Here is a 271,801-nt window from a genome sequence, read left to right as displayed (position 1 = left end):
AAATGACCTGCGTATGCTGACTATTATAAAATAGCCTAGCGCCTTGTCTATGTGAAACTGTTATGTATGAAATATTTTTGTGTTAGCACTAAATACCCATCTATACAAACTGCACCATGAAAGCTACTTGAGGCCTATCAAAGTGCGAATGTCAAGGAAGTAATGAAAACAATTAAATTGCTGTTCTCTGATTTTTCTCTGAAAAGCAGCAAAGAGCACTAGTGTAGGCGTAGTGGGGGATATCATAAGTCGGCAAATTCCCTTATCTGTTTACGCACTCAAACTGATATCGAGCCGCGAGTATGAGTGAGTGCGAGTGAGTAATATTATAGTCAGTTTAAGTCCGATTAAGTCCGGCTGAGGAAACAATTAAGTGAGTTTGTGTTCCAGTGAGTTTTGTTGAGGGAAGTTTTGGCGAGGTTGAGTCTGAGTAAGTCTAAAAGAGAAAATAAGTTTCTTGTGTATAATTTAGTTCAATATCGTGTGCTAACTTTTGGAAGACATAAAAAAAAACATCCGAATGCCTGTTCCCTCAATGCAAAAGCGATCTGGCAGTTTTTATCATACGACAACCACGGGGCGTTATTTTGTTAAGACTCAACTACAGATGGGCTGTCCATGTCAGTGCACGCCTATTCGAGAGGGACGGATAGCAAAGACGACCTATTATGTCCGTTGGCCAGCTCTCGAGCTCTGTTCAGTCAGCACACGTTGAATTGGACCATCCTCTGTGTGGGCGCTTCCAGAATACCATTCCATGGCACACGACAAAGTTGTCAAGGCGACAGCAGAAGACATTAGGAATGGTAAAGCCGAGAAAATAGGCGAAAATCAAAGTAGCCTGTGCCAACACTGACGTCAGTTATGAAATGAAATGGCGCCGTACTTCTGTTTCTGAACAGAAACGAGGCAGACGACAACATGGCATCAAATAGGTTTTCAGCATGAGTCGTAGACCCGCAACTAATTACTATACGAAAAGGTGTAAAGGGCTATTTCCCTGAAGAGGCCCTGAAATTATACAGATATTTGATGACAGACCAGCACACACAGCAAAAACATTCTATATAGATCAAGTGTCGTAAACAACTGCACCGAAATATTGCTAGTTTTTCTTTTTCGTTGATACTGAGGTTTAAATGTTAAAATCCTCCCGATCACGTATAATAAAGAAATCAATGTGTCATTACGTAAATTGTTTTGAAGTCTCGGTTACTACTCATTAGTCCATACTTCAGACCGGAAACTAGAACATCGCAGAGAAGCTGTCAATTGTTGCTATTACTGCGTGTAAAGGCTTATTCCTTTTAGAGATGCTTCCTTAATAACAAAACACGAGCTTGTTTTCTTTCGAGAACGCCAGCCAGGGCGGGTCGGGTTGCGACATCTCATGGCCGCGAAGGCTACGTAGGCAAGTATTGAAGCCATGGCTGATACACTGACGTCAAAGAGTTTTAGGTTGAAGAATGCAGCGGCGCTGTTTGGAGTTCTTCTCAAAAAGACAACAGCTGTGCGCCGTCTTTGCGGATTTGCTGACCGCACGTCTGTCATTTAGACACCTATCTTTTTTGAAAGTGAGTACTACATTCACGCTGCCAGCTCCTTTTAATCACGACAGCGTTAAAGAGCTCGTTTCGCTGAAATTCTGGCGCTGGTGCCCGTGTCATTGGTTCTGAGCAATAAATCAGCGTTGGTCGTGAATAAAAATTTGAGATAGATGCAAATCAATAAATAATAGAGAAACATCGAATCTTGGCGTTCAGTGTTGCGAACAGGCGTTTTATCCTAGAGCCATGCATGTGATTGCCTGGAACTGCTTGCGAAAAAAAAACTATATGAATGTCACGCAGTGCGATGACTCTCCTCAACGCATGTATTGTTGCTTGGCAATAGCGTGGAATCGCCTTAGGCGTCAATACAAGGAAATTGTATTACGATTGAGAGGCTTATTGGTCCACCTATTAGAGTGTATTTGGACATATTCAATTGTCATCACCAGCAAAAATACGAAAAAAAGAGCAGATGCATACGTTCGCACGTAGACGGACGTGTAGTACGTACTTCGCTTATTTGAAAAAAAAAGTTACATCAAGATGGGTACTTCCCAATCGCGCTTGCGATAAACAGTCTAGAATAGCATGAAATGCTGGTGTTACACGCACAGACGTACCCTGTCTTTTAGCACGGCTGAGGTGTCCACCGAAACGTGAAGCGAGCCTACTGATTTAGATTGCGATGAAGGTCAGTCCCGATATTACGCTATCGCGTTTTATACTGTTGAGGTGAAGCTCAAGCGTACTCCAACTTTTTCGCTGTTAACATTTACGATATCATTCTATTGAAACACGGAGCCGGACGAGTGACGACTCCGACGCGGCACACTGTGGCGTTCACGAGGGCACGAAACAACACCGGCATGCTAAATGGCTCACGCGCGCCCCCGACTGATCAGGCTCGCCACCTGACCGCTGTATACTTTGCCCAACGGTGTTCTGGTAGTGTTTCAACGATGTTAGATCCGCAGACAAACTGTCTCCAGGAGGTCACTGTTAAGTATAACCACTCTATGGTATATATAAAAATAGTATTGTTATTTTCAAGCTCAACTGTCTTCTCTCTTATCACCTCACTTACTCTTCAACATCCCCAACTTTTGGCCACTGCATTTAAAAGTCGGCAGGTGTAAGGAAAGGACACAAAAGCACTGTGTGTTAGGTACGATTTTTGGAAAAAGGACTTAAAGATGCCGAGGAACGTCAAACCAAAACTGAACAAGACGAGCGGAGGGCAGGTGGCACGAAGGCGACAACAAAAAATGAAAAAGAAGAGGAGAAGAAGAAGGAACGTGCGGAAAAGACAGCTCGAGGGTTGAGGCCACGAAGGCAGAGGAAGCGGTGCGCCACCCGAGAGGACGAGTTCCTGGCAGCGTTCCTGAGCCGGACGTGGGACCCGTACGTGTCGGCCAGGTCGAGCTCCAGTGTGTCTGTTCGAGGTCGAGTCCGTCAGCCTGTACAAGGTCCAAGGACGGGGCCTGCTGAACGGCTCCTGCCTGGGTGCACTGGCCGGGAGCAGGTTCGTGGGCGAGGCCTACCGGGTGTGGTCCTCGTGAGCCGTGGCCTGATCCTGGGCCTCAGGAGTTGCGACCCTGACTGCTGGGTTAGCCGCGACGTCCGACTCAACGGCGCTGCACACGGTAGCGCATCCGTGTGCCGTCAGCCGTTCCAGCCGGGCCACCTTTGCCCTCGCGCACGTCGACGACCGCATCATGTCGGGACGACGGGGACCCAAACTGTGAGACAGCGGTTTCTTCTTACGAACCGAGAACTATACGCGCTGGACACTGCGTTAGCGTAGCCGCGAACTCTGCGCAGATTAATGGCGGTCTGACTCTCGTGTATGTTGCGTGATGCTTGGCGTATAGGGTTGGATATATATAGTTTTATTTTCTCCTGCCACTTCCTTCTCTAGTGTACAATATAAAGCTTCTTTTGTTCGCTTAAATTGCTCATGTTAATCCTTTCTCGTCCGCTATAAACAAACATAGTGACGAACGTCCTTAACCATCTCAATATCTGGCGTCCGCGCGACAGGACTAAGCTCTCGCGTTACATCTGAGAGCCTCACGTTGTTTGTGTGTGGCAGACGAGAATGGACGACAAGAGAAAGCTAGTTGAGCTAGGGAAGGAGATGGGGCTGAGTGGAGAAGCTTTGGTGGCATGGGTGAGCACTGAGGAAAAAGAAATGAGGGACCAGAGAGCGAAAGATCGAGAGGAGGCACGTCTAGCAGCACAGGTGGAGCATGAGCGTGAAATAGCTCGCATGGAGGCTGAAAGGCTCCTGCTCGAGGAGCGACGTCGCGTCGCAGAAGCGCAGCGTCCGAGCACGAGTTCCGAGGATGATAGTATGGGTGGTGGTCAGAGTTTCCGCAGCCCACACAAAATGATTCCGCCCTACAATGAGAGTAGGGACGAACTGGATGCGTACATCCAGAGATTTGAGATGGTTGCCACGAGCCAAGGCTGGCCAACTGACAAGTGGGCCCTGTTACTGAGTATTGTGTCTAACGGGAGAAGCCTTGACCGTGGTAGGACGGATGTCTGCAGAAGACTCTACGGACTACGCAAAGCTCAAGCAGACGCTCCTACAGCGGTTCCGTTATACAGAGGAGGGATACCGCACGAAGTTTAGGGATGCCCGGCCCGAGAATACTGAGACAGGTTGACAGTTCGCGGGACGTCTCTGTTGATACTTCGACCATTGGCAGGAGCTGGCGAAGACTCCCGAAACATATGATGCACTGCGAGACAAGATGGTGTCCGAGCAATTCCTTAGGCGGTGCGACGAGAAGTTGGCTATCTTCCTGAAGGAGCGAGGATGTCATAACCTGGACACGTTGGCAACGATGGCTGATCACTATTTGGAAGCCCTGGGAATTGTGAATCTCGCTAGAGGAAAAGATGAAAAAGGGAAACCGATGGCTACAGCTTAAGTTGACACTGTCAGCTAAAGCAAAGGAAAACCGCTTTGTTTTTTGTGCAACAAGCCGGGTCATCGAGCTTCCGAATGCTGGACAAAGTCTCGAGCGCCCAAGTCGACGTCGTGCTGTATCTGTAAGAAGTCAGGGCACAGATCCGATAGCTGTCCCTCAAATTCGGGAAAGCGTAGAGAGGCATCATGTTCCGTCTTGGTATACCAGAAAGCGCAGCATGAGAAATCAATGGAAGATCCACCTGACAATCAGGATGAGAAACATTGTCATGACATGTGTGATAGGACCCAAAGCAACGCAACTTGCTACAACGGGTCAAAACAGATGCCAACTGTAAAGGGCTATCTCGAAGGGAAGCTGGTTACCGTATTGCGGGATACCGGTTGCAATACAGTAGTGGTGAAACGATCACTAGTTCCTGACTGCAACTTGACTGGCAACACCCGTACCATTCGCTTATTGGACCGATCTGCAAAAGACTTACCAGAAGCAGAGGTGTACATATATTCTCCGTTTTTCAAGGGTCAGGTGCTTGCTGTTTGTATGGAGAATCCATTGTATGATGTCGTGCTTGGCAACATTGCGGGTGTACTGTCAGCTCTCCAACCAGTCCCGAAGCAGCCAGCAGGACGACCAAAACTAGCACAGATTCACCGTGATCCAGTATGCACTGAAGAAGAACCTGAAGATGCAACCTCATCAGATAGAAGACGACAAGGTGACATGTCGGCGGCTGCAGGAAAAGAAAGGAAAAAGCCCAGTGAACTGATTGTTCCTCGGATCCAACCCCTGGATATCAGCCGGGAAGCGCTAAAGGATTTACAGCACGCAGATCCTACGCTGGAAACCTGCTTCGCCGCATTTGGGAAGATCCTATCTAAGAAGCCAACAGTCACTGAGTTTGTGCTGGTACGCGACATTCTTTTCCGGCGCCACTGCACGGCAGGAAGGCGAGACTTGGAGCAACTTGTAGTACCCCAGGATCTTTGGAACACCGTAATGAAGATGGCTCATGAAGGCTTTCTGTCTGGTCACCAAGAGCAAAGAAGGACAACAGACCGTGTCCTTACAGAGTTTTATTGGCCGGGTGTACAGGCTGATGTGATACGGTTCGTGAAGTCGTGCGACATATGTCAGAGGACCGTGCCTTAACACCTCGTCGGACGAGTTCCATTGGGAAATATGCCTATTATAGACACACCTTTTCAGCGGGTCGCCATCGATATTATTCGCCCTCTGTCACCAACGTCATCCACGGGCAACAAGTATGTCTTAACGATGGTAGACTTCGCTACGCGTTACCCGCATGCGGTGGCACTACCGAGCATCGAGACAGAGCGCATAGCGGAAGCACTAGTAGAGATGTTCTCCCGCGTTGGAGTGCCCCGTGAGATAGTGAGCGACCGTGGAAAGTCGTTCACCTCGAGTCTCATGCAGGAACTCGGTCGGCTACTTTCATTTCGTCAGCTACCCACAACGGCCTATCACCCCATGGCCAACGGACTTGTGGAGAGATTTAATGGCACTCTCAAACAAATGGTTCGCCGCATGTGTCAAGAACGGCCGCAACATTGGGACAGATACTTGGCTCCCCTGCTCTTTGCATACCGTGAAGTTCCCCAAACGAGCCTTCGATTCGCGCCGTTCGATCTCCTCTACGGCAGATTTGTACGCGGGCCAATGTCGATCCTTAAGGAGCTGTGAACAGGGGCCAACTTCGATCCTGAAACGAAAACAACATACGAGTATGTTATAGATCTCTAGGAGCGACTGCAAGACACCTGCAAGGTAGCGCACGATGAACTCCTGAAGGCGAAAATGACACAGAAGAAATTTTACGATAGGAAAGCAAGAGTTCGTCACCTATCACCCGGCGACCAAGTATTGCTGTTGCTACCATCACATAAGAATAAATTTATCTTGACATGGAAGGGACCCTTCACAGTGCTTGAAAAACGCAGTGACTATGACTACGAGATAGATCTCAGAACTCGGAGAAGTCTTTTTCACATTAACCTTCTCAAGAAATACCACGAAAGGGAGCCCGAAAATGAAGCACAACAAGCTGCCGTTTCTGTGCAGTCAGACACTGTTGACGAGCGAGAAATTTTCTTTGTTGCCCTGCACCAAAGGGAAACATATAAAAATGTGTTAGTAACGCCTAACTTGAACAGCCCGCGAACAGACCAAATTAATGACCTCCTGAGAGAGTTCCATGATGTATTTTATGACGTTCCAGGGAAGACGGACCTCGTCGAGTGCAAGTTACGCCTTACCGCTGAAACACTGGTAAAGGTACGCCCGTACCCTATACCATTCGCCGTCCAAGAAACTGTAGAAAAAGAAGTACAGGACATGCTATCACAAGGTATCATTGAGCCCTCGGAGTCCCCGTATCAAGCTCCAATCGTCGTGGTCAAGAAGAAAGACGGGAACATCCGACTTTGCATTGATTTCAGACAGCTGAATCAAGTCGTCGTTACAGACAACGAACCGATACCACGAGTGAACATGATGTTTGCCAAACTAGGTCAGAGCCGCTACTTTTCGAAGTTCGACTTCACAAAAGGGTACTGGCAGGGGCCGATGCACGAAGGATCGAAAGCCCTCACCGCATTTCAGTCCTTTTCTGGCCTTTACCAATTCAGATTCATGCCTTTCGGCATCAAAACAGCACCTGCTGTGTTCACCCGACTAATGAGACGAGTGGTAGATGGAATACCGAACATCTATCACTATTTTGACGATGTGCTCATAGCCACACAAACTTGGGACGAGCACATCACAACTCTCACCAAGTTTCTGCAATGTGTCAGAGCAGCTCATCCGACAATGAAGCCATCGAAAAGTGAGGTGGCCTTTGCCGAAGTGAAATTCTTGGGACACATCGTCGGGAACAATCTTCTCCGACCGCAGATTGAGACATTGGAGAAGATTCAGGCCGCAAAGTGACCGAAGACGAAGAAAGAAGTTCGCTCCTTTCTAGGTCTAACTGGTTATTATCGAGATTTAGTCCCCAACTACTCCGCTGTAGTATCTCCTCGAACGGAACTCACTAGGAAGCGAGGTCCTAATAAGGTCATCTGGGAAGAATGCCATGAACAAGCGTTTGTAACACTACAGCGTTTACTATCGTCTGGTCCGGTACTGCGATCACCGCACTTACAAGAGCCATTCATATTGCGCACGGATGCATCTTCATCCAGCATTGGAGCCGTTTTAATGCAGCGTCACGACAGCATGTTGCATCTACTAGCCTACGCAAGCCGTAAACTGCTCGAACGGGAGTCACGGTACTCAACAATCGAAAGAGAGGCGCTGGCTTTTGTGTGGGCTATCCAAAAGTTTCATGTGTACCTCTTCGAAAACCGATTCGTGCTGCAAACTGACCACCAGCCTCTCGCTTACATAAACTCCGCAAAACAAATCAACAGCCGAGTACTCCGCTGGAGTATATTGCTTACTGAGTATGACTTCGTGGTTGAGTACATTAAGGGCTCCGACAACATAGGTGCCGACTACCTCAGCCGCATTTGACTTCTCCGCTGGTTAGCGTTTAGTGGTGGCAAATTCTTTTTTTTCCATGTTGACACCCTTACCTTAACGCAATGGACTTCTGTAAATATTGTTATTGTTTTCGCTATTTCTTTTGCTTTTGTTTACTCCACCCCGCGCGCTTGTAAAAAGTTGTTTTCCCCCCTAAACAACTTTCTTGAGCAGGGGGATATTGTAAGGAAAGGACACAAAAGCACTGTGTGTTAGGTACGATTTGTGGAAAAAAGGACTTAAAGACGCCGAAGAACGTCAAACCAAAACTGAAGAAGACGAGCGGAGGGCAGGTGGCACGAAGGCGACAACAAGGAATGAAAAAGAAGAGGAGAAGAAGAAGGAACGTGCGGAAAAGAGAGCTCGAGGGTTGAGGCCACGAAGGCAGAGGAAGCGGTGCACCGCCCGAGAGGACGAGTTCCTGGCAGCGTTCCTGAGCCGGACGTGGGACCCGTACGTGTGGGCCAGGTCGAGCTCCGGTGTGTCTGTTCGAGGTCGAGTCCGTCGGCCTGTACAAGGTCCAAGGACGGGGCCTGCTGAACGGCTCCTGTCTGGGTGCAGTGGCCAGGAGCAGGTTTGTGGGCGAGGCCTACCGGGTGTGGTCCTCGTGAGCCGTGGCCTGATCCTGGACCTCAGGAGTTGCGACCCTGACTGCTGGGTTCGCCGCGACGTCCGACTCAACGGCGCTGCACACGGTAGCGCATCCGTGTGCCGTCAGCCGTTCCAGCCGTGCCACCTTTGCCCTCGCGCACGTCGACGACCGCATCATGTCAGGACGACGGGGACCCAAGCTGTGCGACAGCGGTTTCTTCTTATGAACCGAGAACTATACGCGCTGGACCCTGAGTTAGCGTAACCGCAAACTCTGCGCAGAATAATGGCGGTCTGACTCTCGTGCATGTTGCGTGATGCTTGGCGTATAGGGTTGCATATATATATTTTTATTTTCTCCTGCCACTTCGTTCTCTAGTGTACAAGATAAAGCTTCTTTTGTTAGCTTAAATTGCTCATGTTAATCCTTTCTCGTCCGCTATAAACAAACATAGTGACGAACGTCCTTAACAATCACAGCAGGCAACGCTCTCCACTTGCTTAGGGTGGTCATCAGTTATTTATGTCAATTGAGATACAATTATTATTTAATACCTACTCAATAAAAGAACCCACATAGTAACCAACTTTAATAAAAACCAGCAGACAGTGAAGCCAAGGAAGAGGTAGGGCCTGTTGATTTCACTATTCAAAGTGTATTGTAGTAATCGTGATGTAGATGTTGAGAAAGTAAATAAATCTAGAGGTTGCAGGTTCGGTGCCTCAGAGCGAAAAGTTGTCTTCTCGCCAATTGACTTTCCTCGCATTCATGTCGCAAGTCATACAATACAGTCAAAATAGTACATTTACCATTCTCTATGTATTCCTTGGCTTCATTATCTGCAGCTTTTGTTCAAGAATGTGTTAAGAAAACGAACTCTAAAAATCACTTGATTTATCGCCACCAAGTATTCGTGAGCCACCGTCTCTGCAGAGAGTATACAACGCTGTCGACCTCACCACCAGACTTGTGGAGAAAATTGAGATGTGAACACTGCCTTTATATGTGAAGCACTGAAGAACAACTCTATTGGAGCATTCCATTAGGCGCGACGAACACCTCAAGTAAATAAGCCACACTACAACACACAACAGGAGTTCAAACGACCAAAAATATGAAGGAACAGCTTAACTCCGGCATTGATTTATTGTTTAAACTCTAAATCAACCGCTTCCCGAGTTTTTCGCGACTGATCCTGCTCAGAAAATTGATTTCACTAACAACCGCATTGCCAAATCCTTGTGACCTGAACAATGTAACGCTGATTCATGGGCTACTTCGCAACGGCTCTCTGAGCTTGCGACTGACATGTTGACCGAAGGCAAACCAATTATCGTGGCTGGATGAATGGACGCAAACTTTATTTGAAGTCTTGAGGTGCACGACTCAACGCGCAGTGGGCCGCTTTCACGACTCCGGCCAAGCCCGACCACCGCATCGTGGGCCCCCTGGACAGCCCGCAGTTTGTCCCCGACATCGGGGCTCTGTTTCAACTCTTACTAGACACGATTCACGTGTTGATCGGCAAGCTCAAATCACCATATGCGCTCAGTTTCCACACCAGGTACTGGATGCTTCGAGTCCGATACCCGCCTGCTACTGCCATTTAGAAATGAGGCCAAACGCGTGTAAATTTTTACATACGCGTGAGCTCCTGCATGTAAATCTGTGAAGCTCTGAAGATACGAACCAATCTTTTTTTTTTGGTTGGTATGGAACGCGGCAGTATTGTATTGTTTAAGATCACGTGGATTGGTTGTATGCTGACCAGTCATGTATTTCTATTTTCCTGACCTTTAATGCCTTATTACTTAGGATAGCAAACAAGAAGAGCGTCTGCTTGACCTTCCTGCCTTCGTTATTTCCTCACCCTCATGCATTTTCTCTAAGAAAGGTGGTTCTTTGATGTCGATACTATATGAAGCAAACGCGCTGTTTTTTCTGCGCGTATAAATGTCGCAATCGACGCGCGCGCCAGCCGAAGACTCAGCGGGAGCCTCGCGTGGTTTTATCGTCAGGTGGGTCAGTACGTGCAGTGGGAACGTTATAGCATCTGTGCGCATTACCTGCGCTCCACTTCGAAGAGTTTTGTGTTCATACACCACAATTTCCTTCCTCTTGTTTCTAAAAAGTTATATATATATATATATATATATATATATATATATATATATATATATATATATATTGCCCCTGATAACTAGCGGGTTCAAAAACAACATCGTATTCTATTGTACAAAGCTAAACACGTATTGATTAGCGGCAGCTGTTTACTTCATCTGATTTCTCTATGTGACTCCCCATAGTATCCATATGTTGGTTGTTCTACGTTCACACGCACATTTCCACATATGATTGAACCTCTTTGAAAACAAGTCAATTGGCTGGAACAAGTACTTGGTAGACACTGCAAAATTCAACAAGTGCTTCCAAAAGATTTATCTTAGGCCGAATAGATAGGAGGTTAGTTAAAGGTTGGCATCCGAAAATTGGCATTCATCAAAATTGAGGCACGTAAGAAAATCTCAGGAACATTGAAGACACGCTGTTCAAATAAAGGGAAAAAACGGGAAATTAAAGTATAAGCAGCAATAATAATACTTGAGATATCACTTGGTGCAGAAATAATTCCATCTTGTAATATATGTCACCTTGTGAAAACCTAGTGATTTATCGATAAATATGTTTGCTTTTAAGATAAGCGTGGGTCTTTTACAGATACTTTGACGAAAAAGGGACTCATATAAAGCGTGCACACGATAGTCCGCTGTTTTGTCAGCCTTCAGGGAAACATGCCCAACAATAAACAGGGACCTGTCTCAGTTTCATTATTAGAGAACGTGATGTACTAATATGTATTCACCGGAGTGCTATGCTAATACACCTGAGAGCATACCGTCCACGTTTTGCAAAGGAAACCTTCATTCTAGTTTCTCAAGGAAAAAAAAGAAGAAAAAGAAGATAGGGGCGCAGATTAATCTTTCTGAAAAAGCGCGAATTTGTATTCACCTTCATATTGCGCTTCCCATGATCCCAATGTTTTGGTCCAGACTCTTTCTTCTCGAGGGAAATTTTTTGTCAGCTGGTTTGCCACACTTGACCTGTACGCTTAAACAAGACCATACTTTCCCAGTAGTAGAAGTTTTAGCTAGTTGCTTCTGGGATTAAACATTTGCGAACAATGCTGCATAATTTGATTCTGACTCATTCTTTCAAAGGCAACAGTCGTTCATGATCAGCACCTGTGGTTCAGAACTTCAGCTCAACTATAACCAAAATCCAATTAAGCCAAAACAGGAGACTCAACTAGTGAAACATGTTATTATACACTTCTTAAACGCTACGAGCTAGTTAAAAAACTCATATTTATAGTATATCATACAGCATTGGGAAGTCGGCCTGAGAATCGTGAAGGCCAGATGGGCAATGTTCTTTTCCCTATTAAGTGCTCTAGAATGATATATATATATATATATATATATATATATTGTGAGCATTGTTTATGCGTCCCATCTTTTCATCTGTACATACTCATCATCACTAGTCAAGCTAGCTTAGGTTGTGGGGCACATACTCGAGACAATAAAGAAGAGTCTTGAGGGTACTGGACGCCATCTTACAAGTGGTGGAGAGTGCTGCCTGATTCCTGCGTCCTCTCGCGCTCTCAGACAACCCCAGTGTCTTCTAGAACACATCCCTGGAGCTCCGTTCAGGCCGCCGCTTAAACGACCTGGGTTCGGTAATGTCGCAAGCCGACCAGCCCAGCGCAGCAGCTGCGCCATCGCTCCCACAGCCTAGGAACCCTTCTCACCTGGTCACCAGCCCTCAAAAGGATCCTCCGCTCTTCGCAGGACTTCCAGATGAGGACGTGGAAGACTGGCTCGAGGAGTATGACCGCGTGAGTGCCATCAACAACTGGGATGAGCCTGCGAAACTCACCCGCGTTGCATTCTATCTACTTGAGCGGCGTCGCAAAAACGTGGTTTTTAAACCACGCTACAGATTTTTTGACATGGCCCGCCTTTACGCGCCAGCTCCACCAGATCTTCACCAACCCGTCAGTGCGCTTGGATATCGCCAAGAAAAGGCTTGGTGCCCGTGTTCAACGCCCCGGCGAGTCTTACACTTCTTACATTGAAGATGTTCTCGCCCTTTGCCGCCGCATCGACAACCATATGGCGGAAAACGACCGTGTGCACCACTTGCTAAAAGGCATTGCGACTGTCGCTTTTAATGCGCTTGTGGTGCAGAATCCCCAGACCGTAGCCGATGTTGTAGCTACCTGTCAGCGCCTTGAGGAGCTTCAAACCACTCGGGTGCAACCTGATATGCCTGATCTCAGCTCGAATCATGACACAACAGAGCTGCGTGCATTGATCCGCTCTATCATCCGCAAGGAACTTCATGCACAGGCTTCACCTCACCCCCATGATATCCGAATGACGCCATCTGCTACTAGTTTACGCGACGTCGTGAGGGAGGAACTGGCATTGATCACAGATACACCAGTTCCGAGTTCTCATCTCGTGCCCATTCCAAGTTATGCTCACGTTGCTGCAACGACACCTGCGCCCCAGCAAAGCCTGGCCTCGATGACAATCTCACCAGTTCCGAGCTGATATCCTGTGGCCATGCCAACTTATGCTCAAGTTGCTGCTAGGACACCTGCACCCCAGCAAAGCCCAATGCAGCTACCAGCGGCCGTATCGCATGGTTCGCTCAACTCACTCGCACCGCGACCATCTTCCCAGCCTTACAACGACTGGCGCACTTCGCGGCCGACTTGCTTCTATTGCGGCATCCGTGGTCACATTTCAAGGTTTCGCCGACGCCGTCAGCGAGACGAAAGACGAAGCTACGATAACTTTGAACGGGAAGACTTCTACCCCACTTGACCACCCTATCGCCGACTGTATCAGAACAGCACATGTCGGTCGCCGTCTCCGCAGAACTGTGGCTCAGTTGGCAGTTCCCGTTTCTCACGTCGTCGCTCACCTTCACCGATGCGGCGTTCCTCTTCTCCTCTCCGACCTTCTACTTCATTTCCTGACCGCCAACTGGAAAACTAAACAGTGCAGCTTCGGTAGGGAAAGCTGCATCTTTCGAACTCCGTCAAACTCCTCCGCATCATCCATCGAATGTTTTATTAGTGTACGTTGAAGGTATACAGACAGAGGCACTGGTAGACACAGGCGCATCACTTTCCGTAATTCGTGCAGACTTTTGTACCCGCTTGAAAAAAGTTAGGACGCCATACGATGGCCCTCCCCTTCGTTGCGCAGGTGGAGTCCCTATTCAGCTTCAAGTGTTTGAACAGTCCGCGTTTTCATAGATGGCATCCTTCACCACATTCAGTTTCTTGTACTTCCTTGGTGCACTCACACAGTAATTTTAAGATGGGACTTTCTTTCTTCGGCATCAGCTTTCATATCGTGTCGTCAGCGAGTAATTGAAATGTCAGCTACTGAGAGTTCATCCCATGTCGATCCATACAGCTTCCGTTTCGTTGCTGCCACTGATTGTTTCGTTTCGCCAAGAGATGAACAAATTCTCACGATCACTTCGGATACTATAGTTAACGGTGACGTGTTCATAGCCCCATCAGTTCGCTCCAAACCTGCGGCGCTTACCATAGCACCCGGCCTTGTGCGGTTTAACGACAGTAAAGCATTGGTCACTGCCTTGAACCCAACTTCATCGCCAGTGATGCTGCCCCAAGGCACTGCTGTGAGCTGCGTCGCTGACAACGAGCCTTTCTCGCTGGTTCCCCTTCACGCAGAATCAACGCCTTTGTCTGCTACAACTGATGTGAAGGCTACCAGTGTTGCTTTAAATGACACCATAAGTCCTCACCTCACTGCCGAGCAAAAGAGAGACCTCTTAGACCTTCTCCAAAAGCACAGTCTTTTGTTTGACGTACATTCCAAAGTTCTGGGCCGCACCTCCGTTGCAGAGCACAGTATGGAAACCGAAGACAGCTCCATTGTACGCTGTCACCCATGCCGTCTGTCTTCGGCGGAACGGCAAATCATTGAGAAAAACGTCACCGACATGCTCAAACGGGATATTATTCGACCTTCATCCAGCTCTTGGTCGTCTCCTGTGGTGTTGGTGCGGAAAAAGGATGGCTCTGTCCGTTTTTGTGTTGATTACAGAGCGCTCAATAAGATCACGAAAAAAGACGTATATCCGTTGCCACGCATCGATGATGCCCTGGACTCCCTACAAGGCGCAGAATATTTCTCCAGCTTCGACCTCCGATCCGGGTATTGGCAAATACCTATGCGCGAAGCAGACAAGGAGAAAACAGCATTTGCGACGCCTGACGGGCTTCACGAATTTAACGTCATGCCTTTTGGCTTATGCAACGCTCCAGCAACATTCGAGCGCATGATAGATACCGTCTTACGTGGTCTCAAATGAAAAACCTGTTTATGTTACTTAGACGACATTGTAATTTATTCTTCTACTTTTCCTCAGCACCTTAAGCGTTTGGACGAAGTTCTAACGTGCATTTCGAACGCTGGTCTACAGCTCAACACAAAGAAGTGCCACTTCGCCAGCACAAGCATCAAAGTATTGGGTCACTTTGTCAGCAAAGATGGCGTTCGACCCGACCCCGACAAGGTTGCTGCCGTAATTAGTTTTCCACGTCCGGACAATCAAAAACAATTGCGAAGTTTCGTCAGCCTGGCGTCTTACTTCAGCCGCTTCATCCGTCACTTTGCTGCCATTGCGGGGCCGTTACACAAGCTTCTGACGTCAGGAACGGCTTTCACGTGGACTGACGAGTGCGAGTGTGCTTTCCAAGCCCTTAAGCGTGCTCTGACATCAGACCCCATCCTACGTCACTTCAATGAAAGTGCACCCACTTTCCTGCACACAGATGCCAGTGGCCACGGAATCGGTGCTGTTCTCCTCCAGTGCGATGAAACATCACGTGAGCGAGTAGTTGCGTATGCCAGCCGCGCACTAACACCTGCGGAGCAGAACTACTCGATAACAGAGCAGGAATGTCTCGCTGTCGTTTGGGCCATCCAGAAATTTCGCCCTTATCTGTATGGACGCCACTTCACTGTGATCACCGACCACCATGCCCTATGCTGGTTGTCCTCGCTGAAGAATTTGTCTGGGCGCTTCGGTCGCTGGATACTGCGTTTGCAAGAGTACACTTTTGACGTTGTGTACAGGTCTGGCAAACAGCATCAGGATGCTGACGCTCGCTCTCGCTGCCCTCTGCCACTTTCATCTCCAACCACGAATCCTCAATGCCCCTCAGGTGATCAAGCGGCTTCCTCTTCACCCACGTTATCACCCCTGGCAGTTGCTCGGTCACTATTTTTAAACAGCAGCGCCCAGTTTGCCGCGTGCCAACGTGACGACCCCTACTGTAACCGCATTATCGGATACTTGAATAGCTCGTCTTCTCCACCTAATGCCAGACTACGTCGTCAGCTACGGCAGTTCAAGCTAGAGAACAACGTCCTGCAGCGCTATACTTACAATGCGGATGGGCATCGGTGGGTGCCAGTACTTCCCCGATCGCTGCGAAAACAAGTTCTCGAAGCATTGCACGACGACCCATCTGCTGGACACTTAGGATTCCAAAAGACCTATAACCGCGTTAGGAGCCGTTTCTTCTGGCCTGGTCTTTTTCTACCTTTGTGGCTAATTATGTCGCTTCTTGCACACTTTGTCAACGCCGGAAACGACCAACTTCAGCTCCTGCTGGCCTATTACAACCCATTCCATGTCCCGATACACCTTTTGTCATTGTCGGAATAGACCTCGTCGGGCCACTTCCCGTAAGGCCAGCGGGCCACCGCTGGATCGTCACAGCTGTCGACCACCTCACACGATACGCGGAGACTGCTCCTCTACGCACTAGCTCTGCATCAGACGTTGCCGCCTTCTTTTTAGAAGCCATTGTGTTGCGTCATGGTGCACCTCGCGCGTTGTTGAGTGACCCAGGCAAGGCCTTCCTGTCCTTAATCCTCAATGAAATCCTAAAAACTTGTGGCACAGTTCATAAGACCACATCCGCTTACCAACAGCAGACAAATGGCCTGACAGAGCGATTCCACTGGACTCTAATCGACATAATATCCATGTACATCGGACCGAACCACGATAACTGGGACAAAATCTTGCCGTTCGTAACATTTGACAAAAGACTGCTGTTCAACGAACCACCGGGTATTCACGTTTCTTCCTCGTCTATGGTCATGCGCCGACATTCATCATTGACGCCTCTTTCTTCAATGTAACGACAAAAACGTCCATGACTACGCCAGAACATTTCGTTTCCAGGCTCGCTGAGGCACGGCAACGTGCTCAACTCAACACGGAGGCCAGTCAACAAGACCGCAAGCAACACTATGACAGCTTCCGTCGTGACGTCACTTTCCGTCCTGGAGATGAAGTATTACTTAGGACGCGTGTTCGCACTCCAGGATTGTGTGAAAAGTTTCAGTCACGCTTTCTCGGACCTTACGTTATTTCTGAACGGACATCTCCTGTCAATTACCTTCTCACTCCCGTCGAGGGTTCCTCGGACCGTCGTTACCGTGCCTTCGAGATAGTCCACGTTTCACGTCTTAAACCCTTTGTTCGCCGTACATTTCCCGCCTAAGTCTCGGCCGGGCCGGCCGCTCAAGTGCGCGGGGAAAATAAGTGTGAGCATTGTTCATGCGTCCCATTTTTTCATCTGTACATACTCATCATCACTAGTCAAGCTTAGGTTGTGGGGCACATACTCGAGACAATAAAGAAGAGTCTTGAGGGTACTGGACAATATATATATATATATATATATATATATATATATATATATATATATATATATCCTCTTCTTGATTTCAGCTTTGACATCCTCAACCCCCGTTTGTTCCCTAATCCACTCTGCTCTTTTGTCTCTTATAGTTACACCTACCATTTTTCTTTCCATTGCTCGCTGCGTCGTCCTCAGTTTAGGCTGAACCCTTTTTGTGATTCTGCAGGTTTCTGCTCCGTAGCTAAGTACCGGCAAGATACAGCTGGTATATACCTTCCTTTTGAGGGATAGTGGCAATCTACCTGTCATAATTGGAGAGTGCTGGCCAAATGGGCTCCACCCCAATCTTATTCTTCTTGTTATTCAATCTCGTGGTTTGGCTCCGCGGTTATTACCTGCCCTAAGTAGACATAGTCTTTCGCAACTTGAAGTGTACTATTACCTATCTCGAAGCGCTGCTCTTGTCCGAGGATGTTGTACATTACTTTCGTTTTCTGCAGATTAATTTTAAGATCCACCTTCCTGCTCTCCTTGTCTACCTCCGTAATTATAAGTTACAGTTCGTTCCCTGAGTGTCTCAGCAATGCAATGCCATCGGCGAAGTGCAGGTTACTAAGGTACTCTTCGTTAACTCTTATCCCTAACTGTTCCCATTCTAGACTTCTGAAAACCTCCTGTAAGCAAGCGGTAAATAGCATTGGGGAGATTGTGTCCCCCTGCCTTACACCCTTCTTGATACGTATTCTGTTGCTTTCTTTATGAAGCATTATGGTAGCAGTTGATTCCCTATAGATTTCTTCCAGGATGTTTATATATACTTCATCGACGTCCTGATTCCGCAGTGTCTGCATGACGGCTGCTATTTCTACTTAATCAAACGCCTTCTCGTAATCTATTAGAGCTATGTATAGGGGTTGGTTATATTCTGAGCATTTCTCTATTACCTGATTGTGGTATGAGTGTGGTCGATTGTTGAATAGCCTGTTCGAAATCCTTTTTGTTCCTTTGGTTGATTGAATACTAATGTTTTCTTTACTCTGTTAGCAATTACCTTTGTAAATAGCTTGTATACTACAGAGAGCAAGCTGATCGGCCTGTAATTCTTCAAGTCCTTATAATCTCCTTTCTTATGTAATAAGATGATGTTAGCGTTCTTCCAAGACTCTGGTATTCTTCCCGTCAGGAGACATCTCGTAAACAGGGTGGCTAGTTTTTCTAACAGTTCTTCTAAATGGACATGGGCCGGGCATGTAGCGTGTAGACAGGATAACCGCTGGTCATTAAGAGTAACTGACTGGATTCCCAGTGAAGGCAAGCGGGTTAAGGGGAGACAGAAGGTTTGGGGGGCAGAGGAGATTAAGAAGTTTGCCGGTATAAATTGGCAGCAGCAAGCACAGGACCGGCGCAGGACCGAGTTAACTGGCGGAACATGGGAGAGGCCTTCGTCCTGCAGTGGACGTAGTCAAGCTGATGATATATATATATATATATATATATATATATATATATATATATATATATATATATATATATATATATATGTGTGTGTGTGTGTGTGTGTGTGTGTGTGTGTGTGTGTGTGTGTGTGTGTGTGTGTGTGTGTGTGTGTGTGTGTACGAAAGTACAGAACACTTTCCACTTTCTTTGACATATGAGGCCTTCAGCTAAAAACTACGTCCCTTTTCTTCCGTAACCAGCACATGAAAATAGGGCACCTCGAGGTTGAAGTGCCAATCAGTTCCACCTCCCACTTCTTTCAGGCAAAATATTTTTCTAATTTGTAGTCAAACCCTCCTTAGAGCAACGCCCTGTGCGCCATTAAACGCCGTAATACAGCCCGAAGATAATTGCTGATGTTTTTCGCGTCATTACCATAAATCTAATGGGGCTGTCGAAGCTCCATGACGCTGCTACTGAAGCGAGCATGCAATATGGACCATGGCAACACTTAACAGAATGACGGCGTCATTTCATTGCAAATATTTAGTGACAATTTTTTGCATGGCGTGATCGTTTTTATTTTTTATTTTTCTTTTTTATAGATGTGTGTTTGTAACGCTTATGCATTTCGTAGTTTTTATGAAAGAAACTTCAACGCGTGAGTGAAAGGTTGAAGACAATAACAAGAAAACTGTGGAACAATAATTGATAAAGAATAATACGAATGAATTATTTGTTTCCTAGCGTTACTCGAAGGGTTGTTATTTGATGTATAGCAGTGTCTTAACAGTATGTAACAGCGTCAGTAGTGGTTAAGGTGCTTGTCTGCTGACCCGAAGGTTCGATCTCGTTCTGGTGGTCACATTTCAATGGAGGCGAAATGGTAGAGGACCACGTACTGCGCGATGCCAGAGCACAATAAAGAACACCAGATTGTCAAAATTTTCCAGAGCCCTTCTCTATGGCGTCTTTCATATCATTCAGAAACATGTGGTGCTTTTGGGCCGTCGAACCTCAGAAATTATTAACAGTCTTGTATTTTTCCGAGCAGGCTTTTTGGTAAACCTGTGGTTCTTTGTTGAAGCGTTTGTGTGAAGCGTTTGTTGAAGCGCTGCTGCCCAACAGTTCAGAAGGTAGGCAGTCGTACCTACCGTAATCAAAAACAGTCAGCCCCTGCGTCACCGTAAATTCTAATAGACCCGACAGTAACCTACGCGTTTTTATGTCAAGTAATCAGGATGTTAAGTGTAAGTTATTGGAGTTAATTCTGCGCGATAAGACTTTCTTTTCATTTCTCGTCACCCGGTTACCCGATATACTGGCCGATTTGCAGTTGTCTACTGGTATATACAGGGTCTTTCAAGGAATCTGTCCACTATTATTTAAAAATAACGGAGACAAGATGTCTGCGTGCTACCTGCGGCGTTCCCATTACGAACTATCAAAAGCATGTATTTCATAAACACGCCCATAATCATTCCATTCACACGACGTACCCCAAAAATTCACTGTTCTCGCCTATTTTTAAAGCATGGTCACGCCAGAAAACGAAATAACTTCGCTCTATAGGAGGGTATTTATTGTGAACACTTCCACAAAGCAGCCAGTCGTGCGCGACATTGCCAAGCTCTGCTAACAAAGTGACAAGGCTAGACACGTGAACCACTTGCCGTGGCTGTCGCACAAAGCACGGTCGCTTATCCTCACTATCCCAAAGCAGCGCCTCCAGCTCTAACAATGAAATATGTGTGGTTGAACTTCCCAAAACCACGATATGATTATGAGAGATGCCGTAGCAGAGGGCTCCTGAAATTTCGACCACCTGGGGACCTTTACCGTGCACCTTAATCTAAGCACACGGGACCCACACATTTCCGCCTCAATTGAAAATGAAGCCATGGCCGGGATTTGATTTTGTGACCTTCGGGTCAGCAGTCGAGTGCCATAACCGCGACACCACCGCTGCGGGGTGCGCTACCAGCGTAATGCACGTTCCCTACATTGGTAGCCCGTCAGCGCTTTAACGACTGTCTTACCTAGCCTGTATCACCCGGACATAGTGTCTTCTATGTGTCTGGGCTGCTTTCAGACCACCATCGCAGATTTTGCGAACTCGCAACCGCGTATTGTCGGCAAGAACGATTCCAAAAGTTTCATGGTGCGGCAAGGTTGAAAATTTCGGTTTTGTACGAACGCAGTACCCTTTCCTCGATAAATCTTGTTTCAACGAAGTTGAGGGCGGTCGTCACTTCGTTAAATGAAATCGCAACTTTATATACAAGATGTTTCAAATAAACTGCAGCAGGATTACAAAAAAAACAGGAGCGGCTTTACGTCAATCACACCTATAGTGCATATTGTTCTGAATATTCTGTAGAAGCCACTACTAATTTTTTCGTTAATGAAATTCTCAAAATTAGTAAACGTTCTGTTTCCAAATCGGCGAATATTGAACAAATCATTGAAATTTCGTTAAAATATACACCCATATTCAAATGATATCTAACTGAGCTATTTCTAACAATGAATTTAATTACGTGCCCATTTTCCGCCTATTATAACCAGCAAGCGAAATACAAAAATAGCGCGTGACTCTGGGAGAGTATACTCTTGACTTGCTACCTCACAGTGATTTTACTTGAGGTTGCTGCCATAGAGTTTCCTAATATACACTAGAGGGAACTCTGGCGCTAGTGCCTATGGGAGCTGCAACGCACGGCGCTTCAGCGAGCATGGGAATGACGGGTAGAACACTCATTTGTCTAATTTTCGAACCTCTGGCCTGCTTCTGGCTCCGTTTGTATTTGTGTGGGTTGAACTGTTTTTTTTTTACGAAAAAAAAGCAAATGTTCAGCGTTTGCACTTCACAACCTTAATAATTTAGGCTTACCATTTCGAATCGAGTCACAAAGTTTAAAAGGGTTCGTTCTTTCTTTCAAAACAAAACCGTAACCAGCAATAAACGAAGCCGCAAGTACGATTCGCCGCCCGCAAGTACCAAGACTAGTCAAATGTGTGCACTACCCATCATTCCCATGATCTCCGAACGATCGCAGCGCCAGAGTCCCCTCCAGTTAATTTTAGGAAACTCTATGGTTGCTGCGTCCCGATGCGTGGTGAAAACTATTCACGTGTTATTTTTCAGATTTCACTGGCTTTCTTCATTAGCCAGAACAGCAATCGTACAATTATGATCGCAATTATGAATTATGTTATGGAAATAATACAGTTAGATGTCATTTGAACATGTATATATATATATGCCCTTAGTGATATATCAATGACTCGGCGAGTCAGATTCATTGGCACGTTGCACGGCGCCAATGAATCTTACGTCCTCTACATCTCGCGGTATTTCACCTGGCAGTAACGTGGTGCCTTGTCAACGCGATATCGTTGATTTTGTATTGTTATTGTTCTCGATGAACACAGCGATTGATTGTGGTGCCGTGTGCCTCAGTGTAAAATTACCGACCTATAAAGAGTGCCTGTAACTGGTGCTGCATTCATTCTTACGAAGACTAGTCCACCAGCCGAACCAAAAGATCCCAAACCACATTTCGTATGTGCGTCCCTCTTTTAAGTCATCTATTCTAAGGGACTCCTCCAGCTTCATACCAAAAAGTATGCGTAGTTTTTGCACACCAGCTCCACGTCTAGGCGGAAATACTTTGCAGCAGTTAAAATGGCACTGTTCTGACTACTTAACGAAAACTAGATAAATTACTCTTTCAATATTGTCTTGAGGGCAGCTGTATATATTACAAAAATGTAGTGAATGCGAATTTATGGCACAATTATTTTTTAGAAATCACGGAAGTTGCACGTATTCTCCATCAATTTTAAGTAATAGTAATATCTATAGGGCCGAAGTTCTCGAAACCAAGATATCATCATGAGAGATGCCGTCGTGGAGAGCTCAAAAAGTTTGGACCGTCTGGTGTTCTTTAACCTGCGCTGACATAGCACAGTATACAAACTTCTATCATTTCGCCTTCATAGAAATGTTGGCGTCGTGGCCATGACTGAGCCCATGACCTTTACCGCTACGCTATCACGGTGGAAAAGCACCCTTACCGCTACGCTATCACGGTGGAAAAAATTTCAAAACGTATGGAACTGTACAGCGAAGATTGCAGGTGGAAGACGAAGAAGTCAGATGGACAGTGCTGACGGTCAACTGAAGGTAAATTCAAGGTAAATGTAAATGGTAGTGAAACTTCCATAGAAGCCTATGCGTTCAAAAAATGGTGGCCCTTCAGCTCCTCATGGGGCTTAAACCCACCTGTGTGAGGAGGAAACACTTCGGGCTGAACCAAGAATCAACCGGCTGTGACACAATAGCTGGTAAACAAGTGACGTCATTTGTGTGCCCTAGCGTGAAATTTGATCTCAAATTACTTTTCATGGGCCTCTTAATTGCTAGTGCACTCTCGCTAAGGCGATTGCCGCCTAGTCATCCAAGAGTGTGCTTCAAGTCAACGCTAGCAAGTCTAATGCGGAATAATTACTGACTAGTGATGTTTAAGTGTACTACTGTTTAATTCGCATCGATTTTACAAGAAAACTTATTCTTCGAACTTTTATTCACCGTTTGTGGCACTTCCATCAATGAATTAGGGCAACCAACAGAGTAGCAGCATATACAAGGGATATCTGCAGCATGGCTTATTTGTTTCTCACATACGCAGGTTCTTTAGCATGCACAATGCTTGCGATTTTCTGTTTTAACAGGCAGAAATGAGGCCTAGTCATGCCAAAATGTAAACATTTCCGTTTTATTCAATGGTCACAATGGCTAAAGTTTATTACACTGCCCAATATTGTAATAGGAACAAGAAAATTTGCGGACACTCCCTGCGTTTTTTTTCTTTGCATTGTTCTCCGATGAATTACCGGTACGTTTGCGAATGGAGACATGCGAATGGTACCGTGGTAGACAACTTGGCAATCTGCTCACCGATAACTAGAATAGTAGACACTGCATGCTCAAGAAGGAAACCGGGCTGCAGGATTATTGATAGATGAAAGTCCAGCAAGCAGTGCATTCCGAACTATTGTCCTTGTTTTTTTATCTAGAATACATGGGTCACCAGGCATACGTTTGTTGCTACTGCATCCTTGTACAGCTCATCGTTTCCCCAGCTACCCACGAAAGCACTCAGCATGAAATGTAATTCGCATTGTTCCGCTACGTCGCTACAAGGTGAACACCTCACTTCTCTAACACTCCCCAACACGGTTGCAGACCACGCGGGACAGGTAGCTATAGCATTAGCTTTGGCGACCACGGAAAGCACAACAGTCTACACAGACTCCAAAGTCGCAGCTAGGGCCTTTCGCGCCGGCTCAATTTTTAAAGAGGCAGCCCGCGTGCTCTCGCGTGGAACGTGGGCCGATACTAAACACTTGATTTGGTTTCCCAGCCACGTGGGCCAAGATGCTCACCCCCTCATCCCTAACGCCAACGAGCCAGCTCACTCTCAAGCGCGAGACCTTACTCGCCGCGCCAGGAGAGAGGGTATAGCCAAGGCCCAAGGGCGAGCCATGGCCGCGTGACCCGCTCCTAACGTACAACGAAATTTGTCAGCACTACCACCTTGAGCGCAAAAAGTTTCCTCTGCGTCATCCTCATTTAACGAGACCGCAAACTCTCGCTTTACGTCTTTTACAAGCAGATGCTTACCCTTCACATATCCCTTATTCACGTTTTATTAGTGAAATAAAGCCGGGCTGCCTTTGATGTGTGCTCCCGAGATGCAATTTGCAACATATGCTGTGGCAATGCCCCATGCTGTGCGCGGCTGCAGGGTCTCCAGCCACGTAGGAACAGTGGACCGCTCTCCTCACAAGTCCGAAAGAGGAATATCAACTTCAGGCTCTCCAGAGAGCCCACGAGCTGGCCGTCGAGTTCCACCTCACGGTCCCGTCGTGGACGCGGCCCGCGGACGAGCCCCCTTAGGGGGACTTGTCTTCTCAGGACAAAATAAAGTTCACTTCAGTTCAATTCAGTTCCGCTGCCCATTGGACACTGCAATGAACCCGTTCACCAAGGACAAAACGCACCTAACAATTTCGCGCACAACAGAGTACGCGAGCAGGCACAGAAAACTAAAACACGTGAGGGGGTGTGTATTCGCAAAGGAAAGTTACGAGCGGGCCTTGCCATGTGTACCCATGTTGTGCAAGGGCTGCACTGAGAAATAATAACCCGGACAGAGGGCGCTAAAATATTTTTCGTAATAAAAAACGATCATGTATTCTTTGTTCATTACAGCTATGTATTATTGTTGAGGAACAATCATTTGTAAAGCTTATTGATTGCTTCGACTTTGAATGAAACTTGGTTTTTCGCTATTAGTGTTTGTTCCCTCCACACATAGTCGTGTTTCAATCGCGGCTACCAAATCTCCGCATGCTGATGTCGCTCGCAATAGATTCTGAACCGCTTTTCGCCCGAGCCTTCGTGACTATTTAAATAGACCTTGGTATATTGCACACGATGCATTCGCGAATGTGTACCCGCCTGCGCAAAGGAAAATATTTTTGAGCAAAATAAATAACACAAAAAACACGATCTATTTACCGCCTGTGTGTTACTTTCGGGAATTCAATTTATCACTTTGCGAGACAGAAGGCTGCCTGACGCACTTCGCTCCATCTTTGTTGATACGGTACGTCTCGAGGATTGGTCTTTTCTGCATGTCACTGTGACTATCTTCCACTTTCCTCTTGTTAAACTGCGCCTTGCATTGACGCGGTGTGCAATGAACAACCAAATTTCATAGCTGGTCATTCTTTTATCACTTTCTATGGTGCTCGCTTAATTTAAGATTTGCGCGTAATTTGGTCTGTCCAATGCAACTAACGCAACATGCCGAATCTTGTACACTACGTCTGCAGCACAAACAATGAAGGCACTTCTGTGTTACACGTCACATTCATCTTTGTTTTGGTTTTCGTTTTGGGCTGTCCAGCTTTTTGGGAGCCATTAACACCATTTTCACATATCTGTATGCAACATCATCAAAGGGGCCCTGAAACGTTTTTTCAAGTTACCATGGAATCAATTCAGCGAAAGAGATTATTGCCTCACAAATTCAATGCCACAAAATATTTAGGAATCCGTCCAGTGTAAGTGGAGTTACAAGGATTTGTCACATGCTGCATTAGCATTCTCTCTTCTCTTGTCCCGACAAAAGTGCTGGAAGCTAAGCAGGGAGGTATGGCAGGAGCGAAAAAAAAAATACGTCACGCGCACCTCATTAACTTGAGCATCTTTTTTTTGTAATACGCGGCTTCTTCAGTGTGATCGCCCGCGCGCGTCCCGAAGGCTTCCTACGAGGAATTTTTGAGCGTCTTTCGTAATTTTTCGAGAAAAAACAAAGCATTATTAAGATAACTTTTATCATTTTTGGTAAATTCCAGGCTGCGTGCTGCGCTTTACTATTTGGCTCACGTGTTCTCGGGAGCCTCTACACTCTAAGCCAAAAACGACAAAAGTGGGGTTCGCTGTTGGTTCATTAGGGGACTAAATGGGCTGCCACAAATTTTGAACCAATTCGAATAACTGCGGGAGCGACTGCAAGGGTTGAACTGTTACCCTCCAGCACTTAGTCCACTCGGCTTAAATCTTGGTCCTCGTAAATTGCTCCAGCGGGACTAACACTTGAACCGTCTGGACTAATGAAAAAAATGGTGACCCTGCACTTGTGGAGTATATTTTATGTTTATTCCAAATTAAATAGCACTGAAGAACTCAGTATATTGGTAATACAACACCCGCACATATACATACGCACTACTCATTATCATCATCATCATTATCATCATCAGTCTGACTACGTTCACTGCAGGACAGAGGCCTCTCCCATGTTCCGCCAGTTAACTTGCTGCTGCCAATGTATGCCCGCAAACTTCTTAATCTCATCTGCCCACCTAACCTGCTGTCTCCCCCTAACCCGCTTGCCTTCTCTGAGAATCCAGTTAGTTGCCCTTAATGACCAGCGGTTATCCTGTCTACGCGCTACATGCCCGGCCCATGTCCATTTCTTCTTCTTGATTTCAGCTATGATATCCTTGACCTCCGTTTGTTCCCTAATCCACTCTGCTCTCTTTTTGTCTCTTGAGGTTACACCTACCATTTTTCTTTCCATTGCTCGCTGTGTCGTCCTCAATTTAGTGTGAACTCTCTTTGTAATTCTCCAGGTTTCTGTTCCGTAGCTAAGTGCCGGCAAGATACAGCTGTTATATACCTTCCTCTTGAGGGATAGTGGGAATCTACCTGTCATAATTTAAGAGTGCTTGCCAAATGTGCTCTATGCACCCCATTCCTATTCTTCTAGTTACTTCAATCTCGTGGTTCGGCTCCGTGGTTATTACGTGCCTTAAGTTGACATAGTATTTTACAATTTGAAGTGCACTATTACCTATCTCGAAGCGCTGCTCTCTTCCGCGGTTGTTGTACATTACTTTTTTTCTGTAGATTGATTTCAAGACCCACCTTTCTGCTCTCCTTATCTAACTCCGTAATCATGAGTTGCAATTCCACCCCTGAGTTACTCAGCAATGCAATGTCGTCGGCGAAGCACAGGTTACTAAAGCACGCACTATTATCTCAAAGTAAAACACCACGAAAACTGTCTGCTCGCGGTACACTACAAAAAAAACGAACTACCGGATATATATGGCACAGTATCTTGGCATCCCATATAGTTCCCGTGGTGAATTTGCTCGGCTTAAAAAAACAATTAACATTGACACCATGGATCTATCTAATCTTCAACATCCCTCCAGTCAGAGAATACGAATTATCAGCTGGCATCCGATCATGTAGGGCGAACCAGCGTTCGCAGTGCTAGTGCATGAATCCACAAACACAAACATAGCAGAAGCGCTTATGCAGGAAAACCGGTGAAGCAGCCAGGCTCTCCACCGATGCCATCGTTTCGGCTGCTGATGGCGTCGCTAGGCTTAACGTGGAGTACAGCTAAACGACCACCGGCGGTTGCAACATGCGGCCCGTGTAGAATTTTCGCGGTCGTTATTTTATAGTTCCAAATTAACAATAGGTAGGTGCCCACTGTTGGTGGTGTAGTACGGAGCGATGTAGATATCTGCATACTTACAGTGACGAGACCGTTTGCAGGCACGGTTCTTTCATAGTGCTGGTAATATAAGTCACTCGCTGTGCACCGCAGGCCACACGGTTAGGCGCATCCGCGATCGCTTTCACGCGTGATGTTTGACCACGATTGTCACCTGGAGAAAAATACGTACCTTTCTCTGAGCTTTAATGAAGTAGACGTTATTTTCTGTAAACAAAGTTGTATACATGCAACGTTTCCCTCGCGTGTGCCAGCAATGCACTTACATCAGTAGCCAGCTTGATACAGATGACGTACGAAGCCTACTTCTTCTATATATCGCTTTGAAGTTGTGGCCAGTGGCTGTGTGGGCGGGTACACGACCACTCACCGAAAAACTTCCTTCTATTAGCGCTGTTAGTCTTGTTCGTAGTTCTAATTCAGCATGTTGAAGCGAGGTATCCGTATTCCCCATGCTCGGAGACTTTCACTTGTTTGCAGCCTACCCGTGCCGGCATGGTGGAAACGCGAGAGTGCTTGCTGTGTGCACTGACTGCGTGTTGAACTTGCCTCTCATAACAGCTTCTAATCGTTTCATAGTGCTTCACTTTCACAGTGGCGTGTAGCCGATATAACTCGTTTTCATGATAGCCGACCCGGCCGGGCATTTCAGTGCAGCATCGGCAAAAGGCGATCTCGGTGCAGTTACCCTCCCCGTTGATCCCTTCATTGCCGGGCGTTTGCGCACGACACGCACTGTCACGCATTTAGTCCGTGTTGGACGAACCATTGGTCCATTGGTTTAACGACTGCAGGTAGTCCAGCTTTGTCGAATTTAGGCGTAGAGTGTACTACCAATAGGCTGCGTTGTCTGACCATGCTCAAAAAGCGTTGCATTGCCCCTTTGAGATTATGCGCCAGCTTGTGAACGTATGGCAGTGGGTATATGTGGCTCACCAATGCTAGCTGCTATTTTACAAGACAGAATTGCGACTAGACACAGGGACATGACCAAAAGAATAATCCTAGAGACGTACCATAAAAACAGAGGTGATGCAACGTGCATATGCCGGCCTTCTATCTCATTAGGCGATAAAGAAATTGAATTCCTAAAGGTCACACACAGGCGGTGAATTAATCACCGTGCGTGTGTACTTTTTCTTTGCTAATATATATTTTCCTTCCCGTATGCGTGTGCATGTCACGCTTGTATCGCATGCAATAAACCTTCAAATAAAGTTAAGCGCTGTCCTTGTGTGCCTTATGTTCTTGGCATATATTTCCTATCATATTGGTTGAAAATTGGTATAGTAATCTCCCCTTATTAAGCAGTTGAGCAGGACACAAAGTATATTGTGACGTACGGCGTGCAAGATTCAGCAACAGTCATAGATCGCATTACCATATTATGCGTCCCATATTTCTTAACTCTAGCGAGAGTTAGCTGGGAAACTTGCATAAACGGCGAGATTCATCTTGGTAGGGTTTTAATAAGAAAGTTACAAATAGTTACTACATTTTTATATTTGATAGAGGACCTTCCAAAGCTTCCTTGCTCAGTTACAAGCAGGATCACGCTTAACACGGTTTGCGTGCTGACCAGTTGCATGGCTCATGGATGAATTTAAAAAAGAGCATTTTAACACGTGGGAGACTGTGCCTCCCACGTGACTGTGCCTCCCACGTGTTATGCTGAAATGTTGTAGAGATCAAGGCCGCGGGTGCTATTCCCTGTAAGGCTGGGTTATTCTCAAGGTAGAAGGCACTAATCAAGGCTCCTTATCGTTGAAGAGTCTCCTAAAAACTCAATGTGCATGCTTCTTCAAACCCGTATGCTGTTCTAGCTTCTTAAATTCACAAACATGCAAAGAAACACACACAAAGCAACAAATAAATAAATATAAAAAATAAATAAATAAATAAATAGGCTTCTGTGGCCATCGGGAATTGCCTATAGAAAATATTTTATTTAAAATACTAATATGTGTACATTGCATCAGCAATGTCTGTGAACAATAAATGAAGATGTTATCGTGGGTGCTTTAATCTATTCATATTCCTCGCAATTCTTAGGACCTGCACCTTCGTTTCTCTCTCAAGTTGCACGAGGAAGTCACAACCATTTTTCTAGGGGTGATCTGGTGTCTTCGCAGCCTCTTTGCAGAGCTACCCTGTCCAGTCTTGGGTTGGTCGTTTTAGAAAGCCACTGTGAAGCTGCGAATGGTGAAGGTGGCATTACAGAAGGCTATGCCCCACACTGGGGATCAAGTGCTGTGGAAAGCTGCGGTGGTGGTTGTTTTCAGGTGGTGACGACATGAAAAGGGAACATAAAGTTTTCCCGGCTGATAATACCTCTTTCACTGGGAAAGATGCCCTGACATGGCGTTCTGAACTTACCACGTGTGTGTGCTCTACGGCCAGAACCGAATCATATGACCCTTCGACGGCCTTGATTCTTCGAACAACACGGTTCTTCGATGACCTTTGCCGCGGTGGTCCTGGTGTGCCCGGGGCCTGAAGATGGTCTTCTGGCTTTGGCAGCGAACGCTCGTTTCCCCATTAGTAGGTTAAGTAGCGCCAAAGCGACCGCTCCGCTGGCACTTCCTCTACATGAAGTGCTCCCGGCACAAGCCGCACAGACGGCGAACGCGGTATTTCGAGGGCCTCTGCGAGTTGAATTGACTTCATGCGGGTCCAGTTCGTCAGTCCCACGTCAACATTTTTCAAGGTGGTTTCGCTGGAGCCCCGTTGCCAGCTATCGTCTGGACTTTTGACGCGAATGAGAAGCACTTCTGGAAGCGCGTCTGAAGAGGCGTCCGACACAATGAATATCTCGCGTGCCCCGCGTTAAACAGCTTTGGAAGCCTCGCAGATGCTTTTCAAGATCAGCTGTTCCATACCTGTGGTTTTACCTGAGACGCCATGGTCTTTAAAGGTGGCGAATGCTGGTAAGCGAAGGGGCATTGCGGCGCCTCCATGAGCAGGGCCATGACACGTCACTTTCAGAGAAAGTGGTAGCAACCAGTTCTTCGATCACTCTGACACTTGTAGTGGTGGTTTCTCTTTCCGTGACCTAACGTCTTTGCATAGGAGGCAGAATCACTGGAGACTGCCGATATAGCATGGCTCGATGCATCTTCTGTCAGCCCTGTGCCGTCGCCGTCTTGCAGTAAAGTTGCTCCCGATGCTCCAGCGGACATTGTGGACACAAAATGAGATGGTTCCAGGCTTTTGTGGTGCAGCCTTTTCTTTTGAGAAAGGCTGACACTTCTTCGCTGACCTCTGTTACTTCTGGTAGAAAGCTGTAGTAATAGTTGTTGAAGCCACTAACAAGGCGTAGTAAATTCATTCTTCTTCCTTTTATCAGTAAGGTCGAGGATGCACTGATTTGATGGCTTCGTCTTCGCCGGCTCACGAAATCTTATTAAATTTAGTACTGATGAATACATTTCATGTAATACCAAAAATTTTACAAAAGCTTCGTTTGTGCGAAGGGGAGAATATGCTCAGGCGCAAAATAGTGGTCACGCCGCAAACCGTGTTCAGCTCAACCATAAGAAGCTTCGCATCTGAAAAAGATACACTCAAGGCGTCCTCGTTGTGCGTGATTTGCAATGAAATTAAAACAAGGAAATATTCTCTTTTATTACGTCTTCCATAGTTTCACCAGAGAAAAAGATTCCTTGACGCCTCTTTTGAGATGTTAGAATTATTAGTAAATTCTAAACTAATTTTAACACTCGAAGCGTCTTCGTTAACTTACCGGCACAGGGATTTCTGCGTTGCTGCGTTTGAATATATCAAAGCAACAAAATATTTCCGTGTTAGTCCATTTTTATCTTTTGGTATTCTTCGTTTAAAATTCATAGTTACTTCTATGAGGGCATTCGTTCTATGATCTAAGCACTTTTTTAGTAAGCACTTTCATTTATGATTTCCCAGCTAGGTTTTTGTTTCACAGATCTTTCATATTAAGCATCCTGCCACCAGGTTTTTGGCCCAGCCACCTTTGTTGGTGAACACAATTTATATGAGTCATTCTACTCCTCCTCCTCTTTCCCCTCCTCCTCCTCCTCCTCCTCATCATCATCATCAGCAGCAGCAGCAGCAGCAGCAGTAGCAGCACCAGCAATGAAGTCCAGCTCATCGGCTGTTTTTCCGAAAAGCGATGACAGTGGGGCACTGGTCGTCGTCAGATACGAACGGGGCAGCAATATTTGGCTGCTACTAAAGTTACTTCAACAAGGCTTCACAAAAAGGGAAGAAAATGGGAATCTTCATATGTCTCTTGAGTGCAATACTTTTTGAAGCGTGACAATACTTCGCCAGATTTCGTAGGTGGTCAAAAATTAACCGATAAAGTAAAATGCCGTTAAAGCTCACGTGACGCTCACTTTACTGTGTGCTGTCGTCATACCAAGTGCCACATTGGCTCATTGTCACGTGAATTCATCATGATGTCGTGACATACTGTCACATGAGAACTTCGTCCCATGATGTCGTCGCTTACTTAAGTACAAGCGCACCCGGGAGGATGTGCAAAACTACCTGAGCTGCACAAACCTTCCATGAAATGGGGGGGGGGGGGGAGAATAGTATTAGGACAATAGACTGAGAAGAAAAAGCAGATAAACGTGTTCTAACATTTGAGTCTTCCTAAAAGAATGCCTAGAAAATGATGTCACTAATTTGATTATCCGTTTAAGGAGGTTGCTTACGTATGAAAGTGGTATGTGCCAGAATTAAGGACATACACGTTTGAGATAGTGATGATGTTCCTGTGATGATGACGATGTCACATTAGCATAATTTATTAGTGTAACAAAAAGGGCACAGGGGCAAATACAAAAGACAAATACAAAATACAAAAGACATTATTTTAAAATTTTCATAACTATTTTCAGTGGCGACATCGAAACCGAACGCGCCCTTTGCGCAGAAACAGTGGTGTTCAATTACGTCAGACCAGTACTCCGCGTGACAAAGAAGTGACTAACACTAAACGATGGTGCGTAGAAATAGATTGAGAATTCTGAAACCCTGCCAATACAGCAAAAAAACGCTTAATTTTTGTGTCTTATGTGTGGTGCACATGTTTCTTTCTTACATCGCTATTACATACTAGCAAATATCTATTTCGCGGGTATTACTGTCTGCACGAAATACCACGACCTATAATAGAATACCGTGTTTACTCGCGTAATGATCGCACTCGCGTAGTGATCGCACCTTTAAGTTTTGTCGTCTAAATTTGATTTTTTTTCCGCGTTATGATCGCACCCTGAACTTGCCGCATCAATATGTTATGTGTCAAGTCTAGCCGATGATCATCACCTTTATTATCTGTTGAATGTTGCGTTAAGAATTCTTCAAAACTCGCCAACTGCACGCACCAAACAATTTCTTAATTTTTGCCCACCGTTGGCGGAAACGTGCCATTTAGGATTGCAGTAAGGGCAAATGCCACAATTTTTACTGAATGCCCACCATGCGTTTTTTATGTCTATGTCAGCTGAACGCGCCTATCATTGTTTTTGTGATCGGAAAGCAGGCATCACTATTCTAATGCCGTAAATTTACTGATTTAAATGAAAGCATTCCTTATTTAGATGAAAGATACTGTTTTGACGCACGGGACGAACTCACAACCTCCATAACTGACGAAAAGAAGAACGAAAATGCATTCGCTTCGCTCCGTCAGCCGCCTCGTTTGTTTTGACATCCAGCATTGTTACAGCGGCAGCCGCCTGTTGGTCGACCTGTGTTCATCCCACAGCAATGTTTTTTTTTTCCTGAGACCACGTTTTTTTTTTTTTTTTGATGAGCTTTGTGATAGTCTGTTGAAGCGCCGTTTCACCATGGGGCGGTATGCTAGCTTTACTGCCGCGTTGAAGCTGAAGGCGCTTGACTACACGTAAGAGCACGGCAGCCGCGCTGCCGACGAGGTGGTCCATTTCCGACGAGGTGGTCATCAAGAGCTTCAAGAAAACAGGCATTTTCAACGTGCTCAGTGGAACAGAAGATGACCCTCTGTGAGACAGTGAAGACACTGCCGGTTCCGACAGGGAATCGTGCGGCGACGACACTGACGCCAGTGACGCTTCGGAGTCTGAATGAACGTTAGGAGGTCAGAGAGGTAAAAAATAAAAGGGCAGTGTGCCATGCATGTAGCTCCTGTGTAATGCGTGCATTTTATTACAAAGTTAAGACTTCATTTACTTTCATTTTTGGCTATGTTCATCATAGCTATCGTAATAATTCTGATTAGCGACTTTTTTGCGTTTTCGGTGCTCGTAATAATTTTTCACGGGAAATTTACCCCACGTAAAGATCGCATCCCAAAGTTGGAGCCAATCATTTTGAAAAAAAGAAAAAGGCGGTCATTATGTGAGTATATACGGTAGCCGTGGTAATATTGAAACCGTAACTCGTACAATTCATTAAAATATTGAATTAGAGCAAAGTTTTGTTCGCGCTGCTACAATCATTAAAGGGATCCGTAGTGGTTGTTCCCAGTTTTGCTATGTATTGTGATGGAAAATGCGACATTTGCGTCTTTCGTATTGTGTGATAAAATTAGGTTAGCACCAGACATCATACACGACACAAAGGTGATCTTCTGGTGGAAGTGATTTGACTTGACGATTTCCAGGGCAAACTACGACAAACAATAGTTGGTATAACGTTCGTGTTTATAACTAACTGTACAAGTTCACAATGTTCTTATTTATACGCATAATATTCTCCATAGAGTGTAAGTCACAATATTTTTCCAAACTACGCCAGAATAACACTCTGCGGCCTTACAAATTGATTTTCTGGAGCACCTAAATAAAACCAGCAAGGTTCTTTTTATAACCACCTATCTTTCGTTATTCCAGAAAACTGTTTTCTTTTGCTGAATTTTTGACTGTTACCTTTAGCGCTACGCATATTAACATTTTAATTACTGTGACTTCTATTTTAACCAACTCATTACTTACATCTGCTGATTTGCATATGCTAATGTTGTTTGCAATTCTAGATCCTGTTCGCCTAAGATGGCTTCATAGTATCTGTGTACCTGGCCACAAGGTTTCTGCGAACATATGAAAAAAAAATCATTTTACACGCAATCGTATGTGTGCTCCCACGTACTACATACATCACAGTAAGCGAGGTTTCGCTTTATTGCGCTAAAAAAAAGGGACTGCCTACGTGCATGTGCGGAACTGTTTACCTGGATTATAAAGCAGATTGCTGAACCTCAAAAATTATGGATGTCGCCATCACAAACTTACTTTTGCTGCGTTCCTTACTTAAATTTTCACTTGCACACGCCCGATTCGGTGGCAAAACTTTGTTTATTTTGTAATCAGAAAATTACAAGGAATGTCTATGCTGCCTATATGCCAGTTTTAGCGATAAAAGATGATGTTTAAAACGTATGTGAATGGCTTTAGTCATGCCCTATTACCCCGGGAAACAGGCTCAATGGCAATGGCTTTCTTTCGTTAATCCGGGTAAATCTATGCTTCTTGTTTTCTCACTCCAATACCAGTGCACATGTTACTGTGTTATCATTACCAGAACCTACCACAGACTCAATTCTTTGAATACTATGGGGTGATATAGGATAAATTTTCTTACTGGCCACCACATATGAAACATTTTGATGAAAAGGTGCTGGGGCCACTAGAATGTTGCATGCGCTGAGCAACTGCAGTATGATATGAGAAGAGAAGCATCAGTAATAATATGTCACAAGTAGGTTCACTATATTTTAGAATTTATTTGTGTAGTTTTCTATGGCGGCTAAGAACTACAAGATCCAGTCCCCCTTTTTTTAAAGGTATCCGCTGCGTTTATGCCTGCGGGCTTCCTAGTACTGCTGCTAACCGTGTTTCATATCTAGAATCGAGGGTTACTTTCCATAAGTGCTGTTTCGCCTTTTGTGAAGTAATGCATGTTGTTGGGCTGGTAGTTTAATCGATTTGGAAGACATATTTGAAGCGCTCCGAAGACAACACGTTTTATACATGAAACCCGCACCACCTGGGTGCGTGTTGTATTTGTCCGATGAGTTGTCTTATTCGCGAAGTTTAAACTTGTCTTTAAAATCTCACGTTTTCACTGTCAAGATATTATTGGAAATTTTTGAGGCACAACTGCGACACTCAAATAAAGCCTTCATTTCAATTTTAGAAGGATTTTTTGCTACTTTTTGGTATGTCGTTAATCAACCCACAAGGGTCAGAAAACAATCTGCCACATTGCTTGATGTCTATTTTATAAGTTTTCATCCGGAAAACTTTGTGTCTGGTGGGTTTTCATCGGAAGTGAGTGACCACTTGCCATTTTTTGCTCTGTTCGCCCTAAAAAAACAAGTATCAAAATCTAATTACATGCGTCGGATAATAAACCCCACTAGCATTACGAACTTCTGTTCTTTAATGAGTGGAACTAGCTGGGATGAATTGTACCGGGAATCGGATACATCAAAAGACTGTGATATCTTTATTCAAAAAATCATTGAGAACTATAATTACGCTTTTCCACGTGTTATGGCTAAGAATCACAGAAAAGCTAGAAAAGAGTGGATCACACCGTCATTATTTAAACGCATTAAAGAAAAAGACTTCATGTTCGCTCGTTTTCTGAAAACAAAGAGTCAGGCACATTTAGTCGCGTTTAAAAAGTATAGAAATAAATAAAGCTTGGACCTAAAGAAGGCAAAAAAATGCATATTATCAAAATAAGATTTCGCCGCTAAACAATAACCCTAAACGGCTTTGGGCTGCTGTTAACAAAATTATAGGAATTGAACGACCACGTATACCTACTGAACTACACATAAATGGAACAGCCATCTCTGGCACGACGCTTGCAAATCAGTTTAATATGCATTTTTTGACATCAGGTGCTTTTCTTGGCCCCAAGGTAGCATCATCTTCGAAATCTGCTATTTCCTACATTCCTACAGCCTACAAGGATTCTATGTTTTTAACACCTACCTCAGACGTAGAGATAGCATCTGCGGTGTTCGCACTGAAAGACACGTGCTCGCCCGGTTACTATGAAATCAGCGTTTCGCCGGTTAAAGCTGCTATCTGTCACAGTTCTGCCCCACTAACTTATATCTGCAACATAATGTTGGAGACTGGCATTTTCCCTCAGAAAATGAAGGTTGTGCGTGTTACTGTTATTCATAAAGGTGGCAGCAAAAATGACCTGAATAATTATTGACCAATATCAGTACTGCCTCTTTTTTCGAAAATCGCAGAGCGTATTATTTATAAACGATTGTATGATTTCATTCAAGTTAAAAATATTATCTCGAAACACCAGTACGGCTTTCAATGTGGAAAATCAGTGGAATCTGCTCTACTGCAGGTAAAAGAAAAGATACTTAGTAATTTCGAACAGCGATATTTTACAGTTGCAATTTTTCTTGACTTTCGAAAAGCGTTTGATTCGATCAAACACCAAATCTTGTTTCATAAGCTAACGACATATGGTATCCGTGGACTGGCCCTTACATTATTAAAGAGTTACCTCGAAGGCAGAGTGCAATATACACAGCTTCAGGAATTAAAGTCAGACTTAGGTAAGATAAACTTTGGGGTCCCACAGGGATCTAATTAGGTCCCTTGCTCTTTCTTTTATATATTAATAATATTGCTAACATTTCTTTTACTCCCGCCTTTGCTATGTACGCCGATGACGCTAACGTTTTCTTTTCTGGTCCAGATCTATATTTATTAGAACACCGTGCCAATATCTGGCTAAACGAACTTCATACCTGGCTTAATGTGAACAAAATAAACTTAAACGTAAAGAAAACACAGTACGTAATATGTCGTCCAAAAAATAAACCACTTCTTCATAACGTAGAATAGAGTATCAATAACAATATAATAACGCCCGTCAACTCTTGCCGCTTCTTGGGAGTCGTTTTTAGGTTTGACCTCAGCTGGTCTGAGCACATAAATTATATTCGTGCTAAGCTATCCAGATCTCTTGCTATTTTATACAGGCTAAAATATTTATTGCTGCTGCGTGTTAGAAAACAATTGTATTTCGCTTTTATTCATTCCCACTTAACATATTGTCACCTAGTCTGAGATACATGCAACAAGACGGATGCTGAACGTGTTTCCTTTATACAAAAAAGGAGCCTAAAAATGATTTCTTCCCATCCTCCCCCATCAACTGACTCTCTGTATAAAAGTCTGAACGTACCACCATTCTCAGAGTTATATCAGCTTTCTTTGGCAGCAATGATTTTCCGCGAATTCAAACGTGATCGCACCATGTTCTCAAGCAAATATCTAAATAGACAAATGGCATATGACCTTCGCACTATTTCATTGACGGGATCAAGACCAAGAACTAATTATGGTATTAAAACTATAGATTATCAGACTATTTCATTGCTGAATGCATACCCATTCCTAATCGAATTGGCTAATCAGAACTCAAGTATGTCTCGTTTTAAAAAACAAGTAAAGCTACTTTTCCTGCCTCCTTAAAATTACAATTATTTTGCTTTCAACACGAAAATATGTAATTTTGTATATTTATGTAACTTTATAAAACTGTTAAACCTGAACAATGCAAACTTTGTATAATTTTTGTCCGAATGTGTTTTTTACTATTCGTTTTTTGTTTATATAGGTTGTGCAATGAGCATTGTACTTATTTTCTCTGATTTTGCTCCTGGATGTCCGACGTGTAAGTCCGGGGTGAAGGCCTCGTCAGGAGACATACGAGTCTCCTTTTGCCTTGCTCGTGGACATATTTTATGTCATGTAACTATGTCAGAAATAAACTGAAACTGAAACTGAAACAAAAGAACCGTGATTTCATACCCCACAAATTATATTTTTGCAACAATTACTTGAACTTTTGAGCGTACATATATGCGATATATTTAAGACTTGCAACAATTTGCTGATAATTTCCCAAAAATGAAAAATTACTTTCTCACTCCACTATGATAGTTTATAACAGTTGCACCTAATTATTACAAAAAGAAAACGTTATTAGTGATACACGTGCATGAGAGTGGAACCAAACCTCAGGTGTTCATATATTTAGCCATAGTCTGCATTGGTCTCATTCCTTCTAACTACCACCAGACCCGTTTTTGTGACTCAACATCGGATTTCTGGAAGTATCTGATTTCTCTGCGATTCCCGTGAACCAAAACTTTTCTCTCCCGCCTTTGAAGAAACCTAAACTACGACTTTGAGAGTCCAGTGACACGCCTTCACAAGGTATGCTCTTTTAAGCCGTGAATCCGGTGTCTTTTCTGAGACGGTATTGCTTTGGAAAGAGCCACTAAATCTCGATGACTGTGCTTCTGCTACCTGGAGGCATTGAAAACATGGCACAGCTGGCTTTTTGTGAGTGTTAAAAATAAAACAACAAAAAACTACATAATCTCTAGCTAAAGAGATTTATGAGTAGCAATCGAAGAAGCGAATAGGTCCACTTAATGTGGCCTTCATGACGGGCACTTCTGCCCGATATTAACGCCTCTTTGCAAGTGAAGCACACAATGAATTCACTGTAGTTTCTGTTGCTGTTACTCATCCCGAGCTCTTGTTGGAGCACCTCACGTGGGTTCATCACCACGCCATTCGGCAGCCCGTGGGTTCATCACACGTATACAGAATCTCGTTCACTGACGCCATCCCGTGATTGCTGAAATAATGTAAGAGGGAGATTACACAGCCTCTTACGCAGCCACTTACACTGGCAAGAATGCTCTAGCGGGTGCAAGCGCGTTATGAGAAGGTTACAACGCGTTGGTTCAATGCGTGTCTGCAGAATCTCGTTCCCTAACACCATCACATGATTTCTGACAGAGTGTAAAGGGGAGAGGCCACAACGTCTTAGCCAGCCCCTACACAGGCTGGAACGCGCTATCACGTGAGTGCCTTCTGGTAGGGCTTGGGCTAGCTGTTGCGCATGTGCAGTAAGGGTGGTCACACCACACATCACCGGATTGAACTAAGCCATTAGCGGCTTCACATCTAAAAAAGTGGCGTTGGTGCTGGCATGGCGGTGCACAGCTATGACGTAGAGACGGTGATCCCACAAGTTTTTGCAAGTCAATGTGTAGCGTTAAGTGCGCGGGTGTACTGGAATACGGAACCCGGCCACCTGCTACTTCCGCTTGCGTGGAAGTGCGTGCGCGCTATGGTGACTGGTGTAATAAAGAGCTTTGACTTTAGGAAAGTCAACTGTGCAGGATTTTTAGAGCTTCCAACGAAAAAGAGGGAGAGAAGTTATACTGAAGCAGACATGTTTGAGACGTGACCGAGGAGAGAGCACGGCCGGGCGACAGAGTATTCTGAAAGGGTGATGAATGCAACAGGCGAACCTGGAAGCACGCCATCTTCATCGAGGTTATCATGCGTAAGTTATCGTTTTACCTGCTTATAATTGAGTAAACAATTGCCTTTACGTCGAACATGTGCTTTAGGGTGGATGGGTTTCAGGCCAATCCAGTGCGATCGATGCAAGTAACTAGTATAATCCCCTGCTTCCTTTTGCATACAGTCAGGCCATAAATAGCACTTGCGCGAAGCTTTCTTTGTTGCAGTTTCGTTAGAGGACGTTCCTCGTTGTGCGTGAAAGCTTGGGTAATTCTGCTACGCGCCATCTTTGCGAGTGATATCAGCCGTCACATAGCATAAAAACAGCGTGGCATGGCATCATTGCAGCCACAGTACTGTCAAGGCGCAAAGACAGTATTCAGGCGTGAAAATGTTAAGAGAGAGAGAAACGAGAAAAAAAAGGAGGCAGGGAGGTTAACCAGATGCTATTATCCGGTATGCTACTCTACACTGGGGTTGGGGAATAGGGGGTTGAAGGAGAGAGAGAAAGTTAAAAAATAAATAAGAGAAAAACACCGACACACACGCACACACAAAATCAGTCCACTCAGAGGCGTTCCGACAGGCCATTAGTTCGCAAGAAGCCCAGTAGCGCTTGCACGGCTTTCTTCTGTGACGATGAGTCATGACGATGGCGCAGTATACTTTCTTCTGACAGCGGCTGGTCATCTAACCTGTTTAGTGTATTAGAAAGGTGTTGTCTTTCCAGGTTGTATTCCGGGCAGTCACACAGGATATGTCGAATAGTTTCTTCATCTCCGCAGTGTGCACAGTGGGCGGTGTCGGCCATCCCTATGCGGAACGCGTACAAACGGGTAAACGCGACTCCCAACCATAGTCTGCACAGAGCAGTAGCGTCACCTCGTCGAATTTTTTTTGGAAGCTGTAAGCTTAACGTTGGATGAAGGGATCGTAACCTTGCATTCGTAAAGAGAGGCTCATTCCAAAGAGCCATGGAGCGTTGGCGAGCAAGCATGCGGAGCCTCCTAGCAGCGTCCGTCCTTGAGAGAGGTATTGGCTGATGGTTGTCTTCTGTATGGGCTGAACGGGCAGCTTGATCAGCTCGTTCGTTACCGATAAGTCCACAGTGGCTTGGCAACCACTGAAATATAACGTGGTGCCCTATCTCTGTTATATGGTGTAGCATTTCTGCTGTTTCAAATACCAACTGCTCCTGTGTACCACGGCGTAGATTTGACAGGAGTGACTGCAGTGCCACCCTGCAGTCGCAGAAAATCGTACACCGTTGCGTGCTTTGGTCGTTAATGAAACGCAGCGCAGCACGAGGCGCTGCAAGCTCTGCTGCCATTGTTGTGGTTGCATGAGCTGTCCTGAATTTGATTGTTGTGGCGTGCGTTGCAATAACGACCGCCGCAATTGAGCTGTTTAGCAGGACGGAGCCGTCGGTGTAGACGTGGGTGCAGTCTTGGTACTTCTCGTACAGCAGAAGTAAGGCGAGCTGCTTGAGGGCTGGTATGGAGAAACTTCGTTTTTCTGGATGCCTGGTATTGTCAGGTTGATGACTGGCTGTTTGAGGCACCATGGAGAAATTGAAGGTCTCGCGGCGGGTGTAAAACCAGTTAGTAGGGAGTCACCATTTGTAGTTATGGTTCGACAAAAGGAAGTATGAGGTCTATTTGCTGGTAGAGAAGCTAGGCTGTGATGGGGAGTCCGGCCCACATGCATTATGTGTGTTCTCAGAGCTTCAGTTTCAAAATGGGTCTGCACTAGGTGGTCTTTGGCTAAAGCTATAGTCGCCACTGTTGAGGCACCCTGAGGCAGACCTAAACATATTCAAAGCGCCTGTGTCTGAACGCTTTTTATCATGCGACGACTAGTTTTGCTGGCGTTTGGTAATGCAGGCTGACTGTATCGTAAAAATCCAAGAAAAAGCACCCTGTACAGTCGTAACATAGCATTAGGCTGCATTCCCCAAGTCTTTCCAGCGAGAAACTTGAAAAGATGGCATATGCCTGTCAATCGCTTTTTCAAATACGACACATGAGGGCTCCATGATATGTCTCTGTCGACTATGACACCCAGAAATTAGTGAGATCGACAATGTCATATATTTTGACTGTTAATTGACACTCTGTAATTCGACATGGGTTTACGCGTAAATACCAGAAGAGCGCACTTTCTGGAGGAAATCTCCAGGCCTCGATTGCGGAGATACAAAGCAGATGCAGTAGCAGCTCTCTGTATTCTCGCTGTAACTGCAGGCGAGTTACCGCAGATGTCCAGATGCAGATGCCATCAGCGTGTATTGATAGATAAATATTGTTTGGTAGGTGCGTATGGAGAGCGATTAGTGTTATATTGAATAGCACGGAGCTCAGTACACCACCCTGAAGGGCGCCACGACAACTGAAATGTGCAGACGTGTTCCCGGCCTCCGTACTTACAAAAAAAAGATCGCATTTGGAGATACCTGTGCATCCACTTAAACATTCGGCCGCCAACTCCACTCCGTACTCACAAAAAAAAAGGATCGCATTTGGAGATAACTGCGCATCCACTTAAACATTCCGCCGCCAACTCCAATCTCTTCTAGTGCGGTAAGGACGGCTTCATGTGTAACGCTATCATAGGCTCCTTTTACGTTAAGGAACAGAGAGGCGCAAAGACGCTTATGGCCTTTCTCGTGTTCAACGTACGTGATTAGGCCGATGACGCTATCGATCGATGATCGACCACGTCGAAAGCTAGCCATGACATTTGGGTAGATGTCATGATACTCCAAGTACCACTCGAGTCGGCCGAAAATCAGTCTCTCCATCACTTTACCCACGCAACTAGCCAATGCGATCAGGCGATAGGAGGAGAGTTCCAATGGTGATTTGCCAGGTTTTAGCAGTGGTACCAGACGACTAGTTCTCCAACTGAAGGGGACAGTGCACCCTCAAGCCAACAATCATTATATAGCTGAAGTAGAGCTATTCTCACGCGCTCACACAGATGACACAGGGCTCTGTAGGAGAATTCGTCAGGTCCTAGTGCGGAGGTACGTTTGCATGAAGCCAGTGCTGCCTTGAGCTCCTGAATGGTGAACGGGAAGTCCATACGGGAATGACGTGGTGGCGGACAACTTCTCGAAAGTAGTGAGCTGCTAAGTGCTGTAGTTTGCCCTGATAATCCGGCGCTGAACTCTTCCGCAACGTCCACATCTGGTCGATTTTGGTAAAGGGCTAAGGCCTTGAATGGTGACTTCTGAATGAGGGATGACCGCAAACCTCTTACCGTCCTCCATATCTGCGATAAAGGCTTACGAGGGTCGAGTTACTCGCAGAAAGTAATCCAGCGTTGGAATTCCAGCTTGTCCAACCGACGTTTGATCTTCTTCTGCATACGTCTAGTAGTCCGTATATCTTTTATGTCCTTCGTGCGCCGGTACCTTCTTTCAGCTCGTCGTCTCAACGCTCGAAGCCGCTCCAGCTCTATGTCGATGTCCATGATGCTTACAGGGCATAGGATCGTACACACAGTCTATTTTACAGTGTTCTGATGGCCTCTTGTAAATCGGATATGTGTTCTTGGCATTGGTCTTCCATACGGGACTGAAAGTTTTTCCAGTCCACTCTTTTCACCATGTCGTGCACTTTAGGAGGCGACAATCTTCTGATCTTGACGTATGTTGGAATGTGATCACTCTTATGCGTTTCTATATCCGTAAATCATTCAGTATGTTTCACTAGGCTTCGCGAAACAAAAGCCAACTCGAGACAGCTACTGTATGTGGAGTCACCTAAAAATGTAGGACTGCCATCGTTCAGTAACCAGAGTTGGTTGTCGGAGGCAAAAAACACCAAGTTTCTGCCCTTCATGTTGGTATTCTGACTTCTCCATAATGTATGATGAGCGTTAAAATCCCCGATGATAACTCATGGGTCAGGAGTTGACGCTATGATGTTTCGTAGCCTTTTTTAATCGACCCGGCTTGATGGTGATAGGTATGCGCCAACCACAGTGATGTTGAGCCTCCTCTTTTTCACTCTTAAGCATACGTATTGGTCTCCGTCATGAGGTGGTACAGGTTGAAGGATGTAAGTGAGGTCTCGGCGAATGAACACCAGAACCTTGCTGCTTTCAGTAACAGTAGATGACATAAAAGGTTCGTAGTGAAAATGTTAATGTGCCCACAGACCCCGGTGCATTGTGTCACGCATCCGACGCTTCTTCCTTACTCCTCTCGTTTACAATCAGCGACGTCTTCTGATGCGTAGGACGTACGCGCCGCGCTTTTTCACGCAAATTGCGAGACCGTGATGCTCACCTTTATGTAGGTACAGTCTTCAGCAGGCTGAAAACGAACACTCCAACGCGTGACTTGTACTACTTCGACTGATGTCAGCTGCAAAGCAGAGGGCTAAGTTGGCGAGATAATTCCTCGCCAGGCTTGCATATTAGTACTACATGTATGGGTGAAATTTCAGCTACATAAGCCTAAGCTATATTAGCGGCGCTACCGTCAATCAAACTGTTTCAGGAAATGCGCCGGAGTGTTTGAATTAAGCTTGCTGATGACTGTGCCTACCGAATCGTCTGAACTATATTAGGTATATGAAATATTTTGTCTCACTTAAACAGTAATGTACTGTCATCTGGGTGACGGCGTGCAGTTATATGAAAATGTGCAGTTAGTTACCTGCAACATAACTGTCGGCTGACGTACGTACGTTTAGGTGAACGTGCTTTGAAAAGTGTTTGTGTCAGCAATGATTACTTGTTATCATTCAGACAAAACAAAACGTGATTTTCCATCGCAATGGTCGGAGATATGGTGTAACTTCTGCATTCCCTCATTTAGCATGATGAAGCTAGGCTCATAATAATAATTTGCGGAGTTTAACGTCCCAAAAACACCATTTGATTGTGGAAGACGTCGTCGTGGGGTGCTCTGGAAATTGCTATCACCTGGAGTTCTTTAACGGGAACCAACTAGGCTGGTCACAAGAGTTCACCGTAACTCCAAGATCCGCCGATGACTTTCCGTCAACAAAATAGACCCTGCAGACACGAGGCCACTTTTCCTGTTGAACTGAAAACAATACCGGTTATGGGCGCGGAGTTTGAATGAACTGCGTAATAGCAAAACCATGCACTTCATAAATATGCCCAAGGACTTTTAGCTCTCGTGGCGTACGCTGTAAATTAATGGTTCTTACTCGTATATGAAGCACGGTCCGTATGTTGGTTGCCTGTCAGCGCTCCGCATGACTGTCCTACCCATAGCCTGCATCCACCAGACACAGTGGTCCCTATGTGTCTGGGCTCTTTTCAGGCCACCCTCGCGGATTTTGCAAACAAGCAGCCGCGGATTGTCGGCAAGAACAATGCCGAGAGTTTCAAGGTGTCGCAACGTTAAAAACTTAGATGTGGTATAAACCTAGTATCCTTTCCTTGATAAAAACCGATTGAACGAAATAGAATGTGGTCGTCTCTTCGTTAAACGAAGCCGCAACTTCATATACAAGATGCTCCAAAATCAGGCAGTGAGATTTAAAAAAAAAGAAGAGGAACGCCATTACGATATGCACACCTAGTGCATACTGCTCTCAACATACCACTATATTTTTGTTAATAAGATCAAGTTTATTACGCAATTTTATGTTTCTAATACAACAAATACAGAACTAATAATTATTATGTCATTGAGAAACATCTAGTTATGTTCAAATGATGTTATCTGGGCTATTTCGAGCAACGCATTAATTACATCCTCATTTTTCCACCTAATATAAACAGCGTGCAAAATATCAAAAAACAGCACGTAACTACGCTCCCACCTCGAACAGTAAGAGGATAGTTTATAGAGGTCCGTTTAATTTGGCTTGCACTACGTGTACTATAGTTCTGTGTCACATTGGTGCCAGTGGTGTCTTGGGCCCGCAGCACCGGTTCAGCAAGTGCAGGTGCAGCCGCGACAATGCAGCGCGGCGACTACTGCCAAAACGAAGACGCAAGTGCAGAGACAGTTCGTCGAATAGCCAACGCGTCGTGGTGTGGGATGATGTGTTTGCCAAAACTTTGCCGCGATCAACGTTTATACATATATCAACGTTGGTCACGTTGTATATCTTCGTGGCTACCAAATAAAAAACTGCTCGACAGCGTTGATGATTCTGACAACGGTGATCCTTACAGTAACAGAGGTGGTGCTGACGGGGTTTGTGTTTTAAATAGTCGCCTGCTCATCATACGTGAAAATTTCAGTCAATATTTTAGGTATAAAAAAACGCTATGAAACTGTTTCATGAGTGTGATCTTTTGATAGTGTTCAGACTGCCTAAAACGACGATTTAGCCATTGAGCACTAAATCTCTTCCTGCTGGACTTCTAATTGAAGTGCGTGGAAGCCCATAGAGCAAGAAAAAGCAAAAAATCTCGGTGGTTCTTTGACCGACCGGGCCACTTTTACGAACGAGAGCCCCTCTAATACATGTTTTAACTCAACAGTTTTTGTTTAAGGCTACCTATCACATCAGCTTCACACTTTCACAAAAAGTAAGTGAGCGTGCACTTTGTGCGTCGAGCAACATCTTTATTACTTATAGCTTTTTCTTTTATTTTAATTATACAATTCCTACTGCAATCAACCACGGTGAATTTTTCTGCTCACGAGACATACATGTAAAAAGCACCATGTTAATAGTGGTCGAAAAGATACGACTACAAATACCCTTTGGTGGCACAAGTTTAGCTCGATTGTTTTTGCACACACGCCCTGAACAAGACTATGTGTCGTTTGCTCCAAGCTTACGGGCAGGAAGGGGCGCACGCCATGCTGCTCCTCTTTGCACCTCCCCTGGAGCAAGTGTATAGGCACCCTGAGAACTCGTTCAGCACTACGCTTGAACCTCGACAAAACGACGGTGTCAGTGCAGAGCGCGCGTGTGGCACAAGCAAACCCAGGAGAAAGCTGCTGCACCCGTTGAACTGGGGCCGACGGTGCAGCCAAATCAAAGTAACGTTAGACTTACCATGAACCCCACCGTTATTTTGTTTGAAGGCACTCCATCCTCATGGGCCTTTCATACTAGTCATGTGCCAATTTTCAGGTCTCGTGGGCTTTCTTCATTAGTAAAAACAGCATTCTCACAATTAGTACGTTGTTGGAAATAGTGCAGTTACAAGTCATTTGAATATGACTATATATGTCCTCAACTTCTCATTAACACTTAGGCGACTCGGCAAGTCAGATTCATTGACACATTGAACGGCCCAAATGAGTCTTAAATTTGCTATGTTTTGCGGTATCTCACCTGGCAGTGGCGCGGTTTCTTGTCAACGCGATATCTTTATTTTTGTAATTGTTATTCGTAGCGTTGCGTCTACCGTGCGCCTATAACTTGCTCTTCATGCACACAGCATCTGGTTGTGGTGTAGTGGACGTGAGTGTAAATTTACCGACCTATAAAAAGTGAATGTAATATGTACTGCATTCATTCTGACGGAGGTTGGCAGACCAGACGAACCGAAGGCTCACAGAACCACTTTTAGTACGTGCGTTCTTCTTTTCAGTAATCTATCCTACAGGACTCATCGATTTTCTTTCCCAAAAACTATGTGTAGTTTTCGCACACGAGATCCACATCGAAGCGGAACTACTTTGCAGCAGTTAAAATGGTACTGTTGTGACTACTTCCCAAAAACAAGTTAAATTACTTTTTCATTATTATTTTGACGGCACCTGTTTATATTGCAAAATTGTAGTACACGCCTAATAATGGCTTACCTTATTTTAGAAAATCATAAAAGTGGCACGTAAATAAAGATATTCATGAATAAATTTCAATAATATTTATATGTTTATGAGAGGCGCCGTAGTGGAGGGCTCAGGAAACGTGCCCTGACATAGAAGAGTACACAGACCTCTAGCATTTTGCTTTCATAGAAATGCGACTTGCACGACCGGAATCGAACCCGCGAACGTCGGATCAGCAGCCGAGCACCCTAATCATTATGCCACAACGGCGCACAATCTAGCCTCAAAAAACGTATGAAACTGTACAGTGAGGATTACAGGACGGAAGGTGAAGTACATGCGCACAGCGCTGACTCTGAACTGAAGGTGTATCGCATACTATGCGTGCATAAATGTGTTCGATTGATTGATTTGTGGGGTTTAACGTCCCAAAACCACCACATGATTATGAGAGACGCCGTAGCGGAGGGCTCCGGAAATTCAGACCACCTGGGGTTCTTTAACGTGCACCCAAATCTGAGCACACGGGCCTACAACATTTCCACCTCCATCGGAAATGCAGCCGCCGCAGCCGGGATTGAACCCGCGACCAGCGGGTCAGCAGCCGAGTACCTTAGCCACTACAGCACCACAGCGAGGCTGCATAAATGTGTTCCTGCATTCGCAAAGAAAAAGAAAATAACTCAAGTACCACGATCCACTTACCGCCTGTGTGACTTTCAGGAATTTATATTTGACACTTGGTGAGGTAGAAGGTTGATTGGTGCCCTTCACTTCATATGTGTTAATACGGTACTTCCCAAGGATTACTCTTTGTTCAGGTCCAAGTGCCGATCTAGCACTTGCGTCTTGTTAAAACTTGGCTTGCATTTATTCTGTGTGCTGTAAACAACCTAATATGATAAGCGGTCATTTTTAGCGCACTTCGTCAAGTGGTTGCGTAGTCGAAGATTTGCACATAATCCAGTCTGTCTAATCTGAAAAACTGCACATGACAAAGGAGTCTTGTATAGTACGTCTGAAGCACAAAAATGAAAGTGCTCCTGTGTTTGCCATTGCATTGGCATTTCTTTTTGGTTTTATTTCTTCCCTCTATTTAACTTGTGCGCAAATACTGCCCAGCTTTTTGGGAACCAATAGCACTACTTTGACATCAGATCGGTATGCGGCATCGTCAATATTGTGTGTCAGCTTGTGAAGGTACGACTGAGAGGCTAGGTGAGTCACCAATGCAAGCCGTTGTTTGACAAGACAAAATTACCAGTAGGCACAGTGAAATGAACCACAGACTAGCCTTAGAGACATAAGATAATAACAGAGAAGGTGCGAAGTACATCAGCCAGCGTTCTATCTTCTTAAATAATAAAGAAATTGAATTTCTGAAAGTCACACACATGCGGAAAACAGATGGACGCACTTGTTTTCTTTTCTCCACGTTAAAGAACCCCAGGTGGTCTAAATTTCCGGAGCCCTCCACTACGGCGTCTCTCATAATCATATAGTGGTTTTGGGACGTTAAACCCCACATATCAATCAATCAATCATGTTTTCTTTTCTTTCGCTCATAAATATTTTCCTAGACGCAGGCTTTTACGTGTTCATACATTGATAGTATGCAATAACCTTCATTTGAGTCAGCGCTGTGTGCACGTGCTCCTTCGTGTGGACCTATTTTCCCTACCTACGTGTCTTGAAAGATCAGTTCATTGATCTTTTCTAATTAAGTAATTGAGCCAAACCCAAAATGTATGTGGCTTACTCCATGCAAGAGCAAGCAACATACATTGACCGAATTATGACTTATCACACTGTCATATGATATTTCTAAACTCGGGCGAGACTTACCTGCAGAAACTGCATATACAGCGAAATCGGTTTTGGTAAGCTTGTATTTGGAAAAGTACAAGAAGGTAATTTATTTCGCTAGCAGGTAGATGGCCTTGTAAAGCTGACTTATTCAGATACAGGCAACATTACGCATGCCCCAGATTCAAGGCTGAAAGTTTCCAATGGTTTAAGCTGAGTTATATATAAGAAGCTATTTCAAGCGTGAGCGACGGTGTCTGTGTGGCCATGGTGATATGCTAGAACTCTAGGTCGTGGTTTCGATTCCCTGTATGATTGGGTCATTCTGACGTAATAGAAGGCACTGATGAATGCTTATTCTCGCTGAAGAGCCCTTTAGGAACCAATGTGTGTGCTTTTCCAAGACTGTATATCCCGGCTGCGGCGGCTGCATTTCCGATGGAGGTGGAAATGTTGTAGGACCGTGTGCTCAGATTTGGGTGCACGTTAAAGAACCCCAGGTGGTCGAAATTTCCGGAGCCCTCCACTACGGCGTCTCTCATAATCATATGGTGGTTTCGGGACGTTAAACCCCACAAATCAATCAATCAAATCATTTCCAAGAGTGTACGCCGGTATGGCTGGTTACTAAATTTACAAACACGCAAAGAAACACGCACAAAGCAATAAATAAGTCAGCTCAAGTCGCCATTGAGAATCGCTTGTTACAAGCCCTTTATTAAGATTACTAATAATAGTACTTTGTATCAGCAGTGGCTGAGAACAATACATTAAGATGTTATCGTGGGTGATCTAACGCTTACCTATTCCTACAATTCTTCTGACGTGGACCTTCATTTCTCTCTCAAATTGTGGGAGGAAGTAACAACCACTTTTCCTGGCCTCGCGTTACGCTCAGCCTTGTGATCCGGTGTCCTTGCAGCCTCTTCTGAAGAGCTACACTGAAGGGTGTTGTGTTGGCCATCTTTGGAAGGCAACTACGAAGTTGTGAAACGTGAAGGTGGCAGTACCAAAAACTTGGCACCCCAATGTACATCAGGCCCTGCAGAAATCTGTAGTTGTAGGTCATTTCAGGTGGTGACGGCCTAGAAAGTGGACGTATAGCTGTGCCGGCCAATGACACCTCTTTCCCTGAAAAAGCGGCTATGACGTGGCGTTCAGAACCGATCTCCTATGTGCTATCTATGGCAAGAAGCAAACCATAACATTTTAGATGCGGAAGCATCTTATACTCGCGCCTTGTAGTGCGCCGTCCGCGCCGTCCGCACCGCTTCTCGAACATTCGACAGCTGACGCGCGCGCATGCGCCGTCGCGCCGTCGCCCACTCTTCCACCATCTGTGCATCCCTTCCTCCTCTACACACCGCGCGCGCTTCACTCCTCCACCATCTGTGCACCCTTCCTCCTCTACACACCGCGTTCGACATCTACAATTCTCCTGATTCTCCAGTGGACGCGCATGTGGCGTCGCGCTTCGAGAACATTCAACAGCTGACAGTGCATGCGCCGTCGTGCTGTATATATACTCAAGGTCGGCGCTCGCTCGCTCAGTTGCCGCTCGTCATTTGGTTTGTACGGCGCGTCGACGTCCAAGGTCGCGGTGAAATGAATTCCAACGAATCCACAAACACAATGATCGACGTCCCTTCGACCAGCGCCGCCCTTTCGCATACGTGTGTACGTGTTCACTCATTTAACACCCCCTCCTACAACCACGTTAACCAATTTAGCCATCGACCCAAGTAAGTCGCAATTTAACACCCCATTTCACAACCACGTTAACCAATTTAGCCATCGACCCAAGTAAGTCGCACTTTAACACCCCGTTAACCAATTATATGCTCCGCATCCTCCTCAGTGTTCCCCCGAGGGAAGCTGCGGGCAATTTTTTTCGACAGCATAGATTTTCAGCCGCCTTGGTGTTGCTAGTGTGCATGGGGTCTGGAGTAGTTTTCTGAATTTGGCAGCAAATGCTCGTCTCTCGAAAGGCGGTAGACAAAGCGTGAAAGTGACTGCCGTACGGTTTCTTTTTTCACGTCGAGTGCTGCCGTCACCGGTCGTGTAGACGGTGCACGTGGAATTACAAGGGTCTACATGAACTGCACGGATTGCACGAGAGTCCGTTCTGTTGGTACCACGTGACCATGCTCTAAGGTGGTTTCGCTGGAGCTGCGTGACCAACTATCCTCCAAGCTTTCGACTCGGGGGGGAGCACTTCTGGAAGCACATCTCAAGAGGCGTCCGATATGATGAATATTTCACCTGGACCCTGTGCTCAACTTCAGAGCCTTCGAAGGTGCTTACCACAACGAGGTCTTCGGTAGCACTGGTTACCCTTGCGACAGCTTGCGCTCTGGACGTTGCGAATGCAGGTAAGCGAAGGGGCATTACGGCCCTCCCTGATCAGGGTCTTGACACGTGACACTCAGAGGAAGTGGTAGCGACGAGTTCTTTGATCACTCTGTCCTCGGTTGTGAAGGTGTGCTTTTTTGGTTACCTGAAGTCTTGGAATAAGAGACAGAATGACTGGAGTCTGCTGATAGCAGAGTATTGACACATCTTCTGCCAGCCCGGTGCCGTTGTTGACTTGAAGTAGAGTGGCCTCCAGTGGTCGCACGAATATTTTAGGCAAAATTTGAGAAGCGCCGGTTGTCTGAGGTGCAGTTTTTTTCTTTTAGTAAAATTTGCTAGCCCTTCGCTGACCACTGTCTTTTTTGGTGGACAATGATGATCTTCTACCACGGCTCATAACTACTAAGGGTGAATGGCGAAGATTGTATTACATCAAATATTTAGACATTTCAAGTAATAAATAATAATAAAAAAACAAAAAAACCGCGCTACCTAAACAAAGAAAGAATGCAATAATCGTTCTTTTTTGCTGTTCACATAAACAAAGAATGTGTTTATGTTGAGTAGAAATTAGTAAGAGCCACAAAAAATATTTCTTCTTCATCCTTTCACTAAGGCCGGTTCTGAACTGATTTGGATGCATCGTCATCGTCGCAAGGTGGCATTCTTATAAGTTTAAAAAGCCATAGCAGCATAAACCATACTAATGACGCCCTCTTCTGGTTTTATGATGTGCTCTTACGCATGCCCTTTGAGTATAAATAACGAAAACATTAAGGCAGCTCCAAGCGTGTGAGCAAGTATGGAGGTGGGAGGCTTTGTTTGTTTCTATTTTTCTTTCTTGCTTGCTTTTTATTTCTTCCTAACATCTCGCTCCTATTTTTTCAGTCTTTTTCGTCTATGTTTATTTATATTTCTTTCTTTCTCTCTAGATTTCTGTCCTTTTTTCGCTTGATGTGTCTGTCTGTATTTCTCTATCTCTCCTCGCTTCCTCTTTCTCTTAATTCCCCCTTTTTTTGTTTCGTTCTCTCCATGTCTTCCTCTCAGCTTAAGTTTCGCTTGACCTTCTACGTCTTTCTTCTTTCTCTCTTCGTCATAGTCACATCCCTCCTCACCCTCACTTTTTTCCCACCTTCTTGTTATACTATATTACAAAAGGCTATGCTGTACTCCGATAGCATGCCTACATAGCCGACTGTTTTGCGACGCTCGCTATCAGATCGCGGGCACACGGGTTCAATTCATACCTGACCAAAACTTCTCTCCAAAAATTTCTCTGTTCATCTTTGCTTCGGTACTCGTTTTCTAAACAATAATACTTCTTACCACATTTCATACAATTATATGCTGTTTCCAAATAATGTACCTTGTGGAGCGACAAAACTATTTTTGAATGAATGAAAATGTGAAAAGTGTGCAATTAGGGTTGCCAGATTAGCATATCAAGCAATACTAATCGGCGCACGGGTTGTTCTAGAAGGGAAGCACCAAATGAAGGGAGCGCGTGCAGGTTCGTGATGATAATAATATCAGTTTACATTACCAAGCGCAGTGAAAACTTAAAACAGGTCCAACGTTGAAGTATCCTGAGGCCTTAATTGTTTTAATCAAGACTTCTTATTTTTGGCTTAAGCACTTCTGCTTTTCGCTTTTAATGTGCATCAAAATAGGCACGGGGAGGGGGGAGGGGCTACACCCATTGACAACAAAGATGGAGCCGTGTATAAGCCATCCGTCAATTGCCACTAGTGAGAAAGAGCTACTATTTTGATATTTGAGATGATTGTGCTGGCTAAAGCGGGAAGAAGGTTTTTGTTGTACCTTTATGCTCGTTAGTTTTGTTTTCTTGTTTGTTTCTACAAGCACGTGTATACTCCGCACGATCTGGCATGTTTTCATCTCTTTGATTACTCTGCTGCACACGTGCAGTTGCCCCACTGACGTATAGTTGGCCTTTAAATTGTACTAAATGCAATGGATTTCTTTGCCTACTGTAGGCACTTTGAGTATCTATCTATCTATCTATCTATCTATCTATCTATCTATCTATCTATCTTTCTATCTATCTATCTATCTATCTATCAATCTATCTATCTATCAGGTCGCCTACTTCTGGGTTTACCGCTTTAACTTGGTGGTAAACCGAAACTGTATGGGAGGGTGACAAAATTTTATGAATATGACTCGCTGCTCATGACATGAATATTGTCAGAATACCGTCACGTACATCGTCAAACCCTTTCTGCCAGACGTGTGGCAGATACGTGTTGGCAGATATGTGAAACAATTCGACAGCGTTGATCTGACGACTGCAAAGAATACGTGTCTGGTTCCCAGCATGACTCCAACTCCAGAATTCTGCATTACAATGAGGTATTCTACCGCAGAGCCCCGTTTGGTCTCGAAACTATACTTTTCAAATAGGCCTAAATATTAGTGAAATGCCACTTGAGGTGGCAGTCCTGGCTACTCAATTTTATAAACATCACATATGTGCTTTCATCATAGTGCCACCATGTAGGGTGGACGTCAATAGTAGTTAGGCGTCATCCACTGAGCTTGATTTATGTAGCAGTCTTCAGAACTTCCATCTTCGTGAGCACCAGCACTTTACATCAGCTCACCACTTCTGGTGCTGCTTATATCCATGTTGCTGTTTGCATGGTTGCATAACTTTAAACAGCTGATTATATAAAACATACGAGGCTATTTAACGTATATCTGTACGTGAGTTTGTACCAATCATCATCGCCACTTCGTAACATTTCACTGAATAAAAAAAAATAAAACTCAGTCACTTTCCACCTGCATGCGTCGCATAACATCGATTCTTCAGGTATTTTGGGATCTGTCAAACGCTTAAATCGTGTTTTTTTTTCTTTCAGAACACTTTAGTTGTGAGTCAGTGCTCGTGTCGTTACCGTCTTAAACCTTGGTCCTCGTCCCTTTAGCGTTGTGGACTAAGAAGATAAACTGTCATCACCTGGCCCAGGTTTCCCTTCTTGTCGAAAATATATCGTATATTACCCCCGAAACAACATATCTCCGATGCTTTCACATTTCGCTGCCAAGCCGACTTTAAAAAAAAACGAGCGTAAACATGTTTTTTGTAAGGTGGCTTTCAAATGTTGTGTGTTCTGGTGAAGGCCACTCGTAACCTCGATCAAGGTGCCACCTAGTATCCTATAGACCCGGCGCAATGGTTTTAACGATGCTGGCAACTTTCGCGAAGTCACCTTTGATACCGATCTGGCCTTAGGTGGCGGTAAAGTGGAGCCAGACCCAAAAATAAACAAGATGACTTGCTACTTTCAATGTCTATATATCTCGGCGAAACGCCCTCATTCACAGTGTAGCATCTTCGCCGCGGGAACTTTTGTAGTCACGTAAGACAGCTACAGCTCCTGCTGTTTAAGTGCCGCAGTAGGCTTCGATCTTGACCATGAAGCGATGATTGATATGTCAAAGTCCTTGTGATTCATAATTTTTACTTTTCTTTTATAAAAAATAGGTGAACCACACAATTTGACTCCCTACAGCTTTTCCATTTAACCTGCCCTGAGTTGGTAATTATGAAGTTGATTACCTATCTCTTTTCAATAATTCATTTATTGTTACTTAGCAGCATCATATTTCTGCATCATCGTTTTTACTCTAAAAAGACATGTGTGTTTTTGTCCTAACTCTGCGATAAATCATCTAATGAGTAAGATCTGCCGGAATTCTGATAAACCATGACGAAGACCAGTGCAAGCTCTGTCATGCTTTTGAAGTGACTCTGCTGCAAAAAGAAGAGCACGATCGACCACACGTTCCACCAGTGTGATTGTCGACACTTATATTCCCTTGATGACTGAATAGCTAATTTTCTTGATCAAAATTACAATTCTTTTGGTCCCAATACAATCAACGCTGATTTTTTGTCCAATTCCCCTCAGTGGTTACGAGTGAGAGCATACAGAGACAAGGAAGAAATCAAATGAGCACTGGGTTAGTGAATGGCCAGCTTGTCCTAAACAACTGCTTTTCCCCAGTTGCCTTCTCGCTTCTCAAACACGCCCTCATTCTCCGCCGGAACGGTGGAAGCCGCTCTTCTGGAAAGCGATGGCGGCACCGAGCAGGCAGATGAAGCGCCGCAGTCCCCTCTCAGCTGTCTTCTACGAGTTTGCCTACTATGCTAACAGCTGTAGTCATAGAGCGGCACACTTCCAGGAACGATGTCACAAAGGTTGAAGAATTGGGCATGTTCATTTTCTCCGAAAGTGTTGCGTCATTGTCCTGGTCTCGAAGGCTAGCCGTTCATATTTACCTGCCAGTATTTCCAACTTCCTCGGGGCTTGTTGACGCAGCGCAAGCGAGATCTGTTGAAGGCGTAATTGTGACGAGTAGCTCTAAAGCCGAGCAAGAAGAGAGCGTCGAGGTTTCCATCGTAGCCCACTCCTCTTCAGACGTCCTTCTTGAAGTGCTTCGTAGTCACGTGGGAGGTCGAGAGGACAGCTATTCACGGGGCTTTGCCGAGAGCTTCTTGGAGGAAGGTGACATGGTTGTAATTTCGTGCGTCGTACACGACGCGCGGAGAATGTAGAGCACGGCGCTGAAGCACCGGCCATTAAGAAGTATGCAGCAGCCGGTAGCCAAGCAGGAACTCCTTCTATATGACACAAGCATCGCTGTGTATGCATATGTACAACGGCCTCTAGCGAGCTAAGCAACACGTTTTCGAACCAGAACCGAAATCACGAGACTACATCATCCCCCCCCCCTTGAAATGCAGAAGATGTGGGGTCCTCCATGCAACCAATGCACAACAAGAGAATGCAGAAAATACACAGAAAAGCAAGAAAATGTACAACATAACAGTGTGAAGAATTGCACAGCAAACACACAAAAATGGAGAAGTAATGTACACTTTAGAAAGAAGAACGCGCAACACAAGTACACATTGCACGTTGCACAACTAATGATGAAGAATTAAAAATGTGTGGCATGCAGACCAACAATAAAACAAGGCACAAAGCCAAATCAGAAAGTGTGGCGCTCGGGCAATCTTACATCGTCGTTCCTGCTGCAGACCATCCTCCAGGATGCTATGCAAGAACAGCGTTGCCGGAACAATAGGAGCCGTTTCCAGCCACAGCGAAGTCCATATTACTTGTCGTCACCCCCTCAAAACCACCACAGTCGCAGCCTGCTTTAGGTAGTGATAGTGGAGTAGGTTTTTAGTTACCTGGAACACCACTTACGCGTGTGCCAACTTTCGGAGCCCTTTCTTCCCTGTACTTTGTCACGCAATATACTGGGTATTCGGTGTTTTAGCAAGGACTTTGATGACACCATTGGACAAAGCTCAGTTTGATGAGAACCACTTCGATGTGCACGTCATTTCCTCATACACAACTCTATGGACCAGCGAAAGTCAACATGGCAGGACAATGATAGAATTGTCTCGCTATATACCGCCTACGACAACTTAAGTTTGTTTCCCGTTTTCTTCCAGAGCTCAAACTTTCTGCTTTCTTCACTTATTTTAGTTATATATCCGTGATCATTTCAAGCTCTCCACAAGGCCTATAAAAATTCATTTATTCTTCATTTAGTATAGTTCGTTGTTTAATCAGTTACTTCTGTTAGTTAATGTTTTAGTTATTACCTTAGTTTAGTTCTCTTGTTACCTTGCTTCCTTTTACGTTTGTGTGTCTGTTTTTTCAGATAATTATCAATTTCGAACAGCTGAGGGGCGTTAAGAGACGCCCACCTTTGGTTCTGTAACGAACAAACCACGTCCCTCTTTATTCGAAAATTGAGATGTGGTGAGTATATATTTGTTTATTAACACAACCATACATCAAGCAATAAGTGCCCTTTTCTCGGTAGAGCCTAGTGATCTTACGGGGGTAGCGAAAGCTTTTTCCTCACACGCCTTTAACAAAGATGAACTTTTTGGCTGCCTTTCTGCTGTCAAGGTGGTGATACGCTTCTCCTATGTATTGCTGTCTCTATGAGTGAATTGAATAAGTTGCGAGAAAAAAATGAAAATTGAGATTGAATTGACATCGTCAATTGAGAGAACTCAGAAAAAAATAAACTCCTGAAGAACACTGGGAGTTTTTCTAACGTTGAGCTTGAGAAAATAACGAAAGAGATTGCTAATCTCGTGAGAAATGACAAGTCACTCAAAAGCACTAATGAGCAGCTGAGAATCGATTGCAAAGCTATTAAGAAACAAATATATCCACAAGAGCAGGGGATAACGACATCAGAGCAATATAACTCCGTCAATTTAACCTTGAGATTGAAAGAATACCAAAACTTGTTGATTAGTATTTTTGAAATAATTTTCACCAGAACGGCGGACTATTTAATGTGTCTGTATGTAAAGGTGATGTTGAAGAATGTCACCGTATACCAGCAAAGCAATGCAGGTCAACTCATATTAGTGCTATTCTGCATCAGTTCGAAACGTGATCTGGTGCGTCTGAAAGCAAGGACTCCACCTACTTGACCCCGTTACGGTGGTCTAGTTGTTATGTCACCGGACTCCTAATCTAAAATTCACTAAATTGAATCCCGGGTGTGGTGGCTGCATTTTCGATGGAAGCCAAAATATTTGAGAGCCGCGTAGATACATTTAAAGGCAAATTGAAGAACCTCAGTTTGTCTACACCACTACGGCGTCTCTTGTAATAATATCAATGTTTGAAGCGTTAAATCCTAAAAAATGTTATTGTAAAATCAATTACATGCAAACTCCCGGCTGAATTTTGCCGCTGGCGCCGTCGTCGACATCGTCGTCACGGTCGGTCACCATATATGTATGTATACGTATGTATATATATGTAAACGCAAGAAAGAAAAATAATCCAGAAAAAGACTGCAGTGCGCGGAATCGAACTTGGGATCTCCGAATCGTGAGCGCGAGGCGTTACCCACTGAGCCATGGAGGAGCACCGCCTACTACACTCAAATGGCTATGTACAATTACAGCTGCTGATGGGCCTCTCGGGGAGAACTATTGTGTTTTCAGCATTACCAGCAAGATGACACAATGAGAGCGCGTCTCCACATCGTCACGACCGGGCGGCGCGCTCTCATCTTCAACGCGTACTTTGCTGCGCGGAGGGGAAGAAATGGACACTCGATCGCGTGCGCTTATCACGCGGTGGTGAGAATCGTACGTCTTGGCTGGCCTCATTGTAACGATTCTGTTGTAGTTACCGCGCACAAAGGTCCCTACAGTCGTTTCGAAATCTCCGTTGGCTGAAAGGGCGCGCTTTTCATACACAGCGAAGTAACAACTGAGACGCTTATTCGCGTTCACCTGTACCTGTGAATACGTTCCGTGCGTCATTTGCGCGTGAAGAACTCGGGAAACGTGCAGATCTGCTTGTCATTCTGTGTATGACCTTCTAATTGGTTGCTATCGCGTTCATTGCTTCGCTTTTGCGGCAAAGCTGTGACGTTTTAGTTGAATATATAACGCCTCAATTTTTACCGGCATTCAGCCCTAGTCTTTTTCAAAGATACTAGGGTACGGTATGCACGTTTGAGAAACCGTAGAATTAGCCAATAAAACATTAAAAAAAGCTACCGTATAGGTTGCAATTCATGAATCCCTTCCACAGATTTTTAATAATGATCGAAAAGAAATAAAGAAATATCCTGAAGGTTTTTAGAAACTGAGAATTAGATAGAGCTCATTGTAGTGAAATAATACCGCATGAAGGTGAATGCCTTCATCAAGAAAGAAAAAAAATAAATATTTTAAATCAACAATTTCACCAGATGCAAAGGGAGTGCTGAAATGTGCAATAAATGAAACGCTTTCTTCACTGGATACTCCGGGAGTTGGTGAAATAATTGTAGACAATCGAACAGTGAAAGATTTGGAGCTTGTAAAAAGATTCAATCACTTTCTTATATACGTTGTACAGCCGACGCAAACAGCACAAAGAAGTATAACTGATTCAACCACAATTCCGACAAAGAGTATCTTTCATGGACCTACCAATGATCAAGGATGAGTTTTAATTTTTTTCGTACTAGCCCACAGCAGCACTCGTTAAATAGATGGTGTTCAGATTTTCACGATTAAACATGCCATGCAAGTCATCGCTTCAATGCTTTTTCAGATTTATGACTTGTCTCTATCAACAGGCGTTTTGCCAAAACAAGAACAAGCATCTGTTGTCACCACGTTGTATAAGTAAGCTCCCAGGAATGACCTCACCGACTAATGACCTTTTTTATAGTACCCATAATTTGAAAGGGTTGTTAGAAAATTATTGTAAAAAGACTCGTGAATGTGAATATAAAAAGTCCGGTTTAATAGCTCAGAAAGAAATGATTCCTAAATAACTTAAGAATAAAGAACTATGCATTGGTGTTTTCCTAGTTTCTTCGAAGGTATTTGACGGTTTCTGTCATAAATTTTGGATAAAATAGAAGTGTACGGTATTTGCTGCGTTCAGCTTTATATTTTCATGCTCAGTTCAAGATAATAAAATAGCTCACAATGTGTAAAAAGTATTGAATCATTATCTTCAGTCGGGGCAATAACTTCCGGGATTCCACACACACATACACACACAGCGCTGTGTGCATGCGTTTTCCTTCTTAAGTGTTTAGTTTTTCACTGGTAATTATATCCTATTCATGTTTACCTTGGTCGCAATTGGAATTCAACCTTTGCAATTAAATTAGCTATGACAGTAACGCACCTGTCATCTTCACACGCAAGCTCTCTGTCGAACCAGGCAATTTTTTGCGGGCAAAATTACTGTGAAAAGACTCATAAAAATAGCTATTGTTGCCTATTACATTGCCAATTTTGGTGAGCGTTGAGTTTATGAGAAATTCGTCGTGAGTAGTATTTTTTGCATAAGCATAGTTTCTTATAATGCAAAAAAAAATTCAGGTAGCTTTACGCTCCAGCTGCTATGCCTGAAGGACGTGCGTAGTTCGTAAATTTTGCTTCTTTGTTTTAATTTTCCTCTTATTTTTCTTGATCACTTTCATTCTCTTTCTGCCTCTTTCTAAGTGTTTTCTCTCTTACTTGTCTCTGTTTCTATATAATTTTCTCTGCACATATATATGTTTGTCCTCAATCTTTATATCTTTCTCTTTCTTCGCTTTTTCTCTCTCTTTCTTTTTGTTTCTCTTTCCCATCTAATTTTTCTTCGGGTCTATTTTAAGCTCTATATTTATATTTTTTTCTCTCCTTTTCTCATTCCATGAGTGCATACACACACGGAAGGAAAGAAGGACAAAAAATTACCCCTGTTCTGCCCCCTCATTCGTCCAAATAAAAGCAGAAGAGGAAAAGTCAGTTAACTCATTGTACATTTAGTGCAATTATGTGCAGCTGCTGCGAGTAGGTAAGTACTAGGTGCCAGCGTTTTCCCATTGAGCAACAATACGAAAATATCTTAATTTGACGTCCGCACTTGAACAAGGGCGTTCACGTTGAGGCTGGTCCTACGAGTTCTTGCACATGCGTCTTGTGAATATGCAATACCTCCCCAGTAGCCAGAGTCCAAAAACCTAATAAAAAGTCGTGCGGTGAGATCTTTCGTACACCTAAGGTAAAAGTCGGATGCGAGAAAAAATGGGGGAACTATGGCGTGAAAGTTTGTTACAGCATATTCTGAAATGCCGAAAGTCTAATCATTTTATTCCTTCGTAAATGGAAGAGAGTGCTTATATGCTTCATCGTTTCACGCTGCCGCAATGACTATCGCATTTATTTTCGTGAGGGCATGAACCCACAAGAAAGAACGAGACATAACCATTTAAGTGGGTTGTTTACAAAAAGAAGGAACTGCGCATACAGTACCCACACGAGAAGAAACCATAGACACATACTAACACCCTTACCTTCTTTTGACACTGCGTAAAGGTGTTAATTGGCAAAAGTCAACAGGTATCTCAACCAATAGGCCAATGCCCAAACACCGAGCAAGAAGTATGTCCCAGATCAGTGCACGGTGTACTGACACGTGCACCATAGGTGCATGAAGAAATTCCACTGTAGCCTTATTGTTCACTACTATTGCAATATGGAACAGCCTTCCCGGTATGTGCAGTAGGCAACGTAACTTTGAAATGATAAGATTGAAAGTGCGATAAGAAAATTGTGGAACAATAAGTGTAAGCATTGCAAACACGGTTCAGAAAAAGAGCCTAATTAGCCATTCATAGAAAGACCCCTCCTTGTTTGCTTACGAATTCGTACGCCTTATTAAACAACATATTCGAAAGTTCGGCTAGTTGGATATGCATGGTATAACTGTCATTCAAGCACACGAATAAACGCAAAAGAACAGAGGACAAGCACTTTCTCGCAACAAAACGATTTTTAGGAATGAGAAAAATATATAAGCAGGCAATCAAAAACAAGGCATGTGTGTGCAGGCAAAAAGTACAACGCGGCAACTCGAGAAAAAAGAGCAAAAGCAGAAAGAGTATCCTGAAACATAATTTATAAAAGCAAACTCTTTATCATGCAGCGAAACCGAAGACTGACTAACGCATTGTTCTCTTTTTTTTTATGTGAAAAGCTTCCGTCAACTGACGAGTTAATAGATTGCAAGATTGAAAAAGCACTTCAGTATCCTGAAGAAGAGAATAGCAGCTGCACTCTGTGCAATGAAACGCGAGATGCGAAGCCCCTCAGGATTTCAAAGAAGAATCGCGCTCTCTAAGACGAACATTGATGCATCTTCCCGATTGACCTGTGTGCACTTTACTACAGCTAAAAGCAGTCATGTATAGAACGCCCATTGCGCAGTCCACTAGCCTTTTGCTGTGTTTCATACGACAATGCGGAAACTCTCCACGCATGCGCGAACAAATGGACTGCAGTCTCAGGCGAATGTACTTTTGCCTGAGAAAAGCACATCTACTTTATATCTATTACCAAGTTGCTTAAGTTCACGCAATGTCTTATGAAGAGAAGGAATTACTGCTATCCTCTTACTTTTTCTACTCTCATCACGACACCCAGAGTGGTTTCCATCGAATTTAGTTTCTTAGTCATGTTCTTACACATGGACGTGATGACATCATTAGGATGCCCTGCGTGTACTAGTGGTCTTAATTGATCGTCAGAACTCATTTTAATTCTGTGTTCGCAGGACTTTTTCAGAACAGAACCCAAACTCGTGATAACGATACTTCTCTTCAACCAGCTTAGAGTGGCTCGACCTGTAATTGAGTATAGGTTTTATGGATCTAGGACAATAATACCAGCAAACATGGTGGTGTTTGAATACGAAGTTTATATCTAGAAATTGCAGTTGCTTTAGACGCCGCAACTCAAAAGAAAAGTTTAGTTTATTGCCTGTTTTTAAAAACCTTAAAAATATACACAACATCTCGCGTAAAATCCAAGGACATAGTGATCACAAGAAAATTGTTGACGTATCTGAATACGTGAACTGCGAGTCCTGACAGATGTTTCTGAAATGCCACATCAAGCTTTCCCAGAAACTTTCCACTTAAAAACGGAGCTATTCATGAGCCTATGCACATTCCTTATCTCTGGCCGTAAATATTACCTCCCCAAGCCAGAAAAGTTGACTTCAAGTAGAAGCTAAGTAATTCTGCAAAATTAGATACGGAAACTCCACACTTCTGGCAAAAAGACAAGTCATTATTAATCTGCATGATGCAGCTTTGAACGCTTGCCATCAGCTCATTTTGAGGTATCGAATAGTACGAGTCCTCAATGTCTATGCCAAAAGCGCTATGGTAGCTAGAGTTATGAGTGCTCAGAAACCAAACCACCGCTTTAGAATTGCTGACACAAAAAGATCCAGGATAGAAAGACTCTCTAAATTGTCTTGCAGGTATCTCAAAGTAACGCTTTGCCATGTGTCTCTTTCAGGCACAATCGCTCTGAAAGGCATCGGCTTTTGTGTCTTGACCAAAAAAATATTGATACGTGTATGAAATTGTCGTTCGGGCACAAGTACTGAAATGACACCCCAAAGGAGGAACACGATAATGTGCTTGTTGTGGGTTGGACTCTCGAGCTTCCCCGTTGGCCTACATGACAGTGCGCTCTGTACAGCGTTAGCAAAACCCCCGGTCGACAAACAAATCTTCCCCATAACATCTTTTGGTGCAAGGTGTGGGGTCTTCACACAACCCGGCTCTGGAACTCCGCAGTGGACGCCACCTTTGTGCAGCCGCAATGCCTGAAACCGGCACTCTGGCCTCGCTATCCCCGCCAGCTCCATCACCTGTGATTCCACGCCATCTTCGCCCCGCCGCGGTGGTCTAGTGGCTAAGGTACTCGGCTGCTGACCCGCAGGTCGCGGGTTCAAATCCCGGCTGCGGCGGCTGCATTTCCGATGGAGGCGGAAATGTCGTAGGCCCGTGTGCTCAGATTTGGGTGCACGTTAAAGAACCCCAGGTGGTCAAAATTTCCGGAGCCCTCCACTACGGCGTCTCTCATAATCATATGGTGGTTTTGGGACGTTAAACCCCACAAATCAAATCAAATCAAATCAAATCCACGCCATCTTCTCGACCTTGGTACGTTTCTTGGTACGGACAGCGCGGACGTCGAAGAATGGCTCGCATTATCGAGTGCGTCAGCAAGTACTACAGGTGAGACAAGACACTTATGCTGGGAAATATTCTTTCCTACTTACAGGGTACGAAACGCGCCTGGTATGAGACGCATAAAAAATTAACCAGCTGGGACTTGTGCAAGCAGAATCTTCGCGACTTGTTCCGTTGGTCAGTTGCACGTCATATGGCAGCCAGGCAGGAACTCACGTCACGTGTTCAATCATCGACGGAGTCGTACGTCGCATACATCCAAGGCGTGCTGGCACTGTGCTGGAAGACTGACAAAAACATGACGGAGGCGGACAAGATCAGCAACGTGTTGAAAGGCATTGCTGACGATGCTTTCAACATACTTATGTGTAAGAACTGCACCACTGTCGAACAGGCTAAAAGCAGGCGAATAACCCAGCACTTCATGAGACTTTCGAACACCACTGTGACTTCATCCTGTGAGGATTCTGCGAAACCCCGTCCACTGGAACCTCCTGCCAATATCGCAAGGATTGTTCGCCAGGAGCCGGAGGCCATGGCACCCGCTTCCTATCTTATGACACCCCTGCGCAAGACAACTGGGCAACAGTTTCGCTTATTCAAGCCGTCATACGTCAGGAGTTCGCCAACCTGTGCTTCCAGGCTTTCTAGCCCGGCAGGCACATGCCACAGCCCATGGGCACTCCTATCCTCTACGCTGACCACCACGCTGCTCCACTTGTCACTGCGGCAGCTTCGGTTCCTCGGTTTACACCACGCTACCAAAATCTATCTGAGTGGTGCACGCAAGGCGACCGACCTATCTGCTTTTCTTGCTCTCGTGTTGGGCACATCTCTCGCGATTGTCGCAACAGGTGGTATTCTCGGCCAAGCTTTTCTAAAGACCGCCGTCAGGATTGTGGGCACTATTCAGAACCGGCTTTTCCGGATGACCATCTTCAGGACCCTTCACCTCGTCGTTCATCTCCAAACTCCTTAACCGTCCTACGCTGACATCGTTGCACAGAGAAACTGGTTCAGCCTCTCGCCGTGACCTCAGGGTCACCTGTCGCGCTCAACGCTGCCGCTCTCCGTCAGCGGCTCATTCTGGTCATCCTCCCGGAAACTGATGAGTGCAGCTCCTGGAGGTTGCGCTGCGTTGAAGACTCTGACCGAAAACCCTCAACCAATTTCAAATTCAAGACGCAATTTAAATCGAGTTTTTCTTGACAGCCTCGCCGTTACTGCTCTAATAGACACTGGTGCCCGAACATGAGTTATGAGTCCTGCTCTTCGATCTCACCTAAAAAGTTTCTCACACATGCTTTGTTCTCTACTGCTTGAGTGGCCAGTGGAAGTCGAACATTGGTGCTTGGCATGTGCACTGCGCGTGTTATTGTTGCCGGCCACCACACTTCCGTTCTCTTCACAGTACTCGACGCTTGCCCACACGACGTCATCCTTGGAAATGACTTCTTAACCATCCACACCGCCCTCATTGATTGTTCTACCGGCATCTTATGGCTTGAGTTGCCTTTGTGCACCGATTTCAATCCTCCAAGTCATACTCGCCTACGATCTGTGAAGTCTCTACGGCTACCGCTCCAGGCTGCTATGTACGTTCTTATGTCACCCTTTCCATCCGTCCCTGATGGAGACTATCTGGTGGCTCCCCTAATTGATTTATTCCTTAACACACCACGTCGCACTACAACATACCATAGGGCTTGTAACAACAACACAACGCTACTTCCAGTTCTGAATTTCTCTACGTCGACCCAAGTTCTTCCTCAAAACATCACTTTAGCCGATCTCTCCACCCTGAATGATTGTTCGACTACTTCTTTCACCCCTGAAACTAAGGCCGTGGCAAAACGTGTCATCACCCCGCCATATAAGGCGTTCTTCGACAAAATGTTACGTGGTTACCTCTTACCTTCACAAGTTGCAGCGCTCCGGGATGTTCTATTTTCTTACCTGGATGTCTTTGACGTCGAATACCGCCCCCTGGGTGGCGTAAGCACCGCATCCCACCGCATAGACACCGGCGACGCCAGTCCACTTCACGAACGCCCTTACCACATGCCTCATGCTGAGCGCCGAGTTACTCAAAGAGGGGTCGAGAAAATGATCAGCAAAGACGTCATCGAGCCTTCATCGACCCCTTAGGCATCCCCCGTTATTTTAGTTAAAAAGAAAGACAACAGCTTGCGCTTTTGCGTCGACTACCACCACCTGAATTGGATCACCAAGAAGCACGTTCATTCTCTGCCACGAATCAATGATGCACTCGACTGCCTCCACGGTGCCAAGTATTTCTCGTCCCTTGACCTTCGATTCTCATACTGGCGAAATTCGGTCGACTACCGCGACCATGAGAAGACAGCATTCATCACACCCACCTGCCTTTACCATTTAAGGTCATGCCTTTTGGGCTGTGCAATGCCCCGGCTACTTTTGAACGTATGATGGACTCTCTTCTTCGCGGTTTCAAACGGTGGACCTGCCTCTGCTATCTGGATGATGTAATAGTTTTCTCAACCTCCTTCGAAAGCCACCTGTCTCGTCTCTCGGCAATTCTTGATGTTTTTCGTTGCGCTGGTCTCCAACTGAATTCGTCGAAATGCTCATTTGGACGTCGGCAGATTAAACTACGTGGCCACCTTGTTGACGCCACTAGTGTTCAACCCGACCCTGACAAAGTCCGTGCAGTCCGAGAATTCCCGGTTCCGCGTTCCACACAAGAAGTTCGCAGTTTTATTGGGCTCTGCTCATACTTCCGCCGCTTTGCCTTCGACTTCGCGGATATTGCTAGGCCCCTCACGGATCTCCTCAAAAAGAATGTGGCCTTTTCTAGGGGAAGGGACCAGGAACATTCCTTCGCGTCGCTAATTACCACCCTCACATCACCACCTGTGTTGGCTCATTTTGATCCAGCGGCTCGAACAGAGCTTCGCACCGATGCAAGCGGCCATGGCATTGGTGCTATACTCGCTCAGATACAGAATGGCATCAACCGTGTGATAGACTACGCTAGCCGCCTTTTCTCGCAAGCAGAACAAAATTATTCCATCACATAGCGGGAATGCTTAGCCCTCGTTTGGGCTATTGCGAAATTCCGTCCGTACTTGTACGGACGTCCGTTCGCAGTCATCACGGACCATCATGCGCTTTGCTGGCTGTCGACGATTAAGGACCCATCGGGAAGACTCGGCCGATGGGCAGTACAATTACAAGAGTAGTCGCTCTCGGTCGAGTACAAATCTGGCAAGCTGCACAGCGATGCTGATTCTTTATCCTGACAACCCCATTGATCCATCTAACTCCACCGATTTCGAATCAGATGCCTGCGTTTTAGCCATCACTGACTTTGTGCACGTGGCGGATGAACAGCGCCGAGATCCATCGCTGTTCTCCATCACTGACCGCCTTCAATCGCACCATACTGACCTTTCACTTGGCGGATTCCTGTTCCAAGACAACATTTTGTACCACCGCAGCTTACACCCCGATGGCGAGGAACTTTTACTCGTCGTACCACATCACCTGTGCAAGGATGTTCTGCAATAATTTCACGACGCTCCAACTCTAGGACATTTAAGCGTCTTCAGAACCTACGACCGTGTTCGGCAAAAAGTATCCTGGAGGGTCTTTGTCGCTCCATTCGCCGTTACGTTGCATCTTGAGATCTCTGCCAGTGGCGAAAGAACCCTACGACACCTCCTGCCAGTCTCCTTCAGCCTATTGAAGTTCCATTCGAGCTGTTTTATTGAGTGGGGTGATACTTGCTAGGTTCCTTTTCCATTTCAACTACTGGAAATAAATGTATCACAGTGGCCACAGAATATGCCACTCGGTATGCGATCACTCGTGCGTATACCAACCAGCTGCGCGACTGATGTTGCCGACTTCCTGCTCTACGACATCATAATCAAGCATAGCGCTCCGTCCCATCTGCTCACCTACCGTGATCGCTATTTTCTGCCTCGTGTGGTTGATGATTTACTTCGATCTTGTGCTACCCGTCACAACTACACCACATCTTACCACCCTCAGACTAACGGCTTTACGGAGCACCTCAACCACACATTGACAGACATGCTTTCTATGTATGTATCTAGCGACCACATTAATTGGGACATAAATCTGCCGTTCGTCACCTTAGCCTACAATTCGTCGCGTCATGAAACAGCCGACTGCTGACCATTTTATCTACTTTTCGGATGTCGTTCCTTACTGACCTTCGACACCCTGATTTTATCTGACCAACCATCCTCCACTTCGTGCGCTCTGGATGCCAGCAACCGGGCCCTTATGGCACTCTCGGTAGCCCGCGCTCGGTTATTGTCGTCGCAGACAGCTCAAAAGTCTTATTACGACCATCTACATAGAGATGCCGTCTTTTCTACGGGCTCTCTTGTTCTCCTGTGGGTCCCATCTTGACGTGTTGGCCTCTGCGAGAAAATACTATTGCGATACGTCAGGCCCTACCGCGTCCTACGTCAGGTACCATCTGTGACCTATGAGATTTCCGCGACCACAAACTCATCAGCTGCTACACCCAGAACGAAAGTAGTTCACATTTCTCGTCCTAAGCCTTACAACGCCGACTCGCTCATTTAACAGGCACCGAGACGTTGCCTTACAGGCCGGGATGATGATACGTGTATGGCATTGTCGCTCCGGCACAAGCACTGAAATGACACGCAAAAGCAGGCAAACGACAATGTGGTTGTTGTGGGTTGGACTCTAGAGCTTCCCCGTTAGCCTAACACTGCACTCTGTACAGCGTTAGCAAAACCCGCTGTTGATGAATGAATCTTTCCCGCAACAATATATTAAGTTCAGATCGCTTAGCAGATCTAACCGCAGTAGTTAAGCGCTCAAAATTCATGTTCGAAAGCAAAGAACAACATTTTTCTTAACATTTGAACTTTTAAGATTTCCAGGTGCCAAATTCTTGTCAAGCGCTTTCAAGGCCCTCTACGAAAAGGTGCCTTCATCCATAACCACAAAGAAACCTGCCTTGTCAGCTACAAGAAGTTGTAATACGTTAGATGCCAAAAATTTACAAATTGGGCGAATTCTGTTCCTACACTGTACATTCGTCTCAGTCTTAGCAACGGTATCTATACACTCCGAAATGCACCTGGGTCGCTCCTCTTCCACCACTTGCCTGGAAATAGTCCGTGCTAACACCAACTTGTCCACCCGCTTGAGTGAGAGCTCGATGCGAAACTTGGAACCGAGACCAAGAACATCAAGGTGTTTGTCAGGAAGTGTTATGTCGCTGAGGTTCAACACCTTTTTAACTTGTGCGTGCGACTTGCTTCTCTCTCGAAGTTGTGGAAGAACTTCTCGCCAGAGATACTCGGCCGTGTCGTTGCCTGTGCGGCAACAGTCCTTGTAGAACGGCTGCCAGCGAGTGCTATGCTTCGTGCTGCACGACACCTTCAGCCAGTCCTTTTAGTTCCTCACTTCCCAGAGTAGTTCGGACCACGAAATGTGGCACATTATGCTTGGGTGTCCGACGGAGGGTTTAAGCCATCGGCACAAGGCTTAAAGATCACGAGGACAGGTTCCATGGCGAATGTGCCAAGAAGTCACCCTTGCCTTGCAAGCGCATACGGCAATCATTGAAGCCAGCGTGGCCGGTTCCGATACATTGAGGTGAGGAACAGAATTAGTGCCCTGGGTACTAGAAATGAATCGCAACAGAATCGATAGCTGGGCTAGTTGAATATGCATGGTATACATTTCGTTCAAGTGCACGAATAAACACAGAAGAATAAAGGATAAGCGCTTCTTCGCAAGTAAACAGTTTGTTGGAAAGAGAAGAATATAAAAGCAGGCAATCAAAAACAACGAATGAGTGTGCAGGCAAAACGTACAACGTGGCAACACGAGAACATAGAGAAAAATCAGAAAGTTAATCCAGAAACATAGTGTAGAAAACCAAACCCTTTATCATGCAGCAAAACTGAAGGCTGACTAACGCATTGCTTTCCTCTTCTTATGTGAAAAGCTTCCGTCAACTCGTGAAAGCGCTTGTCCTCTCTTCTTTTTTGTTTATTTGTGGGCTTGAACGATAGTTATACCATTAATGGATGGAGGGATGGATGGATGGATGGATGGATAGATTGATTGATTGATATGTGGGGTTTAACGTTCCAAAACCACCATATGATTATGAGAGACGCCGTAGTGGAGGGCTCCGGAAATTTCGACCACCTGGGGTTCTTTAACGTTCGCCCAAATCTGAGCACACGGGCCTACAACATTTCCGCCTCCATCGGAAATGCAGCCGCCGCAGGCGGGATTCGATCCCGCATTCTGCGGGTCAGCAGCCGAGTACCTTAGCCACTAGGCCACCGTGGCGGGGCATGGATGGATGGATGGATGGATGGATGGATGGATGGATGGATGGATGAATGGATGGATGGATGGATGGATGGATGGATGGATGGATGGACGACAGTCTTTTCACGCTGGCTAACAGTCTATTTCCGCGTTGGAATTTACATATTCAGACTACGACTGCTAGCTCAGATAGCTAATATTTTTTCCTTTAAAATTCATGTTTTAGGATTTCTTCTCAGGTTCGTATTACCAGAGATGAAATCGAAAGCCTTGGTAATACTATATTATATGCATTCTGCACCTGCACCATTCTTAAATTCACACCATTGGTCATTTGCATGTTTTTAAACAATTTTTGCAGTCTGCTTGGGAACGCCATCTTTCCTTGATCCTCAACACTTCTGAAAACAGACCACTGGCGGAACTCTACAATAATAACTTTAGTTCTTTTCTCCTTTGAAAAACGTTGTCCACCTTAAGGGAAAAGCACAAACACCTTACTGAACATATTTTGCTATAAATGATTGGACCTTTATTTCTTCTTTCAGTCATTTGCATTCAATTCTCGGAATTAACTAAGACCAGTGAAGGAAGCTTTTGTCCCACTCAGTATGACTTTACCAAAAAGAGCAGTGCACAGAGACGTATCTTTATATATTTCTACCACTTTCCTAAATACCTTACTTAACTAAAATCCAGCGGAAGTCTTTGCAAGCAAGCGTTCATGGCTTGATGAGTGTTGACCGCTTAGCGGCCATGTCTTACCTGAAACAAATGGTAATTTCGTGAAACTATCTCCTTTTTTAGAAGTGCAAGTTGCGAATAAATGAGTTATTTAGAATGCAACTGTTATGCCTTTGTGAATATACAAGTTACTTTTGAACGTTGCCCAAATTTAACTATCATGCCAGTTTGCCGCCGGCTGACCACAGTATGCACGCTGCATGCGACCAAACTAAACATTGTTTTCACTAGCCAAGCGCGGATTCCTGCTGGCGTGCGATGGAGATGGAGTCGCACACGCATTCGCCAGACCCCACGAATCCCGTATAAGCCGCCTCCAGGAAGCGCAACGGCAACGAGAGCGACACTAACAGTGACGATACCGTGAACTATTAAGTCAGCAGTGAAGAGTCCAGTGACAACACCTTCGAGCTGGTGAGGAGACGCAAGGCTAAGAGACGGTTACTGAGCACGCCATCTGATTCGAGTGCGTGCACCATAAGACCTTCGCGTAGTGTCGAGGAATGCACCATCCTGTTCATGCCAGTTCTCGCCATGGACAATATGAGGTGCCTCAACAGGCAAGCCGTGTCTACACAGCTGGAGGCACTGGTGCCAAACGAAATCAAAGATGTCAGAGTGAACACGCGCAAGAATGCTCTAGCCATTGACGTCAACCACGCGGCTGCGCTGGACATATTGCGCAAGGTCACAGAGCTCAATGGCATGGAAGTCCCCTCTCAATACCACTCGGCAAAGAAGTCATCACTTGAGTAGTCTATGATGTTGACGAGACCATTGTCAACACAGACTTGCTAATCCTCATCAAGCCCGCTACAGAAAACACCATCATCACAAGTGTTTTTCGTCTAGCCACGTCACGTTGCGTGAAGATTATATTCAAGGGAGAAACCCTCCCGTCCCACTTGAAGCTGAGACGCTTTCGGCATGCTGTTCGTCCCTTCGTACCGAGGCCACTTCAGTGCTAGAAATGTACGAAGTTGGGTCACGTGAGCAGCATGTGCAAGAACACCACTGTTTGCACCCGATGCACTCAACCTCACGCCATAACAAATGTCAATCCAATACTCAGAAATGTTCGAATTGTGATGGGCCTCATGATGCATCTTCGAAGAACTGACCGATAGTTTGAAGAGAAATGGCAGTGCTGAAGAAAAGGGTTCGAGATCACTCGTCTCACCGGGAAGCGGCCGCATCTATAGACGACGCCGATCGCATCATCGACGGCGCTTCAAGACCTCCATGACACCGTTGCCTCGTGAACCGCGCCCAAAGGCACCTCTGCTTCTGTCTCACAGAACAAGCGCAATCGGGTCGAAGAATAAAGAAGCCACCAATAGCGACACAGCTGACGCCTGGTTAGCACTCCCTTGACTACACGCCACTAGAGAGCGCCATCAGAATTCAGCAGTGAAGCACTCCTCGTCCGGTTTCTCTAAACCAACAGAGGAGGATAAACAAAACAACGAAACGTTCCTTTCCTCAGTAAGGAAGCCTTCATTTTTGTGATGCCGCCTTATGTCACTCTGAAAGCTTCCTCACTGAGGAGCCCTCGGTGAAGGCTTCCTTGGCGCTTCCTCAGCTTAAGGTTGTTTTGGGGCTACCTTCGTGCGCTGTTAGGTTCGCTCCTTGCCCTGAACGAGCGCTTCGCCTCACAGCTAGCCCACGTGATGTTTTCGTTTTCGAGGCAACCCTCCCACCCCACCCCTGCGGGGAGACGCAAGCGGCGAGCGTGGGCGCATGGTGCCAGGCACCATAACAGCGTTTGAAGAGGCGGGCGTTTCAGTGTTGCTAGAATGCACCACGTTTTGCGCTCAACTACGGTGGCTTTTCACATTCAGTAATCGTAGTTTGAAGAAAGCATACACGCGTCTCTATATTAACACTTCAATTTGGAAGTGATGTGGTGACCCAACCTTTTTTTACAGAATAAACGCTTGTGAGCAAAGCTTATATTCGATAATCTCGAACGCAGGATCGCGGCAACCATTCCTTCCGCGAGGACGGGTTAAGGGAGCTTTCAGAGTACGCTTGCTTCCTCTGTCGGTACTTGGTTGTAAGGAAGCCTCACGTAAGGAGAGGACGTGGTCAAAGGAAAGGAATGTTTCGTTGTTTGGGCCATAGTCACCATCATCAGCTCCCTCGTGAGTACCGTTCGTGTGTTCGTGAAGAGGGTGCAAACACCAATAGCAAGAAGTGCACTGCAGCTGCTGTATACCAACAGCCCGGTTCCATGAAGCCTTCAGAAGTCGATTGCCGGACTCTCGCTTGCTGGATTCCGTGCCAACCGGTTGTGCCCTCGTGATCTCCGGCGTCAGCGTAGTTTTGGCCGACTTGTCTCGCCCTACGTCATCTCCTGACGCTGACAAGAGCTCTCGCAAGTGGTGCCCCGTCCTCGGACTCCTGTGACCATGTTTCTATCTGTCCTATCTCTCCTATCCCATAGATATTTCGACGCTCTCACGCTTACCACCTCACGCCTTTTTCTCTATACCTTTATCCATCCCTCGTGAGCTACTGTTTGGGAGTCGCTCGCTGAAGCAGACAGTTACGGGGCTCACTTTTCTTTTCCTTTCTCACTTAGAACCTCTTAGAAGTTGATTGCTTAACAAGATTAACAGCAGAACCATGGCTTGTCAACAGCAACAGCTATCGCTTGCAGAGGATTTTCAAAACGCCTTCATATTTCATTATAATGTGAGAGGCCTGACGTCCCGCATATCGGATTTCCGGCAGTTCATGTTTAAAAACCTCTTCCCGATAATGGTAATTTGCGAGCCGAACTCAACGACTATAAGATTATCAGGATACGAGTCTTTCGCTTCAACCATGAATGGAAGAAGCAGCAAAGTTATTGTTTACATTCGCTAGGACCTTACATATTTCGCCCATGCTATACCGTCAGATGACAAGAACCAGTACGTGTGCATTGCTCTGAAGAAGGAGCGGTTGTCTTTTATACTTATTGGTGTATATATATATCCCCGGCAAGTCCATTTGATTGTAAAAGGTTAACAGACATTATGGCAGCTATTCCAGGCTCTTGCATTATAACAGGTGATTTCAACGCACACCAACCGATATGGGGAAGCTTGAAGATAAACTCGAAGGGGCGCTCATTGATATCGTTTGTGTGAGGCCACAACCTGTGCCTTCTGATTGATGGTAGCCCGGCATACCTGCGAGGAACGACGTACCGCAGCTGCCTCACCCTGACACTGGTGTCGTGCTGTCTAAGTTCAAAAGTGCGGTGATTCACAGATATCGAAACCCATGGTAGCGATCACATTCCGACTTATGTCAGCATTGATGGCCAAGAGACTTCGTCCTCGCCGGTCAATCGGTATATAGACTGAACACTTTATGAAAATCAAGAGGAGGACACGTGCAGAAATGTTTCCTCGTGCGGGTTAGAAGAAGTAACATCGTATGCAATGAAAAATTGTACGCGCCGCTTCACACACTCACAGAAGCGCACAGAACTTTACATCAAATTAGAAAGGCTTTTTACATCGAATTAGAAAGGCTTCGGGCGTTACGTAGACGTGCTGATAGACGTGCTTTCGAACAACGTCCTCAGTGTCGCTGGGGTGATGAAACTTGGACAGCACGTGCACGTTTTTCTTGTCCCGCCAATGATAAGCTGTGATGCTTCCTTGCGCCCGCCAGATATACTGTCCCTTCTGTAGCTTGTTATCCCGTTTGATATCGTCAGGTAAGTCCTTGTGGTTTGGGCAAACCGTTCCTGTGGCCAAAATGTTTTTTTTATTTCAAGGCCTCCATTAGGCGTGTAGACGTGATAAAGCTATCGAAATATGGCTGCGTGCCAGCCTCCACTCCGTCAATGAGGGAGAGCACGACATGCTCACCGAGACCTACGTTCGCAGGTCGGTCTGCACCTTTACCTTCGTAGACCTGAAATTCAAAATCAGGTAACCTGTCTGGGACTCGGCTCTCCACCACACCTTGTATCCCCGCTTGATGGGTTTCATTGGGAGGTACTGCTTCAGTGAGGACCGGCCTTTGAATCGTGTCATACTCTCATCAATGGCTTGGAGCACTGATGGAGTGTATTGTCTCTTGAAACTTTCATTCAGTGCAAGGATGAGAGGACGCACTCTTGTCAATCTGCCGTACCCTTCTTCACCTTTCTTTTTTTCCTTGGTTAGGTCGGTGGGGTGTAAACAGTTCATACTGGCTTGAAAACGATAGAACGACATAACCTTTGATATTCCAGGACAATTGAAAAAACTGTCACTGCTCCAGTACAGGTACATTTCATGTCTGGGGTTTCTGCTCATCAGCAGAAGTATGCCAAAGTACGCACGGAGTTCATCAATTGTGAGCTCTTTCCAAAGCTGTCGGCCTTTCTGTTTGGCAAAGCGGTTTGTCTCAGTCACCAGTGTGTTCATGATACCTTCGTCAAAATAAAGAGCAAAAGCTTCACAAGGCGTCGTCGGGAGATTTGCACTGTATTGTGGGTCCCAAATTTTTGGAACACAAATGATGGCATCCGGTTTGTTGCTATTTCATGCCCCAACCTACTCCTCTTCGACATCTGCTTCGTCGCAAATTCTAGGCACTTTCTTTTGCTTCCTTTTCTTTCGTGAATAGGTAGCCTTTCGCTTTTGTGGTTTCCTCGTTGATTCCGCCACTTCGGCTTCACTGCTTTGCTAATCGAATCGGGCGAAGCGAGCTCGGGTGCGAAGTCTTCATCCGTATCTCTGTCGGAATCACTCGACGTAGGGTCGTCAGGAAGGCTAAAATATAATTCCAGTGCTTGCTCTCGCGTCCGCAATCGTTTACCTGCGTTCTTACAAGCGAACAGAAAACAAAGGAGTCAGTGAAATGTTTCACTACAACATCGAATGCAGGCAGCGGTGGCAGTAGGCGTATTCCATTTTCATGCAGTTTTTGCCTTGGCACTATTCGAAAAAGCTTTTAGGAGTAAGTATTGCTCCTATTGTAGAAAACACCCGATTATAACAAGCTGGAGCTATTTCTTTTGAAGCACAGAAAAGGGTACACTCACTTGTCATCTTGAATTATTCTTTGCCGGAGACTCACAATGCGGAAATTTGTGCCGCCGGTGAAACAGAAAACACAATTTTGAAAAGATGTACACCGAACGCTACCTATTGTACAGCTTCTAAACGAGATTCAACGGAATTGTAAAAGCCTCAATGTAGATGGCAGCACAAAAAATAAGCTTGATGCGTCCCATTGTTTCTCACGAGCAATTCAGTGGGGAACAAAAAATGGAACAGATATTTCCCGTTGCCCTACAAGGGGTTAATGACCAGCCCTTCTCTTACAAGCGTAGCCATCATTTTCTAGGTGTAATTGTTGACCGTGACCTCTCCTGGAGCCCTCACGTGACTAGCTTGAAAGCTAAACTGGTATCTATTGCCAACGTCCTGAAGTTCATCGATGGAAAAAGATGGGGTCCGTCATTGAGTTCCACGCTACAGCTATACCAAGCACTTTTTATTCGTGTACTGCACTACAGTTCTCCTCTGCTTACTAAAACTTGCAAGTCAAACATTTGAGCACTTCAGAGCGTGCAAGCACAGGCACAACGTGTTTGTCTCGTCTTACCACGAACTACCTCAACCGCTGAAACAGCTATAGTGGCTCGGGATCGTCCGGTTACAACCTACGTCATAACCGACGTGCTGAGAGCACATATTCGGCACATTTCACGGATATTATTGTGACATTAGGCGTTTTTGCGAGAACAACGCCGCAGGCGTCGTTCTCTAAGGTCGTCAGCTCCCCCGCTCTTTGCTACAATCCAGTTTTATACCCTTGGTGCGTTCACCATCCGCCTTGTGGAGCCTACGACAACCCGACGTGCGCTTTTCTGTCCAATAAAAACAAATAGAAAAGTCATTTCTACCTTGACCTTGAAGCTAGCAACACTGGACTGTTTACACGCCTTCTACGCTGACAGAATCTACGTATACACGGATGCCCAGACAAGCTCCACCGGCGCCACCGTCCTCCCATCGCGACACATCAACATCACGTACAAACTTTCTCACGTGAGCACATCAACTGATTCGGAAATTGTTGGCCTGCGAGGTGCCATCGATTATATCGAGCAACAACCGCCTAATCGTTGGGCAGTATTCTGCGACTCCAAGGCGGCTCTACAATGTCTTTCGTTGGCACTTCGTCGCGGGTCGTACGAACAACTGGTGTATGAGATCAGAGAAATGCTGCACTATGCTACCGAACAAGGACACAACGTGGTGTTTCAGTGGATTCTGAGTCATTGCGGTATCTCCGGCAACGACCTCGCTGATGAAGCAGCCAGAAAGGCACAAGTACAAAGTACCCTGTTTCCGTACCTTTATCTAGGATTGACTCGGCTAGATACCTGAGTAAGCTGGTGCAGAACATGACACTCCAGAAATGGCAGTCATCATAGTTAGCACATCATTGACTGTATTCTCTCGACCCATTTCTACGACTCCGCCTACCCACTGGCCTTTCTAAGGAGGAAAGTAGAGTGTTGTGCCGTCTGCGTTTCGACGTAGCCTTCACCAATGCCTACTCATTTAAGATTGGGATGGCCGACAGTGCGGTGTGCAACGACTGCGCCGTCGATGAGACTATTGAATATTTCTTATGTTACTGTCCGGCATACACAACCGAGAAGCTTCACCTGCGCAGTGTCTTAAATCAACTGGACAGAAGTGATTTCACTGTCGAGAAAGTATTGGTACCATGGCACTGCCCATCCCAATTCCGAAAGGTAACAAAAGCGCTGTTGCGTTTGCTCAAATACACTGGTCTGTTTCATCGTTTCGGAATAAAAACTGCTACGCGTCGGCCCAGTCAGTGACCTTTTTTCTTCTCCTCTATAACTTTTCTTCCCCCTCTCCCTTTCCCCCGTGTAGGGTAGCCTACCGGGGCTCAGCCATGGTTAACCTCCCTGCATTTCTTCTTATGTTCTCTCTCTCTCTCTGTACAGGATTGAGCCAGGTGAAGTTGCGCTGGCCGATAAAGCCTTTGCTGGCATAAAGGCACTCGTAGAAGGTAACAAAGGCGTCGTAGTCCTGCCGCCTTTCTACAAAGGAAACATGCAATTTACATTCGATGAGCTCCAGGAAACTTATCACATTGCCCAAATTCGGATTCCTGTAAACAGAGTGATTCAGCGCATCAAAATGTTTAATATTGTTAATTTTCGTGTGCCAAATGAGCTTATTCCCCTCATGAGTTACATCATGTGCTTGTGCTGCATACTGGTCAATATTAAGCCACCTGTTATTAACAGCTCTCATCAGCAGAATTAAGACAGGTGTGCACATTGCATTTGATGTACATTACTTATGATACTATGGTTGTATTGATCTCTTTTATTCTGCAATATTTTCGGGCCCTAGTTGTATTGTCATTAGCATTAGCGGTCTTGATTTATTCTTTTCTCTTCATGTTTGTGTGCACGTGCCTTATGTTATTATTATTCTGTGCCATCTAGCTCATTGCAACAATTTTTATGGTCATGGTTTTTTCATCCACGGCCAGGGTATAGTGTACCTCAAAAGGAATTTAAACCAATTTTTATGGGGCCTGTTTTTTTCAGTGCAGAAAAAAGCTCACCGAGAGCGTAAAGTTATGGAATGGTATTGTGAAAGCGTTTGTACTGACAATTTTTGTTTATACTTGCAGTGACTGTGTAGTCAAATGCAAAACACACGCTGTAAGCTTTACATTACTTGGAATGCTATGGTTGTATTGATCTGATCTCTTCTTATGTCCACTTGTTTTTCGGTCTACCTTCTTTTATCATCGGCATTATTGCTCTCTTGATCTCTTGCTTTACGTTCATGTTTGTGTGTATGTGCCTTACGTTATGAATTTGTGCCATCAAGCACAATGTAATATTTTTTGTGGTTTGATGTCCCAAAGCCACAATATGATTATGAGCTGCAGTGGTGGGCACTGGAAATTTCAACCACCTGGTGTTCATTAACGTGCACCTGGATCTAAGCACACGGGCACTCAACTTTGTGTTTGTTCGTGAACTAAAGCGTTTGCCTCACCAAGAAACCCAGTCTACAGTCAGGGTAGTGTACCCTAAAGGGAATTGTGACCAATTTTTATTTGGCCCGTTTTCTTTAGTGCAGAGCAAAGCTCAGCAATAAAAGTGTAAAATCATCGGATGGTAACGTGGAATGTGTTTGTATTCTCAATGTTTGTGTCTATTTTCAGTTACTGTGTAGTCATACACAAAACACAAGCTGTAAACAACAGGAGAGGAGTGCGACAGCAGATAGTTACGTGGAAAACGTTTGAATTCTCAATGTTTGTTTATATTTGCAGTTACTCTGTAGTCCCACACAAAACACATGCTGTAAACAACGGGAGAGGAGTGCGACACCATATAGTGTTTGTGCTCTACAGTTAGCTGCGCGTATGCTGTGTGTTGTATATTGGTCTGTTTGGCTTCGGTTCCACGATCACTGCCGCTGGTGGCACCAGTGTTGTTTATGTATATAAGCATGCGCAAGTTGGAATGAAGGGGGCTTTTGTTCAGATGGGCACTGAAGTTGTCTAGTCGTTCATTCCCCGGCGGCACACGCCGCCACTACATTGGCGACGAGGGTGCTCGTTTAGGAGTGGCTCTGATTTTCGTCATTTTCGCCGACTGTTTCCCGCACCATGAGTGTCTCCGGACTGGCACCACCGCCCCCGTCCCTGCCCCGGCCTGGCCACCCTGCTGTTGCCTGGCCGCAACGGATCCGCATCTTCGAGAATTTTCTGCTTGCATCTGGTGTTTCAGACTGTTTGCCGGACCGTCACAAGGCTCTCCTAATCCACAGCCTCGGCGTAGAAGGCCAGCGCATATTTGACACACTACCGCTTCAGTCTTCGGCCAAAGCAAAGTCCGGTGAGCGAACTACTGATACGGATTCGGGAAATGTCAAGTACACTTTTCAGACACAGCATGAAGCGTCGCCGTACGATACCGCTGTCGCAGCGCTGCAAGCGCACTTCACGACAACAACAAATGATGTGGTCGAACGACACCGGTTCGGTAGGCGCGTGCAGCAAGTCGGTGAAACAATCAATTAGTACATTACCGCGTTACGTGAGCTTTCTGCTACGTGCTCTTTTCCTTCTCAGGAAGATTCCTTGCGTGACCAGTTGGTTGCGGGCGTATTATCTCGGAACTTGCGCGAGCGGTTGCTGCTTGAAGGGTCTTCTCTTTAGTTCGCTCGAACTGTACTAAAAGCGACGCAGTTTGAGCAGGCAACCAATGATTGCAAATAATTTGCTACTGCAGATGTCCAGAGCATAAATGCTCGCGAAAACACCCCTCCACCCGCATCTTCTGCCAGCGACCCCTCGAAGCGGTCGCGCAGCCAACAGGGCAGTGTTACCGCAGCGGTTCACCTCGGCACAACGCATCTTCATTCCGCTGCCCAGCCAAAAACAAGCGGTGTCATGGTTGCGGTATTATGGCTTATTTTCGCTCAGTCTGCAACAGAAACGCCACTCCTGTTTGTGAACTAGACGACGAAAGTTCGATAACAGAATTATTGAGCATTCTTGCCGTGACGACATCTCCTCGTCTCGCAATCTACGTATCGGTAGCAGTTGGGGAAACGAAGTTAACTTTCCTCGTGGATTCAGGGTCATCAGTATCGATTTTGATGCATGACCTATTTAGGCAGCATTTTGCAGGTCGGCAGATTTCAGCTGCTCGAATTAGACTACTGAACTATTCGAAGAAACCCATTCCAGTGTGCGGTTGCATCTTTGCTGATGTCAGGTACAATAACTGCACAACAAAGCTTCTTTTTTATGTCGTTGAACAAGGCACCTCGCTTTTGGGTATTGATGCAATTAGGGTGCTCAGTCTGCAGATTGATGGGTCGTCACTACAGAGCCTTGAAACGACAGCGGTGCGTACTAGCGCTCGAACGGAGCACACCGCCGTCATGACAGAGGCGGAGGAGTCCATTCACCTTCCTTCAGAATTAGTCGAAGAGTTTGGCGCTCTTTTCAATCCAGGACTTGGCATCGCAAAGGGTTTTGTTCATCGCGTCAAAACACGGTCGACAGTTCAGCCAGTTGCTTCAAAACTCAGGCGCCTTCCCCTCTAACTGCGGCCACGAGTCTCGGAAGAACTGCGCTGCTTGGAAAAAATGGACGTGATAGAGCGAATAGAGGCATCCAAGTGGGTGTCCCCCATCGTTGTGGTTGAAAATAAAAATGGAGGTATCCGCCTTTGTGTAGATCTTCGACAGGTAAACAAAGCCGTCGTAGCAGATAGCTTTCTCCTCCCTCATACAGAACAGCTTTTGCATAGTCTAGTAGAGGCAACCCACTTTTCCAAGCTTGACCTTGCATCAGCCTACCATCAGGACGTGCTTCACCCCAAGAGCCGCGATTTAACGGCTTTTATAACACACGACGGCCTCTTTCGTTTTAAGCGCGTGTATTTTGGGCTCGCGTCGGCACCATCTGCTTTTCAGAGTATGACGTCGAAAATCCTGCAGGGCTGCAGCGGCGTCCTGTTCTATATCCATGACATCATGTGTCTGGGAAGGGCAGAGAAGAGCACATGGCGAATCTTACCGCAGTGCTGAGGTGCATAAAAGAGGCAGGACACAAATTGAACACGAAATGCGTCATCGATACGCCGGAGCTTGCGTTCTTGGGCCACAGGATCACCGCAAACGGTATTGTGCCGTTGAAGGAAAAGGTTGCTTCCACCCGAGACACTCCAACGCCTACGGATCCAGCAGGCCTTCGATCATTTCTGGGATTGGTCGAATATTATTCTAGGTTTATTCCCAATTTCGCTGACCTGGTTGAACCAATGCGTGTCCTGCTAATAAAGGGGCAGCGATTCGTTTGGTCTGACGAGGTAGACGCTAGTTTCAGTAAGACCAAAGACGCGCTGGCATCTAGCTCTATACTGAGATTGTTCGATGAATCTCTTCCAGTCTTAGTGTCGACGGACGCATCAGAGTGTGGAGTTGGAGTGGTCCTACAGCAGGTGGACGGACATAAACTGCACACTTGCTTTCGCATCTCGAGTCCTTTCGCCAGCTGAGGGGAAATATTCGGTAGGAGAACGGGAAGCGTTGGCCTGTGTTTGCGCGTGCGAGTGGTGGCACGTGTACTTGTGAGGACGCCACTTCACGTTGCTCACTGATCATCAAGCCTTGTAGGCATTGCTTTCAACCCAAGGAACAGGAAGGGGCCTCTTGCGGGTAGCGCGATGGACAGAGCGCCTACTACGGTACAACTATATAGTCGAATACCACAAGGGGTCGCAAAACCAAGTGGCGGACGCACTCTCACGCCTGCCCGCGTCCTCTTTCCAGGAAGAAGAAACGCTGTTTGACGACGTTGTATCAGTTCTCGAAATTCCTTCCTGCATTACCAGAGAACAGTTTGAGCAGTCCCAATTGCAAGATAGCGCACTGCAACAAAGCAAAATCTATGTGCAATCATCGTGGCCTGCACACAAATTGTTATCGGCCGAGCTTCAGCCATTCTTCAAAGTACGTGACGAACTTTCTGTGGTGCCCCGCCGCGGTAGTCTAGTGGCTAAGGTACTCGGCTGCTGACCCGCAGGGCGCGGATTCGAATCCCGGCTGCGGCGGCTGCATTTCCGATGGAGGCGGAAATGTTGTAGGCCCGTGTGCTCAGATTTGGGTGCACGTTAAACAACCCCAGGTGGTCTAAATTTCCGGAGCCCTCCACTACGGCGTCTCTCATAATCATATAGTGGTTTTGGGACGTTAAACCCCACATATCAATCAATCAACTTTCTGTGGTAGACAATCTTATCTTGCGTGGCGAACGGCTTGTGGTTCCCACGTCACTCACGCAGCAGGTAATCGCTGCAGCACATGAGTCGCATCCCGGAGTGGTACGAACAAAAGCGCGGCTGCGAGAAAAGTATTGGTGGCCGGGCATGGACCGCCAAGTCGAGCTAGCTATTCAGATGTGTAACATATGCCAGGAAGCAGACAAGAGCGTCAAGTTGCGAGCTACACCCTTGCGACCGATTCCTTTTCCAGAGCAGCCGTGGCTCAAACTCGGCATGTATATTGTTGGCTCATTTGAGAGGGCACCCTACGATTGCAGGTATGCAATCACGCTCGTAGATTATTATTCCAAATGGCCCGAAGTGCATTTCTGTAGCGAGACGACAACCAGCACAGTAATACGCTTCTTAGTCGCTGTGTTCGCGCGCGAAGGCTACCTAGAAGAGGTTATTTGCGATAACGGTCCAAAGTTTGCATCTCGGGAGTTTGAGGTATTTCTTCAAGATCGCGGCATCCAGGTCAAACATTCGTCCCTATACTATCCACAAGCAAACGGCCTAATGGAGCGCTTGAACAGAGTATTAAAAAGCTTCATTCAAGTGGCGGTTCTTGAGCAGCGACCTTTGCGCCAGGCAGTAACAGAGTATCTGGGTGTTTACCGATGCACACCGCATGCTACAACGGCAAGGGCTCCAGCTCTTCTGCTACACGGGCGGCTGCCAAGAACTCGGTTTGATGTCGTCGGGCATTCGTCGGTAACCTTCTTTGATGACCCTAACTCGAAACCCTGGCACTTACGTGAGCGGGTAAAGCAAAAGCAACAGAGCAGCAAACGATACACGGACGCTCGGAGGGCTGCAAGAGCAACCAGAGTTAACGTTGGTGACTTCGTTAGAGTGAAGAAACGCACAACTAGACATAAAGGCAACCTGGAATTCAGCCACCCAAGAGAAGTGATCAGCAGGAAGGGACCGTCTTCTTTTCGCCTGGCTGACGGCAAAACGCGGAATACATCCAAGTTCTCAAAGGTGCGACGAGCCTCTACCGCCCTTTATACGTGGGGGGAAACGGTACAGCTAGGGGGAAAGGATCTCTGCCTACATGCGGGGGTCCCACCCCAGAGATAACTACCAGGACTTCAGCTGCTGCTCCTTCAGCTGCGCAGGCACCCACGTCTTCTGCGTACGCTGCACACGCACTCACGTCTTCTACGTACGCTGCGCAGGCACCTACGTCTCCTGAGTACGCTGCACAGGCACCTACGTCTCCTTCGGCTGCGCAGGCACCTACGTCTCCTTCGGCTGCGCAGGCGCACGGGTCGCCTGCTGCGACGCAGTCAGCCAAGTCTCCAGGAGCAGTCACACAACAACGCAGGGTGCAACCACCAAGAAAGAGACTACCACTAGAGCGATATTGCTACTAAGTGTAGCAATAGAAGTTGTGCTAAAGTGAATGAAATGGACGTATCCAGTGTGGTGGATTCCTTTTGTAAACTGTGTGATTTTGTAGTACTAAATAGTTACGTTCATTGTACAGGTTGTATTTTTGTATAGTGTTTTTTTTGCATATGCGCTAACACACTAACCTACTAAATCACTAATCCATATAGCTGTTTTTAAGGAAGGTAATGTGTTGTATATTGGTCTGTTTGGTTTTGTTTCCACGATCACTGCTGCTGGTGGCACCAGTGTTGTTTATGTATATAAGGATGTGCAAGTTGAAATAAAGGGGGGCTTTTGTTCCGACAGGCACTCAAGTTGTCTAGTCGTTCATTCACCGGTGGCACACGCCGCCGCTACACTGTGGTTCGACATATTCTACTATTGCTGTGACTAGATAAGGTACACTTTAGTAGCAATCTAGTTTTCAGTACCAACGTATATGCTATAGGCGTTCACAGAGCATTAAGAAAAAAATCAACGCACAGAAGAATAAAGTTTCTAAATACCTATATATAATAAAATGTTTGTGTTTTTGTCTCGCATAAAAAGCAGTTTTCGGTCTGGTTATTGCAACATTACACAAGTGTGACTTCACATTTGTGCTCCCTATCCCTACTGACAAACTTCTAATACACAAACGCGTCACTGAATTGATATGGCTGATACTTGTTACTTTGAAAGAATAAAAACACTTCAGTTATTTTGGACCTCACCTTCTACTTGACTCAAATTAATTCGTGAGACCAAAAGATATTTCCCCCAAGCTTCCTTCAGATCAAATGCAAATAAAGCCAGCCTAGCTGAAGGATGTAGCTAATACTACGATGCATGCAAGCGCACAAGAATAGTCACTAGCAGCTAGATGGTCAGAACTCGTTAACCACTATGTTCCAGCTTGCGCCGCTGTCACACCGGTCCCGTTAATTAGGGAGGCAATCGCCGGGCTAATTCCAAGGGCCGAAGTATCGGTCCCCCGAACCGCACCACGAAAGCGTGGACAATTTAGAAGTGGTCCTTTTTGGCGCGCCAGCGGACGCCGGCTGTGGCCCAAAGAACAAGTCAGAGCCGAGAGTTGATAAACAAACGAATTATATTCTCAATAATGGCAGATCGAAAGTAATACACAAAAATGCGCACTCCACAATAGTTGCATACAATATGTCACCAATCAAACCAATCAATCAACGTACTACACAATACAATCAGCCACACTTGAAACAACGGACGCGGACAACAATACGCCCTACAATGCAGTCGCATGCATTGAACAACCAAGACACTTAAAGACTAAAGAGATAGAAAACCTATTCAGTCCAAAGTTCTTGGAACCAAAGTCGAGATGATACTCTTCCGAGAATCACTCACTCGAAGTCCAGCGTTGTTGTCGTTCCGCAGCCCTCGAAGTTTCTCTTCCAGGAAACCTCGCCGGAGTTTCTCTTCCAGGAAAACTCCCGTCTTCAATAGGCCACTCTCCAAGCTTCAAACTTCTTCGCCGGAACACGTCGGCTTCACACTCGCAGCTGTCGCCACGCGTCTTCACTCGATAGCGGTAAACACACACTCTTGCCGGTAGCTCGAGTCGTCACCCCTCAGGTGGAAATCTTCTTCACCTCCAGCCTCGTCCCTACGGACCAAAAACTTCGCCGACTACACGGCGGAATCCCTACGCGCTCTGGCGCTCACTTCCGTCTCCTCCTGCTTTCTCGTCTCGGCTGCTCGATTAAATACCTTCCGCGCCACCTTCCAGAAAGTTCTCCTCATTTCGTCGGCGCGATGCGCAACGAAGGCTGGGGAGGGGCGCGAGACGGTTCGACTGCCCTCCGCGTCGGATGACTCATCTCGGCGTGGCCACGCCTCCTCCGTTCTAGAAAAATCGCGGGCTTGCTCGGCCGCCGTTGTGGGGTGAGGAGGTTCGTCGATGAAGCCACGCTTCTGCGGGGAGAGCGCGCGCCCGGGGAGCCTTGGCCGTTTGTTTTCTTTTTCTTTCCCTTTTTTTTTCTTTTGACTTCGCGGCGTTTCTTCCGCGCGTTACCGCAAGAATTTGCGGCGCGCCTATTTTTAGCGCTCGTTCTGTGACAGCCGCGTTACTTGGAGAGATTGACCATTTACTTTTACGTCAATATTCATTAACCTGACATGTAAAGTTAATGACAAACCGGGCACTATCTAATATGTAAGTATCCCACAGCCACAGTTGAACAAATAAAGACTACATCTGAATTAAATGCACACAAATCCTTACTTCAGCAAGGCTTTAAGGCCTTTTTAGAAGAGTGGTAAAAGTTACGGACACAGTAACAGAAAAACAAAGATGCACAACACAGGTACCCAACTTCAAATGTATCTTTATTGTTTTGCAGGTCATATTTATCACATCCTTTGCAAACAGCTGTACATAATTTTATGCATGCTTTACACCACCGAGGAAGTTAACAATATATGCACACACTATGTCACATTAGAAGTAGTTTTCCTTTTGAAGGACTAAGGTGTGGTCGCAGACTTAGTTTGAATATGAATCAGTGTTATCTGTTCACCTGAGCTGGGACGAAAATTAGGGACACATAGAAAAAGAAATCAGAGGGCTGGCTTTTCGTTTTGGAATATGTGGTTGTGAACTGTTTGGAAATGCTTTGTCGAGACAAAATATAGATATGACCTCACAACGCCATCTTATTCTTATCTTTGTTTTGAAGTTTGGCCGCACGCAATATACGCTCGGCCTCTCTACAGATTAGGCCTTTGGCGATGTTTCGTACCACCTGTCTAGAGTCACGCAGCACTGTGTTTCTCGATTACCATGCCAAGAATCCTGATTTTACTAACTTCGGGGATCACGTAACCAGACTTGGTAACGATTCGGATTTTTCGAATTCGCGTTGTCTGGTTTTGCCTCTGCCGTTATTGGCCGGTGGGAGTACTAGGCTGTGTCGTCGATGGCGAGGGCGATGGCCACTTCCTCCATTTGTTCCACTCTGGAATTTTTCACGCTTGCTGCCATCCTTGTTGCGCTAGTCGACGACTCAATGGGACGACCACTGCGAATGCCTTCCGTTGGTACTGCGCCGCGTCAACGTACCTCGTGTGTGCGTCGTTGGCATGCACGTTGATGATAATCCTGGCCCTCGCCACCCTTCTTCCCTTGTTGTACCCGGGATCCATGTTCTACGGAATGGGGTTGGTTCTAATCTGGCGTCGGACCTCTTCGAGGACAGGAAGCTTCATCTCTGCTTCGCTCAGGCATCCTATTTCTATATCCTCCAGTATCTTTTTACAGAACTCCGTTGTGGACAGCCACTCCAGTTGAGTGATTCGTTGCGCTTCGGCTATTTCTTCGAGCGTGTTGTGTATCCCGAATTGTAAGAGGTGGGTCGTGCTCGCGGACCCGAACAGACTCAGCGCCATCTTGTACACTCTTCTGATGATGGCGTTGATTTTGTTGCGTTCGTGTTGCACCCATCTGTGGAAGGCGGCAACATACGCGACGTGACTGATGATTGAGGATTGTATGAGCCTGATCAGGCTCTCCTCTCTCATGCCTGCCCTCCAGGACGCGACTCGTTTTGAGGAGTCACGTCGCGTTGGCTGCCTTAGCCGTGATATGGGCGATAGTGTCGCCATTTCTTCTGTGTTTCTTGATTACCATGCCAAGAATCCTGATTTTACTAACTTCGGGGATCACGTAACCAGACTTGGTAACGATTCGGATTTTTCGTATTCGCGTTGTCTGGTTTTGCCTCTGCCGTTATTGGCCGGTGGGAGTACTAGCAGCTTCGATTCGCTAGGTGAAAATCTTGGTCGGGTGCCTTCCAGCTGATCTATCGCGTCTATGGCGGCTTGCAGCGCGCCCTCGATGTTGGCGTCGTTGACACCAGTCACTCATAGCGTGATATTATCCGCTTAGATGGTGTGCCTAGCGTGTTAGATATCCGCGAGCTTCTCTGCCACCCAGAGTATTACCAGGTTGAACAGCATCGGCGAGATTACCGACCCCTGCGGTGTGCCAGTGCTCCCAAAATTCTTCTCTTGCGTCTGTAGGTCGCCTGCGCGCAGCTTGGTGGTTCTGCGAGGAAGTCCTTAATATAGTAGCAAGGAATTTCCCTCATGTTGAGTTTGGAGACTTGAGACAGGATCACCGAGTGTTTCACCTTGTCGAAGGCGCTCTGCAGGTCGAGCCCCACGATTCTCTTGTTATCGCGGGCGCTGCCGCCACCGTCGCTGATTTGGTATTTGAGCTGCACCATCGCGTCTTGCGTGATCAAGTGTTGTCTGAAGCCGATTACTGTTGCCGGATACATCCCTTCTCTTTCCAGGTAGCCTTGCCACCAGTTGAGAAGGACGTGCTCCAGCCCCTTGCCCACGCAGGATGTGAGCGAGATGGGCCAAAGGTTGCCCGTATCAGGTGGCTTGCACGGCTTGGGAATCAGAATGGTCTTGGCGCCCTCTCTTCAGCACTTGTTGAAGTAATTTGCTAGGTTCTCGGTCAATCTGTCCTCAAGGTTCTTGAGCGCCTTGTTCATGACGAGATCTGGGCCAGCCGCCGACAGGCTTTTGAGGTCATGCAGGGCCGCGTGGACTTCCTTGACGTCGATATCACTATCCAGCTTCGCGTAGGGTAGGCCGCCGTACGGCACATGTTGCTCAGTGGGTGTACTTGGCAGGTATTTGTCGTTGATGTGTCTTATGGCTTCATGGGCGCCGTGTGCCAAGACTGCACGATGTATGAGCTTGCCGAGCCTGTCGTTTTGGTGCTATTTGGCCTTGATTTCGTCTAGCAGGTGCTGCAGCAGGTTCCACGTCTTCTCGCTGTGCATCTGCCCATCTGCTGTGTTGCAGATACCGTTCTAATGTTGCGCACATAGCGCTCAGCAGTGATCTTCAATCGCACGGTTGAGCTCTGCTACCTTCTTTTTCAGCCAACGGTTTAGCCGCTGTTTTTTCCATCGATTGAGTATCGACTGTTTGGCTTCGGTTAAATGCGCTAGCCGGCTGTCTACTTTGTTGATCTCCGCGTTCGTTTCAATTTCTTTGGTCGCGTCGCGTACACTCTTGGTGATTCCAGCCTCCCACGAGTCGATGTCTTCGATCTCGTAGCCATCGTCCCTCTTCTGGTTTCTGGTGTCTCGGAAGGCATCCCAGTTTATTCATTTGTGTGTTCTGTTTCTGGTGCCGTGTTCCGGTATGCCGATTTTCACGATGGTGTGGTTGCTAGCGAGGTCAGCCCCCGTGTTTCTCCACGTGGTCGCACCTCGAACATCATTCTGGACGAACATGAGGTCCCGAGTGGTGTCGCGGGACACGGATTTGCCGATTCTCGTCGGATGCGTCGGATCTGTGATGCGGGTAAAGTCGAGTTCCTTGGCGTCTTTGTACAGGTCACAGCCCTTTGCTCTGTACTCGTTGTAGCCCCAGGCGGGGTTCATGGCGTTGAAATCACCACACGCGATCAGCGCGTTGTGACCCGCTGCGGTGCTTGCTCTTTGCAACAATGTCTTGAATCTCTCTGTTCTTTTTGATGGGTTGCAGTACACGTTGAGCAGAAATAGGCTTCCATTTCTCTTCTTGCCCGGGATGATTTCTGTGAGTGTATGCTTGATCTTGATAGTGTTGTGCAGCTCGTGTTCAATGAACGTGAGTCCTTCCCTGGCCAGAGTGCACAGGCCTCTGCCATAAGGCGGGCCCTTGTGCACTCTGTAGCCGGAGAGTGTCGTTGTGTCGGTGAGGGTCTCTAGTAGTATTATCACGTCCGGTTTGCACGCGGCGCGTGCGATAGGCTGCTGGGTGACCGACTTGTCAAGCCCTGACAGTTCCACTGTCACACTTTTATGCCTGTTGCTGATGCGCTGGAGGCCGTGATTGTGTTGGCGTGTACGGTGTTTCTTGATTCGACGGCTGAAGTGCGAAGAGGGCTGCAGACGTCGGTTGGCTCACAATCAGCTGCAGGATACTTTCGATGAGAGCAGTTCTATTTGTGTTCTTGGCTTGGTACGCATCCACTGCTGGTTTCATTGCTTTTGAAGCTGCAATGTTTGCCGGGATTAGCTCTTCGATTTTGGTGAATCTCTTTTCGACTTTTGCTTCGAGCCTTGTCGTTGCGTTCGTTTTGTTTTCTTGCGCTTGACCTCGAAGGCTCGCTTTTTCAGGACTGGTTCCTCTAAGACTTTCTCCTGACTGTTCGTGATCATTTCTTCGGTCTTGCTTGTGTATGGCATGGGTCTCTGTGGAGGCTCGTTGTTGGATAGCAGCAGCTTACGGATCTCGGCGATAGCTTTCTTGAGGTTGTTGATGGTTGTTCGCAGGTCCGCGTTTTCTTGCCTTAGGGTCTCATTGGCTTGTCTCACCTTGTCCGCATTGTCTTTCTTCGTGGCTTCGGTGAATTTTGCGTGCTTCGTGTCATGTTCTCTTTCGCTGCATCGGCCCAGCCCACTCGCTCACGTGATCAAAACCTTTTTCTTGCTGAGGCTTCTCTTGCTGCTGTCTCTGGATTTTGGCACGTGGTTCTTCGATGGAGTCCTTGACTTTCGCGCAACTGGCGCTTGTCGAGTGGCGGAAAATCGTTCTCCGACGGTGGCCGGCGTTCGGCCTGTCGTCGCACCCATTTTCACTTGCACACAACGTAGAGAATCTTGCATTTTGCCTTGCATGTTAATTCGGTCTCCAGTCGAGTGTTCGCCCCCGCACAGCTTACATTTTTGAGGTGCAGCTATGGCCGCCATTGGAGTCCGCAAGCCCACAGGCCAGGCATGTCTTCATTGTAGGGGTTGGGCACACGTCCTTACAGTGTCCCACACAGCCGCACTGCTGGCAAACCTCGATCTGTTTCCTGTACAGGTTACACGGTATCAGGGTGACTCCGTATCGAACGAAGTTCGGTAGTTTGGGTCCTTGGATGAGCACGATCACTCTGGTTGTGCTGCCGATCCTCTTTGCACTGACTGCTAGCGGGTTCCTCTCATTGACAATATTTCTATCCAGATCTTCAGCCTTCGCGTCAGCGGGTATGCCTCTGATGACGCCCTCTACAGTGTCGTGAGGTGCCGTTCGATATGCGCTGACTTCGTATGGAATGCCTTGAATAGTGATTTCTTGGATTTTAGCATACCTTGCCGCGTTGTCTTCGTTCAGTGCACTGACGACCATAATAATTTGTTGCGTGTTGGGACAGATGTTGTCGACAGCGTTCTCCTTGCTCTATATCTTGGCCGAGGTGAGTATGGCTATTGGGACGGTGGTGGTACCAAACTTAACAATGTCCAGTCCTACTCTGTGTCTGACAACTGTCTTGCTCTCTTCCAGCGGCATGGCTGGCATGCGGGTCGTCTTGATAACCGAGGCTCTGACGTTTTTGTTAAATTTCGCTTTGGGGCTTGCCTGATTCTCGCTGGGTCCATCGGGAACGCCGCTGGCGGGGGCCCACCGACGCAGCCTTGACATACCCTCCCCCGCAAGCTTCCACCAAACTTCGTTGTGGTATTCCTCTAGTGTTATCTCTTCTCCTTGTATTGAACGCTCATTTGGTTGTCAACGATTACAGGTGTCCGGGCGGACACCTCCATCTCGGAGTTGACGAGTGGCCGCCACCGAGGAGTACAGCAGGTGGCGGCAGGTGCGCCAGTGTCAGGCCTATCGCTCGTCGAGCTCGCCTAGGCCTAGCAGTCCTTCGCAGGCGGTGGTGGACAAAGTCCCAATATGTGACACAAAAGCATAACTCTGTGGTCAGCTGGTTTTAGTCAATGCCTCTCGCGTTCACGCACACATTTGTGAAGGGAAAACTTTGGTTCGAGGTATTTAGCACTGCGTAATCTATCAGCAATGACTGAGCCTATGCGAACACGTCTGCTCGCCTCAGTGATCGCTGTGCCCTCTCCAATATATTGATAAATATTTTTACTATGCCTTAACTTCTAAAAGCATTCCGAGGTGTTGTCTAGTGAAAAGGTGCAACACAGGCAAACGTGCAGGCCCATCACAACCTTAAAAAGCTCTACCAATAAAAATATGATGGTCATACATCTTAAGCAGCATCATGAGAAATGTAGTGTGGGCAGCTGTAGTGATCAAGAGTTCTATTGTTTAGTAGCGCGGCAAACAGCGCAAGAATAAGGAAGCCCCGCGGAAGGTACTCGGCTGCTGAGACGCACGTTGCGGGATCTGATCCCGGTGGTGGCGGCCGCATTTCCGATGGAGGAGGAAATGCTGTAGGCCCGTGTGCTCAGATTTGAGTCCACGTTAAAGAACTCCAGGTGGTCGAAATTTCCGGAGCCCTTCACTACGGCGTCTCTCATAATCATATGGTGCTTTTGGGACGTTAAACCACACATATCGATCAATCTATCATCGGAATAAGGAACATAAATCTGAAAAAAAAACATACGACTAATTGAAAAAATTGCATTGATTTGCTTCATCTGTTCGTCTCTTTACATTGACACGGCTGGAAGGGCACCCCAAGTTATTTCTGAAACTAGCGACATAACTAACAATAATAAATGCACAAAATGAAGAAACGTGGGTGGACGTGGACATGTTACCATGCAACAATAAGAGCAATAAACATAGTACAATAATGTTTTAGAAGAAATAAAATAAACTCTGTGCAAGCGATGTTTCACGCAGAAAAATACACATGACACAATGGTTATCTTTTTCAATTGACATGAAGATTATCCTACATATTACATATGCCGCATATGCTACCCTAAATTGACGAGAATTATTATATGCAAACTTGGGTTGTTTCATTGCCATTCATACATCTCGTATTCGTGACCCACGTCTGCAAGTGAAAGGTGCCACCGAAAATGATAAAGTATAGACAATGGCAGAGAACGTAGTTGTTCTCTGCCATGATGTGAAAGTGATTTTAAGCAATATATCTTAATCAGTTGAATTTGTGCTCTTAAAGCTGAACGAAAAGTAGCGCATAGTGATTTTCCTCAAACCTTTCTTTTTTACTACCAGCAACGATCCTCCAGTAGTCATGGTGCTCCATTGCTGACCCGCAAGTAGCGGAATTGAATTCCTGTCGTGTTTCCAATGTAGGCGTAAATGCTTGAGGCCCGTGCACTTTCACTTATGTGCACGTTAAAAAAGTGGTAAAATTTCCGGAGCACCCCACTACAGCGTCTGTCACATTGTGGGTCTCATAATCGTCTCTCATAATCATTTTGTCGCCCACAGAAGATTACGACGTCTATGATACAGATCAGTTTTTTTCTGTTTAACTCAATTTGGGCTTGCGCTGATGACTCCTCATTTTTATCGATTGACTCCCCTTTGAGTGATTCTAAAAAAAATTTGTCGCGCATAGAGCAGCGGTCTCTTGTCAGTCACACTCATTTTAGGTTCTGAAATTTTCAAGTGCGTTCTTTCGTCCTATGAAAGGAACTTGGTGAGTTCCTTTGCCTAAACTTTCTTTTCCAAAATGCATGCATGTCTTGCTCCCTCCTGTTATTTGTAATGCACCAGCAGCCAGGAAAAGATTTCCTGCCGGTGAGGTTGGAACTTCAGTTCGTGCTTACTAACTGAGGGAAAGCTGTAGTTAGCGCCTGGTTTTCATGTCGTCATTAGCAAACATCGTCTAGTCTCGTCGTGCTGCAACACCTGGTGTCTTGCTCGGTTAAACACGTAAGGACAACAGGAATCACGGTTTCCGTTTATGCATCAAACTCTGATCGGTTTTCAGAAGTTTTTTCAGAACACGGGTCGTATTGAGGCAGTGCAAAAATACAGCTGGGAAACGTTTCGTCGGCTGCTGTAGTTTTTCGCCAGTTGTCGTGTGCGCACTTGCAGTTTCGCCTTTCAAGAAATAACCATGAAGCGTTACCTTACGGCGTTTCGGCGCGGCTTGAGTCTATGACGGCTATCGAGTCTCATAGAGGGGCGATGATTGACACAGAGCACGAACTATACCCACCAATGCGTTTAGAGAGCGTATTTCAAGGGGTGACTTCGCATTGTAGGAAGCCATGCACTCAGCAAAGTTCGGGCAGTGACACTGAATGCGGGGAACGAGAACTTTATTGATGATACATATCGGCTGGTAAAGCTCCACCTTAAACACTAATGCTCGTTTCTCCCCTGGAGGAAAGATTCAGAGGTATAGATTTCCCCCGCTTCCTTTCAGGCGCCGGTAAGGTCACCCGAGCCCAGTAACTCTGCGCGCGAAACGCCTCGCGTTTATGACTGCACCCCTACGAAAGGCTTGTAGTTTATGTTGCGTTGAGATCTCACACCCAAAACATGAATGAACGCGAAGGAGTATGCCACAGTGAAATTCCAGTGACTCGCATCTCATTCCCGTAAACAGACAACCGCCAGGCATGGATGGTGCACAGTACAGCGTAAGTAAACTCGTGTTGCATGCGCTGGCAGCTCTGGTGGGAGTTCACGCGTTTTGAGAAATTTATGTTGGTGTACTATGCTCTGAACGAGGCCGGGGTTAATTGCTTCATCACTAGTGAACTGATCACTCGAGATTTTGTGTTATACGAGGCTGCTCCGGTTCGCGCTGGCGTAAGTGCTGCGAACATGACTGCGAAATCTAGTTCGATCAGGAACACATGACATATTGTATGGCATATCAATGCTGCGTGGTCAAATATTCTGTATGGTTCTCAATAGGCTGACGTAAAGAGAAAGGACGACTGCACGCTTGCAAACAATGGACGACACATTGTAGCAACGCTATCTTATTTAATCTTTCTGGCTCATATGCGCAGCTAACAAACCATTCCTATGTGAACAGGTATATAGTCTAGTCCAAGGTGCATTTTCAATTGGGACCAAGTGAACATTTCTCAACTACGATTACCTTGCCGCCGCAGATTGCATGATAAAATATCTGTGATTGGAGCACTTCATTGATATCAAAAGTCACAGTGCAACTGTAATGTCAACCATGGTTGCGAGGAAGTCTGCCTGAAAAATAACGCGTGCGAAATCGTGTTGCCAATGTGCAGTAAAATTTACAAAAAAAAATACTTACCGTGTATCGCAAGCATGCGTAGATGCGCGCAGTAAAGTAAACAATGTTGACTAAAAGTTATCACAGGGGCAGAGCTGCTTGAAATATGGAGCTGAATATAAAAATTATTTCCATACGCATGCAGTCGCTCTCATTCCACGTTGTAAGTGGAGCCGTCCATGACTTCTGAATCGCACTTCGCCCTGACAAAAACTACGCTGATTAACGATGTCTTCTCCGTTAGGGCGGCTCGTCACAATGATGCCTGCGTTTTCGAAGACTAGTCCATTGAATGGTGCGACGAGAGGCCGTTGTTTCAAACGACCACTGTACCGGTTATTTACTGTGTTTTTTTACTGCTATCACATTACTTGTGCTTAGTCTCCTCGCAAGCACATACGCTTGGAGAGGCGGGGGGGGGGGGTTAAAGTGATCTCCTCCCGACGAATCAATCCAAACCACCTCCACCCCCACCCACTCACCCCCTCGGAAAAAATTTCTGGCTACGCCCCTGATGTGCCACCACCGGTGGTTGTAAAACCCTCGAGCTGTGGGGAACTCTTGAGGGAAACTGTCCCATCCGTGCCGACCTGACTGTACTCTCTCCTGAACCGCTATGCTGGTGAGGCAGGGCCGATGCGCTAGGTGGACCCGAACGGAATCCAGGCCGAATGAACAGATATACCGCGGAGTCCGAATGCTACCGCTATGTTAAACCTCGAGATGGCATCGCAAAGACAGTACCAGAGGTGCTCAGGATGTTCCAGCATACGGGCGCCCGCAGCCTCTCTTTGTGCGCCGTAGGACTCGAGGGACGTGTTACCTGGCTGGGAGGACTGGTACATGGGACCGGGATGGTAGAGGCCGAGCTGGCAGTTGTTGAAGAAGGAGGGGTAGAATGCGACGGCGTCGGGTGAGATGAACGTGCTGTATATAGCCATGCCCCATACGCGGAGAGTGTATGTGTGTGTGGAAGGGGGGGGGGGCTCCCCCCGGTTGCTTCATGAGGGCCACAGCCCCAAGGCGCTGACCCGAGATATTCTATAAGAGTTTGACTTAGGCTCTGAATCATTGCGAACGGCCTGTGCGCCATCCTATCCTGCAGTTTTTGACAGGGAATTTTGTTTATGCCCGATTGTTTATGCCCGGGCTGGGAAATTCCAGGCAGGCACGCCACGAAGGCTGGGGCCCGCTGACGTCAACAGTAGACATGGGCAATGAGGCCAAAGAGACAGGCAAGAAGAGGCGATGACGCTTACCAAGTCCGGCCAGGCAGGAAACTCCACTCCGCTTGTAGTGGATCCTGGCCTTGTCCATTGCTCCCTCCTTGTGAATCCTTGTCTCCGCTTTCCATGCTGGTAGCAGTCGGGCTCGTGCTCCTTCTGCTTGGCCACTCCCACATAAAGGTTCTTCTGGGGGTGGCCGAAATCCTTGAAGGACGATTTTCACCCGCCTGGTAAGTACACTGGCTACATTTAGAAATCAGTATTTACGGTTGATGGTGGTGGTGGTGGTGATGAATTTATCTGGACCAGTGGATTGAGGTGTGGGCCTAGGCCATGCCAGGGTCGGTTGAGAGAGTAGGCCTCCCAGCCGCCTCCCGTGCTCGCTGAATGGCTATTATTTGATCTTGCCGATCTGGGCTGACCAGCGCGACTTTCCGTCACGCCCCAAGCTGTTCGTACGAGACAGCCTTTTCATCCTGTATTTGTGCGCATTTACATGAAACACGTTTTAGTATTCATGCTACACGATTCTTATGGATATAGCTAGAGGCATACGTGTGACATGAGTGCACCAGTATGAAAATTTTCTGATTTAAAGTCGTCGCCAGTCAGCCTCCTGTGATCTCACTCATTTGAAGCTATGTGGCAGAAATATACGCCCCAACTTAACCAAAACATTCCGTCCCTCTCCCTCTCCTCTCTCGTTAACTTGAAGGAAGCTCCGTCGCGAGCAGGGTAAGCGAGACCTCGCGAAATGCGGCGAGCTTCCAGCTGAAGTTGGCAAGGGGGACTCACAAGGTGTGTGGGCTGTGAACCATGTAATACTTCTTTCTACGGAATCTTCGGGTGAAATGAGCTTGGCCTTCCCGAGGAGTATGTTTATTTTAGTGGCCACGGGGAGATATTCTTCCTGACGCGTAGTGCCCTATGGCCGAATGCGGGTGGCTGGGGATGTACAATCTATTCAAACAACTACCACTGATAATCACGTCAGAAAGCAAAGCTAATGCATTTGCCCCCCTCTCCTCCCTGTCGGATCAGTATCTGACCCCACCCCCACCCCAAAAAAAATTTGGCTGCACCCCTGAGGTGCCACGACCGGTGGCTGTAAAACTTCGAGCTGTGGGGATCTCTTGTGGGAAACTGTCACATCGGTGCCGACCCGACTGAACTCTCCTGTACCGCTATGCTGGTGAGGCAAGGCCGATGTGCTAGGTGGACCCGAATGGAATCCAGGCCGAATGAACAGATATACCGCCAAGTCCGAATGCTACCGCTATGTTTGACCTCGAGATGGCATCGCAAAGACAGTACCAGAGGTGCTCAGGATGTCCCAGCATACGAGCGCCCGCAGCCTTATTTCGTGCACCGTGGGACTCGAGGGACGTGGTACCTGGCTGGGAGGACCGGTATATGGGACCGGGCTGGTAGAGGCCCAGCTGGCAGTTGTTGAAGAAGGAGGAATAGAGTGCGACGGCGTCGGGTGAGATGGACATGCTGTATATAGCCACGCCCCATACGCAAAGAGTGGGGGTGTGGGGGAGGGGCTCCCTCCGGTTGCTTCATGAGGGCCACAGCCCCAAGGCGCTGACACGAGATATGCTATAAGAGTTTGGCTTAGGCTCTGAATCATTGCCAACGGCCTGTGCGCCATCCTATTCTGCAGTTTTTGACAGGGAATTTCGTTTATGTCCGCTTCTAAAATATGTCACTCGCTCATGTGCAAGTGAGAAGTAGGCAGTCTTGCACCGTGGTCGCATTGAGAATGAAATGGCAGGATGAAAAAAATGGCGGCATTTGCACGCCATTCCCTCTCATATATATTTATCAGAGAGACACGCAGAGAGAGAGAGAGAGATAATGTGGATGAGTAAGTCGAGCACGCTGCCCCCTCCGATAATATGCAAACCGTCCACTTTGTCCGTGCTTGTCCATACTCAATGGCGCCACGCGCCGTCTAGAGGACGGCATCGCCGCAGACGAGGGCTGTGCCTGAGAAGGGGAGGGGGCAGACATTCTTGTCCAAGTAGCAGAGTGACGTTCAGGCATGCCAAGACAAAGTCAGGCAGCAGGTCCGAGGGGCAGTCGGGCTAGGAAATTCCAGACAGGCATGCCACGAAGGCTGGGGCCCGCTGACGTCAACAGTAGACATGGACAATGAGGCCAAAGAGACAGGCAAGAAGAGGCGATGACGCTTACCAAGTCCGGCCAGGCAGGAAACTCCACTCCGCTTGTAGTGGATCCTGGCCTTGTCCATTGCTCCCTCCTTGTGGATCCTTGTCTCCGCTTTCCATGCTGGTAGCAGTCGGGCTCGTGCTCCTTCTGCTTGGCCACTCCCGCATAAAGGTTCTTCCGGGGGTGGCCGAAATCCTTGAAGGACGATTTTCACCCGCCTGGTAAGTACACTGGCTACATTTAGAAATCAGTATTTATGGTTGATGGTGGTGGTGGTGGTGACGAATTTATCCAGACCAGTGGATTGAGGTGTGGGCCTAGGCTACGCCAGGGTCGGTTGAGAGAGTGGGCCTCCCAGCCACCTCCCGTGCTCGCTGAATGGCCAATATTTGATTTTGCCAATCTTGTCTGACCAGCGCAACTTTCCGCCACTCCCCAAGCTGTTCGGACGAGACGACCTTTTCATCCTGTATTTGTGCACATTTACATAAAACACGATTTAGTATTCATGCTACATGAGTCATACGGATATAGCTAGAGGTATACGTTTCACATTAGTGCACCGGTATGAAAATTCTCTGATTTGAAGTCGTCGCCAGTCAGCCTCCTGTGATATCATTCATTTGAATCTATGTGGCAGAAATATACACCCCAACTTAACGAAAACATTCCGTCCCTCTCCCTCAAGGCTTCCCCTCCCGTTACTTCGTAAGAAGCTCCGTCGCGAGCGGGGTAAGCGAGACCTCTCGAAATGCGGCGAGCTTCCCGTTGAATTTGGAAAGGGGGACTCGCAAGGTGTGTGGGTTGTGAACCATATAATACATCTTTCTACGGAATGTTCGGGTGATATGAGCTTGGCCTTCTCGAGGAGTATGTTTATTTTAGTGGCCACGGTGGATATTCTTCCTCGCGCGTAGTGCCTTATATATGGCCGACTGCGGGTCGCGGAGGATGTACCTACATTTGGGAGCAATTTCATTGAAGGCCAGTGCGATATCCATCTCTTTTGCGATTTAATATATTTGATCGCGTCAAGCCTGCTTTCATGCCTTCGCGACGTAGTGTAACGTGGGGTTATTGTCGTTATATGTTGCAGCAGAGCAACAACGGAGCTCTTAATGGCAAAGGACACACCATCAAGCTATAGCGGTCATACTGATCGTTCTACGTTTTGTTAGCATAGTACATGTACCTTATAAGGTGTCTTCGCATATCTTTGCTATTTAAACAATTCGCACGAAGGCGTAAATTTGCCCCTGCACTTTGTGTAGCAGAACGCATATTACGCATATGCATGTAACCAGCCAGGTATATTTAGACAGCTTATCACGCGTTTGTATTTACTATAAAGGCCACCTGCATTTCCCTCTAGAATTATAAGGTGTTTATTAGTTTGTGCCTTAAATGGAAGCTATGTATAACAAACTCTGTGGTTACGGTGCCCAACGCTTCACATAACAGACCACGGGTTATTAGTACTAGGCATTAATCACTATCGTTCTTCAGTGCTTTTTTCTGCGTGAATTCAAAACAAGATGATACAACATGCACTTGCAGACAGCTCTTGACATAAGTGTGGTAAAAAAATGGTGAAATTTACGTTTTTCTAGCGATATTATTAAGGTTGTAGTCAAAAGTAAAAATTCTGTTATATAAGAAATACTTTTAGTGTCCTGCTTCGCATTTAGTATGTTACAGAGTAGGCAAAAAAAATCAAAACACAGACACTGAAAAAAAAACTGCCGCAAACTTATCATATGTTTCGTCATGTCTGCCTGTTTTTGTTTTTTTTTTTTGATCCCGAAATAGGCTTGCACAGGAAACCAAGACTGTTTCATTTCCATGAAAAACTATATTTAATATTATAAGTATAAAATCGTGAAGGCGCAGAATATTTTATCTCTCCACAAGGCCGCCTCTTCCACTTCCCAATACTGAAATAAAGGCTTGTGCTGCAAAATAGGCATTGACAGTATCAAGGTTACTAAATGGTTACAATAGCGTACGTGAATGTTTTCTTAATGACCCAACCACACGTACGCGGCAGTGCGTGGTGCATCGCGTTCCTATTAAGGGAGAGGGTACGCATAAGGGAAATACACGCCGTGCACGTGCTGCAGCGTTGTAGCGCTTTAGCGATTGGTGCCATTACGAATGCTTCGTACGCTATTGGTGGCGAGGACATACCATGGCGCCGTCTGCTGGAATCTTTCTGTGACGTGTAACGACGTACCGACAGCGCGAAACGTTCGACGAACCTAGTGGTTCAAGTTGTGCAGCCGCGACTTTCGTCGCTTTGTAAGCGTTGGATGTGTTTGTTTTAGCTGCGAAACAACATAGAGTGTCTGTCAACAAAGATCCAACGTGCGGTCATTGCCATGTCGTGAATTTTCGACGGAGTTCATGCGCATATTCTAGAGTTTTTGTTGGGACGAGAGGAGAAAGAAAGCAATCGTCGCGTGTGCGACAAATTTTTGTACCTCCACTAACGCGGGACGGATTCTAAAAAAAAATGCAGTGGTCGATTCGATCGTGATGCAACAAGTGAATTCATTCTATGGTGACCTAAAAAAGTGTTGTCAGGGCCCCTTTAAGTGCAGGTTTCGTCAAATCTGTGTGTACGTGGTTAGGCCTATATATGTCACCCTCTCCCGCCATGCCTGGGTACCTACGGCAGTTCGCGTGCTGCTGCGCGCTTTTTTTTTGGGGGGGGGGGGGGAGGCTCATTATCTGTTGCTGTGTACGATGTTGAAAGGGAAGCATTGCGTTTTTTTTTTTTTTGCTGTCGTACTTTATCGAGCTCATCAGATCAGGAAAGTCTCGTTTGTTCACTCGATACAACATCATAAAATCAAGATGTGCGACACGGATACCAGCCACCGCGTACACCGGCTGCCCACCACGACCTACCAGGGCCCATTATCTCGCTTTCACTACAAACGCTACAAATTGCGTGGTCCAAGAACAAGTGAAAGCCCAAAGTCTCTCGAGCCGCAGTTTTAAGAGTGGATGAGCGAAGCGCAGCAGCTCCCGTGGAAAATGAGTCGTGCAGAGCTAAGTTTACAAGAGATATAATATTATTATTAATATATTGCTGTGGCCCACGCCACCAAAGTAGCAGCGTCCCCCCCCCCCCCCAAGTGTTTTAAACACTGCTGATGTTGAGCCTGTTTGATTGAAACTTGTGGAAACAGCTGAGGAAAACATTATGCGAGGCAGATAGAGACTTCGCGTGGTGCGTGCCGCGGTAATGCCGGTCATCACTTTTTTTTTCGCGTATGTTTTGACGCCTTTTTCATCTTGTATTTTACCTTTTTTTGTACGCTAATATACAGTGAAGACCCTGAAAAACATGGAGACCGTGTTCGGGAATTCATTGACCAAATTTTGAAAATCCTGAGCCCTCAACTTGAACCGATCGGCTGTATATACTTCAAAGTGAACAAATATTGCTTCGCATCCATTTTCACAGTTTGTTTCAACGCAATACCCGAATTTCCGCGATCACCATCACGATTTCGACCGCCTACCTGACACGCTGATTGTGCACGCAGTGGTCGCGGACAAGTTTGTATATACAGTATCTTGGTAAGCTATCTCTGTTTGCAGGTAAGTGCTTGGCTACGGCACTAACCCGAAAAGAAGTTGCACCTGAAGACGCAAATATCACCGAGGTTGTTCAAGTAGTTTTTTTGTTAATCCGCGCCAGCCAAACACGCCGGTACTTTTCGGAAAATCGCAAAGTGCGTTCTCAGCTTTGGTTAATAACTTTCAGCGAAAAAACATCCCGAAGCTCTGCTCTCTCTTCGGCTACTACTAAATCAACTTGCCTCACTAGCGGCCCTAAAACTTGCATCGTGAGGCAAAACTAAATGGGTGCAAGCTCGAGGAGACAACACGGTAGCGGTAGGCGACAGAGTCGGCAGGTACCCGGGCATGTCGGTGGCGCATTTCGGAAGTGACGAATGCGTGACGCATGTGCACACTATCTATATATATATATATATATATATATATATATATATATATATATATATATATGTGTGTGTGTGTGTGTGTGTGTGTATGTATGTATGTATGTATGTATGTATGTATATGTATATAACCACAACACAGCTTAGCAAAGACGGTTTGATAATTTAAGAGCGCAGGAGTACACCCAGGCTCGTAGTCAGGAATTTTTCTTGCGCGGGAGGGGGGTGGGGTATTCTTCCGTTGAAGGCCTTTGAAACAAACAAATATTTCAATTATTTTTCCTTGATAAAACAGTCTCCATTTGAATTTCGGGGACGCCCTCTGTCCCTTTCCGCTACGTGTAGGGGTAACAAGGGTGAATGGAACACCACCAGCCTCACTGCCTCCTTGGTTCCAGCGAAGTAGAGCGCGTTGAATTTTTTCTCATTTTGTTCTCTCTCTAGATATCTTTATATCTTCTTCTTTCTCACTGTCTTTCGTATGTTTCACGTGCTCCACTTGGCACCGGCTGTACTCAGTAGATGGCTTTGGCGCATACCTACATGAGGAGTTTTGTATGATGGAGCGCAACTTTGCTGTAAAGAGAATGAAGAGAGCAGCCCTGGCCATAGCACGTGGATGAAATTTTCTTTGAATGATGAACGCATCATACCAACAAAAGTTTTTACAGCCGGCCTCAACAGCTTCGCTGCTTCAAAGCTGTCCTTCAGCATTTGATAGCTTTATGGCATTGTAGCATTCACAGCCACAAAAGATGATTGAAGAGAATTTATTTGCCAAGCGCAGCGAGCACTTCTCCGAACATTAATGGGTACCGTTCAGTCAAGTTTTCTAGTCTGACTGCAGCGCCAGAAAACATAATCTAGCGGATAAAAAGGGCAACCTTGAGACGGCCCCGGTGAAAAAAGAACGTGACGCGCGCGTCTCACACCCTGGTTCTGTCGGCAGATTGTGGCCGGGATACATGGGGGACGGTGCACGCGTGGACGGTGCACGCGTCTATTTTATGCGTGCTCCTAACGGCGAATGCCAAAGACTTTGAGACGGCAGAGTTAGGGTGGCTAGCACAGTGTGAGCAACGCAGCTCCCTTTGGTCAGTGTGTGGTAGCTATGCATACCGGTTTCAGAATAGCATCTACAACAATAATCTTTTCACCACGCTCAACCCGATTGATGATTTCGAGTTTCGCGGCGAACGGCAAATTTTGCTTCTTTGCGCAAGCCATGATGACAGCGCTCCAATTCAGTTCACAGAGCACCAACGGGCAACACCACACACCACGCTGAATCGGCAGCAGCAGTCACCAAAGCATAAGGAAAGAAAAAATGGCGCTCACTTCTACCGCCTCCGCGCCTTGGAGAAAGCACGTAACCTCTGATTGGCTGTAAGCGCTGCGAGTGGGCCAGGATCATTTCTTGGAGAGGGGTGTTCGCCCGCGCACAACCGGGTCTAACCAATTTTTTCTAGGGTGGCGCCGGCAGTTTTCCACATCACCGCGAAGGAAAGCCAACTTGCTGGGGCACTTTTGAGGCACATGGAGTTTGATATATCAGTTGTCGTTGCTATTTTCGTTCAATAAAACAGTAACTTTTGCTATATATTCTCAATGTACACTTACCGTGTTTACACGTATTATGTGAAACGTTTTCTGAGTGCTTTTCTATGATCCTTATTTTGCTGTGTTCTGGTGACGTCGAGACAAATCCCGGGCCGCATAATACCCGTTCCCAGGCCCTTATTGACCTAGAGGAATTACCCGATGATCCTTCACAGCATACAAATATTCTTTTCCGCCTTCTCAAGGAGGTTCATGCCCAGCAGATGGAATCGGCAAAGAACCACGCGGAGCTAATAGCCGACATAAAAGCCATAAAAACTGGGCAGAAAAGCATTGAAACAAAAGTTGGTGCTATTCAGAAGAGGTTAGACGCCGTAGAAGAAAAAATGAAAACATTTGATCGCATGGATGAAGATATCGTGCACCTTCAGAGTTCCGTCGAAACATTAACATCTAAACAAGATACCCTGCAATCACGCGTTGATGATCTGGAGGACAGGTCGCGACGCAATAACATCATTCTACGAGGTATACCGGACGACCGTGAAACGTGGGAGGAAACCGAGGTGCACGTAAGGGAAGTCTTGCGTGACGTTTTAGACCCGTTACCCGAGACTGCAATTGAGCGTGCGCATCGCTTGGGGCAATATCATCCAGGTAAATGTCGCCCAATTATGGTGCGATTCTCGAACTTTAAGACTAAAAACAAACTACTCTCCGTACGCAAAAAACTGATGGAAAAAGACGTCTCAGTAAGCGAGGACTTTTCGCCTACCACGCGTCACGCAAGAAAGAAATTCTACGAATTTGCCAAGACTCACACAGACGATTTCCAGATTCGGTACAACAAGCTTGTAATGAACAAAAAACACTATATCTACAATTCTGTAACTCATACCGTGAGTGCAACCGCTACCCCGGTAGCGCCGGTAAAACACAAAGGGAGTGCTGCGCATTCGTCTAGCGCATAGGGGGGCGTGAGGGGCGGTGGTCGCCACATTCCTTGCGTATCAGTTCTCTTCACCAACATTCGCAGTGTGATTAACAAACGCGATTCCTTAGCTTCTGCCATAGATACGACTTGCGCCGATGTTGTCGTATTGACGGAGACTTGGCTACACTCGCAGGTACAGAACAGCGAAATTTTTCAAACCACTCGTAACTTCACAATTTATCGCTGCGACAGAAATAACCGTCAAGGGGGCGGTGTCCTTTTGGCAATTTCGGAAGACCTCAAATCCCACTGTATACATATCCCAAGCAACTTAGAAATTTTATGGGCCATCATTGAACTTGGTTATCAGAAAATAATCGTGGGCGTTTGCTATCGTCCCCCCGATCACACTTCCGACTTCATAAATGACCTTCATGACATAACACATACAGTTTCTTCTCGTTATCCTAGCCTGCCTTTATTTCTATTGGGTGATTTCAACATTCCTAATATTAATTGGGCTACCGAGCCACCTACCGTACTTCCATTATCAACATTAGCCAAAGAATTCGTCGACCTGTGCTCTGTATTTTCTTTCTCTCAAGTAGTTCATGAACCGACAAGAACAACATTTTCAACCGCCAATACCCTTGACCTCGTACTAACAACCAGTCCTGACGTTGTTTCGAACATTACCTATGCACCGGGCCTAAGTGATCATTCTTTATTGTCGTTCAGCATTAAGCTCCCGCGTCCGAAGCCGCTTAAGAGCACCAAAATAATTCGCGATTATAATAAAGCAAATTTTGAAGGCATTAACAATGACCTGTGCAATTTTCTTGACACTTTTCTGGAGGGTTTCGATGAACGCACTGTCCAAACTAATTGGAATCTGTTTATACGTAAGGTAGATGAACTGACCAACAAATACATCCCCGTCCGCTCTATCACTACAAACTTACACGCCCCCTAGTTTAATAACCACATTAAACGGTTATCTAACAAAAAGAAGCGTCTATACAGATTAGCAAAGCGTTCTAACAACGCTGCCCGATGGAATGCCTACAAATTAGCGTCTGCTGAGTACATCAGAGTCATCCAATCTGCTAAAGACACATTTATCAATACCACTCTTCCATCTATGCTATCCAACGATCCTAAAAAGTTTTGGCGCGTCATAAACCCAAGTAGTGAACAAACGATAACCCTTATCAATGGCTCTGGAGACGCTATAGCCCCTGAGCAGTGCGCTTCATCTCTCAACATCTCTTTCACTGGCAATTTCTGTCGCACTATTAATGTTCCTCTGCCACCTAAGATATGCTATAACTACCCAGTCATGTTCCCAATTATGATAGATTCTGTTGGTGTAGAAAACATAATTAAGTCCCTCAAACTTTCATCCGCCCCGGGCTGCGACCTGATTACCACCAAGTTCCTTAAAGGTACCTGTGCCTACTCATCCATTATTCTTACTAAAATTTTTCAACAGTCTCTTCACGAAGGCGTATTACCAATCGAATGGAAGATTGGCAAAATTGTGCCATTTCATAAGTCCGGTGACAAGCATTCCCCATTAAACTATAGACCGATCTCACTTACAAGCATTCCATGCAAAATACTGGAGCACATTTTGTACTCTAACCTTGCAACCTTCCTTGAGTCTAACTCGTTTTTTACGCGTCACCAACATGGCTTCAGAAAAACATTCTCGTGCGAAACCCAGCTTGTAGCCATTACACACAAATTAAACGTTATTCTCGACCAAAATAGCTCTGCCGACTGCATATTCTTAGATTTCTCCAAAGCTTTTGATAAAGTCTGTCACAACTTGCTGTTGCACAAATTAAATGAACTTAATATAGATCCCAGGCTTCTAACATGGCTCGAATGTTTTCTAAAAAATCGTTCTCAATTTGTTTCAGTTAATAATGTAAGCTCTGAACCAAGTGCCGTTCATTCCGGCGTACCACAAGGCTCCGTACTAGGCCCACTGCTCTTTCTTATATACATTAATGATTTACCGTCCTGCATTACCTCCAATATTCATTTATTTGCGGATGACTGCGTAATCTTCCGAGAGATAACTTGTGATGGCGATATTACCTCTCTTCAACATGATCTTAACTCCATTTCTCTTTGGTGTAAAACATGGCTCATGGAATTAAACAATAAGAAATGCCAATTTTTACGTGTTTCGAGAGCGAACCATCAACTTCCAAACTATTACCTTGATAACACCCCTCTTCAATCCGTGACAAACTATAAATACCTTGGGGTGCATATAACAACTGATCTGACCTGGACTGTTCACTGTAATTACGTCATTAAAAATGCTAACCGAATGTTAGGTTACCTCCGCCGCAACTTTTCAACGGCCCCTTCTTTCTTGGAACTTCTTCTTTACACTACACTAATACGACCTAAACATGAATATTCCGCTGCAGTATGGGATCCTAGTCATGCCAACCTAATACACTCTCTTGAAATGGTACAGAATAACTCAATTCGTTTTATACTTTCTAATTACAACAGGACAGCTAGCATAACAGCCATGAAATCTGGCCTCAACTTACCTTCACTTTCATCCCGTCGTAAAATGTTTCGTCTCCACTTGTTTCACAAGCTGTTTCATCACACATCGCTGCGGGACGGTCTTATCTTGCCTCCTAGTTATATCTCACCCCGGCTGGATCATTCCCATAAGGTCGGGTTGCCTTCTTGCAGGACTCGCGCCTTTTCTCAGTCTTTCATACCTCGCACCTCCAAGGACTGGAACCGGCTTCCCGCATCAGTGGCAACCATTGTAAATCACCTTCATTTCAAAAGTGACTTAGCTAGTTATGTGTAATTACAGCCAACAAAGTATTGTATTACCCGATGCTGTGTTGTTCCTGTACAGTAGTTATTTTCTTGTCGTTTTTTTCTGTCTTGATGTAATTCTCATCATTCCCGCGTTTTTGTTTGCTATAAAGCCTGTTAGCCAACCTGTATAATTAAGGTCTTCTGCTCGATGTAAGTTTCGCCGCTGCATTTGTAGAAATGTTTGTCTTTTCTTTCGCAACCACTCCCCTCTGTAATGCCGTTTGGCCCTGAGGGTATTGCAAATAAATAAATAAATAAATTGTTCGATATACGGGATAATTTGATATAAACGGGTTCGATATAGTCGGGCTCGAGTGTAGCTGTTTCTGACTGCATCGATGCTGAGATCATGGCTGCCGTTGCCAGTTCCATGGAAGTGTATCCGTGCGTTTATGAAAAATGCCAACGCCTTCGCTGCCGCTGATAACCAACCTTTTGCCGTGCTTCAAAGCTTGCACGGATGTTCTGCGTCAATCAACGCTGTTGTGGCTGAAGGAACTGAATTCGCTTATTTGAAAAGCTTCAATGGTTTTGAGGATGACTGGGACATGACCGTGCACAAAAAGCAAGACATGTTTACGGACTATCTTCATGCGATATAAAGTGCAGTAGCTTGTAGTTCACATCTTGTTCTTCATTATACTGTAAGCAAATGGTTATGTTATTGCTTGTAGCAATTTCCGAGGCCTGAAACGCTTCAATTTAGGCCTGAAATGTGCATATTTTGTATTTCGAATTATCTATATATGGAACTTTTTTGTTATCCCCATCGAGTTCGATGTCCCAGATATACGAGCTTGCTTGGCTTTCGGGCCGAAGAGAGCGGCATTTCCTTCAATCTCGGCGCGCTTCAAGACAATGCTATTGAGCGTTGACAGTGACAGCCCAAAGTCTTTAGCAATGCCGACTCTTTTTCGCGGTGGCTGCTTGCCGATTGCTTTAAATACGCCCAGCTTTTCGTCAAGGAACAGCGTTTTCCGCTTACACGACACCGTCAAGGCTTGACAAAGATTGCGTTGACAAGTGCAATGCTAACAGGCTTAGTGCACACACCAGCGACTGAATACAACTTACAACGTGCAGTGTGCAGTAGTGGGACCGTCATGCTCTTTCAGCATTCCGTACTGAAACTCCTGTTGTAAGCACACTGATGGTGATACTAGATCTTTTTACAAATGACCATCTAGTGGTGGCCTCTTTAACTCACCTGCGGCTTTTGCAGCCTGTTCCGTGGCCAAGGCAGGCCAAGACTGTTAAACGTCAAATTAAAATAGCGGTTTCCTGGTGGGTTCGGCACACTAGGTTTTGACTAGGCTTGTGTGAATAGTGGATTTTAGGTTCGAAGCGAAGAGCAATTTTGGTCGAATAATTTCGAATCTAATTCGAATAGTATAAATGATGTACGAAAAAATTGGCATATTTATCATAACATAACTAACCTGCACAATATTTTCTATATTTAAATAAGGCCTCTATGCAAGTGCTTTCTCTTTTTTTTTTTTGCCGATCAAAAGAAGTCGAAACAAGTTCGATAAGTAGTAGGATTTGACTTCAAGTAGGATGCAAGTGATAACCTGTAAAATACAGAACATTATTCATGGAAGTTAGAGTGTAAAAGTCTGCAAAACAAGATTTTAAGCTTAGAAAAATGACCAATCGTTTTGGGGATCATATGTTCATTTAAAGGGTCTCTCAACAGCTTTTCAATTAGCCATGGAATGGATTCACTAAACAAGCCTATTACCTCACGAATTACCCGCGGCCAAAACTTTAAGAATCTGCTCAGTATGAGTGGAGTTTTGTGATTTTCCTTGTGCTGTGATTGCATTCTCTCTTCTTGTTCCGACGAAAGTGCTTGAAGCAAAGCCAGGAGAGATGGCATGGGGGAAGAAAACGCGTGACGTGCGCGTTGTGACCTTAAGCATTCTTTCTCTTTTCTTTTTCTTTGAATACGCGGCTTTTCAGTGTGATCGGGCATGTATGTGTGGACAAGTCGTGGCCACCCGCCACACCCAAGTAACGACCGAGCGCCCCATTTTTAAATCAGCCAATGGCTGGTGCAATGACTGTGATTAGCGATTTTTGACATTTATGCCTCAATTTCCGAGAGAAGAGAGCAATTTTTATCTAACTTCGAGAATTTATTGTGAATCCTAGGTTGCATGCTGCACTATAATATTTAGCTCACTTGTTCTCGGTAGCCTCGACTACCGATCGGCAGCGTTTGCTGACCATGCTCAAAAAGAGTTGCAGGGCCCTTTAAACTTTAAGTGAGGCTTTGCGGCAGAGCAAATTTTTTTGTAGAGGCGCTTTCACGGCTCAGCATTACTATACTCCAAAAAAACTACCCTTACAAGCAGTTACATGGGGATTAATAAGACCTATTCGTTCCTATCGAATACTTTGATATATTCGATAATTTAAATTCAAATTGAAGCGAATTCGAATACTCCACTATTCGTTCGAATATTCGAAGCATTCAAATATTCCCGGAAGCCTATTGGTTAATGTGTGGTTTAACGTTCCAAAACCACCACATGATTATAAGAGACGCCGTAGTGAAGGGCTCCGGAAATTTTGACCACCTGGGGTTCTTTGACATGCAGCCAAATCTGAGCACACGGGCTTACAACATTTCTGCCTCCATCAGATATGCAGCCGCCGCGACCGAGATTCGATCCTGCGACCTGTGGGTCAGCAGCCCAGTACCTTAAATTCGCACAAGCCTAGTTTTGACGCATCATGCAAGAACTGTTCTCACAGTTGCGACGTAACTGGACGATTCATAATACATGGAATTCTATGAGAGCTATACCGGGACCGATGAAAGACAACCTAACAGTTGAGAAAAGGCAGCAGTGAAGAGCGTAACAGCAGGGTTTCATTGTATATTGTTGGGGATTGGATTTACATTTATGGCACGCATTGTACGAGGGCATCTGTTCTATGCTTGCATGTCTAATGCCAGCCCTGTAGTGTACATTAAACCTGCAGCTTGTCGTCACCTTTTTCTCAACAGCTGCTGCAAGGTGCATCTGGCCAACATTTGACATGGCAGCCCCCATCGCGCCACCTCTTGTTGGTGGCCCAGCACCAGATGTGCCTGAAGCAGCTCCACCCACCTTTCAGGGTGGATATGTGCCTCCACCAGTGCCACAATTTTCCTCCCAGCCACTGCCTTCAGGAGCACAGGCACTGCCGCAGCAGGTCAGTAAGCACTTAGTATGCTCACACTGCTTGCATTTATCTATGCTACGACAGTTTCTTCAAGGGACACTGATTTACATTCCGGCAGCTTAAAACTGGTTGTTGGTTAGGGTTGCAGCAAAATATACAAGGCAGATGGGGTCTTACATGGACATTGCATAATAGCTGTTGTGTCCCTGAATTAATATTTTTAGGTAAAGTTCAGTTAGTCACATAAGCTTATGGGGGCACAAAAGCTGAATTCTCAAGAAATGTGGGTTTATATTCTTTATTTAATAGCTTCAGACTGTTGTACCTTCTGTAATACATGATGGTTCAATGAATTGTGTTTGCTGTGCTTTAGTGCATGTTCACATTTGTCCTGTATGCCATGTCTTGCTGCCTACACCAGGAGTTCTGTAACCTCCTAGCCTTGGGAAACCACAACAGCTTTTCCAAAGTGTAACGAAACTCTGCCCCTTTTTCCACTGATACACTTTGACCATACAGAAGCCAGGAGGTGGCGCAACTTCCAAGTCTGTCTAATGGAGTATCAACTCTGCCACACCGATTTGTTAGCTGTGATGTCAAAAGCCATTGCTCTTGATGAGGAGGATCGATGAGGAGTTTTTCCTTCCCGCCCTAGTCAGCGTTTTAATATGCATGCTGACCATGCAGCTACTGTCTGCAGAGCACCCCTGAAGGTTTTCAGAATAATGCGTACTGTATACAGGAGGGTGCCAACTCTAGTCCTCAACCTTTAAAGATATGCTTTAAGGTCACATTGCTAGCCCTTCATTCGGGCATTGGCGTGCGGAACAGGCGTTTGTACCCATTTGGCTGTTAACATCAGCCTTGATCCAGTAAATGTGCAAAAGAGCATTTTTTTCGTAATGGGGCCCTGCAACACTTTTTGAGCATACAGTCAAATCCCGCTACAATAAAACTGATGGAACGCGTGAAAAAATACATTGTCGCGGAATTTCGTTGTAGCGAAATTTCGTCTATAGACCACAAAATTTGGTAAGATCTAATGATTATGACTTATCTTTTGGTCCCTGCAAGCGCATGCATTCAGCTCTAGATGTACCTTGTCGAGCACTGAGTGAAAATTTTTTCTCGCGTATAACGTGAACAAAATATTCAGGAAATCTGGAGCTGAAGTCCGGGTGCGAATTATACGATAATTTTGGCACACAAGTTGGCTTCTTGGCACGACTTTAGGGCAATGCAAAGAAAGCAGCCTTGCATCAATACACGGGTAGTTTTTTTTTTTTTTTTGCCTCCCGTGGTTTGCGGCCAGGGGCGCCATTTATATGCAGGTGTAGGTAGTACAAAAGAAAATACGATATTCAGACGAGGCTTGCCGAGTGCACATCCCCACGGATGAGCGTGCCAAAGCTTAGCTAGAGGCCAACTGATAACTGCAACTGAAGGTCACGAAGCTCCGCACTGCCGTGGCCATAGGTGAAGGACAAGAAAGCCGTAACGCATCACGTCATTTTATGGCTTTATATTAACTTTAATCTACAGCTGTGTAAACTGCGCACCTTCGGATCGTATTCATTATCGAAGAACTAGACGATAGCGACCATGCACGGTTTCCTGCGCAGCAGTTGCAGCAAACACTAGTTTTATTCTCAATCTGTGCACGCTGCGCTAGCCGTGTGCGTGACTTGAGAACTGCGTAGTTGCTATCTTTGTTCGCATTGTTACGGCAATAAACATTTGGTTGAGTAGGTGCGCGTTGACTGCCCGCATACCTTCGTGGTTGCCCATGATCGCGTTCGACACGACTGCATTTGTGTTCACAGTGATTGCAGCAGAATGCAGTTACGCTGAGACTAGATGCGCGCTGCGTGCGACTTCACGCGGCCTGGTTGTCACTCACGATCGCAGGGCTAGTGAAGACGAGTGGTAGTTTAGTTTTGCGCATGGCGTCAAAATGTATGGCGGGGGTTTCTTGGAGATCACGATTTTGCCCCGGCCCGCACGTACCTGCATCAAATCCACCGGCAGGATCATGGTGGGTGGGCGAGCTGTCGCCGAGGATCTCAAAGACTATAAATTTAGCGGGATGTGCCTGTGGTGGCAGAAAGCGTGCGTCTGTTGAAAAGAGAGTTGTTGCGATACGTTCGTGCGCTCTGGACGTCACGAGACGTCGAGAAATGGCTGAGTTGGTATCAGAATTTTGGGGCAAGCTTCTTTTTATTATGGGGTAGAACTCACGAAATGTTTCTTAAAGCGGAAATATCCAGGAAAGGTATTCATTATGACGAGCCACTTTAACCATGCTTTCTATGCGTGGCTGACGAGGAATTGAAAATCATTCGTTGTGGCGGAAATTTTGTTGTAGCGGAACTAGTTATAGCAGTATTAGACTGTATTCAGAAAACGCTACCGATCGGTACTAGGGACTCCCGAGAACACATGAGCCAACTAATATAGTGCAGCATGTGGCCTGAAATTCATTTAAACTCTCAAAAGTTTGCTGAAAATTGCTTACTCTTCTCTCAACAAATAACTGAAGAAGCTGAAAAATCACTCGTCACAGATGTTCCATCAGCCATATGCTGATTTGAACATAGCGCTCTGTCATTACAACTCAAGATTTTGAAGTGCGCATGACCTTTTTCTTTGTCCCCCCCCCCCCCAACCATCTCTCCCGGCTTAGCTTCCAGCGTTTTTGTTGAGATGAGACGAGTGAATGCGAATGCAGGGTGCGTCAAATCTTTCTAACTGTGTTCGTACTGGACACATTGTGAAAATTTTCGCAGCAGGTGAATTCGTGAGGCAATGAGTTCTTTCGGTGAATCCATTCCATGGCTACATGAAAAAGTGTTGTGAGGCCCCCTTTAAATGAAATACATCAAAAGCATTTATTACACCATGTTGCTGCAGAATTCGAGTGCTAGATGCATTGGGTATGTGAGTACAAAGTGAACCTTGAAAGCACAGTCAAGGATGAAGTGGAGTTCAGTAATAGGTCTAAAAAAATAACAGTAATGTAATAAGTGAAAGCTCTTTTTCTTTTTTGGTTTTTTTTTTCGCCTAATGTTCATTCTTACTCGCCTGTGATCCTCTCATATTCTGTCTGGAGGTTAAGTACAAGTGCAGGGTCGTTGTTAGAAGTACAGTACACTCGCAATAAGTCAAACTTTGATATTTCATACTTTCCGTTAATTCAAACAAAATTCAATTTTTTGGTTGGCCCTTTATTTTTTAAATGTATTTAAATTTGAATGCCTCTTCATTGAAACTCTACCTTCAGTTAATTCATACTTTTTGCTGGTCCATACCAGAAAATATCTTCTGCTTTCCCACTACTATTTAAAAATTTGTGTGCTTATATAATCTTAACAGTCAAAACAATGAAAAATAGGCACCTGAAGCTTACAATGAAAAAGGCTTTCCAAGTAAAGAAATGTTTGAAATGAAGCACACGCGTAGTGAATCGGTGAATGGGGATGTTTCTCAACAGGTATAGAGAGCTTTGTGCAGAAGGCACATACCTATAGCAGTGAAGCAGTTGGCAATTCGCAATTTCTTCAAATGGTCTGATAAGCAGTAAATTGCCAATTAACTTGTGGACTTTACACCTCGGCTTTCTGTTCAGTGTGTGCAGTTAGGGCTTAAAAACACTTCAAAAGTTTTTATTTGGGATAAAATCACTACCTAATCATAATAAGTGGTGTCACCTCACCCAGAGTCATCTATCTGAGAACTTCTGATAATTCAAACTTTTTGATAATTTAAACAAACTTCAGAGTTTCCTTTGAGCTTGAATTAATGAGAGTCGGCGGTAACTGTAGTGCAAGTGTGAAGAAAGAAAAGTGCTCGAAAAGATAGTGTGCTTCGGTTCCCGCCAGTGGCAGGTCATCTTTTCGTCCTACATTGACTAGTACTACAAAAGGTCATATAGCAAATGTCTGCCATGAAGCAGTTAAAATTGGCTCAGCATTTATTTTTCTAACTCTCTTGCAGTGAAGTGCTTTTTTGTATGTACAGTATACTGTCAAACCTTGATTCTATTCTGAACCTCAATTTAGCTAATTGTTAGAACTGTGTGAATAGCAAAATATGGGTGTGAAGAGAAATCGAATATTAAACTGTGAGTGTGAACCGAAAATAGCATTTTTTTAAACAATTCTCGAATTTTTCTAAAATATTTTACTGAAGGTACTTCAAAGTGACATTGAAAAAAAAAGTTAGAGAGAAATGCAAATTTTTCCCTGAAATTTTTGCCCTTTTTTACGACTACGATATTAGTGGCAAGGAGACCAAAAGCTGAAATTGACTAAAAACAGAATTGTTCCTAAAATTGTGAGCCAAAAGAAAAGAATGGTGAGGTTAGTGCGCTAGACACTTGGAGAGTGAAAGTGCGCACGAATGTACAAGATCTAATCACCAAGCGAATACCTCAGACATGTATCGAGTTTATAAATACATTTGTAGAAATCAGTGCATTGAGTGACACCACATGAATGTGGTGTCACTCCATGATTAATAGCTGAAATTTTATTCATGTGCTGGGATTCAGGTACAACTTTTGTACATGTCCTTATCTGCTCTGACAAAACTAATAGAAGTGACCTAAAATATTTGATGTATGAACAAGCCAGACTAAGCCACTTGCAGGTAACAACAGGTACAGGTACCCATTGTGTACGACAGCAAAAAAATGAGTTGCACCATGTATATATATATATATATATATATATATATATATATATATATATATATATTATGCTCTAACACTGAGCCGCAGTAGCTGAGTGGGATAGAATCGAACGCGTTATTCGAAGGTCGCAGGTTTGGTTCCTGCCCACGGCAACTTATCTTTTCATCCACTTTTCTTTCTTCACATTTACATTACAATTGGCCTAATAACTTTCCCTATACTTTTCTTGGCATTATTGTCTGTTAGATCTCATTATTAATGTGTCCAAACATGAAAAAATGAGCCCTTAAGTATACACTTGTTTCCTTTAAGTATAATATGAAGTGTTGGTAGTCTTGGTTGCGACAGCGTTTATTTGAGGAAATACCTCGCAAAACGAATGGGCAGAGCCAGTACACAGGCGATGACGTTGATGATGACACAGAGTGCAATGAGGACAAAGAGACAAGCGGATGATGGTGATTATGATCATGCAGGGGTGAGAACGATGTAACTAACGAACGCCCACACTAATGCCCCCCACTTGGAAGCGGACACCTTGGCCGCAGTAAGTCAGTGACGGGGAACGTCGTGTGAAAGGTTTCATGCGACAAACGTGGACAATCTCTGTTGCGGTAGTGACGGTCTGTTGGGGCGACAAGTGGCGTCACACGATAATTGACCGGCGAAGTCTGTTCTAAAACAATGTATGGCCCGATGAAGCGCGATTGGAATTTGTCACTGAGACTAGGAATGCCAATAGGTGTGAAAAGCAGCTTATGTCACCAGGTTGGAAAGACACAATGCGATGGGATGCGTCATAGATAATCTTCCGCTCGTGCTGTCTCACTTCAGTATTGATGCGAGCCTGATGGCGAGACTGGGCCAGGCGGGAAATGTATTCTTCGCTAGAAGACTGACATGAATTCCCATGGCTGTTCAAGAAGGAGACGTCGGGAAAGGTAGTCGGGGTGCGTCCGTACATGAGGTAAAACGGTGAGTATCAAGTTGTTCGCTGAAAGGCGGTGTTGTAAGCAAAGGTCAGGAATGGGAAAAGAGTATCCCAGTTTTTGTGGTCGGGTCGGACTTAAACGGCTGTCATGTGAGAAAGGGTTCAGTGGAATCTTTCTGTGAGACCATTTGCCTGAGGGTGGTAGCTTGAAGCTGTCTTGTGAGTAGTTCCAGAAGCACGCAGTGCCATTTGTGACAGGAACACTTTGCCACGGTCACTAAGTAGTACACGAGGAGCCCCATGACGCAGGATTATGGCGTGAAGAATAATGTCTGCAACTTCCACAGCTGAGCTTGTAATAACAGAGGAAGTCTCAGCGTAGTGTGTCAGGTGGTTCACGGCGGTCACTATCCATCGTTTGCCAGCAGATGTGATGGGGAAAGGCCCGTAAAAGTCGACACCTACAACCTCGAATGGCATTGAAGGGTACGGAAGTGGCTGTAGAGGTCCAGCAGCTGCAGACGTCGGGAGTTTACGACGCTGGCATGGGTAGCAGGAACCGACGTACCGCGCTACGCTAGAAGAAAGACCAGGCCAGTAATAACGACATCGAATGCAGTCAAGAGTTTTTTTTTTAAACCAAGATGACTAGCAGTCAAGTCATCGTGGAAGGCTTCGAACATCTGAAGTTGAAGAGAGCGTGGCAGTACAGGAACCCAGCGCAGACCATCAGGGCAGTAGACGTGGTGGTAAAGAACCCCATCGTCCAGCTTAAAGTGCAGGAGTTGACGACGAAGTCGCGCGGTTGGTGGATGAGAAACTCCCAAAAGGTGGTCCATCATGCGTATGCAGTATGAATCGGATCGCTGGCGGGAGATGAATGTTGGCTGGTCGTCCGAAAAGGGTTGCCTTATTGATGCGAATGTATGAATTTTGGTAGATGTGGCGGTTGAGTTCTCACCAACGCTGATATGGGTAGTTGGAAGCGGGCAACGAGATAAAGCGTCGGCGTCTTGAATTTTTGTACCTGACTTGTGTGTTATGTCAAAGTCGTACTCCTGCAAGCGTAGTATCCACCGACCCAAGCGTCCGGACAAGTTCTTCAGTGTAGAAAGTCAGCATAAGGCATGGTGGTCCGTAACGATTGTGAAGTGACGGCCGTGGAGATAGGGACGAAACTTCTGCACCGACCAAACCACAGCCGAACAATTTTGCTCAGTTATCCTGTACTTCTTTTCGGCAGGGGTGAGTACGCGACTGGCATATGCAACAACTTTATCTAGGAAAGACTTGTCGCGTCGTAAAAGAACGGCTCCTACACCATGGTCGCTAGCGTCGGTATGAAGGATTGTCCTTGCGGCTTCGTCAAAGTGGCAGAGCAGAGGTTCAGACGTGAGGGCCCGCTTCAACAGGTCGAAAGCCGTTTGACATTTTTGAAATCACAGAAAGGGGACGTTGGAAGCAAGTAGCTGGTGTAATGGAGCAGCAATAGAAGCGAAGTTCCGGATAAACCAGCGAAAATGGGAGGTGAGGCCATGGAAACTGCGAAGCTCCTTCGGTTTTTTGGGACGCGGAAAGTGAAGGACTGCAGAAATCTTGTCAGGGTCAGGCCGGATGCCATCTTTGCTAACGACGTGTCCTAAGACCTTGATAGATTTGCTAGCGAAAGCGCATTTCTTAGTGTTTATTTGGAGCCCGGCGCCGGAAAGGCACGCCAAAACTTGATCCAATTGTTCTAGGTGTTCAGGAAACGTTGACGAAAAGATAATAATTTCGTCCAGGTAGCAAAGGCAACTTTTCTATTTCAGGCCGCGCAGCACGGTTTCTCTCATGCGCTCAAACGTCGCGGGTGCGTTGCAGAACCCGAAAGGCGTCACGGTGAATTCATATAGCCCGTCGGGGGTTGCAAACGCCGTTTTCTCCTTATTGTCTTCATGTATGGGAATCTGCCAGTACCCAGAATGCAAGTCGATGCTCGAAAAGAATTCCGCGCCTTGTAGGGAATCAAGGCCGTCGTCAATGCGTGGCATAGGGTACACGTCCTTGCGTGTGATCTTATTGAGCGCCCGGTAGTCCACGCAAAGACGCACAAAGCCATCTTTTTTACGGATCAAAACAATAGGAGACGACCAAGGGCTAGATGAGGAACGGATGACTTCCTGTTTAGGCTAGTCAGCAACGTTTTCTTCTATAATTTTTCTTTCAGCTAGGGACAAGCGGTAGGGTCGGTGGTGTACGATAGATGTCCCATGTCCCAACGGTTTGAATTCAATGTGCTGTAGTATTAGTGCGGCCCAGCTTAGACCAGCAAATATCGGAAGAATTTGCATGCTTCTGTAACAATGCGAGCAGCTGCTGCCTCGGTGAGTTCGTCAAGTCACTGCTGATAGTGGTGGTAAAGGCGGAGGAAGAAACATGCTCACCAAGAGAAGGGTCTTTGAAAGCGATGGCCTGAAGTGGCATGACGAATACAGGCTCGAAGTCGGCAACACGGGCCACAGTAGTGCCCTGTAGCAGTAAGATCTTCTCCGGTGTAGAGTTTACAGCGGCGACAAGTGCAAAGCCATTGCAAAAACGAACGACACCGGACGGAAGAACTATACCTTTATGAACGCAAAGTGGTGAAGGTGAGACGAATACATCACCGTGATAGTTGTCGTTGGACGTAATGCTGACAATTTGTTATTGTAGTGGCGGCAGTTCGATGTCTTTCGCAGCGACCAGACAAAGTGGCTTCTGATTGTCGTCGTCAAGCATGTAGTCGGTGTCAATGAGGTGAACGACGCGTTGTCCACAACAAATCGCCGCGGAAGCAGATGATAGAAAATCCCCCTAAAACTAGTTGGTGAGAGCAGCGGGACAGGAGAGCAAACTGGACATGATGGCGGATGCCGTCGATGAAAACACGGACAGTACAAAACGCGGAAGGGCAAATGACGTTCCCCTGGGCAGCAACTAACGTGGGGACATCGTAAGGTGTCATTACTTTCCTTAAATGTTCACACAAATCAGCATGTATCACAGACAATGTCGCACCTGTGTTCACCAAAGCATCGACTCGCACTCCTTCCACTTCCATAGAAACCATGTTACACGGGCCTGATGGAGAAATTTTAGTTCTAATTCCGAATGCAGTTTTTCCTTCACAAACTGCATCACTTAGTTTTCCGAATGAATTTCAGAGGTGAATGAGGCGGGCCGAAGTGGAGAAGTGGAACGGCGGAAGGGTGAAGGCGAGCGGCGTCTCGTGTTTCGGCTGTTTCGTGGTGCAGTCGATGCAGGAGGAGATGGAGAAGGCTGCGGGGGAGACGAATAACGCCGACCTTGATAAGACGCCCCGGCGTACAAATCCCGTTCACGCACGTCGTTCCGACGCTCATCGTGCTGGCGCTTTCGGCAGAAACGAGATATGTGGCCGCGATAGCCACAGTAGTAGCAGACAGGGTGAGATAAGCGCCATGGTGGGGAGTAGAAGGCGTTTGGGGCACCTGGAGATAGCGTGGTCAGGTGGGCCGAAGAAGGGTTAGGTGGCACAGAATGGTAGTTCACCGGGGGAGCGGAAGCAACTGACGCGTAGGATGGCAGCAGCAATGTTGCGTGTGCGTCGCTGGGAGGCACGGCAGCAACTTGAGGGTACGTGGATATAGGGCGAGAAGCAGGTGGCTGTACGGGCACAGAGCTGGTCAGGGATATAAGTTTCTCCCTGATAATGTCACGCAAGGGCACTCCAGAAGAGTGCGTAGGGCGCGGTGTAGGAGGTGTGAAGCCCATAAACCGCAATTCTTCGCGTAGAATGTCCCGGATGAAGCCACGCAGATGGCCATGAGACGTGGAGTGGTGGTCGCCAATGTCCGGTTGGAGACGAACTGAGTCCATCGCATCAAGGCCCTGGCATGTCGTCACGATATCAGCGATGGTAGCTGTGTTTTGCACAGCGAGGGTATTAAAGGCAACAGGCCCAATGCCTTTCAATATATGGCGCACTTTGTACGATTACTGCATGGATTGATTGACACGCCAGCACAGTGCGAGGACATCCTGGATGTATGAAGTGTACGATTCACCGGGATGTTGTCGGCGAGTATCGAGTGTCCTCTTGGCGATGGCGGATCGAATGTCCGGTGTCCCAAAAACGTGTCGCAGCTGCTGCTGGAAGGTAGCCCAGTCGGGTCAGATAAAAAGAGACGCAACGCATATTGGCGGCCTCGTCCCACTTATTAGTGGCATTTACGTGGTGGTAGTCATCGAGCCAGTCTTCTGTCTTCTCCCCGAAGACCAGCAAAGAGCGGGGGCTCCCGCTGATGTCTGTGTATGTAAGTAGGAAGGGCAGCTTGCGGTGGTGCGTGGTTGATAACATCCGCGCCGGCAGGCTTCAGGGGGTAGAGCTGGCTGCGGGAGGTCAGAGGACCGAAAATCCACTTCCACCCCGTATGAAGTCTTGGTAGTCTTGGTTGCATCAGCGTTCATTTGAGGAAAGACCTCGCAAAACGAACGGGCAGAGCCAGTACACAGATGATGACAATGTTAGGGACACAGAGTGGCAATGAGGACAAAGAGACAAGCGGATGATGGTGATTATGATCATGCAGGAATGAGAACGATGAACGATGTAAGTAAGAAATACCCGCAATATATATACATTTATTATAAATATATATATATATATATATATATATATATATATATATATATATATATATATATATATATATATATATATATATTCAACCGAACTTCAAGACTTAAAAAACACTTAGCCTCTTTAACGGCCGCCGGCGGGTTGCACCTGCCAGCTCATTGTAGGGAGTGTGGCTGCCACCCTTTGGCAGATAAAGGCATTTGTTTGTTTGGACATCGTCGAGATAAGTGCACCAAGGAAGTGATGGAGTCTTTTTTCATTAAAATGGAGGGGAAAGGTGTGTAAGCAAGCCGTCTGTGGCCCTCGGTGAAAAAGAAGTTCGGTACCTGGGTTCAGCGCTGCCACGTTAAAGTGATTGTTAGTTTGTTGGGGACCGTTCCGTAAGTTTTTGTCAAGTAGGAAGGCACGTTGTATGTGTTTTTGTGGTTGTTACACACGTGTTGATTATCAATATGAATAGACTCTTCTCATACTTTGTTCGCTTTGATGCGCAGATGCCTTTGGTTGTCCACGTGACCGGGTCAAATACTTGATATATGTGTGTGTATCTTTCAATAAAGTTTAGTTGCGAGTTCAGCGCGGTGTCGTCTCTTTTTGTCCTTGTCTGTATTTTCGCGCTGCTTTTCCTTCCCAAGTATGAACCACCAACTAGCCCAACTTTCGCTATTATTGCAGTATATTGAAGAAAGAAAAGTGGGCTAAAGTGGTCCCACGTTTATATTCGCATATAAACTAAATAAAGTGACTGGGCGGATAGCCGCCGTGGTAGCTCAGTGGTAGAGCATCGAATGCGTTATTCGAAGGTCGCAGTGTTGGTTCCTGCTCCCGGCAAGTTATCTTTTCACCCTCTTTTCTTTCTGTGCACTTACATTACAATTGGGTCTAATAACTTCCCCTATACATTCTTTGGCATTATGTCTGTTAGATCTCATTATATTGTGTCGCCCCTCTGTTCAACTTACTTTGGATCTTTAGTTCCTATGAGGATTTTGGTGAAAGGATTGCACTTGGTGTGCTCATGGCAGGCAATGGAACAGGTGTTGGCCCATTTCAAGGGCCCATCATGGGTTAGAGGGACACGTAAGTCCCACTTTTTTCTTTCATAAACTAAGGGTCGTAATTTGGTGAAAATCACTTCATACTATCTTTAATTAATTATTTGTATATTCCACTGGCATGTTTGTATTGGTATGTGAAAAAATATTAATATATGAACCCACAAAGGGTTAGTCAATGAACAGGCAGTGTCAAAAGTTTGGAGACCACTAGATCTGAGAGACATTACAGTGTTTTCTCGCTTAATGAACCCACCTTTTCTTTTTTCAGAAAAGGTAACGCCAATATGGGGGGAGGGTTCACTACAAAGGCCAAAAAAAATTCACTGAAGTTATAACAGCAGAAATTTCGCGCGAAAGCTTTGCTTGTTTTGGTCTATGAAATGTGCGATCAATCTTTTTTGTAGCCCGAATCTCTCTTTGATTCCTCCCGTGGCCAAAGCGTATGGATCAACACCTAAGGGTCATCCAGCCGACCCGCCGCGGTGGCCTAGTGGCTAAGGTACTCGGTTGCTGACCCGCAGGTCGCGGGATCGAATCGCGCCTGTGGCGGCCGGACTTCCGATTGAGGCGGAAATGTTGTAGGCCCGTGTGCTCAGATTTGGGTGCACGTTAAAGAACCCCAGGTGGTCGAAATTTCCAGAGCCCTCCACTACTGCGTCTCTCATAATCATATCGTGGTTTTGGGACGTTAAACGCCACTCGGTTCCCATGATTCAGCATATGCTGTTTCTAACCAGCCATGTATAGCGTACCGATCGAACGCGCCCTGCACAGTAGGTGTCCCAACTAAGTTCACAACGACAACCCCGACAACAAAAGCGCAGCGTCGGATGGCGGCGCAGAAACGTTGTGGTAGACGTTGGCCCGCTTGGTGCGGTTGCGCTTCGCATGGCCTCCGAAACGGCGGGCTCTTGCTTTCCTTTTGTGCCACTGTGCTTGTGTGTCGCTATCAGCAAAAAGGTTTCTCCTGCATTCGACAGATGGCGCTTTGCCGCAAAAGGCGCGACTTTCAAGTACTTCATTGATTTTCAAGTATTTTGATTGTTGTCCACATTTCCGCTGCTCTCAACGGCTTAGCAAGGTTGCGAAACTATAATTTGACTTTCATTATGTTGTTATTTTGTGATATAATGGCTTGACTTAACGTTGCTTCGATCATCAATGGCACTGGCTATCATACCAAAACATAATTAGCAGATACAACAAAAAGGTTTTTTTTTTTTTTCAAGAACCAAGGTGGGGGTGGCTTCGTTATGCGAGTGGGTTCATTACGCGAGTAAGTACAATTTTTGGTTGAGTTCGGTCGAACTGTTCAGTATATGTACGTTGTTAATGTTGTTAGTGTTTTAAACAGGCGTGAAATCCAAATTCAAGGCTCCCTGCTGAAGCAGCAGGAATGTTCAGCTTTTTTACTATATCTCGAGTCCTTAAACTTTTGATGTGACTGTATTATCTGCATTGAATGACGTACAAATAGGAGTAAGCATCAGAAATGGCATAGTGTGTGCTGTGAAGTCATTATCGTTGACTAGTACATCACAACATGGTTATGCCTATTCAATAACATCACAAAGCGCCTGTACAAATGCTGGATTTGTACTTAAGCTAGCAATGTGTGCTGGCAACAGATTCCAGGCTCTAATGGTATTAAAGGAAAATTACTTGCTGTACATGGTAGTTTTGCATGACATTTCTTTAACTTTTAAGTAGTGGTGCACTCTCTTAGACACGCATTGAGGGTCATGTAAATATTTCGTGCTTTCAAGGGAAATGCTTGAAATCCTTTCAAGTGAAATGCTGTGCATCAGGGTTATAGAAATCTGTGGAGCAATTTTTACTGCTGAAACATATGAACTTCAGCCTAGCCGAATTTCGAGTTCAGTAAGACTGTTCATTGGATGCGTGGTCCTTATGTCAAGGTTGAACTGTTACGAGTTGTGCAGCTTGCCTTTTGAATATTGATTTTGTGCTGTGTTAAACTGTTTATTTTAACATTCTTTGCTCTTGAATCATGCTATCTTGTTTCTCCTTGCTGTCCATTCATATTTGATATCTGTTGAGTCTTGTATGTCGCAAAGATTGTTCACTGTGTGTGGGCTTACTTAATTGTTGGTTTGTTTGGTCTCTTCTGTTTGTTCTGCGCATTGTGCTTTTGTGCTTATGGTGGTGGTTTCTGTTAGTTGTTTGCTTGTCTGCTTATGTTATTCTTTTTGTTTGGTTTCCCTGACGGTGAAGGGTGTTTCTCCTCACTTTTCAATCCTCAATCCACTTGCGGCTGTATGTAAACTTCATTGTCAGCTACTGAATAGATATATGTTAGTGGCTGTTGTGAGGGGTTTGGGAAAGTGCATGATGAGTCTAGGGCATGGAAGTTTTTAAGAAGTATCTGAACGGTGTGCTTGCTTTGTGTGTTCCTATTTAGCAGTTAAAGAAATAAATTTCATTTGCCTCTGTGAATGTGAAGGAATGTAAGCATTTGAACCTATTGTAGAGAGGAAGAAGATTATGTGCCGCAGTAGAGCACGCCTTTAGCGAGAGGAGCCAAGCGCGAGCGTTTTCCCCCGAGGGCTGTGATTCCTGGGTCCATTGCTGCCGCCCACTTTGCGCATCAATAGACCTGCTGTTCAAGTACTACTTGCGCCAATAAACCCCGTTTCAGAGTGATGGAGGCGCTGGGTAGGGAAATCAGGAGAAAATACCATAACATCATCAAGGTAACATAAGCATAACTGCCATTTAAGGCCGCGTAAAATGCTGTCCATCATTCGTTCAAACGTTGCAGGTGCATTGCACAGACCGAATGGCATAACCGTGAATTCGTATAGGCCATCCGGCGTAACGAACGCTGTTTTGGGACGGTCACACTCTGCCATCGGAACCTGCCAGTAACCTGAACGTAAGTCCAGCGAAGAAAAGAATTCGGCACCTTGTAGACAATCTATAGCGTCGTCGATGCGGAGAAGAGGGTACACATCTTTGAGTGTAATTTTGTTCAGTCGCCGGTAGTCGACACAAAGTCTAATCGAACCATCTTTTTTCTTCACTAGCACAACAGGTGAAAACCAGGAGCTAGAAGATGGCTTGATGACACCGCGCTGAAGCATATCGTCCACGTGCTCTGCAATTACACTTGGTTCCTTGGGGTATACGCGGTAGGGGCGTTGCCGCAAAGGAGGGTGCGTTCCAGTGTAGATTGTGTGAGCGACGGTGTTAGTTTGACTCAGTGCCTTTTGAGGAAGGTCAAATGAATCGCGGAATTCGTGCAGAAGGGTTATTAGCTGGTTCCGTTGATCCAGACGAAGCTTGCTGTCGATGGAACGATCAAAGATATCCGAGGAGTAGTCATCCCACGTAAAAGGAGGAGTAACAGCGTTCAGTTAAAGTTGCTGGCCAGGGTCGTGGGACTCAATAGGCACAATAACGTTGTCATCAACAAGAAGAACATAGCCCAGTGTTTCGTGAGCTCTTAAGGTGAGAGGGCATGAGCTAGAATTGCAAACGACAATTCCAGAAGTATCTTGTTGCGGTGGCAGAACGGCGCATGGCAGAGACGTACCGTGGCGGCGACTGAAAACGTCAGATGGGGAGAACACAACGGTAGAGCCGGACAATTCAGTGCGATTGACGGGGACAATGATGGAACTAAGAGGGGGAACATCTATGTCGGAAACAACAAGAAGCTTGCCAGAATGAGTGAGCTCATTGTCGGTAGATGGCGCATCAGAAAACACAGAAAATTCCACCTGCGCGCGAGCGCAGTCAATTACGGCATGGTGGCGTGACGAAAAATCCCATCCAAGTATCGCGTCGCGGGAACAAGTGGCCAACACAAGAAACTTGATGTGGTACAGGACGTCCTGAATGATTACTCTCGCCGTACATGCTCCGACTGGTCGAATAGGTTGCGTGCTCGCGGTATTCAGCAATACGTCGGAAGGTGGCGTCGTTACTTTTCGTATCGAACGGCAGAGTTTTTGAATCATCACAGATAAGGCGGCACCCGTGTCAACAAGCGCAAGAGTTCGTAGACCTTCAACAAACAGTTCCAGAACGTTTGTGGGGGACGGGCGAGGACTTCTACAATGCGACGATTTCGCAGCTCGTGCCTCCAGAGCTGCAGCTTTCAGTGGCCGACCGAACCCCATCTCTACGGGGTTCGGTCGGCGACGCAGTGGGGACGGAGAACGGTAGCGGCGTGGTGAGGATGAGCGACGGACACCGAATGGTCGGTAGTCGACAGCAGGGTGGTGGTCTAGTTCGGATGGGGACGGGTCGCGTTGCACTGATTGTCGGTCGAATTGACGGGGCATTTCTCGTTTCACGTTGTACGGGGCCGGAAAAGAGTCATCAGAGTACCTCGGAGCTGCAGCCGGGCCCGTTGCACAGCGCCGGCGACAGAAACGCGCCACGTGACCTGGATATTCGCATGCGTAACAGATTGGACGATTGTCAACTGTGCGCCAAGGGTTTCCGTTATATATGATTGATTTGTGGGGTTTAACGTCCCAAAACCACCATATGATTATGAAAGACGCCGTCCGGAAATTTCGACCACCTGGGGTTCTTTAACGTGCGCCCAAATCTGAGCACACGGGCCCACAACATTTCCGTCTCCATCGGAAATGCAGCCGCCGCAGCCGGGATTTGAACCCGCGACCTGCGGGTCAGCAGCCGAGTACCTTAGCCACAGGGTTTCCGTTATAGCGCTGTTGTGTTGCTGGAAATGGCGTCGTTGGTACTCGTAGAGGCTGGCGAGTCGGCCGAAGTGGAGGTCGTAATGGAGTAGCAGCAACAGCAGCGTAAGTCAATGGCGCGGTGACAGGTGTTGTCTGAGAGACAGGCGGCAGTGCCTCTGAGACCTGCGCCTGTATTACCTGTCTGATGGCGGGAGCGAGACGCTCAGAAGAGGGTTCCGTTGCCGGTTGATACGACAGACACGAAAGTTGTCGGGCCACCTCCTCACGCACATATCGTTTGATTTCCGACATGATCGTGTTGTGGTCTCCACCTAGGGTCAATGCCGTGAGAGTTTCGTCGGTAGCCGCTGGCCGCCGTGTCACGACCCGTTTTTTGCGCAATTCGTCGAAGCTCTGGCAAAGACTGGGGAGTTCGGACACGGTACAAGGGCCTTTGGCCAGCAGCATCTGGAAGGCGTCGTCGTCTATCCCCTTCAAGATGTCTTTGATCTTGTCTGCTTCGATCATTGAAGAGTCAAGGTGCTTGCACAAGTCGAGCACATCCTCGATGTAGCTTGTGAAGCCTTCCCCTTGAAGCTGTGCGCGTCCCCGTAGACGCTGTTTGGCACGGAGCTTGCGTACCCCGGGGCGACCGAATACATCGATAATGCGTAGCTTAAAAGCACCCCAAGTGGCGAATTCCGAGTGGTGGTTGTTAAACCAGAGACTCGCCACCTTTTTCAGGTAGAAGGGTACATATTGCAGCTTTGATGTGTCGTCTCACTTGCTGCTTGCGCCTACCTTTTCAAATGTCGACAACCAATCTTCTACGTCTTGCTCATCGGTACCGTCCAAAAAAGGTGGATCGCGCACCCGTAGCGCAGTGGACACGATGACCATCGGAGACTGAGCCGTACCTTGCTGGGTGTTTTCTTCAGCCATTTCTGGGATGGCAGTTAGTTTCCTGTTGCGGAGTTTCAGGTTGAGTTACCCAGCACCTCCACCACTCCACCACTTGCACCAATACACCCTGTTTCACTATAACTAATGCAAGTTATCCTCGGCGTTTTTTATGATGGGTACTTTATAAGCGCATCTATCTTTACTAGTGCAAAAATAAATTTAGTCATGACTCAATTTCTGCTAAGACAAAGCAAAATCCCAGCTGTCCTCGTAGTAACCTAAAGAGAGTTCTTTTATTGCATTTTTATCCTATTTTTGTGGCTTGATGATTGATTTCTGGGGTTTAACGTCTCAAAACCACTATATGATTATGAGAGACGCCGTAGTGGAGGGCTCCGGAAATTTAGACCACCTGGGGTTCTTTAACGTGCACCCGAACCTGAGTACACGGGCCTACAACATTTCCGCCTCCATCGGAGCCTATTTTTTTTGTGGCTATTTACTGTGATGTCTTGAGATCCTTCAAGCTCTGGGCTGGTCATTTGTCTTTTTTAAATCTCGTTTTTGCGATTGTCATAACTACTGTATGCAGTGGCCTGCAAATACTTTCTGAATTAAACATAGCATAGTAGCAAGCCTGCGTCTGCGCCTAATCTGCTTGCTTCTAATATGCTAACACTTTGTATTCTGAACGTGCTCCACAATTCTAAGAAAACAATATTTCTATCGACAGGCATACTATAAGCACAGAATGAAAAGATGTAAAAAGCAGATCTTGGCTCAGATTGCAGTGCACACTCCCTTAAAGCATTCTGTATTAAATCTTGTATAATCATGAGCCACTCTCCCAACAGGGTAATACATCAAGCAATGTGTTAAAATAATCAAGCATTTGTTCAGGGGAGATTGCGTGACTGTTAATTTCAATTATTTAGTTCTGTGAATCTGCCCTGGAACATAGGTCAACCCCCCCCCCCAACTTCAAATCTACGAAAAAGAAACGTTTAAAATTTGCAAATTCAAGTATTTTTTAAAATGAAGTATTTTATTGGTTGCTGAAGGTTGTGATGCTGAAGGTTGTGATGCACTTATCTCCAATGCACCGAATTCCCTTTGAGCCACCAGGTTGCCGTGCGCTTCAGCATACTACATAACTTTTTTTTCTTAAAGCCTATCATAAAGTGCCGTCGACTACCACTCAGTTCTCGAGGAAATACAAAAAGAAAACAGCAAACTGACAAAGATAACTGAAGCGAAATGACCTTGCTGGTACAGTGTAATGTAGGCCCTGCCTAGCCTTGCCCAACGGCGCTGCTGTTGATGCTCATGATGGCAGTGGAGGCTTTTGATTTCAGCTGCCTATTGTTGCGAGACTTCCACATTTTTTTTCTGCCAATGACTGGTATATAAAATGAGGTTCGACTTCTCATTGCGTTAAAAAAAATTCAACCGTTATTCCGGTTTTTACGTTAGTACATTCAGGAAGGCATGACATCCTTGAAGAATGCCGAAGCATCTGAACATAACGGCTTATAGTTTCTCGGTCATGCGTTTATTCTTAATTAGGTATGCTCGTGTGGGATAGTCTTGGTAGGTCTCAAGAAATGCGTAAAAGTTGAACATTATTGCTTAAAGCTTTCCTTAGAATTTTTAATGTAGGATCATTTACAAAACTGTATGTTGCGATAGGTGCAGCATTGTTGTGAAACTGTTACATCTTCTCCTAGAAGCTCAGTTAGAAAAGACACCCTTTTCTACTTACGATTGCACAACACTAAAAAAATTCTTAAAATATTTGTATGCAATATCATTTAAGAAAAAGTTCTTACAAAAAATTATTTTTAATTCATAAGAATTACTACTCTAAACCTTTGCGCCACTTTGAAGCTTTGGAAGCAACAGACTTCTGTTTATAAAAAACAAAGAAAAAGAATATCACTAATTGCATAGAAGGCAGCATTTTTAGTAAAACAGTAGACATCGAGATTTGGTAAACATAGTAAACATTTGTTGAAGACAAATGTGTCAGTGGGGATATTAGCATATCTGATCCGAATGAAGGGGCAGTGCAACCACAACCAGAGATAGAAGAGAGTAGGACTGCTCATCATAATGCACTGATTTTTTAAATAGACATGTGCGAAATCCCTGCTTCTTTTGTGAAGCTGGACTTTTTGCTCCAACCTTTGCTCTTCAAGGCAGGTTGTCTAGGTGATATCGATGATATCTCTCATGTGTGTTTTGTATATTCAGTTAAGGGTACTGACAAAACATTTTGCTGGCTAGACAGCTGTGGGATCGATTCCCATGAACAAGCGTATATCATCTGCAAAATATTAACAGTGAATATAGCTTGGAAGGTACTATAAATTATTTTGAAGTTTTCTTGTGCAATCGAGCCTCGTGGTATTGACACCTTGGGACTTTAGGGGCCTCCTTCTTCCCTCACGTCACCGCGCTTCTGTCAGTATAAGTTATGAGGACGTTGTAACCGTCTTTGATTTTTTTTTTTGCTTCAGCAAACTACTTTTTGGCAGCTGCTCGCGAGTCCGTGGCCGCAGCGGCGCAGGTGTTGGAAAGTTTTCTGTTTGGCATTACTTTCTTCCCATTTCCTGTTGGAAGAGACATGTTGATGCAGACTGTGCTGAAGCACGTCACAGTTCTATGTGCTGACATTGTTGAGCGTTGCTCTGGCTAGGTAGTGATAGTTACACCGGGCGGCTTGTCGTTTTTGAGCTCTCTTAAACCAAAACTGGTCTTTATTGTAATTATCTATCGTGCGCTGTAGCAAACGATGTTTCATGCCGTAACCAACAGGTCCTCACCAACACATTGCACTAAAAACATGCGAGGCTTGGTTGGTTATACACTGTTTTACCAAAGTGTAAGCTTCACAAATAGTAAATTGGTTGTCAAAATGTATAACTCCTCACTTTGGTAGTTTGCATTTCATTTAAAGGGGCCTTGCAACACATCTCCTAGTAATCATCTAATGGTTTCATGCAAGGAGCTTATCGCCTCACGAATTTACTGCCACAAAAAGTTTTATACTCTCTCACGTACGAGCAGAGATAGAGATTTGTTGCATTCTTCAGACATTTGTTTTTCTTTTTTTTGTACGAGCGAGCACGCTGAAAGTTATGCAAACAGGGGGATGACAAGAGGCTAGAAGATGCCTCCAGTCTTCAGCACTCAACTTACTTTCATTGGGATCAGGCGTGTGGGCACTTGTTGGCATTCTGTGGTGGCCGTAGTAACTATGTAGCTCATAGTGATTTGGGTGTATGGTATCATCTGTCAAGAGGGAACGATTTCTAAGCAGACCTCAAGAAAAAATTGTACGTTCCATGCGGTGTGCAGTGCTCTAATATTTAGCTCGTGTGCTCTCAGAAGTCTTAATTAACAATCGGTACCATTTTCTGACCATGCTAAGAGTGCTGCAGGGCTCCTTCAGAAGTGCTTGGGCAAACCCAGCCCAAGGCTCTATGAAAGTCAGCATGACAGGCTCCAAATGAAAAAGCTGAATAAAAAATGTCTTGAGAACAGGTATTTCAAACAATGAAATATTAGCTGTACATCATGATTCTTTTTTTCGAGGCATAAATCATTTTCATTTCTTACTCTGCCAAAATAAAAGTACAGTTTTAGATATTTTTTCGGAAAAATGGCTACAGTATTTCTTGGTGAGAAGACCACTACAACAAGAAGTCATGTCATCTTCCACAGCATTGCATGCTATGATGAAACGGAGCATCTGAGCTCTGATTTTGCAATTCGATGCTGTAGATTAATGCAGTTAACTCTGCCGAATATAGTGTGTGCATGCTTGTTTGCTCGTATACTTTATTACTTCCAAGTATTATTACATACATTTTGTGGCTTTGAAACAGGCGGTAACAACAATCCCATCAGCACCACCAAAGGAGAAAGGCCCCATTCCTGAGAAGCACCAGATCCTGCAAGAAGTTTTTGAGAGACTGCGCGTGGACTGTTATGACGCTACTATTAATCCTGTAAGTACTAGATGTTGATTGTACTAATGGGTCTCTCGTTTTGCAAGGCGTTTTTGAGGGAGTGCAGGCGAATTGTGCTGAAGCTACCATTAATTCTGCAAGTACTAGGTGTTTTAATAGTTCAGTAAAATCTCGTTAATTCGAAGTCACTGGGACCATGAGAAATCTTTAAATTAAATAATTTTTTTTTATTAACAGAACATATAAAATGTGGAATCCAAGGAACTTGAAATTATTCAAATTATTCAGGGCTGGTCATTTGCTATGCCGGCTAGTTTGTGGCTATAGGGGTCATGTATTTCAGCAATACCTGGTCACACTTTTGCCGCAAACAAGGGGGAACTCCGGGCCTAACTGCTGTGACCGCAACAAAAAAAAAAGTTATGACCAACTGAAATTCGCGCTTGCAAAAAACAAGACATCTTCACTGCAGCACAGCGGTGACACGCGGGCAGCATGTCGCCTGCTCCTTGCGGCGTCAGCACGTCATGATGCGACTATTCGCCCATTTTTTCTCACAAAATAAAGAACTTATTAATGAACAGTGTGACGAAATTCGCAATCAGTTTTGGCTGGAAAACATCACCATTGAAGCTTTCGACTCGAGTTACAGGCCAGAACTCCGCCAGCTGGGCAAGTGCGTGAATTGCTTGAGCAACCGGCACTCGTACATTTCGATACATCGCAGATTTCTCCAGACTAACCTTTATCAATTTTTTTTTAATTTCCAGGAAGGATGGATAAATTGTGACGCGCTAACGTTGTGAGAAGCGTGCAATATGCTGCCCGTACGTAATTAGTGTATATCAGTGAAGCATGTCTTGTTTTCCACATGCGCCTATTTCAGTTGATCACGAGACCGTTATTTTTTATATAATTTTATTTTTTCTGCTGGAAGTAGGGAGGCAGGGGTGCTTCAGCTACAACTCATTAGTATCGCTAAAGTACATTGCCTAGTGGCTCTAAAGGTCCGTCGTTTCCGCGGATTTGCGGCGAAATCGGGAATGGGCACCCTGAACCCAAAGTTTTCGAATTAACTAGACTTGTTCTGACCACTGCTTTAAATTATCCACTTAAACTTGCATTGCAAAATACGGGACCATGGAAATACTTTGAATTAAGTGAAATTTTAAAATAGCCGAGTTTGAATAAACGAGGTTTTACTGTACTTGTGGAACTCCTCAATAATATTAAGTTCAGTTTAACTCAGGGCCGGCCACACTTGTAAAAATGTTATATGCTGGCCACTTTACCAAGAGTAAAGAGATGCTATACTGAAAGATCGAATGCAGAATTAACAGTTAAATGCAGGGGGCCGTGCCACTTTCAAATGTTGGAAGCATGTCAGGTTGGGTTTTCTAAGGCTATTTAACTGCTAATTTGAAGAAAGTATTGGTGCATTTGATAAAAAATAATGAAAACTTCTACAATAATCAATATTTGATTTGTATTTGGCATTGTACATATATTCTCTATGCTGTTATTTGCTCTCAGAGGTAATTTGTTTATTATACTCACTTGTTTTATTTATGTTCACTAGTAAAGGCAGCAGGTGATGATAATGTTGCCCTCAATTTTTATAAAATGACCAGAACTATTCATATACGTAGTCATAGTTGAAGGTTGTGCTTTACAATAACAGAGAGCTGAGCTAGTTTGTATGTATTCATTTTGAAAAGACAGCATCATCTTATATTTTCTTGTCTTTCCACTGCCGGACTTCAAATGAAGTTTATTTATTCAATCATTTTCAACAAGTCAGTGAAGTTAATGCCTTGCCAATTCATTTGAAATCATATGTTCTATAACAATTGTGTCCAGGTGGACACAATTCAATAAATGATTTAGTAGGACTTTTGTCACCCTAAAGCTTCGCCTGGTACACGGCTGCTGTGGCTAAAGTACTTGGCTGCTGACCCGCAGGTCGCGGGATTCAACCCCGGCTGTGGCAGCTGCATTTCCGGTGGAGGCAGAAATGCTGTAGGCCAGTGGGCTGAGATTTGGGTGCTCGTTAAAGAACCCCAGGTGGTCAAAATTTCCGGAGCCCTCCACTACGGCGTTTCATAATCATATGGTGATTTTGGAACGTTAAACCCCACATATCAAACACCGTAAAGCTTCATAAATCATACGGGTAGAGGTGAGCTGTGGTGCACTCTTGTACGCATTCCAAATTTGGACGGAGGCGCTCCATAGTTGCGTGAAAAAGTGGGCAGTATACATCGGAAGTGAACAGCCAAAGAGAAAAATGGAGGCCTGCGTCACAATGTTGACGTCGGCTTGGCGACCGTACAGCAGGTTGAGAAGTGTTTCTAACATGTTGAGGAATGTTTAACTATTATTTCTCGCTACTAAAATGTGTTGGCACTGATTTTGAAACATTGAATATGAAATGCGGCACAATGCAAATGTATTTTTCCCGTTGTTTTGAAATGACGCTAGGCGCCGCCGCCATTCAACGGGACGTTTAGTGGTGGTGTTATGTACAACCACAATTAAAGAAATTGCTCTACTCCTGTCTCCACCACTACTTAAATTCAAACGGTGCAACTTTTGAGGCCGTTGGCTCAGTCGAGCAAAATAATGGCGAAGGGCGTCTCAACCAGTAGCCAAAAGAGCGTCTCTTCCACATTTCCGAGGCTCAGTGCACGATGGTGTTCCCCTTCATGAACGAGCATCCCGATCTCACAGTGAAAGCCATCGATTTAAAGCGCACCTTGACCGTCACCGACCGACGGCGGCTGTGGCAGACGCTAAGTGATGTGCTTAACCATAAAGGGCCTGCCCAGAAAAAAAATCGCAGCATATTCACGGAGTGAATGATGATGACTGGGGCGAAGCTTGAAAGGGTTTCTTCGGTAAACTGTGAATCCTCCGTTCAGCTGTATGTCTGTCCGTCTGTGTTGGTCTGTCTGTCTGTCCGTTCGCCTGTCTCTATTCGACAATGAGCAAAGACAGATGGGGTGGCTACGACAACGGAGGAGGAACTGAGCCACAGCGTAAAGGCACGAGGCCCACTGCGACGCCGCTGCTGTCGAAGTGGAATGATATAAGTGATATGACATCTGTGTGTATATCAGGCCACTGGCTTGCTGGCAACCAATGATACGGTCAAAATTGTTGTACAAGATGCGCACTGTTCGTTCCGCCACACGAAAACGTCGGAACACTCTTTCAGACAACTATTCAAATGCACTATTTACATTGCTTTGTTGTCTCTGCTCGACTGCAGAAGCCGCACTGGGGAGACGAAAAACTGTGGCAGAGAAAGGTAATGCGAGGTTCTCAAAGTGCCCGGATACTGAAAAGGTGCAAAGCGCTTACATTTCAAAGCAATCCACGCCACCTCTAAGCCATTTCAATCCATTTGTTCGTTTCGGATGGTCTCTCTGACCGTTCATTCACCCCCGTCCGAAAAACGGACGAAAACAGACACGTGACACCTTGGCTCACGTGACATAGGACGTCATCGCATTCATCACGGCTCAAATGGGCCAATCGCGTGCGAGTCGATGGAACATTTCCGTCCGAATTTGGAATGCGTACAAAATTGCACCACTGCTAGATGTTCGTGTACTGTGCAGCACTACTGGTGCGAGTACGAACGTCACTTATTAGTGCAGCTGTGCCAAATAAGAAAGGAGTCTAGCTGTGGTTGCTGGAAAACACCCCCAGAAGGTCGCGAATGCCCCTGCCACAAGACGACCTAATAGAACTAAAATATGATGGCAGCCAAAATTTTTGCTTCCTGAACATTTCTCACACACATCATTCCAGCTATGACTGATATAAAGAGCAGACTTGTCTTTCAAAAGTGTGGCCATCCTAATAAGTTTAACAATTATTATAATCTTAACAAATTGTAGTTTTATTTACAGTTTTGCTATTAGAGCACTTACGATTAGCTGCTGATTGAGACTATAGTTGTCCAATGTGCTTATCATGTATCAGCCTTTATAAAGATAATGTAACGAGTAGCTAAAGAGGAACGATGACTTGGTTTCGATTGACAAACTGCACTCTGAGAACTCTAATGCCATTTGGTTCACTATCATAAGTTCATTATTAGCAGATAAAATAGAGGTTGAAGTTTCATTTTTTAATTTCGCACCAAGAGCTTCGTGAATGACTCTAAAAATTTCAAAATGTATTTTTTGTATTTTTCTGGCATTGGCTCGATAAAATTTTCTGAAACTTGGTATGCTAGGCCTAAAGCACCCACAGATTGCTATGTACTTCATTTTTATGAATTAAAACTAGTAGGACACCTTCAAAAATATTTACGACGCGGTGTTTGGTGCAGGAATCTCAAGGTGGCATTGCCACCCGCATCTTCATTTCGCATGTTCTATTTGTTACCAAGTGTCGTGCTGCAGTAAAAGTGATGTTTTCTGGATTGTGAAATTATACTTTACTAATATGCAAAAAATTGTTTTGCTTTTTAGTGTCCCTTTATTTAAGCAATGTAAGAGCATTGAAACACTGAAGTGTCTCTTTTTTTTTGGACCAGCAAACGAGGCGGAAGCTGCGTGATGTTGCACGCAAACTTGAGAACCTTTATGACAAGTTACGAGAAGGTGCGGTAAGTTGGACTAAAAACTGGCTGCTTCCTAAAGATCTCTTCCGTATTCTTCTAGACCTCGAGAATTAGTTGTATATCTGACTTGTTTCTCTTCTTTGGCTCGAAGTACTTTGAAACCAATTAGTTTTTGTGTTGTGGGAGAGAGAAATGTTTTATGCATCATTTTGAGATCGATTTTTTTTAAGCAAGCAAAACAGCCGCAGTGTAGTACTGGTGCTTATGTTTCCATTTTCTTCTAATGAGGCGTCAGTGCAGCTTTTCGATTCTCATTGCAGTGTTTTCTTGAAAAAATTGTTATATTTACCTAGTTATATTCACAGAAGTTTTACTGTTTTGCTCTGGAAGTAGGAGTGGAAGGTGTAGCTGTGTTATTCACATTAGAGTTTATTTACACAATCAAACCATTATATAATGAAGTCATACTTGCAGTGAAGAAGTTCTGTACATTTAGAATACTGTTATGTCAAGGCCCCCATGTTCAACAGTAGAAATAACTTCAAATGTTCTATAATAGTCCTGCATTTCTTGAGTAGGCAATAGAAGTTGCAGCAGCCAAAGAAGAGAGTGCAGTAGCATGACTGCTCACTATGAGAGCTGAGACAAAACAGTGCTGAAGAAAGGAACCAAACGCTGAACTTGTTCACACCGCAGTTTATTGCCTAATTCAGCAGTCCTAACATAGTGGATGAGTACGTCTGGCGCACGCAGGAGCTTCCAGTGCTGTGTCACTTGTCCAATGGACAACAGACATGGGTGCACCCACAGCAGTGCGATGTGGTGGAGCTTCCATACAATTAAAGTGTGAAGCAAATAGGTTTGAACTAAGTTTGGAGTGTGCTGATCTTGCAAGAGCCGATAATGAATTGGGCAAATGTCTCGTCAGATTTGTTGTTGCGAGACTCCAGTTCAGCAACATTGAGGTGTCGAGAAATGCAAGATGCATGGAATTCTACAGGTATTCACCGGGGACTGGAAAGTATTTTATTGTCGTGAGAATTTTATTATTTTGGGTTTCACCGGTGTTGACAAATCTGTATTGGGGAAGTGCTAATTTATTATGCTAATACCAGAATGTGCATCTGTCGTTGCAAATTGAATTTAACAATTTTTTCAAACTAGAGTGACATATAAACAAAAATAAGGAAGCATACGCAATACCTAATATCTGCAATAATAAAGCCTTTTTTTACATTTGAAACGTCATCTGTCAGTGCACCCTAAGTCATTTGCCTTTAGTATCCCCTTAAATATGTATTTGCTCTATAAGATGATTCCCCAGCTGTGGCATCAAATGTTCTACAGTATTATCATGTGAACATGCCAAAGGATGCACTGATTTTTTAAAGACTTTTTTTCTTTAGCTGATCTCTAAAGTTCGTGGGGTACAGGGATGAAACAAAAACACCAGTGTTTAGCATTCAAGCTGATGTGTATATTGGAAAAATACAGCTGTTCCACTCTTGCATATGCAGCTCGAACCAATGACGAGAATCTATCTTCACGACATCGTACGGGCTCTACAGGAGAACGACTACAAGAAGGCACTGTGGGTGCACGGCCACCTTGCCATCTCCAGCTTCCAAAGGAAGTACAGTTTCGTACCTGCACTGGAGACCCTGCTCGAATTGTCCGCACAGCTAGGTGAGTTTGTGCAATAGCCCCACACTTTTGTTCCTGTTTGGGTCTTCTGCACCTATGATGCCTTGACCCGCCGCCAAACTTTTTTTTTTCATTTTCTCTTGCCTTCTTAGTAGAAACCAAAACGGCACTTTCTTTCACTTTTAATAAAGAATGTTGGGTTTAAAAAATTTGTTGTACCACTTATCGTGTGAATCATCAAAATGAAAAGTGCAACTCAGCAATCATGCCTGTATGTTTTTACAACAATTTCCTGTAATTTTTATGGGCTGATTTTATTTTTGTAGTTGATTTTATGGAGCCATTTTTACACAGTCTCGTTTGTGAATGGTGCAAGTTGTTTATGACCCACATTTTGGTCTGCTTGTGGGAGTGTATCAGGAACAAGAGAGTGTGACTGTGCTGGGGTAGTCGTATCGTAAGCGTGGCTTGTTTTCCGAGTTGGGTGCCTGCGCTTTGTGGATTTCTTGTGATTCAGTATAGAGCTTATTTTCACAATGTGTTACACACAGACAATAGTACTCGATGTTTCTTAACATACCATATTTAACTGCATAATTTCAGCACTTTGCTTTTTTCGCGATCATGGACATTGAAAAAGGGGTGCGGAGATTTCCTGAACACATACGAAATGGTGTGCAATAGTCCTAGCAGGTGTAGTATATACGTTTAAAAAAATGAATCGGACTGGAAACAAAGTGCACTCTAATATTTAACAGAATCAGCTAAAAGCTATTACCAGTCGAATCTGGTCACGCGAGGTCTAGTCGGAATCACTTATTGAAAGGTTGAAAGGGCCGATTGGGAATAATCATTGCAGCTGCTGTCACGGCCCTCGCAAAATGCATCGTTCTCGGTCCGTCGAGCGCTTTTAAACAGCCAATTTTCTTGAAGCTCTTTTCTAGACTAGTGGGAGAAACTAGGTCCCACGACCGGATGACCTAAGCATTAGCACATAATTAAAAGGCCTTCTTGAATGGCAGGCAACTGATACAGGTAAACCTGGATATAATGAAATTGACCAATCCTCAGAAAAATTCGCTAGTAGAGAGGATGTCTTTATATACAGGTTCAGTACAAAAACCCGAAAAATAAATGCACAAATTAAACGAAAGCGGAAATGAAGGCTAATCTCACCCAAAAAACGTATTTAGCAGTAAAAAACTGAGTCAATTTTTTGATGGCAGTTCTATAGACACTCTCGAGTAATTTTTGTCGTCACCGCCATGTTTCGCAAGTCCAAATTGATAACGTGCTTCTGTGCACCATAACTTTTACGAAAGGGCAAAAGGGCATGAGGGCTACTTGAAGCAGGGATCAAATGAGCCTGTCCATCTCCATCAACTGGAAGGCACACACGATAACATCTCCCGCATGTCAGAACTGCCGTCAAATGCTCAAACAGAACAGAAACCAGTCATCTTGGACGAGCAGGAAGAAACGTGGGAGGGGGAGTGGGGCACTCGATGCACGTGCCAAGCCGCTAACTAAAAGCGTGGCACTGCCAATGCAAAAATAGTTTTCTTCTTGTTTGTTTGTTTTTGGTTTGAAGGGAAAGGAGGGAACATCTGCACATGCACCCGTGGTGGCAACAAGGGCGGCAACGTCGGCTCGTGGGGCACAGGCGGCCCCGTCTGCTCGCCTCGCGCTTTAGCCTGGGAGTCACCGGGGCCACGAGTGTGCTGGGTGTGCTACCGCCGCTTCGCGCGAGCTTTGTCGCGAAAGATGCATGCTCATGCCAAAGACGAAATCCGGGGCAAAATTCTTAGATTGTCCGTGGCGAAAATTCGTTATATCAAGGATGTCTCTCGCTGCCACTTTGTTGACAAACTTTACAACATCGAGCTTGAATTTCGTCGTATGTATATTTATTCTAGCCCATCACAAGGGAACAGTAAAAACATGATGGACGGATAGCGAAACCTAAACTTCTGAAATTAATGAAGCGTGCATTTCAGCACTGACGCAGAAGTTGAGGGGAACAGCGTGACAGGGCGACAGGCCCTCACGAGAGCCCTCGCACGTCACTGATGGGAATCGCGGGAGTGAATGCGCGTCACTGATGGGAATGCGTCACTGATGCGAATGCACTGATGGGAATGCGCGTCACTGATGGGACGGCTGGAGTGGATGGGAATGCGCGTTTCAGACGTTCACTTTGTTCCCATCCGCTCCAGGCGTCGTTTACCGACGACCACGTAACCTCTAAGACACCCTTGTCCACTCCCAAATTAACACATCACCCCCCAATAATTCATGCCGCCCTTGTTTAAAGCCACGATGTCTTGTATGTAAGGCGATGCGAGAAACAGACAGGGCAACCAGCACGCAATCCAAGTTTTCGATTAACATACGAGGAAACCTAACATGCGATTCCTCTAATGTGGTATACCTACTCGAATGCAACGTGTGTGGTATGCAGTACATCGGACAGACAGAAACACCATTTAGGATTCGCTTAAGTAATCACAGAGCCCATGCGAAATCAGCCCCAAGTCTACCTCTATCAAAACATCTCAATCTTCCCGACCATGCATTCGACAAACTATCAGTAACACTCTTAGAGACGGGATTTAAATCAAATCGAGAACGTGAACAACGAGTCATACCTTATCCACCGATTTAACACCCTCGATAGAGGAATAAATGAGAATCCTGGTACACTTGCAGCAATTAAAGCATTTGAAAACAATAACGGCAACAATGAAAATAGTAACCGAGTTCATGGCACTGCAGCTGCGAAGGGCACTGGAAAACCCAAAACAATTCCAAGTGTAACTACTCTTCCTAAGGGCAGCTGTCGTCTGTTTTCTGTTTTATTTTACTACCCAATCAATTCTGCCATGCATGACATGCCCAACAGCAACCCTGTGCACAGCCGGGAGGCCCCCACTACACGGGTAATCCAGAAGCGGGCAAGGAATTCGCATTGCGCCCGCTTACCAGCCTCTACCGCAAAACGGGGCACCTCTCTTTTTACGACGAAATGTTGACAGGGCGCCGAGTAGTTAAAGGCTTAGAACTTCCTAAAATGCCTGCTTACCAGCCTCTGCCACAATAGGTGGCACCCCTCCTTCTACGACGAATTGTTTACGGGACTCCGAGTAGTTAAAGGCTTAGAACTTCCTAAAAAAGCTCTTTTTTGCCCCACACCGAACCGCCAGTGCCAGGAAGCGCCGCCTGGCCGGGACGAATGCGTTAGTGAAAGGAAACATACACAGACCGCTGACATCAGAAAGGTGAAGGGGAGAAGGGGGAGAGAGATGAAGGGGGATGTGGAGGGAAGAGTGGAGGGGGGAATAGGAGGGAAGAGTGGAAGGGGGTGCCCGAGGGGAGTCCACTGTATATTATTTTTCTCTTCTTCTCTTTTTTCTTCTCTTTCTTTTCTTTTTCTTTTTTTCCTTTTTTTCTTTTTTTTCCTTTCTGTCTTTTTTCTTCTTTCCTTGCCCTCTGATTTGAGATTGTATAAAGCTGAGCACCAACAAACTGTATCTTTAATCCTGATGAAGGCCAGACTCTAGGCCGAAACGTCGAAATAAACCACGTTGTGACCGCTCACGGAGGATCTATTGGACTATATGCAACGCTACGGCCACTCAACCACCATGCCTGCCTATATATATATATATATATATATATATATATATGAGATATAACAGACAGTAATGCCAAGGAATGTACAGGGGAAGTTATTAACATTCATCATCATCATCATCATCATCAGCCTGACTACGTCCACTGCAGGACAAAGGCCTCTCCCATGTTCCGCCAGTTAACCCGGTCCTGTGCTTGCTGCTTCCAATTTATACCCGCAAACTTCTTAATCTCATCTGCCCACCTAACCTTCTGTCTCCCCCTAACCCGCTTCCCTTCTCTGGGAATCCAGTCAGTTACCCTTAATGACCAGCGGTTATCCTGTCTACGCGCTACATGCCCTGCCCATGTCCATTTCTTCTTCTTGATTTCAGCTATGATATCCTTAACCCCCGTTTGTTCCCTAATCCACTCTGCTCTCTTCTTGTCTCTTAAGGTTACACCTACCATTTTTCTTTCCATTGCTCGCTGCGTCGTCCTCAATTTAAGCTGAACCCTCTTTGTAAGTCTCCAGGTTTCTGCTCCGTAGCTAAGTACCGGCAAGATACAGCTGTTATATACCTTCCTCTTGAGGGATAGTGGCAATCTACCTGTCATAATTTGAGAGTGCTTGCCGAATGTGCTCCACCCCATTCTTATTCTTCTAGTTACTTCAATCTCGTGGTTCGGCTCTGCGGTTATTACCTGCCCTAAGTAGACATAGTCTTTTACAACTTCAAGTGCACTATTACCTATCTCGAAGCGCTGCTCTTTGCCGAGGTTGTTGTACATTACTTTCGTTTTCTGCAGATTAATTTTAAGACCCACTTTTCTGCTCTCCTTGTCTAACTCCGTAATCATGAGTTGCAATTCGTTCCCCGAGTTACTCAGCAATGCAATGTCATCGGCGAAGCGCAGGTTACTAAGGTATTCTCCATTGACTCTTATCCCTAACTGTTCCCATTCTAGGCTTCTGAAAACCTCCTGTAAGCACGCGGTAAACAGCATTGGGGAAATTGTGTCCCCCTGCCTTACACCCTTCTTGATTGGTATTCTGTTGCTTTCTCTATGAAGCACTATAGTAGCAGTTGATCCCCTGTAGATTTCTTCCAGAATGTTTATATATACTTCATCTACGCCCTGATTCCGCAGTGTTTGCACGACGGCTGATATTTCTACTGAATCAAACGCCTTCTCGTAATCTATGAAGGCTATGTATAGTGGTTGGTTATACTCTGAGCATTTCTCTATTACCTGATTGATAGTATGAATGTGGTCAATTGTTGAGTAGCCTGTTCGAAATCCTGCTTGTTCCTTTGGTTGATTGAATTCTAATGTTTTCTTTACTCTGTTAGCAATTACCTTTGTAAATAGCTTGTACACTACAGAGAGCAAGCTGATCGGCCTGTAATTCTTCAAGTCCTTGTCATCTCCTTTCTTATGTATTAAGATGATGTTAGCGTTCTTCCAAGACTCTGGTACTCTTCCCGTCTGGAGACACCTCGTAAACAGGGTGGCTAGTTTTTCTAACACAATCTGTCCTCCATCTTTCAGCAGATCTGATGTTACCTGATCCTCACCAGCAGCTTTGCCCCTTTGCATGCTCTCCAAAGCTTTTCTGACTTCTTCTATCATTACTGGTGGGGTGTAATCTGGGTTACTGCTAGTTCTTATAGTATTAAGGTCGTGGTTGTCTCGGCTACTGTACAGATCCCTGTAAAACTCCTCCGCTATCTTAACTATCCTATCCATATTGGTAGTTATTTTGCCTTCTTTGTCCCTTAGTGCATACATCCGACTTTTGCCTATCCCAAGTTTCCTCTTCAATGCTTTGACACTTCCTCCGTTTTTCAGAGCGTGTTCAATTCTCTCCATGTTATACCTTCTTACATCGCATACTTTACGTCTATTAATCAACTTCGAAAGCTCTGCCAGTTCTATTTTGTCTGTTGTACTTGACACTTTCATGATTTGACGCTTCTTAATTAGGTTCTTTGTTTCCTGTGAAAGCTTGCCAGTGTCCTGTCTAACTACCCTGCCTCCAACTTCCACTGCACACTCCATAATGATACTCGTCAGATTTTCATTCATTGTATCTACGCTAAGGTTGGTTTCCTCACTGAGAGCCGAGTACCTGTTCTGCAGTGACACTCTGAATTCCTGTACTTTCCCTCTCAGTGCTAGCTGATTGATTGGCTTCTTGCGTATCAGTTTCTGTCGTTCCTTCTTCAAGTCTAGGCGAATTCGAGACCGTACCATTCTATGGTCACTGCATCGTACCTTGCCAATCACTTCCACATCCTGCACGATTCCAGGGTGTGCACTCATTATAAAGTCTATTTCGTTCTTATTTTCGCCATTAGGGCTCCTCCATGTCCACTTGCGGTTTTCTCGTTTTCGGTAGAAGGTATTCAAAATCCGTAAATTATTGCGTTCTGCGAATTCTACTAGTAGCTCTCCTCTGGCGTTTCTAGTACCGATGCCATAATCTCCTACTGCCTGGTCTCCAGCCTGCTTCTTCCCTACCTTTGCATTAAAGTCGCCCATCACTATAGTATACTGTGTTTTTACCTTACTCATTGCCGATTCCACGTCTTCATAGAAGCTTTCAACTGAAGCGTCATCGTGGCTGGATGTAGGCGCGTAAGCCTGTACTACCTTTATCTTGTATCTTTTATTCAGTTTAATTACGATACCTACCACCCTTTCATTAATGCTATAGTATTCCTCTATGTTGCCAGCTATGTTTCTGTGAATTAGGAGCCCCACTCCCAGTTCTCTTCTGTCTGCCAAGCCCCTGTAGCAAAGGACGTGTCCATTCTGTAGCACCGTATAGGCCTCATCTGTCCTCCTAACCTCACTGAGCCCTATTATATCCCATTTAACACCCTCTAGCTCCTCGAATAGTACAGCTAGACTTCCCTCACTAGATAAGGTTCTAGCGTTAAACGTTGCCAAGTTCAGGTTCCAATGGCGGCCTGTCTGGATCCAGAGATTCTTAGCACCCTCTGCTGCGTTGCAGATCTGACCGCCGCCGTGGTCAGTTGCTTCGCAGCTGCTGGGGACTGAGGGCCGTGAGTTATTTGACGTAAGCATGTGGGAGGTAGTGGCCAGATACTGCACCAGGGTGGCCAATCCTTCTCTGGTGAGGGAGTGCGTTCTCGGCGGTGTTTGCCGGTGAGGCCGCACCCCAGGCCTCTTAATGCAGTTCCATCAACACGCGGATTTTTTTTTTTTAATCCGGTTGGGAACTGCGCGGTACCGGGATTTGAACCACGGACCTCTTGCATGCGAGGCGGATGCTCTAACCACTACGCCATCGCCGCTGCAGATTATTATTGTGTTAAAAACACGGAAAAACGAGCCCTTAGGTATACACTTCTTTCCCTTATATATATATATATATATATATATATATACATATATATATATATATATATATATATATATATATATATATATATATATATATATATATATATATATATGTGTGTGTGTGTGTGTGTGTGTGTGTGTGTGTGTTGCTTTAGTAAAGCTGGCAAAATATTCGGGGTGTGCAAATTATGCAACTGAATATGGCATTTAATCGTTCTGGAAGTACTGTTGAATTTGATGTTAAGCCCAAACTGAAACAGTACTAATTCATTTCTCGTGGCTTGCTCATTTAATTCAGGACAACTTGAGCTATTCTACTCTCAAACCTCGATATAACTAGTCCAGATATAATGAAATATCAGTAATAACAAAGTAAATAAAAATATGCTCGCAATAAATTTAGTGTTAAGAATAAACTTTTAACGAAATTTTGGATACAACAAACTTATTTTCATGTAAGATGCAAGTTTGTTATAATGAGCTTCGAGTTCATTTCATGCCTGGTCTTGTTAGCTTAATGGGTTTCTTTGAAATGAGTGTCTTGTACAAAAGGAACCTCTTTTGAAACCATTAATTAAAAAGCAGGCATTTACAGTACTCTTTAAAAAATCTGAACTGTTCATACAATAGAATCTCGTTAAACAGAACTTGAAGGGACCAGAAAAATGTTCCGTTTAACAGGACTTCCGTTTACTGATAGATGAGAAAGGGTGCAGAATTCAGGTACGAAACTAATTGTGCTAAAGGCAGATGGTCCATTTAAAGAAAAGTTTTGTTTAACAGAGTTCAATTCACTGAGAGTGCACTGTAGTCAACATTAGCTACCCTTGATGTTACAATATTAGGCTGTCTGAAAAATAGATTTTTTTGCGATTTTGCGAACTCCTAGTCACTTTGGCCTTTAGAGAAGAGATCTTTCAGTGCTTGCAATTCTTGTGTGCACTTGTCGCAGTTTGTTGTTATATTGAAAGTCCTGTGTGGCACAAAAGCTTTTACTGATGAAGCACAGTGTTAAAGATGTTGAGGTTATCCTGAAAAGCTGCTGTCTGCTGAGGGTAATTTTATTTATTGTTTTTATTTATTGGTACTGCAATCCCCTGGAGGGATTTTAGCAGGTGGGTACAAAAGACATAAACATCAGCATATAACACCAGGCAAACAGAAATAGCCTATCACATTTCACATAGTAGGCAGCCATATAACACAAAGCAAACAAATAACTATCACTGGCGTTTTACAACGTAAACAAACGTAACAAAATTTTACCGATGACACATCACTCTCATTTTAAGAAAAGAAAACAGAACTAGCACACAAGTAAAATTATTTTCTCTGTTGTTCCAGACCAGCGGCAAAGGATGTTAAAGACTGTGTTGTGACTTGATGGTTATTTGAACTATTCCAATCCTTCACAGTTCTGGGGAAAAAAGAATATTTGAAGCAGTTATTGCGGGTACGAAAGGGAGTTATTGTACGATCATGGCGTTGTCTGGTGGCGTAACCTGAAGAAAATGAAATAATTTTTCCAATATCTATCTTGTAATGCCCATATAATTATTTAGTATAAATATTTTAATCGGGATATGCGGTTTCTTTCTGAAAGTGAAAGTAAGTTAGCTCTTACTAACAGTTCAATACCGAGGTTCGTCCATAACTGTTATATATGAAGCGAACAGCTCTTCTTGGTACTTTTTCGACTTTATGAATGTTAGTTTGAACAAATGGATCCCAGATCACTGCAGCATAATCAAGTATAGGGAGGACTATCGATTTGTAAGCAACATTACGGACAGATGGAGGGGAGAGTTTCAAAGTCCTTCGTAAAAAGAACAGTTTCTGATTAGCCTTGGAAGTTACTATGTCAGTGTGTTTTGTCCAGTTAAGATCATTTGCTATCCATAACCCAAGATACTTGTAGGATTGAACCTCGGCAAGAATGGCATTGTTTGTAAAGTATTGAAAATCTAATTTGTTTTTCTTATGAGAAATGGACATGTACACTGTTTTTTTTTTAAATTGATGGACATTTGCCAAGCCTCGCACCAGGAAACAACCCTGTTAAATGACTCGTTTAACAAAACTTGGTCCTTTGCGGATTCTATTTCAGAATAAATAAATAAGAAGAATAAATAACGCAATCGTGCGCGTAGAGCCTTATATTTACAGGTATACCGTTTACTATGTCGTTAATATATAAAATAAATAGAAGGGGACCCAGAACAGACCCTTGGGGGACGCCAGAGTCAACGGAAACCCTGTGAGAGGAATGACTGTTAAAATCTACAAACTGTTCTCTGTTTTTCAAGTAGGCCAATATCCATTTATTAAGTTGATCATTCCCGAGAATTTTTTCTAATTTGTATACTAATCTATTGTGCGAAACCTTCTCAAAAGCTTTCGAAAAATCCATAAAAAATGCATCTGTTTGTTTTCCATTATTAATTGAAGTAGCAAAGTCGTGTATTGTTGATACCAATTGTGTCGTCGTTGAAAATCCCTTCCTGATTCATGCTGATGTTGGTTTAAGATCATAATTTTCAAAATCACACAAACGAGGGTGAATAGTCCCCACACTCTCAAAGACTGTAACATAGTCCGTCGCTCATGACACGTCACATTCACAATAGATCACTCAATACAATTTTACATTGCAATGCAATCCTACAACACATAGAATATAGTCACAGGTACATGAATACAACACTCCATTACATACTTCAAGCAATACAAAGGTACCAAAGTCTGTCATTACAATTATTGTACAATGCTATACATCACATCACCGCACCAAACACTTTGACTCGCTCGACATACACTTGTGACACAGGATAACAACCACATTAACACAACATATTGCACTCAGTACTGCCAAACACATTCCGATTCAACCTCAGCACCTATTTTGTGTACTTTGAGCAGCGCTTGCGACCTTTCTTGCGGTGCTCGTTCGATCTCTTCTTGGTTTTCCTCGTTTTGTTCCGGCGAGCCCTTTCCAACGACGGTATCTGACGCGGCGTCTCAACCATCGTTCTCGCTTCCGAGATTGTTAACGGGTCATAACGTTCAACCGATCCTGCCCGGTTATTCACCCACTTGGTCGTGTCACGGCCTTGGGCCTGGCTGGCCGACTCCGTCACCTTTACACGGTCACTCGGTTGAGGTCGTGCCGACTAAGGTCCAGCTGCCCAGCACGTGAACTCATTCAACACGATCATCTCCTCATTCACTGTCTCTTGCACCACGGCTTCTCCTTGGGCTCGAGTGAGATCCATCACAGGATGCTCCTCCACTGTATCTCGTGGTCGCTGGGTTGGCAAGGGCTCTATCTTAGGTAGGGTCTTCTCCCAAACGTTCTAGATCATCCGGCCCTCGCGCCCCGTCAATATTTCCGATAGCGAGGTGGTACAGGGGGTTTGTCATGCATAGAATGATAACCTTCCCGCTGAAGTACGGGGTTTCGACCTTAATTTCTGCTTCGGGAAGCATCCGAACCGTACGGTCAATTAGGCAAACCGGTTTCGTTCTGCCTGTAAACTCACTTTCCCGTACCAAATTTCTCCGCATGATAACCGTGGAGCTACCGGTGTCTCTCAACACCGTAACCTTCTTGCCCGCAACTTTTCCAGGCAGCGTTGGCATTCCCTTCGTAACACCGTTTGTCTGTTTTGTCATTATAGCAACCACAATAGGGATTGTCTCCCCATTTTTCAACTCTACGAATCCGTCGGTGACGACATTATCATCGGATTTCGGTGCCGCTTGCACACAGGATACCTGGTGAGTTTGACTCACTCCGTTACGACATGCGTCGGCTTTGTGCCCAGTCTGACCACACTTGAAACATTTTACGACCTCAGGGCTCGTAAATATCGTTCGACAGCTGTTCGCGCGATGACCCACTCTGTTACACAGAAAAACATCGCGGAACACTCTCCGGTGCGCATTTCTTTTTTTCGGGTGCCGAATTTTTCGAATCTTCAGGACACTCCTTCTTGACCCTGGCCAAATTAGTTCTACCTTGCGCTTCCAAGAATTGATCAGCCAATTCGAGCATGCCTTCAAGTGACTCAGCCTTCCTCTCTTTCAAGTACAGCGACAGGCTTGGGTGGCAACTAGTAAGAAATTGTTCTCTAATTAGGAGCTCTCTAAGCTCATCGTACTCCTGCACTGTCCCCGAAAGTTCAATCCATCCGTCGAAATAATGGCTAAGTCGGGCGGCGTACTGCGTAGTCGTCTCACCATCAGCTGGCTTTCCTGTCGGAAATCTGTTACGGAATCCTTCCACAGTAAATATATATCGCTTCAGTAAAGCAGCTTTCACCTTTGTATAGTTGGCTGCATCGATCGGCGTCAGCCTACCGTACACACTGAGTGCTTCACCACTCAAGCAAGTACTCAAAACAGTTGCCCATTGATGTTCCGGCCAATTCTGGCTCCTCGCAATCGTCTCAAATCGGTGAAGGTACGCGTCAAGGTCGTCCTTCCTTTCATCAAACGCTACAAGCAGCTTGCTTGGTTTCAAGCGGAAGCCATGGTCCTCCCATTCGCTGCTTTCAACTCTAGCTTGGACCGGAGTTTCACTTCACTGTTGCAAACGGCGCCACTCGAGTTCCTTCTCGTGCTGCCGCTGCCGTTGCCTTTCAGCCATCTCCGCTTCTCTTTCTTCTTTCGCCCTTGCAGCTGCCAGTCTTTCTCTCTCCAACTCCAATTTCAATAGTTGCTCTCTTTCTTCCTTCAGCTGTCGCTCCTTTGCCTCTCTTTTTTTTTCGACCTTCCAGCTGCCAGCTTTTCTCTCTCCAACTCCAACTTCAATTGTTGCTCTCTTTCTTCCTTGGCCCTCTCAGCTGCAAACCTCTCTCTCTCCAACTCAGCTGCTTTTTTTTCTTTGGATATCTCAGCTGCCAACCTCTCTCTCTACAACTCAGCTGCCTTTTCTTCTTTGACCCTCTCTTTTTCTTCTTTTTTCTTCTGGGCGACCCACTTCCGTAGCTCGGCGCCAGAAAGACCCATCTTCTCACCAAGAGCTTCTAACTTTTCGAGAGGCATGGTGTCTCGCAAACTAAACCTTGCCGCGTGCAAAAAGTATCTGCCTAAATCAGTCTATCGGAACACTCTCCTGCACTCGTTAGCGAGAACACTGAGCAACACACAAAATCGTTCCGATTGCACTATCAACAATTCAAGGCTCTTTCTCACTACTTTGGGCACACTGTGCACCAAAAGGTCCTGTCGCGGACGCCAGATTAATTGTCACGGGTCCCATTAAGTAGTTAGGCGATCGCCGGGCTAATTCCAAGGGCCGTAGTATCGGCCCCTGAACCGCAACATCAAAGCGTGGACAATTTATAAGTGGTCCTTTTTGGCGTGCCAGCGGACGCCGGCTGTGGCCCAAAGAACAAGTCAGAGCCAAGAGTTGATAAACAAAACAAAATTCTATTCTCAATTATGGCAGATCAAAACAATACACAAGTATGCACACTCGACAATAGTTGAATACAATACGTCACCAATCAAACAACGTACTACACAGTACAATCAGCCACACTCGAAACAACGGACACAGACAACAATGCGCACTACAATGCAGTCGCATGCATCGGACAACCAAGACTCTTAAAGACTAAAGAGTTAGAAAACTTATTCAGTCCAAAGTTCTTGGAACAAAAGTCTGAATGATACTCTTTCGAGATTCACTCACTCAAAGTTCAGCGTTGTTGTCGTTCCACGGCCCCCGAAGTTTCTCTTCCAGGAAACCTCGCGTCTTCAATTGGCCGCTCTCCAAGCACCAAACTTCTTCGCCGGTAACACGTCGGCTTCCCACGCGCAGCTGTTGCCGCGCGTCTTCGCTCGCTGGCGGTAGACACACACTCCTACCTGTAGCATGAGTCTTCACCCCTCAGGTGGAAATCCTCTTCTTCTCCTTTTTTCTCACTGAAGACAAAAGGCTTCGCCCACATGGCGGAAAGACCCTACGCACACTAGCGCAAAACTTTCTTCTCCTGCTTTGTCAGTGAGGAAAAAACCTTCACCGACTACCCGGCGGAACACCCTATGCACTCTGGCGCATACTTTTTTCTTGTCCTCCTTTGTCAGTAAGGACCAAAGGCTTCGCCGACGACACGGCGGAAACACCCTACGCACACTGGCGTGAAATTCCTCCTTCTCCTCCTGATCTCCCATCTCTGCTGCTCGATTAAATACCTTCCGCGCTATATTCCGGAAAATTCTCATCGTTTCGTTGGCGCGATACGCAGCGATGGCTGGGCAAAGCGCGAGACGGTTCGAGGGCCGTCCGCGACAGATGACACAACCCTGTATCACCATGCCCCTTTCCATCGAGGACTTTCCAGGGCTTGCTCGGCCACCGATGTGAGGAGGTTCGTCGGTGAACCTACGCTTCCGAGGGGAGAGATTCGCGCGCCCGGGAGTCTTTGGATGCTTGCTTTCGTTTTTTTATTGTTCACCTTGAGGCGTCTCTCCGGCGCTTCGTGGCGAGAATTTGGCGGCGCGCCCTTTTTTGAGCGCTCGCTTTGTGACAGTTACAAATACATGAAGATAAAATATACACCTAGGGGTGCAGCAGGATGCATTGTTGACTTTTTTTAAATATGGAAAACCTCTTGATGCTTCTTCCTGAACGACCTGTCATGCTTTTGGCAGGATATGCCTTTCTGTGGTAGTGTGCTTCAGTGCTCAATGCTTTTCTTTTGCATAATAGCGTATCAGGCTGTGTTACAGACTAGTTATCTTTGCAAGGAATAATATATCTTGAGCCTTATAGTTTTCTCATTGGATAGGCTTCAGCGCAATTTACACGAAAACAAAAGAGGCACACAGAACACAGACGAGCGCTCGTCTGTGTTCTGTGTGTCACCTTTTGTCTTCGTCTAAATTGCGCTGAAGCCTATCCAATTGTGCACCAACTTGCCCAAGTCAAACTGCTTTTAGAACAGATTTCTCATCTTGCCACGGTAGCTGTGCGTTAGAGCAGATTGTTTCAAAATTTTTGGTACAAATTGCCTTTAATATGTTGTCTGATAAACACACTGTTTCCAAGGTTGCAAATGTGAAAAATAAAAGCTACAAAGAGGCTTTTGTGTTTCTTTTTGTTTTGTTGGCCAATGTTGTGTTGTGTTTTGTTGGCCAATGTTCACTCGTTGTGAAGCCGCGATGAAGCCGGAAGTCGGCCATATTGACTGGGCAAAGTCTAATTCTCTCTCTTGTTTACATCCGAATGTAAAGCAGAAGGCACGACTCTCTCTCCAGCTCGGAAAGCACGTGAGCTGCCTGCCCATTGCGCGTGTCGTGACGATCCAAAACTAATGTAACGGGGCTCAACACTCTGGGCCAGTGTGACACCTTCAGCGAAATCATTTCGTCCGATTACTAACAGCGAATAGCAGCTCACCGACAACGAAGCAAGTACAAGAGAACGCGCGCTAGATGCGCTGACAACGGCGAGTGTTTTCACGTAATTCATTCAGCAACTGTACAGACAACACGATTGGTCGTGCGCCTTCTACGGTTGCATTCGCCACGCGGCTGATGCCACGTTCGCTCACTGTGTTCGTGTTCCACGTGAAACTCACCGGCGTCAGCATTCTGCGACCGTGGTGACGTTGAACACGGTGCAAGGGACACTTGAACGCGCTTGCTGTTACGTTGAGATTACATGCAATGCCGGGGGAGAGTATACGAAGCGGAACAGAAAAGGTGTTTTAAAATGCACATGCAAGTTGTTACTGTACACACACAACATGAAACTGCGTATGCGCACATAGTCCTCATTGCGTCTTGCTGGGCTCAACGGCGTCGTCCATTGCCACAAGCAGGAGCCCTGCCCAACCGTCACTGACCTGCAAGGCGTTCGTCATCGCTCTGCTTCGTCATGGCGCCCAACAATATTTCGCTGAACCCTAATTGCTTCATCCGCGTCATCCGCCGCTCGACACATGGATATGCACTCGTTCTACGTACTGTTGAGACCCCGTGATGGATAAAAGGATTTGTAAACGTTGCTAAAGGTACAGTAACTGCCAGGAGAACACTGCGTAACCAATAACGCGGCACAAAGCACAGATATTGTCGGCCATGGTTCAGCACGAGACCTGGCGAGGCACACATGCCGCCGCCAGCCGCGGCCGCTCACTGCTAGACCAGCTCCACTGCGCGAAACGTAATCATAACAATGCCGCCATTGTGCCCAGTCAATATGGCCGCCATGATGTCATGTCCGCCACACTTTTCACGTAGTGCGCCGGCTGGGCATGCCCTCACTTATCTTCCCTTCCTCCGTTTAGTTCACAGACACCCCAAGAATCGTGCCCCTGGCGAACCCGTCCGTCTTCAACTGCGTGTGTAGTAAAAATCAGTCTCTTGGGGAATTTCCGTGTATGCCGCTCCCGATGGTGCGGATTTTGGCACTGTTCTGCATGTTTAATTGAAGCCTCTCAAACTTCGCAAAGTAGCGACGTATGTGGTTCTTCGCGCGCCTCTTCTCTTTTCCCCCCTCCTCCCAACTTTCCGAGGCCGGAGCCACGTTGGCATTGGCCAGGTGCCATCACGTGGGACCACTCGCAGTGTTCGTTTGCTTACAGTCGCTCTTGACCACCATATTTGCTCTGAGCGCGCACACTCCTTGGGGCTGTTACGCCTGGGAGTCCAAACCGAACGTCAATGCCTCGGCAAAAGGCAATCTGTGTCAAGGCCAGCAATCGAGCCCGCCTGACGCTGTCAACTCAACGACGTCATCTAGCGGCGGCGCCGATCTGTCACGCACCGCACCGCGAGCTCCCTCAGCACGCGAGCCCGTTGAAGCTATCAGCGCCTTCCAGTCTGGCGAGTCTTACGCAATGCGTGGGAACGTCACTCGCCCTTGGCTGCAACCACGTGCAGCAATCGGCGCCTTCGAGTCTGGCGAGTCGTACGCAATGCGTGGCAACATCCCTCGTCCTTGGTATAATCACACGCAGCGGCGGGCCCCATTGGAGGATTCTGACATCACGGCCAGCGGCGCTTCTGGTTGGACATTTGGTTACTCAAATAAAAAAGAAAAAAAGAAAAAGCCCTACGGCGCGTCGCCAGCAGCTGACCTATGCGTCAGTGCAGCCTCTCGTTGCTTCGAGCCCCTTTCGCTGTCGGCGCGGCTAGTGTCCTTGGCAGCAGCGAGTTTCGTGGCGCCCTTCGTAACATCGTCGGTGGTGCGTGCGTCATCGTAACAGTGGTTGGCAGCTGCTGGATCGGCCGGCGTCAGCGACATCGATGCGGTGAGTGCCGGATGTTTTCCCCTCAGTTGATTAGACGACTCTAGCACAGGTTATAGTAGTTTGAAGAAGTGCTGTGTGAAGCATTAGAGTGAGCTTTAATCGTTTCAGGCAAAGTCGAAGCGCTTTGAAACCAAAGTTAATGCGGAAGGTGTAAACACGAAGTGTTAAAAATTGCTTGCGTGTCTTGCTAGTAGACTTATAGTGGGTACGGCAAGTAGATTCTTAACAGGGCCAAAAAGCAAAAGGCTAGTGTGGACGATGGAGAACCTTAAAGTGAAGGAACTCATCGAAATTTGTGGGGAGCTTGGCATTACTTTAGGCCGTGCGAAACGAAAGCAAGCGATCCTTGAGATCATGAAGGATGAAGGAGTGTCATCTGAGGAAGTCGATGAGGCCTGGGCGGATATCAAAGCACGCCGCGAAGAAGCTGGAAGGCGCGAACATCGCAAGCCTGAGGAGGCCAAGAGACAGGAGCGCCTCGAGTTGAAACGAATAGAATTGGCCATCCTACAGTGTTCGCAGGCGCCTAGCGTAGCTTCTCCGACTGTTCATGTGAGTGGTTATAGAATTCGGGACCAACTGCCACCGTTCGTAGTAGGCGAATACATAGCGAAGTATCTCGTCAAGTTTGAACACGTCTGTGAGCGAAATGCTTTGGAGCGGTCCCTTTGGGCGCAGAACCTGTTAACTCTTCTTCCCGGCGAAGTGTCCGACGCGATAACGTGCTTGTCGAGGGAAGCGTTTTAGAGCTATGACGAGGTTAAGGAAGTGCTCTTGAGACGTTATAAGTTGTCACCCGAGGCTTTTGGGCAAAGGTTCCGGTATGCTAAAAAGGAGAATTAGTCACACGTTGACTTCGCGTTTCGTCCTAAAGCTGATTTAATCGAATGGCTCAAGGGCGAAGGTGTTTATGACGATCGCGATAAAGTGAAAGAATGCATTGCATTGGAGCAATTCTACCGCTGCATCGGGGAGGATATCATGCTTTGGCTGTAGGACAAACTTTGTGAAGTACAGCTAAACAAGGAAGCAGAGTTAGCTGAGGAGTATTATATGCGCCGAAAGTTGCATAGCAGGGCAGTGCGCGTTGCAAAGGATGAAAGGAAAGAGGGCTTTTCGAAGAAGCCTGATGAACGGAAACCCGCTCAGCACCGTAATTTTAAGAAGGACCCGTCTCTTACGAAGGACACTGTAGGGGAAGGGCACACAGAAGCGGAGAAATCGAGTGCGGTTCCTAAACAACGCACTGAAACCACACGGGTGTTTGAATCACGGAAGCCGCTAATCTGCTACAACTGCAAAAAGGAAGGGCACATCGCGATAAACTGTAAGCAAAAGTTTGCTTTCGCAACAATCCGAGAATCAGAAAAAAACATCAGCTTGTTAGAGCCGTATCTCCAAGAAATTAGTGTGAATGGGAAAACGTGTCGAGCACTTCAAGACACAGCGGCAACCATGGACGTTGTCCATCCTTCGCACCGAAGCGGCCTTGTCTGCCGCGCTTTCCGATCGTTTTGCTTATCTTTTTTCTTATAACTCAGAGCAGCTTTTTTAAAGAGCACGGTAAATCGTTCTTCCCAAACTTAGCGTACATGGCCCTCACGTGATCGCAAGCGCGTAAGCTTTCGCAGGAGCTTGATCTTGTTCAATGTGGTGAAGCATCAAGTTCAAAAGCTACTGATCTGTGTGACCTTGGCGGCGAGTCGACGGAACCTCAGACAGGAAATTCTTCATGTGACTCATTTGAGCAGTCACTCGAGCAGCCCGTCGCCGAAGCGACTGGCACGGTCTGCGTAGGCGGAAGAGACGACATGGTGCCATTGAGTCAGAGCGAGAGGGGTGCAACGCTCTCGCCTGTAGCGGAAAGTTGGAGTGAGCTGTCGGTGGTTGATCGAGAAACGCTCATTAGAGAGCAGCGTGAGGTTCTCGATTAAAGCGCTAACGGAAAGCGTACACTTGGAAAAAAGAAAAATAATGTTTCCGTTTTTAAGAAAGCAGGGCTCCTGTATCGGAGCTACGCAAATGTGCAAGATCGCAAGTATGAGCCGCTCTTGGTTCCCAAAGTAACGTCACCAACTATTGGAACTGGCGCATGAAAACGCGTGGGCCGAGCAGTTCGGCATAAAAAAGACCAAGGCTAGAGTTTCCCTTCAGTTTTACTGGCCGAAATGCTGGAAGGATATTGAAGATTTTGTACGTTCATGCGACACTTGTCAGAGAGAGGGGAAATCCACGGACAAGTGGAAGGCAACCATGAAGCTTGTGCTAATTATCACAGAACCTTTCCGGCACCTAGTAATTGATTTCGTCGGGCCATTGCCAGAGTCAAGAAAAGGTTGTCGGTACATCCTGATGGCCCTTTGTGTAGCCACGAAATTTCCGGAAGCGATACCACTTAAGGAACTCAATTCCCCTCATGTCGTGGATGCACTGCTATCTATACTTGCACGCGTCGGATTTCCTTCTGAAATCCAATTCATCATTGGTAGTGCCTTCACAAGCTGCCTTATCTCTACCTTTATGGATAAATGTGGAATTAAACTAGTGCACAGCTCGATCCATCACCCGCAATCTAATCCGGTAGAACGTATACATTTCGTTCTGAAACGGATACTGATAGCTCTTTGCTACGAGCACAAATGCGACTGGGAAGCGTGTATTCCTCCCGCTATGTGCGCTTTGAGATCAGCTCCTCATGAGATAACTGGTTTTAGCCCTGCAGAGCTTGTGTATGGCAGGAATTCGAAAACACCATTGCAAATGCTACGCGAGTGCTGGGAGGGATTCGATGAGGACCCTAATGTAGTTGCGTATGTTCTAAACCTCCTTCAGAGGCTTGGAAAAACAAAATATTTCGTGGAAAGCCACACGAAGGCTGCACAAGTGTTGTCGAAGAAGTACTACGACAAATCGGCGAAGAAGCTTACCTTTGAAGTAGGTAGTCAGGTAATGCTGGAGCGGCCGTCCAAAAAGAACAAGATTGAGGTTCATTGGTTAGTGCCCGCCAAAGTAATATCGATTCTTTTTAATACCAATTATGAAGTAAAATTAGGAAGGCGGCCGAACAGTAACTTGATGACACCATACATTCAACGTCAAGTGGTCGTAAATCTGCTTTTGAATGATTCAGAAGAAGAGGGAGCAGAAACTTCGACCTCTAGCAAGTGATGTAATCTAAAGGGGATCTGGGGTAATCTTGGAGCCGTTGAACCTAGAGCCTATAGGTTAAGTGAAGTCCAGAAAGAGGACTTGAGAAGGATTGTTTCCGAATTGAGAGACGTGTTTTCGGACCGTCCCGGAAACACGACGGTGATTGAACACGATATCGAGCTAACTTGTGAGGAGCCAATCCGTAGCAAGCGGTATCGTTATTCCCCTGTGCAAAAGCAGATCATCAAAGAGAAGATCGCTAAAATGCTGGAGTTGGAAGTCATAGTACCGGGCGAGAGTGACTATACATCGCCTATAGTATTGGTTCAAGTGCCAGGAAAAGATCCGATCTAAAAAAAAAGAACGGGTGACTGTACATGAACAAGCAGTCCAAAGTGGCACTAGAATTCCGCTCCCAGGGTAGCAAATTTTACGTCGGCTACCCAGAATGTCCACAGAATTGTCCTTTTAAAACCCAGGTCTAGCGAGAGAGAAACTGGTGCCCGTGTGTTAGTATCGTTGTCACTGGTCCCGTTAATTAGGGAGGCGATCGCCGGGCTAATTCCAAGGGCCGAAGTATCGGCCCCCCGAACCGCACCACGAAAACGTGGACAATTTAGAAGTGGTCCTATTTGGCGCGCCTGCAGACGCGGGTTGTGGCCCAAAGAACAAGTCAAAGCCGAGAGTTGATAAACAAAACAAAAATTATATTCTCAATAATGGCAGATCAAAACAATACACAAGTATGCACACTCTACAATAGCTGAGTACAATATGTCACCAATCACACAACGTACTACACAGTACAATCAGCCACACTCGAAACAACGGACACAGACAACAATACGCACTACGATGGAGTCGCATGCATTGAACAACCAAGACACTTAAAGACTAAAGAGATAGGAAACCTATTCAGTCCAAAGTTCTTGGAACGAAAGTCTGGATGATACTCTTCCGAGAATCACTCACTCAAAGTCTAGCGTTGTTGTCGTTCCGCTGCCCCCGAAGTTTCTCTTCCAGGAAACCTCGCGTCTTCACTTGGCCCCCGACTCAAAGTCCAGCGTTGTTGTCGTTCCGCTGCCCCCGAAGTTTCTCTTCCAGAAAACCTCGCGTCTTAACTTGACCCCCGAAGTTTCTCTTCCAGGAAACCCCGCGTCTTCAATTGGCCACTCTCCAAGCTTCAAACTTCTTCGACGGAAACACGTCGGCTTCACACACACAGCTGTTGCCACGCGTCTTCGCTCGATAGCGGTAAACACACACTCTTGCCTGTAGCTCGAGTCGTCACCCCTCAGGTGGAAAACATCTTCTCCTGCTTTGTCTCTACGGACAAAACCTTCGCCGACTACACGGCGGAATCCCTACGCGCTCTGGCGCTAACTTCCGTCTTCTCCTGCTTTCCAATCTCGGCTGCTCGATTAAATACCTTCCGTGCGAGATTCCAGAAAGTTTTCGCCATTTCGTCGGCGCGATACGCAGCGAAGGCTGGGGAGAGGGCGAGACGGTTCGAATGCCGTCCGCGACGGATGACTCAACCCGGCATCACCCCGCCCCTTCCCATCTAGAACACTCGAGTGCTTGCTCGGCCGCCGTTGTGGGGAGAGGAGGTTCGTCAGCGAACCTACGCTTCCGAGAGGGGAGGGTCGCACGCCCGGGGAGTCCTTGGATGCTTGTTTTCTCTCTTTTTTTCCGTTGACCTCGCGGCGTCTCTCCCGCGCGTTATCACAAGAATTTAATGGCGCGCCCCGTTTGAGCGCTTGTTTTTTGACACTGTCCCCACTTTAAGAATATTATCTCATAGTATTCAAAACCACACAAACGAGCGCGAACAGTCACCACACACTCTAACAGACTGTAACATAGTCCGTCGCTCATGGCACGTCACATTTACAATAGATCACTCAATACAATTGTACATTGTAATTCAATTCCACAACAGATGAAATATAGCCACAGGTACATGAATGCAACACTCCATCACATATTCCAAACAATACAAATGTACAAAGTTCTCTCATTACAACAATTGTACAATACTATACATCACATCACTGCAACAAACATTTTGATTCACTCGACATACAGTTGTGACACAGGACAACAACTCCAGAAAACTTAACATATTGCACTCAGCACGGTCAAACACATTTCGAGTCGACCTCAACACCTATCCTGTGCATTTCGAACGGCGCTTGCGCCCTTTCTTGCGGTGCTCGCTCGATCTCTTCTTGTGTTTCCACGTTCTTTTTCGGCGAGCCCTTCTCAACGACGGTATCTGAGGCGGCGTCTCAGCCATCGTTGTCACTTCCGACATTGTTAACGGGTCGTGACGCTCAACCGATCCTGCCCGGTTATTCACCCGCTTGTTCATGTCACGACATTTGGCCTGGCTGGCCGACTCCGTCACCTTTACACTGCCGCTCGGTTGAGGTCGCGCCGACGTAAGTCCAGCTGCCCAGCATGTGAACTCATTCAATACGATAATGTTCTCATTCACTGTCTATTGCACCGCGGCTTCACCTTGGGCTCGAGTGAGATCTGTCACGGGATGCTCCTCCACTGTATGTCGCGGTCGCTGGGTTGGTGAGGGCTCTATCTTAGGGTTTTCTCTCAAACATTCTGGCTCATTCGGACCTCGCACCCCGTCGATGTTTCCGATAGCGAGGTGGTACAGGGGGTTTGTCATGCATAGAATGATAACCTTCCCGCTGAAGTACGGGGTTTCGACCTTAATTTCTGCTTCGGGAAGCATCCGAACCGTACGGTCAATTAGGCAAACCGGTTTCGTTCTGCCTGTAAACTCACTTTCCCGTACCAAATTTCTCCGCATGATAACCGTGGAGCTACCGGTGTCTCTCAACACCGTAACCTTCTTGCCCGCAACTTTTCCAGGCAGCGTTGGCATTCCCTTCGTAACACCGTTTGTCTGTTTTGTCATTATAGCAACCACAATAGGGATTTTCTCCCCATTTTTCAACTCTACGAATCCATCGGTGACGGCATTATTATCAGATTTCGGTGCCGCTTGCACACAGGATACCTGGTGAGTTTGACTCGCTCCGTTTCGACATGCGTCTGCTTTGTGCCCAGTCTAACCACACTTGAAACAGTTTACGACCGTAGGGCTCGTAAAGTTAGTTCGACAGTTGCTAGCACGATGGCGCACTCGGTTACACAGAAAACATCGCCGAACACCCTCCGGTGCACACTTCTTTTGTTCGGGTGCCGATTTCTTCGAATCTTCAGGACATTCTTTCTTGACCTTGGCCAAATTAGTGCCACCTTGCGCTTCCAAGAATTGATCAGCTAATTCAAGCATGTCTTCAAGTGACTTAGCTTTCCTCTCTTTCAAGTACAGCGACAGGCTTGGGTGGCAACTAGTGAGAAATTGTTCTCTAATTAGGAGCTCTCTAAGCTCATCGTACTCCTGCGCTGTCCCTGAAAGTTCTATCCATCTATCGAAATAATGGCAAAGTCGGGCGGCATACTGCGTAGCCGTCTCACCATCAGCTGGCTTTCCTGTCCGAAATCTGTCCCGGAATCCTTCCACAGTAAATCTAAATCACTTCAGCAAAGCAGTTCTCACCTTTGCATAGTTGGCTGCATCGGTCGGCGTCAGCCTACCGTACACACTGAGCGCTTCACCACTGAAGCAAGTACTCAAAGCAGTTGCCCATTGATGTTCCGGCCAATTCTGGCTCCTCGCAATCGTCTCAAATCGGTGAAGGTACGCGTCAAGGTCGTCCTTCCTTTCATCAAACGCTACGAGCAGCTTGCTTGGGTTCAAGCGGAAGCCGTGGTCCTCCCATTCGCTGCTTTCAACTCTAGCTGGGACGGGAGTTTCACTTTGCTGTTGCAAACGGAGCCACTCAAGTTCCATCTCGTGCTGCCGCTGCCGTTCCCTTTCCTCTCTTTCATCTTTCAGCTGTCGCTCCTTTGCCTCTCTTTCTTCCTTCAGCTATCGCTCCTTTGCTTCTCTTTCTTCTTTCAGCTGTCGCTCCTTTGCTTCTCTTTCTTCTTTCGCTCTCTCAGCTGCCAACCTCTCTCTCTCCAACTCAGCTGCTTTTTCTTCCTTGGCTCTCTCAGCTGCCAACCTCTCTCGTTTCAAGTCAGCTGTTTTTTCTTCCTTGGCCCTTTCAGCTGCCAACCTCTCTCGTTCCAACTCAGCTGCTCTTTCCGCTTTGGCTCTTTCGACCGCCAACCTTTCTTTTTCCAGCTCAGCTGCCTTTTCTTCTTTGGCCCTCTCTTTTTCTTCTTTTTCCTTCTGGGTGACCCACTTCCGTAGTTCGACGCCAGAAAGACCCATCTTCTCACCAAGAGCAACTAACTTTTAGAGATCCATGGTGTCTCGCAGATAAAGTCTGGCCGTGTGCAAAAAGTATCTACCTAAATCAGCCTATCGGAACACTCTCCTGCACTCGTTAACGAGAACACTGAACAACACACAAAATCGTTCCGATAGCACTATCAACAACTCGAGGCTCTTTCTCACTACTTTAGACACACTGTGCACCAAAACCTCCTGTCGCAGATGCCAGATTAATTGTCACACAGGTCCCGTTAATTCGGGAGGCGATCGCCGGGCTAATTCCAAGGGCCGAAGTATCGGCCCACCGAACCGCACCACGAAAGCGTGGACAATTTAGAAGTGGTCCTATTTGGCACGCCAGCGGACGCCGGTTGTGGCCCAAAGAACAAGTCAGAGCCGAGAGTTGATAAACAAAACAAAAATTATATTCTCAATAATGGCAGATCAAAACAATACACAAGTATGCACACTCCACAATAGCTGAGTACAATATGTCACCAATCAAACAACGTACTAAGCAGTACAATCAGCCACACTCGAAACAACGGACACAGACAACAATACGCACTACGATGCAGTCGCATGCATTTAACAACCAAGACACTTAAAGACTAAAGAGATAGGAAACCTATTTAGTCCAAAGTTCTTGGAACAAAAGTCTGGATGATACTCTTCCGAGAACCACTCACTCAAAGTCCAGCGTTGTTGTCGTTCCGCTGCCCCTGAAGTTTCTCTTCCAGGAAACCTCGTGTTTTCACTTGGCCCCCGACTCAAAGTCCAGCCTTGTTGTCGTTCCGCTGCCCCCGAAGTTTCTCTTCCGGGAAACCTCGCGTCTTCACTTGGCTTCCAAAGTTTCTCTTCCAGGAAACCTCGCCGAAGTTCTCTTCCAGGAAACCCCACGTCTTCAATTGGCCACTCTCCAAGCTTCAAACATCTTCGCCGGAAACACGTCGGCTTCACACACGCAGCTGTTGCCGCGCTCTTCGCTCGATAGCGGTAAACACACACTCTTGCCTGTAGCTCGAGTTACACCCCTCAGGTGGAAAACATCTTCTCCTGCTTTGTCTCTACGGACAAAACCTTCGCCGACTACACGGCGGAATCCCTACGCGCTCTGGCGCTAACTTCCGTCTTCTCCTGCTTTCTCATCTCGGCTGCTCGATTAAATACCTTCCGTGCGAGATTCCAGAAAGTTCTCGTCATTTCGTCGGCGCGATACGCAGCGAAGGCTGGGGAGAGGGCGAGGCGGTTCGAATGCCGTCCGCGACGGATGACTCAACCTGGCATCACCCCGCCCCTTTCCATCTAGAACATTCTAGTGCTTGCTCGGCCACCGTTGTGGGGTGAGGAGGTTCCTCGGCGAACCTACGCTTCCGAGAGGGGAGGGTCGCACGCCCGGGGAGTCCTTGGATGCTTGTTTTCTCTTTTTGTATTCGTTGACCTCGCGGCGTCTCTCCCGCGCGTTATCGCAAGAATTTAATGGCGCGCCCCTTTTGAGCGCTCGTTTTGTGACAATCGTCATGTTATTCACAGCTTGCAATGGCGACAAGCCGTTGTAAGCTGTAAATAACGTAACGATACCAACGCACGGCTACACGCCGTTGCAGCCTTTGTGGTCGGCTGGTGACACCGGCACAACGCTTACTTCTGCCCCAGTGTCGACCGAAAAGCGGGTGCCTTTCTCGCGATAAGTCGGGAAGAAGACCGACGGGTGACTTTTTACTGAGCCGAGGGCATTTCTCGTGCCAGCTTGGGGCGTTCCCCGATTTCTCGCATGGTAGCAGACAGTTCTGTGCAGTTTCACCGAACATACGTTGGAACCAGCACAGCTGTCGCTGTTGTGCAGCAAGCCGCGGTGTGCTTTCACTTCGGCTTGACTGTAGTACCGCGACGGTGTCGGAGAGAAATTTCTTCACAAATTTAGAAAAAGACAGGAAATGACGGGGCTTCAGCGAGCACTGTGGTAACTGCTGGCGTCGGGACGGCCATATCTCGGTCAGCCTGTTCGGCGACCTTGCTAACGTCCGTCTCTCCGGTGACCGTGACGCCTATTCGCACGTTTGGGCAGACTTGGTAGGAAGAGCTCTCTCACCAGGTGACTGTCGAGGTCGGTAGTGCTGCCCGCTAGTTGCTGCATCTGGCGCAACAGTAGACCTTGTTGGCGGTCGCCCAGGCCAGTTTCGCATAGCAGCTGCTGATGGCGCTCTGGCTCCGAAGGAGTGAGACGGCGAATCTTCTGCTGGTGAGGCAAGCAGAGTGACGCGCTCTTCACTCGCTGTGGCTGGTTGAATGTTAGCCACCACGAGGTAGTATTTGTTCAGCGGGGATGCGGCGCACGGTGAACTGAGATTCAACTTGGTAGAACCATGGTGCCGAGTCGTGGTTCCGAAAGGGAGGATGCTCCACGTCTGGTACAGCTGCTATTGAGCTGACGTCGTGGTGCTCCATGTGCGGGACTGCGCGTCACCATTTGTTGTTGGTAACTGTGAGTGACGCATTGACGAAGCGTGTTGCTAAGGGACTCGATACCTACTAGTTTTGTTGCTCGGTCACCTCAGTGAACTAGGGACCACTGTTTCCTTTCCTCTCTCTTTCTCTCCGCACCTTAGTTTGTGGTGCAGAGAGAGCAAAAAGAATGTCGTACTGTGACTGTAGCCCATCGATGTATATTAGAGTACCGTCGCTTTTTTAACTGAGCTGCCGTGCTGCGTTCCCTTGTCTTCTGCCTCCCGGGCCGGCTGCCGAAAATGGTCACGGACATCGCGCGTATTATCAGCGTAGCATAGAATTCTTGACATGAAAGTGACGAGATCCAGGAGACTCGCCATGTTAAGTGAAGATATCAAGGGGGAAGCGCTGGAGGGAAGGAGAGAGGAATTATCTGTGACTAAAGCCTCTTGATCTAAGAAAGTAACCACAATCTCCTCCTCGTGTGCTGCACCCGGCGCCATTTTTTGCCGGGGCTCCCACGTACGCGCCACCGAATTCAACGGAGGCGCGTGATTTCAGGCCCCTGGAGCGACCCGGAAAGGTTGTGAATTCGGGAAAATGACGATAACAAGGTAGATAATACTGAAATGAACGTTTATTAGAAGGTTTGTTTTTTCAGAAAACCCTGTGAATGTGGCATAACACTTAAAAGCAGCTTCATCAATAGTTATATGGTGCAGGTGTCTTTTTTTCTGATTCCAGATGATAACAAGCATTACGTTCGCATCATATATGATTTTGCTTGTGAAAACTAGTATAGACGTTAAAAGCAGCAACCACTCACTACTATCAGCTCAACGTTCACGTCTTTGTCGAAAGGGCTTCTTGTGCTTCATAGCAGAGTGGTGGAAAAATGTTCGAAGCGCGTCCGGTTACAGATTTGTTTCCCAGAATTGTTTTGTTTTCCGAAATTGTTTCCCGAAAAAGACTATTTCTGAAGGAAGGCTTTTTAAAGAGCATGCGCATGTTGTGTACGTTGAAGGCAGCGTTGTCGCGCACGTTGCGCGGCCACTAATGCTCAAGATTGGCCGCATCGATCGGCGCGTTAATCACCTGCCCCTTTATGTCATACTGGACACTGCCGTGAGTCGAAAGCCTAATGCTCATAAATGACAGACCTGGTGCAATCAGGCGTTTTTGCAACGGGGTTGAGAGCAGGTGGGTGAAGGTTTTTGGGAGGATATCGGTATCCGTGCGTAACACTCATCATAGCAACCTGTCACGTGTTGTCGTGCCTGCGAAGCAGCGAAAACGAGAAAAGGCGAGTGCGCGGGCCATCGAAAACTGACGATAAATAGACGGATGGATTGATATTGCTGTACCCTTTCGATCGGGTGGTGGCTCACGCCACCAAGCCGTAGTACTTGGAAAACCAAAAACTAGATTTATTTTTTTTTCCTTTAAATAATGAGGTTGAGGACTCGTACTTTGCAGTGAAGGGTACTTTAGCCACAAATCAGATAACTTCCTTCTTGTTAATTCTACCATCTTAAATTCTACTTTTCCCTCCCTGTCCCTAAACCCTAGTACTTTGAAAAACTCTGCGCCATCATCCTGAACTATACGTTGAAGCTCTCTACAGAACATTATCAAGTGTTCGGCAGTTTTCTCTTCCTCTCCATACGCACTGCATACTGTGTCTACCCCTTTGTATTTGGCCCGATATGTCTTGGTTCGCAGTACTACTGTCATGGCCTCAAACAGTAGAGAACTACCCCGAGTATTATCATAGATCCTTTCCTTGGCAATTTCCTGCTTAAAATTTTGATGGATCTCTAGTGCGGACTTCTTATTCATTCCAATTCTCTACATGTCAGTCTCCGTTTCCTTCACTTTCTTCTTAACCGATAGTTCTTTCTGGTTTGGCCACCTGCTGTTTTCTAAGTATTTACCAGTCAACTTCCTGGTTTGCTTCTTCCATTTTGTATCAACATTCTTCATGTACAAGTAGCTGAAAACCTTCCTAGGCAGTACTACTGTCATGGCCTCAAACAGTAGAGAACTACCCCGAGTATTATCATAGATCCTTTCCTTGGCAATTTCCTGCTTAAAATTTTGATGGATCTCTAGTGCGGACTTCTTATTCATTCCAATTCTCTACATGTCAGTCTCCGTTTCCTTCACTTTCTTCTTAACCGATAGTTCTTTCTGGTTTGGCCACCTGCTGTTTTCTAAGTATTTACCAGTCAACTTCCTGGTTTGCTTCTTCCATTTTGTATCAACATTCTTCATGTACAAGTAGCTGAAAACCTTCCTAGCCCAACGCTCTTCCCCATTTCTCTCAATCGCTTCTCAAATTTTATCTTGCTGCTAGCTTCCCTGCCCTCAAATGATGTCCTTCCCATAGCACCTTGTACTCCCTGATTTGGTGTATTCCCGTGAGCTCCTAGGACAAGCCTACCTATTCTACGTTGCTTAATTTTTAATTTTGCTTGAACTTCTGATCTCATGCACAAATCCGCATTTCCGAACGTCAGACAAGGAACCATAACCCCTTTCCATATTCCTCTCACAACATCATACCTATTGTAATTCCACAGTGCCCTGTTTTTCATCACCGCTGCACTCCTGTTACCTTTAGTCGTCACGTATATTTCATGTTGTCTTAGGTACTTGGCCTTATTGCTTATCTATACACCAAGATATGTGTATTTATCTGTTATCTCTAGCGTGACCTCCTGTATTCTAAGCTCACTGTCTTTATTATCATTGAAAATCATGACTGCTTATTTTTTCTTACTGAATTTGAAATTTAACCTATCTCCCTCATTACCGCAGATGTCCATCAGTCTCTGCAAATCTTCCTTGTTGTCGGCCATTAGCACTATATCATCTGCGTACATCAATGCTGGCATATATTGCCTGTACAATGAGTTTTCCTTGTTTGACGAAAGAGAGGTTGAAGCCCAGTCCACTTCCCTCTAATTTGGCATCTAATTCTTGTAGATACATAATGAATAACAAGGGTGACAGAGGACACCCTTGCCTAAGCCCCAGTTTTACTTCTGCAGGCTTGTATACCTGTTTTTCCCACTTTATAACTGCCTTGTTACCTTTATAGATATCCTTTAAAAGATTAGTGACTCAATCTTCCACACCTAGTGTGTTCAGTATTCCCAACAAGTCCTTTTGAACCACGCTATCTTACGCTCCCTTGCTATCCAAAAATGTTAGCCACAGGGGCCTGTGGTCCTTTTCTGCTATTTCGTTACACTGCGTCAGTGAGAACAGATTGTCTTCCAACCTCCTGTGTTTCCGAAACCCCTTGTGCAGTTCGCTGAACACCCCCTCTTCCTGTATTCATGCCTGCAGTCTTTCCTTTATAATCTGCATCGCCAGATTGTAGACCACTGATGACACTGTTATAGGATGGTAGCTGTTTATGTCAGCTTTTTCCCCCTTTTCTTTATAAATCATGATCATTCTGCTAAGTTTCCATTCATCGGGGACTTCACCATCGATTATTAATTTGCTCACTGCCTCTCTCGAAGCCCGCTTAGACTTCGGACCTAATGTCTTTATCCGCATTATTGGAATGCCATTTGGGCCTGTTGTTGTACTGCTAGGAACCCTCTTCACAGCCCTTTCTCATTCTCGTTGTGAAATTGGAGCCATTTCGCCACTTGATTCATTCTTGTCTATTGTGGTGAATAAAGCACTACTTTGTTGCAATTGTTCTGTCACCCTTCTTATATATTCAATAGCTTCGTCCCCTTTTAGCCTAGCACCTTGGGCTGTAGTTATAAACCTCTGCTCTAGGCTCGTCCCCTTTCTTAGGGAGTTTATTAGATGGTTCCGAAATTTCGCAGCTGCCTTTCTATCTTTTTTATGTACTTCTGCCAGCCACTGAGCTCCCTTTCTTCTAATTTTTTCATTGATCGGAAGGGATGACTCTTCTACAGCTTAGAAAGATTTACATTCTTTTTGAACATCATCTGTCAGTTCACCCCGCTGCATAGCATGTCTGTGTACCTTGAAGGCTTTCTGACGTTTTGCTATGGCTCTCTTAACTTCCTAATCCCACCAACTTTTAGGTTTGTGTCTTCTTTTCCGGGGTGACTTGTCGCGTGCCCTAGCAAGCTCCAGCTCAAACAGTCTAATTAGTTTCGTGTATGTCCACACTGTTTTATTATCCTCAGTGATTACTTTCTCAATTTGTTTAGTAGCTGTTTCTATTTGCCTTTCTGAATAAACATTTTCCTGTAGTTGCTCATCTTGTCTCCTTCCCACTTTTGTTGCTCTTCCAAAACTTAGCTTGATACGTTTGTGACCACTACTCAGACTTCTGGAACCACCTTCAGGCATGTGCTTTCCCCTGACCTTATCAGACATCCTATGTGACATCAGTGCATAACATATCGTCGACTGCAGCCCTCCTACCTCCCATGTTATTTGCCCTTCACACACTTCTCAGTACTGTTGCAAATGCGTCAAATCATGCCTTTCACACATATCCATGATCATTTTGCCTGTTGGGTCGGTATACCAATCTATATCTTCTATGTGCGTATTCATATCTCCTTATATAATTATCTCGCACTCTCCTCCTAACTCCTCAATATCCTTTGTTATACACTCAACTATTGCCTGTTTTTTCTCTCTGGTCTCTGCTGCCGTCCACAAGTGTACCAAACCAAGAAGTGTCCTTTGCCCCGCCACTTTCCCCTTTAGCCATATATGTTCATTGAACTCCTGCTTGACCCTTTGCCAGTCTGTTCTTTTATAAATGAATGCCCGAATACCACCCTCCTTTCTGCTGCCTTCTGTTCTATTACAATATACCCCCGCGTAGTACGGATTGTTAGGAGATTGTTACATGTCCCTAAGGTGTGTTTCTACCAAACCGTATACCATCGGCCTCACCTCCCTTAGCTGTTCTTCTATCTCTTCCCACTTCAGCCTGTTACTGCCACCCTACATGTTGATATACCCTATGTCTGAATTGGCTCGGTGCTCGTGACTACGTCTATTTCTGCCCCGGACTCTTCCTATCTTAGATACTGGTGCCACTTTGGAATTGTATCTGTCCATACCATTTGTCAAATAGGCTCCCTGGTTTTTTTTTCTCTTTAGTAGCTATCCTGCACCCCGAAGGGCCCACGCGCCCACCAAAAAAGGTACTGCGCGTCCTGAAAGTCGCCAACCCACCTCATGACCTAGCCACCCATCGAAGTGAATTCTGTCTCGTTGAAAACCACCCCACCTATGCACCTCTCTGTTTATTTCCATCACCTCAAGGCCTTTCCCTCGACTCATCTGCCATATCTCTCGGTTTGCGTTGACAACCACTTTTTGTAGGTTCGTGCATATCACTACCTGTACCTGAGGAGAAGTGGCGCGCAAGCCATCGACCACTTTCGCCGGTGTGGTCGCTAGTCGTGCCGTATCTTCATTTACGACATTGTTTAAACCGCCTGAAATTATCACTAAATTTTGTCTATCAGCGGTAGTTTTGAGTTTTGCGTTCGCTTGCCTCATGACTGCTTCCAGCTTGCGTCCTGGGGACGTCCCTACTGCAACCCTCTTGTGAGCTCTTACCCTCTCTTTGATTGCTTCTGCACATTGATTTAAATTCAAGTCCCCGGCGATTATCACATGCTGTGGCTTTTCAGCTGGAGTGTCCTGCACCTGGGGGTTACCTGCACCTTTGACGCCGGCTGCTTTGTGCCCTCCCAGCCCCACCACTACTTCGCTGAAGCTGAGTCTTGCGACAATTCAACCGATTGAACCTGTTTTTTCCAAACATGCTTGCTCTTTGTTTTCCGCCGTTCTGGTTGCCGGTGCCCTACTGTTCTCTCCGTCGGACGCTCCTTTGTTCACCTTGGCTAGTGCTTCCTCGGCGGACTTCAAGCTTTCTCCCATTGTCCTCGTTTCGTCTTGCTCTGCCGCCAACGCCGTCTCCAGCTCGGTGACTCTCAACAGCAGTTCACTCTGGGCATCCATCGTTTTCTCTATTTTATCCTCGACCTCACATTGCCAACACTTCGCGTCAGCCTCCTCTCTATTTGCTTCTGCACTTGGGTTCATTTTCAAACTCACCCCGCATCCTGAACACTTTACAGCCCTTTTTAACCATGTCTTTATGACACCAATTGTCCTTATGACTTGTCTCACTCGATAATTACAAAACACTATCCCTGCCCTACGAGAAAGTCTAACCTCTACTACAAACATTTGCGTGTTCAATGTACGTGCACCTCTCCCATGGGGTTGCAAGAGAAAAAAATACAAAGAAACAAACAGACACATGCACACACAAACTAGTAAATACCTGGTGACTGACCCCGGAAAAGCCGTACAAAGTAATAAGTGCTACAAAGATTTTAACTGCTGCCTTATTACTTATAAAGGCAAGCTCAAAACATGCAAAACCACTTATCTGCCCAGTCAATCGGGAGCACTCAAAAAACACGTTCATTCACCATGCCAGTCCGAACTTTAGTGGCGGCATGCCATGTGTGAGCATTGCCGGAATCACCGAAGCGGCGACTGGAACCAACGTTTCTGGAACCAGTTCTAGAAACTTTGACTGGAATGGCGACCGGATAAGCGTACATTAGCATCACTGGTGTACACGCCGGTTGCCGACACCGGACAGGCGCGAGCAATTGAAGCTTGCCGACCAAACTCCTAAAACCCGAGCTTAGCGTTAACGTTACTTTGGCCTATATTCAGAATTGCGAGCTTAATCGTGTTAGCTTGTCTGCTTACTTTTAGGGTCGAAGCTCCTTAAAGCGGCACCCATTCATCCCTCGTCGTAGTACGTAACATGTCTTACGCTTTGACCAGCAAGGTGGTGCCGGTGGGAGATTTCTCCTGTGCGTTGTTGAACAATACGAAAATTCGCAGCATGCGCGTTAACTAAAAGCCAAATTCTCCTGTCACTCATTCTCCATTAGCAGCCATTGCTATGCACATTGAGCACTATCTGACAAGAAAGGGTTGATACGTTATACTCGCTGGGCGTAACCTCCTTGGTTTTAGAAAGGTTTAGCGAGCGTTGAGCCGCAGTGCCATTAATACAGTGAACTAGTATATACCATGAACTCGAGGTGGTTAAAGGTGGGAAGTAGACACGATGCGCAAACCGTAAGAAAGTGTGCGTGTGCCACCTCTCATTTAGTCTTTGGGATGTCCGCTGGATGGCAGTGCTTCTATACGCGGAATATATGATGAAAAGATGCAAGATGGTGGTACTTGGAGTGTAGACTAGATGGACGAGCGGACACGCACACATATGCATAGAAGGACGCATGGATGGCTGCACGGACTGATGGACGCATGGGCGGACGCAGGGGTGGATGTATGGACGAACGCAGGAATGGACACAGATGGACGTGTGGATGCATGAACAGACGCACTAATGGGCGGGCGGATGGACGCATGGACGGTCACACAGACGGACACATGGATGGACGGAAGCAAGAACGAATGGACCGACGGATGCTTCGCCCCAATCTCCATCATTCACCCCATGAATATGCTGCCATTTTTTTCGACCACCTTAGGGTGCAGCTTTCAAGCTGCTGCTACAGTAGATATCTGCGATTTCGAAGCCGTTTTGCACGTGCGCATGCGTTTGTTTGTGTGTTCTCGCCTGTGATCTGTTTATGCGAGTGGTCATACCGATATGATCATATGCTCATATGATTATACGTTCATATGAATATATAATCGAATCTCTATAAGTATGTTGCTGTGGTGCGCACTTGCCACGGTATATAGTTACATGAAGCAGCTGGCAGCCATAAATTAATGTACGTGGGCAATGCCACTTCGTTTTTTTATAGAATATTTTTGAATAGAATCATCTTGATATAGTGATTAACACGTGCGCATACAACAAAATAGGTGTAAACCTCTATTGGTGGGATTTAGTAATGGGCAAGCTATTTGAGTCCGCACTATTCACTTACTATGTAGTAAATTTCGCTAACGTGCATTTCACTACCATCACTTACTAAGAGACTAGTGCAGTTTGTAACAAGTAAACGGTTAGTATTTAGTTAGTAAGTATGCCGACTTTTTTTAAGAGTGAGAATCGTAACAACTTTGCACAGGGAAAGTTCAATTGAAGTAATTTTAGTTTTAGCCGAGAAAAAGCTGTTCTATGTTTAGGGCCGCCATAGGATTATATTTATAGGGACCGAGGTTGGTCCTTTATAACCACGCGTGTGGCGGCAAACGATAAAAACAAGAAACCTGCTCAGACTGATGGCAGGAACAGAATTGAGCTTTATTCTCTTCTAACCGTGGAGCATGTCGCACGAGGAACAGCGTGCAGGGGCGTGCGCATGCACCTGAACGTGCCAAAATCGATAAGTGGCCGGATATGATGATGTTGGCCGCTATAATGTTGCCTCGGGGGGGCGCGACTACTGAATTGGTTGCATAAAAAACAGGTAGTGTACTTGTAGCACGTAATTTACATTTTTTTCGGTTGTATTTATACTGCATACTACATATTGCCGCATTGAATATGCAGCACCAAGAGAACACGAAGAGCACGCGCAGCGAGAGAGAAAGACGAGGTTCTCATCCGATCAGTTGACCAATGTTCTGATACAATTAAAGTGAGTTGCCCTGTATTCAACTGCTGCTGTTTCTGCATTGTGACACTGGTGGAGGCGTTAGGTACATGTTCGGGACGCCTGACAACAGCCCCACATCTAGTCCAGAAAGACTTCCGCGCATCGACACCCCCGTTCACCGCAGCAGCCACCACCTGTTAGGCCTCAGCCTGGAGTTCGGTTCATTGCCGGAAAACGTGACCTTGCCAGAAAGCATGACGGCGCTTGGAAGCACTGGCCCCAACATGTCCAGCCCAAGCACGACACAGGTAACTGTTCTGAACTCTCGAATTCCAGTTGACTTCCACAGAAACGCATATGAGGACGCACATGACTGGCTCGAGGAATTCGAGCACACAGCGAACGTTAACGGGTGGAACACCAAACAGAAATTGAGCTACGTGTATTTTCCGCTTCAAGACAGAGCCCAAACATGGTTTACGAATCGCGTGTGGTCGTCTTGGGGTTCAGGCAGAATTTCCTCAATACGTTCGCGAGCACCGAAAGACGATAAATCGAGCGTCTCCTCGAGTCATTGATTCAGAAACCAAATGAATCCGTTACGATGTTTGTTGAGGACATGGTGTGACTGTTTCGTCGAGCAGATCCCAATATGCCTGAAGCCAAAAAGGTTAGCCACCTCATGCGGAGTGTTAAGGAGCAGCCCTTCACTGGTCTCGTATGAAACCCGCCTACAGGTGTTGATGAATTCTCCAAGGAGGCGACATCCATCGAACGCGCACTGAATCTACGCTACCGGCAGTATGACCGCCCAACCCACAGTGCACCGATCAGCGCGGCAGCCACGACCACAGTAACGACACCCAGCGAAGGTTCTTCGCGCAAACTGATACGAGATTTTGTATAAGAAGAGGTCAAGACGCGCGTCGCCAAACCGAATGACTGCGCCATTGCCTCAGTAACAGAAGTTGTGCACCAGGAGATCAGGCAAGCACTCTCGCTTCCTGAGCCGAACACGAGCACCCCAAGGGCAAGCTATGCAGACATAGCCCGCCGACAGCCAGCGAACGTGCCGACACCGCATAAGTACCACCAGCAACATCTACCGACCGCGCCTTGGTACTACAGAGAAATTTCAATGCTAAGGCGGCCACCACTTTGCAAAACTGACATCTGGCGTACCCCTCACCATAGGCCCCTGTGCTTTCGTTGTGGAGAAGTAGGTCACATCGTTAGGTATTGCTCGCATCGCGTCGTATGTTACCAAGGGTTTCCTTCCACTATTTCTCGGCGCCATTTCAATGAAGCACCTGACGTCGACACGATTGTCATGACCCCGCGGGGTGTTCCACCTGGGTTTCGGTCACGTTCACCCTCTCCTGGGCGTTATTCGCCATCCTCTAAATGGAGCACCACTGACATGCCAAGAAGTAGATCTCCTAGTCCACGTCGGAGAAACTAAAAGCAGCAACCTCAGGGGGGAAGGTTCCGAATCGTCGAAATCCTGAAAATCCCCATATACTGTCGAACGAAGAGACACAAATTTTCAGTGATTCGACGAAAGGTGGGGTCGTTACTGCCGATGTTGCAATTACAATTGACGGACATGACGTCATGGTATCAGTCGACACTGGCGCACCCTTCTCAATATTGAGTGAGAGTCTGGAAGACAAGCTCAGGAAGGTTAGAATACAATGGACAGGACCGCAGATCAGAGGAGCTGGAGGGCAGCTAATCACACCTACCGGAAAGTGTACCGCAAGAATCAAGGTAGGGGATGTATTCTTCGTCGCAACTTTCGTTATTCTTTCCGAGTGTTGCAAACAGGCAATCTTAGTGATGGATTTTTTGCGTGAATATGGTGCCATCGTCAATATACCAGACGGTGTACTGACCTTTTTAGCGGATCAAAGCGCAGCTCTACACCAAAACTCCCTGCGAGTCATTGACGATGTGCCCGTACATCCGTTATCGTGCCGCCTTGTTTCGGTCACGTGCAGCGCGCAGCATACTGCAAAAGGAATCGCTGAACAAGTATTGACGTTTCTACGTTCCCGCGGTGTTGCAATTGCCAGAAGTATTGTCAATGTTTTGTGCGGTGAAGTGGAGGTTCTGTTGACGAATTTTACCAACGAGCGACGACACATTGCAAAGGCACTACAGTTGCCTACTTCAACGAGATCACCGAAATCCGCGAGTGCAGTGTAGTACAACAGCACGAGCCGCAACCCACGTCAGCCCCACCACCTCTTGACGTAAGCATGGATTTATCACGAGCACAGAGACAGCGTTTGGCAGATCTTCTTTACCAGTTCAAAGACTGTTTTTCATTGACCTCGACGGTCAGTCAAACGCCACTGACGAAGTACCGGATAATACTGGAGGAGACGGCAAGGCCAATACAACGTACAGAACCCATACCACGTAGCACCAAAAGAGCGTGAAGCAATTCAAGAATAAATGAAGAAAATGCTCGCTAAAGACGTCATCTAGCCGTCAAGAAGACCTTGGGCATCGCCGGTAGTGTTGGTTAAAAAAAAGACGGAAGCTTGCGATTTTGTGTCGACTACCGCAAGCTTAACTGTGTGGTAAAAAAAGACGTATACGCATTACCGCGCATCGATAATTCCCTCGACAGGTTGAGGTATGCACGCTACTTCTCGTCAATGGACCCAAAAGTGGGTATTGGCAAATTGAGTTCGACGAGCGAGATAGACAAAAAACGGCTTTTATAACGCCTGACGAGCTTTATGAATTTAAAGTCGCCCTTCGGATTGTGCTCAGCCCCCGCAACATTGCAGAGACTAATGAATACTGGTCTGTCAGGCCTTAAGTGGCAGAAATGTCGGGTCTCTCTGGATGACGTCATTGTTTTTCCAAAAACTTATGAGGAACACCTGAGCAGGCTGTTATCGGTATTCAGGGCAATAAGGTCTGCCGGCCTGACATTGCAACCTGTCACAAACGACTCCAATTTTCGGAGCATCCGCGGGCCCCATCTTCCAAGGAAGGGCGTTTTTGTGTTGGGAGACGACATCCGGCGACTATAACGACCCAGCGTGGCGCCGGCTCGTCTTCCCTGCCCCTGACCGGAAGGGGAACCGGCGGTCTCCACAAAGAAAATTACTCCCAGATGAGATGGGAGCACGTGGACGCCCCCGAGGAGGTTTGAACTGCATCGGAAGAGCAGTTGACGTACAGACAGCAACAAGTGCGGTCGTCGGTGTCGCGAGTCTCGCGTAGGCGGCGAGCACGGAGTGACCCGCGCAACGTATTGAGACGGCTGCAATTCCGGGCACCCTCGTCGTCTACCAAGCCGGCGAGACCTTCAGCGGCACCCGTCAACTCCCCTACGTGCACCAAGGGCTGGTTTGGTCCGTATGGAACTTTTTATTGTGACTTTTTTTGTTAAACCGTAAACTTGTTTTAACCAGCCTTTTTTTTTAATATTTGTAGTGTGCGCTGCGTCGCACGTTTAAATTCTAAAGCGCCACCATGATCATTCTGTAATTAATTTCTAGTGTCTCTCTCCTTTGATTTCCATCTTGTTGTTATTTTATTAATGTTCCGCATATTTGTCTTTAGTCTGTATCTTTTGTAGTGTTCTTTTAGCATATTTTGTTATATAGCTGTTCTCTCCATCGCGCATCAGTGTTATTCCTCTCTGTTATTTTTGTTAACTCCTGCCTTTGAATTGCCCCTGTTTCAATTAAATGATTGTTTATGTGTAATCAAACTCCGTATCTGCTCTATGAGTGCGTCGGTCAGGCCCACACATCACCACACGTGCAACCCCGCACGGGTCGACCAACCCGCAAATAAATTCGAAATGTGCCACTTCGAGGCCTTTCAGGCGTCGCAGGCCGAAGCGTAAAGTGGAAGCCTGCGAGTCTGCCGCACGTCGATGTTGGATCGGCGGGGCCTCACCCGAAGTGTGTGACATTATCTGGCGTCCGCGCGACAGGACTGGCCGACCGCGTGGTGATGTCTGGGAGACTGACGTAACTCTGAGCGTTCAGTATGTAGCCGGTCTCTCATTGCTTTGTTGGTTGACAACTGTGTATAGTAATGGACGACACGGTGTTTGACAGGCTTATTGAACAGGGCAAAGCCTTTGGCTTTGTAGGCAAGGAGTTGTATAATTTCGTTGGAAAAGAACGAAATAGACTTAAAGAGGAGCGCGATGCCGAACGCAGTAGGTACAGGCAACATTTGGAATTTTTGATGGAACAAGAGCGAGAAAATTCAAGACTCAGAATTCAGAAGGAAAAAGAGCGCTTGGGACTGTGTGTGGCACAGTCGGGTCTTAGCTCAGCCGCTAGAACGCCCAGTAGCGTGACCGACCGTGTCCCGATCAAGCAGTCGTACCAGAATCATGTTCAGCTAGTGCGCCAGAAAATCGAAAGGGAACGGCGCATGTTTGAGACCTGGGATGCAAGGCAAAAAAGGGGCAAAGAGCCCGTAGGTGCCAGACCACTGAGAGCCGGCCAAGGTAATAGTATTGTTGGGGAGAACATCGGGTTCACGAGTGAACCTAAAATGTTAGCTGCTGAAAGTCCCGTTGTGGCCACAAAGGCCACTGAAGGCCTCAGTGATGGCGACGAGGCGCTGTGCCTGGAGAGTCTTGTTAATGCAGAAATGCCAACTGTAATGGACTTGGCACAGCCACCCTGTTTGTGCGTCGCCATAGCAGCTAATTGTGAAGTTCGCAGTACCTCCGGCCCGGTAGGTGAGGTCCCCTGTACAGAGAGCGGGGCACAGTCGGGTGCTGACGCACACTGCGAGCTGGGCAATGTTGGGGCAAGTAGTTCTTCCAGGTGCGAGCGGCGCAGCCCCGAGGAAGACGCTTGCATTGCTCAGCCGTCAGTCAAGCTTCCCGCAAGTCAGGGTGTCCACAAGTTAACGGAAAATCCCGACTGTATAGGCATTATAGCTGAAAAGACAAGCGAAACAAGTTCTGCTCTGCAAACGTTGCAGGTGGACTTCTCGAAAGTGAGCACTGGGCAACGTGCAAAAAGAAAAAGACGCCGCACAAACAGAAGGAAAACGAAGGCTGCAAAGCAACCGGGAAAATCGCGAATTGCCAAACGGCAATCAACGCAACGAAAGCTTCGTTTGCGTTTTGTGGCATTCGCCAGTCGAGTGGGTCCCTATGCTTCAAACCGCCCGACAGATAGAGGGGGGAGGCAGGCATTTCTTCGTGGAGCTCGGAAGAGCCGACCCCCTTCGCTCCATTGTCCTCCTCGAAGCGCGGGGTGCATGGCGAACCAGTGCCTTTCGGCCAAGCGACACGACGTGGCTCGGGGACCCGTTTTCGTAGAACGAGGCGTCGATGAAGGCATGCCTCCGGGGTGCAGACTAACGGGAAACAGGCGTCCGTGTAGCGGCCATACGCTCTTTTGTCTGCCCGGGTTGTTTCGAACGGCTCCCCCAAGAGTGCGACCACCTCGGGCGCGGATAAAACTTATGTGTATGTACATCGAAACGTAAACCCAACCTTCAAGGCTAATGGGATACTTTTTGGAAACAATGTTCATTTCAGTCATTCGATTATGAAACATTTCATAAACGTTCGGAGCAATCGCTTAGTTTTTTTTATTGATTTTCTTGTGGCGTCTGTGTGTTTGTAGACGATGTTCGTTGTTTCAACCTATTACCCGTTCAGCTTGGAAGGCTTTGTTTTAGGGACGTTGTTATTTTATTTAGTTGGACTTTTAATTGAAGGTACTGCTTGGTCGTACAATTGAAGTAAATCACGGTACGCATGAGTGCACAAACATGGCGCTATGTTATTCAAGACTTTTCTTTTTATTATTATTTTAAAATAGAGCGCTTTAGTGGACAGTAAGTTCAGGAACTGCGCACAGGCGATCATGCCGAATAATTTTTCATCCATCCTTGTCGGAAGCTGCGTGTAAGTAAGTGATTTTTCAATACCGCTTAAAGCGTGTAGTTTTTTTATATGTGGCATCAAGGAATGCTTACCTGTCTTACTCCCGAAGTGTGCAGTATTTTTGTCATTGTCTTTTCATGTGTGTGGCCATGACGTTGTGCGCGAGTTCTGACTTTCATCTTATGGTGACCGTGAAGCGTAGTGTGTCAGGTGTTCTCTGCGGTGTCGTCCACGTCAGTGAAATGGTGCGCGAAAAAGAAAACGCATTGGTAGACAACCAGAACACTGCAAGCTCTCGAACATTGCGCGTTTGTGATTTTCTTGAACATTACGAAGTAATATTCTTAAGAAGGGGGCTATGTCACAAACGACTCCAATTTTCGGAGCATCCGCGGGCCCCATCTTCCAAGGAAGGGCGTTTTTGTGTTGGGAGACGACATCCGGCGACTATAACGACCCAGCGTGGCGCCGGCTCGTCTTCCCTGCCCCTGACCGGAAGGGGAACCGGCGGTCTCCACAAAGAAAATTACTCCCAGATGAGATGGGAGCACGTGGACGCCCCCGAGGAGGTTTGAACTGCATCGGAAGAGCAGTTGACGTACAGACAGCAACAAGTGCGGTCGTCGGTGTCGCGAGTCTCGCGTAGGCGGCGAGCACGGAGTGACCCGCGCAACGTATTGAGACGGCTGCAATTCCGGGCACCCTCGTCGTCTACCAAGCCGGCGAGACCTTCAGCGGCACCCGTCAACTCCCCTACGTGCACCAAGGGCTGGTTTGGTCCGTATGGAACTTTTTATTGTGACTTTTTTTGTTAAACCGTAAACTTGTTTTAACCAGCCTTTTTTTTTAATATTTGTAGTGTGCGCTGCGTCGCACGTTTAAATTCTAAAGCGCCACCATGATCATTCTGTAATTAATTTCTAGTGTCTCTCTCCTTTGATTTCCATCTTGTTGTTATTTTATTAATGTTCCGCATATTTGTCTTTAGTCTGTATCTTTTGTAGTGTTCTTTTAGCATATTTTGTTATATAGCTGTTCTCTCCATCGCGCATCAGTGTTATTCCTCTCTGTTATTTTTGTTAACTCCTGCCTTTGAATTGCCCCTGTTTCAATTAAATGATTGTTTATGTGTAATCAAACTCCGTATCTGCTCTATGAGTGCGTCGGTCAGGCCCACACATCACCACACGTGCAACCCCGCACGGGTCGACCAACCCGCAAATAAATTCGAAATGTGCCACTTCGAGGCCTTTCAGGCGTCGCAGGCCGAAGCGTAAAGTGGAAGCCTGCGAGTCTGCCGCACGTCGATGTTGGATCGGCGGGGCCTCACCCGAAGTGTGTGACACAACCCAAGAAGTGTCATTTCGGTTTCAAGGAGGTCCAATATTTAGGTCATGTGGTGAGCCATGAAGGTGTTCTACCTGAACCCGATAAGGTTGCGGCCGTCGGAAAATTTCCGGTGCCAACAGATAAGAAAGCAGTCAGGCGTTTTTTGGCCTATGCGCATACTACCGAAGGTTTATTGCCAATTTTTCACACATAGCCTCGCCGTTAACGCGACTCACCAGAGAAGACGTTTCGTTCACATGGGGTGACGATCAACAAGCGAAATTTGACGATCTCTGATAAGGCCTGCAGACACCCCCTGTTTTTGCTCACTGATGAGGATGCTCATACCATGGTCCACACAGATGCCAGCAACGTGGTTTTAGGCGCTGTATTTGTCCAGTGGCCAGACTCAGCCGAGCGTGTGATCGCATGTGCTAGTAGGACGCTTTCCCGCGCCGAGTCCAACTACTCCACAACGGGAAAAGAATGTCTTGCTGTCGTATGGGCGGTTAGGAATTTTCGTCCGTGCCTCTACGGTCGTTCCTTCCACGTAGTCAGCGACCATCATTCCTTCTGCTGGCTGACCAACTTGAGAGACCCATGTGGTTGGCTCGCACGGAAGAGCTTGCGCCTTCAAGAGTTTGATATGACGGTCGTGTATAAGTCCAGACGGCAGCATGCTGACGCCAATCGCTTATTAAGGTCACTGATAAAACGTGACGATGACACAGAAGATGACAACATGGCGTTTGTAGGAGTCGTCGACACCACTACGATTTCGTGCAAGCAGATGGAAGACAGTGAGTTGCTTCCCCTTATTTAATTTTTGAATGGCCGGACAACAACCATTCCTACAAGATTTCCAAGGAGCCTGCCGTCATTCTGCTTATGTAGTGGTATTCTCTATAAGAAGAACTTTTCTCCCAGAGGAAGCACCCACCTAGTTGTCGTTCCGACGTCAATCCCTGATGAGATACTTAGTGCTTGCCACGATGAGCCAACGTCCGCTCATTTTGGATACACACGCACATTGGCCAGAATCCAACAGAAATACTACTGGCCAAGACTTCAAGCTATTGTGAAACATTACGTGCACACGTGCCTCGATTGCCAAAGACGAAAGTCGCCACCGTTAAAACCAGCTGGACTATTACAACCATACAAGTGCCCATGGTACCTTTTGCCCAAATCGGAATGGATCTCCTCGGACCAGATCCAACTTCCCATGCTGCCAACAAGTGGGTAATAGTCGCCACTGATTATCTTACGCGCTACGTGGAAACAAAGGCTATGTGAAGTGGCACCGCCATTGAAACCGTACGATTCTTCATAGAAAACATCGTCCTGAGGCACGTTTGAGGCGGAAATGTTGTAGGCATCTGTGCTCAGATTTGGGTGCACATTAAAGAACCCCTAATGGTCAAAATTTCCGGAGCCCTCTACTACGGCGTCTCTCATAATCATATGGTGGTTTAAGGGCGTTAAACCCCCCAAATCAATCAATCGATCGTCCTGAGGCACGGTGCTCTGACAATCATAATAACAGCTTTCACGGCCGCGCTCCTGAAGACGGTTCTTGAGCTCAGTGGGACAGCCCATCGGAAAACTACTTCCTATCATCCACAAACCAACGGCTTAACAGAATGTCTGAACAAGACTATTGCCGACATGTTGAGTATGTACATTGACGTGGATCACAAGAACTGGAACGACATTCTACCGTACATCACGTTCACCTATAATACAACGCAGCAAGAAACTACATGAAAAACGCTGTTCAGTCTCTTTCATGGCCGTGAAGTGATGACGAGGCTTGACGCCATGTTACTGCACGACTACAATGACATTGATTTGGACGCTGAATCTTTTACCCATCGAGCAGAAAAAGCGAGGCAGGTTGCACGCGTCCGAATCACCCATCAGCAAAATTACGACGCCCAACGTTATAATCTGCGACAACGACATGCCATCACTCGGCCCGGCGAGAAAGTCTAGGTATGGAGTTCTATTCGCCGCCGGGGACTGTCTGAAAAACTGCTGAAGAGGTATTTTGGCCCCTACACAGTTTTACAACGCCTGAGTGACGTTAATTACGTTGTCGTTTCAGACAGTCTCTCGACAACTCGCTAGAAAAAAAAAACAGAAATCCTGCGCGTTGTGCGAATGAAGCCCTATTTTTCGGACTGATTTGCACCATATATCTACTCCACCGTCTTTTGTAGAAGAGCATCGGGACGCTGCTCTCTGGAGGGGGGCAAATGCCGCATTGAATATCCAGCACCAAGAGAACAACGAAGAGCATGAGCAGCGAGAGATAAATACGAGGCTCTCATACGATCAGTTGGCCATTGTTCTGGTACAATTAAAGTCCGTTGTCCTGCATTCAACTGCTGCTGTTTCTGCACTGTGACAATATTAAGGTGACAAAAAACTGAGGTAAAAATACAAGCGTCATCGAAATAAGTGAAGACCAGGAAATCTATCTTTGCTTCGAAACTAGGCGTTGTCGTTTGATTTCTTCACAGGGCACTTGGTGGTCTCAGATGTCGGCTTGCAGTCTCCACATCCAACACTGTACGCGCGCCGGGCTCGTATCCGCGGCTCGAGGGCCGCGGCTGTGGCCGTCCAACAGGAGCCTGCGGTGAGTCTTTGCACCCAATACTTCTGTAACAGAGCTCACCACTGCCTCTACCTATACCAGTCTGATATTACTTCTAATCTCTGATAAAGTAAAGTCACTGTTTTGTCAAAAAGGCAAAGCAATGAATGGAATAGCAACGTATTAGAATGTTTTACGAAACAAGGCTAGCGTTTTGAGGAGCAATTATTATTTTAGTAACATGCGCTTGCTTAGTAACCAAGTTTCCTGCGGCGCGGGCACAGTAGAAGACCACAACAAGGCTCGGGCGTAGTGACGGCGTTGGTATACGAAATGAGGCTGGCAGTCAACTGCTTTCGATCCGATCTCACGTAACCCGACAAAACGCTGGCGCTCGAGCCATGCTATTATATTAGAGGCATTTTCGTCGCTATATTATCGCTGGGGAGCACCGGTGCTTGCACAGCGACTGCAGTGGCACCTTGCGCCATCCGCATCGTTTCGAGATGCGCGCTGTTGAAACGAGCGAAAGGGCAGGCGGCCGGGTGATATGGGACGAGCGTGCGCAGTACGCGCTCCCGGACAGAGCCGTGCAGCGACGCACCTCGGCACGCGCTCCCGTGGTCTCTAAAATTATGCACTCGACTGTACAAAATGCCGTTGGGAACGCTATGCAAAGCACTCCCATTTCGATGTCCTGCGGGGAGGGGGGGGGGCATTTTTTCGTGTTAAGAGCGGAGAAGCTCCCGCCTCGGGGGCGGGGAGAGGGGGGAGAGCACAAGTCACGCGCTAATTGTTGTCGACCGTAAGCACTCACATAGAAGTACTTCTAACCAAAGTACTTCTCGACCGTATGCGCCCCCCGGCCCTCTTCGATAACGATATAAGCGCACGCGCAGACGGCCTTGGCTGGAAGGCAATGTTCGCTCCACACAATATATATATATATATATATATATATTGTCATGATGAAGAAAGACGCTGGGGTTTCTGGCGCGGGGACAGCGAGCTGGGAAAGGCAGAGGAAGACGAAGTTAGATAAAGAACAGCCGGCCTGCAGCAAAGGCGTTGTCTCTTTGTCTTATTTCTCCACGTTACAATGGCGCAGTCGATGAAGAAGACGTCATACGTCCTGGCTTCGTCATCCAGGACGCCCGCCGACGTGCAGATGCGGTAAGCGTCGCTTGGGGACGGCGTCAAGGCCTCCTCAGCAGCTGTGCACCTGCCGCCACTGCCACCACCGTTCGGGGATGGCGCCAAGGCCTCCTCGGCGGCTCTAGTATACCCATCACCGGTATTTCTTCATGAAAAGGGACACCGTCTACGCGTCCTTCGCCACGGATTGTGCCGTGAGCACAGGTCGACAAGTGAACCCTGCGGCACAAGCCACCTGTCCGTATCCTCGTGGATCGTCGGCAGCGTGGTTCTCTCATCGTAAAAACGCTGTTCACGCTTCCTCGATCATGGAGCCGACAGCCCTCCTGCAGCCGGGAGCACCTGTGCCGCCATTCGGGGACGGCGTCCAGGCCTTCTCGATGGCTCCTGGGCAGGCTTGCCCCGGCCCCACCACGACAGTACATGGCCTGTCGTTGACCGGGAATGCCGTTCACGCTTCCCACTGCGACAACGTCCTGCTCAGTGCTTCATCGGCACCTCAGCCGCTCAGGGGTGCTGTTCAAGCTCCCTCGGCCGAGGGTACCACAGCAGTGAGTACGCTGATCGGGGAACACGTCCCCACTGGCTCCGCATGTGGGCCGCCCGAGAGTGCCACCGAGCTTTCGCGCACCATTGCGCGACTCCGCCTCGAGGTCGGCGCCCTGACAGCGTCGAGTTCTGCGATACTCCCTGCTGCTTTGCCGGGACTTCACATTATCGATGAGGCGTTGGCCGCGGCCGCCTCGCAAGACCATTCAACAACTTCCCCCGAGAGCCGCAGCAAGCTCCAGTATACTCTCGCGGCTCTTTCACACCAACTTGGCTGTGTGGCGTCGCTATTTTCGGGAGCTTCGCCTGCCGTGACACCACCACCGGCTGCCTCCGAGCTACCCGAGTTTCGCGGCTTCCAGGACGATGCCGTCGATTGGGTGGCTACCATCAATGCTCTCGGAGCTCGCAAGGGATGGAGCGACAATCAGAAGTGGTGCGTAGCCTTAGACCGCCTTCAAAATCCTGCTGCTGCGTGGCACAGGTACGAAGGCGTGCGGCAGCAGTCCTGGGCGGACTGGAGCGCCAAGCTCATTGCTGCGTTTGGAAGAATTGAGTCTGACCTCGCTGCTACCTCTCATTCTACCCTCGCCACTACCGAGCAAGGGGCTATTGAGAAGCACAACGACGAGGCAGCTGCACCCTCTGCCAACCTGCCCTACCTCGGAGATCAACCTCACGAGGCGCCGCGCCCCCCTACAGCTGTGCCGCGTGCACCCTCCCCGGACAGCTTCTCGGAGTACCCTGCGGCAATCATCGAGACAAGCTGGACGGTGTACTCCTCCGGGCAGATCTCTGACTCCGCGTCGACACCTGACACACAATTACCCTTGACCCAACTTAGGACCGCCTATAAAGCACAGAAGCCAGTGAGCCAGCCTCCAAGCTGGTCAGCCTCAAATGGCTTGGATCCATTGACCTGCTGCGTGACGACGGCGGCTCTTCCACAACCAGCCGGAGACCAAGCACACGTCACAACGGCCAGTTTGACCCATAGTAAGGAGCCGCACCATCCCCTGCCACCTTTGCCGTCATTGGCCGATTGCGTGGACGCTCGTAACCTGCCAAATGCCGTCTTCCCTAACGAGCCACAAGTGCCTACTCCACCTGAGGAGGATGCCATCGAAGTCATTCCGGTGCAGTTCACGGTTACTCCGGATGGCGAGGCAACTGGCCATGTCGACATGAACGCACGTGACGGATTGGCAAAAACCTCCACTTCGACCAGCAGTGCATCAGCGAAGCCGCTAGAGCACGACTTGCGTCGCAAGTCTACGCGCAAAGTCTACACAGCGATGTCGCTGATATCTATCGATATAGCCCATCGTACCTTCCCTCGCTCTGAACAACGCAGGCGTCCCCGCTCAGTGTGGGCCGCAGTACTGCATACTGGTGTCCCTGCAATGTCATCCAAGCAGCGAAGGGGTAGTCATCGCGATGGTCCGCCACCAATGCGATCACTCCGCACCAGCCAGTATCACCTGCTGGGTTTACATTCTCCAGGTGACTACATTAACTTGCCGCGCGGACGCGACCTGCAACGACCACCTCGACACAGCCAGGGTCGTCCACCAGAGTACAGGACAGTTCCACAGGACAGCTCGAGGCGTGCACATGACAGACTACCACGGCACTCCCAGTGCCGCCCTCCAGAGAAAATTGCCCTTTGCGCGCACGCAGTCGTGGCCGAGTGTCATGATGAAGAAAGACGCTGGGGTTTCTGGCGCGGGGACAGCGAGCTGGGAAAGGCAGAGGAAGACGAAGTTAGATAAAGAACAGCCGGCCTGCAGCAAAGGCGTTGTCTCTTTGTCTTATTTCTCCACGTTACAATATATATATATATATATATATATATATATATATATATATATATATATATATATATATATATATATATCACAACGGGAGCGTTGTCAACAAGGATAAATATATTTATTTCCCAACAGTTTCGGGAGGGGCCCTCCCTTCATCAGGGGATGAGTTATACTGACATGAGCTTCCAAACTTCGTTGCTGCCGCGTCCCTCTCGCCTTGAGAAACGTTTGCGAGAGTGAGAGGGAACTAGAAAAACGAAAAAAAGGGAGAAAAAAGACGAAAAATAAAAAGAAAGTAAAAAAGAGGAAGAAAAGAGGAAAAGAGGAAAAACGGCGGCTTCCAAATGACACGGGGAAACAAAAGGTACGGGCAGTCTTAAAAACGCATGGTCCCACTCATTTCTTTCGATTAGGAAAATCATTGAAAAGCGGGTGCAATACGAAAAACACGTGGAACAACTAACCAAATATCTATCTCACGAAATTGCACACAAGGGCCTCCGCCTAGCCTGCAACCCCTCAATGTCTACACTAAGTGAAGCAGAAAGGGGGAAGTGGGAAAAAATATTACTAGAAGCGTCCTTGCAACTGACTCGGGTCATTGCGGACCATAGTGAGCGTAAGGCCGCCGAATACAGTGTCACGGAGGCCGCGCAGAAATTGGTATCTAATCTCGGAGAGCATGAGGCAAGAGAACTGGAACGATATGAACTAAAGAATAGAGGCGAAATTTCAGTAGTAAAAGATAGAAAATTCAAGCGGGACTGGAGTAGCTCCACTGCTCTGCAACAGGAAAATAGGAATGAGGCCGTACAAGAACGCCAGGGACCACCCGTACCACAACCTAACCTTGAAGAGAAAAATGGGAACTCAAAACTACAGTGCAATCCTAATCAAAACATCCTTACTCTCGAATATGACGCTGACACTCCCGTGCCACGTGATAGCCAAAAGCAGCCGAAAACTTATGAGAAAAATGTCCTCAATCTGTCAAACACAACACTCACACCCGCTCAGCTTCAACTTTTGTCGAGAGGCTTGACCTTTTGTCCATCATCCGGTAGATTCAATGAATTTGAACTGTACCAAGACCTCGATAACTTTGCGCGTAATCTCCGCCTCCGTTAATGCTTTCATGATCGCGGGGACTGTGCGGACGAGAATAGAGTGATTGGTGGTGACAAATCATGGTGTCCGAGTGAGCAGAGGGACAAGCACCTCGATATGTATATATCAGCAGTTCAAAAAGATATCATCAGAGCGTATGAAAAAAATCGGCCATTTCGAAACAACATTTCAAAGTCAGAACGAAGGACACTCAATGAACTACGAAAAAACACTGGAATTACTATCAAACCGGCTGATAAAGGGGGCTGCATAGTAATTCTAAACACGTCGGACTACTTTAAAAAAGGGGAACGACAGCTATCAGACACAAAATTCTACAAAGAACTTCTAACGGACCCGACTCCGAATTTGAAAGGGAGATAAAAGTAACTCTAAACAATCTCCGCCGGGACGAGAAAATTACCGGCAAAATGTTAAAAGCAATGTTACCGGCCCATTCTGTTCCCGGTCGATTCTATTTGCTCCCCAAAATAAACAAGGCAGGTAATCCGGGACGTCCGACAGTATCCAGTAAAAGCACATCAACAGAAAATATATCAGAATTCATCAATTCCTTAATAAAAAACATCCCCCCAAATTTTCCCTATTACCTAAAGGACACAAACCACTTCATCTGCGAAACTTCAAGTCTCGACATCCCAGGCGGCAGTTTTCTGGTGACCGTGGACGTCTGCTCACTGTACACCAACATACCCCACCATGACGGAATAGCGGCTATGGTTTCTGAATATGTAAAATCAGACTCATCAACCAGTGTAAGTGGGGAGGTACTGTTTACACTTCTCGAACATGTACTAAATTATAACCATTTTGAGTTCAACGGCAAGCATTTCAATCAGGTCAGTGGCACTGCAATAGGCACGAAAATGGCACCAAACTTCGCGAGCACCTTTATGGCTTCACTTGAAATCTCATTCATTGAGGGACGCACCTTGAAACCTTTCTACTACAGAAGATACTTAGACGATATTTTTATGATATGGAACCATGATGAGGGAAGTCTTTTCCGCTTCATAGAGGATTTTAACAAATGCCACCCGTCAATAAAATTCACGCACAAAATTTCCAAAACTAGCATTAACTTTTTGGACGTCACTGTCACGGTCGAAAATGACTGCTTGTCAACAAACCTTTACAAAAAGCCTACAGACCGTCAAATTCAACAGCAGCCACCCAAAGCATTGCAAAACGGGTATTCCATATTCTCAGGCCTACCGGTACCGAAGAATATGCACCGATATGCGGGAATTCGACAGACACGCGGAACACCTAAAGCATTCCTTATTGAAACAAAATTATCCGGAAGACATCATTGACGATGCCATACTACGTGCTCGCAACGTGAACAGGAATGATATAATTAAGGGACCAAACAGAGTATCTAAAACGACTTCCCAAACGAACCTTGTACTAACTTACTCCTCATCAGCGCCACGAATCAACAACATACTTTCCCGCCATTTCAACATAATCAGGCAAAGCAAACGACTAACTTCTATTTTCGCGAAGCCACCACGTGGTGTACCGCTGGGATAAAAATCTGAAGGACATTCTTGTCAGAGCAAAAACAAACACCCCCAAATTTCAATCAGGGTGCCATACCTGCGGAAAAGCTCGATGCAAGGTATGCCCACAGTTGGTCACAACACGTGAATCCAAAGCGAACTTCTCGGATTTCAAATTCTGCATAACTGAAAGCCTTAATTGTGACTCCAGTAACGTAATATACATGCTACATTGCAACATCTGTGGACAAGAATATATCGGCCAAACAGACACGCCATTTCGGCTGCAGTTCAATAATCACCGGTACCACGCCACTTCACTGCCGAAGCTACCTTTATCTAGACATCTGCGCCTGCCAAACCACAGTTTTGAAAATATCAGCGTAACTCTTTTGCAGTCCGGTTTCTCAAACAGACGCGAGCGCGAACAGCGTGAGGCATATTTTATTTTCAAATTTCGTACAGTAGTAGCCGGCATCAACGAGGATCCCGGAAAACTCAACTGCCTCCGAGAAGTAAGCCAGGAGAAAATTGATGACAAAGATTGATAGCTGGAGACCATGCCTTTTTCTGACTGACTCGTACGTGTACACTGCCCTTTCTTTCTTTTTTTTACATGCACATACAAAGTGTTTACGTTCGCCTACCACTCGATGACCATTGAAGGGAAACGGAAGAAGATTAAAGGTAAATAGCCGACCGACCCATTAACGGGAATTCCTTCCTTTACGCACGCCGCCCGCCGACCGACCCCTTACGGGGAAACCCCTTTCTTTATGCACGCCGTCACGGACCCTCCCGGCACCGCGGCGACAATCTTGGGTGGCCCGACACACGTCAAGAACTGAACAGCACGTGATATGAACCGTATGTGGATGTAGACGGACAGTTGGCTTCGTTCTCAGTGTTGACAGTGGTTCTTTCTCTTTTTTACTTTATTTTCTTTTTCGTCTTTTTTCTCCCTTTTTTTCGTTTTTCTAGTTCCCTCTCACTCTCGCAAACATTTTTCAAGGCGAGAGGGACGCGGCAGCAACGAAGTTTGGAAGCTCACGTCAGTATAACTCATCCCCTGATGAGGGGAGGACCCCTCCCGAAACTGTTAGGAAATAAATATAATTGTCCTTGTTGACAACGCTCCCGTTGTGCCATATCTCATACCTTCACGAAGACTAACTGGCCCATTGCATTATTACTCCCACTATATATATATATATATATATATATATATATATATATATATTGTGTGACGATGGCCGGTCCCCGGCCGTAACGTTGGCAATAAAGCATCGTGTTTCGTTTGCTCGTTCGCTTCTTCTGGTGACTTATATATATATATATATATATATATATATATATATATATATATATATAAAAGCAAAGTGGGTAAAAAATATTTTTTCACCCACTTTTCTTTCTTCTTATTTACATTCCATTGGTACTAATAACTTCCCCTGTACATTCCTTGGCATTACTGTCTGTTAGATGTCATTATTATTGGTCAAAACACGGAAAAACGATCCCTTGGGTATACACTTCTTTCCTATATATATATATATATATATATATATATATATATATATATATATATATATATATATATATATATATATATATATATATATATATATATATATATATATATATATATATATATATAAGGAACATAAGTGTATACCTAAGGGCTCGTTTTTCCGTGTTTTCACACAATATTATTGAAATCTAACAGACAATAATGCCAAGGAATGTATACAGGAAGCTATTAAAACAAATATAATGTAAATGAGAAGAAAAAAAGTGGGTGGAAAAATAACCAAACGCGTTACTCGAAGGTCGTAGGTTCGATTCCTGCTCACGGCTGGTTATTTTTTCACCCAATTTTCTTTCTCAATATTTACATTACATTTGTTGTAATAACTTCCTCGATCTCATTCGCATATATATATATATATATATATATATATATATATATATATATATATATATATATATATATATAGGTATGGGATATGGCACAACGGGAGCATTGTCAACAAGGATAAATATATTTATTTCCCAACAGTTTCGGAAGGGGTCCTCCCTTCATCAGGGGATAACTCATCCCCTGATGAAGGGAGGACCCCGCCCGAAACTGTTGGGAAATAAATATATTTATCCTTGTTGACAACGCTCCCGTTGTGCCATATCCCATACCTTCACGAAGACTAACTGGCCCATTGAATTATTACTCCCACTATATATATATATATATATATATATATATATATATATATATATATATATATATATAGTTAGGAGTAACTTATTTATTAAATTATATACGATGGACCGTGCTCGGCGAACGAACTGGCGACAGTTCATCAACAACCAGCAAGCGACGTCGTCTTTCTCTTTCATGCAGCAAGGCTGTGCCGGCTGTTGTGTATCATAACCCCCTGGTGGTAGAAGCACCGTCTTGGTGCTTGTGCTACTCGGATGTGGTAGAAGGAGGGTGATAACGCTTGAGTCAAGCTATGTGCACGGTGTCGCTCGAAGCTGACGATGATGACGTTGGATCGGCTGGAACGATCTCGCATGTAACGTCAGTCACCTGGTGAACGACATGGTATAGACCAGTGTAGCGTGACAGCAGTTTTTTAGAAAGACCTACACGCCGAGTTGGGGACCAGTGAAGGACAACGAAACCTGGTGAAAAGTGCACGTTTCGATGATGGGAATTGTAGAGCTGTCTTTGGTGCTCCTGTGAGGCCTGCAGACGGCTGCGGGGTAGTTGGCGTGCGTGGTCGGCTCACGCGATGGCTTCGCTGGCATACTCAGTGACCGAGGGCAGCAAGGTGTCAAAGGGTAGGGCGGGTTCTCCGCCGTATAGAAAACAGAATGGCGAATAGCCGGCAGTGTCGTGACGCGACGAATTATATGCGGACGTCACAAATGACAAACGAACGTCCCAGTCCTGGTGATCGGCCACTACGTATTTAGAAAGCATGTTGGTTATGGTGCGGTTGAGGCGCTTCGTAAGACCGTTCGTTTGCGGATGGTACGAAGAGGCAAACTTGTGCTTGGCAGAGCAAGAGCGCAGGGTTTCATCAATGACAGCTGATAGGAAGGTCCAGCCCCGCTCAATGAGAAGTTGGCGTGGAGCTCCGTGTACTAAAATAATGTCATATACCAGAAAGCCCGCCACATTGGTTGCGCAACTCGTCGGAAGTGCTCGTGTGATAGCGTACCATGTCGCATAGTCAGTGGCGGCAGCAATCCATTTGTAGCCTGAGCTGGAGGTCGGGAAGGGGCCAAGCAGGTCGAGGCCAACTCGAGAAAAAAAAGCTTCAGAGGGAATGTCAATTGGCTGAAGGAATCAAGCTGGTAGGGGCCGGGATGGCTTTTTGCAGCGCTGGCAGGGCTCACAAGCGGCGACGTAGCATCGAACAAAATGGGCAAGACAAGGCCAAAAGAAACGACGACGTACACGGTTGTATGTGCGAGAGACGCCCAAGTGGCCCGCCAAAGGAGCGTCATGAAGTTGGTTGAGGACAGTCGCACGAAGATGTGCTGGTATAACGGGGAGTAAGTCATGGCCATATGGATCGATGTTACGGCGATACAGGATTCCGTCTTTAACCAGGAACATTTGTAGAGATGCGCCGCGAGGCATTGACGCAAGCATGTCTGTGATGGTTCGCAGGGAAGCATCCCGGCGTTGTTCGTGGTTAAGGTTGAGTAGCTGCTTCACAGACAGAAGGTCTGGAAAGGTGTCAGTATGGGCAGCTTCTTCAACAGGGTAGCGTGGTAAACAATCCACATATTGATGAAACCGCCCTGTTTTGTACAATACGGTGAACGTGTATTCTCGTAAACGTAGGGTCTAACGAACGAGGCGTCCTGCGGCATCCTTGAGTGAGGCCAGTCAGCAGAGCACGTGGCGATCGCTGACTACTGGAATAGACGCCCGTATTAGTATGGGCGAAACTTGGCGACTGCCCACACAAGAGCGAGACACTCACGCTCCGTAATTGAATAGTTGCGCTCGGCGGTAGATAGCTGTCGGCTTGCATATGCTAAACGCGGTCATGTCCGCGTTGGTGTTGCAAGAGCATTGCCCCTATGTCGTGCCCACTAGCGTGAGTGCGAACCTCGGTTCGAGCTGATGAATCGAAATGAGCTAAAATCGGCGGTGTTGAAAGGAGCATTGTGAGCTGAGAAAAAGATGAGGCTTGATCACCACCCCAGAAAAACGGGTGTCCTTCTTCAGGAGGTTTGTGGGTGGGCATGCATTGATCGCGAAGTCCTTAACAAAGCGTCGAAAAGAGGAGCACAAGCCCACAAAACTGCGAACGTCCTTTGTTGACTTCGGAACAGGAAAGTCCGTGACGGCGCGAACTTTCCGGGATCCGGGCGGACTCCTGCGGCATCGATGAGGTGGCCAAGTACGGTTATTTGACGACGCGTGAAGTGGCATTTTGAAGAGTTCAATTGAAGTCCGGCTCGACGAAAAACTTCAAGAATCACCGATGAACGATCGAGATGGGAGTCTAATGTGGACGAGAAAACGATAACGTCGTCAAAATAACATAAGCAGGTTGACCATTTAAACCTTTGGAGCAATGAGTACATCATTCTTTCGAGTTTGCCGGCACATTACAGAGACCGAAGTGCATAATTTTGAAGTGATAAAGACCGTCAGGAGTGACGAATGCGGTCCTCTCACGGTCCATATCGTCTACAGTGATCTTCCAATAGCCAGATCGAAGGTCGATAGTAGAAAAATACGTAGCACCGTAAAGGCAGCTTAAGGCATCGTTGATTCTAGGCAACGGGTAAACATCTTTCTTCGTAATTTTATTAAGATGCCGGTAATCTACACAAAAGCGCCATTTTCCACCCTTCTTTCTGATCAGGACGACAGTAGAAGCCCAAGGGCTACACGAGGGCTCGATTATGTCTTTTGCAAGCATTTTTTCGACTTCCTGTTGTATTGCTGTACGCTCGGACGTGGAAACACGATATAGAAAGCGGTGAATAAGACTCGTGTCACCAGTATTGATGCGATGAGTAACAACACTCATTCGGCTTAAGGTCGTGCTGGTGAAGTCAAAAATGTCACTATAGGACTCCAGGACATGACGGATAGCTTCCGCTTCATCAGGAGCGAAGTCTGATGGTACCATGCGGTCAACGTCGACGCCCGATGAACGTGATAAGGTTGGGTCATGGTCTGAGGTGCAGCAATCACCCACTCTGAAGGGCTCAACCGTATGGTCTTGTAGGGCAGTAATTTCGGCCTTGGGGAAGAATTTGGGCAGTGAGGGCAAAATTGACAATAGGAAGGCATGTGCGGTTTTCAACCCTTGTCAAAATGGTGTGCGGAACAGCCACGCCATGCGTAAGCATCACGGCATGAATTGGTGCCACCATGTCATCGCCGTCAGGTACAGGTGGCATAGAGAAGAGGTCGATGTGTGTAACACAGTTTGGCGGAAGGCATAAGAAACCAGTGCAGCAAAGACGGCTTTGGAGTTGGTTGGTCGGATCGGAAAGCAGAGGCATCTCAAGGTCAAGACAGCCGGCTGAACAATCTCTAAGGGTCGAGTGAGTGGTTAGAAAATCCATATCAAGAATTAGATCATGAGGGCAATTTTCTATAACGGTGAAAGGAACAGCAGTGCTTCTATCGGAAATAGTCACACGGGCCGAGCACATGCCAATAATGGTGGCAGTTCACCCGTCGGCAACGGCTCGGTTGAAGGCGGGCGTAATAACTTTCTTTAGGCGGCGACGAAGAGCAGTACTCATTATGGGCACATGCGCGCCGGTATCGATCAACGTGCGCACAGGTACATTGTCTAAAGTAACGTTCAACAGATTCCGGGTGGTCGGTAATGTTACACGAGGATTTCTTGCAGTGGTCGTCGTCAATGCAGCTCCACCTCCAGAAGCTGCACTGCCTAGTTTTCCGGTCGGAGGCGCTGAAAATAGGTTGGAGAGGCAGGACGGCGTTGTGGGAGCGAACGAGATTGACGGCGAGCAGGGAATGGTGAGCGGGTGTTGTGAAGTCTTGTCAGAGGTGCGACAGAATCAGAAGATGTGGTCGGCATAGGGTAATCAAAATCAAATGCTGAGGACGACTGGTGGACAGAAGTGGCCTGGGTGTAGGCCCATAGTGTGCCGGCGGAGCCGAGTGATTGCGACAGTGGCGAGCAATATGACCGACGCTTCGGCAGTTGAAGCATATAGGCTCTTCGTCCAGTGTACGCCATTCGGACAAATTGTGCTGTCGAGAGCAGTTGGAACCAAAGCGAGGAACGGAGGGAGGATGATAAAAAGGCTCGGCAGAGTAGACTGGTTGAACGGTGTGTAGGCCGACGTTCGATAATTCTTCATGAACGACGGCTTGTATCAGTGAGATCGTGGTCGGTGAAGGATCAGGCGTTGGCAATGGAGCGACTTCTGGTTGAGCTGCCTCAACCTCGCGACGAATGATGCGGGTGAGGTTGTCACATCGGGGAACTTGGCGGACGGCGTCATCGCAAGAGGAAGTAGCAGCTGTGTTCGGCAGGTGCGTGATGCCGTGAGTGACGCAGTGGGCTTTAGCCTGTTCTAGATGGTGGCATTCTGTCAGGATCGCGTCGATTCTCGTGACATTATTAAAACCAGCAGGTTGAAGGCATCGTCATCAATTTCTTTGAAGACGTGATTAACTTTTTCGTCTTCCGACATGCGCTGGTTGACCTTGCTACAAAGCGGCAAGACGTCAAGAATGTATGAGACGTACGATTCAGTTTACGTCTGGGCGCGAGTGGCGAGTGTCTTCTTGGCAGCGAGCTAACGACCAGGTGAATCGCCGAAAAGATCACGTATCTTCGTTTTGAAGAGATCCCAGATTGTGATTTCGGCTTCATTGGGCTTCAAACCATGTCTGCGGCGTGCCGTCGAGGTAGAACACAACATTGGCGAGCATGAGCGTGTGATCCCAGCGGTGAGTAGCACTGACACAATCGTACCGGTGCAGCCAGAAGTCAACGTCGATAGTACCGTCAGTGGAGAAAGTGTCAGGATCCCGCAGGGGTGGCAGGGTGACGTAGGGTGTCGACTCGGCTGGAGAGGGCGGTGGTGATGAGGCACTGGCAGTTAAGTAGCCGAAGAGTCCCCGGTGTTGCGACCGCTGCACGTCTCCATCGAGACACGGGAGTCGTCTACCTCCACCAATACTGTTACGAGTAACTTATTTATTAAATTACATACGATGAACCGTGCTCGGCGAACAAGATGGCGACAGTTAATCAACAACCAGCAAGCGACGTCGTCTTTCTCTTTCATGCAGCAAGCCTGTGCCGGCTGTTGTGTATGAATATATATATATATTGTACCGAAGCATAGTGGCGCCAGCTCTGTGCCAGCGTGAAAGAAGACGTTGACGTCCGTGTGTGGCTCGTGCTTGCCGGGTTCCTGCCTGTACCAGCTTGTTGCGGCTAACGTTTCTCGAATAATAACCTGTGTTTTTACGCAACCTTGCTCGTTGCATTTGGTGGACGTGCTGGGTAACGTCCTGGAGCTCCGCAGCCGTAAGCTACCATCTCATTCCACGATGACCGAGCGTGTCGATCCCCCACAAGGCTCTTCCACGCTGCCACCTGTCATGTGTTCTGGTGTACTTCGTCTGCGTGACCCACCAGTATACAACGGCACTGAAGATCAAGATGTCGAGGACTGGCTGGCAGAGTACGAGCATGCCAGCGCGATTAACAAGTGGGATGACCCTGCGAAGCTGACTCACGTCATCTTCTACTTGATGGATTTGGCCAACCTATGGTTCACCAATCACCAAGCCGACATCCCCACCTGGTCGGTTTTCAAAGAGGCCGTCACCTCATCTTTCTGTCGTCCAGCCATGCGTAAGCTTCGTGCTGAACTGGGCCTGCGGGGACGATTTCAGCGAAATGGTGAGAGCTTCACGAGCTACATTGAGAATGTGATCAGCCTCTGTAAGCGAGTGAATGCGAGGATGATGGAGGCTGACAGAATAAAGAATATATTGAAAGGCATTGATGACGACGCTTTTCATATGCTTGTGGCCAAAGACCCACAGACCGTCACGGCCGTGATTCAGCTATGTCAAAGTTTCGATGAGCTGCGCAAGCAACGAATTTCTGCACGTCGCGCTAATACGCAAACAGCTGATAATTCGGCTTTGGAGTGCAAAAGCAGTGGCCCCGACTACAGCGTGTTAATGCCTCAAATTCAACAGTACATCCGGGAGGAAGTTGCTGGACAGCTCTCTCTTGTCGCCACCATCAACGAGACCCCCACAACACTGGACCACTCACTTCGCCGTGCTATTCAGATGCAAGTTGCCGAGGCTCTCCCTTCACCCGCGTCCCCAATATCAGTGACTGCAGCGCTGACTTATGCAGAAGCCGTCCGCCAACCTCCTGCCCAACCGCTGCTCCCTTCATGCAGTCCAGCCACCAACTACTACAGGTCTCCAAATTCGGTTTATCCGGTAAATCGGCCCTTTACACCACCTCGAGCCCCTGTAAACTCTTGGCGTACTCCGAATAACCGGCCCGTCTGCTACAACTGTGGTATTCCAGGACATGTCGCGCGCTACGGTCGTCGCCGTAGATTCTATTTTAATGATGTTCAGCATTCCGGCAACAAACCTCGGCAATCAGAATCGCATGTGACACCTGATTCACATGACCCCCGCTCACGTCGACCAGACTTCAGCTGACGTCTATCTCCTTCACCCCGTCTTCGGTCTCCTTCCCCCATGCTTCGCCGTTCCAACCACGCCCAGGAAAAAAACTAACAGTCGCAGTTCTTGAGGCAAGAGCTGCGCCACCGACGAAATTTCCAAGGCCTCATCCTTCGCCCCCTAACGAGATTGCCATGTTTGTGGATGGTTTCGCCACAACTGCTCTTGTCGACACAGGTGCCGCTATTTGTATAATCAGTGAAGTGTTATGCCGCAAACTGAACAAAGTGACGAGTCCACTGGTTGAAACTTCTTTACGCACAGCGAGTTCGCAACACGTCCAACCTTCCGCCACATGCACAGCTTGTGTTGTGATTCAAGGAGTGCTTTACATCGTTGAATTTGTCGTCCTTCCGCATGCGTCTCATGAAATCATTCTGGGATGGAACTTTCTTTCCGCTAATCATGCGGTTGTCGACTGCACTCGTGCTCAACTCGTTTTGTTTCCATTCAGCACGACATCCATAGATCTCCCTCGCTCACCCAAAAAGGTGATCGTCGCCGCTGACGTCGTCATTTCTGCTTTTTCGGTCGCCGCGGTATCTCTTTCGTGCAACTGCGTTTCCGATTCAACTGCCCTGTTTATGCCGTCACAAGAATGCGCTCGTCGCCAGAACCTTGTCGTCCCGTTTGCCGTCATAACACTTGCCGATGGTTCCAGTGCCGTGTACGTGTGCAATCCGTTCCCTTGTCCCGCTACCTTATTGCATGGCGAATGTATTGGGAGTCTTGACACTTATGATGACATCTTTTCTTTCGATGCCCGTTCTGATACGACACCGATGTCCGTGGATGCTGTCACAGCTGCCACCGCGCCCTCACTACCTGGTGAAGATGTTCTGTTGCGCAGCGTAGACACCGGCCTTACGCAAGACCAACGCAATCAGCTCATTCAACTACTTGACCGTTTCCGCGCCTCCTTCGACCACGCACAACCTCCCTTGGGACGCACGTCAGTTGTCGCTCACCATATCGACACCGGTCATCATACTCCACTTCGCCGGCGCCCCTACCACGTCTCGCAGGCTGAGCGTGACGTCATCACTCAACACGTCGACTAGATGCTGCAACGTGGTGTTATTCCACACTCACACAGTCCTTGGGCTTCGCCAGTGGTCCTCGTGTGAAAAAAAGATGGCTCCATCAGGTTTTGCGTGGATTATCGTCGACTAAACAACATCACACGCAAGGATGTTTATCCCCTGCCACGCATTGATGACGCCTTGGATTGCCTTCAAGGTGCGGAGTTTTTCTCTTCACTGGATCTGCGCTCTAGATATTGGCAAGTGCCAATGGCTGAACCAGACCGTCCAAAAACGGCGTTTGTGACCCCTGACGGCTTATATAAATTTAATGTAATGCCCTTCGGTCTTTGCAATGCGCCTGCGACTTTTGAAAGAATGATGGACAGTGTCCTCAGGGGACTTAAATCGCACATGTGTCTTTGCTATTTAGACGACATAGTTGTATTCTCGGCGAATTTTGAAACTCATCTTTCCCGTCTGGAACAAGTTCTCCAGTGCCTTACGGCAGCCGGGTTGCAACTAAACTTCAAGAAATGTCGTTTTGGCGCCCGTAAACTCACAATTCTCGGCCACGTCGTTTCAAAAGAAGGAATATCGCCAGACCCTGCCAAATTGCGTGCCGTTGCCGAGTACCCCAAGCCTACTACCCTAAAGGAGCTTCGTAGTTTCGTAGGCTTGTGTTCCTATTTTCGGCGTTTCATTCGCAATTTGGCCTCTATAATTGCCCCTCTGACTCAGGTTCTCTCCCGTAGCGCGGACCTCTCTGGCTGGAATTCTCACTGTGATGACGCATTCACGGCCCTGCGCCGGCTACTCACGTCCCCGCCAGTTCTCCGCCACTTCGATCCCCCAATACACCCACTGAAATTCACACGGATGCAAGCGGTGTCGGCCTCAGTGCCATTCTCGCTCAACGCAAGGATGGCTGCGACGAGTACGTTGTCGCCTACGCCAGCCGTACCCTAACGAAGGCAGAGTCCAACTATTCCGTCACGGAAAAGGAGTGCTTGGCTATCATTTGGGCTATAGGAAAATTTGGCACTTACCTTTACGGACGCCCGTTTGATGTTGTCACTGATCACCATGCCTTATGCTGGTTAGCGTCCATGAAAGATCCTACTGGCCGCCTCGCTCGTTGGGCTTTACGCCTTCAGGAATACGATATCCGTTTTGTTTATTGCTCAGGATGCAGACATTCAGACGCCGATGCACTATCCCGTTTTCCACTGCCTCCTGACCTTGCCTGCTTATCAACTGCCATATGCGATTCGTCATCGTTGAGCATCACTGACATGCCATCCGAACAGCGCAAGGATCCTTGGTTCAATTCTTTGCTCGACGTCCTCTCTCACAGTTCGTCAGAAACGACTTCACGCTCCCTCTCTCGTCAAGCAAGACACTTTGCTGTCCGTGAAGGCTTGTTGTATCGCCGCAATTACGTGACGGACGGCCGTAGGTGGCTCCTTGTCATCCCTTGTCATTTGCGTTCCGACATCTGCGCTGCCTTTCACGATGAACCCCAGTGTGGCCACGCTGGAGTATTTAAGACTTACTCTCGCCTTCGTCTAAGATACTACTGGCGCGGCATGTATCGGCACGTTCACCAGTACGTTCGGTCATGCACCACGTGTCAACGACGCAAGACGCCTTCTCACAGCACTGCTGGCCCTTTGCAACCCTTAACCTGGGCAGCGAGACCATTCGACCGCGTCGCAATTGATATTTATGGTCCTCTACCCAACTCTCTTAGAGGCAACTGGTGGATTATTGTCACCGTGGATCATTGGACACGCTACGCTGAAACATCTGCGCTGCCTGCTACCCCTGCGAAAGACGTTGGTCATTTCTTCTTCACCATCTCATTTTGTGACACGGTGCACCTCGTGAATTACTGAGTGACCGTGGACGCGTGTTTCTCTCGAACGCCGTCGACGAGCTGCTCAAGGCATGTCGCACTGTCCATCGGTAATCCTCGGCATACCATCCTCAAACCAATGGCATGACGGAACGCTTTAACCGTACCCTTGGAGATATGCTTGCCATGTACGCCTCTGACGACCACACTAATTGGGACCAAGTGCTCCCTTTTGTCACGTACGCGTAAAACTCTGCGCCACAAACAACCACTGGCTTTTCTCCTTTCTTCCTCCTGTACGGACGTGAGCCATCATGCTCCATGGACACCATTCTCCCTTACAGGCCTGATGTATCTGAAGCGACGCCTGTTTCCGAAGTAGCTGCTTATGCCGAAGAGTGTCGTCAACTCGCTCGCTCATTCACCGCACAAGACCAATGGCGCCAGAAAACTGACCACGATTCCTCTGCGTCTACTGTACACTATAACCCAGAAATGCTGGTTTGGCTCTGGGTCCTGTCTACCCCTCCCGGTCTTTCCCCGAAGCTTTCGTCGAAATACCATTGCCCCTACCATGTGGTGCGGCAAACATCTCCTGTCAACTATGAAGTTGAGCCCATTGATCCACCTTCGGACCAACGCTGCCGTGGGCGTGAAACAGTACACGTATCACGCCTCAAACCGTGGTATGACCCCTTTTGTCGTGTCCTTTCCCTAGGTCGCCAGGTTGGCTCCTTTCTGCTCGGGGAGTAATTGTACCGAAGCATAGTGGCGCCAGCTCTGTGCTACCGTGAAAGAAGACGTTGACGTCCGTGTGGCTCGTGCTTGCCGGGTTCCTCCCTGTACCAGCTCGTTGCGGCTAACGTTTCTCGAATAATAACCTGTGTTTTTAGCAACCTTGCTTGTTGCAACATATACATATATATATATATAAGTTTGGAAATTCATGTCAGTATAACTCATCCCCTGATGAAGGGAGGACCCCTCCCGAAACTGTTGGGAAATAAATATATTTATCCTTGTTGACAACGCTCCCGTTGTGCAATATCCCATACCTTCACAAAGACTAACTGGCCCATTGAAATATTACTCCGACTATATATATATATATATATATATATATATATATATATATATATATATATATATATATATATATATATATATATATATACATATATATATAGATGAAATAGATGATCAGAGTTTCTTCCGGCTACCGTAATAAAAGTTATAAACTTCGAGAATAGTGCAGTATAGGAAACAAAACAATAAAATATTTATTTAATCCTAACAGTTTCGGCTGGTGGACCAGCCTTCTTCGGAGGATGTAAGTGAAATGATACAAGTTCCCGTAGCAGAGGGTCACCCTCACAGTTTAAAGACCCTCCAAAAAAAAAAAGGAGAGAGAAAAAGACAAGCGGGCGAACGAGGTAGCAACAGACAACAAGAAGCAGAAGAAGGAGAGGAACTAGAAAGGAGCGACGGAGAGCCGCCGGAAACGAGCGGGTAATTCTGGCATTGTTACTTGGTATAGGTAAGACGCGCCGCCAGCGGAGGCGACCAAGAAAAACGGAAAAATGTGGAACATGTTGCTGCTTACTCGCATCCCACACATGGATCGAGTTTAAGTTCACGTGGTTCGGCGGCTGGCCCGTGGCATCGGGCCACACACACACACACACAAACACACACAAGAAGCATACGACCCGCTCCAGCTTTCGGAATATAATGGCCACGTTGGAAAGCTAATGTGCCCTCTCCCCCTTCCTCCACCTGCCCTCTCTTGCAGAAAAATGTACAATCAGTCATACTGAAAATAAATAAATGGGTATTTTTGTAAAGGATGAAAATATATTAAAAAATATATAAAAATAAATAATACTAAAAAAGTACTCAGAAAGGAAAATAAAGTCTAATAATACTAACACAATCCGTTTGGTTCACGTAGCATCGAATTCGTTAAGTTTCGCTATATTGACCAACTTGCGTGTGCGACTTCACGTATTTATAAATAAATTAATTGAGTAATTCAATTTCTGTGTTTCACGAAACGTCGCGGAGACACGTCAGTCGCCCAGGGCTCTCGTTGATTCCGTGGGTAAGTGATCTGAATTTCTTTATAAAGTATGACTCCCGCTGTTCGCGCTCCCGTGTGTTCTGGAAGCCGGATTGTAGGAGTATGACACTTACGCGTTCGAAAGAGTGACCAGGAAGATTGACATACTTAAACAGAGTAGTCGCCTCTCTGCCATTTTTCAGACTCCGCCCAAGGTGGTTTACCGAAGAAATAAAAACCTGAGAGACTTACTGGTCAAGGCGAAAACACACAAATCCGACCACCATCAGGGCTGTAGACCGTGCGGGAAACCTCGCTGCAGGGTGTGCACACACATGGTGACCACAGATACGGCCGAAGCCTCCTGTTCAGACTATGTGTACAAAATTAAAGACGACCTTAACTGTGACTCAGCCAATGTGGTATACAAAATTCGCTGTGAGGTGTGCAAACAGGAATATGTTGGACACACGGAAACCGCGTTCCGTTTGCGTTTCAACAACCACAGGGCACACGTAAAGGGCCTCCCCAATTTGCCGTTCTCCAAACATATCAATCTTCCTGGTCACTCTTTCGAACGCGTAAGTGTCATACTCCTACAATCCGGCTTCCAGAACACACGGGAGCGCGAACAGCGGGAGTCATACTTTATAAAGAAATTCAGATCACTTACCCACGGAATCAACGAGAGCCCTGGGCGACTGACGTGTCTCCGCGACGTTTCGTGAAACACAGAAATTGAATTACTCAATTAATTTATTTATAAATACGTGAAGTCGCACACGCAAGTTGGTCAATATAGCGAAACTTAACGAATTCGATGCTACGTGAACCAAACGGATTGTGTTAGTATTATTAGACTTTATTTTCCTTTCTGAGTACTTTTTTAGTATTATTTATTTTTATATATTTTTTAATATATTTTCATCCTTTACAAAAATACCCATTTATTTATTTTCAGTATGACTGATTGTACATTTTTCTGCAAGAGAGGGCAGGTGGAGGAAGGGGGAGAGGGCACATTAGCTTTCCAACGTGGCCATTATATTCCGAAAGCTGGAGCGGGTCGTATGCTTCTTGTGTGTGTTTGTGTGTGTGTGTGTGTGGCCCGATGCCACGGGCCAGCCGCCGAACCACGTGAACTTAAACTCGATCCATGTGTGGGATGCGAGTAAGCAGCAACATGTTCCACATTTTTCCGTTTTTCTTGGTCGCCTCCGCTGGCGGCGCGTCTTACCTATACCAAGTAACAATGCCAGAATTACCCGCTCGTTTCCGGCGGCTCTCCGTCGCTCCTTTCTAGTTCCTCTCCTTCTTCTGCTTCTTGTTGTCTGTTGCTACCTCGTTCGCCCGCTTGTCTTTTTCTCTCTCTTTTTTTTTTTTGGAGGGTCTTTAAACTGTGAGGGTGACCCTCTGCTACGGGAACTTGTATCATTTCACTTACATCCTCCGAAGAAGGCTGGTCCACCAGCCGAAACTGTTAGGATTAAATAAATATTTTATTGTTTTGTTTCCTATACTGCACTATTCTCGAAGTTTATACATATATATATATATATATATATATACATATATATATATATATATATATATATATATATATATATATATATATATATATATATATATATATATATATATATATATATATATATATATATATATAAGGGAGAGAAGTGTATACCTAAGGGCTCGTATTTCCGTGTTTTAACACAATATTAATGAGATATAACAGACAGTAATGCCAAGGAATGTACAGGGAAAGTTATTAGAACCAATGGAATGTAATTAAGAAGAAAGAAAAGTGGATGAAAAAATTATCAGCTGTGAGCAGGAATCGAACCTACGACCTTCGAATCCACTTTTCTTTCTTTCTTCCTAATTACATTTCAGTTTCAGTTTCAGTTTTATTGAGCATTTTCTTCACAGAGTTGCGAAAAAGAAAACGCAAGGATAGGAGCAAAAAGCTGCTATATTAGCAGCTTGACGAGGCTCCTACCCCTTTTCACTTGGCATTACAGAATCAGCAGAGCACAAAACATGAAAAAAAAACAATTTGACGTCGATTTTCAAAACTTCAATAAATAAAAAGAAAATGCATCAAAATTACATCAGTTTCAGGTTTACATAAAATAAGCAAACCACATAGAGAGAAAAACAACAAAAAACAAAAGAAAACAGCGTGCGGCCAATCATGAAACAATGCACACGTTGCTAAACGGCTACCAAAGTATTACAAAATGATTATACAACGTTTACAACACTGGGTATGCGAAAAGCACGAGTTTTAATGCACAAGGGAAACACTGACGAGTGAAATGTTGTATGTTTTACTCGTAAAAAAAAGCAACGAAAAAAAATGTCAAAGAAAGCAAACATTATACGATGCCATGTTACACAAGCACTATTATAGGGTGTTTCTTTTACATATAGTACTGTAGCCGGACAACTAGAAGATGCTAAACTACACGGCGCCATTTTGAATGAGAAGGTTCTTAAGTTGTTTTTTATGTACATTAAAGATGTCGATGTTTTTATTTTCAAACAAGTTAAAACAAGCTGGAATACAGTGTTCAAGTCTTCTCAAACCGTGATTAGTTCGCGAATAAGGAACAAACCAGGAAAGGCCTTTTCCGAATGTCATAATAGGATTGTGTATTTTTCCTGAGGTTACACAGTTTAAGAAAACAAGCATTGTTTGATAGCAAGCTTTGTTTGTATTTCATAATAAGGTTGAAACTGTGTATGTGATCGATCGGTAAAATCTTATATTCTCTGAATAAATGACTTGTATGTGCGTCGTATGGTACGTTTGCAATATGACGAATCGCTTTTTTCTGCAGTAAAAATATTTTGTTCCGATTTGCTTTAGATGTATCTGCCCACACTAGACTACAATAGTTTATGTGAGATGAAAACAACGTATTATAGAGTAAAAGTTTAATGTTTGCTGGAAGTATCTGTCGAAGTTTAGAGAGAGCACCACACGTCCTAGCTATATTTCTGGTTACTTTATTAACGTGTTCATCCCAATTAAGATTTTCATTAAAAATTACTCCTAAGGATGAAACTTCTTTGACAACCTCAATTTTTTCGGGCCCGAGATATATATCCAAACCACGACAGACAGCCTTCTGAACCGGTGCGAATACCACAGCTTTGGATTTTTTTGTGTTGATCGTTAAATAATTTGCAGTACTCCAAATGAAGATGTCGTTAAGAATGTTGTTGGCTGAGTCTGCAAGCTTACCTAAATCATTACCATGAAAAAATATACTAGTGTCATCTGCATAAATTATAAAGTCCACATATTTGCTGACACTTGTTATGTCATTTATATAAATATTAAACAGTAGGGGCCCTAATATGCTGCCCTGAGGTACACCTGATGTTATGGTTAGTAGGGAGGATTGGCTGTCATTTATAACTACCGATTGCTTTCTTTGTGATAAATAAGATTTCAGAAAGTCAAGTGGGGTTCCCCGAAAACCATAATGACGCAATTTTGCATAGAGTACTTCGTGGTTGATTCTATCGAACGCTTTGGAATAGTCAATAAAAACACCCAATGTTAACAGTTTCTTTTCAAATGAGTTAAGTATGAGTTCTTTTTGTGTGAGGAGAGCCAGTTCCGTGGACATGCCCCGTCGGAAGCCAAATTGATGCGGTGATAATATAGAGTACTTTTCACAAAAAGACATGACACGTTGATATATTATTTTCTCTAGCCCTTTAGATATAACAGGAAGTATCGAGATCGGACGATAATTAGAAAAAATATTTCGGTCACCAGATTTGTATAAGACACTAACTCTCGCATGCTTCATTTTTTCTGGGAAAACTCCCGTGGATAAGCAGATATTAAACAGATGGGTAAGAACAGGTAACAAAAGATCAAGTGCTGCTTTAATAGGTCTAATTTGTAGGTCATCTATGTCCCGAGCAGTAGTGTTCTTTAGTGACATAAATACAGACAGTACTTCTTCAGGAGTTGTGTTTAAAAAATATGCAGTGCTCATGTTTGGCACACCTAGAAAGTCCCTGTAATCACTATTACAGGCACGAGAAGGGTTTGATAAATCAGAGGACACCAGCGTTGTGAAGTACACGTTAAATTTATTAGCAAGTTCTTGACCCTTTACTATCTTGTTATCTATGTTTAACTCAAGTGCGTTGTCTCGAGAGCAACTTCTATTTAGAAGCTTATTTATTTCTCGCCAAAGCACGTCGCCACGAGTGCTAACCCTCTTGAAGAGAGCTTCATAGTACGCATCCTTAGTTTTTCTCAGTTGCTTCGTTACAAAATTTCTATACCGCTTGAATTCCGAAAGATCGTTGTGGTGTCTTGTTTTCACGAATTTCGCGTACAGAAGATTTTTCTTCTTAATCATTTCCAGACATTCTCGCGTCATCCATTGTTTCCGACCTTTCTTCAGGGTTTCGACAGTTTTATATTTAAAACACTTATGGTAAGTTTTTCTTAACAGGCACATGAATATTTCATACGCCTCGTTAGCGTTAACTGATTTATAGACAGGATCCCAACAAATCTGCGCAATTTCACGCCTAAAAGTGTCTAATGTTTTGTCACTAATTTCCTGTATTTTGTATGATTCTGGAGTTGATACTTTTGCACGATTAAGATACTCGTTGCGATTTTGAAACATGTATATAGGGTAGTGATCACTAATATCGGCAATAACAGTTCCAGATACGGTTGAATCACTTATGTCATTTGTAATAAGTAAGTCGATAAGGCTTTCAGTATCTAAAGTGACACGTGTAGGTTCAGTAATAATATTAGCACACGCAAAGGAATCAAGTAGTAGTTGGAAGTTACGAGTGGTTTCAGTTTGCTGTAAAAGGTTTATATTGCAGTCGCCCCCTATGATAATGTGCAACTTGTTAGTGCACGCATACGTAAGCAGATTTTCAAGAAATTGAAAAAACGCTTCTGTTTTTCCGTCAGGTGGACGATAAACTACCACATATACATACTTGTGACATGCTAGTGATAATGCCTCATAGTCTGGTGTAATCGCTGAAAATTCTGAGAGAAGGCTGCAAACTAAGTGGTCAGTGATTAGTTGCAAAACACCTCCCCCTCGACGAGAGGGCCTGTTTAAAAAGAACGATTTATACGTTGGCAAGCATAGTACCTCATCATTGCACGTGTACCAAGTTTCAGAAATCATGATGATGTCGAATTTAAACGAGAATTCGTCGAGAAACGTAGTTATATCATCGTGCTTGTTGCGAGCTGAGCGAGCATTTAAGTGCATGATACTGCAATATCCACTAGTGTAAGGTATATTGACATCACGTGGTAATATCGCCATTTTAACAAAAGGAAAAAAAGAAAAAGAAAAAAAAGGTCGCGCCGAAAAAACGAAAAGTGCTAATCAGATAAGCCTACGGCATGCTAGATGCCCCGCGGCTGCTTGAAGTGGCCGCGTGCATTTTGTGCAAGTCAGCTTCACATGTGATTTGAACTGCACGAGATGTTTCCGTTTCACGCGCAAATATTTTGCCACCACTTGCCCACGCGAAGCGCCAGTTCATTTCCCGTTTCCGAGCAATCGTCATACCCAGCAATTTTTTCAGTTGGGGACAAAGGTGCTCATTTACGAAAACAGACTGTTTAGTTGTGAAACCCAGTTCCTCAGCTGTGAATCGAGTTCTCCTTGCTTTCTTAACGATGGCATCCCTCTTAGCTCGGCGATTGAAAACAACCACGATGTTTTTCGTTCAGGGGGGCATCACTGCCTGCTTTGCTACCCCGATCGGGAACAGCGCTTGCATGAGGGCGTACCTCGTTGTTCTTTGCAACACCTGGGTCTGGTGCCGTGTTACTTTGCGAAGTGGCACTCCTCGCTGGCAAACGGTGGCATATTTCTATGTCTTGTTCACTTATTGGCTCCCCCAAGGCGTCACCAACTTTGGCAAGCAATTGCACAAGGTTTTCATTAGGGGTACGTGGGATCCCTTTAATTTCTATATTTTTGTTTCGAGAGTATTGATCCTGAGTAGTTAGGCGCGTGGAATTTTCGTGCACCAACTTTCTCAAACGGTCTATCTCACATTGCATTGCCTCTTGGGACGCCCTGAGAGCAGCGTTTTCCTTTCTAATTTCAGCGCACTCTTGTTTTATGTTTTCGTAGTCTTTGTTCATGTATTCAAGGCTTTTGTTTAACTCTCTGATTTCTTTCCGAATGTCGCGTTTGAAGTCCGCGAACTCAGTACCCATGATTAAAGGGCAAGTTACAGATTCAACAGTGGGCAAAACAAGTACGAACTTTGAAAAATAGGCAACAGAGACAGCGCTAGGATAGCGAATGAACTATACAAAACAGGAGGGCAAATGCCTAACCTGGGAAAACAACAGCAATAAGCGTCTCTGTCGTAGGCTGTCCCTGCTGCCAAGTGATCGAGGGAGGCGTTGCAGCTGTCTTTTTGAAGGGCCAGGGGTGGCCGATGCCACGTGGTATGGTGCCGGGCGCAAAAAAGTAGCCGGTCGGTCGGCGCGGCACTCCCGCAAGGCGCTGGATGCAGCACGCTCCGCTATCAACGCCGATAGTCAGCCACTGTACGCCTCGAACACCTGGGAAAACAACAGCAATAAGCGTCTCTGTCGTAGGCTGTCCCTGCTGCCAAGTCCATTCCATTGGTTCTAATAACTTCCCCTGTACATTCCTTGGCATTACTGTCTGTTATATCTCATTAATATATATATATATATATATATATATATATATATATATATATATATATATATATATATTTATATATATATATATATATATATATATATATATATATATATATATATATAAGGAAACGGGCTCAACCGTTTCCTTTTGGGGCTCCTTGTGTTTTGCTTTGTGTGCATATTTGGACATCGATTCACCCAGCCCCCTTTACCTATTCTAAAGGATAGGTCAACATTTTTCTCAAGCGCTTCTCGACACCCAAAGTCGGCAGTTGTCTATTTAACTGAGCGGCCTTATAGTATTCCTGGCAACACCGGTATCAGCAACGTGGACGGGTCTTTCAGGGATATGTTGGCGAACGAATGGTAGCTAATTTCGCATCTATTTAAATAATGCGTTGCGCTAGTAGCGTATATGGTCTCCCTTCATATTGCACATTAGAGAATTTGTGCACTGTTAGCTTGAAAGCTTGCAAGATTGAGAAAGCTTGCCTTGGGTGACCATGCAGGGCAGAATACACTTATCGCATTAAGGTTATACGCTGCTACGGAATTATAAAAGCGTTGTAGAAAACAGACCGGGGGCACGGGGGGCGTATATGAACGAGATGACGCCATACTGATTGGCCAACTGTAGGCATTGGGCATGTTTGCTTTATTAATTCGGTTAGGTGTTTGTTGTGGCTGCATTATCCCCACAATTTGTTTACCTGTCCATGCAAACTTTCTATACTTTCCTCTAAGGTTTATGGTATGGCGTTTTTTTTTCTGCAATGTGTTGCTGAGGGCCCTCTAGTCATAAGAGGGCGCATAGCTCTCTGCAGTGCACGGCAGATAATTAGTAACAGGTGCTTCATTAAAGAGCAGTTTCAGTCTCGGTTCGAAAAAGCTCTAAAAGTGACAAGTCGCATGGTTGCACTATCACCACCTAGGGTGTGAAACTTTCAACCTCGGCAGCACACAGAATTGTGACGCACTTCCACATGGTCTGCATCAAGAAGTTCTTTCGAACAGCGAACGGGGCAGTGAGTGTACTAGAAGTGTAGCAGTGTTGCCGAACATACAACATTGAAAGCGTGCGCCGTGACCATAGACTTGCGAGCAGCTGCCGAGTCACACTGAAAACGGCGCGGCAAAGCGGGCTATATTAGAGTTACTATATATGCTACCTTTAGGTAACAGAACTGTGCATGCCTTTTCCTTCGCCGCTCACGCCGCTATTCAGCAAGCGCTGTCATGTGGTGCAAAGTGACGTCAAATGTGCCATTTTTCGCGGCGAAGCCAACTTTATACGTGCACGATGGCGTGACACCCGCGCGTTTTTGCCCGCACCGACTTCATCGTGACCACCTTTAGGGGCGTTTAGCATGTACGTATGCTTCTTTAAGTTACCGTGTCACCAGATAGAATCTGCGTATGTTCGCGTGAGTACATGCAGAACGTTAACCTTTACGTAATGTAAACTACCCGCCGGATAGATTTTACGTTGGCGGCGCCATCTCGCAAATCCCCCTTTGCCCCTTTGTTCGTATATATATATATATATATATATATATATATATATATATATATATATATATATATATATATATATATATATATATATATATATATATATATATATATATATATATATATATTGTAATGAAGCTGAATAACGGACGCTCTGATGCTACTGAAGAAGACGATGATTATCGGTGACAGTAGTAGTAGCTCGCGCACGCCGCTCGCTATTAGCCATACCTGCCTCTTTAAGCGCATTTCACCAAGCTGCGTCGGAAGCTTCTTCGACGTACAACACCTCTATTTTAAGTGGTGGAGGAGCTGGGGTTCTCGTCAACCTGGAACTTCGCATTCGGACGCTACCCTCACCGTTCACCATGACTGCTCCTGGCCCTTCTCAAACTGCCCCACCACCGACAGTCTACTGTACTGGCGAGCCTCGGCAACGCGACCCACCAATTTTTCACGGCAACGACGAACAAGATGTCGAGGACTGGCTCGTCAAGTACGAAATCGTAAGCGCTTCCAACAAATGGAACGCCTGCGACCAGCTCACGAACGTGCGCTTTTACCTCACTGATGTGGCCAGCCTCTGGTTCAAGAACCACGAAGGCGAAATCACCAACTGGTCCGCCTTCAAGACCACCATCGCCGCGGTCTTCAGTCGTTCCGCCGTGCGCCGGCTTCGCGCGGAACAGCGTCTGCGTAGTCGACTTCAGCGCAGGGACATGACCTTTACAAGTTATATCAAGGAGTTGACGACGAGGAGTTGACGGCGACACCTTCCAGTTTACAAGGTGTTGATGGCGATACCTTCCAGATGCTCGTCGCTAGGAACCCACAGACTGTCACCGACGTTGTCCGACGTTGTCCGACGTTGTCCGACGTTGTCCGACGAGGGGTACGACGAGTTGCGTAAGCAGCGTGTCTCGACGCGCAGGGCCGCTGAAGATACAGCTGAAGGTTCCGCCCTCGTGCACGACGTCACTGCTGATCACACCGTCTTACTGCCCCACATCAAAAAATTCATTCGAGAAGAAGTTGCGCGTCAACTTTCTCTTGTGGCCGAAGCATCCGAGCCAGTGACCTCGTTAGACCGTCGTCTACGCCAGGTCGTTGAGACACAGGTCACGCAGGCACTGCCTTCATCGCCATCTCTCTCTACGCCGCTGACCTACGCTGCCGTCGTTGCTAGACCCCCAGCCCCACCTGTCTCTGGCGCATACCGAGGCACCGGGTCCTCCTACCCTACAACGCTGCCTACATACACGGCACCCCATCCTACTACGCCCCCCGCACCTTCTGTCGTTAACCCATGGCACACCCTCGATAATCAACCCATCTGTTTTGCATGCGGTTTTTTGGGACATATAGCACAGTATTGTCGCCGTCGCAACTTCAAGCCTCCGGACCGTGGGAATTCTGCCAATTACCAGGCTGTCCAGAATCCCCAGCGACCATCTTCCCCTATCGCCGACTCGTTGTCCCCACGACGCCCTGTCGACTCCCGCCGGTCATTACCACCCCGTCGCCGATCTGTCTCCCCGATGCTTCGGCGCAAGAGTCCCGCTCGAGAAGCAAACTGACCGCCGCAGTTCCATAGGCAAGAACTGCGTCGTCGTCGAACTCTCCAAGACCTCCTCTTTGTCCGCCCAAAAAAGTTAATATGCTAGTAGAAGGTGTTGCTGTACGTGCACTTGTCGACACATCCGCCGTCGTTTCTGTAATTAGTGAAAAACTGTGTCGCTATTTGAGAATACTTACAACGCCAATTACGAATCTTGCTCTGCGTTGTTGCGCCTTTGGGTAGCGTGGTGCGGACTCGGGCCATCCGAGTCCCCGGAGAGGACGAGTAGAGAAGCCGGAGAAGGAGAAAAAAATGTTTATATACAGTATTTACATGGTAGCGTGGCACAACATGAAAAGAGAATCACACACGAGCGCCTCTGCGCTAGCGTTTTTATACATCGTCCGCCTTCCCAAGATCCCTTGCAAAGAAAATTTATGCGCAGGATACTCCAATGAGATCGTCGTCTTCCTCTCCGTCCCCGAAGAGGGAAAGCCAAACACCGCCTCCCTCTGAACCTAGGAAAGGGGGCAAGGCATGCCCAGTTCGCTGTTTGGTGAGGGAGACCCCCACGCGCCAGCGTGGCACCACAGTGAGATGACGTGGAATCCCATGCGCAAAGTCGCTCCCTGATGCAGCCAGGTTGACTCAAGCAAGGCAGAATACCCCGTACAGCTGCTGGGTCGACGCTGCTTCGGAGTGTTGCTCTCGGCGGCTGACAAAAGCTTGGCCAACGACTTTTGTGTCAAGAGGAGCCGGCGACGTGGTTTTTCCCGATTGTCCGCGTCCGTCGCCGTCCCGGTGCAGGGTTGACTCATCAACAGCTGCCAGGTGCCAGCAGGCCGCGAAGACCACGTGGAACTTGGGCGAGGCACAACAGCACCCCCGCCGCCAGATGATACATCGGGAGGTCGAGTTGTTCCATGCAGCTCGGCCGGGTCGATGTCGGCGACGGTCCGGCAAGGCTCTTGCTTTCTCGAAGGGCCTGGTCAAACTGGAATGCTCCAAGAGCTGGCCTCTGCGCCCCGCTTCGGGGAAAAGTGGGTGACAAGCTCCAAGAAACGACCTTTGTCAGCCACACACAATGCGACAAGCACCGCGTGCACGCCACTCTCATCGCCAGGCCTCAGATTTTACAAAGCAAACATCTTATCTTAATAACTTAAGCTCAAGGAAACAATGTGCATACTAATCGGGACAAGTGTCCAGTAACTCTTTCATACGTAATTCCATTTGGAATCGAGATAACATTATAATCAAGCTAAACAAGCAAACTGTAGAGCTCGGGACAACGAGGGAGTCAGTAAAAAATTTCTCTATGCCCTCACTGTAACACATTGAAAAAAAAAAGAGTACACATAAACTAGGTAAAGGTAAACAAAAAAAATCAAACAAACCTTCCGCGTCTTTTGACGAGTCAAAACGCTCGACTTAGCGCGTCTGCATTTGTATGAAGGCCACCTCTCTTGTAGCGCACCTCGAAATTGTGCGGCTGCAGTGCTATGCTCCATCTGAGCAAACGACCATTCTTAGGTGACATTTGGTGTAACCAGGTTAGTGGAGAGTGATCAGTTTCTATAATAAACTTAGAGCCAGCAACATAGCAGCCTAGTTTTTGTACGGCCCAAACAATGCAAGCACATTCTTTTTCCGAAGTGCTATAAGCCTCTTCCCTGCTGCTCAATTTGCGACTCAAATACAAAACCGGCCGCTCCTCTCCACTCTGGTCCGTCTGACATAGCACTGCTCCTAAACCGCGTTCGCTTGCATCACACTGAATAGTGAAAGGTTTTGCAAAATCCGGTGCCCTCAAGACGGGTTTCTCACTCAATGCGTGCTTCAGCTTCTGAAAAGCGTCTTCCTTTTTAGAGTCCCATTGAATGTTCACAGGTTCGGTCTTGCGTAAACTATCTGTCAAAGGGCTGGCAATCTCGGAGTAATTCGGGACGTAATGCTGATAGTAACCTGTGAGGCCGAGGAATGCTCTCATCTCGGTCTTAGTGCTGGGACGACGATAACCGACCACCGCGGCTACCTTGAGTTCGGACGGTCGACGACGCCCATTTCCTACAATGTGCCCTAAATAGCTTACTTCAGCACAGCCCAAATGACATTTCTCTCTCTTTACCGTAAGACCTGCATTTTTGATCCGTTCCAAAACCATCCGAAGGTGTTCAACATGGTCTTCCCATTTGTCCGAAAATATCGCCACATCGTCTAGGTAAGGCAGCGCAAATTTCTCGAGCCCGTGGAGAACCTTATCCATCAGGCGGCTGAAACAATACGGCGCGTTCTTGAGCCCAAAGCTCATCATCAAAGGACGAAAAGTGCCCAGGGGTGAGATAAAAGCAGCGTATCGACTCGCGCGCTTTGTCAAAGGGACCTGCCAATACCCCCTAACAAGGTCTAACGTAGAAATGTATTTCGCCTTAGACACTGTCTCTACCCTCTCTTCAATGTTAGGAATAGGGTAAGTCTGGTCGACTGTTACAGAGTTCAGGCGGCGATAGTCCACGCATGGCCTTGGATCACGGCCCGGAATCTCAACCAAAATCAAAGGCGAGGTGAAATCACTGTCTGCTTCGATGATAACACCTAGGTCGATCATGCGGCGAATTTCGGCCTCTAGTATCTCTCTCTGTCTAGGTGACACCCGATACGGCTTACAGCTGATCGGCTTGTTAACCGTCAGCTCAATGTCGTGCTTAATCACATCCGTTTTGCCTGGCTTCTCGGAGAAAACGGTAGCGAATTCCTGTACTAAAAGCTCTAAATCTTCCTCTTGAGCCTTACTTAGGGTGTTCCCTGTGTCTACCCTATCTGACAATGTGCTGCTGACCGTGCCATCGGAAAGACAAAGGATTTCCGCGCCCTCATCCTCAGGAACATTGAGTGCAAGGTTTACTACTGCTTTTCGTCGCATGTAGGGTTTCATTAGGTTACTGTGATACACTTTGGGGCATTTCCGGCCCCACTTTACCTCGTAGTTGGTGTCTGAAAGCACTGACATCACTGTCGCTGGTCCCTCCCATTGTACGTCCAGCTTGTTTTTTCTTGAAGGGCACAACAGCATCACCTCATCGCCCACTCTAAAGACTCGCTTTCGAGCTGACTTATCGTAACGGGCCTTGGAAAGCGCCTGTGCTGCGCGCATGTTGCTCTCCACCACTTCGCGTGTAGTCCCCAGTCGCCCCAATAAATCCAGTACATAGGAAACCACATTAGGGTCCTCCCCATATCCAGTCCATGACTCTCGTATCAAGTGCAGCGGACCTCTCAAGTTCCTGCCGTAGACAAGTTCAGCCGGACTAAAACCCGTACTCTCGTGTGGGGCCGACCTCAGAGAAAACATCGCAGCTGGTATACACCCCTCCCAGTCACTTTTATGCTCAAAGCACAAAGCTCGCAAAACGCGTTTCATGACCGAGTGCATGCGTTCCACAGGGTTCGACTGTGGATGGTGAATAGAGCTATGCGCGATTTTTATCCCGCAGCGTTCTAGGAATGTAGTCGTAAGGCAGCTTGTGAACACACTTCCGTTGTCACACTGTATCTCCGAGGGAAAACCCACCCGAGAAAAAATAGACAACAATGCGTCCACCACGCATACTGAACTCAACTCTTTCAGTGCGATTGCCTCCGGGAACTTGGTGGCAACGCACAGCGCGGTCAGGACGTACCGATATCCTGATTTAGATGGAGGCAGAGGCCCCACGATGTCAATCACGAGCCGACGGAAGGGTTCTGTGACTATTGGCACTAGCTTCATTGGTGCCTTCCATTTGTCTGTTGATTTTCCTATCCGCTGACAAGTGTCGCATTCACGGACAAACATCTCTACATCCTTCCAGCACCCGGGCCAGTAGAACTCCTGAGCCAGCTTAGCTTTCGTTTTCTTTATACCTAAGTGGCCCGCCCAGGCGTTGCTGTGGGCCAGGTCGAGAATGTTCCGCCGGTATTTTAGTGGAACTACCACTTGGTTGTAGACCCGCCCTTTAGCGTTCTCATACCTGCGATGCAACACCTCGTTTTGGGTGTAGAACGAAACGTTCTTCCTAGAGTTACCTTCCTTATGTATGGCATCTAGCAGCATAGAGAGTGCGAGATCCGCCTTTTGATCGACCACTAGCGTTGCTCGGTCGGTTCTGGCTAGCTGACACCAACTGGTGGACGCGGGTGTTAACACCGAGCCTGTCACCAAGTCCTCGTTTTCGGGCGTTAGAGATATTTCCTCGCTGTTGTCGACCATAGCCCCAGTTTCCGTCTCGACAACTCGCATGGCAGACTCATTTTCCGTCGCAACTACCTCAGGTTTTCCTACACTGCCCTCGGACGTCTGTTCCCCAGAGGGTGAGCTGCTCAGCTGTTGCGTCAGCTCGCGCGCCTTCGAACGGGTAAGGGCCATGCAAGCTATTTCGGTGGCAAATGATTCTCCACGTGTTTTTAACATTTCCTCAGACTTATTTGAAAATAGGTAAGGGAAGTGCTCCGGAAGGTTGGCTGAAATTGCTGCTTCCGTACACAATTGGCCGAAAGGGCCCTCGATTACAACCCTCGCTATCGGTAGGCAGACGCTTTGCTTTTCTGCCACTTGCCGAATCCAGGCACACTCTCCTATATAGTCTTCGGAAGATACGCAACTTGGATGCGCTACATCCATTGTGGCCGCCGAGTCCCTCAATACCCTACACATTCGGCCGTTCACTGAGAGTGTCCTCATGTAAGGCTTCAACAGCTTTAAGCTATCCTCTGACTCCTGAATTGTGGCAAATGCCATGTGCCTCTTACAGCTCCTGGCCATGTGGCCCTTTTCTCCGCAGCTGTAGCAAACAACTGGCTTCCGCGCTTCTAACGCATGCGCTATGTCACCAGGCGCCTTTGAACCTGATGAAGGTGCCGCCTTAGTCCCCTCACTGTCCTTTCCCTGCTGACTGTCTAATAACTTGGAATTCTCGGGTTTCCAGTTATTTCTTGCAAACCTCTTGCGTCCCTGGTTTCCCGACCAGCTTTCTACCTTTTCATTTTTTTCCGAAGTTCGTGGTGTACTGCGGAGACTACGGCGTGAGCAGTAATCTTCGGCGAGTTCTGCTGCCCTGTTCATGTCTACGTCTTTCATCCTATCCTGCACCCAAAGCCTTACCTCCTCGGGAATTCCCCGGTAAAACTGCTCAAGTACCATCAACTCAATGACCTTGTCATGGTTGCCATAGACTTGCGCGCTTTTGAGCCACTCTTCAAAGTTGGCTCTAATTTGGTAGGCATAGTCTGAATGAGATTCGTTGCCCCTCTTAGAGTGCCTGAACCGCAGGCGGAAAGCCTCTGTCGATAGGCGACATTTTCGTAGCAATGCAGCCTTTACCCTGTCATACACCTCGGAGTCCTCTTTATTCATTCTTGCGATAACATCGGACACTTCGCCTGGTAGTACGCATATCAGTTTTTGTGGCCAAGTCTCCCTACTAAACCCTGCATTTTCGCATGCTCGCTCAAAATGCACGAGGTATAATGCAATGTCGTCACCCGCCTTGAAGGTGTGGATTAGATCCTTTATCTTTGATTCTCCCGACCCTGAATTTCGATTTCCCACGGACATACGAAGCTCCAGTTCTTTCAGACGGATTTCATGTTCTTTATCCTCGCGATCCCTCCTTATTTCCTCCTCTCTTTGTTCACGGGCTAAGCGCTCACGCTCCTCTTTCTTTGCCAAAATGGTTTCTCTGGCCTCAATGGCCTCTTCTAAACTCACTTCCTCTTTTCCCAAGTGCTCCAAAATTTGTTGTTTTCTTTTAACCGAGCCGACCGAAATATTCAGCTCCTGACAAATTTCGAGGAGTTCTTGGACCTTAAACTTCTCCATCTTAGATATGCACACCGTTTCTCTTCTAAGGTAATTTTGCCCACGAGCCACCCAATTCTTGGTCTGCGAATCAAAATTTACCAAAATCACCCTACCACGTTACCGACCATCTGCGCTAACGAGTCTGGCGAAAAGAAGAGCAAACACGCGGCACTCACCTCTTCGATGCAGCCGACGCAGGCGAATCCCATAAGCTGCCAGCCACTGTTGCGCCTTTGGGTAGCGTGGTGCGGACTCGGGCCATCCGAGTCCCCGGAGAGGACGAGTAGAGAAGCCGGAGAAGGAGAAAAAAATGTTTATATACAGTATTTACATGGTAGCGTGGCACAACATGAAAAGAGAATCACACACGAGCGCCTCTGCGCTAGCGTTTTTATACATCGTCCGCCTTCCCAAGATCCCTTGCAAAGAAAATTTATGCGCAGGATACTCCAATGAGATCGTCGTCTTCCTCTCCGTCCCCGAAGAGGGAAAGCCAAACACCGCCTCCCTCTGAACCTAGGAAAGGGGGCAAGGCATGCCCAGTTCGCTGTTTGGTGAGGGAGACCCCCACGCGCCAGCGTGGCACCACAGTGAGATGACGTGGAATCCCATGCGCAAAGTCGCTCCCTGATGCAGCCAGGTTGACTCAAGCAAGGCAGAATACCCCGTACAGCTGCTGGGTCGACGCTGCTTCGGAGTGTTGCTCTCGGCGGCTGACAAAAGCTTGGCCAACGACTTTTGTGTCAAGAGGAGCCGGCGACGTGGTTTTTCCCGATTGTCCGCGTCCGTCGCCGTCCCGGTGCAGGGTTGACTCATCAACAGCTGCCAGGTGCCAGCAGGCCGCGAAGACCACGTGGAACTTGGGCGAGGCACAACAGCGTACAGCCACCTCCCATTTCATCGCGCCGACCGGTCAGTGCACAGCACGTGTTCTTATTAAAGATGTTTCGTACGCCATCAACTTTGTTGTTCTTCCAGGTTCATCTTACGACGTCTTACTAGGATGGGATTTCCTTTCTACCCATCAGGCCCTCATCGACTGCGCTCTTGCTGAACTCACGTTGACTCCGTTCCTTAATATCGACCACCACTCTCCCTCGAAAGTGTTTGCCGCAGCTTATCTCCCCGTCGCGCCTTTCTCCACTGTCCTAGTGCCTGTGTTTTCCCCTGCTGCCACTAACTCGACGCTCATGTTACAACCAACTACAGCTAGTGCACACCCCCGAACCATCGTCCTCCCGTTTGCCGTCATCCACTTTTCCAATGGTTCGGCGGTACTTTATGCGTGCAACGTCTCTGCTTGTCCTTACATCCTGCTACGCGGCGAGTGTCTGGGGAGCCTCGAGACTTTAGATTGTATTTTCGAAGACCCGCTGTATCCCAACAAGCCATTTCTACCGACTTGTGCCATTCCACCTGCAACTGACGCCAATGACCCTATGGATGTATTCCGCAAGTCCATTGATTGCCACCACACGCCTGGGCAGCAAAAACAGCTGATCAAGCTCCTCCAGTGTTTCCGAGCCTTATTTGACCACAATCAACCTTCCTTATGTCGAGCGTCATCTGTTGTTCACCATATAGATACTGGTCAAGAGACACCATTATGACAGCGTCCATATTGTGTGTCGACTGCCGAACGCCGTGTCATCAATGAACAGGTCGACGATATGCTGAAACGTGGCATTATCGAACCGTCAAGCAGTCCCTGGGCCTCTCCAGTTGTGCTCGTGAAGAAGAAGGGCGGATCCATCAGGTTCTGCGTAGACTACCGACGTCTCAACTGAATCACGCGCAAGGATGTCTATCTGCTGCCATGCATTGGCGATGTCTTGGACTGCCTACAGGGAGCGGCATTTTTCTCCTCTTTAGATCTGCGCTCTGTATACTGGCAGGTACCCATGGCAGAGGCCGATCGCGAAAACACAGCTTTCATCATGCCCGACGGGCTTTACAAATTCACAGTCATGCCCTTCGGCCTCTGCAACGCACCAGCTACTTTCGAGTGAATGATGGACTCTATCCTTCGAGATCTCAAATGGAACGTTTGTCTTTGTTATTTATATGACATTGTCGTCCTTTCAATTGATTTCGCAACCCATTTAACTCACCTCGAAAAAGCCCTCGCTTGTATCTCCGCCACGGGGCTGCAACTGAATCTGAAGAAGTGCCATTTTGCCGCTCGAAAGCTAACGATCCTTGGCAACGTGGTTTCGAAAGACGGCATTCTTCTTGACCTTGCCAAACTTACAGCCGTTTCAGCGTGTCCAAAACCGACCACCGTGAAGCAGCTCCGAAGCTTCATAGGCCTTCGCTCCTACTTCCGGCGCTTCGTCTGCAATTTCGCGACGATCATCGCTTCTTTGATCAAGCTCCTTGCTGCCTCTAGAGACCTTTTGACCTGGTCTGCAACCTGTGACGATTCTTTCAATGAACTGCGCCGCCTCCTCACGTCACCGCCTATGCTGCAACGCTACGACCCATCAGCACCCACAGAGATCCACACCAACGCTAACGGTGTCGGGCTAGGTGCTATTCTTGCGCAGAAGAAAGACGGCTTCCAAGAGTACGTGGTTGCCTACGCAAGCCAAACTCTTAGCAAAGCCGAAATCAACTATTTCGTCACTGAAAAGGAATGCCTCGCCATTATTTGGGTGATAGAGAAATTTCGACCTTACGTGTACGGGCGCCCTTTTGACGTCGTGACTGACCACCACGTCCTCTGCTGGTTGTCGTCACTGAAGGATCCAAGTGGTCACCTCGCCCAATGGCCGTTACGCCTTCAAGAATATGATATTCGCGTGGTATATCACTCTGGCCGGAAACATTTGGACGCAGACGCCCTCTCCCGTCGGCCCCTACCCCCTGACCCGGCCTGCTGCGAAAGTCTCATCCGTGATGCCACTGCCGTCACCATCGCCGACATGCCATCTAAGCAACGCAAGGACCCTAGGGTTGCTTCGATTCTTGACATCCTGGCTGGGCGGAAGGCTTCTCCCCCTACTCGCACGTTGCGTCGGCAAGTCGAGCACTTCCCCACTCGCGACGACGTGCTGTACCGACGCAACTACGCACCCGGTGGACGTCAGTGGCTACTCGTGATTCCACGTCATCTGCGATCAGAAATTTGTTCCAAGTTTCATAACTATCCCCAATGTGGCCACGCAGGCTTCCTGAAGACATTCTCGCTTACGGCTCCGATATTACTGGCGTGGCATGTACCGTTCTATACAACAGTACGTTCGGGCTTGCTCGACATGCCAGAGACTAAAGACTCCCCCTCATCACGCCAGTGGTACCTTATTACCCCTACCATGCCCATCCCGTGTCAGCACGATCGATATTTATGGTCCCCTTCCAAACACTGCAGATGGTAACCGCTGGATCACAGTTGCCGTCGACCACCTCATGCAGTATGCCGAAACTTCATCCCTTCCCGCGCCTACAGCAAAATACGTTGCGATTTTCGTACTTCACAACATCGTAATACGTCATGGAGCACCTCGAGAGTTACTGAGTGATCATGGTCGCGTATTCTTGTCAGACGTCATCACAGCATTGCTGCGTGATTGCCACGTCGTTCACCGCACTACAAGCGCCTATCATCTCCAGACCAACGGAATGACAGAGCACTTCAACCGCACCCTTCATGACATGCTGTCTATGTACATCTCGTCAGACCACTCCGATTGGAACCGATTGCTCCCGTTTATCACGTTCGCCTATAATACGGCCATTCAAAGCACTACTGTGTTCTCTCCTTTTTTCCTCCTTTACGCACGCGAACCTTCTTGCACTATGGACCCCATTCTTTCATACAGACCTGACTCCTCAAAGTCCACGACTCTGTCTCAAGCCGCTACATACGCTGAATAGTGCCGCCAACTGGCAAGATCATTTACAACCCAAGATCAAGGACGCCAAAAGCACCACCATGACGCATCAGTTAACACCACTTCCTACAATCCAGGTGCACTCGTCTGGCTGTGTGTCCCTTCTGCTACACCTCGGCTCTCTACCAAGCTGGTCCCCAAGTATCACGGCCCATATCGTGTACTACAGAAAACGTCACCGGTGAATTACTTCATCAAGCCACTGCAACCATCTTCTGACCAACGTCGTCGTGGCCAGGAAATTGTTCACGTGTCGAGACTTGAGCCCTGCTACGATCCTCCTGTGTTTACTTGTTCATAAGCCGCCAGGATGGCTCCTTATTTCGCGGGGAGTAATTGTAATGAATCTGAATAACGGACGCTCTGCTGCTTCTGAAGAAGACGATGATGATCGGTGGCAGTAGTAGTAGCTCGCGCACGCCGCTCGCCGGTAGCCATATCTGCCTCTTAAAGCACCTTTCGCCAAGTCACGTTGGAAGCTTCTTCAACGTACAACACCTCTATTTTAATATATTTATATATCCATGCAATGCCCATTAGCACAGCTACTATTTTTAGGTGGTGCATTTCTCGTCCGACTGCATTAGACTTGAACTAGTTTTGAGACCTCATACTGTCGAAAGGTTGAAATATACAAAGCGCATTTGTAGAGACATGCTATATTCAGCTTCGCCCGCTGTAGTCTATTGGCGAACGGCTACCAAAGATTACTTTTTTTTTAGGGAGGGGGGTTGGGCGTTGCAGCAGAACGCCTAACTTCGGCAATTGATCGTCGCTGTGAATGCGTGTAAATAAATAATTTAGTAAACCCTGAAAAGTTGAATTACGAGAACTTTTTGTGGTGTATCTTTATTTATGCCTTTTTGGTTCTGCGTCCGTGTGACACAGTATTTGTTTTTTATTCTTACAGCTTTTTGAGCGCAGCTAACTTACAATAAATTGGCTTAGTTATTCTGAATATTGTAGACGCCTAACCAACAAAGAACGAGTTAAGAGAGAAGAAATCAGTATAAGACACAGCCTCTCTTAATTATTTTCGATCTCTCACAAGGGCTTTTAGCTCAAATTCAGTAGATTGGCGTGTCATACTTCAGCGGCTATGACATCATGTGCTAGACGTGAATTATGGGTAGGTACGAAGAAATCTGCATCAAGAATGCGCGACGGAGAAGCCGAAGCGCATAGCAGCTCTTGCATGCAGCACGCGGTTCTTTCAGTACTATTCGATGGTAGCGCCGCCACTGCGGGCAACTCGGAAAAGATCAGGCGGGGGGGGGGGCGAGGTCACGCCACTCAACACTTCTAGAACACTCTAGTATTGGCGTTGCTGGTGTCATGATCTTCTGGTGTGAATCTGAGTGCTTGTGACAGAGTAGTGCCCTCTGCTAGCCGTTGAGAGAGACGGGCACAATCTAGTATCAAGTGTTCAGCCGTCTCGCTCGTTTCAGCTCAGCCGCGACAGATTGCGGCATGAACCTGTGGGTCCTGATGAAAACGGCGATGGTAGGTGAGCGTACCCAACGCCCCTGCACGCACTTTAAACAGCAAAACACTGCCTACACTGTTGCAGAGTTTTTTTTTCTGTCTGCTTCTTTCTTGTGTTAGCCATGCATCTGCAGGGTGGACTTATACAGCACTCCTGATCGCCATTGGACGCTTTCCACCTCTAAGACTTGAATGCGCACCGAACGTCGTGTGTGGCCTTCAGGAAAGCCGCTGTCTGTTTCGCCGAAGAAGTCGAATTTTTCGAGCAGCCGGTGAGCTCTATTCGACCACTCGGTCTGAATACCTTTGAGGGCAAGGTACCAAAAAATGCACCTGGCCCATCGCGAGTCGCTTAGGCACCGTAGGCGGGCATCAAACGCTTCCTTGCTGCACGCCTCCTTTGACCAGCCGATGTCTCTCTGGACTGCCTCCGTGGCCACTCTTCTATGGCAGCTGAGGACTATTCAACCCAGCTCTCTCTGTCCATGGTCTAGCCATTCGTGAGTGCTCGTCGATAGGCATAGGACAGCGTTCGCGAAATTCAGGCAAGGCACATGTACCGCCTTCCATAGCTCGTGTACAATAACATATCGATTAAAACCCCTCAGGCAGCACTTCCGTAGGGTGCCGATTGCTCGTTGGGACGACAGCCTCATTTTGGCCTCGTAGACGGCGCAGCACTCTCCATCGCAGTGTCACCCCAAGGTAGCGGTGTCGGTGTTGCGAAGGATCGGCTGGCTGTTCGGTAGCACCAGCTCGCGTTCGTTCGCTGGCCCAGAAAAAACACAGGACCACCGATTTTGTAGCATTGAACATCAGTTTCAGTGACTCCAAGTTGTGGGCGGATATGTCTATGAGGTTCTGCAGCTGATAGGTTTTCTTTTCGCTAAGAGCACCAGGTCATCCGCGAAGACCAGTTGCTGTAGTGTCTAGACCTGTGGCAACCCAGCATACTGGAACCGTAGCACAAAGCCAAGGCACGATTCAATGAAGTCCAGCTCTAGCCCCGCAGTGTACAGAGTGTCACACGTAACTTTAGCCACAGTTTTAAAATACGCCGGAACACGTAATTAAGACGCGACCATGTTGCTAACCATTGCCTGTAGTTAGAGAGTTTGAAAGTTTCAATGAGAAAGTTGCAGATCGGTTTGCAAAACGTCCAAATAGTTAGTTTTGAACTTTATATCTGTTAAGTATAAGTGTTTTTCTGCTATTTACAAATGTCCGCGAAATAAAATAAAACCACGTGACAAACCCGCTCGCGCGTCAGTGCGCACGATGATTCTGGTGCTCCCTCACGTTCCGCATAAGAACGACACGTTTCCCTCGCACCGGTTTGTGACAGCGATAAGCATTCACAGTGGTTATCGTTTTTGTGGCCGATGGCAAAACGTGTTCATCTAAAGCTATGACAATCGTTGCGGCCCTGCCGAGACACCACAATGGGGCAAATACTATTGTTCGTACGCAGAACGTTAGGGATCACTAAAATCATTGTGCACCCTAGCGCAAGAGGGGGTTTGTCACGTGGTATTTTTTTTATTTCGCGGGCATTTGCAAATAGCAGAAAAACACTAATACCTAACAGATATAAAGTTCGAAACTGTCTAATCAGACGCTTTTCAAACCGATCTACAACTTTCTCAATGAATTTTCATCTATGTTCTTTTCTTGAAAAGTAGGTAATTAAACATATCTAATTAAACAATATTTAGGAACACAAAAAAATAATCTGACTAACTCCAGACAACGGTGAGCTTCATGCGTTTGGTCTCGTCGTAATTACGTGGTGCGGCATATCTTTACACTCTGGCTAAAGTTACGTGGGACACGTATATCATGTAGAGTAGCGGGGAGAGCGGACATCCTTGTTTCAGATCTCTGCGAACCGACACTGGCTCAGTACTGGCCTGACCAAAAGACGCAACCACCATGTCGCTGTAGAGACGCTGGAGGAGGTCAATCCAGGTTGGTGGCATGTCGATATTCTGCACGCGGCCGAGCAGCATATCGTGTGGAACGCTGTCGTATTTTTTTGCCACATCCAAAAAGCAGCCCACCAGACCTCGGGACTCCTCTCCAGTGATTACAATAAACTGCTTGAGGGTGAGTGAGGACGAAAAGGTTGTCGTCCAGGCGGCGTCGTTCCCTTAAGCCGTTATGTAGCTCAGAGAGGAGCCCATTTGCATCTGCCCATTCGTTCATCAAGCATTTCAGCACCTGGGCGAATACTCTGTACATTGCCCTGGTTACTGTGATGAGTCTGGTTGGTGAGGAAGCTGGCATCTCCTTCTCATTTCAGCACCAGACACACAGGTCTTTAGAGCCAGTCAGCTGGTATTGGGTTCCCCTGGATGATGCCGGTTAAGGTCATCGCCAAGTGTTCCCGGGCTCGTTCGCCGGGGCACTTCACGAGCCTTGCCATAATTCCATCCAAGCCATTTGCTGTCTTGGAGCTAATTTTGGAAATAGCGAGATCGATGGCCAGTCGAGGTCACTTTCCATAAGCTATCTTTGGGATTTGTGGTCCCCCATGTTGCGGGAGAAGTGGGCGAGTCATGGGGTTGAGTGCTGTCGTATATCCCTCGAATTTGGGTGCCGAAATGACGCGCAAAATCCTCAGTCTTTTCTCTCGTGTTCTCATCCCGAAGTTCATGCACGGGTGCTTTGCTGTCTAGTGATGTCATGTATGGCAAGAATTTGCCCATGCCGTTTCTCCCGGCTCTCGTCAGCGACTGCAGAATTCGACTGTTCGCCGTGATTTTTCGCTGAACGATCTGTTGCACCTCCCTTTTGCAGTTGATGCAATCGACCTAGCTTTGTTGTATTTTTGTGAGACCGAGAAATTCAACAGCTCGCCGGTGAGCTCTCTTTGCGGCCCGTCGTGCTTCGAGAGCCGCTTTCACTTCATTGTCCCATCAGGTCCTGTGTCGTCGCCCTTTCCTACTCTTCGAGAGATCTTCATGCTTTTGCAGGATGCGACGGAGGTCCAAGATATATTCGTCGTACGTGACCGGAGACGAATGGACTGCGCTGTTTTAAAATTGATGCGCAACAGCCTCGTACACAGTCGCCGGTACGTACTTTCGGATGTTCTCGACTGGCGCTGTATGGCTATGTTGTCGAAATGTGAACATTGAGAACGATATCTTTAGGTGATTATAGTCGCTTCGCAGACTGTGGTTGCCAGCCTCGTCAACTTGTACCTTAGATGCATGTACGGATAGTTCACGTGACATCAGGACGTAGTCGATGGTAGACTGTAAAAACACCATCACAGTTACTGCAGAAGTTGGCCACCTCGAGGGATAAATCTTCGGCCATTTGTAACATGAAAGACCCGTTTGCGTCCTTTTGTTCATCGAGAGGCTCCATGTGGACATTGAAGTCCCCCATTAAAAGCACCTCTCTCCCCATTCCCCAGCGCGCCACATCGTCTCTAATGTGTAATATTTGACAATTGGCGTAATACAGTCTTCGAGTCACACCTAAGTAGACAACCCCGACGAGAATCGGGATCTTCAGGATTTCGTCGGCGATCTACATGTGTTCTGGTAGCCGTGGCCATGTCGTACCACTTTGCCATAGCATACTCACACCTCCACCTTTTCGATCTCCGATAGATCAGTTATTGCCAGCCAATTGCCAGCCGAGGTGTGTAGGTGGCTCTTCCAGGTCCCGGAGAAGGGTATCTGCAACTACAAACAGGCTAATGTCCTTGGCTGTTTTACTCCTGTACAGCTATTATCAATGTTAGGGCTTTGTTGCCCCTCGGAGGTTGAGGAACCCTACGGTGGCGGCAGGTATCCGGGGGAGGCGGCGAGAGAGGTGTCTGCGTGGTTGATTGATATGTGGGGTTCAACGTCCCAAAACCACCATATGATTATGAGAGATGCTATAGTAGAGGGCTCCGGAAAGTTCGACCACCTGGGGTTTTCGAACGTGCACCCAAATTTGAGCACACGGGCCTACAACATTTCCGCCTCCATTGGAAATGCAGCCGCCGCAGCTGGGATTCCAACCCGCGACCTGCGGGTCAGCAGCCGAGTACCTTAGCCTTTAGACCACCGCGGCGGGGCATCTGCGTGGTAAGCATCAGGTAGTGCTTGACTAGCTTCCTAACTAAGTGGTACATGATAGGCAGGATAGGTTGGGTGCCCTATGGGAGTACCACTGAAGGGTGTATCCATGGTGGGAGGGCTGTCATCGCTTGTTGTGGCGGTGATGGTGGTGATGTCTCGACTTGGGCTGGTGGTAGTGGAGATTACCACTGGGCGGCTGGTGTGTCCGACTTGTTTCGTTCCTTTGGGTTGGCCTGCTGAGGCCTGCACTCCAGGGACTTCTTTACCTTAGGATGTGGTTTGGTGTGAAGATTTCGATAGCCCAAAAAAACTGGGTCTCAGTGCTGATCTTATTGGCCACAAATTTCACTCCTCCGGGGCTGTAGTATGTCCCATTTTTATTCATCATTTGAGTGCTCCACCCTGTTGCATAGGTCGATGAACCTGTGGTGAGAGCGTTTGCACCATTTCTGCAGCTGAATATTCACTAAATGGATGGCGGCGAGAACCTCCGCGCCTCTTCTGGTGACTTCAGAGATCGAGCATACAGCCAGGAAGGCTGCACTAACGCCAGAGCTTCCTTTAGTGTCAGAGCTCCCTCTAGCGCCAGAGCTCCCTGTATTTTGTCAAATAGAAAACTCTATTAGAAGAAACACTGTCACGTGATAGATACACGTGCGCCTCCCCTCCTCTGCCGTACGGCCAGCAAAGGGAGGCGTGTGATCTGAACAACTGCACGCATTCTGTCAGAGCCCGCATGCTCCCCTGCCACGGTGGTCTAGTGGCTAAGGCACCTGGCTGCTGACTCGCACGTCGCGGATCGAATCCCGGCTGTAGCGGCTGCATTTTCGGTGGAGGTGAAAGTGCTGTAGACCCGTGTTCGCCGAATTGGGAGCACGGTAAAGAGCGACCGAGGTGGTAGAAATTTCCGGAACCCTCCATTACGGCGTCTCTCATAATCATATGCTGGTTTTGGGATGTTAAACCCCACATATCAATCAATGAAAGGAATAACGCGAGCACGTGAAAAATACCTTCGAACCAGGGATTTGATGCGCCACAGTGGCTTAATGTGAAACCCAAGAGACACAGCGGTTCTGTTACTTCTATCTCCCGCCACCCTGCATGCAACATAAAGCAAAGTACACGAGCGGGCCGCCGAGCACTCCCTATCGCCTCATCTCACTGGAAAAGCTGAGAACACGCTGATATTCGCCCCCCCCCCCCCCGAAATCGGCATATCATAGGGCTCTGCGTCGAAGCGGCTTTCAGCGCCACTAGTGGCTGGTCAGACCTGATAATGTTTTCAGCATGAATAAAACAACAAAAATTCTTTTCGATGCTGAGATTTAAATCCCTAGTCTAATGCTCCAAAGGCGAGTATCTTTACCAGTAAGCTACACACCCATGCTTCCACTAAGGGAACACATGTACAATACATCTACGCCACATAAATGGGCACCCTTTGCGCAAAACAAATGCAGGAAGACAACACTTTCTAGTCAGACTTTACTGATTTTTTGGTAAAGCTTTAGACGTCCTGAGCGAGACGCAATGTAGAGGGGATATGGAAAATCGCATACATCAATAACAGAAAAAAATGATGCCAAACTGAGGTATTCATTGTCCTCCTTAAGTGGCTATTAGATGACTTGACAAAAGAACAGAAGCGAGCATAGATACGCCATTTAGGAGTTGATCAGACATTTTCTTGCTCAGCCGCAAAAAAGGCTTGAGTGGCCACTCTTTATATAGCATATTTCTCTATGGGCATACCGCCAACAGTAAATGGCGTATATAATGACTTCGCCATTTATACGACGGAGGATGTGCCCTGTCGTGGCTAAAGCCGTGCGCTGCGGAGTGAGAAGTCACACGTTTGATTTAGCGCGTCAGAAAATATTTTTAAATGCGAATGCACTTATTAGTTGGGGCAAGTCAGGCGTCTGTCGGTGTGCGCGCGCTGATAGGTGTTCTCTCCACTCTCACTTCCTCTCAATAGCAACAGCTGCGGGCGCATACTCTCGCCCCTAGCAACCGGAGCAGGTAGTGTGGGCAGAGTAGCGGAGAGAGAGAGGAGAGGAGGAACGCGCCGTGGTGTGTGAGGGCGCTCGTATTGTGGGAGCTCGGCGGAGCTTCCGCGTGTGTGGAGAGAGTAGGTGCATTGCTCTGCCACTCCTTCTCTCGCCGTTCGCTGGCTGATGAATGTGTAAATAAATGGTTACGGTACAAATCTTCGTCTCGTCACTAATTTACACCATTAAAATTACTACTCCATCTACTCTCGGCACAAACAAAAATGCCTTCGCATTCGCATTTCCTCACGATTTCTTTCGGGGAGGTAGGGGAAATTTTTTTCTGAAGTATTTTTCTAAGAAACTGTCTATGTAATTGGCAATAAAAATCATCGCCATATCCACGAAGTGAATGATGTTAGAAGGGCCTTCTCAGAGGTGCTCGGTAGTGTTTCTTGGTGAGACCATATCTGTAGAAAGGCTTGTTAATGAGCCAGCGCATGATGTCTACGTCGAAGACAGGGTCGTCGGACACAGTCCGCTACTCGCACTGCACAGTGCTGTATACGTCGATCGGGACGTTAAGCACCTGTCGATTTGTGCCATACTTGCAGCTGCTGTGAGTCAAATGCCTAACGCTCATAAATGGCAGACGTGGAACTATCAGGCGTTCTTAAACGGCGTTAATAGCAGGCAGGTGAGGGTGCTTGGGAGGATATCGATACCCATGTGTCTCATCGTAGGAACCTGTCACTTGTTGCCGTGCCTGTGAAGCGGTGAGAAGTGGGCGTAGTCGCGTGGAGGCGAGCGCGCGGGCCATCGAAAACCGACATTTTGTAGAGTGCCTCGATGCCCGCGCCATCTTATTGAGTGCCTCGGCGCGCGTCGAGGCACCCTAACATCTTGGGTGGTGGCGCGCCATCTAGTGAGCATTGTTCGAATCACCGGAGAGGTGATCGAAGAAGTGTATACTTAAGTACACGCTGACACCGCCTGACAGGGCGCGAGCATAAGAAGCTCACTGAGCAAGCTCCTGAAAAACCACTTCCATGTAGGAATACAAGTGAGTAAAGCTCACTTAGAAGTGGGACGCAAACAACTATGCGCCTGATCTCACTGCTAGCTTTTATGAAGGTGGTAGGGTGGGATGCAAGTGACGAGAGCGTCTGCCGATGCACCTGTAAAGTTGCTAGGCGCTCTCGACTGGCGCAGGGAGCCTTGTCAGCACGGTGGAGTCTGGAATGAAGAAAGTAAGATAACTTAATTTTTGTCCTACTGAACGCCCATTAGGGACCAGCAAGCCGAGCCAGCCGGCCACATCGCGGGCCCACTGGACAGCCGTGAGCTGATCATTGAGAACGGAGCTGCATAGAAGCATCTCGCACTCCTACAGGGTGAAGCTTGACTCCATGTCTTGGCACATACTGAAGATATGCTCTAATGGGGCTGTCTCACCACATGGCGAGCACAGGTCGTTCGGGAAGGAGTCAGGGTATATGTTGTAAAGAAACGCAGTACTTGGACATGATTCGGTCTGGAGTACCCGAAGGGAGATTGCTTGGGGTCTGTGGAGTTTAGTGCGGAGGAGGGTAAAGCCTTCACACACGATAAAAAATTTAGTCACTTCGTTATACGAGTGCGGGGCGTCCCTGTGGCCGGGGTAAGGGAGGGTATCAGAAGCGGTACGGTCTCTCGATCCTTACGCGGCTTCGTTCGTGACCTCGTTTGGGTTCACGGTAACTCCCTCTACCACCCCAATGTGCGTGAGGAACCAGTGTAAAGAGTGAAGGAAATGTGTTCAATGGTTTGTAGTTCACAGAGAGATAAACAGGAGATGCATCCCCTCTTCCAATATACACCAACGAACCTGAAGTGAACGAACTTGCCAGCTGAGTTTCTGGCCACTTTTGCCACCTGCAGAGGAGGTTTTCCTCGCTTTCTGCTTTGGCCTCTTCGCCTTCTGGACGCGGCAAAATAAAAGTAGCGGCTTTGACATCATAATTTAGTGCAGCATCGTCGCATGAGAGAAGTAGGAGGGTCTTTTTTGAGAGTGCAAATAGCGCCAGAAAGTCAATTACTCACACAAACAAGCTATATACGCTGTTTATATCTTGCTCTGCAGACTATATATGCACGTTCACGGAAATCGATCCCACAGACTATCTCAGCCACAATATTCACAAAACGCACTCTTACAACTCTAATGCCGCATGTTTCACTATCATAAGTCTAATATTAGCCGAGAAAATTAGTGTTGAAGTTTCATTCATAAACGTCGCACCATAATCTTCGTGTGTGACGTCAGAAGTTTCTAAATGTATTTTTTTGCATTTTCGTGGCATTGGCTTGATAAAATTTTCTGAAGCTTCGCATGCTAAGCCTAACACACATATGTCAATGTACTCCATTTTTATCGATTGGATGCTACATAGGACTCAGCAAACGACTTCAAATTGTTGTTGCGTCACTGTGTTTGGGGTGGACATCTAAAATTGACGTCACCACCCACATTTTTTTTCACGCGTTACTAAGCGCCATGTGATAGTAAGAGTGGTGTTTCCGCAATTTCGAAATTGTACCTAAATAATACAGGAAAAATCGTTATTCTCTTTAGTGTAATTTTAAGGTACGTGCACACTAGCAGAAAGCATGCCGTGGGGGCGCCTCGCCCGTCAGCACCTCCGCTCAGCCCTAGCTGGTCTGAAGGAGCGCGCTCGCTAGGAAATATGAGCGAAAGGGCGCCTCGAGACCGGCAATGGCTCGGCATGCAGTTTACGTCCGGGGTCGCGAGAGTACCGTGACTAGAGCGCAGACGTAGAGGCGCGTGCGGCCATAGGCTTGCTGCCAGCCCTGACAGGTGGAGTCTATGGAAGAGTGGTGACCAGTGATGCCAACCCAAGCGAATGTGTTATCTCTAGATAGACCCTCGAAAAATTCCTTGATTGCAAGAAAATATCTAGATTATTTTAAATGTCATTATTCAGGCTAATTGACTGTTCAAAGTATTAAGCTAGTGCATTTTGGGGCCAAGTTCTTTTGAATCGTCTGATCTTATGAAGTTAAAATCACCATTAACCATTTTTAAGGTATTTTGTTTACACTTCCTGTGGAGTTGCATATAATGTGCTTGCGAATGGCACCTGTTGCTACAGAGACAGATTTTCATGTCAAGTCCACTTTGAACACGCATTGAGACATAGATAGGATCATTCGGGTCAACTGCAAGTCTGTAGCGCCTTTCTTGTACTTGCAGCTTGACAGCTGGTGGTCCATTTCTAATTTTGCACATTTGCAATCACTGATGCAATATTTTCAGTAGATGTAACAACGGTGTTCTATTACTGACTTGTAGCAATGCCTTTCCTATTTAGTGTCACTCATCTCCACGTTTGGCCATTTCGCTCTCATGTAAAGGGCATTGCGGAAAACTGAAACACCCAAACAGTCTTCTTGTCTTACGCCACACCGTTTCTACAGTATTGAACCTGTACTATTTTATAAAATCTCCAGTCCTACTTTCGCTCTGTTCTTCTATAATAATCCTGGTGATTTTACATAGAGACATTGCTCGGGGAAGGAACGCAGTGAACGTAATCTTGACACGTGTTTATGTGCACTTCAAGACAATATTTATCTTTGTATCGCAGTGCAGCAATCACTCAGGGTGGACTTGATTTGCGCGTCCTTAACTCTTACAAAGACCGAGTTTAATTTTCCCCAGTTTTCGGACTATATTAATATGCTACGTGCCAGTGCATGGAGCTGAAGAAGACGAAGCAGATAGACTGGCACGAGCTAATCTGTGTGGCTGGCGCTGCTCGCCTAACCGTCTGAAAATACATCGGTGACTACCCCGCTGAGTCAGTCTCCTTCCCGTAACATATTTGGTGGAGTTGTGCGATCCCCGTCCTCGCCACGGAACTCCGAAGCGGACGCTCACTCGCGGCTTCCAACATGACCACCCAAGACTCGGCTACATCCTCTCCGGTCGCTCCCCCTTCTGCCCGACCTGTCAACCCAGCGCCCGCAACAATATTCGTGACGCTTCCCGCGCTCAAAGACCCCGGCGTGTTCTCGGGCAGCGAGGGTTCCGACGTCGACCAGTGGCTACGCCTCTACGAACGCGTCAGCGCCACTTACAGGTGGGATCCCACTCTTATGCTGGCAAACGTCATCTTTTATCTCGACGGAACACCTCGTGTTTGGTTTGATAACCACGAGCATGACATAACAAGCTGGGACAGCTTCAAGCAAAAGATCCGTGAGCTTTTTGGCAACATCTCTGGTCGTCGTGAAGCTGCGAAAAATGAGTTGTCGACTCGCGCACAATCTTCCACGGAGCCCTACATCGGTTATATTCAGGCTGTTCTTTCACTATGCCGCCAAGCTGACGAAAATATGTCTGAACCTGAAAAAGTTGCCCATATCCTAAAGGGTATCGCCGACGATGCGTTCAACTTATTGGTATTCAATAATGTGTCGTCTGTTGATGCCATCATTCAAGAATGCCGCCGGTTCCAACAAGCTAAAAGCAGACGCATCTCCCATCAGTTCCAGCGCCTCCCGAACACCACTGCGACGTCCTCATGTCTCGACACATATCATCCACCAGACAACTGTGACAACTTGACGCGAATCGTCAGGCGGGAGCTTGAAGCGGCTGCTCCAGCTAAGGTGGGAACAACGTCCCCTGACCCCTCTCCGCCAATTACGTTGCCTCTCATTCAAGCAGTCGTCCGGCAGGAAATCGCCAGCTTGGGAATTCACTCTATCTCACCGCCTACCCGCACCGACTACCAGCCCCGATACACGCCTGCACGTCCCTTCCCGACCGGCTCTCCCTCAACGTTCCGTAATCCGTCCGCATGGCGAACACACGATGACAAGCCGATATGCTTCTCGTGTCACAGAATCGGGCACATTTCTCGCCATTGCAGAAGTCGCTGGGGTCCTCCTGCACAACCGTCCTCTCGTCCCTTATATGCACGTCCTGCCTATCGCCATGAGACCAACCGCGACCATTTTGCCCAGGAACCTGCTTCTGAACGCCGCTACTCCCGCTCTCCATCCCCCCAACGTCGCCAGTCTCGTTCTCCACAGCCCCGCCGACCATCTTCCCCCGCCTTCCCACGAGGTTCTCCGACGGAAAACTAAGCGTTGCAGCCCCCGGAGGTGGCGCTGCATCGCTCGGACTGACCGAAAATCCTCTTTTGACGATACCGACAAAACGGAACCTCATAGACGTACAAGTAGACGGCCTACATGTCACTGCTCTTGTCGACACCGGCGCCCAACTTTCCGTGATGACGAGTGATTTTCGCCGCAAGCTCAAGAAGGTTCTCACACCTGCGACCACCCAGTTCGTCCGTGTTGCGGATGGTGGCATAGCATCTATCGTTGGAATGTGCTCCGCTCGTGTGAGCATTGCGGATCGACACACAGTTGTTCTCTTCACCGTCCTTGATAAATGCCCCCACGACGTAATCTTAGGCCTCGACTTCCTATCCGCGCATTCTGCCCTCATAGACTGTTCGACCAGTACGCTCCGTCTACACTTGCCCGCAACAGAACCTCTTACACAACGGCCGAGTCGCCTCTGCACAACGGGACACGCGCGCCTCCCTCCACAGACACTGACCTACATAGAGCTCGTCTCAATACCACCAGTTCCCGACGGTGACTATGTTCTGACCCCTATCACCGATGTTCTCATAAGCCGTGGCATTACATTACCGCACACCATTCTGTCCGTCGCAGGAAATTCTACGTGCCTCCCAGTTGTCAACTTTAGCTTGACACCTCAAGTTTTGCCGCAAGGGATCTCTTTAGCGTTGCTCTGCACCTTAGAAGACAATGCCGTAGATGTTTTCGCGATGGCCGCCCCTTCTGAACCCCACGCTCAACATCAGTCTGCCACTTGCTCCGACAGCGCTATTACTTCGATGATCGCTTCCAACTTAACACCGCAGCAGACTAATGAGCTCCACCGGGTTCTGCTGTCCTACATCGACGTATTTGACATCAGCGGCCGTCCGTTGGGGAAAGCTACCGGTATGAGCCACCGCATAAACACTGGTAATGAGCATCCTATTCATAGGCGCCCATATCGGGTGTCGGCGGCCGAGCGTCACATCATCCAAAGTGAGGTCGACAAAATGCTCGCCAAGGACATCATTGAGCCATCTTGCAGTCCTTGGGCTTCTCCTGTAGTGCTAGTCCGCAAGAAAGACGGTGCATGGCGTTTCTGTGTGGATTATCGACACCTAAACAAAATTACCAAAAAAGACGTCTACCCTCTGCCACGAATAGATGATGCGCTTGATTGCCTCTATGGGTCCCACTATTTTTCCTCCATAGACCTTCGTTCCGGCTACTGGCAGATAGAGGTAGATGAAATGGACCGTGAAAAGACGGCATTCATCACCCCCGATGGCCTATATCAGTTCAAGGTCATGCCCTTCGGCCTTTGTAACGCTCCAGCCACCTTCGAACGAATGATGGACTCCCTGCTCAGAGGATTCAAATGGTCCACATGTTTGTGCTACTTGGACGACGTCATCGTCTTTTCACCAACATTTGAAACTCACATAGAGCGCCTCTCAGCCATCCTGGGAATCTTCCGTCGCGCTGGCCTGCAGCTCAACTCGTCCAAATGTCACTTTGGACGCCATCAAATCACAGTGCTTGGCCATTTAGTAGACGCCAACGGTGTACAACCAGACCCGGCAAAAATCAGCGCCGTCAAAAACTTTCCTGTACCACGATCTGCGAAGGATGTACGCAGCTTTATCGGACTATGCTCCTACTTCCGACGCTTCGTGAAAAATTTTGCGCACATAGCGAGGCCGCTTACGCAACTCCTCAAGAAAGAAGTCCCGTTTTCATGGGGCTCCGAAGAGGCTTCTGCGTTCTCGACTCTCGTCGCTCTTCTCACTACCCCTCCGATTCTGGCACACTTCAACCCTGCTGCCCCTACGGAAATCCGTACAGATGCAAGTGGGCATGGCATTGGTGCAGTGCTGGCTCAGAAACAACATGGCCATGATTGCGTTATTGCATATGCCAGCCGCCTCCTATCCGCCCCTGAACGTAACTATTCGATAACAGAGCGTGAGTGCTTGGCTCTTGTATGGGCGGTGGCGAAATTTCGACCTTATCTATACGGACGCCCATTTTCGGTAGTTACCGACCACCACGCACTCTGCTGGCTGAACTCTCTGAAAGATCCATCAGGCCGCCTTGGTCGCTGGGCTTTGCGCCTGCAAGAGTTTTCCTATTCGGTGGTCTACAAATCTGGCCACCTACACCGTGATGCCGATTGCCTCTCCCGGTACCCTGTCGACGATCCTGAGGACACTGACGAGCCCACGGAGAACTCTATCTTGTCAGTGTCCGACTTCCTTAATATAGGGGAAGAACAGAAGCGTGATCCAGAGCTGCTTGACATCATCAGCCGTATGGAATCCTCCACAAATGATGCTTCCGTCCGCTACTTTGTCATTCAAAAGGGTGTGCTATACCGTCGCAATTTCCGACTAGACGGGCCCGACCTTCTCATTGTTGTGCCTAAGCATTTGCGCCGCTGTGTTCTCACCGAACTTCACGACGCTCCCACGGCTGGACACCTTGGCGTATCCCGCACGTACGAGCGCGTCCGGCGCCGTTTTTTCTGGCCAGGCCTTGCTCGTTCGGTACGCCGATACGTCGCCACGTGTGACCTATGCCAACGTCGTAAGACACCATCGCTGCTACCCGCTGGCCATCTTCAACCAATTGACATACCCGCGGAACCATTTTACCGTGTTGGGTTAGACCTGCTTGGTCCTTTTCCCACATCAACATTGGGAAACAAATGGATAGCCGTTATCACAGACTACGCTGCACGCTACGCTATTACGCGAGCTCTACCAACCAGCTGTGCAACCGACGTCGCTGACTTCTTGTTACGGGACGTTATATTGATTCACGGTGCGCCGAGACAGCTTCTCACAGACCGTGGCCGTACATTTTTATCCCAAGTCATCGCCGACATTCTGCGTTCTTGTTCGACGCAACACACACTGACAACCGCTTACCACCCTCAAACAAACGGCCTTACGGAACGATTTAACCGCACTTTAACAAATATGCTCGCTATGTACGTGTCGCCCGACCACCGAGACTGGGACCTTGCCTTACCCTACGCAACTTTCGCGTATAATTCATCCCGTCACGACACAGCGGGCTTTTCGCCGTTCTACTTATTGTACGGAAGAGAGCCGACTTTACCACTGGACACAGTCATCTCAGCTCACACCTCGTCCACCAGCGAGTATGCCCGCGACGCGATTGCGCGAGCCGACCATGCCCGTCAGCTCGCTCGCGCTCGGCTGATGGCGTCGCAAACCAACCAATGCCGTCGGTACGATGCGGAACATAGAGACGTACATTTCGCTCCCGGTACCCTCGTTTTACTCTGGTCCCCTCATCGTCGGCTGGGCCTATCCGAAAAACTTCTGTCTCATTACACGGGACCCTATCGTATATTGCGTCAAGTAACACCTGTCACCTACGAGATCAGCCCCATCTGCCCATCATCATCTACTATGCGGCCCAGTGATATCGTACACGTCTCGCGGATCAAGCCCTACAATAATGCGTCAGATAACGACCTTTAAAGCACCGGGACGGTGCCTCCGCCGCCGGGGGTCATGCTACGTGCCAGTGCATGGAGCTGAAGAAGACGAAGCAGATAGACTGGCACGAGCTAATCTGTGTGGCTGGCGCTGCTCGCCTAACCGTCTGAAAATACATCGGTGACTACCCCGCTGAGTCAGTCTCCTTCCCGTAACAATATCAATACAAAATTGCTATCCCCTTCACACGGTCTTTCCATCAGAGTAGCAGGTGTCTTAATTGGAAAAAAACATTAAAAAGCCTAAATTATCATTATTTACAGCCTATTTGGTTTAAAGAGCGTGATCACTTAGTAATGCTTTTATAAAGGGCGCGTAGTGTCACATTTCCAGAGCCTTACAGAAATCCCTATATTCAACAAAAAAGACGCCAAATTTCTGAAGGATGTTAAACATCCCTATATATAGGGATAAATATCGGGTTGGCATTACTGATGGTGGCGTGGGTTAGAACACGACGCCCGCAGACACCCGTGAGAGCAGAAAGAGAAGGAATAGTAGGCGGTCAGTGGTGGTTCACTTGCGCGGAAGTGGGCAGCAGCGGCAAAAACAAAGCAGGGAGGGATTCAGTCTACGGCAGAAAAACACCCACGCTCCACGAGAGAGAGCGAGACAAATTGCGTTGAGAGAGTGGTGAGCAGCGCGCGGGAAGTGTCAGTTCGTCAGTGTGTATGCACTTTTATGCGCTTAATAACCAGCTCTTCGCTACTCGCTACATACTATGACCATGCCTATTTTCTCTTGATTTCGACTAAGATGCCTTTAACACCCTCCTTGTTCCCTGGCACAATGGATGAACAAGGCAGCGTGCGAATAATTTGAAATAGCCGGTGCCTCAACGGCTCTAGGTTTGTGTTGCTGATTATGCAGGATGTAGCGTGCGATAAGTTCGCCGCATTTGAATGTTGGCAAAATGCATAAATGCGGTCTTCTGCTGTGCATTGGTCTCACTTAAGGAAGCGAAGTTGGGTCCCGATAAATTAAGAGCGCCCAAATAAGGCGTGCCTCGCAAGGAGATCGTGTGTGGTCTGCCAAGCCCATCAGAAATATGTGATGTGTCCCCGCAAGGTTACTTGTTTTCACGTTGCACTATGAACATATTTGCTTCTTTGCTATGTAGTTCTTTCTGCTATAGCCTTAAGGCGTGGTTTGTGGTTGAGACCCTCGAGTTATGTGCTGCGCCACTAGTCCTCGCTGTGTGCTATGAAAGCTACGCCGGCAGCTTCTGGTGCTTCTTAGCATATTATAAATTAATATCTGGTGTTTCACGTTTTCTTAGAACTCATAAATAAGGGGTTCCACTTGTGTGACAGTGATAATAAAATAAAAAATAACAACGAAATGTGGCATAAGTCACCAAAACCTGTTTACAAGAGGTTGAGGTTCTAGCCCCGGTGGTATAATGGTAACGGTGTTCGACTGATGAGCCACAAGTTGCAAGATCGAATCCCGGTCGCAGCGGCCACAATTTTTATGGAGGCAAAAATACCTAAAATCCTGTTAAAGGTACACTAAATAAAAATAAATTATGTCAGAGGGAAAGCTCAATGTATGATAACGTCCAAAGTGGCAATATTATGAACAGCAGCGTCCTATACTTACTGAGAACTTAAGCTAAATTTACCACATTACATGCTCCGCGAGTAAGAAATTTGCGAAATGATTTCAATGGGAGAAGAGTGTCCGACTTCAATTTATCACAAGTAATCAAACTAGCTGCAATAAAAAAGAGCCTTTCGTGCAACAAGCGATGTAATAAAATGCTGGTTGTCTGTTTCTTTTGGATATATAGAAAAGGCAACCGCCTGGCCTTACAATAGGGAATGGCGCGAGTGATTCAAAAGTTCGATTTTTGTCTGGTTAGGCGAGATAGCTTGTGCCGTATAAGGGGGCTCAGTTGAAACAAGCGAAACAAGCCACGGCCTCTCTCTGGGTTGTCGAGTGCGTGGCGTGTTTCTTCACGGCCATCCCAATATCACGGAAAGAGCGTGTTTCTTGAGGTGGGTGGGCTTAGCCCGATCTTTTATCTTTGCCGCGGTGCTCACACAGATAATCGAAAAGGCTGCCACGCTGTAGGAGCAGCTTGCATGGGGCGAGCAAAAGGTGGTTTTCCGCGTTTTTATAACCTCGCGCTCATTTAGAAATGTCAGGTCGAGGTGTACGAGAGGCAAAGTCAATTTTGGGTCGTGTATATTCTCAAATCGGCTTATTATTATTTTTTTGTATATTGTCTTATAAAGCACCTATAACTGCGATGCCTCTGCAAGAGATCCGCATGTACTGGAAAGTTCATGTATTTCAAAGTTTGTGGGCTGTATATCATGAGGTGCACAGGCGAAGAAGAAAAAGTCATCCCGATCCACAAGCGAAGTTCGAAGAGTGAAGCGTTCTACGCTGACGGGTTACACTGGATTACACGGGTTCCTTTTTTTTCGTTCATAGAACTAGCGTGGTTTTTCATTGTAACGCTGTTTCAAGCATTGTTGCAGAAGCGCTGATGTAATCACAGCTGCGCCGCGACGTGGTTTTATGGCTTCTTTGAAGCATTCTACACTTCCTAAGCTGGCACGCCTGCCATCTTACCAGGCTCACCATGCATAACCGGTCCCTTCTGCTGGCAATGCACTCCCTCACCAGGACCATCTTGGTGCAGTACATGGTCACAACCTCGCAAATGAAAGCACCAATCAGCCCTCGGTTCTTAGTTCCTAGCGGCTGCGAAGTAATGGTCCTAGGCAGCGGTCAGACCTGTGGTCAGACCTGCGGCACAGTGGAGGGTGCTAAAAATATCTAGGTTTGGACAAGTCATCATTGGCATCTGAACTTGGCTATGTTTAATGATAGAGCACTGTCTAGTGAGACTAGTCTAGCTGTGCTATTCGGAGAATTAGAGGATGTTACATGAGATGTAATATGGCTCAGCAAAGTTCGGAGGACATGCGAGGCTTATACAGTGCTGAAGAACGCAGATGTTCTATGCTATCGTGGATTAGTTGACAGAAGATAACTTGGGGAGGGGGGGGGGGCTTCCTTATCCACAAGAATATCGCTCCCAGTTAACACAGAGGAATAAATCAGTAAGAGGGTGGCAAGTATCGTAATTAAGTTTAACAAAGGGTGCAAAATAAAGGGGGCTCAAGTTTACGCGCCTACGCCTAATCATGATGCTAAATTGGTTGAAGGATTGGAATTAGGATCTTGTAGGTTGCCGGCAGATATAGCCTTGCATAATTTGCAGGCTATTGCCCCGCCCGGTTTCCTCTTTGCCAATGGTAACTAATGTCCATTCATTTGTTTGTTTTTTTAACTAGTCACGGGCAGGCTTTTAGCAAGTCGCACGTATCGGGACATATGCCTGCATAAGCCTGTGGCCTCAGTGCTATTCCATATGCAGCATTGTGCCGGTACCCCTATATCGCTGCACCATACCCCAAACCTACTTTTCACTCATCACCTGTCACATGCGAGGCCTGTAGCATTCATAAATTTCGAAATAACTCGAAACACCTGCTTTCTGAAGATCCAGTGACCACGCCGAAACACAATATCAGTCACGCTGTCGCATGTGGCAAGTCTGAACATTGCAGCTCCTCAAATAAACATTGTCATTCCTTCTTAAGCTCACGACACTTAAGCAAATAGTTTTCTACATTACCAATTGACTTAGCGCTTCTGCGAAGACGTAGAATTAGCAATTAATAAAGACACAGGTATTAATTGATGGGTGACCCCGCAGGGGCGTATGTGCAAGCAGGCGTTTGGTGTGTAGTGACACCACGGACCCGAGCTAACAGGGGAGTTTCGTTTCCCTCCCACGCCTAACCGTGCGTGGCTTTGCCGTGTCCGGGGAAAAGGGGATCCTGGGGGTTTAGCCGACGCCGGGTGATTAGACCTATAAGGCCTTCCGGCAGAAGCAACACACCCCTTTGGCCCCGGCTTCACGTAGACGGCACCCCTGGGCTGACCCACATAGGGGAAATCGGCGGTCGCCTTTTCCTATGTCTCTCTACCTACATCTTCGTCTTTATCTCTCACTTTTTATCTGTCCTGCCATCTTCTCTTTTCCGTATACTTCCAAATTTTCTGGCGGCGAGGGTTAACCCTGTGTAGTAACCTAACCTTGGGTAGTTATATTCGGTTATAGCAGCACTGTACAGCTGGCGTCGACAGGACTTGCACAACATATCCTGCCACGTCCCCTGGTTGGGCTCGGTGGTGGGCAGCTGGCACCGCTGCCGAACTTTATAGTCAGTTTATATAGCAAATGCCTTTCCCCCCCTCCCTGATCGCTTCCTGAAAAGGTGGCGCTCCGAAGACACTTTCATGCTGAACACACCAAAAACAACCTTCTCAAAGTACCATGTTATTCATAGCCAGAACGAAAAGAAGACAGTACGTACTATTTCATCCTTTCTTGTGTCCAAAACTCTCACCGAAGCAAAAGGTCAAGACTCTAATGTCACAAAGATGGGAAGTGGCGATCTCCTTTTGGAGGTTCGTGACAAAGCTCAATATAAGAAGCTGTCTGAACATGTAGCATTTGGAGAAACCCCTGTTTCCGTGGGTCCACACAGGTCCATGAACACAGTACGCGGCGTCATTTCTGATGATGACCTTCTACAACTCTCAGAATCTGAACTATTAGAAGGCTGGCAAGACCAGAATGTAGTCAAGGTACAGAGAATGAATATACGACGAGACAAGAAAGAAACACCCACCAAACACATCATTGTCACCTTTGGTACTAGTGACTTACAAGAATCAATTGAAACCGGCTACAGTAAGCTCTGTGTCAGACCATATATCCCCAATCCTCGTCGATGTTTCAAGTGCCAACGTTTCGGGCACGGATCGCAAAGTTGCAGAGGGCGATCTGCTTGCGCAAAATGTGCATCCACTCAACACATATCGGACGACTGCACCTGAGAAGCAGCTCATTGTTCAAACTGTGAAAGAAATCACCCTGCCTACTCTCATTCATGCCCCATATGGAAAAAAGAGAAACAAATAAAAGAACTCAAGATCAAGTTTAATCTGTCATTCCAAGAGGCACGTAAACGTTTTTCACTATACAACCCATCTTATCCCTCCTTTGCAGATGTGACGCGCCGGGGCGCCGCACCACATGTTTCTGCACCCGCGAATGCCGCACAGAGTGTGGCCGCGGTCGTGCCACTAGCGCCCCCGGCTGGAGCAGCTTCTACTGCTCCGCCACCTGACCGACAGGGCCGGCAGACCACCGTGTCTGCTGAACCTCGGACCACTGCATCCGCAGTTAGTTAGAAAGTTCTGTGAACGTGCCTAACGAGCAGGCACCATCCACCACCTCACAAGAGGCGATGGATACAAGTATGGCTCCTCCGGTGGCTCAGACGCCGAAGGATAGGTTCAACTCTCTGGAGCACGCCTGGAAAGAAAAAAACCCGAATTAAAGGGCCCCCAAAAGGCCCTGTAACCTAACGCAACACTTTTGTACACACAGCACCACACAACATTAAAATGACACAAATACTACCGTGGAACGTTAGAGGACTGCTGAGAAACCTCGACGATATCCAGGAACTTTTACACAAACATACACCTAATGCGCTGTGCGTACAAGAGACACACCTGAAACCTAAACACACCAACTTTTTACGTCATTGTGCTATTTTTCGGAATTACCGGAATGATGCCATTGTGTCATCTGGTGGTGTTGCTATTATAGTCAATCAAGGGATTGCATGCACACACCAACCACAACATACATCCCTTGAGGCAGTGACTGTTCGAACAGTTTTTTTTTAATAAGCTCGTCACCATCTGCTCTCTCTACATACCACCACAACACTGTCTTGAAAAGCATGAATTCCAGTCCCTCATAGACAAACTTCCACAACCCTACCTTGTCCTAGGGGATTTTAATGCACATAGTAGCCTCTGGAGTGACTCTCGCTCCGATGCGTGAGGTCGCCGGATTCAACAGTTCATTTTTTCTTCCGGTGCGTGCCTCCTGAATCGGAAAGAGGCAACATATTACAACATCGCTAACAATACGTACTCAGCAATAGACCTCAGCATAACATCCCCATCACTCCGGCCTCTACTTAAATGGGAAGTCAATAATGATCCATATGGAAGTGACTATTTTCCTATCGTTATCAGCACATCAGTAACAAATACATGTCTTGTCCAGGTTCCCAAATGGCTCACCCACAAAGCCGATTGGGAAAAGTTTTAAAAAATGGCTGTATTAACTTGGACTGACATGGCGGCGTTAAGCATAGGGGATGCTGTGTGCTACTTTACAGCTGTCTTGGTTGATGCAACAACGAAATGTATTCCCCGAACATGTGGTCCGTCAGGAAAACGACGAGTCCTTTGGTAGAATAATGAGTGCTTCGATGCGCGAAGAAAGCAAAATAAAACATGGAAGTTGCTTATAGACTCGCCGACTGCCGAGAATTTTATAAACTTTAAGAACGTCAAGTCGCAAGGAAGGAGGACGCGCTGACAGTCGAGAAGAGAAAGTTGGCACAAATTTTTAACAGGCATTAATCCATACGCAGATGAGGTGAGAGTCTGGAGCATAGTGGGTAAGTTGGCAGGACGAAAAGCACATTCACTTCCTCTAGTGAACACACAAGGGGAGAGTTTGTAAGACCAGGCTAACACTCTCGGAGCGCACTTCGAACAGGTCTCCAGCTCATCACACTATAGTGAAGCGTTCCGACGATACAAAACCAAAATAGAAAAACAGAGATTAGAGCGCAAGCCCACAACACATGAGGCGTACAATGAACCTTTCTGTTTGGCTGAACAACAAGCCTAACTTACCTGCTGCAATAAATCTACCCCAAGCCCGGACCGTGTGGCATATGAAATGTTAAAACACCTGCCCACTGAAACCCAGAAAGCTCTCCTCTCTCTGTATAATGCGATATGGTCTTCCGGCGAGCTACTCTCAGCCTGGAAGGAAGCTATCGTTATCCCTATTCTAAAACAAGGCAAGGACCCGGCCTCAGTTTAGAGCTACAGGCCAATAGAATTAACCAACTGTCTTTGCAAGGTCTTTTAAAAAATGATTAGCAGGCACCGGATGCACTTCCTTGAAATTAATGGCCTACTTGACCAATACTAGAGTGGGTTTCGAGAGGCTTGGTCCGCCACTGATCACCTTGTCCGTATCGAGGCACAAATTCGCGACGCTTTTTGTTCATAAGCAATTTTTTTTCTTTCTGTGTTCCTCGATATGGAAAAGACATATGACACTGCATGGCGCTTTGGCATATTGAGAGACCTGTCACATTTAGGTGTGCGGGGTAGAATGCTGACTATTATCGAAAGCTACCTGTCTAATCGTACAATCCGTGTCCGAGTTGGCACTGTATTATCTCGAGTATTTGTCCAAGAAACAGGAGTGCCACAAGGAAGTGTATTGAGTTGCACACTTTTTATAGTTAAAATGAATTCCTTGCACCTGTCTCTCCCACGAATTATTTTTTACTGAATATTTGTCGATGATGTACAGATTGGTTACAATTCGTGCAACATCTCAATGTGCCAACGTCAAGTTCAACTAGGGTTGAACAAGGTATCTCAATGGGCGAACGAGAATGGTTTTATACTCAACGCGCAAGAGAGCACTTGTGCCTTGTTCAGCCGAAAGAGGGGCCTCCATCCTGACCCCAACATTGACCTGCGTGGTCAACCTCTGTCAGTGAAGACCGAGCACAAGTATCTTGGTCTCATATTAGACACTAAACTAACTTTAATCCCACTTATCAAGTATTTAAAGGACAGGTGCTTAAAAACAATAAACATTTAGAAAGTGTTGTCATGCACTACACGGGGTAGTGACACTAATTGTCTAATGAATTTATATAAAAGCCTCGTACACACATGCCTAGATTACGGTGCTATAATCTATCAGTCGGCAACATTATCAGCCTTGAATATCCTCGACCCTGTCCACCATCTAGGCATTCGCCTCTCTACGGGTGCTTTCCGAACTAGCCCTGTGGAGAGCCTGTGCGTGGATTCGAATGAATGCTCGCTCCACCTACAAAGATGTTTCCTGTCCTTTTGTACTTTTTGAAGGTGAAGGCAGACAAGAAACACCCTTCTCATTTCACAATTATTGATTTCTCTTGTTCTGGCTTGTTCGAGAACCGTCCTTCGTTTAGGAGGGGCCTGGCTGAAGAAACAGGTGTGTTTCTTATTGAACACAGTTTTATGGCTCCTGCAACATATCTGCCACCGTGGCAGTGGCATGCACATACACATGCCCTGAGTTCTTTACCGATGCATCAAAGTCAAACACTTTTGTATCATATGCAGCGGTAAGCTAATCCTTTTCCGAGGCCGGCGTTCTTCATCCTGATGCAAGCATTTTCACAAGAGAAGCTTACGCAATACTGGCGGTCGTAAAACACATCAAACAGATAAAATTACAAAATGCGGTAATATACGCAGATTCCCTAAGCGTAGTCAAAGCCCTGAAAACTCCTAAAAAACACAAGAACCCCGTGCTGGTGTCACTTTACTCACTTCTGTGCACACTGTACACATCAAAACAGCATGTCGTTGCTTGCTGGATTCCAAGGCACCGTGAGAGACAAGGGAACGTTTTGGCCGACAATCTGGCTGCTTCCGCCAACGACACTACTCCAAATTCATCAATACCAATCCCTGCACTTGACTTAAAACCTTTTCTAAAATGAAAGCTCAGGGGTATTGGCAGAACACGTGGAATAAGCACACAGACAATAAAATCCATGCTATTAAGCCGCAGCTAGGTCACTGGCCGCCACTGTCAAAATCACGACCCACAGAAGTAACACTAACAAGGCTTAGAACAGGACATACACACCCTACACATTCATTTCTTCTATCTACCTGCAATCCACCACATTGTGAAAGATGTGGAGAACCCCTTACGGTTCTCCACATTCTCGTCCAGTGCAATGAGCTAGATTCTCTAAGAAAAAAGCATTTTTTACTGCCCTACCGACAGCAGCTCCCACTACACCCTGGGATGCTCATCGGTAGGGATCCGCTTTTTAAACTGCAAACACTTTTCACGTTTTTAAAAGATGTGCATACCTTTCACCCGATATTTCGAGGTCATCCGTAGCACGACCTCTGTACCATGGTCATGGCAGCGGTGACTACATCTTCATCATGGTTTTATTATCATGACATTTTGCGATCCACTTTCACTACACATATCTCACGCCACTGTCATGATTTTATTACTTCCATGTTTTAACCCACGTTAGCGCGAGGAATTTCTAGGCCCCTTTACAGCCACGCATCATATCATTGTTCATATCTCTAGTCAATTTAAATGGCACTCTTTGGCCAAAAATTGGCCCTTGCGCCATTAAAAACTACTCATCATCATCACCGTAATTGATGGGTGACTTTAATGCCAAAGTTGACAGGAAGCAGGCCAAACACCATGCAGCGGGAGAATATGGCAGCTGCTCTAGAAGTGCCAGAGGGGAGTTATCAGTAGATTCCGCAGAACCTAATAATTTACGGATCTTGAATACATCCTAAGAAAAACAAGCTAACCGTAAGTAAACATGGCGGAGTCCTACTCGTGAAGCTAAAAATGAAAGACTTCATTCTGTGTGCACACCCGGAAATTGTACAGGCTTGATGTATAAGTAGTTGGCAAGATCTGATGCAGCGAGCATGAAATGGTAAGAGCTATAATTCAGCTAGACCAAAAAAAGCAAAGGCACAAACTGATCCGGAAGAAGCCAATTAATGAGCTGGCGTGTTGTGAGGGAAACTACAGGACTTCATAGTTTCGCTTCATAATAAATTCGTGGCCCTAAAAGAGGTAACTGGTGTTAGCGTTGATAGAATGGATGCTGACTAGTATAATTAAATACTCTGCCATGGAAGCTGCAAGGGCAGTAACTAGACAAGTCTCTATCTAGACAGGAACTATCTATACAATGAGACGATAAATCTCATTAAAAGACGACAAACCAAAAAAGCCTCAAATGAAACTGTCAAAATAGAGCTAGTGGAGCTTTCGAAGTTAATAAATAGGCCTATAATGTAGCCGACATGAGAAGGTATAACGCGGAGAGAATCGAACATGCGGTGAAAAGCGGAAGAAGACTAAAAGCTGCGAAGTCAAGCTTGTGCTAAATCAAAAAATAGGATGTATGTATTAAGAGACAAAGAAGGCAAACTCACAACCAATGTGAATAGGATAGATGAGGTGACTGAGGAGTTCTACAGAGAGCTGTACAGAAGCCAAAACAACCAGGATGACACCGCAAGAAGCAATAATAGCCCAGAAGAATGCGACATCTTACCAGGAACGACAGGCGAAATAATGAAAGCACTAGAAGGTATGCAAAACGTTCAAACTGCTGGTGAGGCTAATATAACAACGGATCTGCTGAAAGACAGCGGAGAGATTGCGATAGAAAAACTGGCCAACCTATACACGAAGTGTCTCTTGACGGGAAGACTACCGGAATATTAGAAGAATGCCGACATAATCTTAATTTATCAGAAAAAAAGGCGTCAAGGACTTCAAAAATTACAGGTCGATCAGCTTACTGTCTGTTCTCTACAAGAAATTTACAAAAATAATAGCTAATAGAATTAGGGCGACATTACATTTCAATCAACCGAAGACCAAGCGGGATTTCATACAGTCTACTCCACAATAGACCATATTCATAGTATCAATCAGGTGATATAGAAACGCGTGCAATTCAACTAACCCCTATAGATATAGCTTTCATGGATTACGAAAAGGCGTTTGACTCCACCGAGACATCAGCAGTAATGCAGGCATTTTGAAATCAGGGCATCGACGAACGCAATATAAACCTACTGGAAGAAATCTACGACGGATACAGAGCCACCATAGTTCTCCATAAAGAAAGCAACATAATTCCAATAAAAATGGTTTGAGGCAGGGAGACACGATCTCTCCAATGCTACTCACCACGCATTTACAGGAGGTTTTCAGAACCCTAGATTGGGAAGGGTTAAGGGTAATAGGTAATGAAGAGTGTCTTAGTAACCGGCAAATCATGGACAACATTGCATTGATGAGTAACTCAAGAGACCAATTGCGGCTCATGATTAAAAAACTGGAGACGAAAAGCAGAAGAGTAGGTCTGAAAAATATTATACATAAAGTTAAAGTAATGAGCAACAGCCTCGGTAGAAAACAGCACTTTGTAATAGGTGGAGAGACGCTGGAAGATGTGAAGGAATTTGTCTACCTAAGACAGGCAGTAACCATGAAGCCGAAGCATGAGAGTGAAGTAACTAGATGAATAAGGATGGCGTGGATCACATTAGACAAGCATTCTCAAATAATGAATGGTAATCTACCACTCAGCTTCATGTACATAACAGCTGCATCTGGCCGTTACTTACCTACGGAGCAGAAATTAGAAGGCTTATACCCCTGTCACATGAGGCAACTTATGTGCACTTTTGAGCGAGTCTACTTAATACCCCTGTCACACGTGGCAACTTCAGTGCACTTTGAGCACGAGCAACATTAGTGTCACTCGCTGCAAAGGACACTTGCCGGCAAGTGCGTTCGACAACCTCACTCCGCTGCGACGAAGAGTGTAGCCTCGGTACTATAGTGGCTTGCAAAGAAATACGCTGTGCCTAAAGTGGCGCTTATAGTCTTTTTAAACTTCGTTTCGTTTAAGGGATACTGTTATGTATTAAAACAAGTCATAAATCAACAAAAATTTTCGCTACTCACACCTTCGAGCAGTTTGCGGCCACGTTTGATAGGGACATGCGGCAGCACATGCGGTGCAATGGTTGCGTCCGTCGCGTTGTCAACTTCCAGCACACTTCCATATGTGTAGCCGAATCGTTGCCTAGTCGTTTACGATGGCGTGTGCCACTGGTGCTACTTCCACGAAGACAACGTGGTCCGCTACAAACCCATCACGAAGTGTGACAGTTTTCACGTGCGACAGGGGCGAAGTGTCATTTTGGCGGTTCGCTGCTACACGAGAAAGCGAAGTATGCTTTGGAAATGATGGCAGCGGCAATTGAAATATTTGTAGCACAACGTATATTTGTTATTTTTGCGTCTGTGTCTCATCATAGGACCACGTTGTCTTCGTGGAAGTAGCACCTGTGGCACACGCCATCTTTAATTAGAGAAGAACCCATCTACACATGTGCAAGTGTGCCTTGAAGTAAGAAACGCGGTGGAAGCAGCCATTGCACAGCATGTGCTGCCACATCCCTCTACCCGACGTGGTCGAAAACTGCCCATTGGTTAGAGTAGGGAGGTTTTTGTTGTATTTTATCACTTGTTTCAATACATGGCAGTCTTCTTAATAACAAAAACGATGATTTAAAGATAGTATGAGCGCTGCTTTAGGAAACAGCGTATTTCTGTATAAGCCACTGGTACCAAGGCTGCACACTTCGTCGCAGCCGTCGCAGCGAAGTGACGTTGGCAAACACACTTCTCGGTAAGTGTACTTTGCAGCCAGTAACACTATACTTTTGTCATGTGACAGCGTGCAAATACACTCGTGGTGAAGTATACTCGCTCAAAGTGCGCTTAAGTTGCCACATGAAACAGGGGTAATACAAAGAGGGTGCAGCTTAAATTGAGGACGACGCAGTGAGTGATAGAAAGGAGAGGGAGAGAGAACAACTTTATTTAAAAATAAAAAACCCCAGTCCGGGTCTACTAAAAAAACCTATTCATCAGACAGGCCTATAGAAAGAAAAATGATAGCCGCAAACTTCAGAGCCAGGAAGAAATCAGAGTGGGTCAGGCAACAAACTGGAGTTAAGGATATCATAGTTGAAATCAAGAAGCAGAAATGAACCTGGGCCGGGCACGTAGCACGTAGGCAGCATAACCGCTACACTGGTCATTTTTTCACTGGTCAATAAGGGTAACTGACTGGATTCCCTTAGAAGGCAAACGTGCGAGGGAGAGACAGGAAGTTAGGTGGGCCGATGAGATTAAAAAGCTCGCAGGTATAAGGTGGAAGCAAAGAGCACAAGACCGGGCAGATTGGCGGAACATAGGAGAGACTTCTGCGCTGCAATGGGCGCAGCTAGGCTGATAATGATACGGATAAGGGGCGTTTAGCGGGATTCCTCAACGAGGAGCAAAACGCTGCTTCTTGCGCGCGAGGTATAAATAAAAAAAAGCAAAGGGAACCGCATTGCGTGGTGCGTCGCTGCTCTGATTACATCCGAACGCCTCTAGTATTTCTCGAAACAGCAATACAATATAAATCAGGGGTAGTTCAGCGAAAGGAGAGAAAATAACCTACACCTACTTACTCGCATGACATGTTGCAAAACTGGTATGGTGTTAAACTACTAGATGGCGAACACAAGTGACAGACCTAGACGTGGAAATCACAACATGCAGGTCATGTAAGTCATGACTACACGCCACGCTCATGGCGCACTCGCGGTCGTTTCACTAGCTTCACGTATACCAAGTTCGGTATTACGGGATGGAAATGGATGACGAAGGTTTTTGACTGATGCAAACAAGATAATTATTAGATGCGTGTCATGTAAGAACATGACTACATGCCACACTCATAATGCGCTCGTGGCCGTTTCGCTCGTTTCACATATACAAAATTTGGTATTATGGAATGTGAGTGGACGACGAATGTAAATGACACGTCCAGACATAATAATCATGACGCGCGTGTCACGTAAAACATGACTACATGCTACGCTTATAGCGTGCTCACGACCGTTTCGCTGGCTCCACATATACATAATTTGGTACTACGTGACGTGAATATATGAAGGTAAATGAAACGTGCAAACATGGTAATCATGATATGTATGTCATGTAAGAACATGACAACATACCACGCTCATGATGCGCTCACAGCCGTTTGCCTAGCTCTACATATACCAAATTTTGTATCACGCGACCTGAATTGACGACAAAGGTAAATGGCACGTCCAAACATGACAATTGTGACATGCGTGTTATGTAAAACATAACTAAATGCTACGCTCATAGCGTGCTCGTGGCTGTTTCGATAGCTTCGCAAATAGTAAATTTGGTATTACGTGACGTAAATAGGTGAAGAAGGTGAATTACACGTCCAATTATGATAATCATGATGTGTGGGTCATGTAAAACATGACTACATGCTATGCTCGTAGCGCGCTCACTGCCGTTTCGCTAGCTCCACATATGTGAACTTTGGTATCACGTGACGGGAATAGACGACAAAGGTAAATGACACCTTGAAACATGATAATTGTGACATGCATGTCATGTAAAACATAAAAGGCCACGCTCATAGCGTGCTCGTGACTGTTTCGCTAGCTTCAAAAATACCAAATTTTATATTACGTCACGTGAATAGATGAAGAAGGTAGATGACACGTCCAAACATGATAATCATGATATGCGTGTCATGTAAAACATGACTACATGCTACGCTGGTTGCGCGCTCACGGCTGTTTAGCTAACTCCACATATACCAAACTTGGTATCCGATGACATGAATAGACGACAAAGGTAAATGACACGTCCAAACACGATAATTTTGGCATGCGTGTCATGTAAAACACATCTAAATGCTTAGCTCATAGCGTGCTCGTGGCTGTTTCGCTAGCTTCACAGATACCAAATTTGGTATTAAGTGACGTGAATAGATCAAGGAAGTAAATCACGCATTCAGACATGATAATCATGATATGCCTGTCAGGTAACACATGATTACATGCTATACTGGTATCGCACTCGTGCCGGTTTCGCCAGCTCCGCATATACCAAATTTGGTATCACGCGACGTAAATACACGACAAAGGTAAGTGATACGTCCAAATATGATAATTGTGACGTGCGTGTTATGTAAAACACAGCTAAATGCTACGCTCATAGCGTGCTCGTGGCTGTTTCAATGGCTTCACAAATACCAAATTGGGTATTACGTGACGTGAGTAGACGAGGAAGGTAAGTGACACATCCAAACATGATCAATATGCGTGTCATGTAAGACATGACTACATTCTACACTCATCGCGCGCTCACGGCTGTTTCGATAGCTAAACATATACCAAATTTAGTGTCACGTGAACACGAATAGACGGCAAAGGTAAATGACTCGTCCAAACACGATAATTGTGATATGCCTGTCATGTAAAACATAACTAAATGCAATGCTCATAACGTGCTCGTGGCTTTTTCGCAAGCTTCACAAATATCAGTTTGGTATTACGTGACGCAAATAGATGAACAAGGTAAATGACACGTCCAAGCATAATACTCATAGTATGCGTGCATGTAAAATACGACTACATGCTACGCTCATAGCGCGCTCACGGCCGTTTCGCTAGCTCCACACATACCAAATTAGGTATCACGTGCCGTGAATGCACGTCAAAGGTAAATGACACGTCCAAACGTGATAATTGTGACATGCGTGTCATGTAAAACATAACTAAATGCTACGCTCATAGCGTGCTCGTGGCTGTTTGCCAGCTTTACAAATACCAGTTTGGTATTACGTGACGCAAATAGATGAAGAAGGTAAATGACACGTCCAAGTATGATAATCATGCTTTGCGTGTCATGTAAAACAGGATTAAATGCGACGCTGATAGTGTGCTCGCAGCTGTTTCACCAGCTTCATATATACCAAACTTGGTATCCGATGATGTGAATATACCTCAAAGGTCGCTTCGCTTTCCAAGAAAACTGCCAGATGGCGATCATGTCTCACGTGTGACCTGATTTGATGAGCTCGTTCGCCTCCGCTGCATGCTCGAGGCACTCTAACGCAGTTCCTCCAGAACACCATTCACCGATTTTCTTCCGCGGAACATCAAATAAATGTTTTGTTCACTCTCTCCACACGCAAGGCTATTGTCTTTAGACGGCATTTGCAGATTAACATGCAGGTACAGGGCCTTTTTTTTATCCCTCGCGCACCGAGCAGCATTTGCTCCTGGTTGGGCGATCCCACTGAACGCACCTTATCTATATAGGGGACAGGTTGTGATGAACACGGCGGGATTGCAGGCGTGCAGGCATAAAAAGCGTAGAACGCTTCTAAAAAGAACGATGATGAGAGTTAACGTGATGACGCTTGGGGCTCGCGTTCACGCTGCCGCTCGCCCTGCCATTGTGGGCACTGAGCCTGTGCCCCAATTGTTTTGAAGTGAGATAGCATGGGTCGCAACAGTAAGCTATTTAGTAATGGTTCTTTGTAGCGTTTCATCTGCCTCGGTGGAACAGTGGCTAGGGTGTTCGGCTGCTAGCCCTCAAGGTCGCGGATTCGATCGCGGCCATGGCGGTCGCATTTCAATGGAGGCGAAATGGTAGAGGCCCATGTATTGTGTGAAGTCCCAGCGCATCATATAGTCGAAATTCCCATAATCCTTCGCTAAGGCGTCACTCATAATCATATATTGGTTTGAAATGGAAAACCCCAGATAATATTATTGTAGCATTTCCTTCTGTAAACCAAGCTGACGGACATCACACTTGCACTGATCATTGATTTTCTAGTGCGAGCGGTTTAAGATAACGTCAAGTGTGAAGGATGCACTATGAAACTTTAATCACCCAAGTCGTATGTCAACCTCTTTGATTGCAGGCATCGATAGGGGTGGACTGTGGTACCCCAACATCGTATTCGTCGGCTTCATCAGCCTTCTGGATCTTGCTGCTTCGAGTGGCAGTTTTACTGATTAGATAGTTACTTCACGCGTGCCGTTTTTTATCCATATTTAAAGACCATTTATTCAAGTGTGAAAGGGACGATTTGCAGTGTACTAATAGTTAATTCTCTTGAAGTAACTGTGACCTTTCCTGCCAAATTTTTTACAGCACCAAGGCGACGCAGGCAAGGCGACACAGCGGCGCACGCAGGCAAGGGATTGAGCTGGCAAAATAAAAAAGAGTGTTCTGGCATTTCACAATGCCGCAGTGTGTTCCTTCTGCTTAAGCGTGTTTTCTTAGTGTAACATAGATTCGTTTTTGTTAAAGGGACACTTTTTATGTCAGAGGGAACTCAATTCATGATGACATTTGAAATGACAATCTTATAAACAGCAGTGCCCTACTTACCGAGAAATTGAGGTAAATATACGAGAATACATGCGCCGCTGTAAGACACTCTCAAAGTGATCCTGATGACGCCAACAGCCTACAATTATACACTAGTAATTGATCTAGCTTGACTAAATAAAGAACCTTCCGTGCATAAAGAGACACAATAAAATGCTGCTTGTTCGTTTCTGTTTGATTTATGGAAAAAAAGACCGCCGGACGTTACTATGGGGTATAGCGCGAGTGGTTGAAAATTTCAATTTTCGCGCGTACTTGGTTAAACTGGACAGGTCCTGCAATCTCGGGGCCAATGGCAGAAAATTGATCAATGGCAGTTGTTGCTGCTGTGGTTTCCCCTGCTTTCGATCTGTTGCTACTAGTGTCGGCGTCGCACAGTAAAGCCGGGCAACGTTATGCACGGCAACAGTGACGTGATTTGGCCAGCTTTTTTTACACAGGTAATTTAAAGTGCGCTAATCCAATGCAGACCACTTAAACGTGATTTTATTTCAAAATCAGCCGGTCCTTGGCACAAAAGTAGCACTACGAGGTTTCTGGCCTACTATTTCAACAATCAACATCGACTTAGTAGTAACCTTTAGTGTCCCTTTAACGAGCGTTAATAATTGTTTATTACGAACAAAGCAGTTCAAAAGAAGTGCAGCAAAATATTTTTGCAGAAAGACCCAGGCTGAATTAATGTCACGAATTATGCTTTTGCTTTTTCTCTTGTAGTTTACTTAAGTGCGCCTTTAATGGGGCAAATGATTAGGCGTCAGGACTTGTAACAAGCTAAATACATTTCAAGTTAACTACCTTTGTCTATGCAAGTGCAAAAAGGGTCTATTGAGGTGATGAACAAACATAGATTACTTTATTTAAAAGTATGCCTTGAACACTTATACTCTATGTAATTCGTGATTGCTGAGCTTGTGATGATAATTGCAATAACAAACTTCACGTCTTAAACCAAGACTCGGATGATGGTTGAAAGCAACGTGAGACGAAAATTTAAACACTGCTATTTCAGCACCTCTCTTCATACAGATGGGCGAAGTCAATCGCACGTTTGCATTAGTCAGTAAATATTTGAATGTCTGTGATGGTGCATGCAAGGCGTTTAGGCCTTGTAGACGTTGAAATGTCAAGTCGCAGGTATGAAGTGTCATCAATATTTTTATTCACAAGGGATAGGCCCTGTGGAGAACCGCTTATTGTGCACCTAAGCACTTATTGCAATTCCCATCACATTGCCGAATTTATTATTGAAGGCGTCGGGATGAAGAATGCGCAAATGTGCAACACAGTGTCGCAGTACACAATGTTTTTTTTTTCCTATGACGCGTGCACAAAACAACTGTGTTGGAGAACTGTAGGGACTGCGGCACTCGGTCCAGGTAGTCGCATGCTGCCTATGCACCTAAGCGATGTTCTCGGCGGCGTCTGTACGCATTAGGGAAACGGAGAAAGGCCATATGCAAATTCCTAAATCAATATAAAATAATAACAACCACTGCATACTCTCAACGTGGTAGCCGTTTCGAGGGAGTTACGACCTTTTCAAGTTGCTTCGTAGGCTGCTATGAAGGTAGAGTTACTGTAGATGCTACCTTTAAATAGCATATACAGTAACTTTTTATGGATGAATGGATGGATGGATAGGTATGGCTGTACCCTTTAGATCGGGCGGTGGCTAGCGCCACCAAGCCATAACACTTAATGAACCAAAAACTATATTTATTTTTTTTCCTTTAAATAGTGAGGTTGGAGATTCGTACTTTGCTGTGAAGGGTTTAAATTTCACTCGGGCCTTGACTTTAGCCACCAACCAGATAACCTCCTTCTAGTTGATTCTACCCGCTTAACGTCTATTTTGCCCTCCCTGTCCCTAAACCGCAGTGCTTTGAAAAAATCTGCGCCATCATCCTGAACATATGGGTGAAGCCCTTTACAGAACATTATCAGGTGTTCGGTAATTTCTTCTTGCTCTCCACACGCTCTGCATACCGTGTCTACCCCTTCGTATTTGTCCCGATGTCTTGGTTCGCAATACTTCTGTCCTGTCTTCAAACAGTAGAGAACTACCCCGAGGAGGTAAGTTGAAGCGGCCTCTCACGGCACTTTTTGGTAACTAAGTGGACACGTGCACGGTCGGGCTAGGCTGCACATGCGCGTGCTTGTTACGGCCTTCTTACCCGTCGTGAAGCAATGGGAGAGTTTCTTAGCAATTTTCGCCACCCGTCGGTGGTAGGGGCGCTGCGGCTTTGCCTTGTATCTCTTGCACCACGCACACGGCATGAAAATGTTTCTCGATGCGAAACCGCGGAATGGGGGTTCTCGACGGTGAGGGGGGAGGGGATTGTTCATAAAGTCAGGCGTTGAGAGAGGATTGTCTCCGTTAAGAAAAAAAACTACTGTTATCAGACGGTTCACCGCTTAATGTAAGTATACATGCGTTCGAATATAATTACAAGCTGTAACTCAGTAAAAATGCGGAAAATTTGGATAACGAGGAATAAAGCGCTGGCAAGAATCAGAGAGAGGGGGAAGATAAACAATGCTGCACCTGTTCTGCAAGCAAGCAGAGAGCACCAAAAACTTTTGGCCTTGGGCTTCGTTGGACAACGAGGCCACAATTAAGAGAGTTTGCTAGTAGAAACGACGAGAACACCTTGCTTTTGCTATCTATTTTCTATTTCTTTATTTTTCGATATACAACTCAAGTGGTTTTCAAGGCAAAAAACTGCGATCTGTAGCTCGACAGCAGCTCTTTGAAACATGGAAGTGTGTTGTATCTCGAATGGTCAATAATAACTGCGTATACAAAAAAAATCACAGCTTTGCCGCAAAGTCGACGCAATAAATGTGATAGCAACAAATTGGAAGGTCACGCACAGAACGGCAAGCAGATCGAAACGCGCCCCGTGTTTCTCACGCACAAATGATGCACGAAACGAACTCACAGGTACAGATGAAAATGAGTGTCTCGCTTGTTACTTCACTGTGTCTGAAAACCGCGCTCTTTTCACAAGCGGAGGCTGTGCAACGATTGCAGTGAACTTTGTGTGCCCCATAGCTACAACAGAATCGTCCCAGTGCCCCAAAGGCAGTCAAGACGTATGATACTCCCCACCGGGAGATCAGGGTGCGCGAGAGATCGTCCACTATCCTCCTCTCCGCACGGCCAAAGTACGCGAGAGAGATGAGAGCCGCCGCGTACTCATTCTGCCATCTCGCTAATAATGCTAAAAACACAATAGTCCCTCCCCCCTCCCCCCTCGCTGAGATGCCTGTCAACAACGGTAAGTGGTAGATATAAATAGCTTGCCGTTTGAACGTTGAAGCACGTACATTTCGATGGCTTATTTGTTAGAAGTGTGGCAGTTTGGGCTAGTTGATATGACATGACGATTGTTATAGCGCGAGAGCATAACGACGACAAAGCGCTCGTCTCCTTCTTGTCCCTTTGTCATCGTTTTGTTCTCGCGCTATAACTATCGTCAGTGGTTAACGTCTTGCATTCAGGACACGCAGGACTTAAGTTCGATTCCACGCTCTAGAGTCTTTTTTCTGGATTTTTTTCTCGCGTTTTCTTATAAATATATACCTATGCATATACGGTGCATGACATCGGCGCCGATGCCGGTGGTGAAATCCAGTCGAGAGTGTCCATATAATTGCTACAGCAATAAAATGAAAAAGAGAGGACTGTTGCTGCTGCATGAATAACTCCTTCAGACGGCACGCCCTGAGAGCAAAACCAAGAAATAATCATTCCGGGAACCCGAAGCTCTTTTGCATTCCTTTGTACTGCAAGCCACGTTCATGTATAATGTGAAGAACGCAGCTGCTTACTCTCGCAAGCCGCTTGCCCTAAAACTAAATCTCTCAAGTGCAATCAGCTTATAAAGGGAAATAGAACATGGATGGATGGATGGATGGATGGATGGATGGATGGATGGATGGATGGATGGATGGATGGATGGATGGATGGATGGATGGATGGATGGATGGATGGATGGATGGATGGATGGATGGATGGATGGATGGATGGATGGATGGATGGATGGATGGATGGCAGTCTTTTCACGCATTGCAATTTATATATACAGAGTACGACTGATAGCTGGGATTGTTATCCTGTATTCCTTTATGATTGATCATTTAGAATTCCTTCTCAGGTGGGTATCATCAGACATGAAATCGGAAGCCTTAGTAATGCTATATTAGATGCTGTCGCAAAAACAAGACAAAGACAAGAAGACCGAACAGGAAGAATCTGCTTCTTTTATTTTGCTTATTCACGCGCGCGCTCTTCCGCGCCCCTTGTCTTCTTCTCCTTGTCTTCGGAAAGTTTCAATAGCTTCTGGCCCGCATAAAGTTTTGTTCTCCTCATTGGAACCAACCTTCAAGTTAGTAGATATGTTGTACAGGTCTCTGAATGAGTTTTTCATTTGTTTTCAAAAGGCAGGAGCGTATTTTCCCGTCGACCCCCGAATAAACTTCCATGACTTTGGCCAGGTTCCAAAGTGATCTAGGAGAGCGTGAACCAAGCAATACGATGTCTCCTCGGTTCACTCTCGTTTCTTGTTTACTTGCATAAGCTTGCTCTTTCGATTCCTTCAGATATTCTTTGTTCCATCTTTTCCACCAATGTTTCATGACGTTTTGCCGCTTTGTCCAGATTTCCTCAATGTTGACTTTGTGTTGATCTTCATCATTGCCTGTAAGTCTGTATTTACCACCTATTATGTCAGCCGGCACAATAGGTAGCGGCTCATCCGGTTCGCTGTGTACATAAGTTAACGGCCTGTTGTTAAGTACCGCTTCAACTTCAGTGGCTATTGCCTCCATCTCTTTCCTAGTTATCAGTCTTTTTCCGAAGACTTTCCTCATTGATGATTTCATGTTTCGTATTGTCCTTTCTTAGAAGCCTCCTCACCAAGGCGCTTGTACAGCGATAAACTTGCACTTTATTTTATCTGCTTGGTTAGCTCTTTTAGAGACTTCTTCTTGTAACTCCTTCAGCATGAAGTTGATTTCTCTGTTGGCTTTTTTGAACGTCCTTGCGTTGTCACTATATATTGTGCGACACAAGCGTCTTCTCGCTATAAATCTTCTGAATGCATGTGAGAATGCTTCTGTTTTACAGTTGTCGACAACTTCGAGACGTACAGCTCTTGTTGTACACGCGAATACTGCGATGTACAGTTTTGTCATGCCTTTCACGGCGTCTTTTATAAGGATCGGACCTGTAAAATATTCACCAGTCACTTCGAATGGCTGTCGGTAGTTCACTCTGTCAGCGGGCAGGGGTGCTGTGTCTTGCTTAATTGGTTTGGCGTCAAATCGTTGACACTTTAAACATTCATGAATAACCTTCTTCACCAGCTGCCTTCCTTGGATTATCCAATATTTCGTTCTAAGCTGCGACGGTGTTGCACTGGCTCCTCCATGCATTACGAGTTGATGCACAAGTCGTACTAGCAGATTTCTAGCAGCCGTTTTCTTTGGTAGCACAATTGGATGTTTTTCGTTGTATGTCAGTCGACTTTGAGACAGATGACCCTCGTGCCTTATTAGTCCTTGTTCACATTCAAAGACTTCCCTACCACAAAGAAACATCCCTGTTGTCTTAGTCGCATTGCTCTTGTTGAGTATATTATGTTCCCGTATCTTTCGTTGCTCCAATTTTATTATCCCCGTCTCTGCATTCTTTAGTTCCTCAAAACTCAGATCGCCGATAATCCGCTTCTTTCTTGTAATCCGTATGTATCTCAGAACCCAAGCTGTTACTCTGAGCAATCTTATGTAGGTTTCATATTTCTCTGCGTCGATCAAAACCGGAATTGACGTGTATGTGTTAGTCGCATAACATTCAGTTCTCTCACTGTCTTATTCCGTTTCCGTCTGCCCTGTGGTCTTGTTTTCCGTAACAAGCCACTTTGGACCATGCCACCATAGGTCTGACTGTATCAAAGCTTTTGCGCTTACACCTCTGGTCATGAGATCAGCTGGGCTCTCTTCACTTGCAATGTGCTTCTACTCTGATAGCTCCGCCTTCTCTTTTATCTCCTTCACCCTATTTTCTACAAATGTGTCTCCTTTTTTCTCTCCGTGCAGCCAGATAAGAACAATGGTCGAGTCTCTCCAGTATATTGTAGCATTTATATTCCTTAAAAATCTGCTTCTGATGTATTTAGAAACACGTACAGACCGCAACACAGCTGTCAACTCAAGTCGTGGTAACGAGATTTGCTTCATTGGTGCTATTCTTCTTTTCGCAATTAGTATTTCAGCCTCCTTTTCCTTGTCGTACTGATTTATCAAATATGCCGCCGTTCCGTATGCATATGAACTTGCATCTGAAAACAAGTGAAGATCTGTGTGAATAGGCTTCCTCCTTTGTCTTACATCAAGCCATCGTGGTACATTGAACTCTTCAGTCGATTCCAGCTCTTTAATCCATCTCCTCCAAGTCTCCGTTTCATCATCTGGCAGTGAATCGTCCCAAGACGTCCCTTTCCTCCACATGTTTTGTATTTCTCGCTTGCCTGTTACCGTGAATGGAGTAAAAAGTCCCAGAGGATCCTATACTCTTGCAGTGAGCTGTAACATTTGGCGCTTCGTTAGTGCACCACTGGTATCGATGTCTTTCACGTCAAACAATGGTAGGTACAGCCCAGCTTCCTTGAAGTTCCATCTGATGCCAAGGACCTTTACTTCGGTGAAAGCCCCGGAGCTTGCGTTTTCCTCTTTCTCTATGTTTTGTTCTTTTCCCGGCTCATTTGTGATGAACTTTCTGAGAGTCATTGACGCCTTTCGAAAAATTTTCTTTGATTCCCTGTAATGTTTTTCGGCTTCCTTAGACGATTCGGCTCCGATTATTATGTCATCGACGCGACGTAGATGTTTTTCCTCAGCTGTTTAATCGTCTCCGGAAATTTTTCGTCCAAATTGCTGCGAGCAAAGAATTATTGGGGGCTGTGCCAAACGTCACTCTTGACATTCTCCATGTTACAATTTTTGCAGCGCTTCCACTCGGAATTCTATCCTACCAAAAGAAACACAGTGCGTCTCTGTCTTCCTCATGTATTGAAATCTGTATGAATGCCTTCTCAATATCAGCTGCCATTGCAATGCGATGGTGTCGGAAGTTCATCAGCATGTGTACGAGATCACAATTGCGATTTGGTCCAGCTTGGAGATTGTAATTTAGAGATGACCCTTTTGTGGAAGATGATAACGCATCAAATACTATTCTTATCTTTGTTGTTCGACGATCTTTCTTTATGACGGCTGGATGCGGCATGCAGTAGCAGTGTGTCATTGGTGCCCTTTCTTCCCCGGCCACTTCTGCCGCTCCACTAGTCAAGTACTCTCTGATGGCATTGTCGTAACGTCGCAATACACTGTCGTCTTTCTGCAACCTTCGAGTGAGTTGCTTCAATCTGGTCCTTGCGACGCCCTTGTTTTCATCAAGCTCCACGGTATATTTCCATGGAAGTCGTACTGAGTATCTTTTCTCTTCACACTTTAAGTTCTTGCTAAAATACTCCATCACACTGTCTTCTTTCTTTGCGTCTTGCTCGGTGCCCTTTATGCCGATGGTTTCTATGTCCCAGAAATGCCTCAGCTCTGTCTCTATGTCCGACTTGTCCACTTTAACGTGAAGTATCATAACGGTTGACCGCTTCATTAACGTTGCGGCTAACTTAGTCTTGCCCTGCACCGTCCAACCGTATATGGTCTCTGTTGCTGTCAGCTTCTCTTCCAATTTTCGGATGCCTCTGGTCATTATTTTCCAGTACAGGTCTGATCCAACAAAAATTCTGATTTCTCTGCTGTCTGTTCTTGTACATAAACCATCAGCCAACTTTAATCCGTCGTCTTTATGCTTTTTCTTCAGTGAAACTGGCAGGAGCAGTATTCTTTCTTTTGGTATAACGTCAACGTCGAGTGCTTTCAACAAAACCTCTTCGCCACTCTAAGCGCTTTTGAGTTTGACTTCAAGTGAATGCATAGTCTTTTCCTCTTGTCCTCTTCCGAAAGAGCCTATGGTCAGTCTTTCTTTTCCTTTGATCGTGCAACCAAGCTCTTTTGATAAGCTTTTAAGGAAGAATGTTCTTTGGCTACCAGTGTCCAAGAGAACCCGACAATAGCACGACCTGTTTCTACCTTCTGCTATTGCCATTGCAGTCTGCAGAAAAATGTTTGATGATATATTTGTATATTGGCAGGTTGACACTTGCTCTTCATGATTTTCATTCTTACCTTGAATGGCCACTGTGCACTGTGCTGTGAGTTTTTTTCCCCGGCACATAGACGTTGTGTGCTTTTTCCCGCATATCTTGCATCTCATTCTTGCCTTGCATATTTTGGCGGTATGGCGAGGCCTCGTCCAACGGAAGCATCTATGAGACGCTTTTAGCTTCGTTTTCTTGTCTTCATATAGCATATTCTTTCTGTAGTCATCAGAATAGTGGGTATTAGTCTCACAGAATATGCAAAACTTTGCCGCGGTGCTCTAAAAATTAGCCGTTCTTTTCTGTTGCCTACTGTCCAATTTGTTGCCGTGGCTTTCTTTGCGCTCTACCAATTCCTCTCTGCACTCAACTTGGCCTTCTATATACCTCATCAAGCGCTTCAGAGCTTCTTCATGATGTTTAGTTGCATTCTGATCTTGATACGAAGACCTACCAGCTGATTCTCTTTGTTTCAGTTGAAACCCTACGTGCATCTCCGCAGGTAAAGATTTTTTCAATACTGGTCGTAGCATAGATGCATATGACTCAATTTTCACGCCGAAGGGTTCCAGCCCACGTGTATTCACCTGTACCTTTTCTGACAGTCTTCTCAATCCTTCATAGTCACTGCAGCTTGCTACAGTGCTCAAGTTAGTTAGCGCTTTCATGTGCATTTCTATGTGCTTCGTCTTTCCCGTATTGCTACTTGAGCATGTCGATAGCTTTCACATAACTTGTCTGAATAGTCCCTCAACGGCAGCCACCACTTTCCCGGTTAGAGATGACAGAAGGTACGTGAACTTTTGATTCCCGTTTAATTCTGTTCTCACGTGAACAGCCAATTCAAACTTAAGCCAGAATCTCTGCCACTTCCTCATATCGCCATCGAACTTCATTAATTCTATGTTCGGTACCTTTACTGCATTTGCTTACGGCGCTTGCCTGGCATTGTCATTTGAAGTGACCATTTCACTCACTGGCTCTCGTCGTTCCTGTCAATAAAGGTAGGCATTGACGCTATGCAGAATGCTAATCGTCTTTAGCTCGTACTCAGTGGTGCTTGCGAACTCGGCTTCGACTGTTTCTGGCGTTATGAACTGTTCCATCTGTTCGTCAACTTTCTTTAACATGTCGGTGATGTCTCTGTTCTGGCTGGCTATCAGCAATATTGCCGTAGGATCTTCATTCTCATGAATCTTATTTTCTGCTTCGCTCACTAGGTGGGTTATTTGAGTCCTCAGCGTTTTTATTTTCTTCGAAATTACTTCTTCGTTCATTTTGAACAATTGAGGAAACGGCTGGTCGCTTGCAGATTTCAGCGGCAAATCTTCATCCGTGGCTGTGTCATCTTCCGTGTCTGTGCCGCTCTCTCAGATGGCGATGTCCTGTCTCGCTGCCGTCGGTTCTTCGTCCATACTCTGTGGCCTGTCCTTCGTCCTGGTAATCCGTGGCCAGTGGGAAAAGGAGAAGCCGCTATCCTGGTCACGACACCATGAAGCAGAAACGAGACGGGACAAGTGTGGGCTGCGTTCGATGCTGATGCTGATGACCTCAGATGGATGGCGCTCACCCACAGAGGGGGATGGGCCAAGAACCGGGCGACAGGAGACTTAAATGAAACTAAAAAGAAATCAAAGGCAATCTAAAAAAATAGTTTAGAGATAATACTGCCAATAAACAAAAATTTTTGCTGAGCAAGCGGTCAAACGATCTCTTGTTCCTGACAGACACCCCTACAAATTATAAACTAAAGATCTGAAAAGGTTAGGGTTCACTAGGACGGTAATCTTTTAGTTGCATTGATGTAGTCAAACACAGTGGAGCTTATATCTCTGTGGCAGTAACCAAATGAAGTGCCGCCAAGTGATAAAAGTACTGGTATATTTACTTGTATTCCTAGCTTTTGTAATGGGGTTACTAAATATCTTTTTCTCTGATAAGAGTAATGACGACAGAACAAACATAAATGTTCATTGTTTCAACTTTGTTGCAAAAAATGCACAGCGGTGACGTTGGATGTGAACGAAGAGCAAGAATCTTCTTTTTTTTTGTTTTGCTTATGCACGCGCGCGCTCTTCTGTGCCCCTTGTATTATTCTTCTCCTTGTCTTCGGCGAGTTTCAATAGATGCACTCTGCATCTGTACCTTCTCACATTTGGTCGTTTCCTTTTCTTATTTATTACAATTCTTGCAGCCTGCTTGAAAACGCAACCCTTCCTTGATCCTAAACACTTCTGAAAAGAGACCATTAGCGAAACTCTTCAAATTTAACTGTAGTTCATTCTTGCTGCAAAAAACGTTGCTTGGCTTGAGAGCAGAGCAACAAACACTTTACTGGTGATATTTTGCTATAAAGGGCCTGTATTTCATTTCACATTTCAATCATCGGCATTAAATTCTTGGGATTGACCAAGGTCAGAGAATCAAGCTTTTCTCCCACTAAGAGTGACTACAATAAAAGAAGTTGTGCAGCAACACGTTTTTTTTTATTTCTGCCATCTTCTCAAGTACGATACATTACATTTACGTCCATGGAATCGTTTACAAGCAAGTTTTCACGGCTTACTTAGTGTTGACGGCTTAGTAGTGACAGCTTACTTAAAACAAAAGTAAATTAGTGAAACTCTCTCACTTTTTGGGGAGTGTAAGGTGCAAATAAATTATTTAGAGCATTTTCGTTAAGCCCACGTGAACGTACACTTTACTGCTGAAATTTGACAAAACTAACTATAATCAATATTTGTCGTCGGCTGATCGAACTATTTCCCACTGCGACAAAACTAATTTTTCTCCATTGTACAAAAGCATGACCATAGCTTAACATGATATATACCTTATCACTAAGAGTGACCTTTCCATAACAAAGAAGACCCAACTTGGAGCATATTTCTCATATCTAGGCCCAAAAAAATGCGCGGAAGCGTCAATACTCATGCAATATTTTCAAGCGCTAAGCGTATCATCGTTCTGCAGGAAAAATTGAGCTAATTTACTTCAAAAGGAACAAATTTTTAATAATCTGTTTTCCGAGCCACACTTTCGAGCTTCTCGAAAAATATCGCATCAGCATGAAGCTGCTGAAAACAGTGTTTTTCAAAAAAGGCATCTTTGGCGAAAAGCTTTCTCTTTAAATAGATAATCCTCATTATTTCAAGGACATCGCGCATGGTTGAGTGCTAAAGTGCGGACGATTGGCGTGGAATGACCCATAGATGAGCTATAGCTGACCTGTAAAAATAAAGCTAATACACACGAGATTATGATACTTTGTGCGTATAGACCAGACTCTTAACAGCAAAGGGCACTTATTACATGCTATATGTTTTTCTATGCGAGCAAAAATGAATAAACCATATCTCAACATTTGAATTAAGAGCAGGCGTTGGCAGCCTGTTAGAGAGCCAGAGGTGGGCGTTTTACTTAGTTCATACGCTGTTCTGTTTTGGTAAATACACGAGAAAACAAACACACAGACAAAAACAAGGAAGCAAAAAACAGGTACCATAAATAAATAATGAATAAATAAAACTTGGACGTTGAAGATAGTCTAACGCAAATATGAATATTTAGTTATGATGAATACCAAAAGTAGAGGGTATAGGTATACAGCGACAGAAAACGAGGAACAAAAATGACATGGGGTTCGGAGCCTACTTGCACGTTACGTTCGGTTCCTTGCGTCTTGTCAGTCTACGTGTAGTCCAAGTTGGGCATCTCTGGCAAGTTGAAGCTTCCAGTGGACTGATGCTCGACTCTGTGCCCTTGAACCTTGCGACTTCTTTGCAGCCTCTCGGTCCAGGACACCCACAATTGTTGCGACTGCAGTGTCTGCTTCCACATCAAGTACCGAAGCCGCAGGAGAAAGGTTCAGTCTTCCATTGCTGTCACGCTACCTCCCAGTTGTTTTACATCAACGCCTTCCTGGTCCAGGGCAACTTGTATCACTGTCAGCACGGAATCAGAGCATCTGTCCCACGGCATTTCGAGGGCTTCAGTGAGCTGTACAAAGAGCGTGGTGGTCAGCGCTGTCAGCACAACGTCACCTTCCTCTAAGATGATTTCGCCCGATCCCCGTGAACAGCTGTCTTATGAATTTCCCAAATTAATAGGAAGCACTTCTGTAAGCATGTGTGAAGAGTCGCCGAACACAATAAAGACCTTATTGTGGTCTTTGTGGTCGGCTTCACAGGCTTCAGAGGCGCTCATCACCATCACGTCTTCAATAGTTCTGGCTTCCCCTGTGTAATACCATTGTTACGCGAGCAGTATAGCCATAGTGAAGGACGACGCCCGTTAAGTCTAACGGCTGTTGCACCTAGTCACACGACAACCCTAACCGCAGTTAATCCGCTAACAACTTTTTTCTAAAATGGAGGTTTGCAAACACTGTTAATGCCGTAAACTGACAACATGGCGGCCCTCATGCCGGGCGCCAATAGCTCGGCTCCCAAGCAAGTGTTTAGCCAAAGGTGGGTGAACTAGAGTGTGGCGACGACGGAGGCGTTAATACGAATTTGGGAGGACAATCTAACTGCTCTCTGGTATAACACAAGGAACTTGGGGATCTATAAGTTTCTGGTGGACACTCTGAACTCTGGCCTGCCGGCAGGTGAAAGACCGTACAGCGTCAAACAAGTACGCCAAAAACTTGAAGACTTTAACAGTCAGTATCGGTGAGTGGTGTTTTTGGTATTTTTCTGTATCTCTGCTGCCAATTTATCGGACGTGTTTAGGCACTAGCACGGAAGACTGTCCTGTGTAACTAGGCCTCCACCTTCACAACGTGGCAGCCAAATATTGGGTGTGAGCGTTTTTGCCAGAGTGCACTCTCAAATTCGAGCAATATTTTTTTACGAATGGTACAATGGGTGTTCAAACCAGCCCTGACTCAAGTTAAAAGTGCGCCCGCCGTTACACGCGTGCAAGTTTGTCCATGCTGCGGAACTATGCTTTTACAAAAAGGGGCACTTCGTTTCTGCTAGAATTTACTTATCTCCATGACAGCTACGACGTCTCCTTTTAAGGAAATACTGGCCGGTTTTGTCGATTTTCAAGCTGCATTAAAAATTCTGAGTCCTACGCAAACAAAAAGGCCAAGCGCGCGTTAAGGTGGCATTTTTGTCCATGTCCTGTTGGCGGAGGCTTAACAAACACTTGGATTACCATAACGTGCCGGGGCACCTAGTGAGATGAACTTTAGGTAACGCTGTGTATTTTTCTGCTGTGAAAGACTTTCTCGCACGTTGTTTTTTCAGAAGGCAGTAAAGATAGTAGAAATGAACAAATTATAGCAGAGTGTGTAATGTGTTTAATGAATGTGGTATTGCTGTATCACTGTGCTTGTTGTTTTTGTACACCTGGCAGTTTGTTTCTTTGGAATGCTTTTTGTTTGGCCTGCAGAACTACTGCGTATACATGTCTACATGCTATAAATTTTCATGTGACCACGAAAACTTTCTTTGCAGAAAGATAGGGCGTTGTGGCACAACCACTGGTGCTAAAGGCATGGAATGGCCGTTTTATTGGCAGCTGCATTCTTTTCTCGGATCACGGCCAATCAACTACAGTGACATGGTCGAAGAAAGTTTGGAGGTAATCAGCTGTTTTCACCATTACGCTACAACTAGCAACAGGTTGTTTCTATGAGACAACTTGGCATGTGTTCTCAGTATGCTATAAAATATTGCACGTGATGTTGCTAGAGCTTCACAGTCAAAATTGATCAAGCAGGTGATTGAAAATGTCATTGTTTAGTAGTTTTATATCAAGCACTTCACACATTCATCATCATCATCATCATCAGCCTGACTATGTCCACTGCAGGACAAAGGCCTCTCCCATGTTCCACCGGTTAACCCGGTCCTGTGCTTGCTGCTGCCAATTTATACCCGCAAACTTATTAATCTCATCTGCCCACCTAACATTCTGCCTCCCCCTAACCCACTTGCCCTCTCTGGGAATCCAGTTAGTTACCCTTAATGACCAGCTGTTATCCTGTCTACGCACTACATTCCCGACCCATGTCTATTTCCTCTTCTTGATTTCAACTATGATATCCTTAACCCCCGTTTGTTCCCTAATCCACTCTGCTCTCTTCTTGTCTCTTAAGGTTACACCTAAAACAGCCTCCAAAATAGCACATCACACCAAAATAGGTTAACACATTACAGCCACCAAAACAGCAATAGATGCTGATATTCGTTATATTCAAGCTCATGCATATACATGGCTACTGTATATTTCATTTAGGATCATCCATTTGTTTTACCAATTGCTGTATAAAGTCTATGTTCAATCAAAGACATTTCTTGCTATCGAGCTGTAAACAAGTGCACTTTTGTTATTACATAGTTTCTTTTCTTGTCTTGCACAGGTGCCAGTAGTTGACGAAGCACCAGCAGACAGTGAGGTTTTAGCTGTATTTGACACTGAGGAGAGTGGAACCACTGCGATAGCTGACCCTGAAACCAGCGCGGATGAGAATTTTACAGCGGACACCCAAGCACAAGCAGCATACCTATAGTACTAGCAGTACAAGCAGCAGCGGAGCAGCAAAAGACAAAGTAAAAAGCGCCCAGCAAGCGCAGGGCTGCACGACATCCTGGCACTTTATGAGAAAGCCGAAGAACGTGCGGGCAAGGCGGCCAGTGACAGCTTGCAGCTCAAAAGGAGCTCGTTTCACTACAAAAATAATCCAATGTCTTGCAAAAGGCATGCTTGAAATGATAGATGCACACTTTTCTTCGAAGAAAACAAAGCAATGAATTTTATCTAATGTCTCTTATTTGTTATATAGATTCTAAGAAAACAAAGCAATGAATTTTATCTCATGTCTCTTATTTGTTATATAGATAAAACTTTAGGAGCTACAACACTTGGTGCCATCAGTGCTGTTAACTTAGCGAGAAAGTCACTAAATTTAGCGTCTTTGCAGTCATGCTTGCGACATTTATCTCTATCGAGTCCAAACGACTTTTTGTGAGAGTTTCAAAATTTGAGTTACAGTGTTCTAAAACAGGCATAGAACATTAAGAATCTGTGAGAAGGCTGGAATGCTCATAAGAGCCTTAAGAAATGAGGCCAAATTCTTCAGGATCAAGCTGCTTCAAAGTACACATGGCGTCCCTAATGAGTTACGTCAGCCTACGGCCGCAAATGTTCGGTTTAGTTCTCCAAGAAAAATATACTCGAAGTAGGACACTGAACAATCGAAATGTATCTCCCATTCACATTTTTCACACACTTGTTTTTCGAAATGCGTTAATGGTGCGAGCAAGCACAACCGAAAGCTGGCGTACTACTTGTGGAGCAACA

General features: G+C 46.4%; 1 protein-coding gene and 1 long non-coding RNA gene across 2 annotated transcripts; both read left to right on the top strand.

Moving 5' to 3' along the window:
• The first annotated feature begins 99,568 nt into the window (after nt 1–99,568).
• On the top strand, nt 99,569–256,111 carry LOC142776227 (protein transport protein Sec31A-like). The gene is made up of 7 exons (XM_075879504.1): nt 99,569–99,656; nt 111,788–111,975; nt 132,733–132,855; nt 137,366–137,437; nt 138,910–139,078; nt 183,520–183,635; nt 256,020–256,111. The coding sequence occupies exons 2-7, from the start codon at nt 111,820–111,822 to the stop codon at nt 256,071–256,073; spliced, it is 690 nt and encodes a 229-aa protein (XP_075735619.1). The 5' UTR covers nt 99,569–99,656; nt 111,788–111,819; the 3' UTR covers nt 256,074–256,111.
• Nucleotides 256,112–268,129: 12,018 nt separating this feature from the next.
• Nucleotides 268,130–271,362, top strand: LOC119162367 (uncharacterized). The gene is made up of 3 exons (XR_012887381.1): nt 268,130–269,160; nt 269,953–270,079; nt 270,861–271,362. It is a non-coding gene; the product is annotated as an uncharacterized LOC119162367 (long non-coding RNA).
• The last annotated feature ends 439 nt before the right edge of the window (nt 271,363–271,801 follow it).

This window comes from Rhipicephalus microplus, chromosome X, assembly GCF_043290135.1.
Source record: "Rhipicephalus microplus isolate Deutch F79 chromosome X, USDA_Rmic, whole genome shotgun sequence".
Lineage (NCBI taxonomy): Eukaryota > Metazoa > Arthropoda > Arachnida > Ixodida > Ixodidae > Rhipicephalus > Rhipicephalus microplus.
This window is presented reverse-complemented; position numbering and strand designations above follow the sequence as displayed.

What these genes read in the sequence shown, in the direction of transcription:
- LOC142776227 (XM_075879504.1), top strand. Translation starts at nt 111,820, where the DNA reads ATGGCAGCCCCCATCGCGCCACCTCTTGTTGGTGGCCCAGCACCAGAT. An exon ending in CACAGGCACTGCCGCAGCAG is followed by an intron (nt 111,976 to 132,732) that starts GTCAGTAAGCAC and finishes GCTTTGAAACAG; the next exon opens with GCGGTAACAACAATCCCATC. An exon ending in ATGACGCTACTATTAATCCT is followed by an intron (nt 132,856 to 137,365) that starts GTAAGTACTAGA and finishes TTTTTGGACCAG; the next exon opens with CAAACGAGGCGGAAGCTGCG.